A 288358-nucleotide genomic window follows, 5' to 3' on the forward strand; every position below is an offset into this window, starting at 1 on the left:
TCAGTGGCTACACAGTGGGATACATAAGTAAGCACACACACTCACTCACACTCACTCACACTCTCACTCACTCACACTTACTCACTCACACACACTCACTCACACTCACCCACACTCACTCACCCACACTCACCCACGCACACTCTCACACGCACACTCTCACACGCACACTCTCACACGCACACTCTCACACACACACTCTCACACACACACACTCTCGCACACACACTCATGCACGCACACTCTCACGCACACTCTCACGCACACTCTCACGCATTATCACGCACACTCACATGCACGCACACACACACACACACACAATCTCAAGTGGTGCAATAATTGTAAAGTTGGTTGCTTGACCGCTTTTAATTTTCCTAATTTTTTGAGTGATTAACTCCTTATATTGGCATTGCAAATCCACCAGTTTTTTTCCTTCTGAGCTGTAGAGACTTACTGCTTTTATCAGAGGAGAAACACCACTACAGCTCTGTTTAGGACACTATTCATTTGGAAAACACCAAACTGAACACTGCAATTCCATATTTGGATAAAAACTATTCACGCATACCAACTGTACACCTGCACTGACATGAGACATCAGGCTGGTTCTTCAAATCTCGTCCTCGAGGCCCACTGTCCTGCAGAGTTTAGCACCAAACCTAATCAAACACACCTGAATAAGCTAAATGACAGGCAGGTGAGTTTGGAGGATGGAGCTAAACTCTGCGGGTTTAAAAATGTGAAAATTTCAGGTTCGTATCTGGTTACCCAGTAGAGATACTCCACCTGAAAATGAGGGGAATTTTAAAAACCCTGTAGGAGGGGGTAAATGGTCTGCACTTATACAGCACTTTTTTCCAAAGCGGTTTACACTGTGTCTCATTCACCCATTCACACACACATACCAATGGTAGCAGAGCTGCCATGCAAGGCGCTAACTTGGCGTTCAGTGTCTTTCCCAAGGACTTTCCAAGACATGTGGAGTCATGTGGGCCGGGAATCGAACCGTCAACCCTACGATTAGTGGACAACCCGCTCTACCACGTGAGCCACAGCCGCCCCATCTGAGTTTGGTTGCACTGAGTGGTGATTCCCGTGAACGTGAAAACAACTGCACTTGTTCAGGAAGTAAAGTAACCTCCGCATGTGTTTTAGCAGATTACGACATGGTTAGTTTCCACAACACATGTGCCGTGAGTGGCAGGGAAACGTTGCCGAACACAGAAGAGATCCACTGCTGCGTATAATATCACCTGTGCATAATAGCACCAAAGTAATAAAAAAAAAATCTAAATATATGGTGAGTTGTGTTGTGTCCTCCATGCGCGTTTGTGATGACGTAAGATGAACGCAAATGCACTCTGTACTCCAGATCCTCTGATGGTTTTTGGCTAATAGTTTTATTAATAATAACTGATTTATGACTGATTTTCATGAGAGTCACTCTAAATGTACTATTCATACTTCTCTACATGGAAAATTTAACAGAGCATTACAAAAGCTGTAAAACAAAACAAAAAACCAAAGAAACAACTAAAAAAGAGGATTACCTAAAGACAGTGATGATTTTACTGTATTTAGCAGAGGTTAGAAATGAGTGACCACACACACACACACACACACACACACACACACACACACACACACGCATGCATGCACACACACGCACACACACATATACACACACATACACACACACACACCTCTTAGATCTGCTGGGACTCTATTCTCGGCTGCTGGTTATTTGAGGCCTCTTATTTCATCTCTCATTCCTCCTAATGAACCCAAGCGCACTAATAATGATCCTGGGCGTCCTTCAGAGTAGAAAGGACGTCCAGAACTGAGACACACACATGCATGCACACGCACACACATATCCCAGTGGCCTTTGCACAGCCATAAACTCTCACAGTTCTTAAAAGACAAGGGTAGCTTCACTAAATGTGAACTTTTTGTAACTCCAAATTGCACAGATGTTATAAACAGGACGGTACAGAACAGAGGGTAGAAAACTATTTGCGTATTACCGTGAACTTATTATTTTAGATTTATCTCTCCAGATATCAGTCTCCAGTATTGTGGCTTCTTCCAAATCACCATAACCCTATTGTTCTGTTTAGTTTCAGTTTTAATTCTGTTTAATAATATTTCAGCTTCACATTATTGTATCTTCATATCAAATTACTGAGTAAAAAAAAACAAACAAAAAAAACACCTTTTGCTGACCAGTCATATTTTAATGATTATATTTCACTCAATTTAATATTTAATTTATTTTAAAACAGACAAGTTTCAGAAAATCATAACACTAAGAAGAATGAAACTCAAGTCATCACAGATCTGTTATTCTGGACCTTTTAGTGGCTGTTGTGTTTTGGTTGAAGAATGAATTAGTCAAACAGATGTGGTGGGACACCTCTGTCCTCTCTACGCCATCCTTTAGGGAAATGGGCAAATAAACAGCCTTTCAAACTAGGAAACGTCAACAAAATGGAGGTTTGTTAATTCCAAACTGTGCCCCTGCCCATGCTGGAAAAGCTCAATTAATGATGCCCATGCAGGAATCATGGGGGAACGGTGTAAGTTAATTGGGATCAATCAGTTCGGTGCTCTGTGCGCTCTCCTGGGCCAGAGGGCTTAGGCAAGCGGTATCTGACAGCGATTGCTTAAAAGATTTGTTAACCGCTGGGATGCTAGTGACTCGGCTGAGTGCGTCTGACTTGACACAAACTGGGATGCAGACACAGTTCAATGTCACCCCTATTACTGGAGCTGTGCGTACACCAAAGGAGGGAGACAGAGAGGGTACAACCACTCTTAATGACTGCACTTAAAACAGAGACATAAGTATGAAATGCTCTAGAGCAGAAAATGGTTAAAACTGAAGCTGCTCTGACAGTAAGTGCCTACAACAAACCATCTGTTTAGTCCATAATACATTAAATGGGCCCATAAAATGAAGCAAAACACAGAATGTGGCTCAGTACCTAAGCTTCTCGTAATGAAATCAATACACTGGACGTGAGCCCATGTCCTAATGCAAGGAAAACTAGATTACATTGACATGTAGACCTCTGTAATTAAATAATGCAATATTGTATGCCGCTCTGTGTTTTACAATTCCATTTACTTAAGAAGATTTAACTAAGGGCTGCTGTGTGAATATATATATATATATATATATATATATATATATATATATATTTTTTTTTTTTTCAAAAGTATTCTTTTATTATTTCTCTTACTCAAGAAACACACTTCTATTAGTGTGGGATGTAAGAAAAACATTCTTTCCACACTTCCGTCGTACATTTTTACAAAATTAACTTTCCTATTTGTAGCCATTATATGAGGTTGCTATAACCCATAAATGTGTGTCTACTGCACTAGGTGTAATTAAGGTGATACTCACATCAGGATATTCTTTAACAGGCACGTAAAGCTTCTCCTGGAGCTGTACAATTGGACCCACAGCATCGGGGAGCTCCGAGCTCCTCTTCTCTGTGCTCCCATTTAATGTGTCATTGTACATGTCCTTCCGTACTCTGCTGATCTCTGCAACAAATAAACACACGCTCTATTAGTCATGGTAATAACAGTATAATACATACTACCCTAGATTATCAGTGCACAATTTATGCAACATGGTTTCTTCTTTTTCTTTTTCTGTGGTTCAAATTTTAGACAAAATTCGTGATAAAATTGCCCCAGAGCAATTTTCAGTGGTTGTTCTTTAAAGCATTGTGGTAGACTCTGCCTATCAGTCTCTGACTAGGATTGTGGTAGACTCTGCCTATCAGTCTCTGACTAAGATTGTGGTAGACTCTGCCTATCAGTCTCTGACTAGGATTGTGGTAGATTCTGGCTACCATTGGTATTGGTAAATTCTAGCATCAAATCATGCAAGTCAGAATGTAAAAACACAATCATAGACAACAAATAGAACACGATGCAAGCTGCAGTGATGTGAATGTCTCCGCCACCAAAAAGTCTAGTAATTCTTGTTACTAAAATATACTTCAAACGTACATGAAGGAAGCCATTGAAGAAAAACTAATTCAGTCATTTGACCTTGCTGTGACCTTGACCCTGTTTGGATCAATTCCAAATAGCTGATGGAACACTTATTCTTGAGATATGGACAGATGGACACAGAACTCCACCATAGTTCTGAGACCTCCCCCTGTCTCTAATTGGTTTAAATATCACATGCTTGTTTGCTTAACTGCACAGAGTGGCGGTTTAATTACCAGGTCAGCTGTCTGTGTGTTTGCATGTGGCTGTGGAAGCAACAGCACAAGACAAGTTGAAGAAAATGTAAAAATTCCACCTCCTCTCTGCCTTAACATTTTTTCTTTTGCTTTGCAAAACACTGCTGTTCAGTTTGACAAGGTTGCCAAGCCTGCTAGAAAAATATGAGCCCAATTTTTTTAAAGTAGTCATAACATGACTACTATTGCAAAATGCACTGTAACAAGGCAATATTGAAAATAAATGGCAACTGTTTAAAACTAGTGGCAAAACTGACCCAGCAACACTACAATGTTATGAGGTCTGCACATAGCTCCCAGCTTTTTCACCTCCAGTACAGAGTGTTCTAGGAAGACACACACCGAATGTGTTTTGAGTATAAATGTGTATTCATTTTTCATTTAGATCTTTTGGCATACAAAGTATACCGCCATCTTTAAGCAAAGCACCCTATTTGCCCTTAAGCCTGAAGGAGAATTATCACTGCATCGCTGAAGCATTGCTGTCGCAATTTTGTTTTCACATGGCTGAGACTCATTTTGCAAGCCAGTCTTCTCTACAGAGTCTGGTACGTTTCATCAATAATGGCCAAGAACCGCCAACTTAGTTGTCCCACGATAGCTTTTATAGGTGGGATTCTGTGAAATGTTTTCAATCAATTAAATTCAGTTCATTTCATTTTATTTACATGGTGCTTTTAACAACAGAGAGAAATCCAGATTTAGATTAGATTTAGATCGCTAATGAGCACACTAGACTCAGTCGATAGGAATAAGATATCTTGAGAAGAACCACACTCAAAAGAGAGCCAGATTGCAACCATTAAGATTCTGAAGCTTGTGACCAGAAATGTGTACAAAAGATAGCAGGTGCTCCATATCCTGTGGACAAAGCATCTGAGGCTGATACTAGGCTGAGAGCTATAAAAGTGCCACAGAAGCTGCCTGTTTTAACACATCCTTCAGAGGCTACACATTACTGCTTCTGCCAGGATCTACAGCAGGAAACCATGGAACAGGCAGGAAGGATAATCACTATAATTATAGATGATCCCTTTTGTCAGTTAATGAAGGAAGAAATAAGTCTCAATTTCTTAAAACAACCCATATAATCCCTTAGGAAACCCAAACGTGCAAGAGTGAGGTGGTGGGGGGGGGGGGGGATGCAGGGAGAAAGAAATGAGAGAGAATGCCTTGTAATAAGGTGGGAGAGATAATTAAAACCACCAGCTCTGTTAATATTTCATAAAAGACATTACGTCCTGGAATCTAGCAGCCACCATTGTGTGCTGTGTAATTCTACTGCTGGAGGATGAATTCACTGGCGCAAACCTCCAGGGCAAATGATGGAGGATGGAGAGATGTAATTACAATGGGAATAGCATGTGGTCACAGATATACATCTGACGCACCTACGGAGCCCCATAATCCTACCATTTCTATGACCAGTTCAATCCATATTTCATAAATCCTCTTTTTATTTATGAGGGCATGAACACCTATGGATTTATGCCATAGCGTAAATAAATCAGCCCAGATTAGGTGAATGAAAATGAGAAAGCTTGGTAATAAACAAAACAACAGTCTCTAGGAAAAGCTCTGCTGTAATGCATAATCAAAAACATACACGGAAACCCGGAATACTAAATTACACATCAGGCAGCCTTCTCTTATCAGACACTCTGGGTTCCTTGGGCGTGAGATTTGACTAAATATCTATTAAATAGCATATCTAGCTCATCTCAGTAAATCACGGCTTAAAAAAGCCTTTTGATGTCCGTAAATGGCGGGCAAATTGGTATCAAAGATGATTTATGCATTCATTGTGACAACCAAGGACTCTGTGAGACAGAGGACCAATAAGAGAAAGGTTCCTTTGAGAGATGACAAGAAATATGACAGTTACGCCAGGCTGGCCACACAGTGTGGAAGCGGAAGTAGCAGCGCACATAAGAGATATCAATGCACCAGGGATGACTAGGTGGAGAACAGGAGTAGAATCAACAAGTCCCTACACTTTGCTGCTTTGAAATGTCATCACTTGAATTGAACAGCGTTTAAATGCAATCCAAGTCTTAGGAGATCTCTTCTGTTTCTGACTGCTGAGATAGTGTGAAGTGCATAAGACACACAAATATGTCTGATCCTCCTTTTAGCTGGAAGTTGTTTAAGGCCTCTAATTCATTTCACGTCCTTCTAACAAACCCAAGTTTCCAAATGACAGTTTTTACAGTATCAGAAATGTAGCTTTAGCTCTATCCATATCTAGTAACAATACTCTAAAATAATCTAAACCGTAAATACACTTCACCCAGACTGCAATATCTGCATGGCATGTACACACAGGCCTCTATTCTCCTTGGTCGCTGGCACTCGGCAGCTTTAACGCAGTGGCAGTGCTGAGGATTAGCTCACTACATGCGGGGAACAGGATACACAGAGCCTTCCATCAGCTAGGATGCCTGTGAATGTAGAGTGTAGCCCCACTCTGCTCTCTCTCCTGGACAGACAGACTCCAGTTATTACACCTGCACTTAGCTCCTGCTTTTTCCCCGCTGCTCTCGTTCCTGATAACAGATACAAGAAACCATTACACACACAACTAGAGGAATACAAGGACGCCTCATTATGAATGAGTGTGTAAGTGTAGAAATGTCAGAGAATAGCCATGTCTTTCATAACTGGCATGATAATATTCAAGTATAAGAGGGTGGTCATTGATGTTCTGCTACGGGAAATCAGGGTTCGGGGTATAAACAGGATCGAACAGACCGTGTACGTTAGCTTGTTTTCTTTCTGACTGGGCATGCTGACCAGCGGTCAGACAGGGCTCCAGACTTGAGGATGATTAAACTGTCAGTGGTGATTTATGAATGACGTTATTATGGCATTTTAAAAGCACTTTTTAGTGATTTGTCAGCTTTCTTGCCTGCCGAATTCAATCACTTTCATCACGGGCCTCAAGGGCTGGACTCACTGCACGACTGAGCATGCAGCAGCCACCTGTGCACGTATGCCACAAACGCCTGATACAGTCAACCACTGACATCACACACACACACACACACACACACAGACACACACACATCTGAGTTTCTCAGCAGCACATCCACAAAGAACCACTAAGAGAAGCAACAAACACTTCATTATCATTAGCGAACAATTTAAGCTGGACTCCATCTAAAAAGTTCAGAGTTCAGAGTTCAGATTACAAAGCTCAGCAGTTAAGAACTGTTAGACTAATATCCTTATCACTAGCCACAAACCTATAATCCTTATGAACTACCATTCCTAGACTATCTGATGTAATATGACCACTGATACTCACTCAGGTGTATTAAAAGCCAGTCAAGCAGAATATCAGTCCCTCCAGGATTTCACAATTTTGCCATCACAGAATTTAACGCAAAATCAAGCAAACTCTGCAATATTTGGAGGAGCTTGATTTGACATGTGACATCATCACAATGCAAATTCAGCCAAAGTTCTCTTCAATTCACATGTGTCGAACATGAGTACATCTAAAAGGTCTCATTTACCAACAAACATCACTGCGAAAGATAATTTCAACCGAGTAAGCAAAACAATTTCGACCGAGTTTCCCACAAAAAAAAAGCACAAACAAATCTGCAAGTTGCATCACAAATTTTGGTGGGAAAAAAAACAAAACAAACAAAATCAAGCATTTTTGGCTGTGACAATCACAAAAAAACTAGAATATAAAAATACAGCATTATTATATGTTCTAAATTGTTTATTCATTCATATTCAGTAAGCAATTCATCCTGGTCACGCAGTCACAAACTCATTCAAATTTATGGGCAGTTTAAAGCAGCCAGTCCACCTACTAGCATATCTTTTTAGGAATTGGGAGCAAACCAACACAGACACAAGGAGAATATGCACAGAAACTCCACAAAGACAGTAACCTGAGCGCAAGATCAAGACGCGAATCCTGAAGCTGTGAGTCGGAAACACTATCTTTCAGCAAACTGTATTGCTATAATAATTTCAAGATTGCTCAGCTGCAGACTTTCCGAGGTCTCTCTGTAATAAATGCAGTTTAGTCAAATAAATATTAGTAAACATTTAATATCTAGAATACTGAAAAACAATATGATTGATACATTAATAAATGACATGCAATTTTATACTTTAACTTAAAACTATGAACTATTGAAATTATGAACTAAACACTACTCATATTTCACCTAAAATTCTGCAAAAGTTAGACAATATATTGCAAAAGCCATGGGGCTGGGGGTTCGAATCCCACCTCCACCCTGCACTCGCAAAGCACACATGCGCTCCCTGTGCCTCGAGATCCTGTAGGCTGATTGGCATGGATGGATGGATAGATAGATGGGAACTTCTTCTCTTTACTTCATAAGGGCCTCAGGTAAGTCTTCCAAAAAATTTAATAAGAATATATTGCTGGAGGTTTTTTCCTGGACCGCTGGTCCTTACCAAGTTCACTTTTTCAAATCTGTTCACAAAGCACAACAACACTCTACCAACTTTTACAATACAAATTAAACAAAAAAAAACAAAAAACAAAAACAAGTGTATAGAGCACACTCACTGTAATAACACCAGTCATAAGTGTTTTTGTTTGTTATTGTACTCTGACTGACAAAGTGCTCTTGTTAGAAGACAAGTAGCACTGGTGTTTTGATAAAGAACTATTTTGTGTGTTTTTGATATTTTGATAGTTGTAGTGGATTGTGGTCATGAAATGATGCGTACAAACTAAAAGCACAGTTCAGAGTGAACGATCCCTCAAATGCGAGGAGCTAGGTGGCCATATCCAGCCTTAGTCATAAACCTTCAGTCAGAGAATTCTAGATGAACCTCACAGCTGCTGCCTCGGCTGACCACGTGAAGATTACACGGGTGATTTCTGACATTCCGGGTATTATATTAATAAAACAGCTGTGGAATCTCTGGCTTTTGGCCCAGATGTAAGGAGCGCTGAGGTGTTGCCTGTATTATGACACCACCGGATGTGAGGAGATGGAGTGTGATGAGGCCATCTTCCAAACACAAGGCTAAAGCATGCTATTACCATCACTCACTGCAGGGAAAGGTCCACATGAGTGGAGAACCTGTGAGAGAATGAATACAAAGAGTGAGGTGAGATGTAGAGAGGATAAAAGGAAGATGGATTTCTAAGGAGTTTCTGAGAGCGTGAGAGAGTGGGAGTGAGGCAAGGCTGAGCATTAGAAGGAGAGTCAGTGAAGCAGACAAGCAGAAAATAAAAGCAAGAGAATGAAGAGAGAAAAAGGAAAGATAGAAAGAGACAGAACGTCTAAAATACAGCAAGGACATGGACAGTTACAATAGGATAAGTACAGTATGTCTGCCGTTGAGTCCAGCCAGCCAGGGGAGGTGTGCATAAGAGTGGATAAAGACCATCTGAGTGTAAAAAAAATGGTAGGAGGAAAACCCACCAGCCAGAAACTACTGTCAGTCAGTGCAAAGCAGGGAGTCAGGACTGAAGCGAGGAAGACCGGCGGAGAGCAGAGACAGATAGCTGAGGACAGAGTGACAGACAGCCAGAGCTGGGGAAAGTAACACCCTTCTGTGTTTGTAATTACGCGATGCGAGGTAGAGTGCAGGTGGCGAGGGAAGGAAAGGGCACGCTTTCAAACTGAGACGCCATCTGGGCCTGTACTGGGTGCAGACTGGTAACACTGCCCAGACCTGCAAGGCTACCTGCTGCTTCACCACACATACCTACAGACATGCATGGATGCACAGGCATGCACACATACTATCTTATCTCGCAAATCCTATCATGTGAAAAAAGAGCACCTGCCTGGTAAACAAACGCTAAGAGAGAGCCTAGAATAGCTCCCAGTGCAAATGGACATGGCTTAGAAAAAAAAATAACCAAACTAGGAATGGCTCACTAGCTTCAGGCAGATGTCCAATGAAGAGATTGTTTACTGACAATCACGATCACAAGTAATGGATCCTGCTTAGGCTTGCCCAAAGGAATCAAAATTATTATTATTATTTATTGTTATTATTGCACAATTGTAAACAGCTCAGCTTATTTGGAAACTCTAGCAAAAAAAAAATGTATCATTTTACTACACTGACTGAACAATTCTGAAAAATGATGTACAAGTGAGGCAAATCAAACCGACGACTGAGGAAAGTGCTAATCACAGCTATTGGCTAGTAAGGCAACAACCTATTTTTGTCAAAGTCCTTTAATTGAGATATCTATGAGTCAGTACATGATCTTAATAAAGCGGTTAAACAAAGAAACTTGAGTTCTGGATTGGTCACCGGCATTGGGTCTTACATGTCATTCAGAAGACCGTTTCTAAGCACCGTAAATAAACAATGAGTCAGTGCTTAGCATTTGGCTCAGTGGATAGAATCATTCTGGATATAGATTCTGACTAATGAAGGTTAACTGCTGCACCATGTGGTGTGAGCAAGTGCGTATGCTCCAATTCAGGAAACTCGCTGACATAAATACATGCATATACGATTAAAAGGGACAATATGTGGGAATCACTGAGAACAGCATGTCAACCAAACAGCCTCTGGAAGAATTAAAATCAAGGTACTTTGTGTTTAAGGAAGGAAGGAGCTGCAAAGTCTGTGTATGCAGCTTCTTTCAGGTGGCTTATCCTAACAGTCAAAAAACATACTCTCTAAGAATCCTCCGGAAGGCACTGAAGCCACAAAGATGTTATCATGTAAATGAGAGCGAAGAGGAGGAAGACGGGAGGAAGGTGCGATAGGCTTCGTGCATGTCTGGTTTTGGCAAAGACTCACTTCAATTAGCTCTGTGTGGTACAGTGGAGAGAAGGCGCCGGTGCTTTGCTGTGTCTCTGAAAGCATGAAGTACACTTTCCCTGCGGCCTGCACAGATGGATGACAACAGCATGGCTGAATGCAGAGTCATCAGAGACAGTCATGCAGAGACAGTATTTCCAGAATTCGCATGGAGCCAGCAGCTGTCAGTAATATTACAATGCTTCTGGACTTCTTTTTTGTTATTATTATTATTTATTTATTTATTTATTATTTTTTAAAATAATATGAGGCTAAACCAGTCAGAAGTCAGATTAATCTGTGATTAAATACAACAACGCTCCTTATAAGATGCACTGAATGAGTAAAACCTGGGTAGGTAATTCTTAATCTGTTGTGTGGAATGATTCTACCACTACTGAGTCCTTTTTCATCACAGGAGAACAGTACAGACTGTGTGTAGGAAGAATCTGAAGAGGAAATTTATAATGTCCTGCATATGTTTGTGTGTGCATGTGAGCATCTACATGCTTGGGCTGCTCTTCCTTTCGACACTTGCTGCCTCAGGGGATGGTGACACAAAAGAAATGATGATTCTCACTGGTGAGGCTCTATGATGCACCAGGAGATGCATCAGGCTGGGGTACACACTGAGGACGGCATATGGGCCACTCTCTCACTGATGAGTGTGCATCAAACGCCTCCCGGACACTCTCAACTCCCCTAACACAGAGCGGATCAATCCACACACACACACGCACACACATGCACACACACACACACACACACACACACACACACACACACACACTGTGGAGCGATATGAATGCCATAAGAATATGAGACTTGGTTAAATCCTGACACATAATGAGACACTTAGACAGTGATGAAACTCAGGACTAATGCGATATGTGTCCACGAACACAGAGATATCACAAGATACATTTATACAGGCAAAACTTTTCTTTGGTCAAACAAAGCCCAGGACAAAAGAGCAAAGTACATTCCCGCTACACTGCAGATTCTAGATTCCAGATTGGCCATGGTTTAATTGCATTGCGCTGTCACGAGTCAAGCCCTAAAGGGGTTAATAGCGTAATGCTGCAGAATGAGCGGCTGTGTACATTGCATGCCCTCAGAATGGAAGGTCATATTTGAGCTTGCCAAATGATTGATGGGCCCGTGAACACCCTCTGATCCTTTACTAAAAGCCACATTCAGTGCTGAATCGGTGTGTAGCTTTAAAAGACTGGCGCAAATTAAATGAACCAGGAGTCTGCACCCTTCATGAGATCTGACTAATCAAGAGCAATTATGGCATAAGTGTCATGAAGCTATTAATGAGGAAATTTTTTGGCTGGAAAGTGACGTTCTGTAAAAACTTGAGAGCACCATTAGCCTTTAACAAAGAATTAAAGTGCACATTTGGCCTATAAGGGGTAGGTGCTAAATCATACTAAGGAGGTGAAAAATTGATCGTTACTCAGGGACGGCCGGGTGGCTTTTTATCTGTATTAAGCACGAGTCTAATGGATGGCACATTAGGTGGTACCTTCGGAGTGTCCTTTAAAATGCGGCTGCCTGGGCCTGAGCCTGGAACATTTGAAAATCATTTAGAAGATGGGAGATCTAATTAAATGTCTCTCCTGCACCTTGAACTTTGTGCTGCTGATGAAGGTAAACACATCAATCTCCTTTTGTTCCTCAAGCAACAACAATCTTCAAATCCGCCCAAGCGTTAACTTACTATCTGGAGCGAGAAGAAAAATAGCCCATAGACAAAGAGTAGCCGGGCTCGCAGCAGGACCAACATGCTGACATAGTTGTTGGACACACAGGGAAGATAAGACATAAGCTGTTTGTTCACAGTATTAAAGGTTTCTGGCAATATTCTCAGCAAATATAAACCTGTACTAAGGTTGTTTATCGGGACACGGATTAAGCTTTCGCTCGGAATACGTCTCTTGTAGGATCACCATCTGTAATTTAGACTAATTTAGATATGAATGAACATTATTCTAAATCTGGAAAACTGCATAATGCATCAAAACTAAGTATGTAATTGCTACATAATGAATGTTTTAGTATAAATTATATTGAATGGAAATGAAAATAGAGATAATTGAGACAAGCAGGTTGCCTTTTAAAGGAGAAAATGGACGAATGGAAGTGGCCATACGCTGCTGTTTCTGTCATGCTATTATGTTTAAATTAATACTGCACGTAGGGCTGGGTGATAAAGGTGTACCGTCGATAAATACCAATACCGTTTTATCATTAACGATAGAAAAAATGTTTGATATAACGCTCACTAAAATGTAAACAGACATGAAGTTTGGTTGCATGAACAACCCTCAAGCATGTGCCATCCCTCGATCATAAACAGCCTATCATATACCTTGATAAAGGAGTGTGCTACGAGTGACAAGCAAACAACCAATAACAAGATGCGTATCTCTGGAGTTCGATTGCGCCATCGCCATGTGACACCAGAACACACGAACACATGCAGAAATGAGTTCAGAGCCTGCTGAGGAGATTGTGAATAAAATGGACGTGTCAGTTCACCAGTGTGGCAGGCTGTTTTTGTTTTTTTTTTGGTTTATTTTTGTCTGAACAACATTGTGTGTAAGCTTTGCAAAAAAAATAAATAAATAAAAAAAGATAAACAAACATCCTGGCCAAGTACGGAGAAACAAGCTGCGAGAGACTTGTAGTGCGCATACGCAGTGCTCCGCACATGTACAGTGCGTGTGACTCTGAACAGCGGGCAAAAGAAGAAATGAGGCATTTTGCTACTTTTTGTGTTTTCTGTTAAAATATCGGCTCTGGGGGGGACAGCGAGTTTCCTCAGAGCAGGAGCGCGACTCGTCAGACACAGACCTCAGCGCAGTGTTATCCAGAAGTAAGTGTTAAAGTGGAGGTTTTATATGAGGCTAGGCTAACTATGCTAACAGGCTGAGCACAAACCAGAGCACCAGGAGTCCCATTCTGCGCTATAATATGATGTTGATCGCCCTTAAAGTTTGCCTTGATTGTTCTACATTTACACTTTTACATTGCACACATTTTATGTGCATTTTATTTATTATGTGTAAACATTTTATCTATTAACTTCAAGATTTTTTTTAACACTTGTTTATTTAATCTTCATATGAGATATGAGAGATGATATTTGCTTAAATTCTATTTTGTTTTTAACTGTTAAAACTACAATTATTTGTTGTTTGATTTAATAAAGTGGGGAAGTTAAAAATACAGTTGTTAAATTCAAACCCTTTTTTCTACTGGTCTTTGTTTAAAAAAGATTAAAATTTATCAATAATTATCGCTACCGAATGACATGAAACATTATATCATGATCAATTTTTTTTAGCGGTACCGCCCAGCCCTAACTGCACGTTGTGAATTGTAAGACTCTATTCATAGTCTCCTTTGCTTCTGTGCTGCTCTCTTTGAGCGAGTCCTGCGCTGCCACCGAGGCCTAACAACTTACTCAGCAGTCTGCACAAACCATTTCAATTATACGGAGTGCTTTTAAAATGAGAGCCGTGAATGCGTTATAAAGCTTGACGTTGATATATTTGCTAATAATGATAGCATCACAGGAAGCCAGCAATAATAATCTGCAATAATATATGGAGCAGGTAATAGAAGAGGAAATGGGGGAACTATGACCGACTTTCCTTTCAGAAAACTGTCTTGTTTGTGAAAATAACAATGAAACATGGCTTCATGGCATCATGACCCCATGACTTCCACGCCATGCCTGTCACCAATTTACACAAGTCCTGAAGGATAAGCATCTGTGTGTGGGTGCATGCATGTATGTTTTTGTCTGTGCTCCATACATGTGCGAGCCTCCTTCTTCTGAACTCATCTTTGTTAGTCTGTTACTCTGAGTGATAATCCAAGTCCACATATTCAGACAGAAGATCTGTGACCCTTTGACCTTGATAACATCATAAATCAAACATCAATGCCAAGTCCAAGAAAGCATTTCTCAGAATATCACCGATATTCTGAAGCGAGGGTGGAACGGTATTAAAATCTCACCATGTGATAAGCGCACAAGCCAACATATCTGCTTACAACGTGGAATTTTTAGATACGGCATTAAATGGCATATAATGCTTTAACAAAATATTATTTCATCATTGTAAACCATTATAATAGTTTTTCCATTAAAAAAACAAAAACAAAACTGTGATACACAATTTTAGAAAACTTTGGCGAGAACTAATTTTAAGAGCATAATGGAACTAAAATGAATTTCCTGGTTACACAATTGCACTTTTTGGCCATGTAGTAAACAGTTATAGAAGAGAAATTATTTATAATCGCACTATCCAGTGTCACCCAGATGAGAATTGGTTCCCTTTTGAGTCTTATCGAGGTTTCTTCCTCATGTCGTCTCAGGGTATTTTTTTTCCTTTCCACTGTCGCATCTGGCTTGCTCATTAGGGGTAAATTTGTACATTTAAAATTCATATCCTGAACTTATATAATGCTATAAATCTGCTTTGTGACAGAGTCCATTGTTAAAAGCGCTATTCAAATAAAGTTGAATTGAATTGAATTAAGACACGTTCATCATTTGATGTCTTACTTATTGTTTCATAATATAATTTCAAATAATAATTGAAAGATTCCACACACAAAAATGATACCATTAAGAACTATAGTATAATTATCTTAAAACAGTAGTATTTTTAAACCACAATTGTGATAACATCATAAACCATGTCAAAAAAGGTTCGGCAATTATTGTGATAATTTAATGCATAGTTGTGACATTGGTTTTGGAAGAACCACACAATAACTCATACCTATATGATAAAATGAAAATCTGCTTAGTGACTTGTATTCTTCCTGTATCGTGGACATAGTAACATAAACTACTTCGCAGCTGATTATTAACAATAGTGAACACAGGTGGAGCTTGATTTAATTCTATAAGTACAAAATATGACACACATGGGGGGTTTTGTTAACACTTAAAGTGTAATAGTCATGTCTACTCAGGTGTCCTGGGTTGTTCTTTATGTGAACCTTCTGGCCCTGTAACACACTTATTTCAGCTTTCTAATGGTACAAAGTGAGAAGGATGGCAGCAAGCTCCAGAAAGGATAACTACAGGCAACATTTCATCTAGGGACAGCATCCAAGTTAATTCAGCATAAATTGACTTTGACCCCACCGAAACCCCTCTGTGAATTAATTAATTGCTCCAATTAAGTGATGAATACAACCACTTAGACTAATTGTTAGAGCCTCTCAGGTCCCTGTGGGAACACTAGAAGGCTTTAAAGAGACGACTACACCAACGATTCCATAATTCTTATCGGTATACCTCGCCTTTCACAAGGTGAAGTCATCAGAATCATGCCTCTGAGTGAGATTATCAGTCCATGGCCGAGCTTTCCTTCTATCTAAATCTATAATGTGATCAACGAGCCCTGTTAAGACAGTCTATTCTGTCAGTATGGTGATAGAATAACTTTAATAGCAGGAGTGGTGCTATTAAAGTTCTCTGGTCAGCTACTACAGTCGCAGGGTACTGATGTACTGATGTAAACGGGGCTGCAACAACTAAACAACAAAATCTACAAAACCCGATCATAAGCAAAGATCATTATAGATTATAGCGTTTATTTTTGATGAATGTGTTATGAAGCATGCTGTGGCGCACGCTACATCACTTCACTTAGAGTAAAAACGCATTTGATGAAAATGGCAGCGCACGTTACAACAGAGAAAAACTCCTCTAAAGTATGTGAACACTTGGTCTCAAGACTTAACTTGTGTTTTCATCTGAGTAATATTTCGTTCGCTTAGTGGTTAGCACGTTCGCCTCACACCTCCAGGGTCGGGGGATCGATTCCCACTGTGGCCCTGTGTGTGCGGAGTTTGCATGTTCTCCCTGTGCTGCGGGGGTTTCCTCCGGGTACTCCGGTTTCCTCCCCCAGTCCAAAGACGTGCATGGTAGGCTGATTGGCGAGTCCAAAGTTTCCGTAGTGTATGAATGGGTGTGTGAATGTGTGAGTGATTGTGCCCTGCGATGGACCGGCACCCTGTCCAGGGTGTACCCCGCCTTGTGCCTGATGCTCCCTGTGATAGTCTCCAGGTTTCCCCATGACCCTGAAAAGGATTAAGCGGTATAGAAGATGGATGGATGGATAATCATTCATTTGTGGGAATGTGAGAAGTATTCTTTTGAGTTGATCAGTTTTCTAAGCGTAAGGCACATTTATTGTCATATTTATCTTTCCTGTCCTATCAGAAAACATTATCTGATACGACTTTGGCCAAACATGTCGTACTTTCTCGATGGGATAAAAACGACTGAACGTGGTCTCAAGTGAAGGTTTAGTCTAAGAGAAGAACATTTTCTCACTCCAAAACATGTAGCACATACACTATACAGTGTTGGCTCGTAGTGTAGAATCTCTTAGCATACACAATATATATTTTTAATGAATGCTATGTGTCAAGAAATCAAATCACCGTCCTGTTTTCAGTTCGAAGTTGATGCCAAAAAAAGTCAATTCGCTGATTCCAAGCAATGAAAATTGAAGAGTCAAACCCAAAGCTTTGGAGTCAGTTCTACACACCAAAAAATTAACTGCCTCATGTACTCAAGGCAAGCAAAATGAATTTAGCATCGGAGTATTTCAGTTAGTGAGACAGCTAGTTTAAATACAATGAATAGTTGCAAAAAAAATAAAAATGTTTTAGGAACCTGTAAAAACTGTACAGAATGCAAATCATCTTGTATTACTTTTGGTGTCTCATTAGATTCATAAAGCACTAATATTCTCATGCTGTCACAGATTATCTGATAAATGTCAGTAGTACCGTAATATGTTAATATGTACAGCTGTTAGTGACCTGTTTAATTAGGCCTAGCTCAGGGTTCTGTAGTAGTATTAATTGATTGAAATGCTGGAAAGAAATATTGTTCAATAAAATATTTTTGGTATTTAATATATTTTTGAAATCACTTCCATCCACCCATCCATTTTCTGTAGCATTTATCCTACACAGGGTCGCGGGGAGCCTGGAGCCTATCCCAGAGAACTTGGGGAATAAGGTAGGGGACACCCTGGACACGGTGCCAACCCATCGCAGGGCACAATCGCACACACATTCACACACTACCTACAATTTAGAGAAGGCAATCAGCCTACAATGCATGTCTTTGGACTGGGGGAGGAAACCTGAGTACCTGGAGGAAACCCCAGAAGCACTGGGAGAACATGCAAGCTTCACGCACACAGGGCAGAGGTGGGATTCAAACCCCTAATAATTATTAGTTGCAACCCTAGATTTGAATATGCTCTTTTTGTAAGCAATCATATAGATATAGCAATGACAGACTTCAAGCAGTGATTAAGCACATGCTTTCTTGATGAAGCATTTGATTTGGGTTAAACTCTAGATCAGGTGTCTAGATTAACTGGTGGACCATGGTACAGTGTTACACGTATATCAGAGGATCAAACCAAGAGGCAATAAATGTAAGAGAAATAATGGCCATAGTTTATCGACTCCAGTTTTATGAACATGAACAAGCACAGCTTTTGTTTTTGTTTATCATTTGGCTGAAGGCAGCTCATTGGACCACATATTAGCTACAGGGCGAGAGACATTAGGTCAGAAAAGGATGAGTTTTTACACCAATTCTGATTTTTTTAATTAATTTTTTATTTGCTCTCTCTGTATTCTATACTGAATATGGGTTACTGTCTACGTGGAGTTTTGCATGTTCTCCTCATGTCTGTGTGAGTTTCCTCTGGGTTCTTCTGATTTTCTCTTACTGTCCAAAAACACGCAGGTAGGTAGACTGGCTATGCTAAACTGTCACTAGGTGTGAATAAGTGTGGAAATATGTGTGCTCGGTGCTCTGTGATGGACTGGTCAGGGTCTATCAGGGGTGCGTATCCCCCCAACGATCACATACCAGCCATCACATACCAGTGTGTCTGGGTTTGGGCTCCGGATCCACGGTAAACCTGGCCAGAATAAAGCAGATACTGTAGATGTATGAATGAATGAATGAATGAATGAATGAAACGGGAATCTTTAAGATGAATGGACAGAGAAGATGTGTTTATGCTCCCCATTTTAATTTATTAGGTAGGGCTGTACGATTATGGCCAAACTTATTTTGATCAATATTGAGATCACGATTATTTATCATGATTATTCATTGATTTTTAGGGACAACATATTTTTTATTGCACTTTCACATTTAAATAAACAGACCGCTGCTTTCACCTCCATGTTGTGCTACATTCCTGCTAATGTACAAATCTTTGCATTAAATTAGACTGGTCCTTAAAGTGCATCATCTCGTAGAAGCAAAATATAAATAAAACTGTACCCAAATTATGGTATGAGTAAAAAAAAATTATCCATCAACCAAATGAAAATATGCTGCAATCAAATATAATAATATGCAACCGAATGAAAATAATTGGCGAATGCAGAAAAGGCATTAACAGTGTTTACAGGAGGAGAGACGCAGCCAAATCACCCAATAGAGTGGTGCAGGGATGATGTCATTTTATACCTGAACCTGGAAGTTAGCTTCACACCGGTTCCCTCGACAAAAACCCAATAGGATTTTCCCATAGGCTTTTGGATTATTGCAAAAAAATAAGCTCTGTGATCAACAAAAGTTTACAATACTAACACGTTTTGCCCATCAAGATAATTTTCACAAATGAACAGAACTTTTATGAAGTTTGAAGCCTAAATACAATCGCCAGAAATAAACAGCTAACCGTACGCTATAAACGAACTACACCACGGTCGCTCAACTTCAACATCACCGAGCTTCCGACAACTTTTCCAAACTTGATGTAAAACATTTTCCATAATACAGATTTACCCTGTGGATTAATCTTCATCCACGTTTTTTGGGGAATCGTGCACAGCATACCTGAACCAGTTTATCTGCAAAGAATTTTCCTGTTCAGCGTGATGACGTTTAATGTCCCCGACAACGTCTGTAGTACCATTTAGCAACACGTTAGTGTCATGATTTCCCCTCGCGCAAGCGCTGGAGCACGAAGCGAAGCTGGCAGCTCGGGTGCTAAAATTACAACCCGTTTCCGGGTTTTGGCATTACAAAATGACGTCATCCCTGCGCCACTCTATGGTGACTGGCCGTAAGTTTAGGAAGCGCTCGACTTGATATGCAGCGGAGTTTTCTATGAGCGGAGGACAAACTTTAAACGTCAATATCGCAGTCGATCATGTTCATGTAATCGTGGGCAGTCAAAATCGTAATCATGATCGATATTCGATTAATTGTGCAGCCCTGGTATTAGGTGCCTTTCTGGTCTTTTGTAACAAGGAATTGGACTTATCAGAACCACAAATTTTAGTCCAATACCCCTGCTCTAGATATTATGCCCAATTTTTGCCTAGACAATATTTTACACTCCATCACTACCATAAGCACAAAAACAGAAAAATATCCTTGTGACCAAAATGCCCTTAAAAATGGACAAAATTTTTAAATAGTAATAGTGAACTGATATTTCTGATATTTTAAAGGTTCTTTAAGTAAAAATACTTTAGAGAGTGATTAGTCCAAAGATCTATTATAAAAGCCGCATTGAGCCAATGAGACTTACATTGGCTCAGAGCAACAAATACACTTCCTATTATAATTCTTTTGACTGTGGTAGCGCCTCTGTTCGCTCCTACTCTGCATTCTGGGTGCTGCACTAGGGGCAGCGGGTGCTCTCTTGATTCGATTCATCACCTTTATTATGGTGCAAAATGCACAGCTCGGCATGGCTCACTGCTCCTGTTGCTCATTGAGGGCATTCATCTGCACTAACAGGGGGACCAGGAGTTTACGCTTGGACTGTGTATTGGACTACACACATCACGCCTGCTCCACAGCTCTACAGTCTCTGCAGCTCACAGCTAACATGGCTGGGCCAGTCGCTGCGCTCAAACGAACCTGGACAGCTTTACTAATACATATAACAATCACATATGTTTAATAGTAGTGCAGTTTTATTTGCAACATATATATGTCTCATGTATGAAGACTCCACACTGGGTAGTGGGGCTGTGGGTTTGGATACCTGCTGACCTCATCAGAAGGCTGCAGGTTCTAACTTCTGTGGCAGCCTTGAGGAACAAATAGTGCATTATCAATGGCTAGATGATATCAGTTAGTAGAAGCAGGGCCGGTAAACAGGATGCTACTGAGCTACAGCTTCTATCTTGCTCCATGATATTACCAATGGGACTAGAATGAAAAAACATAACACACACACACATACAAAAACTCACACACACACATAATATTACAATTCTGAATACACCACAGGGGATATCACATAAACAGTTCACGCACTGTTTGCAAACTGCTCGCTGTCCCATCGATGATGCCAATGATTTTTCTATGATACTCAGTTTTCTGTTTTCATCCTGCAATTCTCACAGATATATAATAACCGACCCCAGCAGAAAACCCCAACTCAGAGCCTTATGTTTGATCAATGTAGCGAGCAGGCCCAAGCTGTGGACGATAACTGACACTCGCGCTCTCCTACAAAGGTGGAATAACGCTGAGCTGGGCAGAAAGCCTGTGATTTAGCCTCGCATTAGTGAGAGCACCGCAACAGAGGCACCACTACGGAGATAGATGGTGGGTATATATGTGGAAATACCCTGCCTATTAGAGCAGTTCCCACCTTCTGTAATATTTGTGGAAGAGTGATGGCTTTTTTTTTCTCCTGCACTTTCCAAAAAAGAACAGCGAGTGCTGCGGAAAGTGATGTCTCAGGACTTGGACTCTTTGAAATTAGGCCACTGTAAAATGTTTTTCATTTGCTTAGAATTTTCTAATCACGGAATTCTTGAAACTCCCATTCATTCATATACAGACAGCAGACATATACATCTTCATTCTCTTTATCTTTGCTCATCCTCCAATTAACATATACGTTAATAACGATGCTACACTATTAATTGTATCTTAATCAAATAAGTAAACATAATAATAATAAACTGTGACACTGCTGCGTTACCTGTTAGAGGCTTTTATTAACTCATGCAATAATCATTTGTATGGTGTAACTGTCTGTTCGGTTGTATACTCTTCTGGCATAATTACTTACTTATTAGTCTTGTTGTTTTTTAGCATTAAGCAATACTCTTAATGTGACTAAAGACCATTTGATTTTTATGCTGCATTTTGATGTAAAATTCTAAAATTATTAAATGCAACAAAAATATTTGGCTTCCTGAAATGATCGAATCCATCCATTTTCTGTACCGCTTATCCTACACAGGGTCACAGGGAGACTGGAGCCTATCCCAGAGAACTCGGAGTACAAGGCAGGGGACACCCTGGACGGGGTACCAACCCATCGCAGGGCACAATCACACACACATTCACACACTATAGACAATTTGGAAATGTCAATCAGCCTACAACGCATGACTTTGGACTGAGGGAGGAAACCGGAGTATCTGGAGAAACCCCCGAAGCACGGGAGCGCATGCAAGGATGAAGACAGGAACCGAACCCCGAAACTCACTCACCAAATCATTCTTTTTTCATATAAATATATAATATGTAATAAATGCATATTATATAAATTTATACATATACATTATTGTAATATATATATATATATATATATATATATATATATATATATATGTGTGTGTGTGTGTGTGTGTGTGTGTGTGTGTAATTAATAGATATTAATTATATTGTTAAATATGATATTATATATTCGAAAATTATTATAATATTTAATTATTATTTCAATATGGAGCACGATAATTACGGCTATAATTCTAGTCATTATCTTGCCGTCCTGTGTGGTATGTTGCATGTGTGGGACTCAGGGTTCTGTGATGTCCATCTTTTGTATTGGAAGTAAAGCTGATGTCTCAGTCTCCTCACATAAACACACCACTCACTCACTGTCAACTCTGCAATCTGGGCCTATAACTAACACACACACACACACACACACAACCTAAAGTAACTAAAACCTGTGGCCAGTGATAGCTGAGCATTTACACAAGGCTGAGATTTTAAATCCCAGGACCATCAAGTTCCTTCTGTTGAGCTGTTGTATGATGACTGACCTCAACTTCAAATCTTGAAGAAAAAAAATTCTTAAGCTTTTCTGTTTGGATCTGAATGTGTGGAATTTGCTACTATTTTTTCTTCTTCACAAAAGACAATGAGAATGCAGCAATAATGAGCCTAGGAAAAGAGGACAATGAGATACACCCCATGTGTATTTTGTACTTTAAACGACACAAGTGGATTATGGCTTAGGGGAAAGGCAAGGGGCCACTTTTGAACTATATGCTTAGAGACATTCCAGCTTTATTGAACATTTAATTGCACTGACATACCACTTTTTCTCTCAAAACTCAGGACGAAAATGATTAACAAAGCGAAATGAAAACTCGTAGAAACACATTTTGTGCTCCAGCAGATAGACAAGCATCACTTTTTACCAATTCAGTTAAACATTGTACCTGCATGTCCACGGCAAGTTCTGGGCGAGACACTGTATGACAGCAAAAACACTTGTTCTCAACTGTGCGCTTTCTCAACTTTGTAACTGACACGGAAAAACACAAGCGCCTCAGCAGGAGTTCTTCAGTTACTACGGTAGCTCATAGGCAGACCACAAAATCTATTTCATAGACTATTATTCAAGAGGACACTCGGTTAAGTCAGGTGAATTATTTTTGATTTAAGGTTTGCTACTGACGATACGAACTCCTCTCGGTGTTCCTGAGCGTTGGCGATTTTTCTCTTGCATGTCATTTTTCTCTCTGATTTTATTCCCCATAAAGACATGTGGCCTGATGCTTCATAAAGCATTTACAGTCAGTCTGCAAGAAGAAAAGACTGTGCTTGGACAAGTGATATATAAACCACATTAACTACTGCATAAAGTCGACAGCGGAGAAAAGGATGAAAGGCTTCAATAAAGAATTGGAAAGGAGCCCCTTGGTGCATTGCTACTCCAAATTACCAGCAGTTAAGCACTGTCAGTTTGCCAGCAATTCCCATGACAGATTTCAGCACATTCAGGGTTTAAAAACAGTCAAATGTACTATAAATCAAACCGGGACTTTGCCAACTTAATGCTATGCCACTGTCACAAGAAGTCAAAAGTGCTGTTTTTTCACTCCATGATTAACAATAAAGAAGAAAAACGCCCAATTCTGCTGCACTGTCAGTGGAGTCTTTTCTCTCAGATATGACTTTAGTCAGATAGACTGCACTGTTTAACCACTTTAAATATTTCTCTTTTAATTTTATTGTGTGCTTCTTACCAGTATTACATTGCTGGATGGAGTCTAAATCTACCAATTAATATACGGCCTGTCATATATCTACAACCACTCCGATTAGACGTGTTTAATGCCCTGTAAATTAGGTTCATTTAAACAGTTCAGGCATCCAAGAAGAAGAAGAAGAAGAAGAAAAAATGCATTAGCGATGTTAATTATTCAAGTTCTCCCAAAGGCAATGTAGTGCCAATACGATCCTGATATAACGCACAGAGCTGCATTTAAACACTCTTAACACTTGATCAGATCTGCCTTCAGGACAGTTCAAGTCCCATCTCAGCATTGTAATAACTTTTACACGACTAAATCAGGATATGCGGTGTAAAATTAGCCTAACTTTTCGGGTACTAGAAATCATTTGGGACAAAATGCCTTCAGGAGGCGTTATTAAATTCATACAGGGGATTTTTATGTTTATTTTTTTAATTTTTAAGAGAGTGTTGTGATAGGCTAAATGTCACAAGGTACATTTTTGTATGAGTGCACTGTGCAGGGTGGGTTTTTTATTTTGTATTTTGTTTTTTTGTTTTTTAAATCCTATTTGATTTCTGACGTCACAACACGGGTTTGATCCATTCTCCACAGGTTCTGCTTAACTCCTAACTTGAATGTCAAGCTGTGTGAACAAACTTGAGGAAAGATTTTAGGGGTTAGACATGCAATACCTGACCAAAACACATCGGATAAAGTAGCCTACTGGATCATAATAGGAAAATGACCCACTCCCAAAAAAAAAAAGGTGGATGGCAATCAAAAGCCACGAATGGCAAGTGGCTGGACGCATAAGGCTCGGACACACACACACACACACACACACACACACACACACTCCTTCACTCTCACACAGCTATTCATCCACTACTATTCCCACATCTCAGGCTATACCCTCATCGCTGACATGGTTACCTTCATCGAGGAGGCGCTCGAGGTGGTTGAAGATGCCGCAGAAGTTGGGCAGGCTGCTCATCAGCTTCTTATCGTTCATGAGCTGCATCAGATAGTCTGGGCTCGGCTTCGGTTTCTCCTTCGTTTCCATTTCCCCCACCATATTCCAAGAAATCACAGCTGACGCCCCAGGATACACCGATTTCTAACCCAGATAGGTTCTCGTGTAAATATTCAACAGACAGAAGTAGAAAAAGGAGCGCTGAAGGAGAGCAAGTGTTCGTCGCACTTCAGGAGACTCGAGTGTGGTGGAGAAAAGCTGCTGTTTCCTGTCAGTCTTCTCCTCTCAAACCGACACCGTTATTATTCTGCTGGCAAAAAAAAAAAAAAGATAACAATAAACAACCTAATGCAAGCATATAAAAATAAAAACGTACACGAGGGCACAGAGGTAGGCCGAGCTAGTGTTTTTGTTTTATTTTGTTTGTTTGTTTGGTTTATTTGCTCGATAAATTCCACAAGTTACTCAGAAAAAGAAAGGCAACTCCCGGCCGCGCGGCGCTCTGCTGAGATTTCAGATGATTTGTCCTTTACTTCCTTTTTTACGCGACAGTTTGGAAGCGATGAGTGACTCTCTCTCTCTCTCTCTCTCTCTCTCTCTCTCTTTGAGTCCCCCACGGCTTCCTGTGTGTAACGTGTGCGTGTGTGTGTGTAAAATGAGTCTAGTTCCAGTTGTCTCGCTGTCTGTCTTGCTCGCAATAACGGAGCTTCTTCACCGGGACTGGCGCGCGCTCCTCTGTCAGCGTTCAGCTCAGTCTGCGCTGCCAGGACTCGCCAGCACGGTCACGTGACCGCGTCGCACGCCCGCGTCCCTCCGGCCCGAAAGAACGCGCGCTCCCGAGCCGAGGGTGGGAAGAGTTGACGTGCACATACACACACACTATACACACACACTATACACATACACACACACACACACTATACACATACACACACACACAGCACCGTGGCTCAGTTTGTCATATATTACATGATAACTGACTCACATCAGACATTTTCAGACATTTATTGTCATAAATTACAGTCTCTGTAAAAATATATGTAAACGGTAATGCACTTCTCTCTCTCTCTCTCTCTCTCTCACACACACACACACACACACACACACACACACACACACATATGGAACCACACAGTAGTTATGAAATGAGTTGCTATGAACTGGATGTTACACTGTACGCATTTACCCTTGGAGACCTTCACTCCATCAGCACTCTCACATGACCAGTCATCTCTAATAAGTTATCTGTTTCTGATTTATATACAGAACATATTAATATTATGCACATAGTGAGTGAACTTACATTAAGAGCTACATTTAGTCATGCAGTAATAAGTGTTATAGCTAACTTAGGCCTTGCATTATTATAGCCTACACTTTACCTGGCTGCTACAGCAATAACGGCTATGTCCATATATGGTATACACTGTCTGCTGAATACTATGTCATAGTATGTCATGTTTACATTTACAGCATTTTTTATGATATTTTTATTCTTTTTGCACTACCTGTTATATGTGGCACTTCTGCACTAGAACTGTGTCCTGGTCGGGATCATACTGTCACATACTGTGCCCGTTGTCCTGTTTTAGTGGTTACTGTACTGTCTTGTGTTGTTTGCACACGTGTGCACGTGCACTTGATGTAGAATGTGTAGGTCTTATTTAGTTCTGTGTCGTCTCATGTAGTTAGTGTGTTGTTTTATATAGCACCATGGTCCTGGGGGAACCTTGTTTCGTTTCACTGTGTACTGTACCAGCTGTATATGCTTGACTTCCATCACGTGTCTAAACGTGCCAATTTTCAATTGATCAAACCTTGTATTTATACTCAGGCATCTTCATGGGGAATGGAAAAACTTTTTACTCAGTTAACCATGTTTTTTTTTTTTTTATTTTGTAAACACTTTCACTAATATATATCTTTGCAAATTGTACAGTATACTATCAGTGTTAACAAAAGCTGATAAAAATCAACTTAACAGGAAATGAATGAGCTTTTCAAATTTGAGATGTATATTGTTTTTACTATTTGTTATTTTTTCCTACTCCAGTCCCTGATTTATTAAAGTAAGTACATTTTTAATTGTAGTGCGGTATTTAACCACTCTCTCACCTCTGATCACATAGACCTCATGCCGACAGACCATGCAGTTGTATCCTTTTGGCAAACTGCATGGGAATGTCTACGATACTGTGAGAATGTGAGAAAAGAGAGACAAAGTGTGATAGAGTAAATGCCAGGGAACATCAGAATGAATCATGGTGAATATGGAGCATTTATCTCAATGGAGAACTTCCAGAGAAAGGTGCTAAGCACTGGGCATAGAGGCTTACTAAGGCACAGTGAATGGGCCCTGCTAGTTCAATGTTGGTACAGACTCTGTTCCTCGCTTTGAATGAACTAAAGGGGAACTTTATACAGAGGTAGAACAGGCAAGCAAATGAATGATTAAAAAAAATGAGTTAGCATTCCTTCTAAGACTGTGTAATAATTACATATGTAATCATTGTAAAGAAATATTTAGGGTTTTTTTTTTTATCTCAATGTTTTCTTTTCTTTCAAACAACTTAAACATCCCAGTGTTGCTCAGATATTAAAATAATCTCTATGTCTGTGCTAACTTGTAATTATTTTTTACTCAGCTCAATTCTTTCAATGTAAGCAAGTTATGCATTTTAGATGAAACAGATAGTTTTACAGTTTTGTCCAATATATAATCCTAATCTTGTAATTTATATAACTAAATATTTTAGAAATGATGCAGTATTTCTATCATAGTGCACTAATCATTTCAGATATGTTAAATCTGCAAAAATAAACACACAGTAGACATGAGTTACAAATGCTTCAAATCCCTTCATTAGTACAGGTTTGTATATGCACGTTAATTGGCCTAATGTTTTCTCCCTTCTTTTGTTATGCAAAATGTTTCCCATGCTCAGAGCTGCTTGGCTTTTAGAAAATGGCTGCAAAAACAATCGTTCCAGTCTCTGTTTGATTTCACATATTGGCCCATCAGTTGCTTTCACGTGAATGAAAAAAGGAAAGAAAGCAGTGGCAGTGTTTTTAGAAAGTGCTGGAAAACAAAGCCGAAGAGAATGTGTGAAAGGGTCTGTGAGGTTAGGGGAAGGAGGGCAAGCAGCCCAGTCCCTGACGGCACGGAAACAAATCACCGTTAAGAACAGGAAGGGATTGTCCAGGTCCTGCCCAGCACCTTTTCATCTTTTGTAGGGCCTGCCGCTTTCTCATGCAGATCGCCTTGGATGAGGAGGCCTGTGTTAGGGTGCCTCTCTCTCGGGTACATGGGGGGAGCTATTTACCCCAAACCCTTCCTACTGAGACACGCTGCCCCCTTCATATGCAGCCTCCAATCCAGTGCTCTCCACTCACTCAGTTACTTACCCGGTGACGGAAGCCTTGTGTGAGAGAGCCAAGGAATAGTGTTAATGAATGCATTCCTATACACATGCATCCTGAATCCCGGCAAAGAGCAAGGTTGTCTCTATCTGGTTCAAGAGGCTAATGAGAAACCTCACACTTTCTTCTGCTATAAGTCTCTACATCTCAACTCTCTATGCCTTAACTTTACCCAACTCCATGTCTAGCACTATAGTTTCCCTTTGCTTCCGCTGCATAGATCCCATTATAAGCTCCCTCCTTGTGAATGCATCTGAGCCAGTATGTGGGGGTGATCCGAATATAAAACCACCCCATAAACTGATGAAACCAAATACAATTGGTGAGAAGAACATCCTCACCGTGGTTATGCCATATTTATTCAAAAGCATCATGGTATCGTGATAAAATCAGCTACAGAAATAGTTTCACTTAAATCTAATACCCCTTAAATGACTTAAATGAATGCTCCATTTGCAAATGCAATAAATCAATAGTTTTGATTCCACAAACATAAAGAGTCAGTTATTTATACAGTGAGATTGAGTACATTAGGAAAATGACCATAAAATATCCACAATAATAATTTCACGCACACTGCTCCAAGGCTCATTACCAGAGCAAAGTATTTTGAAATGCATTATTAAATTTGACCCTCTTCCATAAAATTAAACCAGACGTTATTTTCAGTGGAACGTTTCATTAGTATATATGTGTACTCCTATAAATCCAGTTGATTTATCATGGAGGCCTTCTGGTTCCAGCTCCAAACAAACCTTGCTCTGAGACATGCTGAACAGACAGAGACGCATAGGTTCTCCCCATGGGCTTGTCTCTAGTTTTTTCTTTTCAGCTACTGGGTCTTTTGTATTAGGACTGAACCGGGTGCTAATTTGATGTGCTGCAGAGATAAAAAGGGGGAACTCATGGCCGTTTCAGCATCAGAGGATTGGAATGTGGGCTATTTAATACAGGAGTCAATCCCTCTCGGCCATGGACAGTCGTCCTCCCACCCCATCCCCATCCCCACCCCCACCCCAACAAACCCCCCTCTCCCCCCAAAACCTCCTGGACCGCCTTGCTAAATAAACAGAGAAGTAATTATCAGGGCATTGAGAGGGAACGCTTCTACTCATAGGACATATCATCACAACTAACACGGTTGGGTGAAAGTGAAAGAAAGGGGTTTGTAGGGTAGCAAAGAACTTTAGGATTTAAAGAGTGATACAGAAAGAAAAAGTGGGAAAAGAGCAGTGGCAGAGAGCAAGAAGAGAGCTAGAATAGTAGGATATATATATCAAAGTGTATATGTTAGAATGTTGAGTTGGTTATAATGTGTGTGTGTGTGTGTGTGTGTGTGTGTGTGTGTGTGTGTGTGTATATATATATATATATATAAAGTAACGCGTTTCTGTATTCTAATGAGTTTTTCTGATAATGCAGTAAAGTAACGCATTACATTTTAAATTTATGTAATTTGATTACAGTTATTGATGTCAATAGAATTACGTTACTTGCTTTACAAATTTATTGTTAAGAAAACTGTTAAGAAAACTGTTAAGTAAAATGCATTTTAAAAATAAATCACATTTTATGCAGCTTCCAGAAGCGTAACCTGGCCTGGTCATTCAGGACTGTAGCCCCGAACATTTTTTCTTTAGCCCTGAATAATCAAACCACTTGGAGCAATTTATCCCTACATAGCTAAACATTAATAAAAGAAGACCGTCTGTAATTTTATATCTTCAGTGAACGTAGGTGAGACCAATCAGACAGAGTTTACAGGAAAATACGTGGAAACACTCATGTCTTATTGGCTGATAGTCTCTCAATTTTGCCAAACACTAGCTCACAGTCAGTGTGGGGAAAAATGGATATACGCCAATTTTTTTTAAACCAGTAAAGGGGTTGAAACTGAAACAGTAACATCCTGTGATGCTGAGTAGGAAAACAAGGTGTGTAAATGTCTATATGAGTTCCAGTTTACATGAACGTGATATGAGCAGAGCATAAGGACAGATAATGTACTCTGCATGGCACTGTAGCAGCTAAACCCATACAACGATAGCTTAGCTGTGCCTCTGCTTGGTTAGTGACATGAGACTAGTCTAGTTAGAAAAGTTTTCTATTTTATCAGTCTGGTAGTCCTACAAACAGTGACGACACCCGAGGCAAGTTTTATGATAAATCCAACTTTTTCCGATTATTGACGCGCGCTAAAATCACTGAAAGAACTGAGTTTCACTTTGTAGTGTTATTTTTGTAGGTTTGATAGGTTTTGAAAGTAACTTGAAAGTAATTAGTAATGTGATTACTTTTTTACATGCAGTAATCAGTAATGTAATCAGATTACAGTTTTAAAGTAGTAATTAGTCAGTAATCTGTATTGGATTACTTTTTTTGAGTAACTTACCCAACACTGGTTAGGAAAAGGGAGAAAAAGAGAAAGCAGTAAATAAGAGAAAAGGGAAAGACAGGTATATCTTAAGGCAGGCTTAACTGAAAAGGCACATAACAGGGGCTGAAGTTTAAATGAGAAGGGCTCAAGGGCATTTCCGAGGAAACAAAGTTTGAGGGATCCCCTGTGTCAGAATCCACAGCATCTCAGCTCTTTTACTGCAGGTCAGATCCAACTCTTTTTTTAGTCATCTGTGCAAATATAAATATCAGTCTTTAAAGATTTTAAAGTTCTGTAATTTACACAACTAAGATGTATTTATGTGGTTTTCCTTCCTTATACAGGACTTTGCTTTAGCTTCCTTTTATCAAGCCATACCCTCAAACTGGGCTGCAGTGTTTGTAATCAATTTATTCGATATCCACAATCAAGCCTCTTTGCTTACATCAGCAGGCTCTGTTTAGAAACTATGGGTTTTAGGTTATCAGTGGGTGATATGGAGCGGAATAGACATGGTTCTGAATTGGCATCAATATAGTGCTCTTAGAGGCTACCAATAGCATTGATATCTTGTGGTGAATTATTCACTGATTTATTGCATGTAAACTTTCACTGTCTCATTTAGTGTTTATTCATCATAGTACCAATTTGTTTGCACATAAATGAACATGTGTGTAATGGGTATGTGTACAAATGAGTGCAGGAATGTTTTTGTCTATATGATTTTGGATTTTTCTGGTCTATCGCTTGGTATCTGCGATTGCTGCAGAGCGTGTACAGTCTGAACCGACAGTGACTGTGCTGGTCCAGCAGAGACAGAGAGCGATTGTTCTGGGAGAGCAACACTGGTCACCATTGTAACCTGCCAGGGACTGGAGCACGGAACCAGGACACAAAGACAATTAGCGTACTTCCAACATGGAGACATCACCACAACGGCCACTCTCAAAGAGTCATGCACAGATAACAAGGGCTCCTCCCCTCTGCCATAACAGAGGCAAAACAGCCTAGTGGTGTGCCACAGAGTGACCCACAAAGCAGAGAGACAATGCATAGAAACAGTTTGTGACCCCAAGCTGTAAACATGCTCAATGACTACACAAATTATTTTAGCACTAATACCACACTTCTACTTCTGGACTACAGCGCAATAATGACAGAGAAACACCACTTATTATCCAGTTAAACACAATTGCTCTTAATTTTGTAATATATTAAGATTTTATGTCTTTATGAAACTATTATTTCTAAGCGTGAACTGTGAATTATGTATTATTGATGTAATGCAAGGTAATTATATTTTTTATCAGCCTTCCTGTACAACTTTGCCTCCCTGCTCTGCCTCGGACATCACTACACCAGGCTTCTCTCCAGACGTTGCTCCACTTTCCTATTCCACTGAGGATATTGCTCCGTCTTCCTGCTCGGTTGAGGACGTTGCTCTGCCTTCCTGCTCAGATGAGGATGTCACTTTGCCTTCCTGCTCAGCTGAGGATGTTGCTCCGCCTTCCTGCTCGGCTGAGGATGTCGCTTTGCCTTCCTGCTCGGCTGAGGACGTTGCTCCGCCATCCTGCTCTGCTGATGACGTCATTCTGCCTCCATGTTCCGCTGAAGACGTCACTCCGTTTCTCTGCTTCACGCCACATAATACTCCCCCTTCTTGCTCCATGGAGGACATCACTTCCCCCTCTGACCTCGAGGAGAGCGTCCCTCCCCCCTCCATGGTTAATGATGCTCCCCCCTCGGGCTCCACCTTGAGCTTGCTTCGTACCCCCCACTGGCTGCGCAGTGGCCGTCGCTCCACACCTAAGCCAGGCCGGGGATATCATCTCTCTGATATTGGGGATATCATCTCTCTGTGTTACAGAAGAGCAGAGTAATTTTGTGAATTTACTAAACAAAAGATAAAAAGGTTGTTAGAATGTCAAACAGAAGCATTTTCATGCTTAGACTATGGACCCCACTGTAAGTTATATGAGAATGTTTACATCAAATTAAAAAAGGGAGATACAAAATATTGTATTGTAATATTTTCTCACTATTAATATCTTAACCTACACTATTTGTTAGGTTTTACCTGTCATTAAAACCCAATACTCTGTATGTCTTGTTGCTTGAACTTACATTTCTTCGTCTTTTTTTGACTGGATAATGTTTTGGATAGATATGAACCTTTGCACTTGACTGTAACCAATCATATAATTTTGGAATGTCTAATTTTCACCAGTTTGGTATCCAGTGATCTACAAACACAACAAGCAGCAACAATGATGTCTAAAGGTGATCCATGTTGCACTTCAAAAGTGACACATTTGGAAAAGCATGTACCAGCAATTGGCTGTCAGTAACAGTTCACCAAAATGTTCATGGAATGCCATGTCCAAAGAGCCATGGACATTTAATGTGTCTTCAGTGATTTGCAACAATGGACAATCCCTAATGCTATTGTCAACCATAAACTAGGCCAGATATAGGAGTAGAGAAAACATTATCTTTCCCTAACGATCTCATCCTTATCCAGTCCAAGCAGCATTCCCACCAATACACTTGCATTTTACAATCTGTCAGGGAAGATATGGTTAGACGGGGCCAGAATGGAAGACATTATCCAGCCAATCCAAATTCACTGTTAAAGCAAACCATTTTCCTCAGATCACCTCAGCCCAGTCAATCTGTCAGCAGCCTCCAAAGATCAGTTTATCCTGTTGGGCATGAGACACTGAGCTTCAGAAAATGTAGATCAGACTCACTTTTGTTTGGTGAAAACATACAATTTTGGATGGTGGGTGAATGGAAGAGTATCAGGGCTTATTCATTTTTGTGTCAGTGAAGTTGAAAGAAAGTAAAGAAAATAACCAGAACCATTGTGTCAGTTTGAAAGTGAATGTTTCTCTTGGTTCTTTTTTTTTTTTTTAAAGCAAACATTAATAAGGGTCCTCATTTAAGATGGAACTAAACAGGATCCATGGAACACTCACTAAGTTTACACTGAGAAGTCAGTTTTAGTTGCTTTTTTCCCCAGTGTTGAATATTTTTTCACTGGATGGCATTTTCAATTCTCGTGGAAAAGCTTTAAGCTGCTAGCTGCCTATCTGAAGCTGTCTTATAGAGCTTATGCAGTGTTGTGTCTTTATTGCACACCAACATCTGCACAAAATGTTCCAAGCGGAGGAGGAGAAAGCCTCTGGGTGGGTCTCTGCAGCTGCTCAAGGGCCCCAGTAAGCAGCCGAGTGTGCCTGCTGAGCCAGAAGGGCCGAGCAGAATGCTGGGGTGTGGGCTTGTGGAGGAGGCCTTTGCCTCAGTGGAACTGCTCTGGCTGAGATTATTCTCTCATCACAGCCTGGAGCTAGCGGTCACAGAAAGGAGCGGTCACTTCTGCAGCTCCACATTGCTTGGAGCTTAGGGCTTGCTGGAACGCATATTTTGAGTTCAGTGCTGAAACGTCGGACCTTGCAGCGCTAAACCAGGGTGTTAAGACTCCAATCGTGGGTGGGCCACAGTACTGTAGAGTTTAGTAGCATTGTAGTACTGAAGATCAGTCTTGAATCTTGGTATTGTCATGAACCTGGATACGTTTGGTCAGGGCTTGGGCTCCAGGATTGAACGTGAGTGACATTCAATGTGGAATTTAATAATTATGTAGTTGCTAATTTTTAAAAAAATGGAAATGCTCCATTCCTACCCATGTAGCTGTAGTGAACTCCAATGCACTCTCATTATCAGGGGCTCTTTAGTCCTGTATAGTGTATTCACCCAAAGTCAACATATAATTTACGGGGACACTACTTTGAATTTTTACACTAAGGTACAGTAAACATTTCATATTAAGATCTGCTAACATTATCTAGCTAAACTAACTGTCTCAAATGATGTTGGCTAATGTTATCAGGCAATTAATCTCACTAGTTGTCAGTGTTTACCAGCAATGTTCATGCCTTTGTTAGCTAAATGTTAGCTAGGTGCTAAAAATTTTAGAAATAAAATTAGGAAGTATTGATAAAGTCATTGATGTCATTGCTTTCAAACTTAGATGTTTTAAGTAGCAAAAGTTAAAATAATCACTACATTTTAATATGGCTTGGAAAGTGAATTCAGATTCATGGTCTTGAATTGAAATGACATGTTTCTGGTCTTAGTTATATGTTGACATTGAGTAACTTCTAGTGTGGTCTTAGTCTAGTCTCAATCCCTCAGCCACGTTGGTCTGGGTCTTTACTTGGACTTGGCTGATTAAAGTTCAGTCTTGTCTGATGTGATTTTGAACACAAAAAGTTTAACAATCTACCTTATTTAACACACATGATTCAACTCATATTATTACTAAGGCCCCCATGAGCTAGATTCAGTGTGTTAGAAGAAAAGACCTCCCCACAAATCTCTGCAGAATAACTTGCGGTGCTTTGGGACATTAGATGTCACTGTGATAAAATCAAAAGCTCCAGGAAGCTAGAGTTGTGTATCATATGAACGTCTAATTAAACAGCTTGAATAGTGTTTAGAATTTGATTTCAAACTGATAAATTAACCACTTCCCTCTGAGAACGCTCTCAGTTCAAAAGAAATTGTGCTTCATCTTTTTATACGTTTATGATAGTAAATGACTGACGCATTTATATTGAAACTGTGAGCAAGATTCTCTTTATTGGAACCAATAAAGCATCCCTCTGTGGACACTGAATATTCACTACATGCAATATTGCAGGTTACAAAGTGTTATATATGTATATAGTAATATTTTCTTCCAGCAAGCTTAACTAAAGCAGATTTGGTGTCACAGATAATAGAACACAATCTAATAACCTGTCAGATCTTCCATTTAATTGCCTTCTCTCAACCCTGCTGGCTTCTAAACGAACTAAAACGACCTCGACGTCAGAGCACAAGTATACATGGCATTTAGAGTCAGTGGCTTGACAAGTCATTGTTACCCAAGGTTAGGCCATTGTTGTGCAGATATTAGACTTAGTTCATAAATCATGGTTGGGTGAGCCGCTGGGAGTGAGGCAGCTATTTGTGGCTCGCTGTCCATGGATGCATGCTGTCAGTGTGTACCAGGAGCAGGTGTGCCCTTGTCAAAGGGGGATGGGTGTGAATAGCCAAAGTAGCCTGATGGTCCTATTGGGGACATTCTAACCCCAATACCAGACATCCTGTCCATCCAATCTCCTCAGTGTGTTTGTGAATTCATGGAATAGGTGAAGAAAGGGCTTATAAACCAGAAACTATAGTGCTATGAAGCTTAAACACGTACTATCTCAAAAATACTGTAACACACTGATGGCTTATCAGTAATGACTTATTCTCCATACACCTCTATTGCTTGGACAATATTGCTATAATCCAATAACCATATAGGAAAGATTCTTGAATAGTAAAACCTCAAGTATATATGTTATTATTATTGAAATAAGGTTTACAGGCCTTTGTCTACTTTATCCTGAGAATTATAAACCTATATGCTCAAATGATGCAGCTGTGCACATGTACCTAGCAGACAGAACTACCACACTGTCTGCATGTCTCAACTAATTAGCATGATTAGCATGCTAGTGGATCAGCCTACCACGGAGATGAAATTTGTGGAGGTGAATGCACATTCATTTACAGAGGGGTGATAAAAGGATGACCCAGGGATAAAATGAAACCTTTGTCTGATGGAATAGATGATGACAACAACCATAAATTGCACATGGAAGCAAATGAGCACTTTCTAAAATGGCCAACCAAGAATGAATACTTGCTTAGTAGAAATTATTCATTACAGGATTGGAGTCCTCATTCACAATTTGAAATTTAAATTTTCAATTCTGTTGAAATACTAATTACCTCTTTTGAATGACCAACATTTATAAATGTTATTTGACAGATATACTTTGATATTTCATTGACTGGCTTGCCTTTCTAGAGGTTGCACAATCATGGGGCAGTGAGCTCACGGAGCATGACAGGGTTGCCAGATTAGGCTAGTTTAAAAATACTCTGTGGCTGATATTATTTTATAGCAAATCAGAATTGGACGGGGTGCCAACCCATCACAGGGCACAATCATACTTACATTCACTACAGACAATTTGGAAATGCCAATCAGCCTACTACACATGTATTTAGAGTGGGGAAGAAAACCAGAGTACCTGGAGGAAACCCCCAAAGCATAGGGGGAACATGCAAACTCCACACACACAGAATCGGTATTCAAGCCCCCAAACCTGGAGGTGCGAGGCAAACATACTAACCACTAAGTCACCATGCCCCCTACTGTGGTTTCTCAGATGTAGTTAATTTAGCTGAAACCTGAGAAACACACCTGCTATACGGAATACAGGTGACTGTATGCTGGATGACGGCAAGTTGTTGACTCTCAGCTGCCTATTACATCATTGCTCTAATAATTCATTAGACAGTAGCCTGTAGTATACAATATATCAAGTGTGATAACCTTTTGACTTAATTTAGTTTGAGGCCATGTCATTATTAATCTATGGTCACGAGCTGCTGCAGGAGGAATGATTATTCTCAGGTTTAAAACAAGATGTATACCACAGTATGTGTGAATAGACATCAGAGAATCAGAATGTCAGCAGTAACTCACTGTGTTCTGATTTAATCTCTAGAAACCTCCAACTGAAAAGCTTCCACAGTGCATGTCTCCTGTCTCGTCTGCTGCCAGACGGGAACACCCCTGAGGTTTCAAAGCAAGAAGAAGGAGTGTGCAGATGAAAAAAACACAACAAGACAAAAAAAATCCCAGTTCAAACAAAAAGTGCTCTGCTTTCCAATCTTATGTCAAACAGGTTACAGGCACTATTAATTAAAGCTTGTCTCTCTCTCACACACACACACACACACACAAGTTGACAGAATAATGTAGTCCATAACATTTGAGCACAAACAATGACTGCTTACTAAGAATAGGGCTGCTGTTGCCTTGTCATCTGTCACCCCACTGCTTCCCATCACTCATGCCTTCAGGATAGAAACTGTGCCATTCAGTCGTGGAGATGACATCTCCCTGTTAACATTTTCCTAAGCCACATATGCAGTGGCGTGTGAAACACTAAACAGGTTGTGGCTGGCTTGTTTACTGAGGTGTTTATTAGTCTAGATCTGAACAGCATTTTCCCACCTGAATCAACAGGGAGACAGATACAGTGGTGCTTGAAAGCTTGTGAATGCTTTAGAATTGTCTATATAACTGCATAAATATGACCTAAGACATCATCAGATTTTCAGAAGTCATAAAAGTAGACAACCAGAACCCAATTAAACAAACAAGACAAAAATATTATACTTGGTCATTTATTTATTGAGGAAAAGGATCCAATATTTCATATCTGTGAGTGGCTTCTTCTTCTTCTTTTCATGTCGAGGTTCCTCTTCATAGTAGAACCATCGTGGTGGAAGGATTAGCCACTCAGCAGTACGATACTGAACATTGCCCAGGGTGCACCAGGGGAGGCTCCTTCCATGCACACACATTCACTACGGACACTTTGGACATGCCAATCTGCCTACCATGCATGTCTTTGGACTGGGAGAGAAAACGGGAGTACCTGGAGGAAACCTCCCCCAGCACGGGGAGAACATGCAAACTCCGTACACACACGGTCACATTGGAAATTGAACCCCCAACCCTGGAGGTGTGAGGCAAACATGCTAACCACTAGGCCACCGTGCACCCTTGTGAGTGGCAAAAGTATGTGAACCTTTGGGATTAGCAGTTAATTTGAAGGTGAATTTAGAGGCAGATGTTTTCAATCAATGGGAGGACAATTAGGTGTGAGTGAGTGCCCTGTTTTATCTAATGAACAGGGATCTATCAAAATCTGAACACATGTTTGTGGATGTGTATCATGGCATGAACAAATGAGGTTTCTAAGGACTCATCAGGCTGGAAAAGGTTACAAAATCATCTCTAAAGAGTTTGGACTCCACCAATCCACAGTCAGGCAGATTGTGTAGAAATTGAGGAAATTCAAAACCACTGTTTCCTTCCCCAGGAGTGATCAACCAACAAAGATCACTCTAAGAGCAAGACGATCTAATAATCTGCAAGGTCACAAAGGAATCCATGGTAATTTCTAAGCAACTAAAGGCCTCTCTCACAATGGTAGGGTTGCAAGTAGAAGACCACTGCCCTCCAAAAAGAACATTGCTGCCCCTCTGCAGTTTGCTAAAGATCACATGGACAAGACAGAAGGCTATTGGAAAAATGTTTTGTGGATAGATGAGACCAGAATAGAAATTTTTGGTTTAAATGAGAAGCGTTATGTTTGGAGAAAGGAAAACACTGCATTTCCGCATCAGAACCTTATCCAATCTGTGAAACATGCTGGTGGTAGTATCATGGTTTGGGACTGTTTTGCTGCATCTGGACGACTTGCCATCATTGGTGGGACAATGAATTCTGAATTATACCAGCAAATTCTAAAAGCAATTGTCAGGATATCTGTTCATAAAATGAATCCCAAGAGAAAGTGCGTCATGCAGCAACACAATGACCCTAAGCACACAAATCGTTCTACCAAAGAACGGTTAAATAAGAATGAAGTTAATGTTTTGGAATGGCCAAGTCAAAGTCCTGACTTTAATCCAATAGAAATGTTGTGGAAGGACCTGAAGCAAGCAGTTCATGTGAGGAAACCCACCAACATCCCAGAGTTGAGGCTGTTCTGTATTGAGGAATGGGCCAAAATTCCTCCAAGCCGATGTGCAGGACTGATCAGCAGTTACCGGAAACATTTAGTTGCAATTATTGCTTCACAAAAGGGTCATAACAGATACTGAAAGCAAAGGTTTACATACTTTTGTCACTCACAGAGATAAAATATAATTTTCCTCAATAAATAAATGACAGAGTATAATATACGTTTTTTTTGTCTCATTTGTTTAATTGGGTCTACTTCTGAAAATCTGATGATGTTTTAGGTCATATTTATGCATAAATATAGAAAATTCTAAAGGGTTCACAAACTTTCAAACACCCCTATATATGCATCATATTTGTGCATCGCATGTGGACATTACATCACATCAAACACTTCTCTGCCCAGATTATGTAATATGAGGCCTTTACATTTAAGCAGACACTGTAATTCGATGCACACCGACATTGCTCTGCTCCATGATTCTTAAACAATAATCTCTGGTACAGCAACAATTATTTCATTAAACTAACAGATCAGAATAATTTGTCCTCCAGCATAATCCTCTGTAATTACATGTATATTCACATACTCACATTATGCACTAGAGCTGCTTGAGGGCAGGTATGTCTAATTTCTTTCTACACAGATCTCCATGCCTAATATTCTGTAAATAATTCCAGAAGGTAATTAAATGGAGTGCTACAATACTCTGCAGCAAAACTACACGAAATAATGTATTTTTAATTCAACAATGCATTAAAAAATAAACAATGAAAAAACCGATGAACCAAGCTAATACACAATAGCTTTTCCTCCATTCCCCCAATAGTCCAATACAACTTTCCTCCAAAGTTGGATTAACTTGAACTGGGTAATAACCTGTCAGGAACTGCAAAAAGAACTGTGGCCAGGGTGTGTTATTACCACTACTACTACCACTACTACCAATAATAACAACAACAAATATCTAAACAAATATCACTGACAAAAAGAAGATTCCAGGGAATAACTGTACTGAATAACTGAGTGCTTCATCATTAAAGGTGTTAAAATTGCAGCATGGTCCACCAAGTTTTCGGTGAAATAACATATTTTGGACAATATCATCTGTGCAAGCAAAGCAGTTCTGAGGCTTTTAGAGGTAAAACCAATTGATATTTGAAGACAGCCTCACAAGTACTTTCATATGGCATGTCTTGTTTTTGTGGATTACGTGTCATTTTGTGTACTATACTGTGATTATTGCTACCTCTACATTTATTATTAATTGCTTCTTCAAAGAACTGCAGTCACGTATCTATACCTTACCTGCCATGGCTATAAACGCACGCTGCACCGGTGGCACACAAAAAGGTCTCTACACCCTTGTCACAAACAAAACTGTGAAACAGATGGCTGCTAAACGAGAGTCTAATGTGCAAGAAGGCAGAACAGTTCCAGCAGATGAGCTACGAGGCTCTTGGCAGCAGGAGCTAATTTCTTGATTATGTAGGCTATATTCTGTATGTGCAACTGAACATTGGGCTTAGGAATGTAATTAGCGGTAGCTCTAGGGTTAAGAGTGTGTGTTCTTAACTAGTGTGTACCAGAAGAGGAGTTCAAATTCTAAAGCTACTGGAGAAACAGTGTTGGGCCTCTGACATTCAACTGAGCAGCTTTGTGCTTGGATTGTAATTTAGATCTTGTATATTACTGTCAGGGATTGTTGGTGGAGGAAGATGCAAGTGTGACTAATTGATTGTACTTTATACAAACAAAGCAACCAAAAAACTGTGAAATCAAAACCATAAGCATGAACTGTGGATGTAAGGCAAAAATATACAGACTACATGTGATACTATGGCACACATGGCTACAAACGAGAATTACAACAATAACAACAGAAGCTTGACAGTGAGACACTGAAATACTAGAACTTATCATGCATTCAAGTTCGTATTTACGAGTTGGGAAGTCGCAAATATGATGTCAGGTGCGTTCAAGTCACTTTGGTTAAAAGCAAGATGGGGGAGTACTTTCTCTTAAATAACTACAAAAAACACCACAGCAAGTTTTTAACTCTACTTCTAGGAAATGAGGAACAAAGAATGCACCTCAAGTGTGTTTTGCTTTTTTAACTTTATCGTTACATAGGCCTATTATTTTGTAATTGAATAATGCTATCATATTTTGTGCAGGTAGTTAGCTTGTTTTATTGTAAATAAAAAAAAGCCTGACAAAAACATGTTAAGTAACTTGCTGGTATTTCAATAACTTGCTGCATATACCAAACATATAATAACTGAAATCAGCTTCTGAGACAAGTAAACATTCAATTTCAACAAATTTACCACCAACTACAGGCATCCATTGAATACACCATATTTTCTTACTGACACGCCCCCAACTCGGAAACTCTTTCTCAAAGAAAATCCTGAGTTTCCCAACACGTGAATACGACTTTGTGGTGGTGTTCATGCATCAACTCGTAAATACGATCTTTCCCACATGAACATACCATTAAATGGTGTTTCTAACAAGGTATAATGAGACACAGGTGAGAGTTATTGAGACAAGTGACATGTTGGGGCTGATGGGTAGTGTAGTTCAGCCCCCATTGGCACTACCACGACAATTACTTTGACTTTAAAATGTCTAACAAATGAGGAAATTCAAAAATAGAATATGTGAGTATAAATGTTAGTCTATATACTGCTCTTGTCCTCTTCATCTTTACTGGTTAACAGATAATGTCAGGCAATAGAAAACAATGTATGGTTACAATGAATTGAAGTTCTGGCACACAGAAAAACAAATAGTCCTTCCAATAATTGATATCATGCACTAGTTGAAGGTCTTATAGTATATGTCATCCAAATGCCTTCTCAGAAATTACCATAAAAGTCCCCCCCCCCCTCTCTGTAGAGGCTGTAACCATCTCCCCTGAAACCATCTCAACATCCTTTTTAATTGAACAGCTTGGCTTTATATTAGCTAAAATAAATTTTGTAGCATTTTATTACCAAGACTTGATTGAAACTAATGAAATTACTGTTTGTACGTGCATAGATAGGCCTATTAAACACGACTATATATTATCCTTTTGCAACTGATTAATCTATTTTTGTGGACACAAAACCTCTGAGAATGGATGAATTTGCCGATTAAGCACTACACTGTGCTTTACTGTGTGCCCCACGGCTCTAATACCGAATGGTATTAACTGAATGGTCAGACTTTACTACAACAGCATTCTTTTATTTACGATGGAGAATACTCAGCACAGCAAAGCTCATGAAGTCTACTCACGAGTGTGTTTAGACTTGGTCTTATTGATCCATTTGTGTGAGCTTTAGTCTCAAATCTCTAATAAGCAACTGGACTAACAGCTGACTTCATGCTCTTAAATGTTCCCTTCACAAAAGATAACAACACATACCAGTTTCATTCACTGTCAGTAACTGGTTTATCCTGGTCAGGCTTGTGGTGGATCTGGAGCCTGTCCTAGTAAAACTAGGCAGGAGAATTCAGCTCCGATGGGATGCTACACACACACACACCTTCACACACAGTGCAGCCAGTTCACCTACCTGCATGTATTTGACTTGGGGCGGGGACTTGGGACGGGGGGATGACAACTATCTTTCAAAATAGAGGCGATATGGAGTTGAGGGTCTATAAATAAAATCATATATCTCTTCTGAATTTTGGATGTGTTTGTATAGAAATATGTAGCAAACTAATGATTTAAAAAAAGTTGTATTTGTATTTGTTCAGAACACATTTTCTGTTCAATCCAAAAAAAAAAAATTGCATTTGGTTCCATCCCTTTACATAATTCAGAAATCAGGAAAATGTTTTTCATCACTTACATGTAGCTGTGGGGCAACTGCACTCTGGTTGGGGTGATAAACCTGCCTCCCTCCTATGTGATCGTTAGCTACTAACACTGCTAATGAAGAACCTCTTTAGTCCTGTGCTGCTTAATGAAGAACCTTCCCACGACAGCCTCTCCTCCAGTTAGAAAAAAAAGTCTCTCCACAACTGCTTTGTCAAGCCCCTGCATTCAGGAGCTAAAGTTGTAACTTTTAGTTAGTTTGCTCTTTTCCCTGTTAACATTTGAATGGTTTTAATTAGATATAATTGCTTTGGAGATTGGGGTGAAGAGGTGTCTTGGTAGGCACTACGTATTGTTTCATTACATTACACTTAGATGCAGAAATCAAAAACACTCAAAAACCTCAAGGTTGTTTTACTTGTTAGGTTTCTGAGACAAAAAGGGAATAACTTAAATAACATTATATACTGCAGTGCGGCCAGTACAGTCACATCTGCCTAAACATACTTACATCCGCTGATCTGTTTTTCACTTCCTCGTCTATGTCCAAGTGTGTTCTGCTTTCTAGTTTTGCTGTCTATGTGCAATCTATCTTAAGCAGTGCTTTACATGTGTGTATGTTCAAGGCTGGATTATCCATATATAGGATTGGGAGAGTGCCCTGGGGCACCAGCCAATGGGGGGCACCAACTGATAACATCTAGGCCTTTAAAATATTTGTCATATTTTCTATATATATTATTTACTGGAAGAGGTGCAAACAGATACAAAATTAACAGCTAATACAATATATATACATATATACAGTGCATCCGGAAAGTATTCACAGCGCTTCTCATTTTCCACATTTTGTTATGTTACAGCCTTATTCCAATATGGATTAAATTCATTATTTTCCTCAAAATTCTACAAACAATACCCCATAAAGACAACGTGAAAGAAGTTTGTTTGAAATCTGTGCAAATTTATTAAAAATAAAAAACAAAAAAAGCACATGTACATAAGTATTCACACCCTTTGCCATGACACTCAAAATTGCGCTCAGGTGCATCCTGTTTCCACTGATCACCCTTGAGATGTTTCTACAACTTGATTGGAGTCCACCTGTGGTAAATTCAGTTGATTGGACATGATTTGGAAAGGCACACACCTGTCTATATAAGGTCCCACAGTTAACAATGCATGTGAGGCCTGTATGGTATAGTGACCAGACGGAAGCCATTCCTCAGTAAAAGGCACATGATCGCCTGCCTGGAGTTTGCCAAAAGGCACCTGAAGGACTCTCAGACCATGATGAAACAAAGATTGAACTCTTTGGCCTGAATGGCAAGTGTCATGTCTGGAGGAAACCAGGCACCAGTCATCGCCTGGCCAATACCATCCCTACAGTGAAGCATGGTGGTGGCAGCATCATGCTGTGGGGATGTTTTTCAGTGGCAGGAATTGGGAGACTAGTCAGGATCGAGGGAAAGATGAATGCAGCAATGTACAGAGACATCCTTGATGAAAACCTGCTCCAGAGCACTCTGGACCTCAGACTGGGGTGAAGGTTCATCTTCCAACAGGACAACGACCCTAAGCACACAGCCAAGATAACAAAGGAGTGGCTACAGGACAACTCTGTGAATGTCCTTGAGTGGCCCAGCCAGAGCCCAGACTTGAACCTGATTAAACATCTCTGGAGAGATCTGAAAATGTCTGTGCACCGACGCTCCCTATCCAACCTGATGGAGCTTGAGAGGTCCTGCAAAGAAGAATGGGGGAAACTGCCCAAAAATAGGTGTGCCAAGCTTGTAGCATCATACTCAAAAAGACTTGCACAATCTGTTAAATCTTAACAATGTTAACAAAATAAGAGGGATCATAAAATTCCCATGTTGTTGTTTATTTAGTACTGTACTGAATAATCTATTTCACATAACAGATGTTTACATATAGACCACAAGACAAGATAATAGCTGAATTTATAAAAATGACTCAGTTCAAAAGTTTACATACCCTTGATTCTTAATCCCGTGTGTCATTACCTGGATGATCAACGACTGTGTTTGTTTTGTGATAGTTGTTCATGAGTCCCTTGTTTGTCCTGAGCAGTTAAACTGCCCACTGTTCTTCAGAAAAATCCTCCAGGTCCTGCACACTCTTTACTTTTCCACCATCTTCTACATATTTTTTTACACTGATTATCCTGTTAAAATGTTTACATCCCCCTGGCTCTTAATGTTTTGTGTTGCCTTCTTGAGCATCAGTGAATGTTTGAACCTTATGTAATAGTTGTGTACAAGTCCCTCAGTTGTCCTCAGTGTGAAAAGATGGGTATCAACATCATATAGCCTCTGTTGGAAAGGGGTCAAGAGCAAGAGAGAGAGAGAAAGAGTATAAAAATATATGCATATAAAGAATTGCGATTGGGTGTATGTGCCCCCGACCCCAGTTTGGGCTTTGCGAACACAAACTAAGAAAAAGATACAGTAAACTATAAAGATATGGCAAAATACGGTAAACCATCCATCCATCCATTTTCTATACCGCTTATCCTTTTCAGGGTCACGGTAAATACAAACTAAAAAAACTATCACGACACATGGCCACTATTCACAATGTCCCCGCAATCGCAAGTTTTTTTCTTTAGATTTAATTAGAAAGTAGGTGTTCTACTAAAGGTAAGGCTTATTTTTTATCATTTCTGGTCAAATATGTGACGCTGTTGTCGAATTGGTAATTGTAGAACAGTATTCTCTTTTAACTAGTTGCTCAGTTAGTGATGCTTGTGAAGTCAGTGTATGTTTCGCTGTTGTGCGTCTCGGTGGTGCTGAATTCAGCTGTTGATGTGTTACTTGCAAAGGTCTTTCTTGGTCTTAGCTTATTTGGTATATATGTGTGCAATGATTATTTAGACATACTCTGTAATGGTATGTAATTGCATGTAGTCCTAATACAGGCCATTTATGATGAAAATAATGATATTTAGCATGACATATTGCATTGGCAAGTGAGTTACATTCAGATTTGAGCATCAGTAAGGGCTAGGATGCCACTTGTAGGACCATGTCTATGTATGGTGTCAGTTTTTTTTGGTTGGGTCTTACATTTTTCTGTAGTATGTGCAGTGAGCCTGTACTTTAGCTATAAGTTCATGTAAATCTATGGACTTTATAGCCATAGTAAATTTCACTTTTTTTTTTTTTTTTACATGTAATGTGGGAGGAGGGGGGCATAAGTGTGGCCACCATAGAGCACCACATTTTGCTAATCCGGGCCTGTGTCTGTGTGGTGTCTGCTAAGTCTCTGCTTACTCACAACTACTAAAGGATTTAATTAGCCCCCTACAGGCAGATGTGTGACATGCCTTCAACACTACCTGATACTCTAGCAATCAGTTCTATTGTCTGCTTTAAGCAGTCAAGTCAAGGTCACCTTGTCAATGTGGTAAAAAGCTGTCCTTGATTCACTTTCACACATGCTGATATTCCGTGCACCAGAAGTTAGTAGGCACTTCATTTCTTTTTAACACGCCCTCACTGACCTTCCCTCAAGATGCAACTCACAAATGTGTCACTAAAATCCACCTACCCATGATAGACATCACAATTTATCTAAATCAATATTCTTTGTATGGGTTGACAAAATGTTATGGTTGATTTTTCAAACTATCCTGACTATCCAGCAAGATGAACGAAGATGAATGAATTATGGTTTTTTTTTTTTTTTTGCCATTTCTTTTAAGTGAAACTGAGTTGAAATACTTTTGTGGATTTTTTTTTACTCCTGTAGTTTGCAGTTATGTTGTCATGGTCCATTGGGCGATCTATGAAACTTTATTTAAGTTAATAAAGCTTTGAACTGGTGCTCACAATAGCAACTGGGATGTCAGTATGGTAAAATGGTGTGGGGGAGTTGATGATGGAATGTTATAAACAATATTGAAATCATCCCAGTGTGTCCAAAGACAGCAGATCAACACGACTTTTATCTTCAAGAGCTTCCCTAAGCTGGGTTTTTATCATCAGCTAAAAAGGGACGCTGGACAGACTATCAGATAATCCCTACAACAGCTGATCATAAATGATGTCACCACAGAGTGAAGTAGTGGCAAATGCCAGAGCTGAGTTTGACCTCTGACCTTTTGACTGATCCCCAAGTCATTCTGCATGACTCAGTATATGATTGCAATTAATGATCTGATCCAGAAACATAATGGGATGAACAGACACACACAAAAAAAGTTTCCTCTGCAAGAAGCTAATAAGGGCTTCATGTTATAACAGCTTAGTAATAAAGACTGTATACTGAGGAGGATAATTCTAAAGTTAAAAATACACTATATGGCAAAAGTATGTGGACACCTGACCATCACAGCCATATGTGCTTGTTGAACATCCTATTCCAGATTTAGTCACCCTTTGCTGTTATAATAGCCTCCACTCTTCAAGAAAGGGTTTCCACTAGATTTTGGAATGTGGCTATGGGGATTTGTACTCCAAAAGCCCCAAGAGCATTAAGGTGCATTCACACATACAGAGACTTGCAGCGACAAAGCGACCGGAGACCATTCATTTTCATTGAGAGCTGGCGAGTTCCGGCGACATGAGCAGCGGCGACCATTGAAGACTAGATGTGGGCGTGTCCAGCGACTTTGAAAGTTGACAAAGGTTTAACTTTATGTGAATTTGGAGCAACTCTGTGCAGCAACTATCAATGGGAGTGAAGACAGTAGAGCGCGTGATCTGTAGCCACCCGTGCTCACTAGCAGAAGCAGCGCCATTGCGGCAGTAGCCAATTAGCTTAGTTTAGGATCCTAGCGGGTTTAAAGCAAATAATAAAAATAAAAGAAATAATAATGAAACACTCACTTTTTGTTGCAATCGAGCAAAATCCCAGTGTAGCTCCTATCTTGGGTGATATGTCCGGCTTGTGCTGCTTTAGCACCTGGGAACGTGCAGCACCAAGCCGGACACTTCACCTTGGAAACACAGAGACCATGACCGAAGAGCTGCAATCCGGCTCCCGGTCGCTATCAAACATATAGCCAATGACACAGTGACTACGTTTACATGGACAGCAGTAATCTAATTATTGACCTTACTGTGATTAAGATAATAATGTGATTAAGGTGTTTACATGAGTCGCTTTTAGAATACTCCTGTCATATTCCCGTTTTACATGTTATAGATCATAATTAGATTAAAAGCCCGCGTCATTACGTCACCGCGCCACGCCGTCCGACGTCCCTCCAGAATTTCACGTATCAACATATAGTTTGTCTTCGTTATGGTACCGTATACAGTTTTGGGTGTTTTTATTTAATTTTTTTACGAATGCTTTAGGTGCAGTTAATTATTTGTCATGCTATACGTGCTAATAGACAACTGCTTGAAGCCGTGGGCTGCGTCTCAAACCGCGTACTTACCGTCTATATAGTAGCCGAGATACATGTATTTTTCCCCACTACAGGCCTGTAGTAGGCAAGTATGCGGTTTCAGACACAGCCGAACTCTCTTGTTCGCCGTAAAATGTTGATAACTGCCGTGTGTGATTGTGTCCTGTAGCAAAATGCGGTGAAAACTCTTACACGACGTTCATAATGTGATTAAGGTGTTCACATGTCTGTAATACATGTCCATAATGCGACTAAAACAGGAGTACTCCACATGTCTTAATTCGATTAGAGCTTAATTCGAGTATGACTTTTATTAGATTAAGGTAAGAAAAAATTGCTGTTTACATGGTAGTTTCTTAATCAAAGTATGGTCTTAATCGGGTTAAGATTGGATTATTGTTGTCCATGTAAACGCAGCTACTGATGGTGACGCTTACTGAGATAGGAGCTCACAAAAAGTGAGTGTTTCATTATTATTATTTCGTTTTAAACGCACTAAGCTAAGCTAAGCTAATTGCCGCTTGCGCTTTTGCCACATATAGGTGGTCACAATGGCAGATACCACACACTGTTCCTCATTCATCTCATAGGATATGATGCATATATACACTGGTGAATTTTATATAAGATCATCTCTCTCCAGAATGTTTAATTTTAGCAGCTAGAAAACTGGTTTGTTGTCAAAAGTGGAATGTTAGTTGCGGCACCCATGTTACTACGGCAACCAGTAGTAGGAACGCCTACTGGTGACTTCATAGTACAGTGACTGGTGACTTGCAGCGATAAAATCACTGTATGTGTGAATGTACCTTTAGTGAGGTCAGGCAGTGACGTTGTGTGAGGAATCCTGGAGCACAGTCACCATTTCAATTCATCCCAAAGGTGTTCAGTGGGGTTGAGGTCAGGGCTCTGTGCAGGACACTCAAATCCTTCCACTCCAACCTTGGCAAACCATGTCGTCATGGACCTTGCGTTGTGCACAGGCGCACTGTCATGCTGTCATCTAAATTTAAATGTTACAGCATACAAAGACATCCTATACAATCGTGTGCTTCCAACTTCATGGGAACAGTTTAAGGAAGACCCACGTATGAGTGTGATGGTCAGGTGTCCACATACGTTTGGTCTTATAGTTTAGAGGAGACTGTGTAGTTTTTGTGACAATCCCAGTTAGAGATATGCTACCTTATTTCACCCTCTCTTAAAATATTCAGTATTGCCCATTAATTATAAATTAAATACCTCATCAAGAACCCACACAGGCTCTGAAAAGCCTTTTAATTGTGATGAAGATATACGAAAAGACATTCTTTTTTTTTTTTTTTTTTTTTTTTAAAGAACTTATGATGACTCACTCCAGGAGTTTCTGGAGAGTGAGGCTGGATTTGTATAACTTCTGACAGGCTAAGGGGGCATTTGGAGCAATGCTATGAGAAGATATCACATCTTATCATAAGTGTAGGAATACCAAAGTGGGAAATTCAGAGCCACAATAAGACTATTCCATTGAGGTAGACTGTTGCTGTTCATCATGGCTGTGTAGCAGCAAATCCTCGTCATGCATTGCTGGAATGTTAGGTATTATCCATGAACACAGCTGTGCAAAAAAACCCATTTTCTGAATCTACTCATTTTGCTGAGGTCTGACTTTCTCTACCTCAGCTCTGTCTCTGCCCTTTTCCAAGGATCCATGATTTCATTTAACATCCTTTAAAAGAATAGAGAGAATTTCATGCCCCCATTGAGAAAGCCTGCAAAAAATCAACCTGGATCCATAAATAAACACAAGGTCATTCAGGGTTCTGATCTTTGAAACAGGGCTATATAGACATAGGAAATGAGAAACTTGAGCATGTAACATCCCTAGTGACTCCTGTGTGGAAACGCTTTGTGTAACTAATTTTAATCATCACAAAACTCTAATGCTTCCTAGATTGATGTTCATAGTTGGAGCTCCCCATGGACTTCTAATGTGCCTCTGATCCATAGCAGAATATATGCACACCAGCTCCTGAAACTCACAGTCCACCTCCAAGTCAATTACAGTGAAGCCACAGAATGTCACACAAAGCATTCCACTGACACTCACTACACACCACCTCAGGCTGCACATGACGGGTCACCCAAAGGTGACAAATGCATCTTTGGTGGTCAAATATCCATGAGTATCTTTCAACTGAACATGTTTGTTTATGTTCAGACCCCATGCTGCAATGTAACTGATTTCTTCACCTATACAAATATTGTCACATATGCTATAATTGTAACAGGTGTTTAAAGACTGGATGAAAGTTTGTATGCTCAGTGTGCAGTTTATTAAGGGGAATCCAAGAATCACAATACAAAGTTATACAGGGAGTCAGTACCCAGAAAGACATAATGCAATGCCATAATTACTAATAGAGGAAGACTCCAGGATAAAATCAGCAAGAATCACACAACTGGAGATACAAAAGGGAAACATGGAATTAGGGACATGGCTTGATATTGACTGCAAAATGCATGACAAGACTGCAACAAACAACAGTAAAGACGAGGTGTATACATAGACTAAGGGAGAATAAGGAACAGGTGCACACAATCAAGCAGAACAAACCACTCACAGAGAAGTATGGACACAGATCCAAAAAGAAGAAGCACATGGCACTTTTTTCACCATAGGTACTACTGTGATAATACTCACAAGTGGAAACAGTAGCTATATTTCCATCCAAGTTGTTAATTTAACTTACACAAAAAATTGGAATATCGCATAAAACATAATTATAAATAACGAAATAATGTCAATGACAGACGTTTACTCAGGCATTTCAGAATGACAAAAAAATCTGAGATTTGAGATGCTGTGCAACGAGATTGGTCCGCTGGTTAGTCCAGTTATGCACACCCCAGTTCTGATAGAAAAAAAGGCAAAGTTATGTGACTTTTTGATGCGCATCAAGGAATTAATTCAGTAAATATATTTCCATCGTAGTTACTGCTCATGTTTTCTTACCGAATAAAAAAGTTATCCGCCACAATTGAGCGCATAAGAAACTTATTTTGGAGGTTTTATTTAGATCTGGTGTTTCCATACAACGTTTTTATATGCAATATTCCAGAATTCACATAAAAATACGTGGATAGAGACATGGCTAGTGACAACAATGTCAGAGAGTGAAAACGTATGAGGTCCCATCTTCAAACGAGTGAGAGTGATAATTCACAATTATTAGTAGTGGCATTCTGAGCTGTGCACTAATAGACATCAGAGCAAGTTGGCAGTGCCAGTAGAAGTCTCGCTAATCAATTGATGCTAGTCTTAGGAGGAATATAAACACTATGGAGCATGCAGAAACCACTTCCTCATGCATGCTGACATGTTAGGGAAGAAATAAGAGCACAGAAAACAGGAGGAATGACAGCATGGATGGATAACCTATGACCTATTTGGATTTTAGAGGATGTTAACCTGTTATATAGAGGATTTGGTGGGATTTTGGTCAGAACAGGTAGAATTGCAGAGAAAAATAACTGAAGAGACAAAGAAAGATAGGAAAAAAGAATGGGAAGAAAATGAGAGCCACTGTGGTAGCCGTGTAGAGACAACATTAGACAGATAATAATAATCCCTGCAGACAGATTTATAGATTTATAGTGAGGTATAATATGCTAATGCTATATTTAATTAAGTGCTATCTGAGATGCTTTTCTTTCAATCCCTTTTTTTTTTTTTACACAGCTCTGTCCTTTTCTTATAGCAACTGCATCGATTTTGGAGGTGTATTGCCTGAGCTCCATTGCCGCACAGTTGACCCAATGATAAGTGAATGCAAATAACACGCTGCTAGGAATGACCTTTTCAGGATTCATTTCAGCGCTCATTTGTAAAGTTTCATTTCGGGATTCGTACAGCAGTGGCCAGACAATAACGGTCAACAAGAACATTAGAAAAGTTACAGGTCATTAGCCAAGCTCCAAATTAATGAGCAGAATTTCTTGTTTTGCTCTTGTTCTAACCCTTATGCTGACAAGGAAAATACAACCAGTGATGCAATTTGTCTTTAATTCTGAGTTTATTACCTTTCAACACTATTACCCCTCTCTTTTGCTATCTCCACCTTTATTCCCTTGGTGTCTCTTTTTCCTTCCTCTCTCTCTCTCTCTCTCTCTCTCTCTCTCTCTCTCTATTTCTGCCCCATTTTTTCTCTTGCTGTCCTCCACAGCTCCCCAGTACTAATTGAAGTGGTTAATTAACTGAAAAAAACGCATTAACACCTTTCCAGACCATTAGGATATTCAAGTGAAGGTGTGTGTGCAAGAGAGAATGTGTGCACTTGCCCCAAGTGTGTTGCATTTCCCTGCTAGCTGTCACTGTAGAGACCAGAGCAGGCCTTGATAGAGGAGAAGGATGATGATGAGGAAGAAGACGGTGGCCACAGGTGTGAAGATGAACTTCCAGTCAGACAGCTGTTAATTAGTTGTTTTTTGTCTCATCAATTCTCCACGGAGCTGGGATGAGTATGACAGAAAAACCTGAATAAAAGATGGTATGTGTAATTGGAAGTGGGTTTTATATGTCATTTTTTATTGAGTATCCTACAAAATGAGAAGAGGATACTCTTCTCAAAAGGAGAAAAGAGTCTCACAGTAAGTAAAACTGGTGATAATCTTTGCCAGGAGGGAGGATGTCTCGGAATATCCTTACTACCCTACTATACATTTGGTGAAAAGCAGTACACCAGAGGAGTAGTATGTCCAAATTCTTAGTATTCATAAAACAGAAATACCCAGAAGACCTACTGCTTCTGCCTCGATTCTGCAATATGGAAGCAATGGACACTGCACTATCCCATAAGGCAATGAGACTGGCGCGGAACATCTGTCAGAATCAAAAATGTCAGAAGGCGGCATGTCGGCTCTTTTTAAGTGTAAGTGCTAGGTATGAAACGTTGTTCCTTGTGGTGAAACCGTACTTTTTTTTTTAACAACAACTAAGTAAATTGTTAACTTGTTTAAGGTTTAAACAAGAAAAATGAGTTACGTTTTTGCAGTTATTATGATGTCGTAGGTCACATGACATTGCCAACATGGCAGATGTAATATGTCCGGATTGTATTCATACGTCCCACATAAACTGATCAGTACGTACTGTAACAGCCGAGCAGTAGGTACTGGATGGAATGCAGTAGGTACTGTCACAGTACGTGATTCTGGATGCACGGATTCTGTTACTGTGCAGTTAAAGAGATTCACGCTCTCAGAAATGAAGATAACAATCCATACTTTTCACTGGGATGGTACCATCAAACATACATATTATGTTTAGTATTTATCTTTTACATGAGAACATATCAGGTGTGATGTACCTTTATTAGCTTTTAGAGTAAAGCCTTAAAGGTACATCAGTGGTCCTTAAAGTCCTTAAAAGATGCATACTCAAGGTACAAAGGATGTATGCTTGATGGTGCCAAGAATGCAATACATGGTGCATCTAGTGCTGCTGTTACAGCTGGATGTATCTGTGCATTTGAAGTTAAAGCTAGACAGAGGACAGAGGACAGAGGAAAATCTGTCCAGAATGATGAAGTTCAACACACATACACACATCTCATACAATCTGCTACTGTTATTAGTAAACATAAAGAATCGGATCTCTTTAGACAGCCACACACAGCTCTGTCAGATGGCACCAGCATGGCAGCGAGGGGCTTCATAATGCCCTGGCTGTTGGTGTCCACATGACCAGTACCAGCTCCCTACTGGAACCGCTGGCCAGCGACATCTTCACATACAAACACAATCACTTGCTTATGCTTCCTGTCCTCCCCCTACCCCTGTTTCAGTCTCTGCCTCAACAAACCAGCCTTTCTCACAACCCCTACACAATAGACCGAATGTACCAACCATGGATGAGTGTGTATATGTGTATGTGTGAAACAGACAGAGCGAGAGAACATGAATGGTGACTTAGGGGCCACTTCTAGCAACAAAACAAAAACTCCCCTCATTTGAGCCCTTCTCAAAATGCCTGGCATGACTCAAACAACAAACATATATCTTTCCTTTTATTTTGTCTCACTATTTGCAGCATTTCTATTAGCCCCCTCCTGTCATGGGTCTATTCAGTGTCTGGCATCGGCAGCTTGGACTGACTGAGGACTCCTTTGTAATGTTTTTGGGAGAACTATGTGTGCTGGCCCAAATATTCCCATCGTCAGCCGTGCCTCAAGAGCCTAGCCGCCCATCATGTTTTCTAGGGACAGGAACAATTTGAGCAAACATTGTCTGATCAAGCACTGCAGTTCAGTTGGGTGACAATGTTAATGGGGGGCAGGGATTAGGATGGAGCCACCCACCACTGAAAGCACATGACTGACATGCTCTTGATATCAGCGGATGGGGTGGACATTGTTCCCTCAGCGCTCAAACAATGGCATATTCTGTTGTGCCTATGCACTCATCTGAGCAGTTAAACAACAGCGCAATGTCAGGGACATGAACAGTGTTTCACAGGGTAGCCTGGGCCTGTCCGGATTATTTCCTCTCTTGTCTTCCTCTCTGGCTCTCTTTCATGTCCCTCTTTCATTCCGAGGTCTTACAATCTGGTTTGGCTCCAGAAAAGCACCTCTTAGGACTGTGTTTAGTCATTTGGTTTCCTGTTAAGTCGTTTTCCATCATCTAATTTAGGATAGCTCTTTCTCTGCAATCAGGTTCTCCTTTTCTTTGTTCTTGTTATGCTGCTTGTCTATATGTCTCTCTCTCTTTTTTCATGATAGAATTTCCACTTCTCAATCTCCCACCTAATTTTTCAGACACGCAGCATGTGTAGTCCCGATCGTTACACAAACCTTTAAAATGTTATGCTATGTTTCTCACAGCTGGTGCTTCAGACCCATTTAAAGAAAACACAGGAATCAATATTTCTTATTAGGAATCCCTGCTGATGTGCCTGAGGCTCAGTATTCTTTTTCCTTAGAGTTCTCATTCACACTTTTTCCTAAAAGAAAAAAGAAGCTATTTTCCTTTGTACCACTAGAAAAAAGAAAAGAAATTACAAGTATAATCTATTAAGAATTATTATGTACCTATTGGCAGTGTATTTATTTTAGAAGCAAATATTGTCAGTGATAGTTTTGACTTAGGCAAACGCTACAGGTCTGAAGTGAGTTTGCATCAAAGTACAAGATTTTCAGTATAAAATCCATTTTGTTAGTGTTTGGTCTCGGTCTGTTGCCCCATATTCCAAATTTACTCAAGCAGATTCATGAAACTGTGTGCCTAAATGAACCTTGCATTCGCTATTCCCAAAAAGTCCAACTATGTACATCGCTGTCTGTTGTGTAATTGCTCTGTGTTAGTTGTATCTTGGCACAACAACAGCTGCATTTGTCCTTTTGCACTACACTGTGCATGACCCTGAGAGGACTGACTGGCTGTCAGAGCCTTAGCAGATACTGCAGGCCAATCCGAAATGTCTGCAATGGGAAATCATAGGATGCAGTTGCAGTTGGCAGTGGAGGAAGAGTGATAGACACATTAAGAGTGTTTGGGAGGAAGACAGGAGACAGACTTGCTGTCCTTGCCATGGATAATAGGGCTGTATCTTTTGTTTCCTCATGGGTCCCTCTACTGCTGTTCCCTCTCTCTGCCTCTATTTACTTAGCAAAAGAAAACTGTTTACTGGGCATGGCAAAAGGGGTCAGTGGAAAGAGTTTGGGGGTGTGGGGGTTTAGCTTTTCATTGTGATTGATTGAGAGGACCATGGGAAAGTACTACTTGAATAATGCACATATTTCATGGTCGTCTGTTTCTTCTTTGCTTGCAAAGCTCGGGAGGATTTCTAAAAGCTGGCATTATAAGAGTCAACCAGGAATAGCCATGGAGTGGCACTAAAAATTGTTATTCCATGGGTAAAGGGAGCAATCAGATAAAAACTACCTGCTATTTAGACGTTTATTATGATTACACAAAATTGACACTTTTTCGTGTTGCTGAAAAAAAAAGCTCTCATGATTAAAAATCAGTGTTAAACATTGTTCAGACACATTTGCTTTTGAACCACAAGTCCAAATCATAATATATATTAAAGCAGCTAATGCCAGTGTAAACATGCTCAGAGTGAAATAATCAAACCTTCATTTTTGGAGGGTTAGCCAGTTTAAGGGCTGAGACTGGTCAATTAGCGTATATAAGGAAAATCATTATCCAAACATTACAAATAGTGCACATCGGAGAAATGAAGGCACCTCTCCTCTCCTGCATTGGCTCCACCAGCTTCAGAGTCTTGTCCGAGTTCCTGTCCCTCAGGAGCAGTAAAGGAGGCTTTATGTAATAGGAGATAGTAATTACTGATAGCTCCCCCTACCCAGGCCTCGTGGGAAAGGAGACACCTTGAGTCTCATTAGATCACTCACTGGCGATCACTCAGATTCCTTCACTCTCTCTTCCTTTGCTAATCCACTGTGCCACTAATAGCATATCCCATTTCATGTGCCCTTTGGTTATCCATATGCACTTCTGCCAGATCAATTTATTATTATCCATGTGCCATTTCCTAATCAGTAGTCTCCAGGAAGTGAATTTACTGTTTTGGCATAAAGTTAAAAGTCACTGAACTTGAACTTGGAGTATCTGTCTCCATAGCATTTACAAAATCAGGATATTTATGCTAATTTTCAAAATAAAAGGGTAGATACCAATTTATTTGTTTTCTCATTACATCTGCACAAGGCCCATCCATCCCAAATATTAGACATCTAAAAAGTGCTTGGGAACAACAGTGGTAGTCCAAAAACATTCAGAATTTGGTATAAAATACATGAAATCTAGTGTTGGGTAAGACAAGGAGATTATGTGCAAACATACAGCACAACAGCATGATGCTGATTGATTATTAGTCAGAGTAAAAGACAAGCTAAACCCTTCCTTAGAAAATGGAAAGTGGAGTTGAAGAGAGGAAGATTGCACATGGAGGAGCATTTGATGTTAGATATTATTCCATCAAAGTTATGGCTGATTGCTTTGAATCCCCTGGATTTGTGGAGCTTTGAGATAACTCAACCTTACACCCTTTTACCTGCCACAAGAAAAAAAAAAAGATTCTGCTGAATTCTCTGCTGAAAGAAAAGAGTGATGCTAGGATTTGACCTAGACTCTTGATGTTTAAAGAGCATTTCCTTAAAGGCACCAACAGGCTTTCAAGTTAACAAAACACCGACCCATATACAGTATCTTTTAAGATGAAAACATTTGCATTTTATTAAATCTGAACATTTTTTTAACTAATTAATTTGGTCATATACTGAAGGGTTGTATTGTTGGGGCGGCATAAATACAGAAAATAAATTTTCACTGTTTGAACATTTTTTCCCCATAGGTCTCAATAAGCCACTGCATGGTGTGGGCAGCCGCAAGCGATGAGGCTGTTCAAAGGCAAAAGGCAACTCAGAGCATTCTGTCTGTCTCCAGAGAAAAGCATGACACATCCTGTTTGAAAAGCAGGCAGGCTTTAACTGACAGACAGACAAATCATAATGCAAATTCATTTCAATTGCAGGTTACATCAGATCAAAGATAAGTTGCCTTCCTTCAATCCCAAATGGCAGTTTTAAACCAATAAAAATTGTGTATATGTTTTTGTGCATTTGTGTGTGTGTGTGTGTGTGTGTGTGTGTGTGTGTGTGTGTGTGTGTGTGTGTGCGTGCATGTATTCATTTGCTGCTATTTGTCAAAGAGCACTGAGCAGCTTCTGATTGAAGGGCCTATTAGCCAGCCCTGGAGAAACATGTTTACCTGCTGTCAGTTCAGCGGTATACATAGATCATTGTCATTTAAATGAGCTGCAACAACAACCAAACAGAAAAGGTAATTACATTTTACTTTTCAGAGAGATAGAATTGATTTGGTTAGCTGGGGGAGCGCCTGTTCACAATTTGGTGATGAAGCTCTGTTTTAATATGCTCTGACAGCTAAATGGATTGGGAGCAGAGGAACATGGCTGCCACTTTATAGCTTGCCTAAACCAGAGGGAGAGAGGGAAAGGACATAAATTAAACTCGGTGTAATCAGGCCGGAGTTGACCTAAACACTTCCATGTAGAACAATCCACATGCTGCTGAAAAATTCCGAATGGCAACGTTTCACTGAAAAGGATCAAATTGGTGGTAACAAATAGAACAGTCTAGACAGATTCCAGTGGGCCAGAGTGGTACCAGTGCCAGCAAAATGTGTCAGTACAGTTTGCTAGAGAGGAACCACACTCAGGACTAGATGTGTGAATACATTTGATGTAATAATACTGTGTAAAGATCACCTTTTAAATACTTATCACCTTCATCTTTCAATTAAGAGACTTCAGAAGTCGTTTTATTGCTTTTAATATGAACAGAAACTCACATTCAGAGTTTTCACTTCGGGAGGCTGTCACACACTTCCCCATTCATATTTGATAGTTCTCTAAGAGCAGCCGCTTGTGTGGAAGACTTTCAAATGAAGTTAAAGCTTGGCCCTGCCAGCCAGTGACCCATTTGTTTGCCCCTCACGTAGAATGAGAGCAACATTCAGCCTGGGCCAAACAGCAACAGCGCCATTTTAGATGTCTGTCTTTCTTTCTCTGTGTTCCCTCCATTCATTCATCCTTCCTTCTTTCCTCCAGCTCCCCTTCCCCCTCTAACGATCACCCAGATGTGCACCAGGTTCAAGCCAAAGTCAGCCAGTGTTCACTGCAGGCAACTGGAGGACACATAGTTATATCTGCCAGTAATGAGCTTTGATATTAATTAGATTTTTTACTGATAGCTTATCAGAAATCTTTTCATGCTTGTCACGGAATGCTCCTAATTTCATTCACAATCAAAATAGTTAATGCTAAAGCATTACTTTAGGAACCATGTGGCCTTATAGGGTGGGTTTGAGCTAGGATTAGAAGTGCAGCAATGGACCAATATATTAGGATATCCTAATATTATATATTAGGATATAGGAAGGCCGTTGCTAATCCAGGGGCAAAGTCAAGGCAGGAAGGGGCAACAGAAAGAGCTTGTAGATCTCCTACTCACTTGAGAGATGTCAGCAGAAGTGCTACCTTTAGAGTTATATGCTTCTCTGAGGCTGACTCTAAGGGCTCAAATGGGGCACCTAACAGATCTTCCAGGACCACAGAAAGGTTCCAGGAAGGTATGCGTGGTCTGCAGATTGGCCTCAGCCGCCTGACACCATGCATAAACCTCGATGTTAGAGGATGTTTCCCCACAGAGGCTCCATCAATAGGGGCTGGCTGGAATGGCAGCCACAAAGACACTGATTGTAGAAGGAACCAACCCTGTTGAGAAATGTCCTTGTAAGAACTCCAGGACTGTAGCTATTACACAGTCTAGTTGACTATCCTCACAGCACGAGACAAAAAGTCACCACTTGAGTGCATACAATTTCCTCGTGGATGGTGATCTAGCATTCAACATGATCCCTACAACCTCAGTTGCAAGACCAGAATCTATGAGCTGGTGCCCCTCAGGGGCCAGACCCACAGTTTCCATAGTTCCGGCCAAGGGTGATAAATCAGCCCTCTGGTTTGATACAGTAGATCCCTGCAGATGGGAATCTCCCAAGGAGTGCCGTCTAGTAGGGATATTATCTCAGAACCATATTCGAGATGGCCAATAAGGGGCTACTACTTCTTGGCGAACTCTTGCTAGAACTTGTGGGAGCAGAGCAATTGGGGGAAAAGCATACGTGTGAAGACGTGAAGTTGGCCACGTGTGCACCATGGCATCCAGCCCCAATGGTGCGGGAGAAGTGGGGGCAAACCACAGCAGGCAGCGTGTTGTCTCCTCGGACGTGCACACATCCACTTCCGCTTGGTCGAACCGCTGCCATATGGACTCCACCACTTGTGGATGGAGCCTCCAATCCCTGGCCCTCAGCCCCTGCCTCGACAGGATGTCTGCCCCCCCCATTCCAGTTGCCTGGAATGTACATTGCACTCACTGATAATAACTTTCCGTCTGCCCAGAGAAGAATTAGTGCCTGAACAGGGGGTGTGAACATAACCCACCCTGGCGGTTGTATATGAGACCAAAACTGTGTTGTCTGTCACAACTAACACATGGTGACCTCTCAGTTGAGGAACAAATTATTTCAGTGCTAGAACTACGGCCTATATTTCTAGGTGATTTATATGCCACTCGAGAAGAGGGCCACTCCAGAGACCTTGAGCTGGATAGCCGTCTAAGACCACACCCCAGCCCATGAGGGAGACATGTGTTATTACCATCTTGCGATACGGAGACGCCCCTAGAGTGTGACCCAAGGCTAGGAACCAGGGACACCTCCAAATTCTCAGAGCATGGAGGCATTGCTGCATGACACTGATTACTGCCTGACTTTTCAGCCTCCACTGAAACGGTCTCCTGTGCAATAGGCCCAGTGGTTTGACATTGACTGCTGCTGCCATAAGCCCCAACAGTCTCTCATAGAGACTGGAGAAGATGCCAAGATCTAGCTTTATTTTGCTCAATGTTGATAGGATTGACCTGTTGGAGATAGAAATGCCCCTGTCATAGTGGAATCCCATATAACCCCTAGAAAAATTGTCCTCTGCACTGCAGAAAGCATACTTTTCTTGAGGTTCAACCTGAACCCCAAGCCCCTCATGTGGGTGAGAACAACATCTCAATGTTAAATCGCCAGTTCACTGGATCGTGCTAGAATTAACCAGTCATCCAGGTAATTTAGTACACAGATGCCCTGGAGTGGCAAGGGAGCCAGAACAGCATCCATGCACTTTGTGAAGGTGCGAGAGCATAAAGCTAGCCTGAAGGGAAGAACCAGATATTGGTATGTGTTGCCTCCAAACACGAACCTTAGGAACTTGCTGTGACAGGGTGATATTTCTATGTGGAAATATGCATCTATGCATTTAGATCTATCGTCAAAAACCAGTCCTCAAACTGAATCTGTGGAACGATAAGTTTGATCATCAGCATCTTGAGCCTGTATGTCCGAAGAGTTCAGATGATGCAGATCTAAAATTGGCTGCATACTCCTATTTTTTGCGGACCAGGAAATAACAGCTGTAAAAACCTCCCTCCCTCAGGGACCATGGTACATGTTCTATGGCCTCTTTGTCCAAGAGGCATCTTACTTCCTGCTCTGTGCTGACTACTGTGATGAGCACACCTCTGAATCAGGAGGGTCGAGCTATGAACTGGATTGAGCAACCCTTTTCCACGGTGGACAGAACCCATGGAGACAAACTTGGCAGTAGTTTCCACACTGCCAGATGGTCTTTTAGTGGCATTAACTCTTCCACATTCTATTGGAGAGAAAACATCAGATTTTTATTGCCCTGTGACAGTTTGCTGACCAGAGAAGACTGAAAACTTGGGACAGCCTTGGCTAGGGGAGACCCTACAGTAGTACTAGAGGCTAACTGCCCTAACAACCTCACATCCCATGATGCATCCCTCCGCGGCCCATCAAGACCACTCCTTCTTTGTTTGCTTGGCCTTATGATCATTCTCAGATCAGGCCTATCAGCAGGCTGCAACTCTGGCCACCCTGTCCCCCGGCTCTCCGCGGGGGAAGGTTGGCTGCCACACTCGCCTTCTGTGCCTCACTCGCACTAGCGCTGACCCAGGCTCCACTCGTGGATGCCCTGTTGGACTCAACATGATGGGGAAGGAACTGGCTGAACATTGCTCTATGTTGAGCTCACTCAGCAAATCTGCTTGGTAGGCTTGCAACACTGCCATTGTATGCATTGATCCACAAGCGAAACCCGCTGCCGCATAGGCATTACCCACTGACGCCGAGGTGGCCTCACATGGCTTGGATGGCAAAGCCAGCCCCCCTAAATTACCTGCCATAGATGGAGAGAGGTAGCGCGCGAGCACCTCCTCCACCTTCAGCATAGATAAATAGCCGTGCCATTCATTCCCAATGATGGCCGAATAATCTGACATTGCAGGGTTATAAATATAGCTAGTGTATAGTGATATTTCATCATGTACTTTTGGAAAAAAGGGGAGTTTTCTAAATTGTGAGGGAGATTTATTTTCACTGTGAAGAAAGTGCTTGTCCAGACTGCTACAATTCACTTCCTCTTCCCCAGGCCAGTCCAGATTTGGTGGACAGCCTTAGTAAACACTTTAAACAGCTCTTTATATGCTTGAGAGCTGCTCACTGTTTTTGGTGCACTGACACACCCTTCTGGCTCCTCGGAGTCAGAGAGGTTTCTTTTTCTGTTTCCATAGCGGAAGGAGTCGCAAAGCGGCGGAAAACCGCACCCAGAAGACAGAGCAAGAGATAGAGCAATGCTCGTCTCTGGCTCCTCTTCCAGATCCATACGAGATCCCAAGGACCTGAGACGGCTGGCTGCCTTGGCAGCGGCTGGCCTAGATCTGCAAGGCTCTGAAACCCAACTCCTTTTGGCCGAGAAGAGAGCGAGCCACGAGTGAAGCTGCCTAATTATAAGGTGTTCACAATGTGCACAGTCAGACCTCTCGAAGGCTTCCCTGGTGTGCTCCATCCCTGGACACTTCACACAGAAAGTGTCCGTCACCCCCCGTGATGAAACAGGAGCAAGACATGACACACTTCATGAATTCTCTCCACTCATACATTTCTCTCTCTTTTTTTAAATGGAGAGAAAAGTAAAGAGATATTTTTTTCTTTTTTTTGAAAAGATAGAGAAGAAGCCCTACACAAACGACCGGCATGTAGTCTCGCTGGAGATAATAAGTTCACAGGTGCCATTTTTATATCACGTGATGCACTTAATTGACACGGCACCTGCTAATGGCAGGCCTATAAATAGGCATGATGTTACACAAGTTTCAGATACCAGTCACGCACGAGGGTGCTTTCCACAGCTTGAAGCTCATGCAATGTTGAGTTCCCTTTGAAAGGGAACTCAGAGAGCCTCCATTATGTTTGTTTGTTTTCTGTAATGACATAAAAACACTTCACTGTAACTTTTTTCTTTTTATGGAAAATGACTGATTAGAAATTAATTTTTTTTTCTTTGCAGGAGAAAAACATCTAAGATGAAATGTCTATAAAAAAAAAGGAGTTTGCACTCACACCCGAAAACGTACCCTTAGTGCTCATCTGCTGAATATTTCTGGTCAGTCAGGCTGAGGAAAACGGAAGCAGAAACAGAAGGCCTTTACAGCTAGATGCATTACATATGATCAAGATGCAACATGCGCTGTATAGAGGCATAGCAGTCTTATTCCAGGGGATACCTTAATTAAATAGTAAGGGCTTACACAGTGCACAGTAGATAGTACATAAGCAATTGCAAGACATTCTCAGATATGAAGCAAATTGAGGGTATAGACTTGGGCAGAGGAGCTCTACATTACATAACTGCTGGATTGGGGAGGATAGTGAGAATGATATGAAAGACCAAATCAAACAGTCAGTGACTATCATTACCTGTTACTATGAGTCAGAACACTTGATGAAGGTGAACATTTGATTGTTGCCAGTGCAGTCAAAATATAATTCATCTAAGCATCATCTTTTGCAGGGTTAAAAAATGACCATCTAACAGTTTGACTGGCTCAGCATATGATGCTGCAGAGTCTAAAATTTTTGATGATGTGCTTACTTACTCCCATAAGACAGTGAGCAAATAGCAGTTTTGCACCATGTTATCTCCCAAAACCAGGTGTAAATTATCAGCATGCATATTGCTTGAACCAGCATAGCTAGTATTTTTTCTGCAGAATTTGAATGCTTTTGAATTGTCGACTTGGGATGAAATTGAATGTTAATTTCATATGGATTGCTAGCACATTTTGCAGTCACATCAAATCTCATTTTGTGCTGCCTTCTCACATGTGAGGCCCATTGTGTGTAATGTTTATATTATAGAAACATTTTGCCTTTCCTATTGATGGGTGGCTATAACTGCAGAGTTGCCTTATTTTTCTGCACTTCCCACACCACTTCAAGAGCACCAGGAACTGAAGCTGCTGCCCCATGTAGGATAGTCATTTTACTCTCTTCTCTTCTTTTTTTTTAACGTCCATCTGATGCAACTGTTACTGATAGCATCTCTCATGTGTGTTTTGACTGCTAGTACATGTTGTCTCTGTCTATTCTGCCCTTATCTGTGATGGCTTTCCATGTGGGGTGGAGAGGCTTGCAGAGAGACAGAAGTCACGGTGCTGCCGTTTACCCCAGACAACACAACTTTAGCCCCACACTGATGGTATGCCACTGGCTACATAATTTACATTCATAAGGGCAGATGAGGGAATTTAATGCATGCATATCTAGACTTCTTGTTGGGCAGAACTGGGGAGAGTTAATAAGAAAACAGCAATCCCAGGGTGAAGGGAAGGCAGAGACTTTTGACTGAGAAATATGACAGAAAGCATTCCACTTAGAATGCATTGTTAATACTGAGAAAGCCTTTGAGCAAGTTTAAGCATGCATGTTAAGTGGAATGGCTAATAGTAAGCCTGATGCAAAGCATTACTTTGAGATTAGCAAGTAATTCTAGAAATAAATGAACACTGAGGATGCCTCTTCTCGTATATCTGTGCTTAGTGATGCCTGACTGCACTGAGTTTGTTTAAATACTCATTTTGCATCAGCCTAAGAAAGTTCCATCCATCCATTTTCTATACCGCTTATCCTACTCGGTCACAGGGAACCTGGAAACTATCCCAGGGAGCATCGGGCACAAGGCGGGGCACACGGGCACACCGGGCAGACGTGGTACACCCTGGATGGGGTGCCAATCCATCGCAGGGCAGAATCACCAATCACATAAACATTCACACACCCGTTCATACACTACGGACAGTTTGGACATGCCAATCAGCCTACCATGCATGTCTTTGGACTGGGGGAGGAAACTGGAGTACCCGGAGGAAACCCCCACAGCATGGGGAGAACATGCAAACATGAATCGAACACCCAACCCTGGAGGTGTGAGGCAATTGTGCTAACCACTAAGCCACCCTGCACCCAGCTTAGGATTGTTGTTCCTTTTAAAACAGTTAAACTCTAAGTTTTCAAAATGTCATGAAGGTTTTCTCTAACAAAAACAATATGTGACACAAAATCAGAAAGCACTGCCAGTTTTTCATTCACCACATGGACCTACAACTATCCACGTCAGAACCGAAGTTTAACTGATTAGATCTCATCATGGCCATCAGAGTTGAGCATGACAACTTCTAAGGAGAGAGGAATGTGGAATCAGATAGTTCACCCTGGGTCAGAACACAAACAGGAACAAGACAGAGAATGCAAACACTGATTTCTGGTGAGACAGCATGCTCCCACCACCTCACACAACAAGATAAGTATAATTAATTAGTCTGGATAACACACCCTTGGAGGTCTCTCTCACTGTATAAAAATGATTATAGATTAAAGCAAAGATCATTTGTGTATTTCATTTAGGTTACTATCAACTCATTAAGATCATCATTTTTCATGCATTACTGTCTATTACGCTTTCAGTGGGGAATTAATTCAACCATTCAGTTCAGCAATTAAAAGTTCATCTAATCAGTGTGACACTTAACTCTTATCCAAGGCCTCACCAGACCATGGTGCTTTAGATCATCTCATTTCTGCATGCCAAAGAGTACACAACCAAGTGAAGTCTGGTTTAATATCACACCACCAATGCAACACCCACACTCTAGTGCACCCAGCACAAAAAGGCCACCAAAAGGACTCTACATACACTGTTTAGGAGCACCCTGGGCCTAGAGGAGAATAAATCCCATAGCTGCAGGAGGGAATTGGACATCATGGCTCCATTAGCATCTCTCTTAAGTGCACTGGAAGTTATATCATAAAACCCATGTAAATGAATCACTGCAGAGATAGAGTGGAGACTGAATTATATAAACCAAAAAATCATACTCAGGGCGCACAGTGGCTTAGTGGTTAGCACGTTTGCCTCACACCTCCAGGGTCGGGGGTTCAATTAACACCGTGGCCCTGTGTGTGCGGAGTTTGCATGTTCTCCCCGTGCTGCGGGGGTTTCCTCCCCCAGTCCAAAGACATGCATGGTAGGCTGATTGGCATGTCCAAAGTGTCTGTAGTGTATGAATGGGTGTGTGAATGTGTATGTGAGTGTGCCCTGCGATGGATTGGTACCCTGTCCAGGGTGTACCCTGCCTTGTGCCCGATGCTCCCTGGGATAGGCTCCAGGTTTCCCCATGACCCTGAAGAGGATAAGCGGTATAGAAGATGGATAGATGGAAAAAATCATATTCAGTGGTTGATCGGTGTTCTTATAGCCACTTATTAGAACATCCCATTAGTAATGTAACATAGCAAATGAGAAGACTACTTTTCTTCAGCTGTTATTGTACTATGCCAAATCATTCTCATATGATCACTCTCATTTCTGAAATTCTCTCAGGAAATAATGCAGTGTGATTTCCACTTTTCACAGTGTAATTAACATTTTAGTATAGACAAGTGACTTCATCACATAAGATAAAGATGGTAAAGAATAATATCTTTGTCTAATTCTGTCACCTACGACTGAAAGATGAGAATTTAACATGCCTATGCATCTATACATCTTCTATACTGCGTATCCTACACAGAGAAGCCTGTGAGCCTATACCAGGGAACTCTGGGCACAAGGTTGGGGACACCCAGGATGGGGTGCCAACCCATCACAGGGCACAATTGCACACACATTCACACTACAGCACATGTCTTTGGACTGGGGGAGGAAACCCCAAAGCAAGCCTTCTGGTTCTCTTGGGATTTTGAACTTGCAATCCTTCCGGTCAAAATCACTAGAACCCCATGTAAGGTGATTGCCCATTACCTGAAAGAGCATCCCTCTTTATGATGAAAAATCAGCTATTGAGCATCATAGGATCCCTCTCCATATTCTCTGTTCTGAACATGCCTAGCCAGAGGAAGAAGAGGTTTCATGTTTCCTGCCCTGTTTATCCAGATGAGGAAGCAGCTGTGATGGAAATCCTACTCACACATTGATATGATTTGTGACTGCTGGAGGGTTTTGACCTTCTGGGTTTTTCTTCACACTGCTGACTGGAAACATGCAGCACAGTCAGTATGCATGTGTGTTTTCCTGCAGGAACTCCCCTGAATGGTGGCAGGGAAGCTAGGCTCACCAGAGACTTCTGAAGGATTCCAGGTGATTTGATCTCCGTCAAACATGGCACAAGCCTGGAGAAGGAAGGGTCACTCGAATGGAAGGAATCAGAAGTCCTCCACACACACACACACACACACACACACACACGCACACACACACACACACACACACACACACACACACCTTGGAATGCTGGATTGACTGGATGGCTCAGCTGTCAACACTGTAAGACAACATGCACTAATGGATATATATTGTCCAAGGATCATCCTCTGAGCAGCATGTCTGTTAAAAGGTGTATTGGAAAATTGACTTGCAAGCACAGAATGCAAGCATCGAAGCACATTTCCTTCAGCTTGTTGTGTTTTTCTTCACAGCATGTTATTGAAGAACTCTCATGGGGCTGCAAGGCTACAGATTGCACTGAGTTTTTTTTTTTTTTATATTCAGTGAGCCATGTCCAACACATTACTGTGCTTTCTCTCATATGACACATTTTCAATAGAGAATGACTTTTAGATGAGTTCTTCCGAGATCTCATCTTATCGACTAAAATGTTAACTAACTTATAAGAACTACAAAAAACAAAACAACAAACACTATTGCTGAACATGCGTTCTTGTGTGACTGATGAATTCATGATAGAGCTAGTGTCAAACACAGGTCTTATATTCAAACCTCCACCAGCCACCTCAGCTTGTCACCTCAGCATTCAAGAGCTGACAAAAAATTGGACTTAATGCATGAGTGACTATTGGATTGAGATGCTTTCTTTATGGATTGTAACCTTCATTCTAATTAGCTCTACTCATGGGGGGTGTTCTTTTTATCAAGAGGGGCCGATGGGTGGAGGTGAGTATACGACTGTGAATGTGTGAACAGTCAATTCACAGCTCCAGTCCATTTGAATATGAATCTCCACAGTAAGTGACCATAAAGTGAGAGAAACAAAGACTTTAAGGCTTTAAGATTCTGCTCAGTTGTTCATTACCGCCTCTCCGTGAGTGCTCCCCTCTGCCCTCTGTCTACAGTCTTCCTAACATCGGGCCTGCCTGAAGACAATATTGTATTCTTTTCCCTTGAATGACACATAGGGAACTAGGGGTTCTAGAGAGTACTGCCAAGCACTGGAGACAATGAGAGGGTCCTGAACCAGATCCTGTCCAGATTCTCACAAGCACATTTCTTTCTTTCTTTCTTTCTTTCTTTCTTTCTTTCTAAAAGTTTCATGAGAGTGCACATTACAACTCTGTACAAACTGTATAACAGTACTTCTATACATGTTCTATACAGCTCATAAGATGTCTAAATCCAAATGATTAGGCTGTCCTGACAGGTTGCAGTCCAAAGCAACAGTGATTAATGGACAACCCTATCACCCATTATTTTAAAAATTAATGGGATAACGTGATGATTGCAGCAAACACTCTAATGCTATTACACTTGCAAATGAGGCTTCTTACTCAGAAAGAAGAAAAGGTACTGGCCTCATGTAAAAGGCAATGAAAAAGAAAAGGCAATATCCTCATGTAAATCATGTCAGGTTGTCTCATATAGTAATTGCTAAATTAATAAAATCATGAGTGGTTTGTGGGGATGATGTCTGGGGTGCTTGAGGAGAGAGACGGCATTCTGTTAAACAAAATGTCCCCTTAGGAAAACATTTGCAAAACATAAATAATAACTTTGACACAAAATCAGTGTATACATGCAGCTTCATGGAGTTTGACCATCGTGTCTGAAAGTTCTAGAAAACTTTAGCTGTGTCCTTGCAACATTCTTATGACCCCAAAAGCACCAGAGTTAGGGCACCATCTGCTGGTAGGGCCCCCATATCCAGCCTTCAACACTATAGGGACAAAGCACTACAAACTTTCAAAACTATCAGATAAATATAAATTGGATAGTTAATTAGTTACTTTGTTGTTTATTTACTATGGAGATAAATGTCAGTGCCAAGTGAAAAAAAAAAAACACTAATCAAACTACAATCAGGTCATATGTTTGACAGTTTAGAAGATCTTTTATTTAATGTATATTACCTAAAGACGGAAACAATAAATTGCAGCTTCCAAGTATTTTTCTAAAAGGGCGTTAGATCATTCAGAATGTGATTTGGAGTTTTGAGGTTTTTCTATTGGATATAGTACAATAACTGTCACATACAGGTAATGAAACATGATGCAAGACAAGAACATACAGGAGAGGATTAGGCTGCTTGAAAAAAAAAAAAGCAGTATAAAAAAACTGAAACCAAGATAAGTCATGTCAGAACCATTTCCACCCTCAATGTGAAGTTACAATGTTTAAAAAATTAAGTGAAAAACACTCAAACATTTTAGGGAAAAAGAAGAAGAAAAAAAAAACCATACAATAACCTGGTTGAATAAGTGTGCACCCTCTTTAATAATTGGGGGTGTGGCTATGTTCAGAATGAACCAATCAAATTCAATCTCATGTACAAAAGTCATTATCATACAGCCGTCATCAATGAAATTATTCTGATTAACCCCAAATAATGACCCTCTGTTTCTGTAGGATTTTCTTCAAATCTTCTTGGTGTCACCCGAATGCTGAAGCCATGATCACAAAGAGCTTACAAAGCATGCATGGCATCTCACATCTTGAAAGGTATCAATCAGGAGAGGGGTATAAATTTTTTTCCAAAACATACTTGAAGGTCATATGACAGCCATCATCAACAAGTGGAAAAAAATGGTGACATCACCAAGAACAGTACATCTCTCAAAAAATTACAAAAGAACAAAGCAAAAACTTACCAGGGAGGCTGGTAAAAGACCTACAGCAACATTAAAGGTGCTGCAGGAATATCTGACAAGTATTGATTACTCTCTGCATGTGTATCTCATATTCTTCACATGTGTGGGCTATGTGGCGGGGTGGATAGACACAAGTCCATTCTCACAAAAAACATCCAAGCTCAACTAAATCACCCCAAACCATGTGCCAAAATAATTTATGGTCTGATGAGACCAATTTGAAAAGGTATAATAATTCCATAATTCCAAAAGGTATGTTTGGTACAAAATAAAGCACATCAACAAAAGAACACCATACCTACGGTGAAGCATGGTGGTGGCAGCATCATACTTTAGGGTTTTTATTCCTCAGCCAGAACTGTGGGTTTTACCAGAGTAGAGAGAAACATAAATAGCTACAAATACCAGCAAGATGAAAATTAATTTTACCTTTCAGTATGACATTGACTATGTTTACATGGACAGCTAATTATTGACCTTATTCTGAATAAGACAATATTGTGATTAAGGTGTTTACATGAGTTGCTTTTAGAATACTCCTTTCATGTTCCCGTTTTACATGTTATAGAACATAGATCAATTAACAACACACGTCATTACGTCCCCACACCACGCCGTCCGACGTTCCCTCCAGAATTTCACGTATCGACATACAGTTGGTCTTCGTTATGGTACTATATACAGTATTGGCTGTTTCATTTTTAATTTTACGAAAGCTTCAAGTGCAGTTAATTATTTGTCATGCTATACGTGTAAATAGACGACTGCTTAAAGCCATGGGCTGTGTCAGAAACCGTGTACTTACCTACTGTATAGTAGCCAAACTATGTGTATTTCTCCTACTCTACAGTAGGTCAGTACATGGTTTTGGACGCAGCCGTGCTCTCTTGTTTGCCGTCAAATAGTTGAGCACTGCCGTGTGTGTGTGTGTCCTGTCACAAAATGTTGTGAAAACTCCCACACAACATTAATAGTTTGTGTTTACTTCAAGTAGTAGAAGAAGAAGCCTTTATTTGTCACGTATACATTACAGCACAGGGAAATTCTTTTTTCACATATCCCAGCTTGTCAGGAAGTTGGGGTCAGAGTGCAGGGTCAGCCATGATACAGCACCCCTGGATTAAGTGCCTTGCTCAAGTGCCCAACAGTGGCAGCTTGGCAGAGCTGGGGCTTGAACCCCTGACCTTCTGATCAGTAACCCAGAGCCTTCTGATCAGTAACCCAAGGTACTCAATAATCACTGTTTACATGGTAGTTTCTTAATCAGGGTATTGTCTTAATCTGGTTAATATCGGATTATTGTTGCCTGTATAAACGTTCTGAATGACACAAAGTATACATCCAAATCAACAAAGGAATGGCTTAACCAAAAAAAGATCAGTGTTTTTGAATGGCCTAGTCAGAGCCATCATAAAAATCTGTGGGGTGACTTGAAGTGGGCTGTGCAAAGGAGATGCCCGTTCATATTGACAGATCTAGAATGCTTTTGCATGAAAGAGTGGGAAAATATTGCCAAGCCAAGATGTGCCATGCTGAAAGTAAAGTGTTAGTTTAGGGGTGTGCACACTTAGCTAATTAGACTAAAATTGTAAAAAATAAATAAATAAATAAATAAAAATAAATAATAAAAAAAATGTTTTCTTTCTATACTTTTCTTAATATATTACCTTCAAATCAGAATTTTTAGACTGATGATATTCTTAGACTGTGATCTAGTGAACCAGTATCAGGATGTATTTATTGAGGGAGACTGAGGAGTCACAGTTGTCACAAATGTCTGAGGAGACACAATTCTTCAATTACTTCAACTCAGTAAACTCATGATTACATATCCACTTATGAGCCCAGCAGTACTTAAAATGGTAATTGTGTGATTAAATAGTTTTCACTGAAGAAATTCATTGTCTACTGGACAGCATAATAAATATAAGGTTGTTTTTTTCTAAATTGGAACGAGCAATTTCATTCAGAAACATAGTGGATCCATGATTAAAAATCAGTGAGTTTTATTCAAAGCTTCTCACATTAACAACAAGGCAGAATTGAAACCATATTTTCTTTCATCACCATCAAGATCTCCAACCACTGAAACACCAACAGTGCAAAGTTTCACGTTTTGTTGTTAACAGCATACCAACAGGCTACCATCACTCGGCATTTGACAAGAACAATGCGCTGTGAGAATCCTGTCTCTCGCTGAAGAGAGGTGTTTGTTTTCCCCCTACTTTTTATTATTTCCCTGACATTCTATGATTATTGATGATTTTGCCTAGCATGCTGTGTGCCTGGTCTTTGACCAGAGGACACATCTTGTTTTGTGTTGATAAATGAAAACATCAGAAGACCCATATTGATTCCACAGACAGCAACTGAATTAGATGCTGTGTTATGAGCGCTATGATTGTTTCCCTCAAGACAAAGAAACCAATTAAAATAAAATGACATATAAAATAACAATAACAAAGAAACAAATAAATAATCTAAAAAGCAGCCATATTATTAGAATCTGGAAAGTCTCCTGAAGGAGTGAGGGGAATTCAATATTCAAGTACAAACTCTAGGCCAAAAAGACCAACAAAAACACTGCTTATCCTCTCCTACTCTTAAAGTTCTGTTTCCAGGGACAGGCCAGATATGATGCGCTTCATTGAGTATCAAGACAGTTTATAGAGGCTGAGGTAAAACCTGCCAGGTAGATGGGTCCAACATGGATGGAGGTTGACATGAGTGCTTGGTAAATGATTTTATCTGTGGATATTTGTGGGGACTCCAAATGGTGACTAGAATGGGAAGTTGATTAAAGTTGGCTGATATGACAGATGCAAATGCAAGGTACAGCTGCTGCAGATGAAAAAAAAATGTAGTTTGATTGAAGACTGGGTTCAGGCTTTTATGACTGGAAAGTGCAGTAACAAATAACACCAAATTTCCTTCTGCACTCCGTGGCTCAGTTATCAACCACAATATGCATTTGATACATATATCCAATTTATATCTGCTTTAATCATCACATCATGAACTCAGAAAGATGTAATTAAACTATGACTAGAGCTAACCTTCAAAAACTTTAATTCATTAATGAGACACAAAATGAACAGGGAACAGAGATATGAGATCTAAAAGAATCTTTAATTCTGGTGGCATTTACATCATAGCACTCCATTAGTGAACACACAGTCCGGGTCCAAATTATGCTCATATGTCTTTCTCATTTTCTTCTACCATGGAAACAGAACATAAATAGGTGAGACAAGAATACAAAGCCTAAAAAAATAAACATCTAAACGCACATTGTTTAATGTTACATAATTTGAATTTGACACAGTGATACTGTGTCTCCGTGATCAAAGAGAAAGTAACCAAAAATCCCCTAATGAGTTAACTTTTTGACAAACATCTTGGCCTAATAGCATAATTCACTATTTATTCACAACACAAAATAACATTGTTTTGTGTCAATCAGGGTTTTTTTTTTAATGATTGCCTACACAGAAACAGACATCTTTGGCCACTGAGTAAGATTTTCTGATTGGTTTGAAAGAACAGTCCTCCTGAGATAGAAATTCTACAGTGGGGGAAATAAGTATTGAACACTTATTTCAGTAAATATATTTCCAATGAGGTTATTCACATGAAATTTTCACCAGACATCAGTATTAACTCAAGAAATCCAGAAATATGAAGAATTCACAACATTAAAGTCCTTGAATAAAATCATGTGTAATAAAGTGGAGTAACACAGGAAAAAAGTATTGAACACGCTAAGAAAAAGCAGCTCTCCAAGGCAAGGTAAGGCAATGAACCAGCTGAAATCCGTAAGTAATTATACAACCTATCTGTGCAAATTAATATCAGCTGGGTTAGTAAATTGATGGTCTATAAAAAGGCTTTTCATTACCAAGGTGTCACACAAGAAATATCTCATGATGGGTAAAAGCAAAGCGCTCTCCCAAGACCTTCGCAACCTTATTGTTACAAAACATATTGATGGAATCGAATACAGATGTATTTCAAAACTTCTGAATCTTCTAGTAAGCACCATGGGGGCCATTATCCACAAGGGGAAGCAACATCACTCTGTCATCAACCGGCCACGCACAGGAGCTCCTCGCAAGATTTCTGACCAGAGAGTCAGAAAAATAATCAGAAGAGTAGCCCAAGAGCGAAGGACCACTCGGAAAGAGCTCCAGAAACACTTGGAGGCAGCAGGTGCCATCATCACCGAAAAAACAATAAAAACAATGCCCTCCACTGCTCACGCTCACCCCACAAGACTCCATTAATAAAGAAAATGTTGAAGCTCGTTTAAGGTTTGTTACAATTGGACAAGCCTATGAAATACTGGGAGAGTGTAGTCTGGTCAGACGAGAGCAGAATTAAACATTTTGTCTGTCATACTACACACCAAGTTTGGAGAAGAAATGGCACTGCACATCACCCTAAAAACACTATACCAACAGTGAAGTTTGGAGGTGGAAGCATCATGGTGTGGGGCTGTTTTTCATCGCATGGTACTGGCAGACTTCATATAACTGAAGGAACGATGAATGGAGCCCTTTCCTGAGAGATTCTTGAGAAGAATCTGCTGCCATCCACCAGGATGATGAAGATGAGACGTGGGTGGACCTTCCAGCAGGACAACGATCCAAAGCATACAGGAAAGGAAACTCTCAATTGATTTCAGAGTAAAAAAATCAAGGCATTAGAATGGCCCAGTCAATCACCTGACTTGAATCCAATTGAACAAGATTTAAAGACAATATGTTTAGTAGAATGGGCCAAAATCACACCTGAATACTGCGGCCCATTAATTTCTTTGTACAGGAAGCACCTTGAAGCTGTCGTTACCAACAAACAACAAATACGTTTTTACTGTGTCATTCCTCTTTATTATACATAACGTTATTTATGGATTTTAATGTTGTGAATTCTTTATATTTCCGAATTTCTTGAGTTAATACCGATGTCTGGTGAAAATTTCGTGTGAATAGCCTCATTGGAAATATATTTACTGAAAAAAATGTTGACGCTTTCAATACTTATTTCCCACACTGTATGAATTGCAGTGATTTATATGAGGAAAACAACTATGAAGCAAAGGAAAGCATTATGTCTGTCTCAGAGGTTTCTGCTGTCAGCCTGCTCTTATCAATCTTGCTGTCCTCAACATAACCTTCATCCCTATGGACTGACGGTATCAACCAAGCATTAACAGAGGTGAACAAGAGATGATAATGCACTAAACGGATAAAATGGATGGCTTGAAATCAACTAAAGTTCTCCCATGTCCAGTCGTAAGTATAGAAGATCTCCAGAACTGCTCAAATGTTGTTCCAATACTGTGCCTCAACATTTCTTCTTGCCATCTTCTTGCCATCACATTCCATTAATAGTGGACAGTTTAATTCCCTATGTTCCACATACTGCAAGGAAAAAGGTTAACTGAACTGAGGACCAAAGGTTTTAATAGCCTGGTATCCTTTCATTGACATTGACACGTAGCCTACGGTATGCTCACTGGGAGCCTGTCATACTTCATTTTGTGTGGCTGAAGATAATTGAATAATCCCTGCACCACCCCCTTTAAGGTCTGGGGTCTATCTGGCAGGGGGGCTAGAAGGCACTGAGGGAATCACGATTGATGAAGTTGAAGAGCAGAGGTGCCAGTGCTGTGTAATGGAACTCACACCTGAGATTCCCTGCTAGTGACGGTTGCTTCTGTGCAGTGAAAAAAAATATCTTCCAATCCAAATCAAACAAATGTTGCATTAGCAGATTAAAGAAAAGTATATAGGAACATTATTTGGAATGCTTTCCACAGGGCATCTGTTTGAGACTAGAGGTGTGCATTGGGATGCACCAAAAAAGCCATGTGAGTGTGAAGTTTTTACTTTCATGCAGGCATGAGTGGTTAAATTTGAAGATCCTAGGGCAAAGGAAGACCATGTTCATTAACACAAACACATGGCAGAGTACGATGTATAAACATAGTAGCTGCTTGCAGAGTTGCAGTGGTTTAAATGAGGCTACTAGATTGAGAAATCTTTGAGAAATAAAACCAAAATAATCGTTAGAAAATGTTGCAGGTATGTACTGATGAAAACAAAAACTTTGCACATCAACAAAAGAACAACATACCCATGGTGAAGCATGGTGGTGGCAGCATCATGCTTTAGAGCTGATATTCTTCAGCCACAGCTGTGGGTTTTGTGAAGGGAGTCATGAACAACAGTACGAGAATGACCCAAAATACAAATACAAATCAACAAAGGAAAGGCTTAACCAAAATAAGATCAAGGTTTCTGAATGACCCATCCAGAACCCATACCTGAATCCAACTAAAAATCTGTGGGGTGACCTGAAGTGGGCTGTGCACAGGAGATGCCCTTACAGTTTGATGGATCTGCATTTTTTGCAAGAAAAAGTGGGAACATATTGGCAAGTCAAGATTTGCCATGCTTGTAAACACTTACCCAAAAAGATTGAATGGTGTAATAAAAATCAAAAAGTGTTTGAACAAGGTATTTTTTCAATAGTGTCCACACTTATGCGACTAGGTTATTGAAAGTTTTTTTTTTATTTTTTCCTATTTTCCCCTATTCTTTCTAGAAAATGTCGCAGGCACATACTAATGAAAACAAAAACTTTGGGATTAAAAAAAAAACAAAAAACAGTCCTGTACATCTCATTAGTTGAGCCCAATTATGAACTGGAGTGATGAGGACCTGTCAGAACCAGAAGTCACAGATAGTGCTGCCATTTCTCTCTCTGGGTTTCTTAATTTCCAGTGTTTTCAGCATAGAGGTAGGGTCATTAATAAATAAATAAATAAATAAATAAAAATAAACAAACATCACTTCTGTTTTAGACCACATGCACTTTGGGTTCATGTCAAAATACAGATACAATATATTAAAATTTTTGAGCCCTAAACAGGCACAAATACAGATTGTGCCATTGCGTTACACCCCTACCATGCAGTAATAGCACACTGATTAAACTGGACAGCACCCTAAACCCACACTGAAAACCCTTGCCTTACAAAGCAGTCGCACACACACACACACACACACACACACACAAAATGATATGCACACAGACTTGCAACAAAATCACTTTTCCCTCAAACAGCTTTATAGTTCTGCAATATGCACAGTAAATCTGTCACAGTTCATGTCTGTCCTGTTTGACTTTCCTGGATCTGAAGCGGATCTTAGACATCTTGGAGCTGATCCTGGTACCAATCTGGCCCTTCCGTGCCAGCGGGACACGCGCCAGCATGGCATCTGCAGTGAGAGAGAGCGACACTGCGACAACAGTTGCAGGCGGATGAGTGAGATGGAGAGAGACGGTCTGAGGGGGAGAGAGAGAGAGAGAGAGAGAGAGAGAGAGAGAGAGAGAGAGCCACAGCAGTTCCTCAGTACTGCCAGCCATGTCAGGCCATTAAAATGCCAAATGATGATGAATGAAAGGGGATGGGCCTGTCGGAAACAGCCCCCGTCATCATGCTCACCCCTCTCAATCCTCATTTCTCTTCTATTCTCATATCATCCATATCCAGAAAGCTGTTGCACCTCAGCCGTGGATGCTAATATGGCTTATAATTCACTGGTTAGGAACTCTTGGGTAATAAAAAATATAGCAGCAAAAATATAATAGGGATCATTATGCTCAAGATTTTCAGGATTTTTGCGCTTTTTTCCTTACTGATCAACTCAGTAGCCAAACAGAAATATAAGAGTGCGTACTTCTTGATTAATTCTTACTGTTGATGGATGTTCTGTCACTGCCATTATGGCAATACTTGTAGAGTGGGTCAACATGTGAAAAGAAGGGACTGAGTGCCTTACTTTTGAAGCGAGACTCACAGTCAGGTTAATACTACAGCATTTATCCACATATCAGATCTATAGCATGCGTCTGATTACTACAGACAATTATTTCAACATGTTTTCAAGTCAAATAGAAAAGATCTTTACACTCAAATAATCATAAGGGCAGTTCTTGGGGGCAGTCAGTAAAGATTTCTGTAAAACATCATGAATTCTTTAGTCAAAGATATTTGAAAAAAAAAAAAGCTCTACATCTTTGGAGAGAAAAATTTGTGGATTTGTCACCAACATAGAATCAAAACCACAAAGGTGAATCAATTTCTGTCTGATCATTTATGAATGTAATAACAAACTGAAATTTCTATGCATGGCATGGTGATGCTGAAGGTACTCTAAATTGTCCCTAGATGTGTGTGTGTGTGTGTGTGGGTGTGTGTGTGTTCATGAATGATTCGTTCATTTGAATGAATCTTTAATATGACTCGGGAACAACAAGTTGTCTCAGAGAGTGATTCGTTCATTTTTGACCGTGCATGCGCTGCAACATCCCCATAGGTTCTGTACAGGAAACAGAAATGATTAGTTCACATCTTGAGTCTTCGGGTTCGAGTCGTTCGTTCATCACGTGACCGCCCCATAGGCAATGCACCATGCAATACCGGAAACAAAAAGGATTAGTTCACCTCTCGAGTCTTCGGGTTTGAATCATTCATCCATCATGACACAGCCCCCCCCCGCGCATTCAGCCTATGGGGCTGTCACGTGATGAACAAACGACTCGAACCCGAAGACTCTAGAGGTGAACTAATCATTCCTGTTTCCGGGGAGCAGACGTGACAAATGTGACATGACAAAAGAAAGAAGACTCGGATCGTGAGGTGAACTAACAGACTGCATAGCCCGAAGACCCAGCTAAGCTATTAATTAATCATTTCTGTTTCTCATAATTTGGCCTTGGTTGCATTAGCCTATAGTTTATTTTTTATTCCAAATGTGATCAACGTTTGCGTAAATACTAGATGTGTTGGGGAATTTAACATGTGATATTTAAATTATATTCAAACATCCGAGTCAGTAAAATGATCCAAACTTCCCATCACTAGTGTGTTTGTGTGTGTGTGTGTGTGTGTGTGTGTGTGTGTGTGTGTATTGCACCCAGTGTACATGGGATAGGTTCTACCATGACCTTGACCAGAGTAAAGCACTTACTGAAGATAAATGACTGAACTGCTGCTCTGAATTTCCTTTGATACTCTGGTTTCCTCCCAGCTCTGAAAACATGTGTGTAGGTGGACTGACAACTCTGGACTGAAATTGCTGTGAATGAGTGTGCAAAGGGGTGTGTATGATCCCCTGCAATGGACTGGTGTCACCATCCAGGGTGTTTCTTTATGCCAGTGTTCCTGGATAGGCTCTGATGAGTATTTTCAGTACTGAATAGTTGCTTAAAATGACATAAGAACAGCTTGAGTAATATATTCTCACATGTCTGCTATAATGAGTCTTTATTTGTTACATATACATTACAGCATAGTGAAATTCTTTGCTTCGCATACCCTAGCATGTTAGGAAGTTGGGTTCAATGTGGAGGGTCAGCCATGATACAGCGTTCCTGGAGCAAAGAGAGTTAAGGGCCTTGCTCAAGGGTCCAACAGTGGCAGTGCTGGGGCTTGATCCCATAACCCCTGAGCCATAAACCAAAGCCTTAACCGCTAAGCCACCACTGCTTATGTAAGAGTTGCAGTTTGATTTGTTCATTATACAGTATAGATGCATGCTGTAAATGTTTATTCAACAACCTTCAATTCCTATTTTAAACAAGTAAACAGCTTTTCTGTTTTCTTTAAAATGATCATTATCATTATTATAATTGCACATATGATAAAAATGCAGTGGGTAGACAGGTAGATTTTTTTTGTAGCAAATTAAATAATATAAAGAGGCCCCAAGCCTTACAATTAATCTACAATGTTTATAGAGAAAGTGTTATTTCTCTTTCTTATCACACTCACACAAAAAAGGTCAGAAGCAATATTCCCAATAGAGACCCCTGGTGGCTCTAAAACCACAGGTTAATACGCAAATCTAAAATGGTGCACTAAAAAATATATTATACATAGATAAAAGTCTTTATTACACATTTTGCTAAAACAATGTGGAAGAAATTATGCTAGATTTAGACTTGCCATCAGAGTTCTCTTTTCTGATAAAAAAAAACAGTGTCAAACTTGTGAATTGTTGTGTTGACAATAAAAAAAACAGTAATAATAATAATAATAATAATAATAATAATAATAATAATAAACCCTCTCTAATTATTTATTTACTGCTCCACATACAGCAGTGGGTTTTACCTTCCGTTCCACAGATATGCTCCGCTGTGCCTCTGCCGAACTTCTCAGATATTTGGACACTTCTCTCCAGTCCAACATCCTCATACATTTCTCAGAACAGCCTGATTGGGGTCACTGGGCAGGACAAGACATTGCAGATGCCATTGCTCTTTTCTTTTCCAAATATCAAGGTTCTTCAACCGCTTCTGTGTGCTTGGGGTCACTGAAAATTGAATGTGAATAGGTTGGTTATACACAGACACATGACCAGATAAAAAAAGAAAAACAAATATGATTTAACCTGTACAGAGTTTATGGCTGACTGCAAAACACTATTGGGCTGGTCAACTATTTAAAGTTGTCTGAACTGGACTTGCTGTATATTTACTGTAAATAGCACTCAATCATCTGGGTTAGGTGTACAATGATCCTCCTGTTGTCTCTGAATGTTAGCACCTTATCTTATACACAAATATCACACTGTGACAAATGTTACAACTGTAGGAGTGAAGCGTAGTACAAAGGAAATTGAGACCATAGAAATATAATGTTTTCCGACATTTTGTTGATTTTAAGATATTGAGTCATTATTGAGCCTCAAAATGGGTCTGGCTACGGGAAATGAAAATGGGGAGAAAAGGAAAAGCTTTTGAATTGATTTTTGTTTTCTTGGTACACACTAAAATAAGAAATTGCTACTTTTTTCATAAAATTATTTGTAAAAATATGGACTCATTTTAAAGTCTAGACATCAAATATTCACGAATCCAAATATGAAAAAATGCCCACTGCAATACATTTCAGTGTGAACAGAGACAACCTGGAAGTACAAGTAGGCCATTGTACAGGGTATTCTCTAGTTAAGATGTCTTATCTGGAACCTTACTCTGTTTTCCTAAAATATATGATAAAAATGGAATAAACATATGCACAAATACATTTGGGATAATTAAAATATTCTTCAGTTGCAGCACCTGGAAAGTCCTGCTGGTTTAATCATGTCGCCATGTTGTCCTCCTTTACCATTGCCACTTGCTATTTTTAAAAAAGCATGTAGTGATCCAGTAATAGGCATCAGGCTCTTCAGACAATAATGATAATCTTTAATCTACCCTTCTTGCTATTACCCAGCAATTGCTGAAACATATCCAGGTCATTTAATACTGTTAAGTAATTTTTTTTTAAATAAGTAAAAACAAGCAAAAGAGAAGTATTTATAGTCTTCACTTTTATTGCTTTAAAGCCATCCACTGCATATATACAGTATCTCACAAAAGTGAGTACACCCCTCACATTTTTGTAAATATTTGATTATATCTTTTAATGTGACAACACTGAAGAAATGACACTTTGCTACAATGTAAAGTAGTGAGTGTAAAGCTTGTGTAACAGTGTAAATTTGCTGTCCCCTCAAAATAACTCAACACACAGCCATTAATGTCTAAACCGCTGGCAACAAAAGTGAGTACACCCCTAAGTGAAAATGTCCAAATTGGGTCCAAAGTGTCAATATTTTGAGTGGCCACCATTATTTTCCAGCACTGCCTTAACCCTCTTGGGCCTGGAGTTCACCAGAGCTTCACAGGTTGCCACTGGAGTCCTGTTCCACTCCTCCATGACGACATCATGGAGCTGGTGGATGTTAGAGACCTTGTGCTCTTCCACCTTCTTTTTGAGGATGCCCCACAGATGCTCAATAGGGTTTAGGTCTGGAGACATGCTTGGCCAGTCCATCACCTTCACCCTCAGGTTCTTTGGCAAGGCAGTGATCATCCTGGAGGTGTGTTTGGGGTCGTTATCATGCTGGAATACTGCCCTGCGGCCCGGTCTCTGAAGGGAGGGGATCATGCTCTGCTTCAGTATGTCACAGTACATGTTGGCATTCATGGTTCCCTCAATGAACTGTAGCTCCCCAGTGCCGGCAGCACTCATGCAGCCCCAGACCATGACACTCCCACCACCATGCTTGACTGTAGGCAAGACACACTTGTCTTTGTACTCCTCACCTGGTTGCAGCCACACATGCTTGACACCATCTGAACCAAATAAGTTTATCTTGGTCTCATCAGACCACAGGACATGGTTCCAATAATCCATGCCCTTAGTCTGCTTGTCTTCAGCAAACTGTTTGCGGGCTTTCTTGTGCATCATCTTTAGAAGAGGGTTCCTTCTGGGACGACAGCCATGCAGACCAATTTGATGCAGTGTGCGGCGTATGGTCTGAGCACTGACAGGCTGACCCCCCACCCCTTCAACCTCTGCAGCAATGCTGCAATGCTGGCAGCACTCATACGTCTATTTCCCAAAGACAACCTCTGGATATGACGCTGAGCACGTGCACTCAATTTCTTTGGTCGACCATGGCGAGGCCTGTTCTGAGTGGAACCTGTCCTGTTAAACCGCTGTATGGTCTTGGCCACCGTGCTGCAGCTCAGTGTCAGGGTCTTGGCAATCTTCTTATAGCCTAGGCCATCTTTATGTAGAGCAACAATTCTTTTTTTCAGATCCTCAGAGAGTTCTTTGCCATGAGGTGCCATGTTGAACTTCCAGTGACCAGTATGAGGGAGTGTGAGAGCGATGACACCAAATTTAACACACCTGCTCCCCATTCACACCTGAGACCTTGTAACACTAACAAGTCACATGACACAGGGGAGGGAAAATGGCTAATTGGGCCCAATTTGGACATTTTCACTTAGGGGTGTACTCACTTTTGTTGCCAGCGGTTTAGACATTAATGGCTGTGTGTTGAGTTATTTTAAAGTGACAGCAAATTTACACTGTTATACAAGCTGTACACTCACAACTTTACATTGTAGCAAAGTGTCATTTCTTCAGTGTTGTCATATGAAAAGATATAATCAAATATTTACAAAAATGTGAGGGGTGTACACACATTTTTGTGAGATTCTGTATATATATATATATATATAAAATACACTTGAACAAAACCACAAGAAAAAAATAGCTTTTTCAATTATTTAGAAATATCAAATTATGTGTAGCCTCAGAAGCTATTATTGCCCTCTTTAGCAAAAATAATTTCTTGTAGGCATTTTGCATAATTGTCCACCAGGCTTACTGTAATTTATTGACTCTTCCATGGAATATTCTTTCAGTTGCAAGATGTTTGAAGGTTGTCTTGCATGTACTGCCTGTTTCCAATCAGAAAGAATCCAACCACAACATTTCAATGGGATTCAAATCAGGGTTTGACTAGGCCATTCCATAACTCTTCATTTCTTTTTTTGAGCCATTCCTTGTGGATTTGCTAGTGTGCTTAGGATCATTATCCTGTTGAAAGGTCCACCTTCAGATCAACTTCAACTTCTAGACAGATGGCCTCACACTATCTTCAAGCACTCTTTGATATGATGCAGAATTCATAGTTGAATCAAAGAATGCAAGCTGTCCAGTCCCTGTGCAACAAAGCAACCCCAAACTATAACATTCCCACCACCGTGCTTCACAGTTGGTATGAGGTACTTCTTTTGAAAAGCTGTCTTTGGTCTGCGCCAAACATGTCTGCTGTCACTGTGGCCAAACAACTCTATCTTTGATTCGTCTGCCCAGAGCACATTATTCCAAAAGGCCTGGTCTTTACCTGTATGCTCATTGGCAAACTGTAGTCTTGCAAATGCTTTTTCCTGGCACGCCTCCCATGCAGGTCAAATTTGTGCAATCTCTTTCTGATTGTAGAAGCATGCACTTTGACAATAACAGCTGCAAGGCTTACTAGCAGATCCTGTGATGAAATTTTGGGGTTCTTCTTTTGCATCAGTCTTCTCTTTGGACGAATTTGCTGGGACAGTCAGTCCTGGATAAATTGGCAGTTGTTTGAAATCTGTGCCACTTGATTTTCCTTACAGTGGAATGATGTATTTCAAATAATTTAGAGATCTTTTTAAATCCCTTGCCACACTCATAGGCATCCTTTTTTCTGAAGGCCTTATAGAACTAAGGGAACACCAGACACTAGATATAAAAAGAGTATAAATAAGTCAGGTTCCAACTGCACTCCCTAAGCAGGTTCTAATCACTGGCACCAAATCTTGAACACCGGATTCAAATGTTACGGATTTGAAGGTTTGATTAAATGTAGGGGTGTACTTTCCATGTGACTGGAAAAAAAAGAGTGGAATGTATACTGAACAAAAAGGTAAAAGCAGCTATAACTTTTCAACTTTCATTTTTTTTAAAAAAATGCAATATTTTGGTGAAAACTGCTCACATACATTTATTGAATGTAGACGACAGTTACAGCATCAACCTTAGCATTGTGTTTGCCAAAAATCTCAGGTAAAACCTCATAATTCCAATGTCTCAAATTATAGAAGACAATGGTAAAGCAGAGAACACCAAGGCACAACGAGAAAAGCATAGAAGCTTCTAAGATTGGGAAAATAGAAAGCAAAAGTAAAAGAATAAACAAAAATGCTGACACAAGATCATACATCTAAGCAAACTCAGTAGGGTGGCACATGACCCGACTGAGAGAAAGTGAGAGGAAGCAGCTCTACGCAAAAGCAATCAAACTGCATGTTGAGCTCATGAACTCATGGTCGTCCTCACCCCACCACTGCTCAGCAGGAGCTAGAGCCACTCAGTCCAAATACCACAGAGAGGAGAAGGAGCACAATTGGAGAAGGGGAAGACTCCAATTATCATCTCTCCATGAAGCTCACTGCTGATTCCAATGACATTCATTCAAGTGTACATGCAGAAGATAATCAATTTTTTGACGTATTGACATATGGGATTGATTTATATGGCACACAAGTGTGCTACAATATCTGGCATACTCAAATCCCTCTTTCTGAAAAACAACAACAACAAAAACAAAACAGGCTTTATCGTCATTATATACAGTGGGGTGCAAAAGTCTGACACCACAATGAAAATCTTCAGATGACACGACTCTGAAATTTGTGTAAATTTTTTAAAGATTCTACTTTTCACTCAAGTTGTTGTTAATAATATAATTTGTTGTCAATAAATTGTTGTATTAAGTTAGAAAAGAATGCAAAATAAAAGAATTTTGGACCCTACAGTACATATATACAGTACACATCTATTCATTTTGCCTATTCAGTGATCTAATTTAAATTTCAACATGCAACATACGTTTACAAGGCATCACTGCTCGTCCATGATGAGCAGGTTTATGACACACTGGTTTGTGGCATTTATCTCAGCCTTTTGCTCTCCACTGCCAAATCTTTACACCTGAATCTGAATTTGAATCTGAAAGTAACACTTTACATTAAGGGTGGTGTTCATAAGGCTACATTTCACTAACATAAGCCCTTTACGGCTGATTTACAGTGAGCATTCAGACCGTTTTTTGGTTATTTAATATACGTCCAGTACATACTGTATATTCACTTCAAATTTTCACATATAATGTCTGTTGACTTTGTAATTATAATGAACAAAAAGTATGTATTCGTAAGCATGAACAAAGATATGTTTAAAAAAAACAAGAAATTCAGTTGTGTCAACATTATGTCAACAAAACTTCATTCAGCTGGTACATATCAAAATAAGCCTTTATAAAACTTTATGTCAGTCTAACATGAAGTCCATATATACAGTACATATATGGAACATACACATAAACATCTGTTATGTGAAACAGCTTATTCAGGGCAGTACTATATAAAAAACTAAATGCAATTTTAATGATCCCTCTTATTTATTTATTTTTAATTAGTAACATTTTGCAGATTCTGCAAGGAGTAGGTAAACTTATGACCTCAACTGTAGAAGTTCCTCCATAATATGACATTAGAACAGGCTTGTGGGAAAAAGTTGTGTCATCACAAAGTCAGATGATAAACATAAATATAGGGCCTAAATGTTCAGCTGATAAGCCAACAGAAAATCCCAAAAATTACGGTGCTCCTAAACTACTGGATATCACAACTCTCCATGTGTACATTCGCCATTAGAAAACCTTCAATGCAAGCTGGAAGAAACCATGTCAGGTAAACTTTATAATTTCTGGACCAATTGTTTTTGAAGCCTTTAAAACGCTCTTAGCTAAATTATATATATGTATATATAAAAATGGGAAAAAACAAAGAAACATACAAAGGTTTCCATCATTTCTTACTACCCGAGTATTCCCTCCGGGCACTTTAAAATCATTTGACATTTGAATTGAGAAACAACACCCAGTAATAACTGTCTAAATACTTATAAAATGCTGGCCTTTTGACAGTATAATGCTGACATGGAAAGGCAGTGATGTTGTTAGATCAATGCATTACAGTCAAATTGACATTTGTTCACAAATACACAACATTAAAAAAAGGCCTTAGGTTAAAATCACAAAATCCAGCATCACACTGTGGGACAGCATGGGGTATGAAGCCGTAAAAGAAAATTTGCCTAATTGTTTCTGTTCACCTCAAGCAGAACCATCTACAAGATGCAAAAAGTTATTTTTAAAGTTTTTTTCAAAACTATCAGTCATTTCGAGAAAATAAAATGCCTGAAATTACACTTGCTCCCTGTTGGGAAAAAGCAAAAATGGGCAAATATTATAATCTGTCATCTTACTCATTAATATGCAAATTGAATCGTGTTTAGTCAATCATTTTATGGTGGGAGTTAGCTTGTAATATGCCACAGCATACTTGAAGAGATGCAGAAAACATTTCATTGATGCCTTTTTTTCAGCTTGAATGTTAATGAGATTTACATCATTTACCGTTTCACCAGATTTAACAGCTCCATGAATTTATTAAAGTGTACACTACAAACACACAGAAACTCAAACAGGGCAAGCTAATTTAGGATTGATCTAATCCTCTTTTCAAGGAGTAAAATCTTTTTATCTCAGGACTTGAAATAAAAATGATTGATATGCAAAATAAAATCAGCAATGCAGAATGAAGATTCATGAATAGTATTCACGAATGAACAGAAAATAAACTAACATTGAATAACCCTTGTTGATATGCTTTAAAAAGAGTTTTGTTTGATCAGCCTTCATGCAAGCAGCTTGGGTATCAGGAGATGTCAGGCATCTCTCGTGTCTTGGGTGTCAGTCAAAAAGACTTCCTCCAGTTGTCTACTGGTAACTGGTGGTACTGGGGGCATAGCTGCACAGTTTAGCATTGAATGTTGCTTCCGTGTAAATTATCAGACTTGATCTTTATTTACTGAGCACTTACAGAGGTCCAACACAGCATAACCACTGAACTTTTCAATGCAGCGTAACCATTTAAGTCGGGGTTCTCTGACATTTTGCAGCTAGAGACCCTTTTTACTATAGAATAAATAGACCCCTTCAGCACAGATTTAGCCCATTTTATTTTTACACAATACATCTACATTCAAATACGTAATATATCTACATATGTTCTAATATTAGACTCATAATTTAAATGTGTACAGTAATAATTCCACTTTATTACACATAACTTAATTTATGGACTTTAATGTTTGGATTTCTTTATATGTGTGGATTTCATGGTGAAAATTTCATGTGAATAACCTCATTGGAAATATATTTACCTAAAATAATGTTGATGCGTTTAATGTGTATTTCCCCCACTGTAGATTTGTGATGGAGTATCATGCTGAGTTCATGAGGTAGGATACGTATGTTTATGATGTAACTAAGTAAAATTTGCAAATTGTAAACGTCACTCTTCCTTCGGGCTCTGTCTTAAACTTTGCGCCCCTGTTTGCTGTTGTGGTGGCCATCGCTCTGTGCTCATGCTCTGCCTGGGATGTCATGCCACCCCTCTGCTACGTGGAAGAGATTGTGGTGCCTTATTGCCTGAGACAGGACATCCCGTCTCCAGACAGCTTCACAAGGGGTAGCGCTCCTAAGTACCCTAATCAACTAAGAGACATTTCATCTGGTGGTCCAGGACCCACTCTTGAACTCTTTTTTGCGTGTCGGGAGCCGCACATTAAAGGGGGGGTATGCCAAAATCGGCGCTGGACTATACTTCCCCAGTAAGTCATGTTTCAATCAGCCTCACCTGTGCCATGTTTCACTGTAATTAGCACCTCTATAGAAGTGTGTTGCCGAGTGTACCTTAATTCGACGCTTAGTATATGTATTTTTGCCCTATGTCTCCAGTTTTTGTTTATGTTTCTAGCGTCACTGTTTTAGAAAACAAATTCTCACATTTAAAAATCACTAAAGTGATACAGTCCTGCGCCCCAGAATAATACATACCATGACAAATTTTTATTTATGATAGGATATTAAATTCTAGGTTTATGCCAGAATTTCCCTTTAACAGCCAACTCACATATAGGAACTGTTTTTTTTTTGGACATAAAACCAAGTGTAATTTAATCCAAATGCATCCTGGGAAACCTCTTATCAACAGCGGAGCTAAGCAGAAATATGTGACATCTGTAACAAAGCAAATATTGTAAAAAGCAGTAAAGCATTACAGCTGATGTTATCATGGTAAAGCTGCACCTCTCTTCTTGCATTGGCTTAACCCTTGTGACCCTCATTTTTTGCAGCCATTGGGGGTCTTCACCGGGTCAAATTGACCCGGGACATAACTGGGGTTTTAAAACAAAACACATTAAACAATTGCATAATTACACTGCATACTGTCTCTAACTCCCTTACAAACAACAGTGATCAGACAAATCTGTTTAATATTTGAAACTGACCTCTGCTAGATCACTTTTAACAATTAAAAATGTCTTCTGTTTCTTTATGATTTTAGTAATTAATCACCCTAATCAAAACATTGTAGCAAAAATAATATTTTTCTTCTGAAACTTAATTGAAACTATGTTTTCATGATTATTGATACTGATTGTGTTTAACGGTTCCTCTAAATTTTAATCCCTATCTTGTTATATTTAAAGTAGCATTGGCTAGGACAAAACCAATGCCAGCTATATATAACAAATAGAAAACACACAAAATCAGATTTGCATTGTTTTATTTTGTTTTATTTATTCATTACACAAAAATGAATCATATCCTTCTGAAACAACATTAGATACAACAGAACTAGAAAAACAAACATTGGAATATGCATGTCTGTCTAAACATATTATGATGAACAAAATCGTTTACAGTGTGCATTACAAATGTACATGCTGCACTTGGTACATGTAGAAATCGTTTCAGTGTCCACTGTGCTGCCACCAGCTGCAACCTACATTGGAAAAAATCTTAGACAGCAGTCGAGGAGGAGGAGGACGAGGTGGGTTTAACCGGCAGGAAACGTGGTGAAAGGTGGAATCCCCTGTCTTTTCAACATATATCCATTGAGTGATTTGTAATGAGTTATTATTCAACATTTATCTTTCAAAATATGAAATGATTTGAATGGCTTCTTCAAGCTTATGAGATTTACATGTGAGAAAAGCACCTAACACCTGAACACATTGAAAATTTACTCTTCTAGCTGACCCTGACAGCTCAGGACATTGGGGGTCACTCAGGCCTGTGCCTACTGACTATTCTTAGTTAAAGCATTTACTTCACTTTTCATCTTCTATCACTAGAGAATATTGATGAATATTGTCTGAACTTCTCACTGAGAGAAAGTACATCTAATAATTTTGTTTGGGAAAGTTTCCTGGTCAGAGCTAGAGCTTGACCAAATCCAACCGTGAAGAAGCTGTGTATCTGTGTGTGTGAGTGTCAGCACTCTTTTGTCACAGGACGTTCAGAGGTTAACAACAGGCACGCAGGGGAGGTGAACTGACCATATGATGACACAACAGATGTAGATATTTTTCTGACTCACAGCCCATATGTGGAAATTTTGGAATGTGGAAGTTTATCTATGCCTTAACCAATCAGAATCATTCAACATGACGTGATGACTAGCTTAGTGATTGTGTGAGAGCATAACTGTTGCTGTAATGAGTGTGTACGCCGAGCGGCCTACGAACTCCTTGCTGAGTGTGAAGCTGACTTCTGCTTGATGAAACTGCAAACTATTCTTCAGTAAAATTTTCTTCAATTCATTGCATCTCTTGACTCCTGGTATTCAGGAGTATCTGTATCATATCTGGTCCTTGGGTCTTTAACTGTACATTCCCCTACAGTGGTATGATTCTCACATGTCTTATTACCACCAGACTACTTATGTTTCTTTGCTACTTGTGTTATGTTACATGTCTTTCTTTGTGCTTTCAGTGACTGCCTTAATCAGAGAGAAGGGGGGGGGGGGCATAGCTGGTGGCAACACACACGTACCCAGCAGAGCGTGAACTTGCATGTTGAACTTGAACAGGGTGAACTTTGGTTGAGTTTTTCAAAGTGCAGTGAGAATAAACACAAGTGTGGAGCTCTGTTGAAATTCTGCCTGCATCCTGAGTCTTTCTTCACACCCATACACACCGGGTTCCACAGTGGTGCCGAAAAGCTGTAGGGAACTGCTGTACCAGGCAGCTCATTATAATCCCATGGTGGGGCATCTAGGACAGAATTGAAAGAATTGCCATGGACTTCATCAGACCATTAGAGAGGTGTACATGAGGATTCCGCTTTGTGTTAATCATAGTGGATTATTGCATATACATTTATTCATTTAGCAGACGATTATGCAACACGATATCCAGGAGCAGTGCTTCTGCGCAACATCCCAGCATGCAGTGTTGTGGAGGCACTCTTCTGTTTTATCTCCCGAGTCTCGATCCCAAAAGAGATTGTGACCAACTAGGGCACATGTTTATGCCACAAACACTATGCAGGCTTTCTGAATTATTACCATTTGCAAACAGATGACCTAGTAGATCAGTTTAATCAAACGCTAAAAAACATTTGTATATTCATTCATGAGGGGACACAAAATTGGGATAAGTGGCTCAAGCCCCGGTTATTTGCAGCACAAGAGGTCCCGCAAGCCTACATGAGGTTCACCCATTTGAACTGTTGTACAGGCACAAGCCCTGTGGCATCTTAGACATCATAATTTCTAGGAGGAACCTTTAATTAATAATTAATTGAATTTAATAATTAAATTCAATACTTTTTGGACCTGAGAGCAAAACCCCACACGTTGGGACACCTAACAGGAGAATTTGCATCAGGCCCAAGAACGGCAGTCCTGACTGTACAACAAGAGCTCTCCTACAGGAATTCGCAACAGGGGATAAAGTGCTCGTATTACTTCCCACGTTGATCTCTGAATTACTTGTGAAGTGGCAAAGGCCCTTTGAGGTCACACAGCGAATTGGGAAAGTTGATTATGAAGTCAGGCAAACGGACAGAGGTGATGCACTGCAAATATACCACCTCAATCTCATGAAACCATGGAGAGAGCTGGGTCCTGTGGCTCTGGTAACAGTCGTTGCAGAGAGAGAGAAGAGCTAAGACTGGAGGTGCCTTTAAAAAACTCAGCTCATTCCACCCTTTTTAAAAACCAATTCTTGCCATCCCAGAGAACACAGGTTGCCATGTTGCATAGGGAATTTTCTGATGTGTTTTCACCTCTACCTGGTCACACATTCCTCATAGAATACCACTTTGAGACTTTCCCAGGTGTGGTGGTATGTAGTCGCCTATAGTTTACCCATGTAGTTGGGGATGAACATGCTATGCTCAACATGGGAGTAATCAAGGAGTCCAACAGTCATGGGAGCAGCAGGGTTAGTCCATTTTTGTGTGGACTTTAGAAAAATGTAACACATAAATTTGACACATACTCAATGCCACGCATTCATGAACTCCCTGATCAGTTAGGTACGGCTCACTTTTATTCAACACTGCACTTTCTGACAGGGGGTATTGGCAGATTCTCTTGACTCCAATATCCCAAAAAAACAGCCTTTATCACTCCATTTGAGTTACACCAATTTGTCACCCTTCTGTTTGGTTTGTTTGGAGCCCCAGTGATGTTTCAACATCTCATGGACAGAATGGACAGAACCTGCACAATGCATATGCCGCTGCTTATTTAGATGACATAATCATTTACAATAATGATTAGCAGCAGCATTTACAACATCTGAGAGCTGTCCTGAGATCACTGAGATGGGCAGGACTCACAGCAAATCCAAAAAAGTGTGCAATTGGATGGGTAGTATGTATGGTGTCTGGGGTTCCACTTGGGCCATGGGCAGGCGTATCCCCAAATTGATAAGAGCAGTGACTGCATCTTGCCCAAGTCCCAAGTCCAAAAAGGGAGTGAGGCAGTTCTTCAGGCTGACTGGCTTTTACCGGAGGTTTGTTCCTAATTTTTCAGACATCACCAGCCTGCTGACTGATCACACCAAAAAAGAAGCACCAGATCAACTACATGCCAGACAGTCTCTCAGGCCTGAGGCGGTTGAACCAGCAGGTAAAGTGGGATGATTCTCACCTGTGTCTTATTACCGCCAGTCTACTTATGTGTGTTTCTTTGTGCTTTCAGTAACTGCTGTAACCAGAGAGAGAGTGGCATAGCAGGCAGAACACCCACACACACACGCACACACGTCAGCGGAGTGTGAACTTGAACCTTATATAGGGTGAAAGCTGTAAACTAGCTCTGTTGGTTTGTCCTTTTTGCTTGCGTTTTATGAAAGCATGCTGAAAAGTGCGGTGAGAATAAGTGAGGAACTCTGCTGAAATTCTGCCAGCCTCCCGAGTCTTCCTTTGTACCCATACACAATAGGTTTTCAAAAAAACTGAACATCAGAAAAGCTGTTGGTCCGGACCACATCTCCCCCTCCACAATCAAGCACTGCATTGATTACCTGGCACCAATCTTCACAGACCTAATTAATGAATACCTTTATTTATGTATTGTTACAGCGTGCTTCAAGACCTCCACAATCATCCTGATACCCAAAAAAGCCAAGATCACTGACCTCAATGACTACAGACCTGTTGCCTTAACATCTGTTCTGATGAAGTCATTTGAGTGCCTCATCCTATGGTCTGCTCCATCCCTTGCAGTTCAATTACAGAGCCAACAGGTCTGTGTATAATGCCGTCAACATGGGTCTCCATTACATTCACCAACATCTGGATACTCCTAGGGCTTATGCAAGGATTCTGTTTGTGGACTCATTCCAGAACTGCTGGAAAACAAGCTGGCCTCCTGCAACCTGAATATGTCACTGGATTACAAACTTTTTCACAAACAGGTAGCAGTATGTGAGGATGGAAGGTCACATGACCCTCAGTACTGGGGCTCCATAAGGGTGTGTGCTTTCCCCTTTGCTCTTCTCATTATACCCAAATGACTGCATCTCTAGTGACCCATCTGTTAAACTCATTAAGTTTGCAGATGACACCAGTCTGATTGGCCTCATTTCCAACAATGACTAGAGGTGGCACTCCTAACAACCTGGACCTCAACACACAGAAAACACAGGAGATGGTCATTGACTTTAGGAGGAAAATGCCAGCACACTTCACACTGAACCTAAATAGCCCAGTTGTCAGCACAGCACAGTCGTTCAAATTTTTGGGCACTCTTCTGTCGTGGAACGTGAAATGGGAAGACAACTTCACTTCTATTAAAAAGAAGGTCCAGCAGCGAGTTTTCTTCCTGCAACAGCTAAAGAAGCATAAACTCACATAACAAAATACTGATACAGTTTTAGACAGCCATCACTGAATCGATTCTAACATCATCTGTAACCAGAAGACCCTTGGCTGCAGCCTACCATCCTTATAGGACTTATACCTTACAGGACTTATACCTAGCCAGGGTAGGAATCATCCACAAAATATTGTAACTGAACTTACACACCTCGTTAACCACCCTTTCCAGAAACTTCCCTCTGGCAGACGCTTACTGGTCAGTAAAAACAAGAACAACAAGATACAGATTCAGCTTATTTCCAAAAGCTGTAACAATTATCAACAAACTCTAAATCACACTCCCACTTCTCAAGACACTCTTGCACATGCTCCTGCACCTTTGCACATCCTTTTTGTGCAGTTACACTTTTGTTCTTCCCATGCTCTTTTATGTGTGTGTGTGTGTGTGTATGTATGTGCATATTTCCCTTGTGTATGTTTTGTTGAATGCTGTATGTTGTCTCTATATGTCTGCAACATGTACCAAGACAAATTCCTTGTACATGTGCTTGGCAAAGTGATTCTGAAAAGTATTAGGTGCTGGAAGTTGTGGCTGTCTGGGAGGTGCAGGTGGCGGAGCAGGCAGTGGTGGAACTAGAGTTTTATACATGGAGTGGGCAGGGGGTGGCCAAGGCTACTTCAGGGGGTGTCAGAAAATTAGTGTGTATTTTCTAAAAACATGTTCAATTGTTTTAAATAAATAAATAAATAAATGATTAAATAAAAGATCACTGTCCCTGATGTGGGTAACATTACATCACAAAAGTTAGGGTGACCATATTCTGGTTTTCCAAAAAGAGGACACTTTTTTTTCATGTCTTACTAGCATTAAAAACAGTGTTACTATGAATGCAGATTTTAAAGTGCACCTATTATGGTTTTTCAAATATGATCTTTCATTTAGTGTGTTATAGAGCTGTTTGTGAATGTAAAAACGTCTGCAAAGTTTCAAAAATCAAAGCGCACGACAAACAGTGTTATAGACTTCCAAAAGAAGGAACCGATTCTGAACAGCTGAACCGAGTCGTTAGTAATTCCAGACTTTACTTCATGTACTAACCTATGTAGGTTTGTAACAAAAAGCCCTGCCTCTGGTCTTCATTGGCTGCTCATGAACAGAAGGAGCTGAAACTCATAATGGTAGTGAGGGTTTCCTTTTTGAAACAAGTTGACAGTGGTAGACCAATCACAACACACTGGGACATCTGACCAATGAGAGCAGAGTATGCTCTCTGAAAGGGGGAGTTTAAAATGAATCCTTCAGAAGAATCATTTAACGAGTCATTTGTGACACTGGGGGAAAAAAGTAATGCTGCAATTTAAATTGTGAGCACATTAAAGTGTTTTTTGATCTTGGATGCATGTAAATCTATTGTATGAGACATGTAAAACAAAATTAGGCACGTTTTAAAACCATAATAGGTGCACTTTAATACACTGAAAAAGACTATTAGCACTAGCATCACACACACACACACATATATATATATATATATATATATATATATATATATATATATATATATATATATATATAAATTCCTACATTCTTCTTAATGTCCATGAAATAAAATAAGATATTAGATGCAACAAGTGTACTTCTGCAAGAAGGGGATTAGTTTTCCCAAGAGACTAGTTTTCCCAAAATCCTTTTCGGCGCCGCGCATGCTCACTATATCATCCACCTTTAAACATGTCAACAAACACAAACCTCACCTCGTGCTCAAGTTGAGTTCTCTCACGTCTCCGGTATGATCGGTAAGTCTCTGAATGGCGTTATTCTGATCCTTTCTTGGCACCATTTGTGTTCATTTGTGACATTCAACTGAACCGAGTCTGGCTGTGTGTGATAAACAGCACGATAACACGCACCTCACTTTCCACCTCCAAATAACTACATAACTGTTATAACTGATGTTACTTATTTTGTTTGTTGGCTGGTAATGTTCGGGGCGGAGGAATGGACAAAAAATGCGCTGACAGAAGCCATTAAATCAGTCAGTCAGTGTAAAAAATCTGCCGGTTTGTGACATTTTGCAGCGCGCTCCACTTTCACATCTCGCGAGAGTTTCAGGTTTTCTTCCGGTCAGTAATGAGAAGAGAGCTGGTGTCACGCAAACGCGTTTTACATTGGCAGGGTGCTTGAAAGTTTGTGAACCCTTTAGAATTGTTTATGTATCTGCATAAATATACGGGGGGGGGAAACTTTCAGACTTTCAAGCAAGTCCTAAAAGTTGAAAAAGAGAACCTAATTAAACAAATGAGAGAAAAATATTATACTTGGTCATTTACTTATTGAGGAAAATGATCCAATATTACATATCTGTGAGTGGCAAAAGTATGTGAAGCTCTAGGATTAGATGTTAATTTGAAGATGAAATTGGAGTCAGGTGTTTTCAGTTAATGAGATGGCAATCAGGTGTGAGTGAGCGCCCTGTTTTATTTAAAAAAACAGATCTGTCAAAGCTGAACTTTATAACACGTTTGTGGATGTGAATCATGGTATAAACAAAGGATATTTTTGAGGACCTCGTAAAAAGAGTTGTTGATGTTCTGAGTTCTGAGTCCTGAGTCCACCATCAGGAGAACACTGAACAACAATGTTCAGTGCATGGCAGCGTGGCAAGGAGAAAGCCACTGTTCTCCAAAAAGAACACTGCTGCCTGTCTACAGTTTGCTAAAGATCACATGGATAAGCCAGAAGGCTATTAGAAAAATGTTCTGTGGACATATCACATATCACATTATTAAAGTTGTATGAGAGTTTTCACTGCATTTTGCGACAGGACACATTCACACACGGCAGTGCTCAACTGTTTGACGGCAAAAAAGAGAGCATGGCTGCATCCAAAACTTACTATAGGCCTGTAGTAGGACAAATACATGTATCTCGGCTACTATATAGGTGGTAAGTACGCGCTTTAGGACGCAGCCCACAGTTTCACAGCATGACAAATAATTAACCGCATTTGAAGCGTTCGTAAAAATTTTAAATAAAAACACCCAAAACTGTATACGGTACCATAACAAAGATGAACTGTATGTTGATGCGTGAAATTCTGGTGGGAACGTCAGACGGTGTGGCGCGGTGACGTGATGTGTGCTGTTAATCAATCTATGTTCTATAACATGTAAAACGGGAACATGAAAGGAATATTCTAAAAGCAACTCATGTAAACACCTTAATCACAATATTGTCTTATTCAGAGTAAGGTCAATAATTAGATTACTGCTGTCTATGTAAACATAGTCAGTGATGCAAAGCATAGGAGTAAGTCCTAGTGAAAGACTGATCTCCACTTATTGGAAGCGTTTGGTTGCAGTTATTACTGCTAAAGATGGCACAAGAAGAGTTTAAGTTTAAGGTGGCTTTTAGTTTTTCACATGGCTGATAGGTGTTGGACAATGTTGTTTTGCTTCAATAAAATAAAAAGAGTTTACTCAGGCTGCCCTTGTTTGATGATGTATTTCGTTTGAAGATCTAAAACTGTTTAGTATAAGATGCACACAAAACAGAAAAATGCTTTTTCATAGCACTAAATATTCAGGTGATGCCATCATTTTAGTAGTTTCTTTTCCCTCCTATTCTATCCTGTGCCTAAAAACCTGAACAAGCCATTATGGAAACAACTGTGTAGCTTGTGTAATGGACAGGGTTAGGATCCTCCTTGTTTTTATAGTATTTTTGCACAACATTCAGGAGATCTGGCCGACAATGCATGTAAACAAATCAATAAATCATTCATTCAGACATCTTGGCAAGTGAAATGTATCTACTATTTCTTATTGTAAGATTACAGTAAACTAAATATATGATTAAACCTATTTCTAGGCCATTCTTTTTACTAATTTCAAGCTTGAAATAGTCTTGTTCTATTGGCAGATGTCCTTTTCTAATTTTAAACTAATAAGATAATTTATAGCTTGGTATTAGTAAAAGCATCTTAAATCAGGCTTAATAGTGTTATATTTGATTTATAATAATCTCATAATGGGAAATATTAGACAAATATGCTCATATTCAAGATATATTCACTATCATGTTTTGCAGTGCAGATGTACAAGATGTACAACCCATTGAAGCTGTGTCCTTGCCTCTCGCATCGTGTTGCTTGGATAGGTGCCGGATTCACCGCATCCCCGACCTGGATAAAGCGGTTACTGAAAATGAATGAATTATACTTAAAGCTATCATAACTTTAAGTAGCCAGCACAAAAGTTGTCTTTTCTTGTGTCTCTTTAAAATGTAATGAATGGCCGTAACTGGAAGGCACTTGTACGGAGAGCCTGTCCCTCCCTAAGGAGCTTCAGACTCTAAAGAAAGACATATCGATTATGTCTTTCTTGTGTGTCTGAGATGTCAGGCATTTGCTGATCACTGCAAGGCAGGGATTTGGTCTGATAGAACTGACTGGTGCTTGTCTTAGAAAATGGGAATGAATTGAGCAGAATACCTTCACCCTCGGGCTGTGCGCTGTCTGCAGTGACAATGATGTCTCTCCCAGGAATCTTGTCACATAAATGCGATTTTACATTAACGCCGCTTCCTAGTGTATTAAGTGCATGACGGAGCAAATTATCACACTATTGGTGCCTAAATGTTCGGGGAAATTGGAATAATGCAGTTGCCCTGGAGCAAGTTTGTTGAAGCTGCCGGATAGAGTGTTGGGAATTTTATGCCGGCTTATATTTTATACTTCAGAGATACCAAGACGTACACTCTGTACAAAAATAAATTGATATGTCCCTTATGGACACCGTAATTCCAAAGGCTGACTTAAATAGAATTTAGAATGTCTTAAACTAAAACTTTATATATATCATGCAGGTCTTTTTTTTCTTATTTTAGAAAAAAATGTATGTGTTAACTTGTGGCAAATTTGCCTTTGCCATTGTTGAAAGCTAGTAGTATACTAGTTGGTCACACTTGAGAGAAAGTAACAACAAATTAAACACAGTGACTTGATAAGATGTTAAAAACATCTAGAATAAATGACCCAATAAACAATGGAAAACTAGTAATTTTTACTGTGTATTTGTTGCTTTTTACTGTGTATTTGTTGCTTTTGTCCCAATTATGATAATAGAAAGCATTGTAGCTTGTGCTCTAAGCTTTTGTCCAAATAAATCACACTGAACCGAGAACCAAAATCCAATCCTACCACATTTCTCACTGAAGCCATGATCACTGAAAATTCTGTTCTATAGAAAATAAAATAAAACAAGTGTTTCCATGAAAGTAGCGGCCAAAAATGGCTCATCAGATTACATACAGTAACTGTAAAACCGCTCAGTCTACTGAAATGAAAGGAGCAAGTGTTACAGATGAGTGCTAGTGTAAGCATTTAAGCTGTAGAAAATATCAGAGATTGTCAGAGAAAAGGAAAATGTATGAGTCGAAGTGACTGTTCAGTTGAATGTGACACACTGGAACATGAGGTAAATGAGGTGAAAGTGTTCATGAAAGTTTTTATACAAGACCTAGCAGCATCGCCACTGGATTTATCCAAAATCACTAGGTAGTTACTACAGTGCTGTGAAAAAGTATTTGTCCCATCCTAATTTCTTCTGTTTTTGTGTATATCTCATACTAAATAGTTCTAGATTTTCAAAGGAAATACAACATAAAACAAAGGCAACCTGTGTAAACATACAATATAGTTGTTTTTTTTTTTTTTGAAGCAAAAAAGTTATCCTATAGCCCCCCAAAAAACACCTACAGTATCACTAATGTGAAAAACGAATAGCCCCCTTAAATTTAAAATGTGGTTGTGTCACCTTTAGCAGCAATAACTTCAACCAAACGCTTTCAATAACTGAAGATCAGTCTTTCACAGCATGGTGGTGGAATTTTGGCCCACTCTTCTTTAATTCAGCCACCCTGGAGGGTTTGATTAAGTCCACTCCAAAACTTTCATTTAGCTTTTTTTGAGCCATTCAGAGGTGGATTTACTCCTACGCTTTGGATCATTGTCTTGCTGTATAATCCAGTTGCACTTGAGTTTCAACTTAGATAAAGAAGACCGGACATTCTCCTTTAGGATTTTCTGGTAGAGAGCAGAATTCATGTTTCCCTCAATTACTGCAATTATTGCTGTCTTACAAACAGTTTCATCTAGGTGTGCCTTGGCAAAATTCAGATGAGCCTTAATGTTCTTCTGGGTTAGCAGTAGTTTTCACCTCGCCACTCTTCCATGGATGCCATTTTTGCCCAGTGTCTTTCTGATAGTGTAGTCATGAACCTTTATTATTGCAAGAGAGGCCTGTAGGTCCTTGATGTCCTTGGCTCTATTGCGACTTCCTGGGTGAATCGTTGCTGTGCTCTTGGAGGAATTTTGGAAGGTCAGCCATTTCTGGGAAAGTTCACTACTGTGCCAAGTTTTTCCATTTGGAGATAATTGCTCTCACTGTGGTTCTTTGAGTCCCAGAGCCTTTGAAATAGCTTTGTAACCCTTCACAGTCTGATGTATTTGCCTTTGTTTTATCTTAGATTTCATTTTAATTTCTGAAACAATTTATGATATAGACAAAAACAAAAGAAATCAGAAAAAAACAGGAAAAAAAACCCTTTTCAAGGCACTGTAGGTGATTACTATGTAGTTCGTATGTGTGTGGGCAAACTTGGACAGTGGTGTCCAATCTTATCTGCAAAGGGCTGGTGTGGCTGTAGGTTTTTGTTCCAACCAGTCAGGCGCAAAGCTGGTTGGAACAAAACCTGCAACCACACTGTTCCTTTGTGGATAGGATTGGACACCCCGGAACTAGAAATGAGGTTGTTTGGCTGGCTTAATTTCCCAAATGCTTGACCTGTTCCTTATATGATTACCGCAGACACAAGCAATACTCATTTCCATGTGTTGGTGAATTGATCACCGGTGTATGTGGAGGACAAAAAGAAAATCACTGATATTGATCTTAGTCAAGCTAAAATCTTAAATGCCATATACATTCCCCTCCAAATGTATTGAAACAGCGGGGCTCGTTCATTTGTTTTGTTATCTACTGAAGGCATTCGGGTTTGAGATCAAAAGATGAATGAGATGATGGATCAGAATTTCAGTTTTCATTTCCTGATATTACACCACCTTTGGTTTCAGACCATGCAATATTTTTAGGTAAGCAAAAATACTGGAACAGATGGTCTTAAAGTTAAAGTAAATAACACTTAATATAACATGCTTGCAATAACTGGATCAAGTCGATGACCCACTGGCATCACCAAACTGTTGCATGCTTCTTTTGTGATACTTTTTCCAGGCTTTTTCAACAGCTTCTTTTAGTTGTTGTTTGTTTTGGGGGTTTCTCCCTTCAGTCTCTTCCTCGGGAGGTGAAATGCTGCTCAATTGAGTTATGGTCTGGTGATTGACTTTGCCAGTCTAAAACCATCTACTTTTTTCCCCCTGATGAAGTCCTTTCTTGTGTTGGCAGTGTGTTTTGGGTCATTATCTTGCTGCATGATGAAGTTCCTCCCAATTAGATTGGATGCATGTCTCTGTAAATTGGCAGACAGAATGTTTCTGTAGACTTTTGAATTCATTCTCCTGCTACCATCATGAGTTAGACCATCAGTAAAGATTAGTGAGCCTCTTTCAGAAGCACTCATGAAATCCCAAGCCATGACACTACCTCCACCATTCTTGACCGATGAGCTTGTATGTTTTGGCTCATGAACAGATTTTTTTTTCTTTCTCTGAACTTTGGCTCTTTCATTACTTTGGTGGTTAATCTTGGTTTCAGAACTTTTGTGGCTCATCTCTGTATTTCTTTGCATCTTGTGGTATGGCCTCCATATTTCTGCTCTCATCTTTGAATGGTGGACTGTGATACCTTCGTCCCTGCCCTGTGGAGGTTGTTGGTGATGTTGCTGACTGTTGTTTTGGGGTTTTTCTTCACAGCTCTCACAGTGTTTCTGTCATCAACTGCTGTTGTTTTCTTTGGCCAGTCTGTTTGATGTCTGGTTGTTAGTGCATCAGTGGTTTCTTTCTTTATCCAGGCATTCCACATTGTTTTATTGGCTATGCCCAAATATTTCCTACTTTTCTCAGCTTCAAAATGGCTGGCTTTTCTCCCGTAGACAGCTCTCTGGTCTTCATGTTGGTTTATCCTTTTTAACAACAAATGCAGTTTGTCACAGGTGAAACCCAGTGCTCAAACCAAGAGTAAACATTCAGAGCTATTAATTGTTTAAACAATCTAACGGGGCACACCTGGGCAGCAAACACCTGTCAGTCATGTGTTCCAATATTTTTGATCACTTGAAAAGTAGGTAGGTTCAAACAAATGGTGCCATGTTGTAAGTTACTTAACACATCTAGATGTAAACATCAGGACATGAAAGCTAAAATTCTGATTTATTATCTTATATTTATCTTTTGATCTCAAGCCCAAATGTGTTAAGTGTATAGCAAAAACAAAAGAATTCGATTTGCCTTGCCGATACTATTGGAGGGGACTGTAGATGAAAAGTCGAGCTGAAAGGGTGCTGTAAGTACTGGTACTGTCTTGTACAATTTTGGTGTAACACAGCCACATTTTTTCACTAGGCAGTGTTCTGAAGTTTGACTTGCTGTTTGGAGCTGAATGCTTTTTGGAAGACATGCTCATCACTGCAAGACAGATGAGGAGAAATGAAACCTAGCATTTTGCTACACAGTACACTTTTGCCCTTGTAATTGATTCCCAGTGTTTAAAGAAGGTACCATTCGAGGTAATGGCAATTGTGACTGCACATGTACATCAGAACCCTTGTGAGAGGTTTATTTCAAATTTGGCATATTCCTTACGTCAACGCCGGTTGCTCTGCCAAGATCACGCCTTGAAGTTAACAGTTCACTGTGATTAATAGCTGTTAAGTCCAAGGACTTGAATTCTAGTGTTTAATTTTATCAGTTCATGCACCTAATGCACCACCATCCACTTACAAGTATTTATGCGCTACCAGGGCTTTCCATCATTAGCTGCTAGTCGAATGGTATGGCAGGATTTATTGCAGTCTTGTCACACTTAAGTCAGAGTAACATGCAACTGCTACTCCTACCTTTGACTCAGATTGAGCAGAAGCAGATTTTTTCCACTATTTAAATTGCAAGTGACAGGCTTCTGTCATTTCTGCTCATGAGGTGGTAGTTTATTTGCTAATGTCTGCACCAGAGGGTTTTTTATGACATTGTATCTTTTTCATTTATTTTGGTTGGTTTCACTTTGCAGCAATTTTCAAGCCCAACAAATTGCTTGTCTGCATGAGTGTTCTTTGACTGCTCAGGAATTTGGCGGCATGTGTTTTGATGGACGCTCCGTATAGGTTTGCATTAAGGCTTGTTTTTCCTCTGCAGTTTATGTAGGTATATTTTTTTATGCCTTGTGGCTTCGGGTTAGCATGTTATCTCAAGAATAAGTGTTGAATGTTTATAGGATTTATCTGGAAATATCATTGTAACCAGCAGAGGAACTGATTAGATTTTGTATTGATCCAAACAGTGTCAAATGTCTAAAATAGTTTTTCTTCAATAGCCTCCTTCCTCTTGATCTCTCATGCATGAGTGGTTGAATGTTTATAGGATTTCTATGGAATCATCATTGTAACCAGCAGAGCACCTGATTAGATTTCTGAACCACACAGGGTCAAAGTCACAGCAAGGTCAAAATAGGCTTGAAATAGTTTTTCTTCAATAGTTTCCTTTCTGTTTGATGTATATTTTAAGGGCATTTGAGGCAGACAGATTTGTAACAAGAAGGACTGGATTTGTTGGTAGCAGAGGCATTCTCTGTCAATGTTGTTGGCCTCTATGTTTACTACAGATAGAGTCCAACCTTGAAGCACAACACCTGCATGTACTAGACAAGGACAGAGTTTGTTCAGCCGGCAGCTAAACAATTTTCTACCGTCTTATCCAAGTGTGCCACATGCAACAAACATTTGACCTGTGACACCTTATGAAAAAACAGCTGTAGTGTTTCATTCTGCTCAAACCCATCAGGACTTTTTCAACAGCACACAGCTCAAACTAAAAGACTAGACTCCATATTCTGACATGTAACTATAAGACTGGGAAAAAATAGATTCCTGCAATAGTCAGTGCACAAACAGGCCTGGTGTCATACGCCATCCTGAAAAGCAAGGATAAAATGTGGAGGAGTCATACAGATCAGCTCCTACTGGGAGTCACCTTTGAAGTAGGGGTATAAGACAATGACTACATTTACATGGACAGCATTAATCTAATTATTGACTTTAATCTGAGTAAGATAATAATGTGATTAAGGTGTTTACATGAGTCGCTTTTAGAATACTCCCGTCATGTACCCATTTTACATGTTATAGAACATAATTAGATAAACAGCCCGCGTCATTACGTCACCGCGCCACGCAGTCCGACGTCCCTCCAGAATATCAACATACAGTTTGTCTTCATTATGGTACCGTATACAGTTTTGGGTGTTTTTATTTAATTTTTTTTCGAACGCTTTAAGTGCAGTTAATTATTTATCGTGCTGTAAGTGCAAATAGACAACTGCTTGAAGCCGTGGGTGTGTCCCAAATCGCATACTTACCGTCTATATAGTAGCCAAGATACATGTATTTTTCCCCACTACAGGCCTATAGTAGGCAAGTATGCGATTTGGGATGCGGCCGAACTCTCTTGTTCGCCGTAAAACGTAAAACTGCCGTGTGTGATCGTGTCCTGTCGCAAAATGCGGTGAAAACTCTCACAAGACGTTCATAATGTGATTAAGGTGTTTACATGTCTGTAATACACGTCCATAATGCGACTAAAACAGGAGTACTCCACATGTCTTAATTAGATTATTGCTTACTTCGATTATGACCTTAATTAGATTAAGGTAAGTAAAAATTGCTGTTTACATGGTAGTTTCTTAATTAGAGTATGGTCTTAATCGGATTAAGAGTGGATTATTGTTGTCCATGTAAAAACAGCTAATGACTGTATCTGTACCTGTATCTGCTCCAGAATTTCATGTATATGGATTTAAACCCAAAATAGGTGTGGCCTGAATGGAATTGAATTGAATTTTTTGTTGTATACACAGTCCTGTGTTCCATACTACAACAACAAAAAAAATATTCATAGTGCACCTACTATTCATATGAATATTTGTTTTAATCTGTTATCATTATCTTTTCATTCTGTATTCATTCAATCAAATGTATTCATATTTGGTTACATCCTTACTGTGAGTGAAGGAGTTACCTACTGATACCTTGTCAGACAACTACTCCAGATATTTTAGTCATTAGCAACATATCCTAAGATTGGGGGAGAATAATTTCCTTGGGTAATTTGTGGTCTAATCTTATTTTCACGAGCAATTATGGTCCCTTGTTCTCATTATCGTTAATATAATACAGCATCTGTAGAGGAGAGTTTTCTTTCATTGGCAGTGCATTTGAGCATTTGGTTAAGTGGTAGTATTTATCATTTACGAGTACGCATACATGCTCACTGATGTTCATTCATGGTTACACTGGAAAGTTAAGTTTATGAATGCATGTAGCTACCAGTCAGTAGTCAGTACTATTTAATTCCACTGTTATCTGATGTTATCCAGAATATTATATTTCTGTGCCAGAATGTATATTATAGTGTAAAACCAGTGTAAGTGTTGTGTACAATTAAATTTTATTACTCCCATGGATCATATGTAGAGCATCTACTGCTAAAGGTTCGTTCACACATACAGTGACTCGCAGCAATAAAGTGACCAGAGACCAGTCATTTTCAGTGAGAGCTGGTGACTTCCAGTGGCACGAGTCCCAGTTGCGGGCCTGTCCAGCGACATGACAAAGTTGAGAAAAGTTAAACTTTATGCAAATTTGGAGCTACTTGGTGCTGCAAATGCCAGTGGGAGTGAAGTGTGATCTTGCTGCCTGCGATTCTGAATTGTTTCGTTAACCCAGCCAGACCGGCGCTTGTGCTTTCATCGCAGATAGATGACTGCTGTGGGAAAGAGCATACACTGCTTTTCCTTCATCTCTTAGCGTGTGATGCATGTACAGTGGGGTAAATATGTATTGAACACGTCAACATTTCTTTTCAGTAAATATATTTCCAATGAGGCTATTCACATGAAATTTTCACTAGACTTTGGTATTAACTCAATAAATCCACACATATAAAGAAATCCAAACATTAAAGTCCATAAATGAAGTTATGTTTAATAAAGAGGAATGACACAGGAAAAAAGTATTGAACATGCTAACTGAAATTTATTTAATACTTAGTGGAGAAGCCATTGTTTGTAATGACAGCTTCAAGATGCTTCCTGTATGAAGAAATTAATGGGCCACAGTATTCAGGTGTGATTTTGGCCCATTCTTCTAAACATATTGTCTTTAAATCTTGTTCAATTGGATTCGAGTCAGGTGATTGACTGGGCCATTCTAACCTTGATTTATTTTCTCTGAAACCAATTGAGAGTTTCCTTTGCTGTATGCTTTGGATGGAAGATCCACTCATGTCTCATCATCATCATCTTGGTGGATGGCAGCAGATTCTTCTCAAGAATCTCCCGATAAAGGGCCCCATTCATCGTTGACAGCCAAAATGTTTAATTCTGCTCTCGTCTGACCAGACTACACTCTCCCAGTATTTCATAGGCTTGTCCAAATGAGTTGTAGCAAACTTTAAACGAGCTTTGAAATGCCTTTTCTTTAGAAATGGAATCTTGCGGGGTGAGCGTGAGCAGTGGAGTGCAGTGCCTATTGTTTTCTCGGTGACGATGGCACCTGCTGCCTCCAAGTGTTTCTGGAGCTCTTTCTGAGTGGTCCTTGGCTCTTGGGCTACTTTTCTGACTCTTCTTCTGACTCTCTGGTCAGAAATCTTGCGAGGAGCTCCTGAAGCGGGGCCGGTTGATGATGGAGTGATGTTGCTTCCACTTGCAGATAATGGCCCCAGTGGTGCTTACTGGAAGATTCAGAAGTTTTGAAATACATCTGTATCTGATTCCATCAATATGTTTTGCAACAATAAGGTTGCGAAGGTCTTGGGAGAGCTCTTTGCTTTTACCCATCATGAGATGTTTCTTGTGTGACACCTTGGTACCAAAAAGCCTTTTTATGGACCATCAATTTACTAACCCAGCTGATATTAATTTGCACAAATAGAAATAATTACTTTCTAACTACTTATAGATTTCAGCTGGTTCATTGCCTTACCTTGCCTTGGAGAACTGCTTTTTCTTAGTGTGTTCAATACTTTTTTCCTGTGCCATTCCACTTTATTACACATAACTTTATTTATGGACTTTAATGTTGTGAATTCTTTATATTTCTGTATTTCTTGAGTTAATACTGATGTTTGGTGAAATTTCATGTGAATAACCTCACATATGAACATATATTTGCTGAAAAAAATGTTGATGCGTTCAATACTTATTTCCCCCACTGTATACACTAGTGAATTTTATATACAAACGCGCTCCCTCCAGAATGTTTCGTTTTAGAGGCAGAAAACTGGTTTGTTGTCACAAGTGGAATACTAGTTGCGCCACACAGTGATAAATGTTTTTATGGCAATCAGTAGTAGGAACGCCTACTGGTGACTTCATAGTACAGACACTGGCGAGCTGCGACAAAACGGCTGACTGTATGAGCGTACCTTTAAAAGTTACTTTCTCACTGTACTGAGGCTGCAAGTGTGTGTATATGTTTGTTTATTTATTTATGCAAGAGTTAAATACAACATTGATACTGATTGGTCAAGGCCACCTATGTGATGGTCATTCTGGATGATGATTAGCTAGCAGATAGAACCTTATAAAACTAAGCTTATCTGTGAGTTTGGAGACAAAACTCTCAATTTTTCACCAAAAAAAAAAAACACGCCACAGGAGAATAAAATATCCTCCAGTAATCAATGTATGTGGTTACCAGCTGGTATTTTTGTCTCTGCTGCATTGCATTGGAGTATAGTAACAGTGACAGTGGATATCTTCACAAAGTGGAAGTGATCAGTGAGGTCAAGAAGGTTTGCTCCTGAACTGAGAGAGAGAAAGAGACTTGGATTCAGAGAGACAGACGCCAGTGCACTCGTGGGACGAGAGTAAGCGGGGACAGGATTATTTACTCACTGTGTTTGGAGTCGAAGGAGAGAATAAATTGCTATTGATTTCTGGCCCCTTTGCAGTTAAGTGTCTTTCCTGCCTTTGGAGTGACTTAGGGCTAAGAATAATTTCCTTTAATATGTGCCCACATTTATCTCAGGCCTTTTTCTCTGAGTGCATACAGGCACTAGTTGGTATTCAGCCCTGCAAAGTGGAGTGTAAACTGAAGTCAGTGTTTCCTCTTTAATTTAATGGCTCAGAGGTTGAGGACAGGCGAGAGGGAGCAGTTCTGTGTAGAACCGGGCAGTGTTAGGGATTTGGAATGCTGAGAAGAGAGGAACCTTATTGGACAGGAAGAGGCTTTTTTTTTTTTTTTGCGAGGTTGTATTAGAAGAGCGTGATTTGTGTACAGCAATGGTCTAAAGGTCTGTTACATGACAAGATTGGTGTGACATAGAGACTTGGGATCGAAGAGCCTGCTTTGATAGATGAGCTGCAAGCTTCAGTCTTCACTGGGCTAGAAATGTTTCTTCATACGAAACACTGTTAAAGTTATGTAGGTATCACATGTCAATATGAGCCATTAAGGCATTTCTGAGTTCAGTAGCTATTTGACAAAGTTAAAATAAATAAAATAAATAAATGTTGCGCTTCAGAGGCGTACCCGTCATCCCTCCTAGCTGATAACGAAGGAATTCAACAGTTATTTTAATCATACATCAATATTCAACAGCACCTTTTGCTCCTTTATCTGTCTGAAGCTTGATATGCCTTTTCACTCATTTTTCCGTTTACCGAGTTCACCTGAGGCACACAAAAAAAGGGGACCTTGAGAAATCGGGGCTTTGGCGCGTGCTGGCAGAAAGGAAATTGGTGTGTCAATCATGAGTTTTCATATCTCCAAGCAAGCCGTCATGAGAATGAGAGAAATTGATGGAGGGGAGGAAATAGGGGAAAATGGCAATAAATGAAGAACTGTGGAGAAATCGAGTAAAGGGGAAAGATACTCCACTAGACGAGGTGAGTCCTGCTGCCTAATTACAGCAGAAGATTTTACAGCATTCTGTAATAGAGCAGGACAATGGCTTTACTATTGTCTGTCAAATCCATTGCTAGTGTTTCTTTATTTTGGGGACAATCCTTTAGTGACCTTGCCAGGTTTAAAATGCCATTTCCCGAATGAAGGCCTAACAGAATTCAGAAATGACAATTGGAAATATCATCTTTCATTGTGTATGTAAACGTTTGTGTTGAATGTATGCAAAACTTTGCATGTGGTGTTCTATGCAATTTGTTTTTAGAAAAATGTATTCAGCTTTATTTTAAGACAATGTAACAAAACTTTAACCTTAAACAAAAATCTTTTTTTAACAAAACCACATATGCTATAATTATTGGCACCCCTAGAAATTCATATGAACAGTATGTGACTGAAGAAAAGATTCCCATATATATTTTATATTTTTAAGTTGAATGCTTAGGGACCCCCTCCCCACACCCCCCTAATGCTAAGATCTGAATGTGGAGATGTGGTTGCCAAGGGAGAGTATACAGGTTGTCCCCAAAGTCTGTGTAAATTAACACTTTTTAGGAAAATGTAAGTTTATTAACAAAACACCCTTATTTGCCAGCAATGCCATGTCTTTTTAAAGACACATGGAGTTGTCTCTTCCACTTATGATAAACTCATGTTAACACATTTGGTGTTATACATGTAATTGCATGTTCGTTGCAAAACCTTGCAACAGCTTTCCCAATCCAGCCATGAGAATGATTTCAGTACATTTTTCTTTTGTCAAAGGTATTCTTAAAAGCTATCTTGTAAAAGAGAATTTTTTTTTTTTTTTAAATAAGTCTGAAAAATTTTGGAAGACATTGTGCTAAAAAGTGCTAAAAATTTTTTCCATATGTATTAAGACGTTTGGGACACCCTGTATTATCCTTCCCACCCTTTGAGCATGGTCAATTATGCTTTCTTGAGTCCCTGCAATTGATAGGCATTTATTAATTAAGTAGCAGTCATCCCAGATTTATGTCTTGCTGCTGGTGTTTAGAAAAATTGTTACCCCATACATTTTGTCCAAAATCACACCTGCATGAAACTGTTGATTACGTGATCAGTTAATGTACAAGCTACAAAGCTAGTTGTTCAGTAATAAAAGTGCAGGGTAGGATGTGCTGTGTGTCACCAATTACTGTTTTCTTTCAGTATATGGACTATCATAATTTTTTTTTAATACATGCTATGATGAGTGTTTTCATATTTGTGCAGTTGATTTGTTTGATTTCCTTTTCATGTCAGTAATTTTTATACTGTAGTGATCAATAGTAAATATTTTTCATTACACTTGTAGACAGTTTATTATAATGTACAATATGGACTGGACTACAGACTGCTTCTGCTAATTTTGCGTAAATTATGCCGTAATATTTGGCCGAACGATTCATTTAATGACGTGATGGTGGAACAATACAGGAACTATAGCGTTGGAATTATATAATGAACTGTGTTACGGCCCAGTCTAAGTTAGGCCGCACAGAGTAACCAGCTCGGGATTCAATGGAATTTGACCTTTAAATATGAGGGAAGCCAGGAATAAGACAAACAAGGTTGTTCAAAAAGGTTGTGGTATATTGTAAAACACAGAATTATATACATATAACTGTACAAGGAATCAAACCAGGCATAACTTCAGGGTGGGCCAAAGCCAAAATAATAGACAAAAGAATTCTATTGTTAGGTAGCTAGCTTACCTAAAAGGAAAAATAAAGAAAATACAAGGATACTTCCCTAACTACCTAAGCAAAAAAAAAAAAAAACAGAGACCAAAGGACCATCTCCCAAAAGAAATGGCAGCCACACCCCTACTGCCGGTGAACCAAGTGAACATATATACGATGGTGTATTTAATGCACATAAACAGATACAGGGACAACCAAACTCAGTCCAAAATCCAGGCAAAAGTCAAAAACCAGAACAGCAGTCAGAATATAGCATAAAGCAGCACAACCAAACATACACTCTAAACCACCAGCACACATGTAACCACTTCCAACATCCCACCCCATTCTCACTCCTCTTCCTCTTTAAATATGGTCGCCATTTAGTGATGTCATCCTGGGAGGCGGGAGCAAGGCAGGCTAGGGCAGGCTGGAAACTCTGGGAGGGAGTTCGGACCTGCACACAAAATATGGCACAGCACACAAAAAAAAACTTCCCATACCAAAGATAGCGAGTTGTAACAACTATATAACGGTGGAACTATAGGAAATAATAGTATAAATTTGGTGGCTGCAGATTCAGATGGGTGACAAATTACAGGGAATCTGTTTTGCTGGTATGGTTTGGCTCCACTTGTTCCCTTTGAGATAATGGTCTGCACAAATAAATACAAAGTTATTCTGACTGACCACTTCAATCCGAGGATTAAACATTTCTAGAAATTGTCTGCTATGGCCTTCACAGCCATCAGACCCTCAGTCCGATTGAACAACTGTGGGAGATTTTGGAGTTACATTTTAGACAGGTAGTCCATCACCATTAACATCAACTGAAGGAATATCTTTTTGGTGTATTGAAGCTGTTCTGGCCGCTTGTGGTGGCCTGCCACCATACTAATACACTCTGTTGATTTTTCCATTAATTTATCACTCGTCTATATCAAACAGTCTGTGTGTGTCTGTCTGAGAGAGAGAGAGAGAGAGAGATTCGCTTCACAGTATGCCCATTCTGCTTTTTGACTGCACCCTGAGGACCCCAATCCCATTTGCCCACCACCTAACTTTGATCCATTTTCCCTGAATTAATGTTTTATTGTTTAGTCAATGATTAGACCTGCAAATAATTTCACGGTTCGGCTGCACCAGCGAGTGAATAAGCACCTGAAATGCACAGGGAGCTTTCTGCAAATGCCTTACCTTATAATTAAAACCTGAGGACAGGGTCTGGAAAACAAATTTTGCCTGAAATTGGAATTGGTTACACACTGTCTCATAAAATATATGCGTCAGCATTAGACTCCGACATGGGGAAGAGGAACAGAAGGACACAGGTGCGATGGCTGCTGAAAAATAGTGGAAAACAGGAAGCAAATCAAGTAGATCTCGAAGATTAGGGAAACTAATGCTGCTCTTAAAGTGAGATATGACCTTTTAGTCACCAGTGCCTAGTGAAGCATTTCCTATGTGGTCTATTTTTAGGATATGTTGTATAGGTGTCTATACTGTTCGCACATGGAAATGCCGTGAGAGACGGTTATTTAAACAGGAAATTTTGTTAGATGGTGACATAAATTGCTTTCATAGCCTGTTTCAGGGCCAGAGATTCATTAGTGCTACAATTAGAGCTGCAATTAGAAAGACCACAGAATAATGTTCACAAAATGCTAAATCTAACTACATTAAATCTGACATTTTATCTGTTTCTACCTTGTGTCTCTCTTCAAACACTTCCTCTTCATAAGGTTTGGGAAATGTTTTTATGTGGTTGGGTGGAACATGGAAGATCACGTGAAATATGCTCACTCCCGCACGTCTTAGCCATGGAGGTGGATGATTCTTTTATTATTTTAAAAACAAGATGCAGTTGATTCGTAAAATATAATAAGAATATACACACCATGGAGTGAATTTTCACATTTTGTTTCTAGAACTTAATTTGCAGTCTTCTGGGACAGGTGAAATTACCTCAAATGTAACTCAAAAGTATAAAGTACTGAAATTGATGAATGTTTTTTTTAAATAAAATGCCACATTGCAAAATACAGAATATATATACAGTACTGTACAAAAGTTTTAGGCGCGTTTTTTTTAGTACATACTTTGTTATAGATTTTTTTATTCTCAAGTCAGAACAAACAACGTTTTAGATTCTCAAACATTAGTTTTCCTGCACAAAATTAAATGTTACAGAAAAATGTTTGTCAGTAAAGAAAGCATAATTTTACGTAAGAGACACTTTTCAGGCAAAAAAACACAGTGCTGGGTTTTGCTGCAGAAATAAGATTCAAGTGTGACAGTTAAAGTCTCCAGAAGAACCGTGCCTGGTTCTGCAATATGCTCAATAACACTTACAGCTCATTTCCTAACAAAACTGCTCTAATTGTACCTGAGACTACTGTTTTAATTTTTCTTATACCACATATTGACTTTTTCATTTACCGTTCTAATGAAGCTTATAAAGATGACTGCCTAAAGAACACAATCAAATTCGTTTATGATATGAGGTTGCAGATCAGGTAAAGGACCAGGGAAGACCTCAACAGTCAATGCACAGGTGTACACTAAAATTTTGGACACTATTCTCGTTCCTCAGAATGTGACACATGCAGATTTCTAAAAATGTTTCTTAGAATAAATATGCTTAAATTAAAGTTTAGCATTTTCTCCTATTTACAGTCATTTTAAAAAACCCTTTTTTTAATTTATTTTTTTTTTACCTTATTTAAATGAAGAGAAATCAGGAAAATTCAATTCATCAGTACTGCTAATCTTCCCACTAATAATAGTTATTTGCAGTATATCAGAGTTATAGGAGAGTTAATATTCAAATGTTCTTGAATACTAAATGTATGTGTTTGGCTACTTTAGTTTTTGCCTAAAAGGGGCAAGGATATGCTTTTTTTTTTGTTTGTTTGTTTGTTTGTTTGTTTGTTTTTTTAATAAAAAGGCGAATGCGGTGCTTTTTTATTATAAAATTAGTGTAGTTATTGGTGTTGGGATTGGTACTTATTTAACACTTATTTAAATATCGAACAATCTCTTGTACATTTTTATGTCTTGAGTACTAGACTACTAGATTTCTCAAAATGGCCATCACTAATGACTTCTAATTCAAATGTAGTTGATAGCACTGTGTCCTTAAGATGGAATTTCTGATTAAGTGTGTACAAAAGAAAAAAACATAGAATCCCAAAGAGGCCACAGCCATTCATGGCTAGGAGTCCAAGAGAGCAAGATTGGTCTTGACGTCTAGAAGGGAGAGATTGCATTATATCTCTCCACTGTCAATTAGTGACACTAGCCAATCGTCGGCGTATCAGGATGAGGGCCGTTAGCGCTTTCTTCCGAGTGAGTTCAGCTGTCCTGGGATGCAGCTTGAGCACCAATTTGAAAAGATGCTGAGGCTGGTTTAAGTGTCTTGCTAAATGCTAGCCTTCACCCTTCCTTGTTGATGATGCAAATGATTAAATTGAGCGAAAACAGGTTTTTTTTTTTTTTTAAATAGCCAATACAAACCACAATAATTTCAATAAAATTTTTAAATAGTCAGAGAATGATGATGTACACAAGAACAGTAAAGACTCTGCTTTTTTTTCCTTCCTCTCTTTCTCCAGTATGGTGGAGCACATGCTCTCGGGATGTGGTGTATTCTGGCAAGCCATATGTGCATGTATTGCTGTCTTCCCAGTCTCTGGTGGGCTGGGCTCTAGGCTGAGCGCCACCACCCTGATGCTTAATTAGCATTGTTAATGATCCACCTCCCTGCCCAGTTTGAGTCGCTGATGGACTCATGATAGACAACATGGCACTCGTATCCAAAACCGTCAGCCCCGTTTGGTCTGCTTGGCAGTTTACCATCCCTGTAAAATATATCTCTATTTAACCTGATCCAGCAGGGAGTCAGTGTAGGCTTGATATTAGCTGAGATCAGCTGAGATGTTTCAGTGTGCAATGTGAAGGACACTATATAGTGATGAATGGCCTTTCAAGGCTGCTGTTCAGAGTCTGACTGATGCTAAGTGCACAAGGCTCAAGTGGAAATATGTGGAGCAGCTCCAATACCTTGTGGCTTTCTGACCTGGATACATGTTTCAGCTTTTTGTGGTAGAATGTGTAATAGCTTTGACTCCGCTTGAACCATGCAATAATAATGTGTTTCTGGTAGCCTTTTTCTGGGCCTACCTGTTTCCCTGTTTATCTCAACAAGATGGGATTTGTATTTTCCTTTGTCCGCTAACATACCATAGATTTGTCAACCTCACACCCTCAGACTGTTTCCTTTTTATCCTCTTATGTTGTCTCCATGTATGCTGGTGGGACATTTTAAATCCTATAGTCCATGTGATAAATCTACCTGTTAGAACTGAGAAAATGGCTATTGAAACATCCATTGATGAGGCTGGAGCACCTGAGCTAGTTTGTAATAACCGACCATGTTGATTTTACTAGCAATTAAAAAAAATTATGAAACTATTTCCTGATTAGTTGATAAATGATCACAATAGTAATCAAATCCAACTACATCCAAAGCAATTTAGGCATGCATGTAGGTCCCACTTGTGCCACCAAAACAGCTCTGACCCATCGAGGCATGGACTCCACAAGACCTCTGAAGGTGTTCTGTGGCTCTGGCACCGAGACATTAGCAGAAGATCCTTTAAATCCTGTAAGTTGTGAGTTGGGGCCTCCATTGATCGGACTTTTGTCCAGCACAGATGCTCGATCAGATTGAGATCTGGAACTCTGTATTGTTCCTTAAACCATTCCTAAACAATTTTTGCAGTATGGCAGAGCGAATTATCCTGCAGAAAGAGGCCACTGCCATTAGGGAATACCATTGGCATGAAGGGGTGTACTTGGTCTGCAGCAGTGTTTACAGAGGTAGGTGGTACATGTCAAAGTAACATCCACATGAAAGCCAGGACTTGAGGTTTCCCAGCAGAACATTGCCCAGAGCATCACACTGCCTCTGCCGGCTTGCTTTCTTTCCGTAGTGCATCTTGGCGCCATCTCTTCCCCCAGGTAAAGGGATTTTTATTTATTTATTTATTTTATTTCCCCATATCCTCACAGGATTCTTCCAGGTTCTCTGGTTTATTCTCAGTGCAAAAAAAAAAAAAGCCAGTTGGTGGATTGGCCACACTAAATTGCCCCAAAGTGTGAATGAGTTTGTGAATGTGTGTACATGGTGCCTGCAATGGACTGGTGTCCCCTGCAGGGTGTATTCCTGCTTCACACCAGGGATAGGCTCTGAATCCACTGCCACCCTGACCATAAAGTAGTTACTGATAAAGTAGTTGCTGTTTTTCAGAATTCAGTCACAGACATCCTGCAGGTTTTCCCAGGCCATGACAGTGTGGGGCCAGGCTTCCCAAATGACAACAAAATCTGTAATGTCATTATACAAACAAGCTGAGATGGCATCACTGTGAAATATTCCAACATTATAATTTTTTGAGAATTGAGATTATTAATTGAAGTTATTTTAAGTGCATTCATAGGTTTACCATCGAAATACACTGTCACTTAGTCACAAAGCACAGTTTTACTGGTGTCACTGCTGCCACTACTGGAGACAGTACATTAAAGACATACAGCTATGGAATTCTCTACCATCAGAAATAAAATGCAGACAAATTTTTAATACAAGACTGAAATATTGGCTTAAGGAAAAGCAAATTTGTGAATAGTGAGGGGAACTACAGTAAGCTGGCCAGTCCTGATGTGAGCTGTGCTCTTCAGAATTAATTTGGATATTGATCTGTCAGATAAGCATCAAATAGACAGAGAAGGTCTGTCCTCCTTACCTTTCCCCTGTCAGTATGCACAGATCTTGTATTTGACACAAAACTGCACCATCACATTTGAGCTAAAACATGTCCAATCCTAAGCTAAAGGATATGAGTAAGGTGGTGCTGGTGGTAGAGGTTTATCCAAGTGCCCTCTCCGGTGCTCAAACTGTTCTGGAATGCAGAAATCAATCTTTTTTTTTTCTTTACTGTTATGGTGGAGGGAAATTAGAGGCTATTGGGTTGGCAGTATTTTAAGACGCTTTTCTCAGCACTGTAGCTGGTTTTTATTGCTAATCAATGGCCAGAGCACTGACGTAGGGTCCAGGGAATCTGGCATGTAATGCCAGCCAACATTCTGGAAGTGATCTCTTTGGGTTTTTTGAGTTCTAATACAGCGCTGGCATGAAGTCACTTCCTCATCTCCAGCTACCAGTTACAGTGAAGTGCTTGATCAATATGTTCAGGTTCTTTTTCACTGAATCTAACCTCCAGCGGATTCCCTCTTGTGCATGTCTGTATGACTGGCAAGGCCATCCAACACAGTGATATAGATGCAGTATTGAAATAAAATGTCTTCTTCTGGGCTCATACTACACCGTATAGAGCTATCAGCATAACGTTTGTGACGATAGAGTTACACGTATCTCCGATCATCTCTTTTGCCACCATGATTTTTATTTTTATTTTCTTACGTTCTAGCACCATTTCTGTAGAATAATCTGTGTACCATTTCTGACACCTATCCCTGTTGCCTTGCCCACCAGCAGGCCTGGGCATATGTCCAGCTAATGTGGTCGAGTGGGCATACCTGCCAACTTAACTGTAAAGGAAATATGGAGATGAAACACTTGGCTGTCACTTTTTAATTTACATTTCAGCAGTGCAGTGACGTGTCTGTCCCCATACTCTTCCTTTGATCTTTATTTTACTATTGAACATTCCTGATGTTGCACATTTTATAAAATGCATAATGCTCTCCTAGTTTTGCAGTCAAACTGAATACTCCACTAGGCAGACATTTTTGTTGTGTAACTGGGTTATTTAGCCACATTGCTCAATAGAATCCATTGTTAGAGTTTTTTCTGTGCATGAAAGGAGAATTGGCCAGTTACACTGGGTGGAGCTAAATAGGATACTGGGCTGAGTGTTGCTGTGATCACTCCTGCAACATGGTGTTTTGAGAAACATTCCTTTATTGGTATGCTTTGATTCTTAAAAAACAGAAGAAAAATGTGAGTTATGCATTCATGCCATGGGTATGAGTAGGTCTCCCTCACCATACCATGGTACCATGATGGCGAGATCCCCCTAAAGCTCGTGCTATGTCATACGTTACTTAATGACTTTGTTGGGGGCTCTCGGCATCCATGTGTACACGCCCAAGAAGTTATCCATGTGATTCTTGCCACCTCTGAAGGTTTGCTGGTGCTTTCTTTCTGTTTCTTTCACTTGCTTTTTTTTCCCACCATGCTGTCTCCAATATATCGAAGTCCTTGTCGCTTTACTTCCTGCCACTTTTCAGCGCTTGCTGGGTGGTCTCACCCTGAGACACACCACATAAACACACAGTACAGTTCAGCTCAGCTCTCCTGTGTGGCTGTCATCTCTCTCCTCCTTTTACATGAAAACACAGAACCCGCTTTAATCAATCATCCACAAGTGCATGCTCATCCTTACCACTCACTATCCTGACTCCGCCCTCCATTTACAAACCAGCGCTGATGCAGTGCTGATGCAATGCTGTTGCGGTCTGATGCAGTAGCAAGCCTCATTGTCTTTATATTACTGCGTGTGTACGATGTTGATTGATCTGGTTGCCTGTCACTTTAGTCTTGTAATAATTTGCTTGCCATGATACCCTGTCCTCTTGCTTTTGATTGGCCGCATTCTAACTCCTCGATCTTGCACCTTTCTGAGTTTTTAAAAAAATGTTATTTCTTTGAATTACAGTCGTGGGATTCTATTTATAAATAAAACACGTTTCACTGCTTGTTTTGCCTTGCTTCTGATTTCACTAATTCACTGTTTTGAAATGTTTTGTGGTCTGCTGTAAGGCAGTATTGTAATGGCTGATATAGCAATGAAAAATATGTTGTGCAGTTCTTACTATGACTGAGGGGGGGGAATCATAATAAAATTGTGATCCTGCAGCATTTGCATTTGTGCAACCATAAAACAGATTTTATTCCTCCACTATTCTTCCTTATTCTCTGTGAACCATGACCACATGACTTTACAAATGCACCTGAAGTGCAGCTACTCCATGAAAGGGGAGAAAAAATTGGGAAAGCTAAACTGAGTTTTAAAATAACCCAAATGCTCGCTTGGCGTGAGCAGTCAAAAGAATTGTCATAAAGAAATGTTTAATGATATGTACTGAAATATTAAATTCACAATTAGTAATCAAATACAATCAAATCAAATGAAGTTGAGGTTATAAGTGTACATGCACCTTGCAGAATCTGCAAATATTAATAATAAAAAAGATCATAAAAATGTTTTTTAAATATTTTTTTATCCTGTACTGCCCTGAATAAGCTATTTCACATAATAGATGTTTAAATATAGTCCACAAGACACAATAATAACGAACCAGTTCAAAAATTTACATACGCTTGATTCTTAATCCCGTGTGTCGTTACCTGGATGATCAACGACTGTTTTTATGTTTTGGGAAAGTTGTTCGTGAGTCCCTTGTTAGTCCTGAGCAGTTAAACTGCCCACTGTTCTTCAGAAAAATCCTCCAGGTCCTCCACATTCTTTACTTTTCCAGCATCTTCTGCATATTTGACCCCTTTCCAACAGTGACTATATGGTGATCATCTTTTCACACAGAGACGTGTACACTATTACAAAAGGTGCAAACATTCACTGATGCTCAAGAAGGCAGCACAATACATTAAGAGCCGGGGGGTGTAAACTTTTGAACAGGTTTATCGGTGTAAATTATTATTTTGTCTTCTGTGAAACGTGTACAGTGGTGCTTGAAAGTTTGTGAACCCTTTAGAATATTCTATATTTCTGCATAAATATGAAACATCTTCAGATTTTCACTGATAGTCCTAAAAGTAGATAAAGAGAACCCAGTTAAACAAATGAGACAAAAATATTATACTTGGTCATTTATTTATTTAGGGAAATGATCCAGTATTACATATCTGTGAATGGCAAAAGTATGTGAACCTTTGCTTTCAGTATCTGGTGTGACCCCCTTCTGCAGCAATAACTAAAAACTAGGGATGCACCGAATGTTCGGCAAGCGAAATTATTCGGCCGAAAATAGCAAAAAAAAAAAAAAAGCATTTTCGGTGTTCAGCTGAATAAGTGAAAAGGCCGAATACATTTGACCGAACAATGACGTGTTTGATGACGCGACCAAATAGCCTAGCAACCAGAATTAGACGCTAGGCTATTTAGCTAGGCTATTACACGCTAATGTCACGACCCCGCTGAGGGGGCGTGTGCATGCATGAGCTACATGCACGAGCCACGTGCTCTTCAGATGTTCACTGTGGACACGTGGGTTTGTTTTGTTTCTGTTCCGGAGTATTCTGTCACGTCGCGAGACGTAAGGGAGTAGAGTACGGAAGCAGGTAAAGACGTATTCATTTAAGGGCAGGCAGGCAAATCCAAATCGTAATCCAAAAAACTTAGTCAAGACAGGCAAAGGGAATCAAAGTCACGGTCACAGTAAACAGGGTCAAAACACAAAACAAGAAACATGAACTAGTACTATGGACTGGGAGCGGAAAAAACAGCGGGGACTAAATGAACTAATCTATAGTTTAAACTAACTAAATCTATCAAGGAACATAACATTTAACAACGTATCTAACTATACTAGATCTACTATAATACTCCGCGAGGTGTACAGGGATGCGAGCGGTATATATCCCAAATATAATCAGCCGTATAGAACTGAATAGAACCATTTTTTGCACTCTTATCAATGCACTTTTTAATGCACTTTTTTGTTGTAGGCTACAGAGTGTTAAATTCTTTCAGCAGTCAGTTATAGGCCTAACATAGGCTATTCAAGGGGGGCTCAAAGATGACCACATCAAAATATTTTTATTTTACTCATTTATTTATTTAAAGTTATATTGTGCCTTGTTGGTAGCCTATGCCTGCTGGAATGAAAAAAAATGTTCAGTGTTAAATAAATATTTTGAAATTGTAGTTTTGTAATTGATTTTTTTGTTTGAAAAGCAAGACAAAATAGTAAAAATCACATTTTGACTATTTAATTTATGCAATGGTGAAAAAAATGGCAAAATAAATGCAAAAAATGCAGAAAAACGTGTTCGGTATTCGGCCTTCGGCCAAGTTTGTCATTATTTTCGGCTTCGGCCAAGAATTTTCATTCCGGTACATCCCTACTAAAAACCTTGGCTTCCTGTAGTCGCCCGCATCAAATTCAAGGCCTTGATGCTCACGTACAAGACCTTGTCTGGAACAGCACCCCCCTACCTCAACACTCTCCTTGAGGTTTACGTTCCCTCATGCAATCTGCGATCGTTTAACAACCGACGCTTAGTAGTACCTACTCAGCGTGGCTCAAGGTCCTTTTCCAGAACCTTCAAACTGACTGTCCCTCAGTGGTGGAATGAATTTCCAACTTCAATCAGGACAGCAGAATCTGTCACTATCTTCAAATAACTGCTAAAGACCCACCTCTTCCGTGAACACTTAACTAACCCCTACTTTGTCCCCCCCATTATTTAAAAAATAAACAAAAAAACACCTTGTACTGGCTCTTACACCTCTACTCTGCGCACTTTGCTTCTCTAGAACTTAGTTAAACATCTTGTATGGTAGCACTACTTGTATTGTTCACCACTTGATATATCGCTATGCTTGTATTTCCTCATATGTAAGTTGCTTTGGATAAAAGCGTCTGCTAAATGAATAAATGTAATGTGATGTAATAACTGCAAGAAAACGTTTCCGGTAACTGTTTATCAGTCGTGCACATCGGCTTGGAGGAATTTTGGCCCGTTCCTCAGTACAGAACAGTTTCAACTCTGGGATGTTGGTGGGTTTCCTCACATGAACTGTTTGCTTCAGGTCCTTCCACAACATTTCTAGTGGATTAAGGTCAGGACTTTGACTTGGCCATTCCAAAACAGTAACTTTATTCTTCTTTAAGCATTCTTTGATAGAACGACTTGTGTGTTTAGGGTCGTTGTCTTGCTGCATGACCCACTTTCTCTTGAGATTTAGTTTACAGACAAATGTCCTAACATTTTCCTTTAGAATTTGATGGTATAATTCAGAATTCATTGTTCCATCAATGATGGCAAGTCGTCCCGGTCCAGATGCAGCAAAACAGTCCCAAACCATGATACTACCACCACCATATTTCACAGATTGGATAAGGTTTTTATGCTGGAATGCAGTGTTTTCCTTTCTCCAAACACAACACTTCTCATTTAAATACAGCATTCTATGTTGTCTCGATCATCCACAAAACATTTTTCCAATAGCCTACATTAACATTAGCCAATGTGAGAGAGGCCTTTAGTTGCTTAGAAGTTACCCTGGATTCCTTTGCGACCTCGTGGACTGTTACAAATCTTGCTCTTAGAGTGATCTTTTGTTGGTCGATCACTCCTGGGCAGGGAAACAATGGTCTTCAGTTTCCTCCATTTGTACACAATCTGACTGTGAATTGATGGAGTCCAAACCCTTTAGAGATAGTTTTGTAAACTTTTCCAGCCTCATGAGCATCAACAACACTTTTTATGAGGTCCTCAGAAATCTCCTTTGTTCATGCCATGATGCACATCCACAAATATGTTGTGAAGATCAGACTTTGATAGATCTCTGTTCTTTAAATACAACAGGGTGCTCACGCACACCTGATTGCCATCCCATTCATTGAAATCACCTGACTCTGATTTCACTTTCAAATTTACTGCAAATCCTAGAGGTTCGCGTATTTTTTCCACTCACAGATATGTAATATTGGATCATTTTTCTTAATAAATAAATGACCAAGTATAATATTTGTGTCCCAATTGTTTAATTCTTGTCTTTGTCTACTTTTAGGGCTTGTGTGGAAAGCTGGTGTTTTATGTCATGTTTATGTTGAAATATAGAAAATTCTGAAGGGTTCACAAACTTTCAAGCACCACTGTAAATATCTTATGTAGCTTCTGAAGGGCAGTACTAAATGGGGGAAGAATAAGATCTTTAAACAAAATAACAATTTATTATTTAGTACAAAATAAAAAAAAAGCAAAACAAAATGCAATTTTTAGGATCTCTGTTTTTGTTCTTGTATACTGTAGAACTATGTTTTGAAAAGTGCAAGGTCATGAATGATGACTGGAAGCGTTTCTAAAGTGTTTTTATTCTTGTGTTGCGCTCATCCCACAGAAAGGAAAAAAAGCTTCCAATTGAGCCAACAGCTTTCTACGGTAATAGTGGGATGATGGATGCTTTGGAAGCATTTTAAAATGTTGTTATGGTGGTTGAAAAAGAAAGAAAGAAAGTAAACCAAAGGTGCATGTGCAGCTGGCTACAGCCAGTATAATGCCTCTCACTTTGCATATTCGCATGTGCCACAATATCATTATTGTAGTTAAAGGTAAACAAATTCACAATGCAATAATATGAACCTGTTGCCATGTGAAAAATTGAGGGGAAAAAAAAAACTTGTGCATGCGTGTGTCTGTGTGTGATTATTTGCCGTCTGGATGCATTACTTTTCTCACAGAAGGGATATTTTATTACTAAACTAGAAAGTATTTGGTTCAGTTACTGCTGGTAAGTATTATATCCATCAATCCATTCGCCCATCCATTTTCTGTACCACTTATTCTACATGGGGTCATGGGGAGTCTGGAGCCTATCCCAGGGGACTCGGGGCGCAAGGCGGGGGACATCCTGGACAGGGTGTTAACCCACTGCAGGGCACAGTTGCACTTTCTCACATAGCCGTTCACACACTACGAACAATTTAGAGATGCCAATCAGCCTACAATGCATGTTTTTGGACTGGGGGAGGAAACTGGTGTACCTGAAGGAAACCCCCGAGGCACGTGGAAAACTCCACTCATGCAGGGCAGAGGCAGGAATTGAACCCCCAACCCCTGAGGTGTGAGGCAAACGTGTTAACCACTCAATTGCCCCCTTTAAGTTTTATATTACATGTTTTAACAGACACTTTGTAAAAGTCATGGGGACAAAACCTGGACATATCAATAGGTGGTGGGGAGACATCCCCAGCGTCCCCACAAAAAACTACACCTATGCCAGGTTCCTTTTTAACTTTGGGTAGACACACTGTGCTTTTGGCACTAGGGATGGATGATGCAACAACAACAAAATTTCATGAGACTTGAAGAAATTTCTATGATGCACAGTATGTATCACGATATATAGGCTTCGTAGCATACTGCCAGCAAAACTATGAAAAATTGAGTTAGAACTGAATTAGATACTTTTATTTAATGTCGGCAAATATAACTTAAAACCGAATAATTGTAATAATTCTAATAAAATCTGTCCTAATAGAATTAATAGTGGTTCAGAGAATTTTTTAAACATCATAATGTTTTCACATCAAAGTAATTGCTTTGATGTAAAAAAAAAAATTAGATACCTTTCTAAGATTTTATACTAAATAGCAGCTATTTTTGTTCAAGTTTTTGGCAATTGCAGTACAAATGTGCCAGTTAATCAGTAATTCAAAATACAGACAAGCCATCACTTGCAAACATCTGCTGGGAAAACGTGGCTCCCACATTCTGCTAGTTTAATGTAATAATTGAATAAATATACATATTGTAACTTACAAAACTGGTCAAAGACCGATGAGAATTGTAATCTTAATAATTCAAAGACAAAAAAAAAGTGATTCCTGTTTTGTGCAGCCATAATTCTAACACAGTCTCTCTCTCTCTGTCTCGTGCTCTCGCACGCACGCACACACACACACACACACACACACACACACACACACACACACACACTCACTTTACTCTGATTTGATCTCCCACACTTGCAGGGCTTCCATTCAAATATTTGCATGAATTTAAATTAATCTCTGAGAAGACAAAAGAAAATGCGAATGAATCTGTTTCCATTAAACTACGGTCATACAAAAATGCAAAAGATGTCAAAGTGACTCATGAGAAAAGTGCCCAAAATGCACAGCTACCTTTTTATTTGCCTGCATACGGAAAAGTGCGTTCATCCACTTTATCTTGGTCAGGGTCATGGTGGCATATTATGTTGCTTTTTTGTTGATTAGATAAAAATAAAAAACCCTTTACTTTCATCTGTCCAAACAGTGCATGATGTCCTTTATGTAATGTTAAATTTATGTTCGATATATCTAGCACTGAAACATGTAGATATCCATACATCATCACTTATTAAAAAAAAAACTCACCATGCACTATTTCCTCATGACAAACATTCATGTCAGAGAGGTCATGTCCCCACTGTCATGCTCTGCTGAAGCAGTGATATGGACTGTCTTGCTAAGCAACATAATTATTGCATGACTTTTGGACAGTGTAATGCATTTAAAAACCGAACTCTGGCTGCAGCAACTTAAACAGTGGTCTGGTCACAAATACTTCTTCCAAAGCAGTCCGCCTATAATTCAATTCAATTTTATTTGTATAGCGCTTTTTACAATGGACATTGTCTTAAAGCAGCTTTACAGAAACGTATAAACACAGTATACTGATTTTAAGTGTGTGGATTAATCCCTATTGAGTAAGCCGGTGGCGACGGTGGCAAGGAAAAACTCCCTGAGATGATATTAGGAAGAAACCTTGAGAGGAACCAGACTCAGAAGGGAACCCATCCGCATCTGGGTAACAATAACCTATAAGAATAACAGCTTCGGTTATAAGACAGTCCCTCCAGGGATTTTGCGATCGCAGAAATGAATGCAAAATCAAGCAAACTCGGCAATATGCGGAGGTTGCAGTTTTTCAGAATTACCACAGATTTGGTCCAAGATGCATCATGTGACGTCCTCACAACGCGTATTCAGCCACAGCCTTCTTCAATTCAACTGCGTCGAGCGTGAGTACAGCTAAAGGGTCTCGTTTACCAACAAACATCACTGCCCAAGACCATGCCAAACAATTCAAGTTGTTTTCCACAACAAAAAAAACCACCAAAAACTCCACAGATTGCATCACAACAGCGTGAAGTGAACAGCAAGCAAAACCAAAAGCCTTTCCGAAACCATTCTTGTTTCGAATCAGATGTTAATATCTTGTTTATGGACATGACCGTCCTTGAAAATGTTCACTGAAAATGTCTTTTGACTTTCAGTACAGATTTTGTGTGCAAGTAATGCTTACGCGTTTGCCTACGTTGGCCTCTCACTCGATGGAAAACCGCCAGCAATTCCAGACGCGTTAAGAATCCCTCACCAAAACGACTCCTGGTGTGATGAAACATGACAAAGGTAGAATTCACTCATTTGTTATCCTCATGGAAGGGGCTTGAAACAATGAAGGAGATTATGGAAATCATTACCATCCAACGTGCCACCGGCTTTACGCCTTCACAAAGGCTTATCTTCAACCCAACTGTCAGGAAGCCACTCGTCTACCATTACTGCAGTTATTAGAGAGCAGCGTGGAGGTGCTATCTATTATTGTCAGTTTCCATTCCCTTGTGAAACTCTAAGCTACAGTATATTAATGCTATCTGAAAGAATAGTGTCAGAAAGCAAAGTCATATTGAACTAAATGGAAATGGTTACTTGAATTTATTGTGTCTGTCCACCACATTAGGCTGATTCATGCATCGTTCTGGCCTGCTTCTCTTCTTTTATCCTGTCTCCCATTATGATTTTTTGGACACTTAATTCAAGTGTCATATTCTAGCACAAGCACTTACTTGGAGAATGTCATGCTTCAACAACGAGCAATCACTCAACTCTCTCTTCAGTGCTGGCGCAAGACCTATGGCTTTTATTGTTTAGTGGCAATCAGTAAATGCTCTGCACCACTGTACATTAAATCAACAATATCCGCAGATGCATTTTCGTGAAAGAGCTGTGAATGAGCCTTTGAATTTGTGGTTGGTGTGTGTATACTGTATGTGTACGAGGCTATGCGTTGACTGTGTGTCACACGAAACCTTAATCACTTAATATGTTTTGTGTAGATTCAGCTCTTCATTGATTATTGACTGTCCAATCACGGCACGTATTTCTTTGACGCAGGTCATATACGCTGGTCGAAGGACAATTTCCCCTTCCTGGTTCTACTTGTACGATGATTTGAGGAATATATTTCTCCAGATCAGCCATTTTCCATTTCTGAATTTATCTCTGTGCCTCGGGGATTTTTGCAAAGGTTGACTCATTTCAATTAAAATAATAAGCAGTGGTGATATTAAAAAGAAAATACTTCTGCACCAAATCGCACTCATCTTAATGAAGGAGTTTGGGGACATGCAGGGAGTGACTGAACAAGCTGAATGTTAAAGTTGGTTGCTTTGTCTCTCTGTGCGTCACCTCTCCTTCTCCTTGCACCCTCCCTTCCTCTCTCTCAAGCTTCAGTCCTCCGCATCCTTTTGCACATCTTTATATTCCCTTCTTCATATCTCCTTCTGCTTGTGTTTTGCATTCTTTGTGTCATATTTTTGGATTCTGGAAATGGCAGTGTGTTGACATTTCCTGACACCGGCTCTGTTCCCTCTAAATTGTCAAAGAGAGGTGTTTCTTAAAGAAAAATCTCCAAATGACAGATTTGCGCTAATCCACGCCCCTTCACCCAGGTCAACCAAGTTTTAGTTTTTAAATAGGTTGTTGTGTCTGTTTTACAAATCTAAATCTCATGCGTGATATGCAACCTCCCTGGCACTGTTTGGTTTATAAGGGGTTGGGGAAATGCTCTTTTTATTTGGGTTACATGCTTCTGTTCACAATAATGACACGTCCTTGTTCATGTCCTGCTATTGAAAAAATGTGTTTCAGTTGTAATTCCTTCATTTAATCATACCAAGGTTATACTGCACTGTTAGTTTGAATGTATTTATTTTGATCATTGTGCATGTTAATGATTTAGTGGAAGCTCAACAGGTCTTAAAACCAAAATAAAATCAATAGTGAAACCTATCAGTTCAAGCTAAAATGGCAACAAAAAAAAATGCATCACCCATAACAAGTATTAACACTGTGTTATGTATTTGCGGAAAGTCTGTCTATGATGTGGACTTGTTTCAGTGACTAATAAAATGCACTTTTGTTCATGTTCTGCTACATTATAGAGCTTTCATGCTTATTATACACCCCTCTTTTGTGCTTCTATTTCCGCCAGTGTATGTCCGCTTTAATGCCAGTCATCCGGTGGAGGTGGAAGTGGAAGAGGGAACAAGTGTATCAGAGCTGAAGGAGACGGTGGGCCGGCTGCAGGGCGTTCAGCCTGATCAACTACGGGTCATTTTTGCTGGGAGAGAGCTCTGTAGCGATTCCACCCTAAAGGTAGTAGCACTTTCCCGTGTCTAAGCCTCTCTACTTGTTTGTCTGCTGCCATGCTCTCTCTTTTTCTTTTTTTTTTTTAAACAAGAAGGATACTGTGGATTTTGTATTAGCATCAGGGTCAAACTCAGTGTTAGGCTCAGACAGAGAAGAAGAGACCCTCTCTTCTCTCTGACTATCTCTCTCTCTCTCTCACTCTATCTGAGCTCTGTTTGTATCCCTTTTTCTGACTCAGTCCTTCTCTCTGCACAGAGTGAGAGGTAAAAAACAGAGAGAGGCTGAAGAGAAAGTGTTCCTGTTTTCATGCCTTCATGCTCATTTGTCTGTCGCTCTTTCACTCTGCAGCTCTTTGTCTCTGTCTCTCACTGTCTCTCACTGTCTCTCTGTCCCTGATGGATGCAGAAGTCTGTCAGGGTAAACAGAGTCTAGGGATCTCCTGAACTTTAGTCCACAGTGCTTCATTAAGTTTGACCTTCTTAATTATGCATTAAAGCAACTCCACACACATACGCACACACACTGAGCACTCTCAGGTGCACTCAAAGGAGTCAATTAACGGTCATATATAAGTGATACTCACGTTATCTGCAAAGGCCTTACTCACAGTTACTTATATTCTTGGCCACAGATTCCTTCCAGTGAAAAAATATCCCCAGCCCTGCTTATAATTATACACAGGGCCAGTACAATGGAGGGCGCAAGGGGTCCACCTGCAGATGACCCAGATCATAAGTGGCCGCATTAATCCAAAAAATTTTTTTTAAAGACATTCCTTAAATTACACAAAAAAATCATGTGATATTAACACATAAATGAACTGAAATATAGATACAACATACAGTACAAGTAGCTGGTTACTAATGTATACCCCTGGGTGGAGTGCCAACCCATCGCAGCGGACAATCGCCCACACACACGCACCCATTCACACGATTTAGAAATGCCAATCAGCCTACAGCGCATGTCTTTGGACTGGGGGAGAAAACCGGAGTACCCGGAGGAAACCCCTGAAGCACAAGGAGAACATGCAAACTCCATGCACACAGGGTAGAGGTGGATATCGAACCCACAGCCCTGGCGGTGTGAGGCAAACGTGCTAACCACTAAGCCACCAGCCGCCTGGCGTATAACCATAGTAACTATAAAATAACAATAACCACCAATCCCAGTACTGATAGTAGTCGATAGTGATATTTACCATATTAATATTTTAAAAAAAGTTGTAATGATTTTTTTTTTTTCTCCCAATTTGGTCATTTGCCCTTCCCTACCCTCTAGCTCGCTCTTCACTAATACACAACAGCTACCAACAGGCGAGGGTGATGGCTAACATATGTATCGTCCATCTTAACAAGTTTGGAGAAAAGCACTAACTGCCCTCTTCTGCATACATGAGCTCACAGATGGCTACGATTCCATAGTGTCCCTTTGATTGCTAGGAACAGAGTAATGCCAAGTACACTCTCTCAGACTCTGGGACATGGATGGCTGTGGCATCATCAGGATTCAATCTCGCAGTCTCCCAGTGATCGAGCGAGCACTTCGTTTTATAGATCAGACTTTGAGAACTTTGGGTTTAGATAATTTATAACCAAGACCACCTCCACCTTATTAATGCCCTGTCTTTATTCTGCCCCCTAGAGACCAAACAACACATCACACTGAACACATGGTCCCGAGTGTCCTCCAGCTATCAGACTGAAAAACTAATGGACTAGGAATGAGTCCACACTGCTCACTATTCGATTGTGTTCTTTGGATAGCTTCAGTTCAATACCTGACCCAGTAGTTAACACTTTTAATTGAAGTAAACATTTTAAAATGAAGTAAACAGAGCAGAACTAATTGGTCCTTTATTTGTTCAGTGAGGTGGTGTATGCAGGAGAGTTGTCTTCTCTCAGCAGACTCATTTTTCCTCTGCAGATTATGAGGATTAACACTAGAATAAACAAGAGTTTGTAGTGATTGGAGTGTTTATTTCAAACGTATAAGATTCTGTATGCTGTCCTTCTGGATTGGCACATAAAATAAATGATCACTGGTCCATGTCAATAACTTATTATCCTTGTAATAGGACTCCTGTTTACCTATCTACTTACAAATGACTAATTTAGTTCTGTGGCATTATACATTCCTTTAGACTTACAGAACCGGGTGCAGTCGGTCCCTTTTCTTGTCACTGGTTTAGCTGTGGGACAGAATAAGGGCAGTAGAGAGTAAGTCCATTTCCAGAGATACTGGACCTATTATTTGTCGCATTCAGTCAACAAGTGAGCATGGAGCCGTGGGTGCAGACATCAGACATCATGTGTACACACGTACACTCTAGCGGACAGAGTCAGAGGCAGTTATTTGTGGAGTAGCAGACATGAAGGTGACCTGTGTGTGTGTGAGTGCATGCAGGTGTCTGTAAAATTGGGTTATAAGACACGAAGGGCAGTGAAAACAGAAGTGACGGCTCAAGACACAAACACTTTTTTTCTGCACAGACCTATACATACGCAGCAAAAAAAAGAAACGCCCCATTTTCAGGAGACTGTATTTTAAAGATAATTTTGTAAAATCCAAATAAGTTTTACAGATTTTTATCCGAAAGGGTTTAAACAATGTTTTTCATGCTTGTTCAGTGAACCATAAACAATTATTGCACGTTGACCTGTGGAACAGTCCTTAAGGCACTAACAGTTTCCAGGCAGTAGATAATTAAGGTCACAGTTACAATAATTGAGGACACTAAAGAGACCTTTCTAAACACCAGAAGAAAGATGCCTAGGGTTCCTGCTCACCTGCGTGAACATGCCATAGGCCTGCTGCAGGGAGACATGAGGACTGCAGATGTGGCCAGAGCAATAAACTGCAATGTCTGTAATGTAAGACGCCTAAGAGAGTGCTACAGTGAGCCAGGAAGGACAGCTGATCGTCCTTGCAGAGGAAAATTACATGTAATCATGTGTCCCCCCCCAGACGTGATGGAGAACTTGCAAATGCCTTTGTGGAAGAGTGGAGTGACATCTCACAGCAAGAACGGACAAATCTGGTGCAGTCCATGAGGATGAGATCCACTGTAGTACTTCAAGCAGCTGGTGGACACCACATACTGACTGTTACTTTTAATATTGAGCCCTCCCCCCTTTGTTCAGGGGCTCATTATTCCATTTCTGTTCCTCAAATGTCTGTGAAGTTTATGTCTCAGTTGTTGAATGTTTTATGTTAATACACATATTTACACATGTTAAGAAATTTACTGGAAATAAGAGCAGTCGAATATGAGAGGATGGTATGTTAACTTTAAGCATAAATCCACCCTGGATTATTTGCATATCAATATTTGCAATGAACATGTGGTGATCTCCAAGGTATAATGAAGATACAGCATCAACCAAGAGATTAACACCAGAGCTTTACAATATTTCAATAATTTTTTCAGGTTGGAGTATAAACATGAAAAAAGGTATAAGGTAGGAACCAATGCTAATAAGAGTCAATGATTTTGCCACAAATGAAAACCTTAAGCTCACAGCCTATCATAACCAACCTTCACTATTTACTATTAACGTGGTCAGCGTGAAGCCCCCCTTGTGTAGGGTACATCCCTTTATGGCCCCCTAGAGTTCACAGTTTGTTTGTTTTTTTCCATGCTAGTCTCTTCTCTGTTAACTTTCTGAGATAAGAGACTACGTCCTCTATCTAAAAACGTATCCATTTTAAATAGTCTTAGGTTTTAGAAACGTGTGGCTGTGTATAATTGATTTCATTTATTAATATTTCTCATTTTATGTACATCATAGGGTGAAGGTTCATGATCCCGACTTCCATACAGATTAATATTAATAAAATAATAATAATAATAAAATAGATTAATAATGATAATAATAAAAAAAGTTATAGAATTTATATACGGCGCCCCTGGTACCATCTGGCGGCCCCCAGTTTGAGAACCACTGATCTAAGATGTGCTACTATTGCTGAATGCTTTAGAGGCTGTAACTAATAATAGTTTCATATTCTATAGATTCCTACAAGGCAGACACTATTGAGTGCACTCGACTTAATACTGTTAATATTACTAGTTAATGAAAATACAGTGTGTCCCAAAAGTCTCCATACATATGGGGAATTTAACACTTTTTAGCAAAATGCCTTCCAAATTTTTTTCATACTTGGTTTATATTCTATCTATCTATATCTATATATATATATATCTATATATATCTATATATATGTGTGTGTGTGTGTGTGTGTGTATGTGTGTGTATATATATGTGTGTGTGTATGTATATATATATATATATATATATATATATATATATATATATATATATATATATATATATATATATATATATATATATATATGAGAGAGAGAGAGAGAGAGATAGATATTGAAGGCACAACCGTCGTGGTGCTGGAAGACTTTTGGGACAGTCTGCAGTTAATGATGATGAGTCTTTTTATTGATCACGTATACATATGCACAGTAAAATTCTTTACAATTTTCTTTGCATACCCCAGCATGTCAGCCATGATACAGCGCCCCTGGAGCAGAGAGGGTTAAGGGCCTTGCTCAAGGGCCCAACAGTGGCAGCCTGGCAGTGCTGGGGCTTGAATCCCAGACTTTCTGATCAGTAACCCAGAGCCTTAACCACCAAGCCACCACTACCCCATCTGTATAAACATTATCCAATATATTCTGTTAGATAAAGATGTGTTAATACTGCTATATGCCTTAGTGTCTTTTGTTTAATAATTGCAAAGAATTTATGAATGCACACAAGTAAGCGAAGTGAGATTAATTTGATATTTCTCTATGCCTCAAAGGCAGATATAATACCTACTTTTATCTGCCTTTTAGGAACCACTTATTACTTAACAGCCTCTGAGCAGCATATTTTAGTAGATCTACCTTTGAAGAATTGTTGCCTCGAAGCACTCATTTAAGGGCGAAACACACTGCGGGCCTCTTACTTTTATTCTTATTAGCCTATAACTTACCCCTTATTAACCACTTAAGCATGCACGCTTGGATTTCATTAGGATTATTTATTTTCTTTTATGAAGCGTGTGCCAGTAATAAGGTATATACTGTATAATGTGATGAATGTCCCCTGTGTTCATGGGACTTTCAGAAGAGACTTTCTAATTGTAATAATAAACTTAAACAAAAATGCATGGTTTGGATGGAACACAAGGGTTGTGATATTATTGCATGTTTTTGATGATAGCGATATTGTTGATCTGGAATTAATTGTACTTTATTTGTGATAGTCAGTAACTGTTTTTATGTTATTTTATTGTATTTTATTATTACTTTAATGAAATAAACAAACAGCTGACACACTGAACATAACTTCGCTAATTGACTTAGGTTAGATATCATTTTATATTGACTCTGAAGAAATAACCACAAGCTCCACATTTAAATGCTGCAAAAAGGACCTGTTTTATTTTAATTTAAGATTTATACATTGAAGAAGTATGGACTTATAATGTACAATGTGAAAGAAAAGCCTAAAATGATTTAATTTAATAGCATGGACATGGAGTTCTTGAATTATTTTATATGATCAAGTCAAACTGTTACAAGGTTGTGATGTAGAAGTGTGTGTGTGTGTGTGTGTTGTGATTCATCTCACGTCAGTGCTGTAGTGTCTGAGGAGCGAGTGTGTGTGTAGCTTCAGGCACAGACAGTCTCGGCTGTTTATCTGTCCGTGCCGCGGGACTCGCAGTCTGACATTTGTAGTGACGAGAGCAGCATTCGCTGTAATGCGCTCTATTAGCTTCCCCATCCCTGAGGAGTACCAACACTCCTCTCTCTCTCTCTCTTTCCCTGTCTCTCTCTGTCATTCATTCTGTGTTTTCATACTCTTTTTCTCTGTCTTTTTCTTCCATCTCTCCTTTTCCTGTAGTTTGTCTCTGTCTATTACAGTCAGCCTCTTTGTACATCACTCTTCTTTGTCATTTACTTTTTTCTTGAGTCTTCACAGTCTGCCTGTTGCAAACTCTATGCAGGAGTTATGGACCTGGCTTGATTTGAGGGAAGGTACAAGGAGATGCCAGTCCTTGGTTAGAAAATGGAATCGAAATAAGCGTCTCTTGTATCCATCCCCTTCCTTTTGTCTTTGACTACGTTTACATGCACATCAATATTCTGATATTAATCAGAATTTGGCAGTATTCTAATTAGTATTGAGTCATGTAAATCCGATTGCCTGTTTCAGATTAAGACGATATTCTGATTCCCCAAATCCTAATTCCCACTCCACGAAAATGCCTGTTTTAATCTGAAATGTCTTGCATGTAAACACCTCATTCAGAAAAGCCACTGAAAGGAGATATACGCACATGCTCAGTCTGTAAGGAATTGTGGGTGCTAACAGATGCGTAGCTGTAGGCTAGGTATTTAGGAAAGGCAACTCTGGCATACTTACAGCAAACCTGTATACAGGAATATTGCGATGCCTGTACGCATATAAACACCGTATTCGGAATATAGACCTTAAACAGAATTTGAAGTGCATGTAAATGTAGTCATTGTGTGATATCATTATCAATATTAAGAAATTTTTCCACCAGGTTGCCATCAAATGTACTTTTTGCCATTCTAACAAACAACTCTTTTTGGTGTAAGGCAATTTAAAAAACAGGTATGATAATCAGCTTTATCCATGAAGTATGTCCAGAGTAACTTTGAGTCTTGGAGGATTTTATAGGTATTGAATTATTCAATGTCAAATGAATAAGCTATTAACTTAGTATCCTGGCTAGCTTTTCTTCTCATTTTTTAAATTCCCTCCATGAAAACTATTTTATTGATTAATCCCCTTTCTGAAACAGTACCTTGCGGTTGAGTATCCCTCTCTTTCACTCAGCTTCATTTTTCCATCTCCGTTGTTTTCGTTCTATACAAGCAATGGAGCCAGTGGTTCATGGTTCTAAGGTAAACCTGACACCGTCAGGCTCAAAGATTATTTGCTTTCCTTCTTGCACCCTGGCCACTGAGATGACAGCGTCCTCATTTCAGCTTTGCTCGCGCTTGTTTACCAGCACACACTCATCGAGTGTAACTAAGTTTGACGCCGTCGTCCTCGGCTTTGCATCAGGCTTTTCGTGGTTGTTTGACTGAGCTGCCATGGGACTTGGAACTCCCTGCTCACATTAGTCACACAGCCTTCGCGGGCTTTGTCTCTCTTAGTCTAGTTTTTCCCCCACCATCTGCTTGTATGTGTGTGCAGCAGGATGTTTCCTCAACATCTATCTGCCTCAGCAAACTCAGTTTGGGCCAGCTTTCCAAACACGTGTGTGTGTGTGTGTGTGTGTGTGTGTGTGTGTATATATATATATATATATATATATATATATATATATATATATATATATATATATATATATATATATATATATATATATATATATATATATATATAGAGAGAGAGAGAGAGAGAGAGAGAGAGAGAGATATGGTCAGATTTGCTACCGTAGGAACAGCTCATCAGCCTTCCTGGCACATTTTGCAGTTGGATGTTAAAAGTGTGTAATTGTGTTTATCTGAGGCTTAGAATGACCAAGCTTTTTGCAGGTGTATAAAAGAAAAAAAATAAATCCAGCATCATGAGGCTCAGGTGGATATGAGTATGACTTTTTGCACAATGGAGCCTGTAGTTTCTTTACTTCACCCGCCGCTGTGCTTTATAAATGCGGACAATGAAGTGGCTTGCTGGAAATAGAGTAAACAGGTTGGAGTTTGTGTTTACTGCCTCTCCCATTCATCACATGTGCAGCGTCGATCTACTTCCAGAGGAATATTTTGTATTGCTTGATGCACAGGAGATAGCTTTAAACCTCAGATGACCTTGGCAAATGGAGCGCAGTCTTTTGGGCTGCTTATGATTCTGAATGAAGGACTCCTTGATTGATTGTCTCCTCACTCTTAAAATTGAAATTCAGTCATTGTGTGCCTCCAAAGATGTGAGACATTGCTTATGCAGCCTGTCCCTGTCTTTAAAACACTGATTTGTTGATCGGGCTCTCCAAAGAGCACATCATAATATGGAAAGGTCATATCAGTGGAGGGTGAATTCACAACACATTCACGATAGCCTCATAATCCTCTGGAGGATGGAGGTAGACACTGAACAGGCTTTAATTGTTACTCATGTTTTATGGGTGTAAACATCCATGTTTTCCTCTCTGAGGTTCCAGTTTGGTTTAAATGTCTAAGACCACATTGGATTTTTTTTTCCTTTTAATTTAAAATTGGAAATAAGCTGAAGGTTTTAGGAGTTTGAAATATTTAAAAACAAAGAATATCTTCAATATCAAGATATCTTGAATAAGCAATATTCAAGATTCTGCACTATTTCTAGGTCCCATTTTAAATGTAAGTCAATTTGAGATATTGATCATGTTAACTGTTTTATACAAAAACTCAGATTTTCCTCATGCCTAATCTCTTCTGCTGAAGCATGTATTCAGATGACACATCAGTGGATTTGATCTAAAATGGCTCATAAAGTTTTGCATGAACTTGTGAAAGCCAACTTGAGTGCACCCCGTCACTAAAAGCAATACGGAGACACACTAAATACTCTGAATTTCAGTGTTTCTTAGTATGTGAATATATGTGGTGGATTTCAGTGGTGAGATGATTAGGATTTTCAAATGTCACTTCTTAGGTTTTTATCTGTTCACAGAATCACCATTCCAGCTTCTTAATCAGGTATTCATCTTCAACCTTATTCAGTAGCTGAATGACTACAAAAGAACTTATACTAACCGGTATGTAGTTATGAGAGTGATGAATGCAAATTTGGATTCACACACAGGTTCTGGGAGTTTAAAGGTTTTTGCTTTGCCTGTGTTATAGTACTGGTTAAAAAACTGGTCTGAGGTTCCATCACGAAACCAAATTAAGACTACAACAATGCCATTTCTGAGACATTCCAGAATCGATCAGTGTAACGGTGGGACATGTCAGGCAGACTGACTAATGCATTCAGGTGCACTCATTGTTGTCAGCGTGGCCCTTTCAATCATGGGGGTCATCTGGCTGACAGACCGGAGGCCTTTTTAATCATTGATTACGAACGCAATGACAAAACTAGAGCGCTATCATAAAACTCTAAGGTGCTATTGACTACCATAACATGCCACATCCACCATGCCAGGCTATTATAGATGATGCACTCTGACTCTTCAAACATCCATCATGCAGCATATAATCAATGCTAATTTCCAGACAGTCTTCACTCATGTCCTTATAAGGCTCTGTAATGACGCCGTATTTGAAGTTGACTTTGAGTATGTTAGAACGGTCCGTTACTGCTTCTTTATAGTGGCTTGTTCACTCCAAACCAGCTCTTTAGTTTAAGTTTGTCATTAAAAACCAATCCTTGCAGTTGACTTTGGGAAATTGAGCAAAATCTAATTCATTTTATGCAACCCCCTCCCCCTCCTTCCCCATCCCCCTTTCGAGCCATGTTTTCCTCCATTGAGAAATGGTCTCATGTGTATAGACTGTTGCAAAACAAGGACCTTTTCACCTATCGGTGTGTGTGTGTGTGTGTGGGTGGGTGGGTGGGTGCTCTAATAAACCTCTCACTTTCAATGACGACATGTTTGCCACTGGAGAGCACATTTGCATAGCAAATTTCCATTTGAAAATGAACATGAGCACAAATAAATGGAGGGAAGTCAAATAGCAGCATTTCAAGTTCCACACAAAGTAAGTGGCCTGGATAATGTGAGACATGAAGTGAGATATTTTAGGTGTTCAAGCTGTAGGATAAATAGCCATACTTTCATACTGCACAGGCCACACCATAGAGCTTGAAGGGGAAATGTAATTCCATCCATCCATTTTCTGTACCACTTAACCTACACGGGGAGCCTGGAGCCTGTCCCAGGGGACATCTTGGTCGGGGTGCCAACCCATTGCAGGGCACAATCGCACACACATTCACACACTATGGACAATTTGGACTTGCCAATCAGCCTACAACACATGTCTTTGGACTGGGGGAGGAAACCGGAGTACCTGGAGGAAGCTCCTGAAGCACAGGGAGAACATGCAAACTTCATACACATAGGGCAAAGGCAGGAATCGAACCCCTAACCCTGGACATGCGAAGCAAATGTGCTAACAACTAAGCCAGAAAGGTAATTCCTTTTTTAAATAGAGCAAGGTTTGATAAAGTTTGCACAGTTTTGTATACAGTCACACACTGTGTTATTTTCCAGCCGCCTAGGGAGGCAGTGTCATTTTTTTCCGTTGTAAGTTTTGTCCTTCCTTCTGTTTGCTAGTGGCTTTGTGCCAATGCCATGCTTGACTGGCATGTTTATATCTCTCTGTTCTAATCCCAGCAGCCTGAAGTGCACTCATCCGGCTGGATTAGCATTGTGCCTGCGAATGTTCTTTTTTTAATTGAGACTGAAATGTTTTGAAGTTTTCTGTCATCAAACATATGGCAGAAACTTAAGACAATAGACAGCAGTACATTATGAGAGTACTTTGATTATGCACTTTATTATGCAATTCAAATACCTTATTTCTTAATGGACTGCGGTGCAACACTTGGAAGATGGATTTTATTTCCCTAGAGCTAACACAATGCCAAACCATTGCTTCATCTTGTCAGAAATCTCTTGTGCCCAATCAGGAAGTGTCTTCGGCATATCAAGTCATGTCTTATGACATTTACAGCTACTAGCAGCCTCTTGAATGAATGGAAATAGATTTTATAAACAGTACAATTTTCCTTAAAATAATTCCTTAAAAAAAATAGATAGTCCTTAGGGGTATTTTTTGTCACATTTTTCTTTGAGTGGAAATGCTATTGTTTAAAAAAAAAAAAAAAAGTTGACCTCATGAGTACGCTTTTTTTTTTTTAAAATTAGGACAAAAATAGAGCAATGTATATTAATTGTTTTTTAATTTTCTGTTTTCTTTTTTAATACCAATAATTCTAGATGGCATTGCTCATGAATTATGAAGAGCCAAGCTAAGAGCTAATTGGGAATATTGATGGGATTTTTCCTCTCCTGGTGTGTCAGGCTTATGATCTGCCAGAACAGAGCACGGTACATGTGGTGCTGCCTCCAGCTGGTTCAGCACGCCGCTCTGAGCTGGTTTTGCAGCGCAGGCTGAGCAGAGGAGTAGACAGTCTGACCCGACTGGACCTCAGCGCCTCACGATTGCCTACCACCTCCACTGGTCTCGCTGTCATCCTGGAGAATGAGGACTCACACACACAAACAGGTACAGACACAAAGGTGTATGTGGTGTGGGGGAGCTCAGTGGTGAGCCTGGGTTTTCTTTCTTTTCCTTTTTCTTCTTTTTTTACACTGGGACTATTTTAATCATGAGCCTACTCTTTGTGTTATTCTAAATTACATAATGGTTCAAATTTTGTCACGTGACAACAGAAACTATTAAAGGTGCAGTATGTAAATTTTAGATCCGTCTGATACTTGCAAGTTCCCCTTCCCCCAAATGAACCCTTTGATGAAATTATTGCTGCCTTCATGATGCCTTCTAAGGGGTAATTTGCAAGTCGTAATGAGGTCAATTCCCACCTTTGCATGTTCAACATCCAAACTGAGACGGAAAAAAACGTGGATGATTTGTTTGCTCTGTCTGAGCTCAGAAAGCTCTTAAAATCTTCCTTAACTGCACTTTAACAGTTACAGGCCTTAGAGGCTATTGGCACTGTTCTACTATAGTGAACTTCAAACATTCATACAACTTTTTTGACTGAAATTGCAGCACAGCAACAACAGAGGACACGGGAGGTAACGCGTGATGGTTCTCACCTGTGTTTCATTATCAGTCATCTACTTATTTATGTCTCTTTGTGCTTTCAGTGGCTCTTGTATCCTGCCAGCGAGAGAGAGAGACAGAGTGTGAGACCACTTGGCAGAGCATGCGAGACACATGTACACACACGTACACACACCATGAAGTGTGAACTTGAACCTGATGGCACGAAAGCCGCAAGTTTCTGTTGTTTTCTGTTGAGTTTTGAAAGTGTGCTGAAAAGCACGGTCTGAATAAATGTGATCCCAAAGCTCAATTACGATTCCTCCGGTTCTCTCGAGTCTTCCACCACACCCCACTTCAGCTGTCGAACGTGCTGATGGGAAATGACGTTAATTTCAACTTGCAAATCACCATTTACAAGGCACCACAATCACAGGATATATGTGGGTTCCCAGCTCTGTTCTGGCTGGGGGTGGGGCTAATTTCTAGGCCAGAAAAATATAATCAGAAGCCTGAAATGACGATCGGCGAGATCAATTACGCTTAAGTTAAGGTCTATAAATAGGTAAAACTTACCAACTGCAGTGATCACTTTTGTGTTCGGTTGTTTTTGTATTTTGTCATTTATCCCTTTATCTGAATTTTTTCACCATGGCAGTATTGTGATCCCATATAAACTCTCTCTTACTGTGTGCTCCCTATGCAGTTATCACCAGTTATCATAGCAGCAGGTCTGGTAGCTGGTCTTCTACTGAGAAAAAGAAAAATATCTTTTTTTTTTTTTTTACCTACCCAGTATAGCCATTGTGAGTTATTGTAACACAACATCCTATGCTGCTCTCTTCCAGACTCGTCCTTTATCCATTTTAGCGAGTATTTTTTGTGAAGCAGTTGTCATGCTCCTCACTGATGGGTACTTTTAAAAGCTGTCCTATGTTCGTCCTTCCAGCTCCTCTGTGGCTCCCCAACCCTCCCTCTTGCTCCACCCAATCTCATGCTTGTCTTTATCTAACTGTCCTCTGCCCCCCGCTTTAGAAGCATTAGCATAATGGAGCGCTCTCACAACAATGTCATAAATTAGACAGGCCATGCTTTATAAAACCCCACTCCACTGGATTTATTGAGAATCGTGTCAAGGTACCACATCCTTCTTCTCGGCCCCATGCTTTTAGCTCTAATGAGAACACTGCGGCCAGGTGTGTGTGTGTGTGAGTGAGTGAGTGAGTGAGTGTATGTTAGACAAGGGTGGGGCAGCCAGACAGGACGTGTTCTCCATTTCATTTACCATAAAAAATTCTAGTTGCCTTTTCTCCTGGCTAATTGGATTTGTGGCTCTTTTGTCCTCGGCTTGTGTCTGTCTGTACATTCCCCGATGCACCTTGTCCTTGTCTGATCCCTCACTCAGCAATGTTCTGCTCTTCACTCTAAACACACAATGGCTGCCGCTGACGCAAGCAGAGCAGCAAAAGCAATCTCTGAATGAATCTGGACATCATAAAAAGTGATTGTAGAAATTCAAGCATACCTGAATTTTTATTAATTTTTTTTCGGCCTGAATAGAGAGTGGGTTCATGGGTGTTTAATGTGTCTAGGCTAATGCATGAACACTCTTAAACTGTGCTCATGTTTATGGTTGTATCAACAGAACCCAAACCCCACAGCACTTTCTATGTGTTCTGTAAGACGGTGTGCAAGTCTATTCAGCCAGGAAAACTCCGCGTGCGTTGCCGAACCTGCAAGCAAGGAACCCTCACACTCAGCCGGGTGAGTGTGTATAAACCTGGGGCTGCAAAATCAAAGGATCTGAAATTTATTTTTTTCCATTTTGGTGATGATTTTCCAAATACATCTAATCTAATTACAATATTCTAGCAGACTACTATAGCATACACTACAGAAATAATTAGCGGTGATGTTACTTGCACTGACACATGGGATATTTATACACACAGGTTATATGAGTATGTCCATCCATCCATTCATCCATCCATTTTCTATGCTGCTAACCATAAAAAAAAATTCTAGTTGCCGTTTCTCCTGACTAATTGGATTTGTGGCTCTTTTGTCCGCAGCTTGTGTCTGTCTGTACATTCCCCGATGCACCTTGTCTGATTCCTCACTCAGCAATCACAGGGAGCCTGGAGCCTATTCCAGGGAACTCTGGGCATGAGGCGACGGTCACTGGACGGTGTGCCAGCCCATCGCCGGGCACAATCACACACCCATTCACACACTACAGGCAATTTAGAGATTCCAGTCAACGTACAGCGCATATCTTTGGACTGGGGGATGAAACCAGAGTACCCAGAGAAAACCCACGGGCAGAATATGCAAACTCGGTGCACACACAGGGCGGAGGCGGTATTCGAACCCCCAACCCTGGAGGTGCAAGGCAAACCTGCTGACCACTAAACCACTGTGCCCCCATAGTTTTTCATATTTTAATATTAGACACAGTTGAGTTTTTCTAACACTGTAGCTGTGACTAGTTACAGTCATTGGTGTTTGCTTTTAAATATAATTTAGGTGAAGGTTAAAATTTTCAAACTGGAACCCCCTTGTCTACAGTTCCAGTTACTTTGAAATGTATTGTGTAGCATAGTAATTATACTAGAAACTAATGCTTCTAATGTTTTCCCTGCAGCAATAGAATTTATTCCTAGCAGCTAAGTATTTTCTTGCAGCAAACTTTTAAGACCATTTTGACCAAATCATTTGTCAAATTAACAAACGCTGACGTACCTCAGCTGAATGAGAAACTTCTGACTCGTTGCCTGCACCGGAGGTGCTATATTTCTGTGTGTGTGTGTGTTTGTGGGTGCGCATGTACACAGCCCGGGGCTAGTGTTATCTGGCGTTCCAGCATGTGGGCATCTGTCCCACTGCACCATATCTGCACACTCTCTGCACGCTCTCGCAAAGGCTGAGTGACAAGTCACTAAGCTGCACCTGCCTTTTCTTCCTGCATAGGGTGGTCTTTGGCACATTGGGACTGCTTGTTCGCTGCCCATGTGCCAATGTAGCCTGCTTCCTGTGCCAATCTCATGCTGAAGCTGGCTCCGAGGATCCTCCGGCTCTGCCTGCCAGACTGTGTCCTCAGAAATTTCTCCTGATATGCAGCAAAACAAGGGCTAAGACTAAAGGTCCTGAGCTCTGCAATTTCCAATTTTGTTTTAGTGATGTGAAGGGACAGGGATGTCAGTCAGTGTGTTGCCTCTGTCCATGGCTGTTTGCTGCAGTGCCTCAACATGTGAACTAAGTGAGGTTTGTGTGTGTATTTTAACATTTCATTTCCATGTTCTGTCTCTGGAGGAAGAACTCTTTACACTGCTGCTGGGATGCTGTTATGCTGATGTGATTGCCTTGCACTTAAAACTCAGTTAACACAGAAAGGAGTGCTGATTGGATTCCTGGCACCCAGAATGTTTGTGCACAGCACACACATGCCAAATCTGCACATTTGGATAAGGATACTAAACAGAGATGTCCTGTTATTTCTGGATCCTTGTCCTGCTGTCATCTAGATGCATAGTCATGCTCAATTCATATTCCCCTCAAGTCCAAATTGAGTCTCAAGTCTGCAAGTCCAATTGGAGCCAAGAGCTCTATTTGGGATGTGATTACTTTCACATAGAGAAGGGGGGTAATGTTATTATTACCAGAGTATCTCTGTGATTTTCATCCTGTCCAACTTCTTGATCCTATGTCTGGAAAAATTATACCGTCTTCTCCTTACTATAAAATGGAATGTACAAATAATTGTGTATACGCCATTCAAGTAGACATATTGGTAAATATTCTGTTATATCCTGTGAGAATATAAATTTAATGTTTTTTTTTCAATAATTATAGACACATCCAGGGGGCATGGTGGCTTAGTGGTTAGCACGTTTGCGTTGCACCTCTAGGGTTGGGGGTTCGAATCCCACCTCCACCCTGTGTGTGCAGAGTTTGCATGTTCTCCGTGTGTTTCAGGGCTTTTCTCCAGGTACATCGGTTTCCTCCCCAATACAAAGACATGCACTGTAGGCTGATTGGCATTTCCAAATTGTCCATAGTGTATGAATGTGTTTGCGATTGTGCCCTGTGATGGGTTGGGCCTTAAGTTCCCTGGGATAGGCTCCAGGCTCCCCACGACCCGGTATAGGATAAGCAGTACGGAAAATGGATGGACACAAATAAAGAAAACATTAAGAGGAGCAGTGCTTTTATATAAGATTTTATGATGCATGCAGCCTACTAGTTACCAAGCCCAACTCTATAGGCATAAGCCCTGCAATGAGCAGTTACTGTACATTACACATAGAAACTTTTTTGTTCTATGATAATCAGTGGTGTATGTAGTGGACACGCAAGCCACGCACAGCTGAGGATGCCCCAGTGTGGAATGCAAAACGAAACATGACGAAACAAAAACATGCAAGTGACATTTTTAAGTGATATCTCTCAGGAATTATGTTCCAGAGAATGCGCTATTGGTGTTCTATACCTGTTCCGATTCATTCCTCCTGACCACCAGTGACGGTGCTACAGTAGTGGATGTCCGGAGCACCAGCCCAACATGTCGAGAAAATAAATACCAACAAAGTCACATGCTAACGTGAGTTGAGTGCAGGTGATATAAGCCACTACATCTCAGCACTCCACCTCTTTCGCTTTCTCGTCTTCAGATTAGGGTCGTAGTTTTTTTTCACCACATCGTCAAGTGCAGATTTCTTGGAGCTGCGAAAATTCATCCTCCCAAGCTGTGATGATACGTTTGGCACTGTGCTGTCTGACTGGTAACAACTTGTTTGTTTTCCGGATTGCTCGCCACTGGTAAGTACTGGCAGGCTTTTTCCTTAGCATCACGGCTACGGCTGTCGAGCTACGAGCCATTTGCTGTGACGTGAGTAATTTTCTCTGCATGGCATGCCACTTTCCTCACAGTTTTATCCGGAGGGGTATTACCGGCTTTTGGCTAGTTAGCGATTTGTGTTCCCGCTGTCTCGTGTTAAATATATTGTGTTGCACTTGTGCCTGCCGGTCCTTACCGTGGGTGTTGTTGACCTTTATTTGAAGCTCATGCGCTCTCCTCTCTGTTCCTCGCGGTTCATCTGGGGGTAGGAGTATTTAATTGGATTATTTTTTAATAGCTCTCCTCGTGGTTGTGTGCAGAGGCTCTCCACTTTAGTGACTATGACTGTCAGCTCAATTTCCACTGCCTATCCCTTGAATTGTAACCTCTGCCCTATTGAGCTTCTTCCTAATGATGGGCATGATCTCTGCCCATCATGCCTGGGTGTTCAGCATGTGAAAGAAGTACTTACAGACCTATGTCCGCATTGTAGCTTGCTCCCGATGTCTGAGAAACAGTTGCGTTTGGCTGGACTGGACCACAACTGGGATGCTAAGATTTTGGAAGCAAGTTTGGGTTTGAGGCAGAGAGCTCAGAAATGCCGTGCCTTAGCAGCTACTGGCTTTCTCTCAGCTAAAAGATCTAGTGCTAGGGGAAATCATTTGGCAGGGCACCTGTTTTCAAAGAAGGTGGCTGGCCTTTCTTCAGACATGGCAGAGATGAAACGTCTCTTGCAGGTCATCCAGCCAACAGACACAGTTCCTGCTTCTATTACAGTTCCCATCAGGGACACTTGCTCACACTCTTCTAGCGAGGAGGCTACTGTCTCACCTTTCCCTCGCCATAGCCCCCAAAATGACGCTATGTGTACATGTGCTTCTGACACACATTTTCAGGACCATCTCCTCACTGATGTCACTGGGATTCAGGACAAGCCTGCAGGGCCCCTGTTAGCCAGTGGCTCTGGTGATTCCTCTCTCCACTGTTTGGGGATGGCCACACCTCAGAAGGATGACACATTGGAGGTGCTTCAGATGGCAGTGGCCTATCTTGGCCTGGATGAATGCCCTGCACACCTTGTTCAGTCCAGTGTGTTTTTTCGCAGTCCTTCGCCTAATGACTCATTTGCTATGCCTGCGTGTAAGGACTTTGTTACGGAATTCTCAAGTGCTCTCAAAGGGCCAGGGATGGCCAAGAGGCGTTCCAAGACCGCTTGCACCTTAGGATCCATTGCAGAAGCAGAGTTCATCAGGTACAGAATGTACCAGAGGTTAAACAGCTGGTCGCCGCACTGGTGGTGTCACCAGATGAGGCACTGCATGGGAACATTTGATGTCCTAGCGCTCAGTGTGGTCGCACACATTCCCTTCTGAAGAAAGCATATGAGTCAGTTTCCTACGTTGCTTGGGCTGAGAACACCATCTGCCAATTGATTTTGGCTGCTTCTAATTCTTTGGGGTCTGTAAAAGTGGATCCTTCTGTTCCATGATTTCTGTAAACAGCCTTGCTGGACATGGGGTATGTGACATAAGAACTGGGAGGTCTCACTCCAACACTCTTGACTGCTCTCTGGCAGGTTTGGCTTGCTCAAGCCAGATTGTCGGTGGATTATAAAAAGACTTTGAGAGATCTTCCCATCATTCCAGGATTTTTTTTGGCTCAGATGTATCTGAGGTGTTGGAGAGGCATGTAAAATTGTCTGTGACCACTCAGCAGGTACAAGTGCAGCGTGCTCTGAATTTTATGGCACCAGCAGCCACGCTTTCATCAAATGCTTTCTAACAGTCCATAGGCCCAGCAGCAATTTTCTGGGTCTGAAGATGTACAGGTTCCGTGCCCCACGGGGCCCATGTCCGCGTCCCCTCACAACTTCGAAAAGCCGAAGCTTCAAGGCCTGAGGCACTTGGGCCGGTGGTCAGACATTTCACAACATGTAATCTAAGTTATTAGGAAAGCACTGTGTCAGACTCCCTGGGTCTTGGGATGCTACGCAACGGATATACTCTGCAGTTCTGAAGTCAGCCCCCAACTTTATCGGGATGCATCTCGGCTGTTGTGGAAGACATAGTTCATTCAGCAACTCTCTCTCTCAAGAAATTTGTTCATTGTTAGAGAAGAGGGCAATAGATGTGGTTCAGCACCTGGTTCAGAGGGATAGGTTCTACTCCACATATTTTCTGGTTACACAGCAGGATGGAGGCTTTTGTTCAGTCTTAGATTTGAGGAGACTCAACAAGTTCTTAAAGAAGCTTCCCTTCCCTTGCGCACGACCGTCATTCTACTGTTGGTGGTGGAGGGAGATTGGTTCATGAATGTCGACCTGACAGATGCATACTTTCATGTTCCTATTGCTGTGCATCACAGGAAACCAGACTTATCAGTTCAGTGTCCTACCCTTTGGTCTTTCTCTAGCTCCTCGAGTATTTACAAGGTGTAAGAAGGCTGTCCTGTCACCCCTTTGGTCCCAGAGGTTGCGGATTCTGTCATATCTAGACAATTGTTTGCTTTGCACACAGATGAGGGACCATGCTGTGCACGATATCCAGCTGCTACTAGACCACATTACCAAGTTGGGTCTCTTGGTGAATAGGGAAAACAGTTCGCTTTCTCCAACGCAATCCATCATGTTCATCGGGGTGACTATCGATTTATCCACAATGCGAGCCTCTCTATCTCAGATGACCGATATCCTAAATGGTCTTGCCCAGTTTCATCTGGGGGCATCTCTCCAGTATGGGATGTTATTGAAGCTGAACGGAATTCTGACCTCAGCCATCTCTATAATTCCTCTGGGACTGTTTCACCTGTGGTCCCTGCAAGTGTTGAGCAACATCCATTCCATCATCGTCATCGGCAGATCGTAGTGACTTGCAGTTGTGTGCGTGCCCTTCGACGGTGGACCTCACCGGCCTTTTTGACAGCAGGCATTCTGTTGGGGATTGTTCCCTCTTGTTGGGAGTTGGTACCAACCGATGCATCCCTCAAAGGCTGTGGAACAGTTTGGAACCACAGGGGTGTTGAGGGAGCATTCCCTTGATCATGGTGCTGGAGATGCGTGACATATTCTCCTAGTGCTGACAGGCCGCAATGTGCTTGTGTGCTCAGACAACACTTCGACGGTTTTCAATCTGAATCACCCATGGGGCACGAGGTCCGAGAGCTTGCTACAGCTCACTCACAAAATCCTCACCTGGTCACTCCTGTGGTTTGCATCACTGAAGGCTGTTTATCTGCTGTGGATAGCTAATCAGTCTGCAGATACTCTGTCCAGAAATAGTCTTCGTCTGGGTGAGTGGAGGTTCCACCCGGATGTAGTTCGGGACATTTCGCAGGAATTCGGTGTGGCGGAAGTGGATCTATTTGTTTCAGAGAACACAACTCACTGGCTGTCTCCTGTATGTCTTTCCTCCAATTCCTCTGCTGTGGGAGACACTTCTCAGAATTGCTCAAGCCAAACACAGGGTGCTTCTGATTGCACCACGGTGGCTGTCCAGACCATGGTTTCCCTTGCTCCTAACCTTGCTGAGGGACAGATCGAGGCAGCTTCCCCTCAGGAGTGATCTATTGTCTCAGCTGGATGACCACATTTGGCATCTGAACTCAGCCTGCCTATAGTTATGGATCTGGCCTCTGGGGCCAACTCACTCTTAGCAGACTGTGAGCCTTTGGTCGTTAACACTGTTCTCAATATGAGGGCTGCTTCCACGCGAGCACTTTATGCCTATCGATAGAAGTCCTTTTGTACATGGTGTGAGACTCGTTGGTTTGACCCTGTACGATGTGCAGCCTCTGTAGTTTTGGCTTTCCTACAATGTCTTTTTTGAACAGTGATAGAGCAGCCTCCACCTTAAAGTTTTATGTGACAGTTATCTTTGTGCACCATTCACCTGTGGATGCCTTGCCTTTCGGCTCCCAAACCTGGTTTGCAGTTTCTTAAAGGGTGAGAGGCGCCTCAATCCAGCTTGTTCTCCCCATTCTCCAGTGTATAGTTTACCTCTGGTTTAGGAGTCCCTTTGAAAATCCCCACTTGAACCACTGGAGGGGCAGGTCTTAGGTGGAAGTTATTGAAGGCGGCTTTTCTTCTGGCTGTGGCATTTACGAAAAGCGTTGATGAGCTTCATGATCTGTTGAGTCAGTCCTGCATGAGATGGAAACCAGAGGGTACCGGTGTTGTCCTCTGGCCCAAACCAACTTTGCTTCCTAAGGTGCTCCTGCACCAGACCATTAATCCATCCATTGAGCTGTGTTCCTTCCAGCTGACGGGCCTTGAGAAGTGTTCCCTGCTCCTATGCTCCATACGGGCCTTGTGGTGCTATGTAGAGGCGCCGACACAGTTAAGACATTCGGAACAGTTTGACCGTTATGAAGGTGTTAAGAAGGGTGCCCCTCTGTCTAAACAGAGGCTGTCATGGTGGTTTGAGGTTATTGCCTTAGCAATGAGGTTACTGCCTTGACATACAAGCAGGCCACTTACCATTACACCAAGGCTGTTTCATCTTTGTGGGCTGCCTTCAGTGGTGTCTATCTTAGTGACATCTGTGCTGCAGTGACATGGTCCTCTCCCTGTACCTTTGCGAGATTCTATAATGTCAACGTTGCTTCATCCCAAGATGTGGGCTCGGTTGTGCTTAGCCAGTGACACCTGGTCTTTTCTGGTGAGTTACTCCTCATGACTTTTCTGGTACGAGTCATCCATTACTGTCTTTCCATTACTATCTTTGCTGGTAAGGATGAATGAAATAGAATGCTGATTATGGATGTAACCGTGGTTCTGTGAATTCCGGATGGCTGCCAGAGTTCCCGGTCACTCGGCGTGCAAGAAGATGCTCCAAGGTGGAGTGCTGAGCTGCAGTGGCTTATATCACCTCCGCTCAGCTCACGTCACCAAATGACTTTGTTGGTATTTATTTTCTCGACCTATATGGCTGGCGCTGCGATCATCCACTACTGTAGCACCGTCTCTGGTGCTCATCCAGAATTCACAGAACCACGGTTAAATCCATAACCAGTGTTAGGTGTGTAGCTTGCCCTCTCTGTAGTTGTTAAGTATTTTATATTATTAAACGTAGTTTACGTGATTTTTTGTCATTTTCAAGATTTACAGTTAATTTAATTTTGATTACAAATTGTTTCATTAATGTGCTTTATCATAAATATACTTTATTTAATCTAAAAAAATGTAGTGCTATGTAATAAAGATGCTAAGTGTCATATAGTTATGACTCAAATCAGTCCAAGTCCAGCACACTTATTACATCACTAGACTAGGCTATACTTATGTCTCTAATGTCTGTACTTATGTCTATACTTATGTTTATAATTCTGTACAGTCAGGACACTATCATACCTTGTATTATGTTATTAACGAGCGGTTTACTGTTTTTTTGTTTTGGAGTGTTGTACTTTCTTGCCTGTAATTGTAACATCCTCAACCAACCAATAAATGCATGGCATGCTCGAGTGCAAACTCTGTTCAAATCGGGCTGCAAGATTCTCACAGCTGGCTCAGGGACAGAGTGCTGTTTGTCCAACAGTAACCTAATTAAGGCTTTGTTGGGATGTGGTGTTGATTCTCTATGTCCAGAGAGAGAGAGAGAGGGAGAGTTAGAAGGAAAGAGAAACTGGTGTGAACAGTGGAGAAGGTGCTGGTGAATAATTCATAAGCACTTTCCTCATTAATCATCACATTCACTTGGAGGGGTGTGTGTGTGTGTGTGGGGGTGTGTGTGTGTGTGTGTGTGTGTGTGTGTGTGTTTTGATGCACCAGGGTTCTGTGTGACCTTTCCTTGCTGTCGCTTAGCAGGTGTCTTCGTGTAATCTCCAAGCCCCACCACCATAGCCCTCTGGATTCTTCCCAGCCCTCGCTCCAGCCCTCTATCACTCCCCTGTCTGCTGTGGGGGGAGTAATGATTTTCGTAACCTTTTTCTCTAGCTTATTAAGGCTCCTGTTGGAATGTTTAAAATGTTTATGCTAATTAGGCCTGGCTTGCTCCGGCAGTTGTTCATCCCAAAACAATTATGGATAGAAATAGTGTCTTAATCTGGCAGAAGGGTGCGTGGGAGCCAGAGGACAGGTACACATGGAGAGAGAACTGACTGAAAAGATTCTAAAAGGTTTTTTTTTTTTTAAATAGAAATTTCAGCCTGTCCTCTAAAAGGTCCACCCTCATTTAGAGCTTTGCTCCTCTGTCCATTTCTACCATTCACATAGAAATCACATTTCATCCTGCACTCAGCATGAATGCTAGATGGGAAGATTAAGTAGAAAAAAACTACATAATTTTAATAGTGATTGCAAGTGGGGAGTTGATTGATACTTGATAACTGAATAATTGGTTAATAGTGATACTAGGGGAACTTTTAAACATAAAGTGGCCAGTCATTTACTTGCTTTTTTTATTTTGCTTTTTACAGGGACCCTCATGTTGGGATGACGTGCTTCTCCCAGATAGGATTCATGGTGTGTGCCAGTCGGAGGACTGCGATGGCCGAGTGGCGGTGAGAGGAGAGAGTTGTGCCATGTGTGTCTGCACTGACTGTGGTCCTGCCCTCTCTCACAGTCACTGTCACAGTGGGGCCTATTTCAAGTGTATAAAGAACCAAAAATTATGGGTTTTCCAATGGACGCTGGCCAGTCAAAAGATTTTTGGTACCTTTTCATGATTAATACCAGCAGAAATGTAAATTTACTAGGGTATGGGCTAGCAGCACCCCTCCTGCTATGTGTACTACATCATACAACATGCACTGAACATAAAATACAGAATAAGGAACTTGAAGTTCTGTTGGTTCTAGTTATGGCTCGCTTTTGTTCCCATACATGTACTGTATGCATGTATATATGAGAGTGTGTGTACAGTATCTCACAAAAGTGAGTACACCCCTCACATTTTTGTAAATATTTGATTCTAACTTTTCATGTGACAACACTGAAATTACACTTTGCTACAATGTAAAGTAGTGAGTGTACAGCTTGTGTAACAGTGTAAATTTGCTGTCCCCTCAAAATAACTCAACATATAGCCATTAATGTCTAAACTGCTGGCAACAAAAGTGAGTACACCCCTAAGTGAAAATGTCCAAATTGGGACCAATTAGCCATTTTCCCTCCCTGGTGTCATGTGACTTGTTAGTGATGCAAGGTCTCAGGTGTGAATGGGGAGCAGGTGTGTTAAATTTGGTGTCATCGTTCTCACATTCCCTCATACTGGTCACTGGAAGTTCAACATGGCACCTCATGGCAAAGAACTCTCTGAGGATCTGAAAAAAAGAATTGTTGCTCTACATAAAGATGGCCTAGACTATAAGAAGATTACCAAGACCCTGACACTGAGCTGCAGCATGGTGGCCTAGACCATACAGCGGTTTAACAGGACAGGTTCCACTCAGAATAGGCCTCGACATGGTCGACCAAAGAAGTTGAGTGCACGTGCTCAGTGTCATATCCAGAGGTTGTCTTTGGGAAATAGATCTATGAGTGCTGCCAGCATTGCTGCAGAGATTGAAGGGGTGGGGGGTCAGCCTGTCAGTGCTCAGACCATACGCCGCACACTGCATCAAATTGGTCTGCATGGCTGTCGTCCCAGAAGGAAGCCTCTTCTAAAGATGATGCACAAGAAAGCCTGCAAGCAGTTCACTGAAGACAAGCAGACTAAGGACATGGATTACTGGAACCATGTCCTGTGGTCTGATGAGACCAAGATAAACTTATTTGGTTCAGATAGTGTCAAGCGTGTGTGGTGGCAACCAGGTGAGGAGTACAAAGACAAGTGTGTCTTGCCTAAAGTCAAGCATGGTGGTGGGAGTGTCATGGTATGGGGCTGCATGAGTGCTACTGGCACTGGGGAGCTACAGTTCATTGAGGGAACCATGAATGCCAACATGTACTGTGACATACTGAAGCAGAGCATGATCCCCTTCTTTTGGAGACTGGGCCGCAGGGCAGTATTCCAGCATGATAATGACCCCAAACACACCTCCAGGACGACCACTGCCTTGCTAAAGAAGCTGAGGGTGAAGGTGATGGACTGGCCAAGCATGTCTCCAGGCCTAAACCCTATTGAGCATCTGTGGGGCATCCTCAAATGGAAGGTGGAGGAGCACAAGGTCTCTAACATCCACCAGCTCCGTGATGTCGTCATGGAGGAGTGGAACAGGACTCCAGTGGCAATCTGTGAAGCTCTGGTGAACTCCATGCCCAAGAGGGTTAAGGCAGTGCTGGAAAATAATGGTGGCCACACAAAATATTGACACTTTGGGCCCAATTTGGACAGTTTCACTTAGGGGTGTACTCACTTTTGTTGCCAGCGGTTTAGACATTAATGGCTGTGTTTTGTTATTTTGAGGGGACAGCAAATTTACACTGTTATACAAGCTGTACACTCACTACTTTACATTGTAGCAAAGTGTCATTTATTCAGTGTTGTCACATTAAAAGATATAATCAAATATTTGCAAAAATGTGAGGGGTGTACTCACTTTTGTGAGATACCGTATGTATGTACGTGTGTGTGTGTGTGTGTGTGTGTGTGTGTGTGTATATATATATATATATATATATATATACACACACATACACACACACACACACACACACACACACACACCCTCACACAGTTATGCCTCAGAATCCATCACTCATTCTATACATTTATTACCCCCCTCCACTTCCTCTCAGACACACTCATCAAATTCTGACTTTTTCATCAGTTTTGCTGTTTTTCTCTCTGTCTCTCTTTATTGTCTTTGTCTTTGGTCTTTTCTCTTGCAGTTGCTATTTCTCTACCATCCAAAACATGGTATCTTTTCTTTTGTGTAGGAGTTTTATTGGAAGTGCGCTGCCCATCCCACTTGTGATGATGACACATCGGTGGCACTGGACTTGATCATGACCAATGTGCGCCATGTCCCCTGCATTGCCTGCACTGATGTTGTGTGAGTATATCTTAAGTTGTCTATGCAGAAAACTTACCTTGAGTAATTATATCTCTTTCTGTTAAAATTGATACATGGTAAATGGCATACTTATATAGCGCTTTTATCCAAAACGCTTTACACTGTGTCTTATTCACCCATTCACACACACACACTCACACACTCACACACCAATGCTAGCAGAGCTGCCATGCAAGGTGCTAACCTGCGATCGGGAGCAACTTGGGGTTCAGTGTCTTGCCCAAGGACACTTCGGCATGTGGAGTCATGTGGGCTGGGAATCGAGCCCCCAACCCTACGATTAGTGGACAACCCGCTCTACCAACTGAACCACAGCTGCCCCATGATTAGTAAATTTGCCAGCGGGGGGTTATTCAGGCAGGCACCAGCTTATGTTTTGCAAAAGTATCAGTCAGGGTTTGGCTATAAAAGATATCTCAAAGTTTGCATTCTACATCCTGCAAAGCACCATTAAATCTATTATTAAAAAAAATGGAAGAATATGGCACAACCACCAGGTCCTCCAGCAAACGTTAGTAATTGGAAGGACATTAGTCAGAGAAGCAGCAGAGAAGAGATCAATAGCTCAAATGGGAGCGAGGTTAACAGGAAAACAATGGCCTGGACACTCCACAAAGGTGGGCTTCATGAAAGAGGCATATAAACTGCTGTGTTTTAGACTCAGTAAACATATGGAAAAGGGTTACCTGGTTTGATTAAACCAAAATTGAACTTTTTGGCCTTGGCACAAAGTGTTACTTTTGGTGGAAATGTAGCCATCACCCTGACAAAAACATCCACACAGTGAAGCATGATTGAATATGGTTAGGGATGTTCATCAGCAGAAACCAGGAAGCTGGTCAGTATTGAGGGCAAGATGGTTGAAGCCAAATACAGGCAATCCTAGAAGAGTTTTGATTCTGATGAGGTCCACTTTTAAATAGAACATTGACCCTGAGTGTACTGTCAGACCTACACTGGAGAGATTTAAAACCAATAACCTGTCTGATAGAACTTGAGCAATTTTGCCAAGAAGCATGGACAAAAATATAGAGCTGATGGAGACAGATGACTTGCTGCTGTAATTTCAGTCAACGATGGTTCTGTTATCATATGCAGCATGTATAATTAACCTTTGTGTCATAGTAAAAAATATTTTCTACTTTCAAATATTAAACATTTTGTAATTCAAATGGTAAAAATCCCTACTGAGTATATTTCAATTTGATGATGTAACACCACAAAGTGTGGAAAAGTTCAAAGAGGGTGATGCAAGGCAGTGTATCTTGGGACCATTTAGGTATTATACACTGCCTCTGGCAATTATACAGAGTTCATAGACCTACAGCTACATAGGAAAAACCTGTCAAAATATATAATTACCACTACTCTACCCCATAATAACTACCACACCTCTTAGCTGGCTAAGGATAATTGGCTAGCTAGTTAACTGAGTATATGAGTTCTGTATTTAAATGTGTCAGTGACACATCCTCACGGTAATTTGCATATTTACCTGTGATTGGTTTAAAGCATGGAGGCGGTTTTCCTTTTCCCTGTTTTTTTTCATAAATGTAAAAAAAAAAAAATGCTTTACCTTTCGGAAGTCATGGTGGCTTAGTGGTTAGCACGTTTTCCTCACACCTCCAGGGTTGTGGGTTCAATTCCTGCCTCCACCCTGTGTATGTGGAGTTTGCATGTTCTCCATGTGCTTCGGGGGTTTCCTCCCCCAGTCCAAAAACGTGTAGTAGGCTGATTGGCACTTCCAACTTGTCCGAAGTGTGTGTGTGCTATTTTCCCCTGCGATGGGTTGACACCCTTTCCAGGGTGTCCCCCTCCTTGTGCCCTGAGTCCCCTGGGATAGTCTCCAGGCTCCCTGTGACCCTGTGTAGGATAAGTGGTACAGAAAATGGATATATGGATGGACTTTAGCTTTATGTAACAAACCTGACCCAAACATCAGTTTATGTATTTAGAATCAGGCACTCAGAAGAGTTCTTCTAAAAGAATGTTTTTGAGTCCAGGGACACTTTAAAAGATCATTGCAAGACAACAGAGTTAGCAGTCCACGCTCACACAGAAGACATGGTGAGATCCTTTGTGTTTTATGGCTGCCTCATATGGTAAGACCACCTTAGAAACAAAGCCAGAGAACTTAAGAATTAGGTAATTGCAGAAACAGTCGAACAGATGAAACCTCTTAGAAATGATAACACAAGTCTTGACTGTAGCCGTGACTTTATTAGTACCAACACAAACAGAATGATTCAGAATGACTGAATGTTAAACCACCTCAGCGAGTAAAATTCACCTCCCATCACACCTGGCTGCAATCACCAGGCTCGGTGTAGTGTGTGTTCTTGCTGAAGGTCAGCAGTTAGTCATTAGTTCAGCACAACCGTTGCCACATTCATGCTTTCTGGATGACGAGAAGACGGCGAGATCTGGCACAATGCAGCCCAATCAGCGACACTCACCATTCAAATCAAGAACTGATTGAAGTGGCACAGCAGTTAGCTTCCTGAGTGGGCCTTTGTTTGGCCTTCGGCCTTCGCTTCATGCCTGCTTCTCCTCCTCCTCCTCCTCTCTGAAAGGCAAAGGCAAGGACACAGGCATGTTCTTAAAGCACCACCAGAAGATGGCTTACTCTTGCTGAGCTCAGTGCTAGCAGGCTGACTTAAGATCAAGTGTGTGTTCTGTTGAGGGTGTGCTAATGGACAGGGAGTTCTTAAGGTTTTGTGGGGGAAATGATTGCAAGACTTGTGGAAGTCAACTGTGTGTGTATGTGAGACAGGCTCTTTTAGAGTATAAGTGGTGTTTTTGAATGCTCAGTCCTTGATTGGCAAAAAAAATGAATTTAATCAAAACAATCAAAAAATCAGCAAGAGAAAGTGGCATTACTATTACATATGTGGATTCACCTAATAACGATTTCTTTATATTGCTCTCGCTCTGCGCCCTTTCTTTCTTTCTCCCCCCCCCCACCCCGCCATACATACACCTGTATTTGTGAGGCTGGTATCTAAACTGGATCACCCTCCTGCCTGCTGTCTTGAGCCCCATGCTGTCTTGAAACAAAGCTGTTTTCCCAGACAGTCATCAGTTATTTGGAAAGCCTCAGGGGACACCACATCCAGAGCCAGTCCACAGAAATTGAGTCTTGCCTCATGGCACTGCGGAAGAGTGCCATTAAAATAATAATACTACTACAATACTGCACTGAGCAAAATACTACTTGAAATTGGCAAAGAAATCAAATCAGTGGTTTAGTGCTGTCACATGTGGAACAGCAATCTATTGATTAACTCGGAGGAAAGCAAGGATTGCCGTTAAGAATTATTATCTTCACACAAGTATTCCAACAAATTTGGCTTTCTGTGTCAGGACTGTGGAAACTGGAGATAAATCAGTAACTTTACTAACTGCTTTATTGTGGTCAGGGTCATGGTAGATCCAAAGTCTATCCTGGGATCACTGGGTGCAAGGTGGGAATATACCCTGGATGGGATACCAATCCATTGTAGCACAGCTTGCACTCGTATGTACATGTACAGTATGCACTCCTGGAGCTGTGAGGAGGCAGTGCTGCGCTGTCATGTTGCCCAGCAAAAGACCATTTCTGAAGAAGGAAAAAAAAAGTGCATCTCTAATGCTTCTTAAGTGTTTTGTTTCAGTGTTTTTGATCTGTTTGCTACAGTGATGTGATTGTCTTGTCAAATATCATATGGCAGAGTGAAGTCTAATAATAACTAGTAGTGCTTAGGGTTGCATGGTATACCAGTACCATGGTAGTATCGTGATATTAAAGCTTCAGAGTACCACTGATGCCACTGTAATTTATCAACGGTAGTATCATCAGAACAGTAGTACGTTAAGTAATGTTGTATGTGCGGCAGTTGATACTATTTTTGCTAAAACGACACATCTCACTGGTTTTGCAGAATACACAAAAGTTAGTGACTCTTCATTTAACCTAAATTCTTCACCTTAATCTTTAAAGATTTCCCGTTTGCTAGTAAGCGAGCTAACGTTATGCTAACCGCTCTGTGTAAATAATAAAATTAACTATTTTAAATAATTAATTATAAATAATTAAATAACGTTCCCATTTCTTTGGAGTTCGTTTCCAAATTCAGTTATTTATTCCTTCGTGTTCATTCTTCGTACTCTGAGGACAATTACCATTTGCACGATTTCATTGTTCTAGGGAACAATAGTTGAAATATGTGACACATTGAACTCCTTGCTTGTTACTTGTTTGATTGTTCCTGAGTTTTTCCAAAAGCCAGTTTATTCATCCTAACTAATAAAGTATTGAGTTGAAAATCTGGTTTGTCTGTTTTTATTCATATCTACATATTTCTGTAAATTTGGTTCATTTTTGTAGATTTTAATTAGTAGGGGGTATCGTGATACTTCAGCTGGTATAGGATCGTAAGCTAAGTTTATGGTATTGTGACAACCCTAGTAGTGCTGTAGTTTTGTTGTAAGTGTACATGAATTTAAGCTACGAATTCCACTCACCTAATCTTCCTGAGAATAGAGAAATGTACAGACCTTTTCAGACAACAACAGAAAGATTTTGAACAAGTTTGCACTACAAGAGACTCTCTTGTTTAGTGAGGTGATCTTTCTCATTCTGTACCAGAGTGTGTTTTCTTTACAGCAGCCTTGTGCTAGAAAGAAGTCAGCTCTTACAAGAACAAAAGCCTGTATGCTTGTACTTGTACTGGATATGCCAAATGACTCTTTTTATTATAATGCTTGAAGTAGCCAATGCTTACTTGGTTATTTAAATTAATCGGCGTACGGTGTAACTAGATTTTGCCACTTACCTTTGCTTTAAGTATTGAATAATCAAATATTGGAAAATTTTATTTGTTTGTTTGTTTGTTTTTGTATTTACATTTGTTTTAAACAGCACTCACAAGTGCTTATTCTCTTTCTTCCAAAGCTTCTATAAGGCTAGGTAATGCGCGCATGCATGCACAGGTGCAATGCTAGTGGGTATACTATAATCTCTTATGCTCTGTCCTGCAGGAGTCCCGTTCTTGTGGCTCAGTGTACCGAGCGTCATGTGATCTGCCTGGATTGTTTCCACATGTACTGTATAACCCGTCTGAACGAACGACAGTTCATCCATGACCCTGTGGTGGGCTACTCACTCCCCTGTGCTGGTAGGTGTGAACAGTATGTCTGCTCAGTTGTGTGTGTGTTTGTGTGTGTGTGTGTGGCTGCAGTGAAGAGAAGACACTATCATAGCATTGCATTCTCTGTCTGTCTGTCTCTCTCTTTCTCTTGATCTCTCTCTCTCTCTCTCTTTCACACACACACACACACACACACACACACACACACACACACACACACTACAATTGAAGCACCTCCGTGTGTCTCTGCCTGCACATCCTTTACTGCCATGCTATAATGGAGCTCCAGGGAGAAACTCTGACCTCCCATCAGGTAAAGCATCCTCTATGTCTCTTGCCTCTCGGCCTCGCGCACACACACACACACACACACACACACACACACACACACTCATCCGCTCATACACACACCCACAAAATTCTGGGCCTTGTGAAAATATAGTCTCTAAGGTAGAGCTGCACGAGGTAACGTTCAGTGCTTTCGATGCTGTATTTAAATAGGCCAGCACTAATCTGGCATCGTATTCTGCTTATACTACGAGCCCAGTGGGAGTCCAGCTGCAAGTTCACAGATAAAGAAAGCTAGGTTTATTCCCTCAATTTCTGGAAAAGATGGGCTCAGAGAGTGAGATTTGAGCATATTTTTTCTTACCTTGCCGATGAAGTCAGGTAGAGAACAACAAAAAAACTGTGCAGATTGCGCTATAAATTCCTCCACTGCAAAACAGCCAATGCTCGCAAAAATCTGGCTGACAATCATCACGACCTTCAAGCGGATACAGCTTGTTAGATAGCTAAACACTTTACTGAAAGTTTAATTCATTGTACAGTGTTCCACTCACACTGCACACAACGTGTCTCCCTCCGCTCCTTTATTCGCTCCTTGAGGGATGCTACTAATTTTAGCTTAATAAAATCGCAGTTTGGTTTGTATAACTGTACCTGCTCTAACTAACACTATTATGCACCATCTCTGAGCCTATGACATTAACCCTCAATAAACAGCAACTTGCCTCCCAATTCTCGATTGGTCAGACTCTTACACATGAATTCAGGGTAGAGCTTGACCGATGTTGATTTATTTATTTATTTTTTATATAACCGATATCGATTATTTGCATGTTTATGTGGCCGATAACAGATATGCAGAGCCGATATTTGGTTTGTGTTTTACTTCTGTTTTTGACACAATGATACCACCACCACTGAACAAAACAAACCATTTTATTTGTAACAATTTTTTCAATTTCATGTCTTCCTTGCATACAAAACAAAGCAAAGCAACTCTTATTTATACACCAGTAAACAGAGGGGTCTGAAAGAGTGCAAAAAAAAAAGTGCACTGTTACTAAAGTGTCTTTTTATTAAATAAAAGCTTCACTGGGGGGCAGGAAGACAGGGTGCCAACCCATCACAGGGCACAATCGCACACACACTCCCACACTACATACAATCTGGAAATGCCAGTCAGCCTACAAGACATGTTTTTGGACCGGGTGAGGAAACCCCCGAAGCACAGGGAAAACATGCAAACTCCACATGCACAGAGCGGTGGTGGGTTTTGCAATAGTTTCATACACGTTATGTGGACACCTATGCATAACACCCAACTTGAGCCTTTGCCAAACTGTTGCCACAAAGTTGGAAGCACGCATGCGGGAGCATCGTCTGTCACTGGCTATATCAGCAAGTGTGTGGAGGATGATCTGATCATATGCACTATCACTGCACAACCCAATCAGAGGCCCTGGCTGAACTCTCAAAGCCTGTGATGTTGGATTCAGATCAGGCAGCAACAATCAACATCTTTGGTCATTTCCTTTCTACGCTTTTTCAGTTAGTGTTGACTTTGGCTGTATTAACTTGATAGTTGAATATTATCCACAGCTTTTGTAGGTGTTTGCCTTGAGATCTAGGTAATTTTTAGTATATGTGCACTTGTAATTTTGTGTGGGGGAGAATCGGCACAATTGTGATGAAAGCAAAAGTTTTTATCACGTGCACGTTTGCCCATAACTTCAGTGAGTGAAACCAAATGGCGTCCCATGTTACAATTGCAAAGTAGCATGATATACAAGGTTTACATGGACAGCAATAATCTGATTACTGACCTTATTCTGAACAAGTCAATATTGTGATTAAGGTGTTTACATGAGTTGCTTTTAGAATACTCATTTCATGTTCCCGTTTTACATGTTATAGAACATAGATCGATTAACAGCACACGTCATTACGTCACCACGCCGTTCGACGCTCCCTCCAGAATTTCCCATATCGACATACAGTTCTTCTTCATTATGGTACCGTATACAATTTTGTCTGTTTCATTTTTAATTTTATGAAAGTTTCAAGTGCAGTTAATTATTTGTCTTGCTATGCGTGCTAATAGACGACTGCTTGAAGCCATGGGCTGTGTCAGAAACCGCATACTTACCCACATGTATTTCTCCTACTACATAGTAGCCAAACTACCAGTATTTCTCCTACTATATTAGTGTGTGTGTGTGTGTGTGTGTGTGTATGTATGTATGTGTGTGTGTGTGTGTGTGTGTGTGTGTGTGTGTGTGTGTGTGTGTGTGTATGTGTGTATGTATATATATATATATATATATATATATATATATATATATATATATATATATATATATATATATATAGGTAGGTACGCGGTTTTGGACGCACCCGTGCTCTCTTGTTTGCCATCAAATGGTTGAGCACTGCTGTGTGTGAACGTGTCCTGTCGCAAAATGTGGTGAAAACTCCCACATGACATTAATAGTGTGATTAAGGTGTTTACAAGTCTGTAATATAGGTCGATAATGCGACTAAAATAGGAATACTCCATATGTCTTAATTTGATTTGTGTTTACTTTGAGTATGACTTTAGCCGAATCAAGGAAATCAGTAATCACTGTTTATATACTAGTTTCTTAATCAGGGTATTGTTTTAATTGGGTTAATATCGGATTATTGTTGTTCATGTAAACATACTGAATGTCACCTTGCATGGGAGCACTGTAACCATACATGCACATCAGGGACATCAATGTTAAACATCATGCATTCACTGCTGCATTTGATTTGCCTTTAAGGGTGGCTTGGAAAATATTAATTCATTTAAAAAGATCATTGCTTACCCATTATGCACATGCGGAAAAGCGAGCGCAGAACAATCACAGAGAGCTCATAAAGACATTATGCTTCTTTATTTTTGATGTTTTAATTTTTTCATATAATTTTTTTTGTTATATTACAATAACCATGATTACTATGGTATGATGTTATGGTATATGGTTACTGTTGTTTTAACTCTTAACTTAATTTTATGATTTATGAATTCAACGCAGTTATGCACTCTAACTTTCACCCACATAAGAATGAATTGCGATCAGTGCAGTGTGTGCATCTTTTCTGTTTCATTGCTGTCACCTTTCACAACTCTTAGTGGTCTGAGACCCTTTAAAGTAAGATTCTATATGATTATAACTGGTCTTACGCTAGTGGTCACCATGGCTTCTCACAATCTTGCAAACAGAAGCAGCATGCACAAACTCTGAAAACTATGCTGGCAGGTAGTGTGGAGCTGTGTGTACACAGTTGCAAAGATTTCAGTTTTTGAACACGTAAGGAAATAGTAATAGTAGAAAAATGCTTCTTTATACCTACAGTGGTGCTTGAAAGTTTGTGCAAGAGTCTTCTATATTTCTGCATAAATATGACCCAAAACATCATCAGATTTTTAAGTCTTAAACATAGTCTTAAAAATATTATACTTGGTCATTTATTCATTGAGGAAAATTATCCAATATTGCATATCTGTGATTGGCAAAAAGATGTGAACCTTTGATTTCAGTATCTGTTCTGATCCCCTTGTGCAGCAAAAACTGCAACTAAACGTTTCCGGTAACTATTGATCAGTCGTGCACATTGGCTTGGAGGAATTTTAGCCCATTCCTCAGTATAGAACAGCTTCAACTCTGGGATGTTGGTGGGTTTCCTCACATGAGCTGATTGCTTCAGGTCCTTCCACAACATTTCTATTGGATTAAGGTCAGGACTTTGACTTGAACATTCCAAAACATTAACTTTATTCTTCTTTAACCGTTCTTTGGTAGAATGACTTGTGTGTCTAGGGTCGTAAGCATAAGAACCTTATCCCACCGTGTTTTACAAGTGGGATAAGGTTCTAATGCCAGAATGCAGTGTTTTCTTTCTCCAAACATAACGCTTCTCATGTAAATCAAGAAGTTCTTTTTTGGTCTCATCTATCCACAAAAGATTTTTCCAATAGCCTTCTGGCTTGTACACATGATCTTTGAACTGCAGAAAGGCAGCAGTGTTCTTTTTGGAGAGCAGAGACTTAATCCTTGCAACCCTGCCATGCACACCATTGTTGTTCAGTGTTCTCCTGATGGTGGACTCATGAACATTAACATTAGCCAGTGTCAGAGAGACCTTCAGTTGCTTAGAAGTTACCCTGGGTTCCTTTGTGACCTCACGGATTATTACACGTTTTGCTCCTGGCGTTATCTTTGGTGCTCGATCACTCCTGGGGAGGGGAACAGTGGTCTTGAATTTCTTCAGTTTGGACACAATCTGTCTGACTGTGGATTGGTGGAGATTGTTGGACTCTTTAGAGATGGTTTTGTAACCTTTTCCAGCCTGATCATCATCAAATCTTTTCCTGAAGTCCTCAGAAATCTCCTTACTTCATACAGTGGTGATAAACTTCCACAAACATGTGTTGTGAAGATCAGACTTTGATGTGTCCATCTTCTTTAAATAAAACAGGGCGCTCACTCACACTTGATTGTCATCCCATTGATTGAAAACACATCACTCTAATTTCACGTTCAAATTAACTGCTAATCATAGAAGTTCACATACTTTTGCCACTCACATGTATGTAATATTGGATCAATCTCCTCAATAAATAAATGTTTTTGTGTCTTTTGTTTTAATTGTGTTCTCTTCTTCTACTTTTAGGACTTGTGTGAAATGTTTTATCTCATATTTTTTCAGATATATAGAAAATTGTAAAGGGTTCACAAACTTTCAAGCACCACTGTATATGGCAGAAAATATTTTTCCACAAATATCTCCAGCACAAGTGGACAAATGTTTCTTTTTATTTAATTTATATTATTAATTTTTTTCCAGACAAACAAAGGGAAGAGATACATGCAATACGTTGTATTTGTATGTTTGCATTTAGAGAAAACAATTGTGTTACTATTATGTCCCATTAAAAGACCATGTCGGCTCTCCCTTACATGTGTATAGGTGTTGCAGACCTGCTAGTATTGTTGGACGTTTAAGGCCATCTATCACTGTTTGTGCGGCTGTGGATTGGAGATTGCTAGAAAAAGGTCAAGCTTCAGCCTCAAATGCCATTTCCACTTTTAAACAACTTTTAACAGTTCAAACCAAAGTGCTTGTCCAAAGGCACGGATGAAAGGAGAGGAGCTGAGGTTGTCAGTTATGTCTGGTGAATATGAAATACAGATTGGCTGACGCTGATAAACACACAGACAGGAGCTTAAGAAGCCGATCTCTCAGGAAATACAGCAGAGCAGGAATTAAAAAAAAATCCATCTGTAACCTTCCCTTTGAACAGAGCTTTAACGCACCATTTTATTACAAGCTGGCTTCAAAGCTGGAGAACCTCTGGTTAACATTTACACCCAGCCTGATGCTTTCAGATCATAGGAATCAGTTTGGGAGGAAAGGGGGCGTGTGCCCACTCCCAAGTGGTTTTATATTAAAATATACTGTTTTGTTTGCTGTTGGTTGTTAACGTTCACATCATTTTTTTTTTACACTACTATAGTTTAAATTCATAGCTAGCTATAGTGTCCATCATGATTTTTTTTTTTTTTTTTTATTCTGTTGCATAGAAAAGTGGGAAATACAGTTGTATGAAAGCCTACAGTTGTTCTTCTCTACAATGCGGCAGATCCTACAGCTTCATTTTCCTAGTTTGTGACTCCCACTAAAACTGCCGAAACCTGAGGATATGTGCAAATCTAAGACTGTCTCAGCCAGGAGCTACACAAACTGTAGTCTTAGTCTGGATTAAAAATAAAATACTTGTGTTGCAGCCTAGTGGACTTTTTAAAAATCTGTATTTATCATAGCTGGCTAGTTTAGGCTTGGTTTTTCAGTTTTATTTGTATAGCACTTTTAACAGTGGACATTGTTAAATGTTAATGTTAATGTTAATTGTTAACAAATACATTCAGGATATACATTTGAAATGTCTGAATTTATCCCTTATGAGCAAGCCAGAGGGCAATGAAAAACTCCCTGAGACGACATGAGGAAGAAACTTTGAGAGGAACCAGACTCAAATGGGAAACCATTCTCATCCGGGTGACACCAGATAGTGTGATTATAAATAAATCTCTTCTATAACTGTGTACTACATGGTCAAATAGTGTAATTGTGTAAGCAGGAAATTCATTTGAGATTTCACAAGAAGTCTGTTTTGTTAATCTTATCATAAACATTCCTCCAGTCAGTGTTTAGGACTTGGAACTGTATTTACTAATGAAAGTATTGTGAAGTTAGTGAAACTGTTTACTGTATGGATTGGTAAGCTGACCCTTTGTTCTAAATGTCCTTTTTTTTTTTTTTTTTTTATTATTCAGGCACTCTCAGTGATTTGGACATGGGGCATTGTGACCTTGCGTTTGTCACCAAAGTGTAGACTAGGAAGGCCACAGGGTTTAGGACAATATTTGGGATTAGGCCGGAGTCCGCACTCATCTCACGTGGTAACATCAGATAAATGCTTACATGACTAATAAGTATATAAAACTTTATTAAATGACTACAAGACTCTAAAACAGTGATGTGTAGGCAATGGCGCATACATTTTTCACTGCTGTGGTTAGTGGACTGTTTTATATAAAGGGTAGTGTTAAAAAAGTTCATTTGTCTTCAGTAACTTCAGGGTTTAGAGCCTGTTCTGACACCACACGCATTCACACCTATGGGCAATTTCGCATAGCCAATCCACCTGATGTGTTTTTGGGAGCCGGGAGGAAACTGGAGAAATTTCAAACAGGCAGGCTCAGGGAAGCTTGAACCAGTGACCCTGGTTGCATGAGGCAGCAGTGCTACCTGCTGTGCCACCACACTGCCACCAAGTGCGTGGACAGAATTTACTGTAAGAACTGGTAATGCAGTCTAGTTTTTAAATTCATTTAAGGTATATAATAGGACTTTAAGGACCGCTGTTGTACCTTATAACCTCAATTCTGAAAAAGTTGGGACAGCAGAGAAAATGCTAATAAAACCAAACAGGAGTGATTTGTAAATGTATTTAAACAAAAATGTATAAAGACAAGATATTTGATGTTTTACCTAATTAACTGCATAGTTTTTTTGACGGTAAATGTTTATTTTGAAATTGATGCACACAACACATTCCAAAAAAAGTTGGGACATGGGCAATTTAGGACTAACAGTGATGTGACAAGTTGAAATAAGAAGGTGATGTGAAACAGGTGAGGCAATGGTCTAACCATAGTATGTAAGGAGCCTGCAAAAAAGGCTTAATCCTTCTAGAGCCTGCATGGGTCGAGGCTTGCCAATCTACCAACAGATGGGTCAGTGAATAATCCAGCACTTACAAATCGGTAGGATTTTGGGCATTTCACCTTCTACAATGCACAATATAATTAAAAGATTCAAGGAATCCAGTCAAATCTCGGTGCGTAAAGGCCAAGGCCAAAAACCACTTCTGAATGCGCATGATCTCAGATCCCGCAGACATCACTGTCTTAAAAACTGTCATGAGTCTGTAATGGATATCCTGACATGGGCTCAGGAATACTTTGGTCAACCTTTGTCACACAACACAATTCACCGCTGCATCCACAGATGCAAGTTAAGGCTTTACTATGCAAAGCAGAGCACATACATCAACACTGGGCCAGAAGCGCCGCCAGCTTCTCTGGGCTCAGTCTCCTCTGAGATGGACAGTAGCACAGTGGAATCGTGTTTTGTGGTAAGATGAGTCAACATTTCAAATAGTTTTTGGACAAAACAGCCGTCGTGTTCTCCAGGCCAAAGAGGAAAAGGACCATCCAAGCTGTTATCAGTGTCAGGTCCAAAAGCCAGCCTGTCATGGTATGGGGGTGTGTCAGTGCCCATGTCATGAGTAACTTGCACATCTGTGAGGGCAACATTAATGCAGAAAGATGTGTACACATTTTGGAGCAACATATGCTGCTATCCAGAGCAGGACAACGCCAAACCACATTCTGCCTGGATTACAAGCACATGGTTGCGTAAGCAGAGAGTGCGGGTGCTAGCATGACCTGCCTGCAGTCCTGACCTGTCTCCAATTGAGAATGTGTGGTGCATTAGGAAGTGCAAAATATGAAGACTAGAGAAGTCATTATAAGTTGCCTTTTCAGTTGAATTTGGGGAAACCACTTGAAGCATTTGTTGTGTGGAACTATTTCAGTTGCTTTTGTTGAGGAAATACAATTTTGATTGCAACTGTATCTCATACTAAATAGTTTTAGATATTCAATCAAAATATGACATAAAACAAAGGCAATCTCAGTAAACTCACAATACATTTTTTTTTTTTTTTTTTTTTTTTATTGAAGCAAAAAAAGTGTTGGGGGTTGGATTCCCACCGTGGCCCTGTGTGTGCGGAGTTTGCATGTTCTCCCCGTGCTGTGGGGGTTTCCTCCGGGTACTCCGGTTTCCTCCCCAGTCCAAAGACATGCATGGTAGGCTGATTGGCATGTCCAAAGTGTCCATAGTGTATGAATGGGTGTGTGCATGTGTATGTGAGTGTGCCCTGCGATGGATTGGCACCCTGTCCAGGGTGTACCCCGCCTTGTGCCCCATGCTCCCTGGGATAGGCTCCAGGTTTCCCCATGACCCTGAAGGAAGGATAAGTGATATAGAAGATGGATGGATGGAAAAAGTTATCCAACACCTATCATCAATGGGAAAAACTAATTGCCCCCTTAAACTTAAAATCTGGTTGTGGAACCTTTTGCAGCAATAATTGCAACCAAACGTTTCTGATAACTGGAGATCAGTCTTCCACTTACTTCTAGGACTAGGATTTACTCCTAAACTGTAGATCATTGTCTTGCTGCATAATCCAGTTGTGCTTGAGTTTCAACTTGCAGACTGAAGACCGGACATTCTCCTTTAGGATTTTCTGGTAGACAGCAGAATTCATGTTTCCCTAAATTATTGCAAGTCTTGCAGGCCCTGAAGCAGCAAAGCATCCCCACACCATTACACTCCCACCACCATGATTGACCGTAGGTATGATGTTCTTTTTGTGGAATTCAGTGTTTGGTTTACGTCAGATGTAACGGGATCCCTGTCTTCCAAACAGTTTCACTTTCGACTCATCAATCCGCACTCTCCCAAAAGGTTTGAGGTGTGTTTTGGCAAAATTCAGATGAGCCTTAATGTTCTTCTGGGTTAGCAGTGGTTTTCACCTTGCCACTCTTCCGTGGATGCCATTTTTGCCCCATGTCTTTCTGATAGTGGAGTCATGAACCTTTATTGATGCAGGAGAGGCCTGTAGGTTCTTTGATGTTGTCCTTGAGTCTTTTGTGACTTCCTGGATGAGTAGTTGCTGTGCTCTTGGAGGAATTTTGGAAGGTCGGCCATTTCTGGGAAAGTTCACTACTGTGCCGAGTTTTCACTGTGGTTTTTTGGAGTCCCAGAGGCTTTGTAACCTTCCCAGACTGATGTATTTTAATCACCTTCTTCCTCATCATTTCTTCCTCAACTTTGGCACAGTGTGTTTCTGGGTAAGACATTTTAACCAACTTGATGCTGTTGAAAAAGTTCTATTTAAGTGTTGATTTGATTGAATAGGCTTTGCAGTAATCAGGCCTGGTTGCATCTAGTCCAGCTGAACCCCATTATGAACGCAGTTTCATAGATTTGGGAAACTAGTAACTACGGGGTAAATGCATTTTCAGAGGCCCATATGGTATTGGATAACGTTTTTGCTTCAATAAATAGCATTGTCATTTAAAAACTGTATTTTGTGTTTACTCAGGTTTCCCTTGTTTTATCTTAGATCTTGTTTTAATTTCTGAAACAATTTAATATGAGACGTACACAAAAACAGAAGAAAATCAAATAGCACTGTACTACTAACACACCTGATTCAAGTTCTTTGTCAGTTGGATTAATGCCTTAAATGAAATTTCAAAGTACACTGTAATCAAATTCCTAGGTCAATGCTACATACTGAAAGTACAAAAGACATACCCTTGAGAGTATCACTCCAGTGACTAACAAAGGTACAGTTTATGTTTTCTAAGTGTACACCTTTTTTCACTTTTCGGTTTCTGTCACTTTTTCTGTCGCCTGTTCTTTTTCTTCCCTTTCTCTTTATTTAGTTTTATCCAGTCATCCCTATCCAGTATGTGCTGTGAATGATCTCCTTCTTGTTTTCTGATTATAAATAAATCTTTTCTGTCTGGTTTTGGATGTGCTGTATTTACTCCAGCTTCTGGTTTTTATGTTTTACAGTGTCACCACAGCAGCACTGTTGCTGATCCTTAATCTTTCCTCATAGGAATTAATGTCTTCATTCATAACACACTCACATTCAAAAATCACTCCCTCTTACAACATCCCATAGAGCTCCAGTTTTCGGTTTTCAGAAGGTATATTCGTAAATGACTCAGAATATGGTTCACTGCATGCTGTTGCGCTGGCGCATTTATCACACAGCTGATATGTGCAGGGTTGCATGTTTAGGAGACTGAAGCAGCCCGTTGGCCATTGGAGGACTAGATAAGGTGGAATTGCTACCTCACCTGCTGAAATCAGAGTTGACATTTTGTCTGTGCTGAAAAATATCCTTAAATGCTGCCAACTGCCTGTTATACATGTAGAAAACCAGTGTTGCTGAAATATCACTTCTGAACCATAAATGAATAGCTGTACTTCTGCAGTCAGTTTAACCAGTTTTGGGTCAGTTTTAGGTTATAAATGCTCATCTATCTGAAGCTGATTAATGCTCTCCTGGGCACACATGCATTCCGTTTAATGAGATTATCTTGTAAATACTGTCTGTGGTCTTAATTAATATTTCAGCAAGTACCTGCATCTTTCATCTCTAATCCATGACAGGCCTCCATTAACAGTCTTGGGTAAACTCCTGTTTGCGGGTGCACTGTTTTATAAGTATTCCTATAAGGAGCATAGTCTTGCATTGATTAATAGTACTGGAAGGGATTTTTACATCTGTGCTAAATTCATGTATCTATATAAGGATTATGAAAACATTTTGGAAATGTAGCTATTGCTGCTTACCTCTGGATTCAAATGCTCGTTGAAAGCATTATCTTTTTAGGCAGAAGACTGGAAACATGAGGCGTTTCAACCTAAATGTGCAAAATACAATTCATTTAGCACCCACAGTGGGTTTCACTAAGCCTGAAAGTCACTTTGGAAATGCCACAGAGAAATTCCAGCGAGCATGTATTTCATTTACGGAAGCCTGTTTATGCCAGCTAAAGATAAAATGATAGAATATTACTAGGTGTAATAATGAGCAAGTTTATCTAAATAGGTAATTGGTGAAATTAAGATTTTTCTGAAAAAAACAGTATTAATATTATTGTGGTAAATTCTATTTCATATTAAATATTCACACATCTGAGTCTTTTTAACATAATTATTCTTAATTCATTCATTAATGTTGTGTTTTGAAGTGGCATCTCACTGCATGAAGTCTGTACTATACTTAATTTTATTATCCTTGGATTCAGTTATCGGAGTCTGAATTTGCCGTGGCTACAGAAAATAAATTGTGCATGGCTTATTTGGATATTGTTTCCTCCCCCAACTTTGCACATAATATAATTTATACTTATTGTGCAATTAAAATAATTGTGCGCACATTAATTGTGTGCGCAATGTATTCAATTGCACATGCAAATTAGTGCTCATTATGTTGGATCTTAGTAAATCAGAGCCTGGAAATCATCCCCTGTCCTCAACTACAACCTCCTGAAAACACCTACTATCATGGTTACTATTATGTACTTAGAAATGGACAAATGATCTGTACACACGAATAAGGTACAGATCATTCTGGATCTGGATTAGTAACCTTGCTGTAACTTGGTGCACTGTCTGGCAGAAAAATACTTATACAGTCTGCGCTAAGGTGTGTGCTGTCTTGAAATGTGTAATAGTGTGCTAATGTGACTGGAGTGGCCACCATGTGTGACAAATGCGCTTAAGACTTTCATCTTGGGTGCTTTTGTTTTGCAAGCGGAAGAGATGCCGTACTGAAAGTGGGTCCCAGCTGAAAGAAGGCTGGAAGTGTTTCAAGATCATTTCTCTTGGAAGATTGGTACCAAAGGCTTCCTACAAATCAGCTTTTTCTCATCCTACATAGAGGGTGGATTAATAAGAAGAGAGCCACCATGTTGCATTAACTTGATGAAATGAATCACAGTTTGGTGGGAGAGACTGTCTTCCCCCTTTATAAAGGGAATTCTATGGATTTCACCAAATCTAAGCTGTGTTAGTTAATTGCCTGGCAAGAGGCTCTAAATAAAATGGGTCACGAATTTGGTGAGGTGGAAGTGACATTCATTCCCCCTTTATTTAGAACTGCAACAGTTTCATCCCATCATCCAGCAATAGACATGCTGAGTATTGGTCTCACTGGCTATGTCTTTGTCCCAGATAGTCAAAGAGAAGATTTTTTTTAGCAGGCAAAAATATTTTTTTTGAACCATGTACTAAGAACTGAACATGAAATGATCTGAAATTGGTGCTAGGTGCATGACTGAGGGAGACACTGTTTCATCTATGAGTTTTGATGTGAGTTATAGTTTGTGTTTTAACGTGAGTTAAGGACTTTATCATCAGCCTTGTAATCCACTACAATATGGATGATTTTCTTTTTAGCTGGAAATATTTAGGCCCACACACATGCAATGGGTCTGCTTCCTTTGAACTACAGAAGCTCAAAGCCTCTCGTGCTCTTGGCTCTTGTTCTTTTTGCTTTATATATAATGTGAAAAAATGAGCAGGGTTGCAGAGTGCAAAGCTCAGCTCTAAATAATACAAAAAGGCACTTATCGTGGCCCTGAATCCACCATTGTGAATGATTAATGGAAAGAAAGATGGCATAGACAACAGTCACTGTCTTCTCATTCTTGCCAGCTGAGGAACAGGGGCCATGACAGTTCCTATGCACATCCTCGACTGAACCCAGATACCCACACCAGACCCTCACACCCCACACAAACACACACAGCAAGATATAGACATGGTTTGGACAGAGCATAGAGGAATGAGTAGAAGCCTCATACTAAGCCACATATGAATTCCTTCAGTGGATGTGCACAGGAAGCACTATGAAAAGAAGTCTTCAATCTGGTCCTCAGAGATCATTTCAGGTTGTTCTGTTCCATCTTTTACTCCAAATAAACTTACCTAAAGTTAGTTACATTTTTATCAAATTTAATTAACATGGTTTTGTGTAGCTGGTACTGTGCACCTCAGAAATGGTATATTTGGCGGCCATTTTTACAATTTCTTTGTGAAATGTTAGGTAAGATCATGATCAGACACACATACTCAGCAAATAAAGAAATGCCCCTTTTTCAGGAGATTGGATTTTAAAAATAATTTTGTAAAATCCAAATAAGTTTTACAGATCTTTATCCGAAAGGGTTTAAACAATGTTTTTCATGCTTGTTCAATGAACCATAAACAATTATTGCACATGCACCTGTGGAACAGTCCTTAAGACACTAACAGTTTCCAGGCGCTAGGCAATTAAGGTCAGAGTTACAATAACTTAGGACCATAAACCTTTCTACTGACTCTGAAAAACACCAGAAGAAAGATGCCTAGGGTTCCTGCTCACCTGCGTGAACATGCCATAGGCCTGCTGCAGGGAGACATGAGGACTGCAGATGTGGCCAGAGCAATAAACTGCAATGTCTGTAATTTAAGACGCCTAAGAGAGTGCTACAGTGAGCCAGGAAGGACAGCTGATCGTCCTTGCAGTGGAAAATTACATGTAATCATGTGTCCCCCCCAGACGTGATGGAGAACTTGCAAATGCCTTTGTAGAAAAGTGGAGTAACATCTCACAGCAAGAGCGGACAAATCTGGTGCAGTCCATGAGGATGAGATCCACTGTAGTACTTAAAGCAGCTGGTGGACACCACATACTGACTGTTACTTTTAATATTGACCCACCTTTGTTCAAGGACTCATTATTCCATTTCTGTTCCTCAAATGTCTGTGAAACTTGTTCATTATATGTCTCAGTTGTTGAATGTTTTTATGTTAATACAAATATTTACACACGTTAAGAATTTTACTGGAAATAAAAGCAGTTGAATGTGAGAGGACGTTTCTTTTTTGCTGAGTATATTAAGATAAAGATCATACATAGAGGCTCGAATTGCTCTTTCCTAGACTGATATTGATGTTGTCTTCTCTCGGATCTGTTGATGCCACTTGTCCAGCCAATGAGACATAACCTCGACTGCTCATATCACCAGAGGGCAAGCTTGGATTTAACCTTCCATATACACTTTATCCCTCTTTTCAGTCCCTGGTATTTTTTCAGTTTCTGGATTTCCTTTTCCGGATGTTACTGTACTAAGCATTACATGTATCATCATGACTGTTTCCTTCTTATCTATTGTATCTGGTTGTGTCTATTTCTGATTCAGTGATTCCTCCTATGTTATCCTACCATGGCACCTCCTTATCTAGACAATGTTACAGGTATATAACAGACATTAGAATAATAAAAAAAAAAAGGATTTGTATTATGTGCTTGGGGATTTGGTGGCTTAGTGGTTAGTATGTTTCCCTCGCAGGACTGTGGGTTCGATTCCCGCCTCTGGCCTGTGTCCGTGGAGTTTGCATTCTCTTCCCGTGCTTTAGGGGTTTTCTCTGGGTACTCCGGTTTCCTCCCCTAGTCCAAAGACGTGCATTGTAGGGTGAATTTGTATGTGAATATGTGTGTGCAATTATGCCCTGCGATGGGTTGGCACCCCGTCCAGGGTGTCTCCCGCTGTATACTCTGAGTCCCCTGGGATATTCTCCAGGTTCTCAACGACCTGTGTAGGATAAGCCGTAGAGAAAATGGATGGATGGATGTATCATGCTCTTGTGCTGCCTTTTTCTATTCTAGACATAGTGACTGCTGGGGAGATACAAGCTTTCTTCTTTTCTAGAAGGAGAGTGTCAGTAATATCACAATGGAAAAGAGGTCAAAAGCCAGAGTGTCGTGCTCCTAGATCCCATCCATGATTCTTATGAACTGATGAATGTTCCTGGAGCTAGAATCATTTTGGCTTACAATCTCATCATGGGAAAAGTGGTTGCATATTGCTAACTGATCTGTTCATGTACACCAGACTCTCAGTAACTGCTGTATGTTCATACAATCTGATAAAATAGTGTTCTGGTATGTATTGGTTTCACTCCCACACACCCATCACAAGCTACAAATGAAATGTTGAATGTGACTGTAATGTAGGACTTTGTCCTTTTATTTAATTATTTATATTTTTATTTTTTATACATGATCTGCATCATTGAGAAACTAAGTGGTAAAAAGTGGAGTGGGAGTATAGTGAGAGTTCTGAAATCCTTTCAACAAAGTTTATAAGCATGATTGGGAAATTCTTATTGCCAGCTTCCCTCCATTGTATATGAATGTAGTTGCTGAAGAATTTCAACCTAGCAATGAGATATTAGCTCACAAAATGTTTATAGATATTCCTGGGCCTGTTTTGGCCTTGGCTGTATCACAACCCAGATATAGTTTTTCACCAGTAATTACATATCTTCAGTTCTAGAAATATAGACCACATTCCCAGTGACAGCGGGCTATTACGGGTCCACTGACTTGTAGTTGATATAAGTGGTGTAGTTTTGAACAGGTATTAATCTACAGAGTGGTTTCAAAAAGAGCACGGTATGCTGGGATTCTGACGTTAATGCACACTTGATGAAACACTGATACACAGGAGTGGTGCTTGGTATGCTGAGAAGTAGTTTGGTATTAGGAAAGTGGGGCCTTTTTAGCATTCTACCTTCATTTTAGGGTGCTGTGTTTGTCTGTCTTGCCAGTGGCATCAGTATCTCATCAGCACTTTGGCATGTGCTACTCCATTAATCCTCATCACTGTGGCTGTCACACTGCTGGAAGAGCATAACCCAGTACAAAACACAGACATACACACACACCTCCCTTAATCAAAAAGATCATTAGAAGTTAATTAGAAGGTTGGAAATTTGGACAAGAAGAAAGGAAGACATTCAGTTCTTTTGTCAGAGAGCAAACTGACACACCATCTGTATGAGAGGTACATGTATTCTGTCAGGGGAATCAGAAAGGAGGACGTCTCTGTGCTCATGTAGGTTTACATGAGAGAAAAAAGGAAAAAGTCTGCTGTGAGGTTCAGAGTTATTGATATCTTCATGGGCATCACATCTGTACACATCCAATATTCTAGGCATATTTTCATTATAACCACTACACTTACTTTTTATCATGGTTTATGATATTTTAGGGCTGGAACACAATGCCTGTATCGGTTTAGTTCTCCAAATATTGGTATATGTATTCATATTTGAACCAGAAAGGTCTAGGCATGCTCTAGACCTTGGGTTTACCTGTTTTTTTTTGTTTGTTTGTTTGTTTGTTTTTTTCTTTCTTCTGAATTTATGTGAATGCCTTTTAAAATACCAATATCCTGGACACAAAAGCAATGTTTGAAGGGAATAAAAGCCATTTTGTATACTTTTACAGTATAAGTAATCAGGAAATAAAACACAAGCTAAATTACTCGAAACATCAGTCAGATTCAGTTGTTTTGGATTTTTTTAAAAATCACAAAACATGCACAAACAGTCACAAGTCGCATTGTATCAAGTGCCATGGAACATTCCTTGTGTCAAAAAGCCATACCGTGAAGGGGAATTTTAAAAAAGGTGCCTTAGCGATGTCACTGATATCTGTTCTTGAGAAGATAAACATTTGAAACGAATGGTGTTAGGTGAACAGAGAATATCTGATGAACAATACAGTATAAACACTGTTTAACTTCAGTCTTGAGAAATGGCAGTATTTCAGCATTGCGCTAGATGAGTCTTGTTACTGCCATAAAAGAAGAGCTACTTGATATTATTTCCTTAAAAGACAGGACATGTGGCATTGATATGAAAGACACAATGATCAACGATGTTGTCAACAAATGGAGCACCATATATAATCTGATCTGTAAACAGCCTTGTAGGGCTGTGTGAAGCTGATGACCACTTTACAGAACTTTGGTCATTTCACTGCTGCATCCATCAAGAACATCTGGAGTGTAAAAAGTTTAAATTAGGAAATTAGGCATATCATGGAACCTGTGCTGAAAATTGTGAGTTTTGTTCGCACATTTCTCTGACCCTCAGTGGACTGTAGATTTGGAATATTTAGCGAACATGCTGCAGTATAGTCCAGAACAGACTGAACCTTGATCTTCAAGGGAAGTTAAAGATGCTGTTTGACCTGGTGCAAACAGTATTTGCATTTGTTAAGAAACTCAAGCAATTCATGACTCGTTGTAAAAAGGGAAAACTGACATGTTTCCTTCTGTGTTAAATGCAAGCGTACAAGGAACTGAGACACAAAAAGGGACACTTCTTGAAAATCTACAACAGAGCTTCAAAGGCAGATTCCACAATGTACATCTGAAAAGGCCACAAGTGAAATTTTATGTTAAACCCTTTGCTGCTGAATCAGAAAGGTTTTCCCTGCATCTTAAAAGGAGATGATTGAACTTTCTGAAGTTCTGACCATGATTCAGTAGCTTGTAGCACCACCTTTATGAGCAATAAGTTGAAGTAATAACTTGAAGGGTATATCAGTCTTTCACATTATTGGAGGAATTTGTCCCAGTCTTTTCTATAGCTTTACTTATCTGATCTAAGGTCAAATCACAGCATCTAGATGGAGGTGAAGCTTGGGCTTCCATTCTAAAGCTTTTCTTTTTCTTTTTTTTGTCATTCACTTACAATCAATATCCTGTTGCATGACCAATTCTGGTCAAGCTTATCAGACAGATGGCTCAGCTATTGGACAGATTGTCTCATCATTTGTCTCTAGAATATTTTGGTATAAAGATGAGGGCATGGTTGACTGTGTTTCCCAGGCTGAGTGTAGTGTTCCCAGGCCCATGGTTGGTGTTTGGTATTTGATAATAGGTAATGCCAACATGGTATTGTACATAAAGGCCAAAAATCTCACTAGAAAGGTTTAGAAAATGTGTTGTTTGTCTGGATAGTGAAACTTTTTATTATTATTATTTTTAAAAAATATGTTGACCAAAATGGATTGCATTCTTTGCGGTTTTTCTGAGTATTTTATGGTCTGACCCTGGGAATGCTGGCAACAGTTTTAAATGTTCTCCATTTTTAAAGAATCCTTCTCACTGTAGAATAATGGATTCTCGGTATGATTGAAATGATTGAGCATTGTGGGTTCATAACATTTTTTCTTACATTTAACTTAGATCTGTAAATGTATTCCTCAATCCTTCTGTATTCATAATAATGATGTTGCACCTTGATAACCTTGGAGTGAGAGGAGCAGATATTTAAAGCATCAGAACGAAGAAAGGAAAGTGGGAGAGACTATAACTGCTAAACAAACACAGGGAAGGGAAAGACAAAGGGCAAAGGAGAGATAATTGTTATTAATGTATATGTATTTGTTAATTAATTAGTTTAGCTAAAAGTAAATTAATTCATTAAATTTTCATTTTAAATCCCATTCCTACATGATACATGGATAATAAATAATAAATAAGTAGTTCAATAATAAAAACTTTATTTTTGAAAAGAAGTGGTGACAGGCTCATCCAGGGAAAATATGACAATTGATGCCTGCTGAGGACAGTCACACAATTACTGTAAGCAATAAAATGAGTTGTAATTTAGATTTATTTTGTATATTTAATTTAGCTTTAATAAAGGGAATCCCACAGATTTTATATGTACCTGTACCGCTGGTTAACAAACTGCGTACTGCAACAGACCAGACTCAGCTTGAGGGTATGGATCCATGTGCAGATAAAATCAGGGCAAACAGTGTTGAAAGCACATCCAAATACTCAAAATGCTGAGGTAGGAAAAGGTCGAAGTATGATCAGACATCAGATAACCACAAGAGCAGTCCAATACAAGGCAAAAGCAGAGAGTTAAGAACTTAACAATTCAGGAATTGTCAAGACTTGGCAAAGAGGAGTTAATGATAGTGCACCTCTGGCTGTATTTAAGGGCCTAACTGTCTTTAGAGACAGTTAAAACTTGTTCACAATTGAGTCTTCCAGCAGGACAGTGATCCTAAGCATACCTCCAAAGTTGTCACTAAATGGCTTAACCTTCCTATTATGTTATGGGTCAATTTGACCTATTTCCACATTTGAAATGTCTGAAATACTGGTTAATCTCTCTTTTTCTCTTTGAAAGTTTTTGACTTTCCTCATTTAGGGTCATGAACTTCTATGCAAATACTTCTTCTTATGGTTTATCTCGGACACGCCATAATAAAGGTTCACTGCTTTAATCTGTTCTTTGCTGATTTTTGTGTGTATTTAAACTGTGGAAGTCATTTTGACCCATAACATAATGGATGCAACTTTTTTTCCCCCCAAACATAATAGGAAGGTTAAAGACAATAAAGTGAAAGTTTTGGAGTGGTCATCACAAAGACCTGACCTGACTCCCTTTTATGGACTGAACTAACAAAGCATGTCTGAGCAAAAGAATTGAAGCAGACAATAGACTTCTGAATTCATTCTGCTGCTACAATCATGAATTACATCATCATTAAAGATTAGTGAGCCTGTTCCAGAAGCACCCATGCAAGCCCAAGCCATGACACTACCTCCACTGTGCCTGACCGATGAGATTGTATTTTAAGATTTTGGATCATGATTTATCATCATTTAGAATTTGGCCTTTCTATCACTTTGGTGAAATTTTCCCAACCATTTTCATTGTCTATTATAATGACATCAGGTGCAAAGTACAAAGTCCAAAGACATTAAATGGGTAAATTTGGAATAGATACACTGTATATTAAATAACAAAAGCAAAAGTGTCCAAAAACTTATTTCCCCTAACTGTAATACTCAAAAATGCCTTTTTACGATTACTTATTAAATGTACTATTACTGGTACATTACTATTATTACTGTTAGTCATAATTATGCTTTTAAAGGGGCTGAAAATGAAATATATTTTAGGTTTCATAATCGACATTTGTTGCTTTTTCTAAATGTGTCCTCTGTGTAGGTGTCTTACTTTATTAGCTGTCTGCATCTGTCTGCAGTGTCTGTTCAGAAAATGGCATTCACACAAAACATTTCGTTTTCTCATTATTCTCATATACTGATCGCAGTGGCCGCTTGGCTTTCTGTCTGGCCAGTTGCCCTTCATGCTGGAGAAGGACAATAAAAATGAGATTTGGAGGCCTCACGTTGCCCTTTATCAGCGCTGGGCGGCTCGCCCCAGGCAAACGGGACACAGCCCAGTGAAAGATGGCATATCCCTCCGTCTGCTGAGAAGACACTAACCGTGCTTTTATATGAGTATTGATTGGCTGGCCCTTCTCTTTATGAAAAAGCCACTTTTTTGTTATCTCTTTCAGCTACTTATTAAAGTGGAAATTGAGTTATAATTCTGATAGATTTTCTAGCATGTTTGGGTCCAGTCCCCCTCCCTACCCTTTTCCCTCCACCTTTTCATACTTCTCACTGCTACGCTCTTTGTCTTCGTCTCTGTGTGCAATTATATTGTCTATATTAAGCTGACTTGTTAGCTAATTGAAATATTTCCCAGTGGGGCAATTGTCCATTGAGGCTGAATATGATATGACTATAGCACAAGAGCAGAATGCATATTTTATAACAGGTGAGGGATGATGAGGATACTCACATAGACAATGTAAGGAAAAAATGAGATTTTTACATTTAGATTTATATGTAATTTTGATTGTCATATTGAGCTCTAAATGTTTAGTTCTTTGTTGTATTTGTACCACTTAAACATTTACCAGTGACTGCTTGCAGTTATTGAAAGCAAGGGATATGCAACCAAATATTAAGTGTTATTTAATTTACTTTAAGACTTTCTATTCCTATACTTTTGTTCACCTACAAATGGGTGGTCTGCTACCAAAGACACCATGTTCAAGTTCCACACATCTAGGTGTAAATATATGGCAATGAAAACTGAAATTCTGATCTGTCATTTCATACTCATCTTTGGATCTCAATCCCAAATATCTGCAGTGTATAGTGAAAAAAAAGAAGAAAGAATTAGACTTGCTGTACTAGTACTTTTGGAAGGGAATGTACGAGTCTAGTATACTGCCAGTATATTGCTGCATGAATAGTCTTAGTTTTAATTATCATATTAACCGCTTCAAAATTTAATAGTTAATTTAGGGCTCACATCTTCGATACCAACCTTGGCAAGCCATGTCTTTATGGACCTCACTTTGTGCTCATGAGCATTGTCATAGCGGAACAGTTTTGGGCTCAAGACGTTCTGGATAATTATGCGTTTCATACTTTGTGGCAACAATTTGATGAAGGCCCGCATATGGGTGTGATGGTCGCTTCTCCACATAATTTTGACCCTATAGTCATTCCATCTATCTATTTATCTGTCTGTCTGTCTGTCTGTCTATCTATCTAAATAACACGTATTGCATGACACATTGTCCTGTCAAACAGTGGTACTGGGGTTATACTGCTCTTCACTCGTGCAGTTGTACCACAAGAAAATGTACTCGAGTTCAAGGACAGAATTGCGCACACTTCTCATAGTGTTTTCCTCCCTGCCTCTATCCTTCCATCATTTAGTATCTTGTCCCTTGGATAAGAAACTAGTGGAGCAACATACCTCATGCCCAGATTATAAGCTCTATTCATGCTTGAGAGGCTTCAAGGAGTAACAGTCCATTTGGGAGGGAAATGGGAGTCAAATATGGCATCATTCAGATGTGACCCACACTTAACCTGTCATGCTGTGAGCTGGTTCTGAGCATGGATCATTGACTGTAATGGAAACCCACATGCAGCAATAGATTTTTTTTTTTGTGGGAGTGACAATGCTTCGGAAACTGCATTTATGTATACAACTCTCTCTAAAAATATCATTTATATCATCACACTGGGGCAGGAAGAGAAGACGATACTGGAGCAGGCTGCTGACTCTGTGATTTTGACTAGCACAGTGTATATTTGTTCACATTTCAATTTACTCCATATAGCCTGAATTCTTTGTGGCATGAATTCCACAAGATGTTGGAAACATTCCTTTGAGATTCTGGACGAGGTTGACAGGATTGCATCATGCAGTTCCTGCAGATTTTTCAGGTGCACTTTTATGCTGTGAATCTCCCGTTTTAGCACATGCCAAAGTGTTCTACTGGATTCAGATCTGGTGACTAGGAAGCCCACTGAAGAACATTGAACTCATTGTCATGTTCATGAAACCAGTTTGAGACAGCTTTTGCTTTATGACATGGTGCATTGTAAGTAGGCATTGGAAGATGGGCCATGAAGGGATGCACATGATCAGGAACAATGCTAAAATAGGCTGTGCATTCAAGCAATGAATGAATGGTATTAACAGGCCCAAAGTGTACCAAGAAAACATTCCCCACCCTATTACACCACCTCAACCAGCCTTGGACATGACACAAGACAGGTTGTGTACATGGTTTCATGCTGTTTGTCCAAAATTCTAACCCAACCATCTGTCCCTCAGCAGAAATCGAGATTAATCAGACCAGGCTACATTTTTGTCCAGTTTTGGTGTGCCTGTGCCCACTGTAGCCTCAGATTTCTGTTCTTGGCTGACAGAAGTGGAATCTGTTGTAGCCCATACTCCTCAAAATTCACCATGTTGTGCATTCTGAGATGCTTTTCTGCTCATCACAATTGTTCAGAATGTTTATCTGAGTTACTGTAGCCTTTCTGTCAGCTTGAACCAGTCTGGCCATTCTCCATTGACCTCTCACATCAACAAGCCATTTCCATCCACAGACCTTCCACTCAGTGAATGTTTATCTTTATTGTACCATTCTGAGTAAACTCTAGAGACTCTTGTGCATAAAAATCCCAGGAGATCAGCAGTTGGTCTGTTGGTCTGGCACCAACAATCATGCCACAGTCAAAGTCACTGAGATCACATTTTTTCTCCATTCTGATGGTTGATGGGAACATGCATTGCACTGCTGCCACATGATTGGCTGATTTAGATAATTGCATGAACGAGTAGGTGTACAGGTGTTCCTAATAAAGTAAGTGTAAGTTTTCAAAGCCAAGAGCAATGTGTCCCTTTTTTTCGTGACAGATGCCCAGAGTCAGATGCTTTTCAGGTAGTTTTATTTGTTACAGGTATATGCTACCCAAAATTCAGATGGGCTTACTTGGCCATGGTCTGTCACCTATAGAGGGATTATGGAAAGGCAAATATGATTTGAGAGCTAGAACTTCATCTGCAGAGTGTATTTTGGTTCTGTGTTTGGGCTGAGGAGCATTGCTCAGATAAAGCATACCTGAAAGTAAATTCTGTTAAAGGAGACAACATACGCTCTCTCTCTCCCTCTCTCTCTTTCTCTCTCTCACTCTCTCCCTTTTTTCTTCACTGCTGTGGCACTTTTAAGTCCATATGTCTTTGAAGTGGAAGCTATTGTTTCTTACAGCTTGACTCTGCCCAGAAAACGGGCCGTGTGTGTGTGTGTGTGTGTGTACTGGAACTTGTACGTCTTACTGTCTGTTTTGCGTTCCGGATAGGCCAAGTTAAATATATAAAGGCGGCCATTCATGGTTATGAAATATTGTTTGATCATTCTTATTTTCACAGTAACCATTGTATAATGGATTATTTTTGTTCAAAGTAAACTTTTCAGTAGTCGGTTTTGGCCTGTTTTCCCCTTTCTTTCAAATACATGACTACTTTTTTGTTCATAATGACACTTTCCAGGATGATGCCTTTGTTTGAACATGTTTGGCTGCTGTCCTGCTCATGTACTGAGGTCACAATCAGCCTTGATGCTCTCCTTCCTCCATTTTTTGCGAACACATCTTTGATCTTCTGAACTCGAGTGTGTGCTTTCTCTATGGCAACGTGATCGTGTGTGTAAATGTGTGCATGCATATTCCATATTCCTGGATGGTGTTTGACTGCTCTGTGCTCAAATCCCTGGAGTTTTTCTCTCTCTCTCTCTCTCTCCTCTGTCTCTCAGCTACTGGAGGATTTGATTTTATAAAGCCTGAGCTTCTATAAAACCTGGCACTTCCTTACCTCTCTGCCTGCTTCAGAGTCTGTTGACAGCATTGTGTGATTTCCTCCTGTCAGTAGTGCTGTGTATGTATATGTGTGTGTTTATGATAAACGCCGGGAGCAGGAGCGTGTGCTGATGGGCACGACCATTATTGTTGTGGAAAAGAAGCTGGCTGGCACATGATGGTCGTGCGTATGAGTCTAGAAGCAGAGGGGAGTGAGATTAATGGAGGTGATTTGTCAAAAGCCTGACCTTGTCCACACTGACCATTGCCTTTCTCACAATTGGAGATAGAGAGGAAAAATACTGTTATAGGAGCTGCAAGAAGAATTCACATTGTAAATAAACCTGCAGGCGCTTGTTTATGAGCATCACACCATAGTTTTATTGTCTTGTCTCTGTCTTCAAATTTGCAGGACACTAGAAACCTCAAGAATGCTTGCCTATGGAACTCGTGACTTGATTCGATAGCAGATTTTCACTCCTTTTTATAGTTTTTATCTGGCCATTCTCTCCATCTGTAAGCAGTGGAGGTCTCTTTCTTGCTTCCCATGAGATTTTAATCAGGCTGTCGCACATCCAGGGCTCTTTAAATAAGCCCTCTCTGGCTGGGGGATTATTAACTGGCCCATTGGGTTTCTTTCTATCTGTTCTCTCTCTCTGTCTCTCTTTCTCTCTCTTTTTCCCAAATAGCACAGCCCTGAAATACTGAAGCTAGAAATATCCCACTCCAAGTTCAGTCTTTTAAACTGTCTAAACAGAAGCCTCCACCTAGATCAGTTGCCCACAGTCTTAAAGCAGGCTAATTTTACATCTATTATCATTAATATAATATGCGACTTTGAACTGGTGTCAGCAGCCTGAGGCGATACCACCATACGTTCAACCGCGGTCCTCCTCATTGGTATCGCAAATGAACAGAAGTTAAGGTCAGTGAACTTTCTGTAAGCAGATAGACATCGAACTAGGCTAGACTTTTATCAACAGGTAAACACCTGCCGTGCTTATCACAGATTTTAAGCCGTCAGGATGTTAGCATGTATTTTTAATGCTGTTTGAAGGGTAATTTTACATCCCATCAAAAAAAACACAGCTGACTTTTACGTTTTTTCTTCTTCCCCTGGTTAAAAAGTAAAATCACATTCATGTACAAAGTAGAATATCATTTGTGGAGTTTGGCAGGCTTGTTTTTATATCAGTAAATTAAATGTTTGGCTTGCACTCCAGCATCTCTCTGTTCTAGCCTGATTTTGGGGGAATTATTAAACAGGGCTGGGAAACAGCTTGATGAGAGAACAAGGGGTAGAAAGATGGCATGCCTTTCATTTCTTATTCATACTCTTTATTGGAAATGTCAGGGGTGCTGCCAGGGAGGCTGATGGTATTGATTGTCTACATAATTGCACATTCTTTAAGTACTTTTTGATTGGCCTTTCAAATGCTAATTCAGGAACATTGTCTTGGCAGAAAAAAAAAAAAACAACACAGCACAATCAGGCCTTGATTTACAATGATAATGTGATAGGAACAGAGTGTGGCATAACCAAAACTCCTCAAAATTCTGAAAAGGTGGGAGAGACAGGGGAGGTAAAATCGACAAAGCCTTGTCAGAACTGTTATGGAGGTTCGAACTTTACTACATTAACAATTTTGACCTCAGTGTCAGGGCTATCAAAAGTTATGAGGCAATAGGCAGCTGATAATAGAGACTGGATTATGAGCCTCTGACAGTTTGGCAGTGCCAGTGTGGCTCTAGTGCAAAGAGCACAATATGCTACTCACTGGCACTACAAACTGTGGTGTGTGCTAGTCTGGGTGTGTGAATTTTGCTTATGTTAATTATGTACATTCAGTGACCATATTATTAGGAGCACCTTCCAATCAGCCAGCCAAGTGGCGGCAGTGCAATGTATAAAGTCCTGCAGACAGAGGGTCAAGAGCTTCAGTTAATGTTCACTTTAACCATCAGAATGTGAGAAAAATGTTATCAATGAATTGGACCATGGAATGGATGTTGATGCCAGACAGGCTAGTTTGAGCATTTCAAAAACTGTTGATCATCTGGGATTTTGAACAGAAGCGCTGTTGTGTGAACACACAACAGTGCAAAAAACAACTCATCTTTGTTAATGAGTGTGGCCAGAATGGTTGGAGTCTACAGGAAGGCTACTGTATGTCAAATAACGACTCTTTATAACTGTGTTGATTTGAAAAACATCTCAGAATGCACATATCAAGCCTGGATGTTCTACAACAGCAGAAGACCACATCATGTTCCACTCTAGCCAAGAACAGGAATCTCAGGCTACAGTGGGCACCAGCTATGCCATGTCTTCAACTGATCAGTATTATGAAAAATTTAAAGATTCTGCGCAGACCACAGCTGCTCACAGCTACATTTCATGGTCCCAAATGAGAATCCATCTTGTCTGCCTCCTCCGCACATTCCCCTACCACTGTAGTCCTGGCACGAACTATAACACATACCACGGCACTCAAAACTAAGCCATAATATGGGATATCTGACCGTAGAATGAAGAATCTGGTGTGAATAGAGGTTTCAACATGACCACTGTTTCTAGACTTTCTGTTTTGACTCATCAGAGACTCGATGCCAAGTAAACTGGCTCACAGCTTCCTGGCTTTGGCTAGTAAACTGATTACGGTATTTTAAAAGAAGGAGATAAGTTCAAAGCAGTATTTTCCAGTAGGTCTACGTTTTGTTCCGCAGTCACACTGGATACTTGTAATGTAGGGAGTGAGTGTTAGTTTGTGAAGTGCTATTTCACTTGGGGTATGAGGTTTCATAAAATGTTATATGACCAAAATCTCCTGTAGGGGAGTTGCAGCACATCCCACCCCCGAGCCCCTAACCCCCCCTCCCGCCACGGTTGAATTAGATTTTGATGTGCTGTAAACCTGCTGCTTTCATTTCCGAACCCATTTCATAAACATTACTCAAACAGCTGGGCCAGCCAGCAGGAGGCACTATACATCCCACCTCCTCCCTGCCAGCAAAGCTGTGCCTGGTAATTTAGTGAAAGATGCAGCTAAATGAGCACAATCAAGCCACGCACTTCATTATGTTCAGTTTCTCACTCTCTGTGTGTTTGTGTGTGTGTGTGTGTGTTGTTTAATCTCTCTTTGTGTAACTTTGATCTGTCCATAGTAGTCAGTCACAAAGGATTATACATTGTGTGTGTGCTTGCATGCATTGGTGGGGGGGATGCAGCTTTCAAGTTTAAGTTAATCCATAACAGGTAACTTTTCCTAAAGACCTCCAGAAAAACTTTATAATGGTGGAATTGGAGGAGAGTGTTGAACAGATCGTGATCAGTGAGGCAGGAGTACTTTGTCATAGGAAGTATTGCTGTTTACCAGTGCAGCTTGGCGGACATTTTGTCTTAGCTTGCCGTGGCAGATGGCAGATCCTATTGGCATCCTGAAAGTGATGAATCAACTGTGTTGTCTTTTTCTGCATTTTTGACTCCTTCCTTGGTCCCATTACAGCAGAGTAGGGCAGGGTGATATGATGAGATAATATCAATATTGAAATAAATCACATCACTGTGCTCTTCTGTGAAAAACAGTAACACCTAGCAATTTGGACGTTAAAATATTTTTGAATTTAAATATTTTTATTTCCCGCTTTCAAATATTTTACTTTTTATTTGTTAATATTCTGTAAGTGTTTTATTCTGGAGAGGGTTGCTGTGGATCCCGAGCCTACATTCCCCTTCGAAACTATTGAAATGTCTAGTCAGTTCATTTTTTGGTTGTGCTGTACCCCAAAGATATTTGGGTTTGAGATCAAAAGATGGATATGAGACGAGAGTTTAGGATTTCAGCTTTTATTTCCTGGTATTTACATCTAGATGTGTTAAAACAACATAAACCTTTTGTATCAGACCACCCAATAATTAGGAGAGCAAATGTATAGGAACAGATAAGCACTGAAGTATATTAAAGTAAATAAACTTCATACTTGGTAGAATATCTCTTTCTTATAATAACTGCATCAAGCCTGAGACTCACTGCATCATCAAATTGTTGGTTTCTTCTTTTGTGATGCTTTTTCGGATGGGTTTCTCCCTTCAGTCTCCTCTTCAGGAGGTGAAATGCTGCTCAACTGGGTTAAGGTCTGGTGATTGACTTGGCCAGTCTAAAACCTTCCACTTTTCTGCCCTGATAAAATCTTTTGTTGAGTTGGAAATGTGTTTTGATTATTGTCTTGTTGCATGATAAAGTTCCTCCTGATTAATTTGTATGCATTTCTCTGTAAATTGGCAGACAAAATGTTCATGTAAACTTCTGAATTCATTGTGCTAAATTCTGAATTCATTCTGCTGCTACCATCAACGAGTTACATCATCAATAAAGGTTGCGCCAACCCATTCGGTGTCTGTTGATCAGTACACCAGTGGTTTCTTTCTTTTTCAGAACATTCCAAATTGTTGTATTGGCTATACTCAATGTTTGTGCAGTGCCTCCGATTGATTTTCCCCTCTTTTGTCAGCTTTAAAATGGCTTTTCTCCCATAGACAGCTCTCTGATCTTCATGTTGCCTTATCCTTTTTAACAACAAATGTAGTCATCTCAGGTGAAACTGAAGGCTCAAACCAAGAGTCGATGTTCAGAGCTATTTGGTAAATGGCACACTTACATAGTGCTTTTATCCAAAGCGCTTTACACTGTGTTTCATTCACCCATTCACACACACACACACACACACCCCAATGGTAGCAGAGCTGCCATGCAAGGCACTTACTTGCCATTGGGAGCAACTTGGGGTTCAGTGTCTTGCCCAAGGACACTTCGGCATGTGGAGTCATGTCGGCTGGGAATCGAACCGCCAACCCTACGATTAGTGGACAACCCGTTCTACCACCTGAGCCACAGCTGCCATTTATTGTTTAAACAATCAATCTACCTGGACACACCTCGGTAACAAGTAACACCTGTCAGTCACGTGTTCCAATATTTTTGCTCACCTAAAAATTGTGTGGTCTGATACAAAATGTGCTATGTTCTATGTCATTTAACACATCTACATATAAATACCAGGAAATAAAAGCTGAAACTTTTCTCATCTCTTTATCTCAAACCCAAATGTCTTAAGTCAACAGAAAAAAAATGAATTGGCCTTGCCATTCCAATAGTTTCAGAAGGGACTGTATATCAGGAATTCATCCTGGATAGGATGCCAGTCCATCACAGGGCATCACACACACACACACATTCACACCTAGGGGCAATTTAAAGCTGTCAGTCCATCTGCTGGTATGTTTCTGCGAGACGGGAAGAAAATGAAATATCAGAGGCAACCCACTGTGAGCATGTGACCCTCCTAACAGGCAGAAACCTGAACTTTATTTTTTTTATTTATTTAGATGTTAATTATGAGACTCTGTAATGTAGAAGGTTTCCTTTTTTTACACAATCTGGAGGACTCTGAGATTTCTTTCCATGGAGTCACGCATGTGCTTGGTCATGTTATGATTGAATTTACTCTTGGCCTTGGCCTTGGCCTTCTCCATCATGACCCCTGCAACTTATCTGAAAGCCTTGTTTTCCATCTCTGATTTCTCCTACATTCATAACATGCTGCATTCCCTTCACTGACTCTCTGTAGCTACCCTCACCAGATTTAAAACAAAGCCTACAAAGCCCAAATGGACCAGCACCCACCTACCTGAATAGGTATATCAAAACGTGCCTTTGTACGATATTACCTTCTAGGCTCGAGTTTATCCACAATCCTTAAAACACAAGAAAGACATGCATCAAGACTCTGTATAGGCACCCAGTTGGTTGTATGGACTCTCCAAGACTCCAGACTGGCTGTCTGCAGACCAAGACTGAAGGCATGCCTCTTTAGTAAACACTTAAACAAGCACTAAATCTACACCAAACATGCACTTAACTAGGTATCAGCTAACAGAATTTTAGCTTGGTGTAATTCTTACACCCTCATCTATTTATACTACTGTGAGGATATGTTTTCTGTGGAGACTATAAAGTAAGTCACTGTGGATAAGGCATCTTCCAAAATCCTGGAAATGTGTCATTGGACCATAGTTATAATTTGCTGAACACAGGACTACTGTTAGAGTTAATGAGTCATGTTCAAAAGATATTTACACGGTAAAAGTTCTCCATATTGAGAGTCTGCTTGTGTGGGTACATACGTCGAATTTCTGGGCATTCCATTCAGTTTATGCAAATCACCAGTGTGTAGTTCACGCCTCAAGATGGCTAAAAAAAATTTCTGAGTAGAGGTGTCAGAGGTAGGGTTTTTCAACTGTCAACACCACAGTTTTAAACATAAGTGCTTACTTTTAGGCATGAAAAAATCAGGGGATTGAAAATGTGGACCAATGGAGCACTTTGTGTCAACATTCAAGTTGAGAATCGCACATAACTCCTCTGGAATGCCTCTGTTTTCCAGCAAACTCGACCCTGTGAACACGACTCCCACACAACTGTCCTAGTAGCAATTAAATCTCTAGTTATGTGCATATACAACTCCAATTTCGAAAAAGTTGGGACAGTATGGAAAATGCTAATAAAAACAAACAGGGGTGATTTGTAATTGTGTTTTGACTTGTATTTAAACAAAAAAAAACGTATAAAGACCATGTATTTGATGTTTTATCTAATCAGCTACATAGTTGTTTGAAGATGCTTGCAACACATTCCAAAAAAAGTTGGGACAGGGGCAATTTATAACTAATAGCGATGTGACAAGTTGAAATAAGAAGGTGATGTGAGACAGGTGAGGCAATGATCTAATCATAGTATGTAAGGAGCCTGCAAAAAAGGCCTAGTCTTTCAAGAGCAAGGATGGGTCTAGGCTTGCCAATCTGCCAACAGATGTGTCAGTGAATAAACCAACACTTTGAGAACAACATTCCCCAAAGACAAATCGGCAGGATTTTGGCATTTCATCTCGTATAGTGCACAATATAATTAAATGATTAAAGGAATCCGGTCAAAACTCTGTGCGTAAAGGGCAAGGCTGAAAACCACTTCTAAACGTGCGTGATCTCAGATCCCTCAGACATCACTGTCTTAAAACCTCTCAGGAGTCTGTAATGGATATCCTGACATGGGCTCGGGAATACTTTGGTAAACCTTTGTCAGAAAACACCATTCGCCACTAAATCCATAGATGCAAGTTAAGGTTTTACTATGCAAAGCAGAAGCCAAACATCAACACTATCCAGAAACGCCGCCGACTTCTCTGGGCTCTCTCTCATCTGAGATGGACACAGTAGCACAGTGGAATCGTGTTTTCTGGTCTGACGAGTCAACATTTCAAACAGTTTTTGGACAAAACAGCCGTTGTGTTCTCCAGGCCAAAGAGGAAAAGGACCATCCAAGCTGTTATCAGTGTCAGGACCAAAAGCCAGCCTGTCATGGTATGGGGGTGTGTCAGTGCCCATGTCATGAGTAACTTGTATATCTGTGAGGGCACCATTAATGCAGAAAGATGTGTACACATTTTGGAGCAACATATGCTGCTATCCAGAGCAGGACAACGCCAAACCACATTCTGCCTGGATTACAAGCACATGGTTGCGTAAGCAGAGAGTGCGGGTGCTAGCATGGCCTGCCTGCAGTCCTGACCTGTCTCCGATTGAGAATGTGTGATGCATTATGAAGCGCAAAATAAGGCAACAAAGGCCAAGTAAAGCTGAGCAGAAATGCATAATGGATGAATAGGGGAAAATTCCACTTAACCAACTGGTGTTTTTAGTGTCCAAACGCTTAATAAGTGTTATTAAAAGAAAAGGTGACATTACACAGTGGTAAACAGTCAACTGTCCCAACTTTTTTGGAGTGTGGTGCAAAATAAATTTAATTCACAAAGTAAAACATCAAATAATGTGTTAATAATGTGTTTTCAATATAGTACAGGGTGAATTTAATTTTCAGTTGATTGTTTTTTGCATTGTCCATACTGTCCCACTTTTTTGCCATTTGGGATTGTAACTCAACACTGAATGGATTCAGCCCTCTGTTAGTAAAAAGAAAAAAAAAGGAAAAAAAAAAGTTAAATATCAATGTGAATATGCTTCGAATATAATTTTCTCATAAGGGTACCAATAATTGTTGGACATCTATATTTAACAAATATATTTTTTGATAAACCTGTTTGCAGTTGTTTGATATCAATGAGAGCAGAGTATTTTTGTGATTTTTTTTTTTTTTTTTTTTTTTTTTAAACAAAAGATCAAGATGTTAAATAATAAAGGCAAATTTTCACAGCCTTCTTTGATCATATTTACCAAGGGTGCCAATATTAGTGAAGGGATATCAAACAATTGAAAACACAACACAGGTTTATCAAAAAAAAAAACTTTGTTAAATATAGGTGTGCCACAATTATTGGCACCCCTATAAATTCATATAAGAAAATATATTTGAAGTATATTCCCACTGCTATTTAAAAAATGTTTAGTACACCGGGGTGACTAGGAACAGGAAATTGTTCGACCATGACTTCCTTTTTCACAGGAGTACAAATATGAGTAACACACAGGCCAAATTCCCTTAGTCATTCATAACAATGGGTAAGACCAAGGAATATAGCTGTCATGTGCGGCAAAAGGTTGTTCAGCTTCACAAAATGGGAAGTAGCTATAAGAAAATAGCACAATTATTGGAAATGCCCATTTCCACCATCGGGGAAATAATTAAGAAGTTCCAGTCAACTGGAAATATCATGAATCAACCTGGAATTGCACGTGTCTATATTGTCTCAACGCACTGTGAAGAGGGTGGTTCGAGGATCACAGCTGGAGAATTGCAGAAGTTAGTTGCGTCTTGGGGTCAGAAAGTCTCCAAAACTACAATCCGAAGTCATTAACAATTTTTTTTTGGAAGGGTTTCAAGAAAAAAGCCTCTACTCTCATCCAAAAACAAACTTGAGCGTCTTCGGTTTTCCAGACACTACTGGAACTTCAAATGGGATCGGGTTCTATGGTCAGATTAAACCAAAATAGAGCTTTTTGGCAATAAACACCAGAGGTGGTTTTGCTGCACACAGAGAGGTAGCCATATGGAAAAGTACCTCATGCCCACGGTTAAATATGGTGGTGGCTCTTTAATATTCTGGGGTTGTTTTTCTGTCAGAGGACCTGGATATTTTGTTAGGATACATGGCATCATGGACTCTATCAAATATCAACAGATATTAAATGAAAACTTGACTGTCTCTGGCAGAAAGCTTAAAATGGGCCATGGTTGGATCTTCCAGCAGGACGATGATCCAAAACATACATCAAAATCAACACAAAAATGGTTTACTGACCACAGAATCAAGGTGCTGCCATGGCCATCCCAGTCCCCTGACATGAAACCCATAGAAAACCTGTGGGGTGAACTGAACAGGAGAGTCCACCAGTGTAGACCTCAAAATGTGAAGGATCTGGAGAGATTCTGTATAGAGGAATGGTCTCAGATCACTTGCCATGTATTCTCCAACCTCATCAGGCATTATAGGAGAAAACTCAGAGCTGTTATCTTGGCAAAGGGAGCTAGCACAAAGTATTGACTAAAATGGTGCCAAGAATTGTTGTACACTTGTATTAACAAAAATAATTGATTTTGGATAAATCTGTGTTGTGTTTGCAGTTGTTTGATATCCATGAGAGCAGAGTATTTTTGTGAATTTTCTGAACAAAAGATCAAAAGTTTAAAGAATAAAGACAGTTTTTCACAGCCTTCTTTGCTCATCTTTACCAACTGTGCCAATATTAGTGGAGGGCACTGTAGATAACCATATTTTAAGACATACCGTCTTTCTCTCCTGTATACATTTTCTCTTACTTGTCTACCTTTTATTTCTAATGGTTGTTAATCACCTTGTAAAGTTACTGCCCCAACCGCTGTGCTCTCAGTGGAGTAGCCTCACGCTCTGAGGGCTTATTAGGCGTCATTGTGTGTCCCATAAGGATGCAGGTGCAGTAGAGGGAGATCAATAATCTTGTGGCTTTAACAGCTATCATTAGAGAATGCAGTTGAGTGAGTTAATTCATTGAGTTGATTGCTTTCAATGATCGTTCCTTGTGTAGAGTTTAGTGAAGCCAACTGCACTTGTCTGGTAACTTCATGCTCTCTCTTCCCTACTCTCTTGTCTGTCTGTCTCGCTCTTTACCTCTTTTTCCTCTGTTTCTGACTTGCTGTCATTTTCTCTGTCAACTCTTCAATCTCTATTTATGTCTCAGTCTGCCCTATCTGTCTTGTACTGACTGCTTTATTTCTACACACTCCTCTCTCTTTTATATGTCACTCCATTTTCCCCTCAGTTTTTCCTGATGTTTTTTCTTTCATTTTGTTCTTCAATATGTCTTTGGCTCTTTCTGTCTTTCTGTCTCACCCTGTCTTTTTCCCTCTGTGATTGCTTACTATCTGCATCTCTCTCATGTGGATCTCTCTCCTTCTGTTTGTCCTTTATCTTTGTTTTTCCATGTTGCTCTCTCCATGTCTGATCTCTTTCTCTCTGCACTGCTGTCTCTTTCTCTCTCTGTGTATACCTCTCTCCTTTTCTTAGTCCATCTTCCTCCCCAACTTTTGGGTGACTCTCCTGGCCTCTTATTGCCATGGCAACATCATGCCGTCTCTGTGGGCTACATCTTTAATTACTTTTAGACAAATGTGAGTCTTTTCTCCTCTCTTCTTGTTTAATATTTGCTGGCAGTGGCGAAGTCCCCAGGCGCGTCCAACCCTGATTAGTGCACGCTGCCGCTATTTGCATAAGAAAAGTGAATCGTGTTTGCGTTAGTGACCCTAGAGGAAGATTAGCAACATTAGCATTCCGCAGCTCACAGGCCTCAAGTGTATTCTAGGTGCCGTTGGTGTCACCTTTCTTATTCTCCATAAACACGCATGCAGCTGCAAGCACTCACAGTGAGTGGACACTGCTGTCAAGATGATTTTGAAGGCAGGTGGTCGCACCAGATAAATTAGCACATAGTATATGAAGATGTAACCACTGTGCCCCCGAGCAGGTGGTGTGTATTTGCAGTGGAGTTTTAGTTCTGATATTTAAGAGGGTATGAAAGTGTTGATGTGCTGGAGAGAAAGATGAGGGTTTCACCTCTATTATCAGGAGGCTGGAGGAAAACACCCACTGTCCAGCTGCCCCTGAGCTTTAACTCACAGTTTCAACTCAGCTGTTGTGATTGTGTGTGTGCTATAACTACAGTATTCTCAGTGGGATGTATTTAGTGTTAACCTATGCATGTTCACTGAGGGGCAAAAACCAAAATTGTCCACATCGGTATTCAGACTTAAGAATTACCTGTGGCCTTCAATGCATTCTTCAAGGCAGAGATGTCTCTCAGTCATCTGTTGTTAACACTTTGAACATAAGTGCCTTTTTCATCTACTTCAGTGAGAAGTGCAGCACCACTGTCTGACTATTTGTTGTAAGCACAATATTTAATCCTGGAGTTTGCTCTCCGTAAGCTTTATGCTTTCTTAAACAGATAGTACCAAATAGTGCTGTGTGCTAGGGATGAGCAGATCAATACTGACATATGGATACTTTCGATCTGGACACTACCTTGAGCCTAAAAATCTATCCTAATATAAAAAGTATAGATAACGAGTGAGGAAAAAAAGAACATCCGTCTTGTCCCTTTGCCCGCTGGTCCATTTCATACACACACAAAGAGTCAGGCAGACATGCAAAAATGAATGAGAGGGAAAAGAAACATATCAGTGTTATTCCACGCCCATGGAGAAAAAAAGGTCATCAGCGAGTGTTCTTTCGAAGAAAGTTGTAGAAACGCAACATCTTACAGCCAGTTCTGTCTCAGTTCTACAGATTCAACATCAAGAGCATCTTAATCTCATTCATAATTATGTGCTTCAGTTCAGCATCTTCCTGCTCAAAGGCCAGACTGCAGGGCATTGTGCACACAGTAGAAATGTTAACTGGTCAGCAGCAGCTCTCAGAGCAGGCGCTGTGTGACATCAGTGAGCCATGGACCTCATGCACCCAGGGAATTATCTGTTTTAGAAACTCCCTACAGGCAAATGGTAATAATTTGTCAGAACCAGAATCATTTGACATTTTAACAAGTTTTTTTTTTTTTCTCAATGATGGACACTCTTCTCAGTTAGCCATCAATAACCATAAGCAGAACTGACCTTCCCTTACCATATACAACATACACTACGGTCTCCTCTGAAAGTATGGGAACAGGCAAGGCCAGTTCTATTGTTTTTGTTATAGATTGAAGATGTTTGGATTTGAGAGCAAATGATGAATATGAGATGATGGAACAGAATATCAGCTTTCATTTCCTGATCATTACATCTAGATGTGTTAAACAACTTGGAACATGGCGCCTTTTGTTGGCACCCACCCATTTTTCAAGTGGTTAAAAAAATTGGAACATGTGACTGGCAATAAAAAAAAAAGTTTCTTGTTGAACAGATGTGCCCGGTTCGATCGATTGTTTAAACAATAAATAGCTCTGAATGTTTACTTTTGGTTTGAGCCCTGAGTTTCACCTATAAAGACTGCATTTGTTGTTAAAAAAGATAAACCAACATAAAGACCAGAGAGCTGTCTATGGGAGAAAAGCAAGACATTATAAAAGATAGAAAATGTATCAGAGCCATTGCACAAGCATTGGGCATAACCAATACAACAATTTGAAATGTCCTGAAAAACCATGAGACATCAACACAAGAAGACTGTGCAAATTATTGTATCAGCATAGTCTTGATATTACTAGCTACTGGGGCATGGTTTAGCTCATATGTTCTAACCATGGGTCTGATGTGTTCTCTAAGGAATCGTTACAAACACTGCAAAAAAAATCTTATCAAGGGAAAATATCTTGAATTTAGCCATATTTATCTAGTATTTCCTATTATAATTCCTTAGATTTATATAGCGCTTTTCTAGTCACTCAAAGCACTTTACATTGTATGGGGGAAATCGCCTCAACCACCACCAGTGTGTAGCATCCACCTGGATGATGCGACGACAGCCATAGTGCTCCAGAACACCCACCACACACCAGATATTAGTGGAGAGGAGAGGAGAGTGATGTAGCCAGTTCAGGGATGGAGATTTTTAGGGGGCCATGATAGATAAGGGCCAATGGGGGAATTTCACCAGGACACCTGGGTTATACCCCTACTCCTTTACGAGAAATGTCCTGGGATTTTTAATGACCACAGAGAGTCAGGACCTCGGTTTAACGTCTCGTCCGTTAATAAGATTACAATTAACCATACATAAGATCATTAAACATATTTCTAGACATTTATACTCATTTCAACCATTACATGTTCTAGTTCTATTGGTAGATCATTTTGCTTCTTTGTAGGAATGATCCGGCAATAAAAAAAGACAATTTAAGGCTTGAACTTATTTATAAAAATGCTGAGAATTAATTACTAATCTTATATTTGTTTTGTTGTAATCTTGTAATAGGAAATACTAGGTAAAGCTGACTATATTCAAGATCTTTTCCCTTGCTAAGATGAAATTATTATTATTATTTTTTTTTTTTTTTTTTTTTGCAGTGCACTGGTATTGCCCAACCCTGCTGCGTGCTGACTGAAAAGCTCTCAGTAGTGAGACTTCTAGTTCATTATGTGAAAAATTGAGCTTTCCTTCCTTTAGCCTGCTACCATTAGTATAATTATTAGGATCTGCTGTGTACCACTGGTATTTTATAGACTGGCACCTGGTTAATTTGCACCAATCTGAGCTAGGTTTAATAAGGTCTATATAATTACATCTAGGACTCATGACGTTCAACCCCAATATGTGCAAAAGTCTATGCAAAAGTCTTAGGCACACTAGTCTTAAGGGATAGATTTTGTGGAGGGAATTTGCTGGAATGGTTTTGAAAGCATCTTGGAGAATCTCCTTCAGTTCTCCTGGAGATTTTCACACTTTGTCACACGTGTTTCTGTTTGCAGGTTAAAAAAAAAGAGTGGCATCCTCTCCTCTTCTCTCTTTCTGTGTGTTTGTGTGTGTGACATTAGTCATCGAGCAGTGACATAACGCTGTGTTTGAATATCACTGGTTTTAGTGTCAGTATCCATGTAAAGTCAGTCTCTTTGTTTGTGTTTCATTTCACTAAGTTTGCCTTTGTTTCTTCTTTCTCTTTTTCCCTTCCTCTAGCTGGATGCTCTGACTCTCTCATTAAAGAGTTGCATCATTTCCGGGTGCTGGGAGATGAGCAGGTGGGTTGTGAACATTAAACTCTAATTGTAGACACACACACACACACACACACACTTGCTGTCTCTCAGAGGACAATATTGACAGGTTGTCCTATCTGACAGCTTCTTAATAGGCTCGTCTGCTGTTTCTTCATGCCACTCAATAAGTCTGCTCCAAGCAGCGAGCAGCTTTCTGTCACCTCCACTCCTTTCTGTTACTATCTCTCCATCTCTCTAACCCAAGACCACTATCTGCCTCACAACAGGTTTTTCATCAAAGTTTTTCTTGTATTTCACAATGATTTGTGAAAGCGTTTACAAAGCGAACATTTTGAGCTCCATCAAGAAGGCCAATTCTCCTTTGTTGGCTTTATATTACTGTACTGTGGCAAATGTGTGGCTCTCTCATTATAGTGCTCTTTCTCTCTCGGTCTCTTCATCTCTTTTGTCTCAGAACTCTGTTGTGTTTGTCTCTAAACACCATCTTTGAGCTCTCTCTCTTTCTTTCTCTCTCTCTCTCCCAGTATGAACGGTACCAGCGCTATGCGGCGGAGGAGTGTTTGCTGCAGATGGGGGGAGTTCTTTGCCCTGCTCCAGGCTGCGGGGCGGGTCTCTCCCTCGAGGATGAACGCAGGAGGGTGCAGTGCGAACTGAAAGATGGCCTCGGATGCGGGGTGAGTCACTCTCCTCCTGCAAAAATATTAACATCTTAAACATCTCTGAAACAGAAAAACTACTCCTGTAATGTTCAATGCAGCTCATTTACCATCATTTATGTCATCCGTTACAGCTTTTAAATCTGTAAATTCATTAAACGTCTGACCTTAGCGCTTGCCTGATTCCCTGATAACCTTCAGAGGAAAACTCTTTATTCTTAAATGAATCTTTAGACATATAAATGCAGCAGCATCAATGCAGGGCCAAATCACAGTTTTTAATTCTATTATATAGTAGGAAAGTACGCGGTTTCGGACGCAGCCTATGGCTTCAAGCAGTCGTCTATTTGCACGTATAGCAGGACAAATAATTAACTGCACTTGAAGCTTTCGTAAAATTAAAAATGAAACAGCCAAAACTGTATACGGTATCATAACGAAGACCACCTGTATGTCGATATGTGAAATCCTGAAGGGAACGTCGGATGGCGTGGCGCGGTGACGAAATGACGTGTGCCGTTAATCAATCTATGTTCTATAACATGTAAAATGGGAACATGAAAGGAGTATTCTAAAAGCAACTCATGTAAACACCTTAATCACAATATTGTCTTATTCAGAATAAGGTCCATAATTAGATTACTGCTGTCCATGTAAATGTAGTCATTGAATGTAGATTTAGATCCCTAATGAGCAAGCCAGAGGCAACAGTGACGAGGAAAAACTCCCTGAGTAAAGGAACCAGATTCAAAAAAGAACCTCTTCAGGTTGACACAGGATAGTGGGATTATAAATCATTAGAGTACAAATGATGTTCAGTATCAGCATATTATGAAAAAGAGACCTGAGATGAGCACAAGACATCTCATCTCTTTATGATTACAGCAGCAGTTCTTTGATGCAAATCTACAGTATTCCAGTGTGAGTCAATCCACTGAAGCAAGAGTGAATATACTGATCTTGCCAAATGTAAATGTTTAGAGTATCCATGTGGGACCATCCACAGTAACAGAAGTGAGTCACAAGTGCAGAAGCAGAGAATCAGTATGTTGGAATACAGAGGCAAAGTAGAAGTAAATGTTCTTGCATCATTTCTTGATAGATACAGTTACATGAAAACCTTGACTGTATAATTACACATGGGTACATTGGAAAACCAAATCTCCACAATCTGCTATGTTTTGTTTTTGTGCTGTATGATAGTCTCACAGTCATGTGAAAAAATAAGTACACCCCATGGAAATTGTTGGCTTTTTTGACAAGCAAATGTTCGATCCTCTTTGAAACGGTGCCTATTAATAAAGTTGACAGGTGTTTAAGATCGGGTGCCAGTGATTAGAATCTGCTTAGAGAGTGCAGGTGGAACCTGTCTTATTTATATCCCTCTCATATATAGCGTCTGGTGTCCCCTTTGTTATTGAGGTGTGTGGTGTCATCATGCCAAGATTTACAGAGTTCTGTAAGGCCTTCAGAAAAAACGTTGTGGATGCCTATGAGTCTGGCAAGGGATTTAAAGCGCACCTATTATGGTTTTGAAACGTGCCTAATTTTGTTTTAGATGTATCATACAATAGATTTACATGCATCCAAGGTCAAAAAACACTTTAATGTGCTCATAATTTAAATTTCAGCATTACCTTTTTTCCCCCCAGTGTCACAAATGACTCGCTAAATGATCCGTTCGAAAAGATTCATTCTAAACTCCTCTTTTCAGAGAGCATGCTCTGATTGGTCAGATGTCCCAGTCTGTTGTGATTTTGTCTACCGCTGTCAGCGTGTGTGGAAAAGGAAACGCCCACTACCATAACGAGTTTCAGCTCCGTCTGTTCATGAGCAGCGGATGAAGACCAGAAGCGGGGCTTTTAGTTACAAACCTACCTAGGTTAGTACAGGAACTAAGTCTGCAATTACTAACGACTCGTTTCAGCTGTTCAGAATCGGTTCCTTCTTTTGGGAGTCAATAACTCAGTTTGTCGTGCGCTTTGATTTTTGAAACTTTTTGCAGACTTTTTACGTTCACAAACAGCTCTAGAACACACTACATGAACGGTAATATTTGAAAAACCATAATAGGTGTACTTTACCTTAATTGAGATGCATTTTTCTGTGTGTGTGTGTGAAATCATTTTGGTAGCTGGTTGCCTACTCTCATCCACTGTCGAAGAGTAAAATGTTACAGTCCCCATTTAAAACCTAGACCTTAGCCAGGGTACATTACACGTGATGCAGGTTTTTTTTTTTTCGTTCAGCATTTCACATTAATTAATCTAAAACACGAACAATGAATATGTCCTTATATTGATATTAGGTAAATATATAGTACTTAATCTAACAGCTTTTAAGTGACATATATTGGAATCATTATTTTCTGTGGCTGCAGCACAGATGGTGTTATATTTGGCATATGGGGCGACTGTGGCTCAGGTGGTAGAGCGGGTTGTCCACTAATCGCAGGGTTGGTGGTTCGATTCCCGGCCCACATGACTCCACATACCGAGGTGTCCTTGGGCAAGACACTGAACCCCAAATTGCTCCCGATGGCAAGTTAGCGCCTTGCATGGCAGCTCTGCTATCATTGGTGTGTGAGTGGTGTGTGTGTGTGAATGGGTGAATGAGACAGTGTAAACCGCTTTGGAAAAAAGCGCTATATAAGTGCAGACCATATGGTGCACTTATATAATGGCCTATAATGCCATGACATTATACTCTACGCAGTCATGTATATGAGGAATGTAACAATTTGAGATTCAGCCTAATTGCTAGAAAATGATTCAGTGGTGGATTTTTATGTGGACACTAGTTAACATAAGAAATGTAAAATCAAAATGTTACTGTTGGTAGATAAATATAAAACAAATGCAGAATGTTCATTATAAATTTCTGATAATGCCTTTTCATGATTTTCTCTGCGTCATACAATACAAATATGATGTATAAAATTGTGCAGCATTAAAATATTTCAAATAATTATATGTAACTTTAAGGAATTTTACAGCCCTACTGTGTATAAGGGAACCTGATTTCTTTATAGGTTTTAAGTATTTCTACCCATTTTCCTCTGCAAACTCAGATGCACTGCTGACTATAATGGTGTTAACATATCCGCCATCAAACACTCCTTTGGTTTATTTCTGACACACATCACAGAGAATATTGAACAGCGCTGCTATTCTCTTAGACTCGCTTATAAAGGTTTGAGAATCAGGTAAACAGAGTAGAAGCTCAGCGCAGTCTCTGCATGCAGGTAAGTCTTTCTTCTGGTGGTTCAAACTGGGACGAAAAGTAGAGATGAACTTCTACCCAGTACATCACTGCATCCCTGCACTGATAATGTTTGTATTTGCAAACATGCAATCAGTCAGCACTAATGGCTGCCAAACAGCACCCTAATCTTTAATCAACTGGCTAATTAGAAAACATCATGCAAATGGTGTGGCAATTACACCCTAATCGCTGTATGATTGGACAATAAAACGAGCAGCAGAGGGCAAGGAAGTCCCCATAAAGTAGAGGGGTCGGAGGCCACTGAGCAGTTGGGGAAATGCACTATTAGTGGGCAGACTGATAGCAGGGTTAAGAGTGACTGAATTTGGGGGCAAAACCATTATGAAAATATTATAGATTAGGAATGTTGTTCAGAGCATCAGTCACCAAGCTTCTCTCAGCGTATATATACAGTCATGTGAAAAAATATAAGTACACCCATGGATATTGTTGGCTTTTTTGACATATTTGGACATGCAAACATTTGATCAACTTTGAAACAGTATCTATTCTATAGAGATATAGTGAAAAAATCTCCATTTATAAAAACAAACAAACGGGGGGAAAAAAAATCATTTCCTCACTCACATCAGGTTTATTAAATACAGATATAAATAGTAACACCGTGTTATATCTCTAGTGTAACACAATCACGTCACATTGTATATATATATTTTAGTGTTTTATGTTTAGGCTAATTATCTTACTTATGATGTGTGGAAAAAATTACTTATTGTGTCATTGCTATGTTGTGTATGTCAGGGTTTTTTTTGTTGTTGTTGATGTTTTTTGGGGGGTGTGGGGGTGTGGGGTGGGGTTACACATAGGTCCCTAGAGGACAAAAATGTCCATGTCCAAAAAACTGTCATAGAAATATTATATATTAATATTTTTTTCCCATTTTCACTGACGTTGATTTATTTATTTATTTATTTATTTATTTATTTTGCCAGCATCAGTTCTAATCATAATTACCAAACATTCATTCATTTTCAGAATTGTAACCCATTAAATGCTGGTTTGTTTACATAATGCCACAGATGTTTTTGTTAAGGAAAAAAAGAAATAGTAATTATTTTCCATATACTAAATGCTGAGCAGAATATTTTTTCTTTGATTGTTACAGTCTTTGATATGTCGATGATTAACAACAACATTCATTTTGATGCATTCATATTTTTTAGGCAGTGTCAGATTAAAAAAAACAACAGCAACCCTATCACTCAGGTCCATAAAGGACAAAAATGTCCATGTCAAAAAACTGTCATGGAAATATTATATATTAATATTTTTTTCTACTTTCACTGACTTTTTTTTTTATTTTTTTAACCAAACATTCATTCATTTTCAGAATTTTAACCCTTTAAACACCGTTTTATTTAAATAATGTAAAACTCTTCAACTCTCAGTAACCTTCTTTGACTCGTATACATGGGGTGGGATTTGTGATTTCCAGTACAATATAATTTCTTTCTTTCAGACTGTTCACACACACACAAAATTTTCAGTACACACATACAAACCACAACTCCATACAAACACACCCTCACAATTATAGCTGCATCATTTATTCAGTTGGTCTGCAGTGCTCTATAATACGGCAGAATCAGAAAAAAGCAAAAGCATGTATTTTCCCCAGGGGCTAAACCTGAGAAAATACTACACATTTCAGAATTTGATTGTTTTGAAACCTTGTCAACAAAATAAAAGCCTATTAACACAGAATGATTTTATGCTTAAACGTCACAGGGATTAAATATTGCAGTTTGAATAGGTTTCAATTAGTACATTTTTGCAACTATTTTGTGTACCTAGTTTCATAGATTTATGAAAGCAAATGAGGGTGAAATATATTAAATTCCAATAAAAACACACAGCTTTTGCTAAATTTATACTGATTGCATTAAACACGGACAAAATGACACAAATTGCTTAAAGAAAGGCTTTAGGGTGTGCTTTTATGTGTGTGAGATCACATACAGTGAGGGAAAAAAGTATTTGATCCCCTGCTGATTTTGTACGTTTGCCCACTGACAAAGAAATGATCAGTCTATAATTTTAATGGTAGATTTATTTGAACAGTGAGAGACAGAATAACAACAAGAAAATCCAGAAAAACGCATGTCAAAAATGTTATAAATTGATTTGCATTTTAATGAGGGAAATAAGTATTTGACCCCCTCTCAATCAGAAAGATTTCTGGCTCCCAGGTGTCTTTTATACAGGTAACGAGCTGAGATTAGGAGCACACTCTTAAAGGAAGTGCTCCTAATCTAAGCTCGTTACCTGTATAAAAGACACCTGTCCACAGAAGCAATCAATCAATCAGATTCCAAACTCTCCACCAAGGCCAAGACCAAAGAGCTCTCCAAGGATGTCAGGGACAAGATTGTAGACCTACACAAGTCTGGAATGGGCTACAAGACCATTGCCAAGCAGCTTGGTGAGAAGGTGACAACAGTTGGTGCGATTATTTGCAAATGGAAGAAACAAAAGAACTGTCAGTCTCCCTCGGCCTGGGGCTCCATGCAAGATCTCACCTCGTGGAGTTGCAATGATCATGAGAACAGTGAGGAATCAGCCCAGAACTACACGGGAGGATCTTGTCAATGATCTCAAGGCAGCTGGGACCATAGTCACCAAGAAAACAATTGGTAACACACTACGCCGTGAAGGACTGAAATCCTGCAGCGCCCGCAAGGTCCCCCTGCTCGAGAAATCACATATACATGCCCGTCTGAAGTTTGCCAGTGAACATCTGAATGATTCAGAGGACAACTGGGTGAACGTGTTGTGGTCAGATGAGACCAAAATGGAGCTCTTTGGCATCAACTCAACTCGCTGTGTTTGGAGGAGGAGGAATGCTGCCTATGACCCCAAGAACACCATCCCCACCGTCAAACATGGAGGTGGAAACATTATGCTTTGGGGGTGTTTTTCTGCTAAGGGGACAGGACAACTTCACCGCATCAAAGGGAAGATGGACGGGGCCATGTACCGTCAAATCTTGGGTGAGAACCTCCTTCCCTCAGCCAGGGCATTGAAAATGGGTCGTGGATGGGTATTCCAGCATGACAATGACCCAAAACACACGGCCAAGGCAACAAAGGAGTGGCTCAAGAAGAAGCACATTAAGGTCCTGGAGTGGCCTAGCCAGTCTCCAGACCTTAATCCCATACAAGATCTGTGGAGGGAGCTGAAGGTTCGAGTTGCCAAACGTCAGCCTCGAAACCTTAATGACTTGGAGAAGATCTGCAAAGAGGAGTGGGACAAAATCCCTCCTGAGATGTGTGCAAACCTGGTGGCCAACTACAAGAAACGTCTGACCTCTGTGATTGCCAACAAGGGTTTTGCCACCAAGTACTAAGTCATGTTTTGCAGAGGGGTCAAATACTTATTTCCCTCATTAAAATGCAAATCAATTTATAACATTTTTGACATGCATTTTTCTGGATTTTCTTGTTGTTATTCTGTCTCTCACTGTTCAAATAAACCTACCATTAAAATTATAGAATGATCATTTCTTTGTCCGTGGGAAAACGTACAAAATCAGCAGGGGATCAAATACTTTTTTCCCTCACTGTATGTGCCTGTGTGACATCTTCATATGCTTTTGCTTATACTGCAAAATGAGTGTGCACTTAGCTCTTATCTGATGCACAGTGCACACAGATGTGTATAGTCATGGTGTTTTAATATTTCAGAGTTTTTCAATGCAATCTCTATCTCTCACATGTGTAATGTACCTGTTACCATGGAAATAAATTTCAACACGATTCACTGTACTGAGAAAAGAACAACAATAACAAAAATCCAATTAAAAAAACCTCATTGAAATGGACGTCTCAGGGCAGTAGTCGAATTGTCAATAAACCTTTAAAATGCTGTATATGGCAATATAGTTTGAAATTCAAAACTCTCAGGTCTCAGACTGACCTGAGAGAATGTCTTCCCAAAGCTGTTCTCATCTTGTTTTATGCTACTTTCCACCACTGGACCAATTCAGGGAATGTTATTATGGTTATTTACATTTTCCATAAGGTTTTATAGTATGCAGTTGGAAAAATGTTTTGCATACATGTTTATAGGCTGTCTCTTAGACTTAGTTTTGAGTCAACAGGTTTTGTGTTTGTTTCTCAGTAAAACATGTCAATGTTTCTACAGCTGTAGAAGATAGAGATTAGGTTAAAATGCTGGAGTGACATTTGTTGGTTTCACCCCCGGATCAGACCATTTAACAATATGAGTAGAACCACCTTTGGCTGCAAGTCATCTTGGATGTGTCTCTATCAGCTCTGCAAATCTGGATTCTGATATTTTTGCCCAATCTTCTTGGCAAAATTGCTCAAGTCTTGCCTCAGATTGAGGCCTAGGCTTTGACTGGACCATTCTAACACATCTAGGTTCTTGGTTTTGAACAGCTCGAGTGTAGCATTTCCACCATGCTACACACACACATATATATATATATATATATATATATATATATGTATGTACACACACACACACACACACACATACATACATACATACATACATATATGTGTGTGTGTGTACACATATATACACATGGTTAGTTGGATGCACTTTTTTGTTTCATCAGGCTGCCATGCTAGCGCATAAATACATTAAAAATGCTTCATGCATGAGACAAAACTACAAAGTGCTTTCTTCCCACACTGACAAAGCATCGTCTCAGCACTCTGAAGCCACAGGCAGCTGATGAAACGGCTGCTGAGGATGACGACGACAATGACGATGATGATGATGATGACTGACAATGATGAAGAACTCAACTCTGGATTGTCTGTTTGGAGCAAGGGGATGGGAAAATATTGGTGGAGTGGGACAGCGTGGGATGAAAACGTCTGTCAAATAATTCTATTTTATCTCCCTTGTCACTGTGCATGGAGTAGGAAAACAAAGAGATGTCTGTCATGAGGCTCAGAGATGTGAGCTGCTATCTGTCACCTTTGTGAGAAAGAAAAAGCAAAATGAATGAGCGAGGAGCGAGAACGCCGGCTTCCCTTCTACACACTCCCCGCCTTTGAAGAAGTGCCAAATCAGTGCTGCACCTCAAAGGTGCTGCCGAGCTAAAAATAAAAGGAACGCTCTAATCCCTGTAGTAGTAGCCCATCACATTAAAAAGTGACAGTGGATGTGGAACATAACAAAAGGGCACCACCTAGTGTGTGCTGTAGATGTTGCGCTGTTAACAGTTTACCAATATCTGTGGCCTAAACACTACTGAAATTGTTTTTAAAAACAGTAAACCATTACCTAACACTGACCCCCAAAAGTGTCCTTTCCTTTTTCTTTTTTTTTCTTTTAATGTAAATGTAAGGAAACTATCAAGTAAACGCTGCTATTAAAAGTATTTCTAAAGCTTCTGCTTGTAATTACTATTTAAAGAGACATTCATGAGCAAGCTTAACGTCAGGAACACTTATATAGGAGCATTAGCATTAGATTCTGCAGGAATTAACTTCCTGGATGCCATTCAGCATTTTTGGGCAGTGTTTGGTTATAAATAGCTTTGTTGTTGTTGTTGTTGTGTTCAGTTTGTGTTCTGCCGGGACTGTAAGGAGAGGTACCATGACGGCGAGTGTACACAGCAGCCTACCCCTGCAACAGGAGGTCCCATGCAGGTATGTCACCATAACTACTTTTGCTGGATGATATCTTGTCCCAGAAATAATTGCCATAAAAGATATTATTGTCATTTAAGATTATTTAATGCCACTGATATAATGATGATATAATAACATGATGATGCATGTACACCCTTTCAAAGAGCAGTGCACTTCAGACATTGGAATACAATACTGTGAATTCTTTACGCTTTAATTATTCATTGTCCTTGTTTTAGTGCGTTGTTCCGGAAGGAGCACGTTCACACCATGACTTACCATTCTACCTAGTGCCTTACTTAAGTTCACGAGCATTCGTATCATTGACTATGTTTACATGGACAGCAGTAATCTAATTATTGACCTTATTCTGAATAAGACAATATTGTGATTAAGGTGTTTACATGAGTTGCTTTTAGAATACTCCTTTCATGTTCAGGTTTTACATGTTATAGAACATAGATCGATTAACGGCACATGTCATTACGTTGCCACGCCGTCTGACGTTCCCTCCAGAATTTCACGTATCAACATACAGTTGATCTTTGTTATGGTACTGTATACAGTTTTGGGTGTTTCATTTTTAATTTTACGAAAGCTTCAAGTGCGGTTAATTATTTGTCATACTATATGTACAAATAGAAGTGCATCTGTTCAGCTTCAGCTCACGCAGGTTAAGCGGCTCAATCTCCGACATTATTGCCTGTGACTGGATTATTTGAAAAACTAGAACTATTCTTTCTAGATTTTTCTTCTTCAAAAAACATTGTTAGTGCGTCGTTAATAATTTGCATGTCATTTTTTCAACAGTATGTTTGAATTAAAATCTGTGCTTGTGCTTTGTACACATCTTAAATTCGAATGCACTCAAATGTGCATCTTTATCTTAAACTTGACAAATATTCAAAGTTCAAATTTTAATTTGACAACCCTAGAGGAGACGAGAGGACAGAAGCAGCACAAATGGCTACAATGTTGGTGACGTTCATTCTTATGTAAACACAATGGGCAATATCGAGGCCAGCAAAAATGATCGAGGTCATGTCCGTGTGTCGTACAATAAGTCGATAACGTAATTATCGTGACACGCCTACTCATACACTAATATACACATACGCTGAACATCGGTGATCCTTAGGGGCCCCTATATAACGTAAAAGCTCTTGATCGATGGCTCTCACTGGCCGATGGGGTGTTTGTTAGTGTTGACGGAGTCCATTAGCAAGAACCGGTAGGAAAGGTTAATGCAATTTGGACAAATTATATTTCATTAAAAAACTTGTCATTCTTAATATGTCAGTGAATTAACTAATTAAGTTATTCAGTAATAATTATAATGCTAAATGCATGGGGGATGAAATGCATACTGGACTCGATATAAGATTATAACACTGCATTGGAAGCAAATCTGTTTTATTTAGTGAATTAACAGATCAACAATTTTAACAAAGCGAACTGTGTACAAACTGATTGTTTATAGATATTCACAATTCAAACAAGCACAATTCAAAATTGACTCAAGTGAAATTGTTATTGAGAGGTATAAACTGGGTAAAATTTTTCATCAGTGTTTGCAATTAAAAGTCATGAAATAAAAACAGTTAGTGCTAATGGACTTGTACTTTTTGACCTGACTGGGAGTTTCACACATATCTTCACTGCCCTATCTCACAAAGTGTTTAAACATGGAAGACACGTGTTGCAGCCACCATATCCAAAGTTCATGTCCGTAATTGCAGTTGATATTCACACAGATCGAGAAAAATGTTCAAATAATTTAAGGAAAAGTTATATTATACTGATCTGTTTTTCCTCATGGTCTGCTCTTGTTTGTTATGTGACAGGGTTATGTGGTAGATGAAGAAGATGCCCTGCGGGCCCGCTGGGAACAAGCTTCTCAGGATATTATAAAAGAGACAACACGGCCCTGTCCCAAATGCAGAGTCCCTGTGGAGAAGAACGGTACACCTTTGTTCATTCCACTTCAGCTATGTGTTGTGTCCAATAGGCTTTTCTTATATTCATGGTGCAGTAAGGGGAAATAAGTAGTGCAAATATCCAGTCAAATATACACACTTAATGTCACTTAACTATGTACTTATAATTATTTACAAAGATGTATAAGCAAAGATGGTTGAAACATTAACAAAAAAAATATATATATATTCAGACTATCTCTCTCTCTCTCTCTCTCTCTCTCTCTCTCTCTCTCTCTCTCTCTCTCTCTCTCTCTATATATATATATATATATATATATATATATGTATATGTGAGTGTGTGTATGTACGTGTGTGTATGTGTGTGTATATATATATATATATATATATATATATATATATATATATATATATATATATATATATATATATATATACTCACACACACACATGTACACACACACACATATATATATATATATATATATATATATATATATATATATATATATATATATATATATATATATATATATATATATATATAATCATCATAACATTACAACTAATGCCAGCGACTTTGATAAGTGCCAAATTGTGAGGGTTAGACGACTGGGTCAGAGCATGGCAGGTCTTCTGGGGTGTTCCCAGTATGCAGTGGTTAGTACCTACCAAAATTGGTCCATGGAAGGACAACCGGTGAAACTGCGACAGGGTCATGGGCACACAAGGCTCATTGATGCACGTGGGGAGTAAACGCTTTGGTCCAATCCCACAGAAGGGCTACTGTAGTAGAAATTGCTGAAAAATGCTGGCTATGATAGAAAGGAATCAGAACACAGTGCATCACAGCTTGCTGTGTATGAGGCTGCATAGCTGCAGACCCGTGAGAGTGCCCATGTTGACCCCTGTCCAACGCCGAAAGTGCCTACGATGGTCATGTGAGCATGAGAACTGGACCATAGAGCAATGGAAGTAAGTGGCCTGGTCTGATGAATCACACTTTGTTTTAAATCATGTGGACGGTCGGGTGCGTGTTTGTCGCTTACCTTGGGAAGAGATGGCACCAGGATGCACTATGGGAAGAAGGCATGCCGCAGGAGACACTGTGATGCTCTGGGCAATGTTCTGCTGGGAAACATTGGGTCCTGGCATTTATGTAGATGTTACGTTGACTATATTTGTTATAGCTATTCAAATATCAGTCACATTAGGGCAGTTACAGTGCCCTACACTAATATTGTTACCCTTGGTAAATATTAGCAAAGTAGACTGTGAAAAATAGTTTTTATTGTTTAACCTTTTGATCTTTTGTTTGACACAAAATATTCTGCTCTCATGGATATCAAACAATTACAAACAAAACACAGGTTTATCAAAAAAAAAAATCTATTATTAAATATATGTGTGCAACACTTATTGGCACCCTATTAGTCAATACTTTGTGCTTCCTCCCTTTGCCAGGATAAAAGTCTTCTCCTATAATGCCTGATGAGGTTGGAGAATACATGGCAAGGGATCTGAGACCATTCCTCCATACAGAATCTCTCCAGATACTTCAAATTTCTAGGTCCATGCTGGTGGACTCTCCTCTTCAGTTCACTCCACAGGTTTTCTATGGGTTTCCTATCAGGGGACTGGGATGGCCATGGCAGGACCTTGATTTTATAGTCAGTAAACCATTTTTGTGCTGATTTTGATGTATGATTTGGATCACTGTCCTGCTGGAAGATCCAACAACGGCCCACTTTAAGCTTTCTGGCAGAGGCAGTCAGGTTTTCATTTAATATAAGTTGATATTGGATAGAGTCCATGATGCCATATATCCTAACAAAATGTCCAGGTCCTCTGGCAGAAAAACAGCCCCAAAACATTAAAGAGCCACCACCATATTTAACCGTGGACATGAGGTACTTTTCCATATGGCTACCTCTCTATGTGCATCAAAACCACTTCTGGTGTTTATTGCCAAAAAGCTTTATTTTGGTTTCATCTGACCATAGAACCCGATCCCATTTGAAGTTCCAGTAGTGTCTGGCAAACTGAAGATGCTCGAGTTTGTTTTTGGATGAGAGTAGAGGCTTTTTTTCTTGAAACCCTTCCAAACAACTTGTGCTGGTGTTAATGACTTTGGATTGTAGTTTTGGAGACTTTATGACCCCAAGATGCAACTAACTTCTGCAGTTCTCTAGCTGTGATCCTTGAAGCACCCTCTTCACAGTGCGTTGAGACAATATAGACACACGTCCAATTCCAGGTTGATTCATAACATTTCCAGTTGACTGGAACTTCTTAATTATTTCCCTGATGGTGGAAATGAGCATTTTTAATACTTGTGCTATTTTCTTATAGCCACTTCCCATTTTGTGAAGCTCAACAACCTTTTGCCGCACATCACAGCTATATTCCTTGGTCTTACCCATTGTTATGAATGACTAAGGGAATTTGGCCTATGTGTTACCTCATATTTATACCTCTGTGAAACAGGAAGTCATGGTTGAACAATTTCATGTTCACCAAGGTGTACTAAAAAATGTAAAATATCTGTGGGAATATAGTTCAAATATATTTTTCTCATGAATTCATAGGGGTGCCAATAATTGTGGCACACCTATATTTAAAGAAGATTTTTTTTATAAGCCTGTGTTGTGTTTTCAGTTGCATGATATCCATGAGAGCAGAGTATTTCTGAGAACAAAATATCAAAAGGTTAAACAATGAAGACAATGTTATACGGCCTTCTTTGCTCATATTTACCAAGGATGCCAATATTAGTGGAAGACACTGTATGTACAATGATATTTATTAATTAGAGCTGTTAGAGCTTTTTATCCCCGAGCAACAAAGAAGAAGAAAACCCAAACCAATTACACTATGATAACATGTAGAACTTTATCTAGTCTTATTAAAATTGCAGTAAGATCCAAGTTGACGTTTTTGTTTTCACATTGTTAATGGTCTGAGCTTTAAATTAGGAAATATGCAAATTCTGTTAGAAAACTGATCAGCATTCATTTAAACCCTTTCAATTCAAGTGACTTATTATGTAATCACTCAGTGAACCACTTCTGCTTCCCCAATTTGACAGTCTTTGTAAAACTAAGCAAATATAGTAGCTACTAATGTCTTTTAGGTTTTTTTAAATATATATTATACAAATATACAGTGCTGTGAAAAAGTATTTCTTCTGTTTTTGTGTATGTCTCGTACTAAATTTTTCAGAAATTAAAACAAGATCTAAGATAAAACAAAGGCAACCTGAGTAAAGACAAAATACAGTTTTTAAACGATAATGTTATTTATTGAAGAAAAAGCATTATCAAATACCAACTGGGCCTGTGTGAAAATGTATTTGCTCCTGTAGTTACTAATTCCCCAAATCTATGAAACTGCATTCATATTGGGGTTCAGCTGGACTAGATGCAACCAGGCCTGATTACTGCAACCCCTGTTCAATCAAATCAACACTTAAATAGATCTTTTTCAACAGCATTAAGTTGGTTAAAAGGTCTTACCCAGTAACACACTATGCCAAAATTGAAAGAAATTCCAGAAATGATGAGGAAGAAAGTGATTGAAATACATCAGTCTGTGAAGGGTTACAAAGCTATTTCAAAGGCTCTGGGACTCTAAAGAACCACAGTGAGAGCCATTATCTCCAACTGGAAAAACTCAGCACAGTAGTGAACCTTCCCAGAAGTGGCAGACTTTCCAATATTCCTCCAAGAGCACAGCAATTACTCATCCAGGAAGTCACAAAAGAGCCAAGGACAACATCAAAGGACCCACAGGCCTCTCTTGCATCAATAAAGGTCACTGTTCATGACTCCACTATCAGAAAGACACTGGGCAAAAATGGCATCCATGGAAGAATGGTGAGGTGAAAACCACTGCTAACCAAGAAGAACAGTAAGACTAGTCTGAATTTTACCAAAACACACCTTGATGATCCTCAAACCTTTTGGGAGAATGTTCTGTGGACTGATGAGTCGAAAGTGGAACTGTTTGGAAGACAGGGCTCCCGTTACATCTGGCATAAACCAAACAAAGAATTCCACAAAAAGAACATCATACCTACAGTCAAGCATGGTGGTGGAAATGTGATGGTGTGGGGATGCTTTGCTGCTTCAGGGCCTGGGCAACTTGCAATAATTGAGGGAAACATGAATTCTGCTCTTTACCAGAAAATCCTAAAGGAGAATGTCCGGTCTTAAGTCTGTAAGTTGAAACTCAAGTGCAGCAAGTGCTCCACAGCAAAGGAGTAAATCCTAGTCCTAGAAGTAAGTGAAAGACTCATGTCCAGTTATCGTAAGCGTTTGGTTGCAGTTATTTCTGCTAAAGGTGGCACAACCAGATTTTAATTTTAAGGGGGCAATTAGATTTTCACATAAGTAATAGGTGTTAGATAACTTTTTTGCTTCAATAAAAAGATAAAAACTGTGTTGTGTGTTTACTCAGGTTGCCTAAAACTATTTAGTATGAGATATACACAAAAACAGAAGAAATCAGGATGGGGAAAATACTTTTTCACAGCACTCAACATATATAACCGGTCTTTGTGGATGATATAGCTGTCCTGTGCTTGTTTTCTCAGGTGGCTGCATGCACATGGTGTGTCCTCGTGCACAGTGCAAGTTCGAGTGGTGCTGGCTGTGCCGTGTGGAGTGGAATAGAGAGTGTATGGGCAACCACTGGTTTGGATGAGCTGCATATTCTTAAAACTTGCACATACTCAGGGAAGCGTGTCTGTAGGAAAATATTTGCACAGTAGTCCACCAGCTGCAATATTCACAGAAAACCAGTGTAGAATCAGTATGAGCGTTATGACATGCAAATGTGAATACCATCCAGGAACTTAACACGTGTGTATGTAAATAGAAGCCTGATTGTCCGTCATATTTGGTTTGACAGTGTGATGCAGACTGTATCCTATTAAATCTTATTAAAATCTTTAAATGAAAGTCCTAGAGTCACTATTCAGTTATCTGCTGAATTTGTAATGGTGATATTCTTATGTATGTTGCTTTTTATGTATCTTGTCAAATGCAGTCAGCATACATGTCTCTTTCTCTCTCTTCACTCCTTCACTATCTCTTGTTCCAGCTCCTGATAATAACCACATTGCCAAAATCAGGACCTTATTGTTCAAATTTGGCCTTCAACTAGCTGTTCAAACTGTCAGCATACGACAGTAGATATAAAAAGTCTACACACCCCTTATAAGATGGCAAGTTTTTGTGACGGGGGGGCAAAAAACAAACACGAAGCCAAGATAAATCATGTCAGAACTTTTCCCACCCTCAATGTGAAATTACAACTTATAAAAAAATCATTTTAGGGAAAAATAGGGAGGGAAATGACAATAACCTGGTTGCATAAGTGTGCACACCCTTTTATAATTGGGTGTGTCACATTCAATCTCATGTTCAAAAGTATTGATAATGAGTCTTTATTGATCACATATACATTACAGCACAGTGAAATTCTTTTCATGTCAGGAAGCTGGGGTCTGAGCGCAGGGTCAGCCATGATACAGCGGCCCTGGAGCAGAGAGGGTTAAGGGCCTTCCTCAAGGGCCCAACAGTGGCAGCTTGGCAGTGCTGGGGCTTGAACCCCCGACTTTCCGATCAGTAACCCAGAGCCTTAACCACCAAGCCATCACTGAAATTATTTTTGATTAATCCCAAATAATGATCAGCTGTTTCTGTAGGATTTTCTCGACATCATCCTGGTTTCATCTGACTTCTGAAGCCATGGTCTGCAAAGAGCTTACAAAGCATGCACGGGGTCTCTCTGTTGAAAGGAATGCCCTCACAATTTGATAGATCTAGAATATTTTCACAAGAAAGAGTGGGAAAAAATTGCCAAGTCAAGATGTGCCACACTGGTAGACTCTTACCCAAAAAGACAGTGCTATAATAAAATCAAAGGGTTCTTCAAAAAAGTATTAGTATAGGGGTGTGCACACTTATGCAACAAGGTTATTGTGTGTGTTTTTTTTTTTTATTCCCCCCTCCCCCCTCAAAGTTTCTGATTTTGTTTTTCACTTTATTTGTATACTTTGCAATTGTATATTAAAGGTGAGAAAAGATCTGACATGATTTATCTTGGTCATTCTTTTACTTCACAAAACCCTGGCATTTTAACAGGAGTGTGCAGATATTTTATATCTAGTGTATGTGTCAATCGTTTACCTTTTTTCCTTAGGTTAGTATTTCAGAACAACTTAATGTGAACGACAATCATGGTCATTTTTATTATTCTCTAAACGATATCTAAAGTATATTATTTCTGAATTTCTAATTGAATAGTTTCTATTAATTATATTGCTTGTGATTTCAAGTACTTGTGGGTTTTTTTTGTGTTTTGTGTACTATGCAGTAATGTAACGAACATCCTATTAGCCTATTTTTTCGAACTTTACAGAAATACAAGTGTAAAATTGAGTTTGCGGAATATTTTCTCAATCAACAGTATGAGCAATATTTATGGAGATGGAAATACACAAAGTCCTTTCTCATGCTTGAGGAACCTCCTGCGCGAATGCAAGAAGATACTGAAGTATTGTGAGAGTAAGTAAAGAAAGGCAGTGATGAAGTGATGGAGACCTTTAGTCAGTAATATGATGCCTGTGACTGATCTACCCAAGACTTCTGCTCTGGTGTATCAGATGTGTGTCATTTCGGGGTTAATTAACAAACAAATATCAAAAAAGTTCACCTGCGTATGTGGGTTATTGCTGATGCATATGATGATCACAATGTTTAGCTGGTGATTCATGCAGGACCAGATAAAGTTGTCATAAACACGACTCTAGGTTTGGCTTGGCCTGCAACCTCTGCTCTTATCAAACACTTTAAGATAAATACTGTTACAGTGCATTACATTACAGTAGGGTTTATGAGTTAAGGGTAGATGGACTGTTGTGTAATAAGTACATGAGCATGCTTTTATAATTCGCTGGTTAGAGGTAGCTGAGGAACGGATCATGTGAATACAAAACACAAGGGGAGTTTAAATACCCTGGAGGTCACCCGTCTTACTAAAATATACATACCAGAGAGTCAAAGCAGCCAAGTAACTCAGCAAGGTAATGTACAAAACATTCTTTTTTGCCAAAGTTAAATTCATTGTCATATTCACACAAGTTGTTTTCATTCGGTACAGATGATGTGTTTGGTTTAATCATCCGTGGAAGTAGTTTTCAGCTGGTGATTTCAAATTGTAACCTACTAGTGGGTCATAAACAGACTGGGTTTACGTGGATGTCTGAAACCGTGAACTTTAGTTTTATGTTTACGGAATTCTCAATTGTTTGCTTTTATTTATTTCTTTTTAAGCAGCAGCGTCCTGTTTAGTTCTCGCATCTAAGTGCTGTCATTTGTATCCTAACACAAAAGGAACATGTGGACATGGAATCAAAAATCAAATCATATTTGTTAGACAAAATAGCCAAAAATTATAAATAAATAAGCAAGTGTGTTACAGCAATTATTCAGAGTGGCTTAGTAGTTTTTCTCAGCATGGCTTCAAAGCAAAATGACACTAACAATAAAAATTCAAATAAATAATAATTAAAACCAAATAATAACATTTAAATAAATTACTAACACTTTACATGGATTTCTTTAAAAAGTCAAGACACCAAAAGTAATGTTAAAAAAGAAACCTTGTATTAATTTATGCTCTTTTAAATTAATCGATCAAATAAGCCAGATGATGAACATCTGAATTTACAGAAATATATTCCATCCAAGAGTAAACAAATGTCCACAAGGACCAATATGAAATGAATTTATATGTATTTGGTGGTTATGAATGGTGGGTGCTAATATTTATCCTCAGACACTTAAGTTTAGTAACATGCAGTCACTTAATTCATCCTAATTTATGTGAACTTATTTTTAGTCATACTGTAGATGTCATATAGTTTGTGCAGTTGTTTTTATCATTTATACAAACGTCAATACATTTGTTAACATTACTAGTGTTGTTTTTTACTTGAACTAAGGCAGTTAACTAAGTTATCTCAATTATATAATGTTAACTAAGGTAAGAAGTAAATAAGGAATAATACATGACAGTATCTGAAGACAATAGCAGTGAGTGAAGGAGACATCCACTGACGCAACAGGACCAAGTATGAAGAGAGTGAGTCGAGTCTCTTCCAGTGGCCATGATAACCCAGGCCTGGAGCTCAGTGATGCAGTATCTAGCCAGGTGAGGATGCGGATTTTGCTGTGTCTGTGTGCTACATTTGTCTGCAGTATCCAATAACCTTTAACATATTTTCCTTACAAGCTTCAGTCTGTCATCACTGGTCTTGTTTTTTTGTGTTTGTTTGTTTGTTTATCCACTCTGTGCATGTGTTAGCAGTCAATGCAGCAATATACTGATTCCCGTACCTCTGTAATATCAGCCTCAGTGGTGCGCTCTGTTAGCCAGTGGGCTTCATATGCCAGGGGTCGCTGGAAACAGGCTACCCGTAAATGCATGAGGAGAAAACCCTCAGGTATTTGACACACATTGACAAGCCTCATCAGTCACACTGTCAGGCATCAGTATAATCAGATTAAAGTGTAATCTAATCACCTTTGTGCATTTGTGTGTTTTCATGTGAGTTGTTAAATTCATACTGACTGCTCAAAATGTAGCAAACCTTTAAAGAATCTATTTTAGATTCAGATTTAATGTTATGTCACTGTTGACACAGTTGCCAAGTTAAGAGTAAAGGTGAGTGAAATTCTTATGTGCAGAACCCAACAACAACAATGCGGTAAAATTACACACACACACACACATATATATATATATATATATATATATAAAACACAAATGTGTATATATAATATATATACAGTTCTGTATATATTGTTGATAAGAGAGGTCTGATGAAAATGGACAGATTGGTTTGAGCTGTCAGGAAGGATGTAGTAACTCAAATAATCACTCTTTACAACTGTGGTAAACAGAAAAGCATCTCGGCATGCACAAAACATCAGTTTCTCTCCACTCCTGTCAGCCAAGAATAGGAATGGCTAGTATGGCCACAGGCTCATTGAAACTGGACAGTTGAAGATGTCTTGAAGCTGTCATTACACACAAAGGCTTTTCCACTAAGTACTAAATAAATTTCAGTTAGCATGTTCAATATTGTTTTCCTGTGTCATTCCGCTTTATTACACATAATTTTATTTATGAACTTTAATGTTGTGAATTCTTTATATTTTTAGACTTGTAGAGTTAATAGTGATGTCTGGTAAAAATTTCATGTGAATAACCTCATTGGAAATATATTTACTGAAATAAATTTTTAGCGTGTTCAGTATTTATTTCCTCCCCACTGTGTGTGTGTATGTGTGTGTGTGTATGTATGTGTATGTGTGTATATATATATATATATATATATATATATATATATATATATATATATATATATATATATATATAATACTATAATGTGTGTATATATATATATATGTGTATAATGTAAAATATATATATTGTGTGTGCATTAAAATAAAAGATATTTAATAAAAGATTAAAATAAAATAGAATATGTATATTATGCAATATTTGTTTGATACAAATATGATATTCTAGAATGTACTCAGAGGAGTTATCAGCAGTCACTTAAAGTGCAGAGTGCAAAAGTGTAGTGTAATTATGCTCCCACGTGTAACAGTCCTGAATGTTGAGTGATAATACAAATGTTGTTTAGTGGTGTACCTATTCAGAAGCCAAGGATATAATCTCTGTTGCATTATAGTTCCTTTAAGATTACCCACTCGCATTAATCTCACTGTGTGCTGATAGAGGAATCTTTAAGCAGCAAGTACAAGGGCCTTGCCTGGGAGGAAGATGCTGTAGATGGAATCACCAAAGAGTATCAGTTGAACAAAAGCCTGCTGGATCACTTCAGAGTGCTGGCTGCCAACAACGAGGACACGGATAAGGTTGTAAATGATAGCATTTTATTTGCTGTGCTGTTATGTAGGCCAAGAATGTGCTGTGTTTAGAAAGCATGGTGTTTAGAAAGCATGGTGTCATGTTTGCGACAGTTGATCTTATTGATTTGTTTTGCTCCAGGTTGACCTGCAGTACCTGAACGAAATCCTTAGCGATGGAGCTGATCCCAATTCAGCAGACAAATATGGACAGACAGCACTTCATGAGGTGAGCTGTTCAGCCTAAGAGCATGAGATGTTGTATTGCAGATGCAGCTATGGGACATGGAGTTTACTCACAAGCAAACATTTACTGCTGGTTCAGGCTGTGTTTATGAAGATCAGCATAAGTATTCGTTTCCCTTACAGAAAAAAAATCACATACATTTCACATGTGATTATGTGAATCATGTGTGATCACAAGTGGAAAAACATTTGAAATTGAATTTCAACATGCTATGTCCTGAAATTGGAATCTATACATAATGCTTTGTGTACACTCTGGGTGTTTAACTATAAATGTGTGTTCTGGTAGATCTCTCGAGCCTGGAATGTAGATGTAATGAGGTTCTTCCTGGAGAGAGGAGCTGATATCTGCAGGCCTGATGCATTTGGGGTTACGCCTCTCCACGTGGCTGCAGCCTTGGACTATGAGGATATGATTCACTTTCTTCTAGAAAGAGGAGGTGCATTAGTTTTGAATTAATCTGTTAGGTTGCTTTTACATCTATCTTTTTTTCCCAAACCAGTTTGCCATGTTTGCCAAACCAGGGTGCACTCATGGCAACCAACATCTGGTCGATTTAAAATCAATGATCTGAGGTATGATTCATGGGCACTTAGGTGTGGACCTTACCATGTGTTAACATTATCCACTCCTGGGGCTAAGCATAGTTGGACTTGTCATGTTACTTTCCTACTGCTCACATTTCACATTTGTGGTAAATGGCATTCATTCCTTCATTCATTCAAGACGTTCTTCAGTTCTTCATCCTCAGTAACCGATTTATCTTGGTCAGAATCATGGTGGATCCGGAGCCTGTCCTGGGAACACTGGGCATGAGACAAGAACACGTCCTGGATGGGATACCAGTACATAACAGGGAACCATGCACACACATTCACACCTAGAGCAGTTTAATGTAGCCAATCCACAAGTTGACGTTTTTTGGAGGTGGGAGGAAACCAGAGGACCTGGAGAAATTCAAACAGACATGGGTAGAACACATGAAACACGACACCAACGGTAACCCAAGTTCAGGATCAAACTGGGGACCCTGAAGTTATGATGCATCAACACTTCACACCACCATGCCACGCTAACAATACAGTCAAATGAAATAAAACTGTCTCTCCGAATTGACATAGTAAAATTCTACAACTGATCTTCATACAGAAGCTATGAACTATAATATGGTCACCATCTATCTGCTGTTTCAGCTGATATTGAGGCACACACTTATAAAGACCTGCAGACACCATTACACTTTGCTGCTAAGAACGATGCTATTGAGGCAATTCAGATTCTGCTGCAGGATGGAGCAGACATTGCTGCACACGACTACAAACAAAGAACTCCACTACAACTTGCTGTCAACCTAGGTAAAGCTTTCTATAAAGAAATATTACCATATACCTATTAAATATCCATGATCCATACTTTATATGTTAATAAAGGAAAATATTTTAAGCACTTTTCAAAGAAATGTGCAGTGCAGTGATTAATTCAGGTTAAGAACCTTCATAAGAGGAAAATAAAAATATGACTGAATGCTACATTAAAACTAGAGACGCACCGATGTTCAGGGCCGATTATATCTTGTCAATCAGAAGAGGGTGGGAAAAAACATTGATTTCGTGCAGTGTGTAAAGATGATGTCTCTGGTGTGGAATGATGACAAAACTGCAGTTTGTAATCTCTGTAATCTCTGCACTTGTAAAATTTTACACCGGACGCTGCAGCAGGGAAGCAGGAGTTTCGGTGTCGAGTCAAATTTTAATATTTTTTTATTTTGCTGTGCTGCTCGTGCTGAATTAAAGTGCCAGTACACTGTTGAAAAATTTTAATGAAGATAAGCTGACAAAAAAGGTATATATTGCACAGAAAAATGTATTTGTAGAGTAGTATATTTCATATCCAGTTAATGTCAATATATAAAAAAGTTTAGATTATATATTACCAGTTTGATGTTCAGTGATGAAGCAGAAATGCTTTTTTTTGTGGTGAGTGAATGTGAGACTATCAGGAGGTTTTTTAGAATCCATTCAATGTTAATATGAATTAATAAAATTCAAGAAGTTAAGAAATCTTACTTTAATCTTCAGAATTTAGTTCATGTGTTAATGTTAATTAGAGTAATGTGTTTTCTGTTTATGAGACAGTTACTGTGAAACAACTTGTTGAAATGGTTTTTATCCGCATTTCCTTCAGAATTGTGGAATTTATTATTATTAATTTAAAAGAAGGTATAAAAGGCAGAACTATCGGTATCGGCCGATATCACTCTGAATAATCGGTTATCGGTATCGGCTGAGAAATTTAGTATCGGTGCATCTCTAATTAAAACCACAGTGTACAATTAAATGGGACATTATAAAAAACCTCGATAAATTGCACTTAAAGAGAGCAGACATGGAAAATAAAAGAAATGCATAAAAAGAATAATGCATAATAAATTACTAGGCCATAAACACTTTTATTTATGTATTTATACACCGCAGAACACTTAACATTATGTTGTTTTTTGAAAGATAAACTATTCTACAACCTTGTGATAGTAAAGAAGGCATTATATAGAAAACACTTATACGCAAACTTTAAACTGAACACCATAATAATGTTAGAATTATTAGTGTATTGAAATTATTAGTTAAATAGTACAATTGAGGAGGTGTGTGTGTGCTTACAGATCGCAGTGAAGCCGCACACACACTGTTGGAGATGGGGGCGGATGCTGGGGTTCAGGATTCTGATGGACAACTGTGTATCACTGCCATGATTGGCAAGATGACGCCTGTGGTAAGTGTCAATAACCCAGCTTCATAAGTTCACATACAGTTGCATTCTCTCAATGTAACTCAGATCTTGTTCGTTCTCCACAGGCCAATCTGGCACTGAATCAATTTCACGTGAAAGACCGAATGACACGCCAGCAGTTCTTCTATCTTCATTTGCTGGAGCCAGAGCGAACACACCTGAAAAAATCACAAGGTAGCAGCATTATGGAATCGAGAGAGCCTGTGACATTACTGAGAAAATAAAATATTAAAATAATCGTGTTTCTTTTTGTCCTCTAGGGAAAAACAGAAATGAGCCGACGTCACCGGTATGTCAACATCAGCCTGACAAGACTTCATCATTCTATTCATTTTAGTTCTTGTATATAACGCAGTCTCTTACTCTGAACCAGCTAGAGTTTATTGTGCATCAAGGCAAACTGGATCTCATTATGCATCCTGTTGTGTTAAAGCTCATCACAGTCAAATGGAACCTGTATGGCAGGTAAATGCACTGTTCCGCATTTTTACGATTTATAGGCAAAGCATTAATTAACAATTAAATAAGTATTAATTAAGCTGGGATCTAAAATTGATTGTCCATAGACTTGGTGCATGGATTCTCCTACTGCTCAATTTTTTATTTATCGTTTCCTGGACCACAGTTGCCATATCTGTGTCTGTGTCATCCGAGGAGGACAAACGCTATGTTTTCCCTCAGGTATGATGCACTTTACAACCACATATTGTACATAAACAAACAGAATATTGGTACAAATAGCCTACTTACCAGACTCTCTGCCTGGCACAGACATGGACGCATACACACGTACTGTATAAGTATTCTGCACCATCTCTCTACAGGACTGGTGGCGTGTCTTTGTGGTAATGATAGCATTAGGGCTGACGGTGCTGGAGGTATACAGGGAGGTGATGGAGATTCTGCACTCTGTTAGAAAGCTAAAAGATTGGCAGCAGTGGTGTGAACAGAGACTCAATGAGGATCTGGCTTGCACACATCCCATGTGGCCAGAGGTAGCACATCCATCACACAGAATTATTAAACATTGATTTTCTAAATACATTTTCCCATTCTTATCACTTTGGGCCATATTCAATATTTAGACAAGAGTGTGTAATAATTATTAGTCAGTACTCAGACGTATTCATAATTATATGACTGATTTTTATGGCTCATTGATTACTGCAGTACATTTTTATCAACTACACTTAGGAGCTACAGCTGTAACCATAGAAGATGAGTGCGTAGTCGGCTTATCCATTAAACCATGGGCATAAAAGAGTACAAATTATCCAAAACATGGGCACAATTCATTCATTATAAATCTAATAATAGCACATTAAAAGCATGACAAATGCACATCATTCGCAAACACATTACAATGTCATGACCTCAATTTTGTATTTCATCGTCTCATTAAGTGTCTAGTACTACATCAACAAATGAAATAAATTTTAAAAATAGTGGGTTTAATGCATTTTTATTCCTGGCTAAGCTTCACTCTTTCTGCCACTGGTGATACAAAATATTTCTAATTCATTACGCAGAAAATAGGATATTTCAAGTGATATTTTATAGGCCGTCTGTCAATAAATGTGGAGTATTTGCAGTGATCATGTGATAATCATTTTAATCATGACTAGGATCTTTGCCCACTTTTTATTAATAGTTTTTATTAGTGTAAACTGTTTTCCTTTTAGAAATGAAAATTTGTTTGGTGAATAAAATTGCAAAAAACAATGCAACATCAGTCTTGGTCAGTCATGTTGCATTGAATTTTCTAATTATTTACGTACCCAATTCATTCAGAAAAATGATGCTGACGTATTTTACTTGTGTCCTAAAGGAACGTCACTACATCGAGGGTCAGATTAAGTTAATTCGGAACATGAAGGGAAGCTACTCGCAGGACCCCTGGTAAAACTCTGGAATTGTTCCCTTACCCAAAACATGGAATATATGAATAAGTGCAAAATATGTAAATTATTTTGTGTAATTAATTTCTTTGATATTCAATTCCCAGGAATATATTTGATTGGCTTGTATATGCATTGCTGATAGCAGTTTTGGGTCTTCACTTGGCTGATGTTTACCTGGTCTCTCAGACACTCCAAATGTATAGCCTCCGCATGTTCGCTGTGGCCGTCATCTTCCTCTGGCTCAGGCTGATGAAGCATGTCAGAGCATTTAGGTAATAGGTATCACCTTTATGTGCTTGCCTTAATTTCTCTAATTGACATTACAAATCATTAAAAATGTTATTACTACTACTAATAATAATAATAATAATTTATATTCAAGACATCATGGCCAGATAATTTTGAATTTGAGGAATAAAAATTTACTTTGTAAAGGTAAAGATGGTTTTGTTTTCCTCTTAATTGACATACATTTCTAATTAGCATTGACACCTGTGCACATACAGTAAAATGTCTCCAGAAAGTATTCAACAGATAGTTGATAAGTATTGAATGCTTATCAATTGATAGACAATTAATAAGTATTCACACCTCAGCTTTCTTTCAGCAATCTAAATTAGGACTAATATTTAATTTTCTTGAGAGCTCATGCTAAATATGTTAAACACTGTAGATCTGTGTTCATTATAAATCCATTGTGTCTGATTGTATGGTTGCACAATAAATATAACTGATGCTGGCAGGTCTCACAGCTAAAATCAGATCAGATCGGTTCTGCTTTAGACGAAGTTGTAAGGAGAGAAAATAAATATGGAGAAAGTGTCCAAGAGTCCAGCTAGAACAATGAAGGAGTTACAGAGCTCACTGGCAGAAATAAGAGAATCTGTGAAGACCTCAACATCATCATCAGGTCTTCACAGATCTGGCCTCTATGGGAAAGTGGCCAAAAGCAAATCACTTTTGAGAAAGGCTATGTTAGAAAATCTGGGAGCTTAAGGAAAAAAGATTTTGAGGTCTGATGAGACTAAAGCTGAGCCATTCGGTCATATTGGCATGAAGTTTGGCACAGATCACATTCAGTCCAACACGAGGTAACACCATTCCTGTGATCAGGCAGGTTAGTGGTACAGTAGCACCATGTCTTAGGGATTGCTTTTCAGCAGGAAGAACTAGAAAGCTTGTTGCCATCACAGGCAAAATGGATGGAGCCAAATATAAGCTAACTGTTGAGGGCAAGCCAGACAGCCAGAAAACTGCATTTAGGGCAAATATATATGTTCCAACAGGACAATGAGCCGAAGCACAGGGCAATAACTACAAAGCAATGGCTTGGAAAGAAGAAGGCTTGTGTTTTGGAATGGTTGAGCCAAAACCCAGACTCAAATCCAATTGAAATTCTGTGGCATGATCTGAAAATTGCTGTTCACCAACATTCTTCATCTAATTTGACAAAATCAAAAAGTGCAAAGCTCACAGAGACTCATCCGAGACAACTGAAATCTATAACTGCTGCCAAAGGACAATTCACACTGAGGGGATGAATACTTATCAGTTAAGCAGTTTCAAGTAACATTTTTTATTTGCAAGTAATTTGCAAATAAAGACACCTAAATACTCATGGATAAATAATCATAAGGGATGAATACTTTCTGGAGGCACTCCAGCTGCTATTGGGAGAATTGCTAGGCATGTGAAGGGATTTTTTTTGTGTGTCAATATTGTATATATTGCTAATAATTAAAATGTAAATATGATATGCTGAGTATTTTATAATTGGTCCACTCACTGGTATAAATGAAAATGAGATGGTCCTGGTCAATGGGATGTCCATTGTGATGAGGTCACCAGAACACAAGGTTGTTCTCATTGCTGAATTGTAATTGGTCAATTGCTTGGTGGATTCAATTCCGATGATTCCACAGGCTTCAGATAGACGTTTTTAGCCTTATAGATAAAATAACACCTGGTTGGGGGTCATTGCCCTTCTAGAGAATAGAAACATTTGGTCAATGGCATTTTCTCATGTTTCACCACACTACAGGTGCTTCCTTCTTTGTGCTTAAGTAACCATGGTGATTCGGTGGCCACTCAATACCAGAGTAACTATGGAAACTTGGTCATCGGTGGCTTGTTAACCATATGGTCAAAGTCCCCAATTTGCAGTCATTTATGTACAGCACATTCTATTTTGGTCACTTTTTGGCTAGTCAGTCTCAGTATTTTCACAAATACACCACAGGATTTAGCCTGTAAACAAATCATTTCCTTTTAATCCTTAGGGTTATGGGTCCCTTCATTGTCATGCTGGGGAAGATAGTGGGTGACGTGCTGCGCTTCCTCTTCTTATATGCAGAGATCTATGTCCCATATGCCTGCGCTTTCTGGATTATATTCGGAGGTGACAACAAACAACAAACCAACTGCCTTGACTAATATTGCACATGCTGTATGTTTCCTGTGAAGTAATATTCTCTTTGCTAATTTCCCACCCTTGCACAAAGGCTTAACAGCTGTACCTAGTATGCAAACAGTGCCGCAGATGCTCTATAGCCTGTACCGCATAACCCTTGTGGACGAATATGAGTTTGATGCCATGGTGGCTGTGGACCCCGTTATGGCTCACTTGCTCTGTGGTACATTTCTGGCCCTGTCTGCTGTTCTGTGTGTCAACCTAATGATTGCTCTGCTCTCAGACACCTTTCAAAGGTAGGAGTAATAGTCCACTTGTCAGATAATGACTTTATTTGAGCATTCAGTAAAGCTTCCCCTCATTGTTTCTCTAGAGTATATGACAATGCACTGGCGAACGCAGTGATGCAACAGGCGTCCATCATCCTGCAGGTAGAAGAATCCATGCCTCACCTGCGGCATTTCTATGACAAACAGTATATCCACAGCTGCTGTTCCCCACTCAGAGAGTCTTATGACGATGATATCATAACAAATCCAGATCAACATGAAGAGATGAAGAAACTTACAGCAGAGATTAAGGTACTATTCTACACTCACCCTGCATGGAGTTGTGATTCCAGTGACCGCAGCAAGCAACATGTGACCTTTGAATAGAAAACATTTTTCAATTCTATGAAAATTAGCTATGGCACAGTAAACCAACAAATACAATGATTGGCTCCGGAGAATTCGTCAAACCTCAACCCTACAGCACGGGTTGTCCCATATCCCCGGAAACCTCCTGCTCTTATAACTTAAATTCCTACCAGCCTGGTCAACTTTATTTGGCATTCAAAAATGGAAGAAAAGATTCACTACATTATAAAAAACATATAGTGTATGATTTTTAAAGTAGCATGTATACAATTTGGTTACTACCAAAAAATGTCTGGTTTATGCCCACATACACAAACAGTAGCAGTTGCTATATGGCCTCAAGAGACAAATTACATGCAACACAAGCCACTTGTTGCTTGCTACTGTGAAGGCAGTGTTACCTAGGATTTAGCCCTTTTATCAGGTAAACCTTAAATTTAAGGGTATATACTGTATAAGGTCTACAATTACTTACTGTCTCTCATAGGCTAGTGTCATAGTGATGTTTTTCTGATCATATTTTAACGTTAAAATATTTAATTGTCTAGAACCAGTAGTCAAAAAAGACAGGAAAACAAGCATTTCCACCATTCCCAGTTTAAGGAGAACATTTAAAAAAAAAAAAAAAAAAAAATCATAATAGCACATTTCAATATAATCCTTTTACAAATTGGTTGTCTAATGTCCAACATTTTCTCTGTTGATGCTGCTCATTGTTGAGCAGGAGTGTGCCGGTCAAAAAAAAGTGGATTTAATTACCTTCTCATTATTATAATTAACATAATTTGTAAAGTGTTTATTTTGAAAGTTTCTCGTGAGCCTATGTAATCTTTGACCTTCGATCTTTTTTTCCCTCTTTCAAGCAAAACTTGAATAGTTTATCATAGCATTATCATCCCCAATAACTATAGTCAACTCTAGTCAGAGATATGTAACTGAGATAGACTGGGGACCCAGATTCAAGTTCAGTCAACAAATAATATAGCAGTGCTTTATTTATGTGCAGAAAAATACATACAACCTGCAATTTGAGTGTTAACCAAAGTGCTGGACTAAAGACTTGATTGGACTTGTAACAAGTGACTTGTGTACATCTCTGGTGTCTAATAAAAAGACTACAAAAAACACAGTGGCTAAAAACCGTTTCTCTGACACACTTGTACCAATGCAAAACTCACACACATGAAAATGATCCACTAGCCAAATAACATCTGGTCTGTGGTGGTCCCCACGTGGTGCCTTTCTGTTGATGGCCAGGTAAAGGGAGTTGACTTACTGTGCATAACAACAGATGGGCTACAGTGATTCTATAAATGCTCCAAATTAAATTTTTTGATTCCTTTCATCAAAATACTGCTTGTGGTTGAAGAATAGAATATATGGGTTTAATTCTGTTAATGCTGCAGGATACTTTAGCTGAATACTTGGCCATCCAAAAAGAGGCCAAACTACTCAACCCAGCTGAAACAGATGATGGTAACAGCTCTCCCAGGTAAGTACATCTGGGACGATGAAATGCTATCTTGTGTTCTCATTTTTCATTATGTATGTATATTTGGTTAATAACCTTACAAAGTGATTAAAAGATGAAGAAAAGCATGCAATTTGTGTCTTACAATGTGGAATAGTTCCTCATCTCAACAAGAACATCTCAGCAGTCTAATAAGATTGGAGAAGAACCAACAGCAGCAGATTCAGGATCTGCAAGACCTAAGGGAAGATGTAAAGAAGCTCCAGGGATTATTGCTACAGCTGATTCAGTCAAAGCCTACAACATGTAAGTGCTGTCTCATGCTGTCGCAGGAAAGAGGGAATAGAATGTTGAGAGCCCTTCTGTTAGTCCTTTCAATCAGACAATAATGTGCATGAAATGGAGACTACAGTAAATTAGAATCACGTATGTGGATGTGCTTGTATTCACAGCTGCTGACGTTCCAAATACATATTCAACAGTGCTTCGGTAGGCTGGAATAAACCACGTTTTGGTTTTTGAAGTTGGACAAGAAGCAAGCCCTTTGAAAGATAACAAGCATTTGTTAACTATAACAAACTCTCTACTGCATGTGGGTAATTGTTAAATGTTTGGTATGCTGGCCATGGTATATTCAGTGGTTTCACTGGTTTTAACTTGATTTCATTTAAAACTCTTAGTTAACAAACAACATGTACCATGTAACATGTGTGTTGGTTTAATCCCTGGCCTACAGGGTTTTATTGTCAATAAATTAGTTTATCAAACGTACTACTGTATATCATCAGTCATTTGTACAACTTAATATTTCCATGCATTTACCAGAGGAGTGTTTATACAGCAGAAAGGCAAGCAGTTTCCTGAGCCCCAAAGGCTGTTTACTCATGTGCAAAATACAACCCCAATTCCAAAAAGGTTGGGACGCTGGGTAAAATGTAAATGAAAACAGAATGCAATGATTTGCAAATCTCATAAACCCATAACATACCATAACATATCAAATGTTTAAACTGAGGACATGTTCCATTTCATGGAAAAAATAAGCTCATTTTGAATTTGATGGGCGTAACACGTCTCAAAAACTTTGGAACGGGGGCAAAACAAGGCTGCAAAAGTGCGTGCTACTAAAAAGAAACAGCTGGAGGAAGATTTTGCAACTAATTAGGTTAATTGGCAAGAGGTCAGTAACATGATTTGGTATAAAAAGTGTATCTTAGAGAGGCAGAGTCTCGCAGAAGTAAAGATGGGATGGAATCTGGATGGAAGAATATGTTGCTCTAAAACCTGTATATACCGTTCAGCATTGATGGTGCCTTTCCACATGTGCAAGCTGCCCAATCCATAGGCACCAATGCACCCCATACCATCAGAGACACAAGCTTTTGAACTGAGTGCTGATAAAAAGCCGGATGGTCCCTCTCCTCTTTAGTTCTCTTTAGTTTAGAGAACGCGACGTCCATGGTTTCCAAAAAGAATTTCAAATTTCGATTCGTCTGACCACAGAACAGTTTTTCACTTTGCCTCAGTCCATTTTAAATGAGCTTTGGCCCAGAGAAGACCGTGGCGTTTCTGGATTATGTTCACAAACGGCTTCTTCTTTGCATGATAGAGCTTTAACCAGAATTTGTGAGTGGCAGGGCGAACTGCATTCACAGACAACGAGTTCTGGAGGTGTTTCTGAGCCCATGAAGTGATTTCCATTACAGAATCATATCTGTTTTTAATGCAGTGCCACCTGAGTGCCCGAAGATCACAGGCATGCAATACTAATTTTCACCCTTGTCCCATGTGCACAGAGATTTCTGCAGATTCTCAGAATCTTTTGATGATATGTACTGTATATGATGAGATATTCGTAGTCTTTGCAATTTTACATTGAGGAACATTATTCTGAAATTGTTCACAAATTGTAGACGCAATTTTTGAACTTAGGTGAACCTCTGCCCATCTTTACTTCTGAAAGACTGCCTCTCTAAGATACTCTCTTTATAACTAATCATGTTATTGACCTGTTGCCAATTAACCTCCAGCTGTTTCTTTTTAGTAACACTTACTTTTCCAGCCTTTTGTTGCCCCGTCCCAACTTTTTTGAGACGTGTTGTGGCCATCAAATTCAAAATTACCTTAAAATCTTAAAATGGTACATTTACTCAGTTTAAACATTAAATATGTTTTCTACGTTCTATTGTGAATGACATGGGTTTATGAGATTTGTCAATCATTGCATTCTGTTTTATTGACATTTTACACAGTGTACCAACTTTTTTGGAATTGGGGTTGTACAGCGACATATCAGGAATCCCTCTAAATGGAAGAAAAAAGATCATGAATAAGTGCAATAGAAGAAGCAGGATGTGGGAAACAATGGAGACAATCGTGAAATTGAACCTATTTTTTGTCGCAATTGTCTGTAAAGGGTGGATAGACATCTGACAAATGCACTCCATCTATTAAGCTGACACCTTTTATGCAATGGGACCAAATGCCTTTTTTATTGTTTTGCAGCATTATACAACCTACAAAACTGGAGTGTAAGTTACAGAAGTTATTTCTTTACCTGAATATGTGGTTATAACCTAATAGCATACATGTGGCTTTTACCTGATACATGTGACCATGATATGGCATGCTTGAATGAATGTTGGCCAAATCTGTTTTGAAATACCTAGAATATCTCTTTTTTCCTCTTTTGGAGAACCTGCGGCATTGAGGTACATGCGGGTTGTGCATATAGCACACTATATCAAAGTATTTACATGTGGGCTGTGTCTGTGTCACTGATGGAAAGCTCATTCTTTCCTGTACTTGAGTGTGGGTATATACTTCAGTCTATCCCACACTAATTTAGAGAGGAAATCACAGTCCGATTTAATTTCTGCAAACTCTACAATTCTGTAAAAATTATTTCCTCTCTTTTTGTGTATCTCTCATACTAAATAGTTGTAGATCTTCAAACAACATAAAACAAAGGCAACCTGAATAAACTCACAATACAGTTTTTTTTTATTTATTTACTTTTTTTATTGTAGCAAAAAAGTTATCCAAAACCTATCACCAATGTGAAAATCTAATTCCCCCCTTTAACTTAAAATCTGTTTGTGCCACCTTTAGCAGCAATAACTGCAACCAAATGCTTCCGATAACTGGAGATCAATTTTTCATTTGCTTCTAGGACCAGGACTTATTCCTATGCTGTGGATCACTGTCTTGCTGCATAATCCAGTTGCGCTTGAGTTTCACATTTCCACCACCATGCTTGACTGTAGGTATGATGTTCTTTTTGTGGAATTCTTTGTTTGGTTGTAACGGGATGTTACAACCAGATGTAACGGGACCCCTGTCTTCCAAACACTTCCACTTTCGACTCATCAGTCCACAGAACATTCTCCCAAAAGGTTTGAGGATCATCAAGGTGTGTTTTGGCAAAATTCAGACGAGGCTTAATGTTCTTCTGGGTTAGCAGTGGTTTTCATCTCGACACGCTTCCATGGATGCCATTTTTGCCCATTATGTTTCTGATAGTGGATTCATGAACAGTGACCTTTATTGATGCAAGAGACACCTTTAGTTCCTTTGATGTTGTCCTTGGCTCTTTTGTGACTTGCTGGATGAGTCATTGCTGTGCTCTTGGAGAAATATTGGAAGGTTGGCCACTTCTGGGAAGGTTCACTACTCTGCCAAGTTTTTTCCATTTGGAGATGATGTTGAAAAAGTTCTATTTAAGTGACAATTTGATTGAACAGGGTTTGCAGTAATTAGGCCAGGTTGTGTCGAGTCCAGCTGAACCCCATTATGAATGCAGTTTCATACATTTGGGGACTTAGTAACTACAGGGGCAAATACATTTTCACAGCACTGTATGTCATTAAGGGATTTGGGGCAGGATATTTTCCCTAATAATTCAAAAAGTAAAGGAAAACAGAACTGCTCTCACTGCATCCAGAGGAAAAAGAGGGAAATATATTTCTTTTTTACACCAGAGAAAATGTAAAGTGGATAATCTGAGCTAAGAAGTTGTTTTTACCATAGTATTTTTTATATTAATTGCTTTTTAATTAGTTAATGCTGATGTGCAATATTGGTTGAGATTTTCATCTTTTATTTTGCCTACTCTCACAAGTCGCTTCTAAATCATCAAAGTAAGAGTGAAATATCAGTGACTTATTTGTTACCTTTTTTTTGGTAACTGTTATTATAGTGTTTGCTGTGCAAAATTGAGCAGATGATCAGAAATATTGTTTCCTCATTTTGTATGTTTTCAACACAATTATTCTATTTTGAGTGACTCAAAATTTATTTTTTCTAATCTTCAACTGTCCAGTTTTGGTGAGGCTCTGCCCATGATGGGCTCAGATTCCTGTTCTTGGCTGATAGGAAAAGAACCCAATCTTCCATTCTTCTGCTGTTGTAGCCCATCCTCCACATGGTTCATGCACCTCAAGGATGCTTTTTTGCTCACCGTGGTTGTAAAGAGTGATCATATGAGGTACTATATCCTTCATGGCAGCTTTCCTTCTCACAGCTCTCTTTTCAACAAGGCGTTTCCACCTGCAGAACTGTTGCTCACTCTATGTTTTTTTGTTTTGTTTTGTTTTGTTTTTTTCTCTCGCACCAGTCTGTGTAAATTCTAGAGACTGTAGTGTGCAAAATTCCCAAGAGATCACTAGTTATAGAAATACTCAAACCAGCCCATCTGGTACGAACAACCATGCCACAGTTAGTCATACCACATAATTGCCTGAATAGCCAATAACTGAAACCTGCATAAATAAACAGGTGTACAGGTGTTCCTATTAAAGTGAACATGGGTTGTATATTACAATATTAATTACTGTATGTTTGTACAGATTTCCAACATAACAAAATTTGGAAAAGAGTCAGAAGCGCCCATGTGTAATTCCTTCTCTATAAATTCTTCTCTGTATGGTCATTTTGCCATAGTTACATGTCCATTGATGATGTTGTTATTATTATAATTTTTTGCCGAGTTATATCATTCTTTAAATTGCTTCATGGGACGTTGTCAGTAACTCGTCCATACGTATCAGATTTACCAAAGACTTTTTCTGATTAGTCAACAAATATAAAGTTAGCAGGTCCCCCCAGCCGAAGTTGTACGAGCGGCTGATTTCCGGTTCCGTCGCGTTTCGCTCGCCAGTGAAGTGAAACATGGCGGCGGCTGAGACTGATCGGGAAGCACCAACCGCTCTCTGTAGCGAATTTCTCAATTTCTCTGCCAAGGACACCGCTGCGGTAAGCGACAGTTTTCTAGAACAAGTCCGAAATGGTTAAACTTCCGCCTGGTATATGTGAGAAAGCAGTTCTTCTTTGTTTCGTGGTGATATTTCAGATTTCTCTACTCGGGTTGTTCTTCCTCAGATGCTAATGCTAATGCTAACGCTATGATAAACTAGCCTGTTGGAGAACTTGTTTTTCTACTAGCAGGTAGTCAGCAACATTACGTTACTAACTCGCTGATGAAAAAAAATAGCTAATATTTCTTATTTATACTAAGTCTTGTTTGTCGGGTCTTTTATTTGCGTTTGAAGGCGTATTTATTTGCCGTATGTTTGATATACTGCTTTTATGTAGAATTAGCGAGCTAGCTGGCTAACTGTAGGGATGTTTTGTCAAAGCAGAGGAAACTGATAAACACTGGCTTTGTTCTTCACCTAGCCAAGCTAGCTACAGCTCTGTAATGCACTAATAGAGCAATTATTCAAAACTGTTGCACTTTATTTTTTTATTAACATTCATTTTTAATGATCCGCCAAGTGCTCTGCCTTGTTTTTCTGTTTTTCAGACTTGGCCAAGTTCAATGTTTTGCTTTGAAATGCAAATCCATGCCAATTATGCTTCTGGGAGTTTGAACAAAAACATAATTCCTATCACCTGACCTTAAAATACAGGAGATAAATAAGTTACTAATTTCGGATGCAGAAATGTTTGCCTTTATAATGAATCCATAAATAATGACCGTAATGTTATGTTAAGAAATATTAACCTTCAGAATCCTGAAAACAGAAGAAATAATTTTTGGAAATGTTAGGCTGTTTGTATGCAGTTGTATAGGCTGTTGCACACTTGTGCATGTCAAACAAAACCAAAAAAAAAAAAAACCCTGAATAATTGATCCTGGACAACCGTGTGCACGAAAGGTCTGTCGTTTGTTCTTTAACTATACACACTGAAATAAAAGTACGCTGCACAGACAGAAAGCAAGTAGCATTTGAATACAACGGTAAGTAGAAATCCAGGTTAGTAGGTCAGAAAAGTGTGGAATTATTTTTGTGCATGAAATTCCTTTCACTTGTAGACTAAGGCTGCGTTTACACTGCAGGTCTTGATGCCCAATTCCGATTTGTTAACTCTGATTTTAAAAAAATTTAATTTGATGACCAGCTTGCATCTTCTTTTTAAAAGTGACCCATATCTGATATCTGCATTTACGCTATACACTTCGTGAAACAACCCAAGGTTAGACGTCACCGGAAGCTAAGGCCGAAAAGGAAGTAAGACGAAAATATAATGCAAGCTTTTGCTTTCCGCATCATATTTAAAGCTAAGCAAACCACCGGCCGCTTAAGGCGGAGGGAAAAAAAGAAGAGACCCCTTGTTGTGAGTTATGTTCTCGTGGTTGGTGTCCACCTGAGATCACGTAATTCACCGCCATCTCTTTTTCCTCACGTTGACAGGGGAATACCCGATCTGTCCGCTTACATGGCGGACGCAAATGCACGTATCCGATTCATATTGGATTTATTTCCACATATGACTGAGGCCTGAAACAGACCTGAGAAAACGGGGATCCATGTGCATTTTTATTTATTTTCCTGCTTACACATTCGTGGTTCAAATCTGATCTGTGCCACGTGAGAAGAAGAAATCAGAAGTGTGTCACTTGAGCCATGTAGTGTAAATGCAGCCTAATAAGTTTTTCTCTGTAATCTAACAGACTAATAAAGTAAGTATAATTAGCATTATACAATCCTAAAGTGTTCAGATTTGGTGCTACAGTTGAGGCCAGAAGTTTTGCATAACCCTATGCTAAAGACATTCCAACTTGGTGTTTCACAACGCCACATGTTTCACGTTACCATACCTATCCTGTCTTAAGTCAGTTTCTTTACTTTATTTCCATAATCGCTCATTTCCAAACAATCGCAAAGAGACAGATTGAGTTCAGCTGTTTGCTATTTCAGATTTTGAATGGGTCATATGTTTATGGACACTTTGTTACTAATTGGTGCCATTGCCTTGAACCAGAAGCTTGGATTAGCTTTCCACAAGCATCTCACAATTCTTTGCACAATTTTTGCTTATCCTTCCTAACAGAACTGTGGGGTGTACCACAATGCAGGATTGCAGGGTTAGTGAGCTAACTTTGGCTAAAACTCCGGCTTATCTTTTCAACTAGGTTGTTCACCATGGTAACTAGTGTCTCTACATGGCTAACCGGCTCTGGGGTAAGTTAAGTTAAAGTCCCTGTGAATTGCCTTGAAATGCGCAGCATTATTCGATATGTTGACATTTCCACTGAAACAGGGAGTCAGGGAGGGACATATCGAGTGGTTTCTCCCCCTTTTTAAATCGCCAATAGCCAATATTTAGCGTTTGGCTTACCTCACAGCCCAGGCTAAGCCGTACTTGGAAAAAATGGAAACGTGTCTCAAAGCCGTGAGCTGGCACAAGTACCTCCTTCAGAGTGAATGGATTCAAGCCATTTTCTTTTTAACCAGCTTACAGTTGGAAACCTGAATAGAACGTGTGCATTCTAACAGCCAAAGACACATTTATGACCCATGCTTGGTTTATTCACTAAACACCGCAAACTTTGGCAAGGTGATTTTTATAATGTTGGGGGGGGGCAAAACACTTCAGATTCTAGAGAGCACTTGATTGGACAGAAAATCTGATGAGAAGCTGAAGTGCAGAATGATATCAAAATTGTTGATTTGTGTTGGTGGTAGGGAGAGACTGTAAATTTTGAATGCATATCTCTTCTAAGTGTGAATTTTGTCATTGTGTTGGTGCACACTACCTTAACGAAAACCCTAAGGGTTATCCTTAACATATTCCTACTAAAAGCCACCTCAATTTTGATTTCATCGGTACTTTAAGCACACTGAGCATTTAGAAAGTATGCCTCCTGTCCAATTGGAGAGCTAGGAATTACAATGGTCGGTTTTTCCATGGAGCTTACTGTTTTTATTTTGGAATGTGCGTTGGCGTTTTCAGGAAGAAACAGAAACCGTTAGGGTTTTCTGAAATTTTTTATTTCTATTTATATTATTTGATTTTATTTTTTGATGCATATTTATTCATATATTAAATTATGTATCGGGTAACTGAGATGGTGACTGAGTTTACCACCAAAGATCTCTCACAGCGCACAGAGATTGTATCGTGATTACCATGGCCGGATCATCTGGAGAAGTTGGCTACAGTTGATGTGTTGAATACACTAAACTCACTTGTGCCCACACAATAGTCACCTTGTGTGATGTTGCCAGACTATAGCAGTCTAATTCAACAAGGAGGAAAAAAACCTATTATTACACAAGCATTTAAATAACATTCTACTTTAGTCCGCTTGTACAAAAAACTTTTCGTAGAAGTTGTAAGAAATATCACCAGAGCACTTTGTCACAGGCAAAGCAATCAGATAAAGAAGACAGTTTAACAATTTTTTTTTAAACAAGTTGCCTATGACCACAACCTATCTTTTATTTATTTTATTTATATTCACAACTTGTCAATATTTTTATATTTTGTCTTTATTTGCTGCCAAGGCTGTCTTACACAGTTGGGATTGCAGCTGCAATTACTAATGACAATTTACTGCTATTTATTTTATTTGTGATTAGTTACTTTAAGTGTCATGTGAAAACAAAATAACATTACCTGTTTACCCATTATAACGTGCACATTTGTCAGCTTTAGTTTTTTTTCAACCTGTCTTGGCTGCATCGAAAGTATTGCTTTTTGCTGTTTTTATATATCAGAATTCTTTAAATGAATTAATTGTAATCGTGTGTTCTTTTGGTTGTGTAATATACAGCCTTAACGTTTCCAACTCCAGCTTTTTCTAAAAGCATTTGAGCCAGTGAGAGATCTGGCCTATTTAACGTGAACGCCCACAGGAGTTGAGGAAGGCCTGGTTCAACTTAACGAGTTGTTTACCTGCGTAGTGATGACGTCTATGCCAGTGTGTGGAATGCTTGGTTAAGTGAAGTCAGCTAACATGCTGAAACCTGAAGGTTTTTGAACTTGCCTCGTGGTGTAAATCTGTCAGGTTTGTGGCTCTCGTTGCTCAGACATGCTTTTTCAGTTCCGGCCAGAAATTTTCCAGGGGACTCAGGTTAAGGCTTTGTGATGGCCATTCCAGTACTTTCACTTTGTTGTCTTTAAGCCATTTTGCTACAACTTTGGAGGTATGCTTAGGATCATTGTCCTGCTGGAAGACTCGATTGTGAACAATTTTGAACTTCCTGGCTAAGGATTTGAGGTGTTGCTTGTTGAGTATTTCTAGATAATCCTCTTTCCTCATGATGCCATTTACTTTCTGAACTGCACCAGTCCCTTTTCTAGCAAAACCCCACCAGAATGTGGTGATGCCACCCCCATGCTTCACAGTTGTGATGTTCTTCAGATTAAAAGCCTTAACACTTTTTCTCCATACATTGCACTAATCATTATGACCAAACAGTTACATGTTTGTTTCTTCTGACCAGTGAACACTCCTCTAAAGGCTGGCTGATGTCTGACTTTTTTTTTATTTTTTATTCCAGTTAGTTAGCTAGTTAAGTGAGTGCAGTAATACAGACTTGGGGGATGTGGAAGGGACAACAGTTATGATTATACAACAGCTAGTTCTGGTCCACTAATTTGATTGGACAAGAGTGCTGATATTTAGTATAACAGCACCGGTACAGTTCACTGTTTGTATCACTATTTGTGTTTGCTATATAAAAAATCAATTTCTAGCAATAGTTAATTACATTGAAATTACATTACTTTGAATTACACTTAGTCTGTGTGTTGGCATGGCAACACACACACTCCATCCAGCTGTGGCTTCTTTTGGAATTGTTTTTGTTTCCTGAGCATTAATAAACTAAATATTTGGCCATATTGTGTTTGACATGTTTGTTACTCCTTATTAAGTTCTTGCTTATAGAACTGTTGTAGAAAAGCAATATCACACTCGCAGTCATGATGTTTTACTGAATATCAACACTCTTGCTTGTGCAGTATTGCTTAAGTAGCATGCGCTATAGTCGCACCATTTTGAAGCACTGTGCATTTTTAAACATACACCAATCAGCCTTAATGTTAAAACCGGTAAAAAGTGAAGTGAATAACATTATCACGTTACAATGGCACCTGTCAATGGGTGGGATGTATTAGGCAGCAAGAGAGCAATCAATTCTCAAAGTTGTTGTTTGAAGCAGGAAAAATGGGCAATCTGAGCTACTTTGGCAAGGGCTTAACTTTGATGGTTAGACTACTGGGTCAGAGCTTCTCCAGAAGGACAGGTCTTGTTGGGTGTTCCTGGTATGCAGTGGTTAGTACCTACCAAGGTTATAATCATAAACGAATGAAATAACGAAAACTAGGTGTGAAAAAACATTGTCATTAACTGAAATTGAAATAAAAACGAGCCATTACAAAAAAAACGATAACTAACTAAAACTGTATTGTCTGTTTGCAAAACTAACTAAAATAAAATACAATTATAGAGTAAATGTCCTTAGTTTTTGTCTTTCATGGAGGAAATATCTTTCAGAGTTGACATTTCTGACTGGAAACCTGGAAACTTCTACATTCCATGTCAAATTGAACACAGCATAGTCCATGCTCCTCGCCTGGCATCATGGCGGTACTGAAAGTTGGAAGAAAGTGGCAGAGTCCTATTTGGGATTACTTTGAATATGACTGTGTGTCAGATAAAAGCAAGTGTCTTGCAGTGGAAGGTGGTGAAATATGTGGACAATTTATTAAGGGGAAAAATCCCACGAATTTGAAAGTATATTTGAGAAGCGCGCACAAGGAGGCTAGCCTAGCTTACCTTAATAAGGTAAAGGAGAACCCCCATATTACAAAAGACTAAAAATAATAAAAACTAAACTAAAACTAAGCATTTCCAAAAAAATAGAAACTAAACTAGCAAACCCGCTTTGAAAACTAATTAAAACTAAACTGAATTTGAAAACATCGTCAAAACAAAATAAAAACTAATGAAAAATGCAAAACTATAATAACCTTGGTACCTTCCAAAAGTGGTCCAAGAAAGGACAACTGGTGAACTGGCGACAGGGTCATGGGCGCCCAAGGCTCATTGATTTGCGTGGAGAGTGAAAGCTAGCCGTCTAGTCCAAGCCCATAATAATAATACCTGACCCTTATATCGCACTTTTCTAGACACTCAAAGCGCTTTACATTTTACGAGGAGGAAATCTCCTCAACCACCACCAGTGTGTAGCATCCATCTGGATGATGCTGTGGCAGCCATAGTGTGCCAGAACACCCACCACACACCAGCTATTAGTGGAGAGGAGAGAAGAATGATGTAGCCAGTTCAGGGTTATTATTAGGGGGCCATGATGAGGTCCAATGGGGGAATTTCACCAGGACACCGTGGTTATACCCTTACTCCTTTTTGAGAAGTGTCCTGGGATTTTTAATGACCACATTCAGGACCTCGGTTTTAACGTCTCATCTGAAAGACAATGCTGTTTTACGGTATCTTATCCCAGTCATTATACTGGGGCATTAGGCCCCACACAGACCACAGGGTGAGCACCCCCTGCTGGCCTTACTACTACCACTTCAGCAGCAAACTTAGTTTTCCCCAGTAGGTCTCCCATCCAGGTAGCGACCCTGCTTAGCTTCAGTGGGAAACCAGGCGAGAGCTGCAGGATGATATGGCTCTTGTAGAAGAACTACTATAGTACAAATTGCTGAAAAAGTTAATGCTGGCTATGATAGAAATGTCAGAACACACAGTGCATCACAGCTTGCTGTGTATGAGGCTGTGTAGCCACAGATCGGTCAGAGTGCCCATGTTGACCCCTACCCAAAAGCGCCTACAACGGGCATGTGAGCATCAGCTCTGGACCAAGGAGCAATGGAAGAAGGTGGCCTGGTCTGACGAATCACAATTTCTTTTCCATGATTCACTCCAGGAAGAAGGCACGCTGGGCAACGTTCTGCTGGGAAGCCTTGGGTCCTGGCATTCATGTGGATGTTACAACAATGTTTAGGTACCACGTACCTAAACATTGTTGCAGGCCAAGTACACCCCTTTGTGCCAACTGTATTCCTGAATGGCAGTGGCCTCTTTCAACAGGATAATGTGCCTTGCCACACACCAAAAATGTTCAGGAATGGTTTAAGGTACATGACTAAGTTCAAGGTGTTGACATTGCTTACTAGTTTCCCAGATCTCAATATGATTGAGCATCTGTGGGATGTGCTGGACAAACAAGTCCAATCCATGGAGGCCCCACCTCGCAGCTTACAAGACTTAAAGTATCTGCTTTGGGCCAGATACCACAGATCTCTTTGGGCCAGATACCACAGCACACCTTCAGAGGTCTTATGGAGTCCATGCCTTGATGGGTCCGAGCTGTTTTGGTGGCACAAGGGGGACCTACATAATATTAGGCAGGTGGTTTTGAAGTTATGGCTGATTGGTGTACACAAATTTCCTAGTGACACTTGCAAAACAAATGTTTTAATTTGGTGTGGCAAGGGGTTTAAAAAGATCTCCAACTTATTTGACATGCACCATTCCAGTGTGAGGAACATAATCTACAAATGGCACAGATTTCAAACGAATGCCAATTTGTCTAGTACTGGCTGTCCCAGTAAATTCATTCCAAGAGCACATCGTCTGATGCAAAACAAAAGTTTTGAACTGTTGGTGTCAAAGTGCATGCTTCTCCAATTAGAAAGAGAGAGCACAAATTTGACGTGCATGGGAGGTGTGCCAGGAAAAAGCCTTTGCAAGACTACAATTTGCCAATGAGCATATAGACAAAGATCAGGCCTTTTGGAATAATGTGCTGTGGACAGATAAATCAAAGATAGAGTTGTTTGACCTCAGTAACAGCAGGCATGTTTGGCGCAGAAAAAAAAGACAGCTTTTCAGGAGAAGCACCTCATACCAACTGTGAAGCATGGTGGTGGAAATGTTATGGTTTGGGGTTGCTTTGCTGCCTCAGGGACTGATTCATTCATTGATTCAACTCTGAATTCTGCATCATATCAAAGAGTGCTTGAAGATAATGTGAGGCCATCTGTCTGAAAGTTGAACTGAAAGTGGACCTTTCGATCTCAAGCACACTAACAAATCCTGCACGGGGGGAATGGCCTAGTCAAAGCTCGTATTTGAATCCCATTGAAATGTTGTGGGGGGATTTGAAAAGGGCAGTACGTGCAAGAAAACCCTCAAACATCTTGCAACTGAAATATTGTGTGGAAGAGTGGTCAAAAATTCCAGCAAGCCTGGTGGACAATTATGCAAAATGCCTACAAGAAGCTATTTCTGCTACTATACTGCTACTTTATTTATGCTACTATACTATAGCACTTTCAGTTCAACTTTCAGACAGATGGCCTCACATTATCTTCAAGCAGTCTCTGATATGATTCAGAATTCATAGTTGAATCGATGAATGGCCCAGCCCCTGAGGCAGTGAAGCAACCCCAAACCATAAAATTTCCACCACCATGCTTCACAGTTGGTATGAGGTGCTTCTACTGAAAAGCTGTCTTATGGTCTGTGCCAAACATGTCTGCTGTTACTGTGACGAAACAACTCTATCTTTGATTCGTCTGCCCAGAGCACATTATTCCAAAAGGACTGGTCATTACCTGTATGCTCATTGGCAAACTGTAGTCTTGCAAAGGCTTTTTCCTGGCACGCCTCCCATGCAGGTCAAATTTGTGCAATCTCTTTCTGATTGTAGAAGCATGCACTTTGATACAAACAATTGTAAGACTTACTAGCAGATCCTGTGATGAAATTTTGGGGTTCTTGGAGACTTCTTTTTGCATCAGATGGTGTGTTCTTGGACTGAATTTCCATTCAATCTCCATTTGGAGATTATTTTCCTTACAGAATGATGGAATGATGTATTTAGAATAATTTGGAGATCTTTTTAAATCCCTTGCCAGACTCATAGGCATCCACAACCTTTTTTCTGAAGGCCTTACAGGACTCTGTAGATGTTGGCATGATGACACCACACACCTCAGTAGCAAAGGGAACACCAGACACTAGACATGAAAGGTTTAAATATAACCGGTTCCACCTGCTTGATGTGAACATTACCTGAAGCTGATGGCCCATATCTATCTGCATGATTTTATGCTGTGCACTGCTGCCACACAGTTGGCTGAACAGATAATTGTATGAATGAGTAGGTGTACAGGTGTTCCTAATAAAATTCTCAGTAAGTATATGTCAGTAGTGTACAGTGCTATGTTGTACTGCAGTAAGTGACCTGTTACTTATTTAGGCCTAGTTCAAAGTTCTGTAGTAATATTAGTTGACTGAAATGCTACAAATAAATAATTTTAAATAAATGGTTTTGGTATTTAATAAATTTTTAAAACAGTCCAACTAATCAATTAATTTTGGTGTGCGGGGGTGACTATATTAGTCAATATTAAAATAATTATTTGCAGCTCTAATCCCAATGTCCCATCTTTTCTATTCTTCAGGAAATATCCTAAATCAGGTAGGGCCGACTTATTTCTACACTATGTGAAACCAAAATAATTCTATTTAGGAATATCATGACCATAAACATTTCCAGTTACAGACATGATTCATTAATTGAATGGCTGCTTCACGCTGTACCATTAATCAGTGTTTGTGCAGAGTTGATGACTGTCTATTTGAAAGTGTGATGCTTTATGATGGTTCATTTTAGTTGATTATTTAATTAGCCTCACTTCCACTTTTTTTTTTTAAACAAATTTGTTATATTTATTCCACTGTAGGTTAATGGTTGTTTTGATCAAGCTCAGACTTTGCACACAGAAGGCATGAGACAGAATTTTGTTATCTTGAATACCATGATAAAAATGCTGGCATGGCAAAATTTAATTAATTAATTGATTTCAGAAGGGATGAGGAAATACACAAAAATCATGGTTGTTTTTCTGTCATCAACCTTAAATGATTATATTTTCACAAGAAATTTTCCACATATTTTTGGTGGTTTGATATTAAGTTTTGTATTTTTCTAACGCTGGGTTCACACGGTGCGATTTTTAATAGTCCTTTGCAACAGTTGCTTGTCTGAAGGTACAAACATGATCTCTGCTGTAAGCCATGTTGCACTGTAGGATCTGTTGTCATTAATGTCAGACTGTACAACAGTCAAGACGCGAAAAACGGATGCACACAGGAAGACTTGTACGGAGTAGGAGAAGCCACACTACAGGACTGTGCTGGGGGACATGTCAAACTAGTGATCAAAGACTACAGATTTTGGCCTAGGATTATAGGAATCTTTTAAGATTCTCACAATTTGTCTCAGACGACCAAATCGTGGCCAAAATCGTACAGTGTGAACCCGGCTTAAGATACAATGCAAGATTACCTCATGTCATGACAGGTTTCCATGAGACATAAGAATGCACCTGGTTCTGGGTTTGGAAAGGTCTTTCACAAGCATTGAAACAGTCTTGTGATGACATTTCCACAGGTTTCAAACAGTCTCGTGACGACATTTCCACAGGTTTCTCAGAATAGTTAACTAAGACACCTGTTTCAACACCTCAGCTCACTAACACATACATTTTATGCTCTCAGTCAGACATCATAAAGGAATGAAAACAACAAAAAAAGCAAATATGTACATGTTCAATGCACTCTGTTTTCAGGACTGGGCTAGCTGAATAAATATTTAATAACAGAATACATTAGTGACATTAGCGTAGCTTTTTCTCTACTTGATTTTGGTGGAATCTTATTGCCTATGGTTGTCTTGGTAATGCTGGTATTAATGGTTAAACTGGGTTTTTGGGGTGCAGACCTCAAAAGGGGTCAAGGCCATGATAAAAAAAAAAACAGTATTTTATTTTAATCTTTGCTTTACCTAATTGCTATCAAAGGTGGTGGTAAAAAACTTGAAGATACACACATTTTTAATTTAAGTTGGTTTATCTTTTATTTAAAACACAACTTGTCAGAATCCTAATAAAATAAGGACTACAAATTATTATTAAAAAAAACCTTTAGGCTGTGGCTCTTTTACTTTAATTAATTAAACTCTGGAGCAATGTGTTGATGGGGGTGAGCAACGGGAAAGGAATTGCACCTGTCTCGGTACTCCCTGCTCACAGAACTGAAGCGCTGTCTTGCACAACAGTTTCTCTTTAAGCTCACTTCACACTTGTGAATACCTCCTGCGTGCGTGTGCAATTCATGGCATCTTGCACTCATTTTTAATGACCGTGCTCACCATACTGCTCTCAGGTCAGCCGGCCTCGTGCACACTATTATAGATGCATTTTAATCTCCATTGCCTGAGCTATAAGAAGTGTAGAATGCTTTTGCATGAGCTGTGATAGGTCTACCACACAATCACACAGTGTAATGGTAAAGTAAGCCATAGTAGCATAGTGAGCTAATATCAGTGTACTGGATTCTGTTGAGTGCTGGATGTCTGAATTACTGAAGTCTAAAGATAATGTGAAATCAACATGGTGCTGATTTGAATGCAACAACCCCCCCCCCCCCAAACTAAAGCATAGAGACAGTGGTGTAATTTATGTGCTTCTTGGTGACCAGCCCTGTGTGTGTGTGTGTGTGTGTGTGTGTGTGTGTGTGTGTGTGTGTGTGTGTGTGTGTGTGTGTGTAATTTTAGTCTAGATGCGTTTCACTGTGTCCAAATTATAAATGGAGCAATAAAACAGCATTCCATGCATGGAATAATTCTCAGCTCTGCTGTTCCTGCTACAGAAATGGCTTCAGGCAACAGACCTGCCCAAGGATGTCTACCAGCACCTGGCTTGCTACGTGCCCAAAATCTACTGCCTTGGGCCCAACCTGAACCCTCAGAGTGAGGATCTGCTGGCCCAATTGCTGCTGCAGGCACCGATGGAGTGGTACCTGTGTGGAGAAGAGCCTTCAACCGGGCTGGCCAAGCTCGAGCAGAACAACCAGCCTTCCCAGCTCTGTGGCCATGTTTTTAAAGTGGGGGAACCCACATACTCCTGCAGGTAGGAGACCACTTCACTTTCCTAGCTTTAGTAGCTGTATGCTTGCTGACCTTCTTTTTTTCTTTTTTTTTTTTTTTCTCTTTTCTTTTCTTTCTTTCTCGGTCACTATAGTCCCCCAGTTGTTCTATATTTCCCCAGTTAATTGAGACCTGCAGCCATATCTTTCAGTCTCTGAAGCTGCTGGTCATCCTTGCTGATTAAGGTTAGATTTTTATTAGGTTAAGTGATTCAGGGCGGATTTCTCTAAGCCTGCTGAAAGGCCGGTGTGTGTGGAACTCAAGGAACACACACAGGGATAATTATAGCCCGGCATACATTACTTATACCCATCTTGACTTTTAATTGTAATCACATTTGTCTTGTTTGTTTAACTGGTAATAATACCAAAACTTAACGTGCAGAAGTGTATAGTATGTACTTTGTATGTGCTTACCTGTTGGTTTGTTCAGTGTTTATGGCCTGTAATATCTATGTATTCATTTGTTGTTAAATGCAAAAAAATGTGTATTGTGTTTCACATGTACAATTTTTCTTGGTGATTGATTCATAATAAATGTAAAAAAAAAAAAAAGTAAAAAAATTACTGAGTGTGCACATTGAGTAAATAGTGGAGGAGGTTTGGCAATTTGTGACTCAAACCAGGAGCAGTGCTTTTTATTTAAACCTTTGTTGGACCTAAATCCATGATTGCTTTCTGATTAGATTAATCCTGGTTTTGTGTTAATGTTGGGTTATTTGGAATACCTCTTTAAATGCAAGTGTTTCAGATTTAAACTTTGGTAGGCTGATCTGAACACCATCTAACATTTTAAATGAAGATTACTGATCTTGAATGAAGATTGTTTTGGTGAAAAAAAAAAAGTTTTGCGTTTGTGTTTATTATTATAATAATAATAATAAATCCAATCATTGTTTTCATTTGAACACACTTGAATGCTCTTGATTATGCGTTTTTGATGTATTGAAGCTATATTTGTATTTATTTGCCTTCTTTAGGGAATGTGCAGCAGACCCAACATGTGTACTGTGCATGCAGTGCTTTTTAGGCAGTGTGCATAAGGAGCATCGTTACAGAGTAAGAGCAAACGCACCTAAACACTCGCACTGTTTTCTGCAGAATCTCCAATAAAGACACCTTAGTTACACCTGTGCATAGTGTACAAGTTCCCAGCTGCTACTGAGAGTTCAGATGGGAGGAATCAGGTTCATCATGTACTGTAGAGTAGTGTGTGCTGGCTACACTGGTGACACATGATTTAGAGGGACTCGGAACAGTTACATTTGCAATGGTCTCTGAGTTATGTCATAAGAACGAGATTGAACACCGAACACGAATGGTCAAACAGGAGTAAAAGCTTTGGAATGAATCCTAGGTGAAATGGCAAAGTATGAATCAACACCACATGTCTTGGCCTAACGTTTGCTATACACACAGTGGAGACACCAGCATTGAAGCAATTCTCGCAAATTTAAAAAGCAGTAAAAAGACTTTGCGTAACATAACTGTCTAGTGTAATGATTCTGTGTTTTTAAATGATTTTCCAGAAGATGAGGACTGAAGGCATCTCTACTCCTGCACCAGACCCCACATGTCTGTTGCAGGCAGAGCCTGCATGAAAATGGCAGTTCCTTAATTTGGTTAATGTGACCCTGCCATAAATGGCAACCATGTGTGTGATCCAGCCATGCCTGCCCTTGACACATGACTCTTTCTCTTCCTCTCTCCTGCTGTCTTTAGATGACAACCTCTGGGGGAGGGGGGTTCTGTGACTGTGGAGACACAGAAGCATGGAAGAAGGGTTCTTACTGTCAGAAACATGAGCCCAACATCAGTGACTCCTCCCAGGAGGTCAGACACCAGTTTTTCTTTTTAAGCTTACCTCTGCAGCACTTATAAGTGCAAAGTTATAAGGAGCTCCTTATTGCTTTTTAGTGCATTCCAAGTTACACAAATAACCTAATGACATAAGTCGGTTTGTTTTGTAGTTCTTCCACTTCAAAGAGTAATGAAGACTGATAACCTTGGTAAAACATTATCTAAATTTGCAGTGCCTTCTGTTTGTAAACTGAGCACAAAGATTTGAGAACTTCCTACCTCTCCTAACATTTAATATGTTAAGGTTAGGAGCAGATCTTGTACTTTTTTTTTCCCCCCTCAGTGTTAAGATTTGAATTAGCTACATGTGATGTGATATTTGTTCAGTTGCCACATGCTATTTTTTATTTCATTATTATTCTTTTTGATGACATTGAACTTATTCCTGCTTCCCCAAAATGTTGTCATTCCAGGATCCACTTGCCAGTCTCTCTGCAGAAATGATTGCTCGCACATATAATATCTTTTCTATCATCCTGAAATATGCTGTGGACATGCTGACATGGGACAAGGAAGACGAGCTCCCTTTAGGCCTTGAACCGCCGTATGTACACACACACACCACACACCCGAAGATGATGCGCTCACTATTTACTTCTTTTCTTTATATAGATCCATCCAGCTAATGCAACAGCTATTGTTTATGTATGTATTTTTGTTTTTCCCCCTACAGGGAGCGTGGAGACACCTATTACTGCATGCTGTTTAACGATGAGGTGCACACTTACGAACAGGTCATCTACACACTACAGAAAGCTGTGAACTGCACACAGAAAGAGGCGGTCAGCTTTGCTACTACAGTGGACCGAGATGTAATCTCCTTCTATTCGTGACCATATTATAGCACTATCACTAGGGCTGCATGATTCTTGAAGAAATAAGAATGACTATCTACTGGTTCATTTGTGATGCAATAGCTAATTCCTGAGCAAACAAAACTCAAATTTGTAATCATATTACGGGGCAAAAATGCCAATGTTTTCTCCCAAATTTAAAAGGGAGCCAGCCATTTTAACAGCTGGTTAAATAATGAATCGTTTCTGTTCTTCTGCTGAGAACAACTCACTTGTGGGTGAAAATCAACGTTGATAAATGTGCCGTATTTGTAATGCGTATGTCACTGGAAAGTTTTGAAAGAGATGGCATGTGTGACCATGATTTACTCACTGCATTAATTTCATACATTTAGTCTTTATTTGTTCAGTATTTAGGAATTTATTAATATTCAAGTCATGCTATTAAACATTTCTTTAGCACAAATTAGCTACATGCTAGCGTTTGGGTAATTTCAAAATTCAAATTTAAAATCCCCCTCCCCCTTTTTCTTCTTTAGATTCAGTACTCCTGGTGTGCGTGAGAGGTCATGTGGTACAGCATCTATAGTCATCTGTTTCCGCAAATGAGGAATGGTGGCTATTTTATGGAAAAGTTGCACGAGTTATTGAACCAAATTGCATTGTTAACTGAAACGAGAGAGCAATTTTTAATGATTTTTTTTTTTTTTTTTTTTGCTGTGCCATCGTATCCATTATGATGTTCAACGTTAAGTTATATCTAAGTGCCCATATAAATGTTTTTTGTTTCTGTCCAGTCTCTGGTTTTTGTGCTCCAACTAAATATTTGTATTCTAAATCCTCAGTTCTTACTGCGTATTGTGTTATTCAGGGCCGGAAGTCTGTACGTTATGGAGATTTTCAGTTCTGTGAACAGGCCAAATCTGTTATTGTGGTAAGTTGTGTGTTAAAGTGTGTCTAAATGACTTGCTTCACTGTTGTATAATGCAAGTATAGTTGAAGGTAGAAGCTGGTCATTCATATTTCTTTACTGTAATTCATTTGTGTGGAAAGTCTCTAAACTCTGTATGTTTCTGCAGCGAAACACAAGTCGTCAGTCGAAGCCCCTGCGGGTTCAGGTCATGCACTCCTCAGTAGTAGCGCACCAGTGTTTCGCTCTCAAAGCGCTCTCCTGGCTTGGCCATATCATCAGATACTCAGGTTTCTGTCTAATGTCAAGTCTGTTACTCTCTCTTACACCCTGAGGCTGTATTTTTAAGCTTTGTTTCAGTGCAACAATACATACACTGGTACTGACGCACAAAAGCTTTACCAGCTGGCATTGAATCTTCAGTATTTTCAATTATGTAAATTATGATTATTAGTGATAAAACACTTTCTTTCTTCTAGATGCCCTGAGGAGGATCTTGTGCCAGGTGGGCCTACAGAATGGCCCTGATGGAGAGAACTCCCTTGTTGACACTTTGATGCTCTGTGACTCCAAAATGTGGAAGGGTGCGAAAGGTTTTGTTTACTACAAATCTGTAGTAAAATACCGACCTTAAAGAGTTTTAAATTGAAAACTGTTTTTCCTTTAGGGGCAAGGAATGTTTACCACCAGCTGTTCATGAGCAGTCTGCTTATGGATTTGAAGTATAAGAAGCTGTTTGCTATTCAGTTTGCAAAGGTAAGATACCTAGTCCCTGTGGCTATTTATTGCATAAATAAAAGTATAAAGGTATACCATTTTAACATGCAAACTCAGTCTCTGACTTTAGAAGTAAATAATTAAAGCTAGCAATTGGTGAGATAACATTCAGTCTCTATTTCCAAAATGTTTATCTGGATCAGTTTTGCTCTACATATTTTTATGATTTGCCCTTGTGTATCAAGACTGTTTCAGTTCTGTTTTTGCACTTGCTGTTTGTGATTTAATATAATGGTTGACATGATGAGCTGGGTAAATGAACACATTTTTGTCCATTAATAAAAGTAGGAATTTCCAGATCTTCACCTGTGTTGAGGGTCTTATGCACATGCACAAAATGTTGGTGCAGCACATCATCAGTCCATTTCCTTCTGCTGGTGTATATCAAAAGCCCGCTGTGTGTGAAGCAGTAGCTCGGTTAAACTTCTCTTTTGATTGGTTACTGGCTGTAGTAGTTCCCCACATACTCCGCTTTAACATCGCGGTGTCAGGCTGGTGCTCAAAAGGTCACAGAACTGCGCGGCATAAGAAGAGAGCCGTAGAATACACACCTGTACTATGTAAATAATTTCCCACTTGAGTGCATTATTTCATGCCACTTTGATAGGACCGTTTTACGTTTGAATCGGCCTGTGGATATTTATGTAGTTTGTATTTTAAATAATACCTCTGGCAGTTCTACATAAAGCTCTCACCCCTCCTTCTGCATCATAGTCTGTACCACTGGTGTAAGCACCGGGTATAAGTGAAGGGTGAGGTGTCCCCTGACCTCTGACCCGGAAGATGAATGTGCCCCCATCCCCTTTCCCTTGTCATAGAATTACCAGCGCCTCCAGACAGATTTTATGGAGGACGATCACGAGCGCTTAGTGTCAGTGACCTCTCTGTCTGTGCAACTCTTCACCGTCCCCACCTTGGTGAGTACCTCAACCCTACACACTCGTTCTTCTCTTCTGCCTCTCTCCTCTCCTCCGCCTGCCCTGCTGCTGCTGTTAGAACTATGAGCGCTTGCAGAGTGACTATGTGAAGGATGACCATGACAGGGAGTTCTCCATTACTGACCTGTCGGTGCAAATTTTCACCGTGCCTTCCCTGGTGAGTACAAGAAGAGACCGCTGCAGTGAGAGGGACTTGCTTTGTTCCTTAATTCTGTTGAAACTGTTTCCCACGCATCTAAAAAGAACCTTGGTGGGGGTTCTCACTAATCTCAGTGCGATTAGGTTAGAGAGCACAGGTCTCCATTACAAACAGTCTGACGTGGCTAAAAGAGCATACAAGGTGTCACCATGTGTCTTTGACAACATGAAATTACCTTTATCATTTGCACCATGTTGCTTGAAAACGCATTTGTATGACTACAGTTAAGTGTTTTGCTATGAGTAGTTGTGAGCAGTATGTCTTCTACACTTAAGTACTAACAAGCAGGGGGAAATGGTCAGGAACTGTTTTTATTAAACACAGAATAGTAGCTTAGAGCTCGCCTGACAGACTGTAAGCTACACTGAATTTTACTTAAGCTAATCACTAATGCAGCACAGTTTACCAGCCTTTTTACTACTGGAAGTTACTGGCTTACAATTAAACTTGGAGTAATTATGTATAAATTTGTTAATAGTAGTTATGTATTAATCAATAGTCCTAAAAGTACAACCCCGATTCCGAAAAAGTTGAGACAGTATGAAAAATGCTATTAAAAACAAAGCATGGCTTGCCTGAAGTCCTGACCTGTCTCCGATTGAGAAAGTGTGGTGCATTATGAAGCGCACAATAAGGCAACCAAGGCCCCTTATAGTTGCGCAGATGAAGAAATCTGTAATGGATGAATGGTGGAAAATCCCGCTTGTTAATAAAAGAAATGGTGATGTTACACAGTGTTAAACAACTTTTTTGGAGTTTGTTGCAGTCATCAGATTTGAAATGAGTGTGAATTAAATTTATTTTTAAAATATTCAAAGTACAACATCAAATAATGTGTTTTCAATATAGTACAAGGTGAATCGAATTTTCAAATGACTTTGGTTTTTTTTTTGGGGGGGGGGAGGTTGGTTGCATTTTCCATACTGTCCCAACTTTTTTGGAATTGGGGTTATAGATAAAGAAAACCCAATTAAACATATAAAACAAAAATATAATACGTCGTCATTTATTTATTGAGGAAAATGAACCAGTATTACATATCTGTGACTAGCAGAAGTATGTGAACCCTTGCATTCAGTATATGGTGTGAACTAAACATTTCCTGTAACTGTTGATCAGTCCTCAACATCGGCTTGGAGGAATTTTAGCCCGTTCCTCAGAACAGAACATTTTCAACTCTGGGATGTTGGTGGGTTTCCTCACATGAACTGCTTGCTTCAGGTCCTTCCACAACATTTCTAGTGGATTAAGGTCAGGACTTTGACTTGGCCATTCCAAAACATTAACTTCATTCATTCTACCAAAAATGGTTAAAGAAGAAAAGTGTGTTTAAGGTTCTTGTCTTGCTACATGACCCACTTTCTCTTGAGATTCAGTCAAATTAACTGCTAATCTTCAAGGTTCTTACTCTAAGATTAGAAGTACAATATTTGTGCCACTCACAGATTTGTAATACTGCATAATTTTCCTCAATAAATAATTGACCATGTATAATATTTTTTTTCTTATTTGTTTTATTGGGTTCTTGTCTACGTTTAGGACTTGTGTGAAAATCTGATGTTTTAGGTCATATTTATGCAGAAATATAGAAAATTTTCAAATTTCAAGCACCACTGTATCTGGTGTGCAGTGGCTTTAGTATCATGTACGTGTTGGGAGAAACAGTCTTCTTAGATTCACTCAATTCTGAATGTTCACACTAACTTTTTTTTTTTTTTTTTTTTTTTCCCTTCTCATACCCCCCAGTTGTATAGTGAATATACAGCTTAATAGAATGATTAAAGATCTAGCAGCAAGGTCGTTTTTCCCTATTTGGGGAAAACATTCATTATTAAAGTAGGGTTGAACGAAGTGTACTTCATTTAACTATTTATTGGAATTGTAACAAAATGTTAACTTGATCACTATTAGATGTACCGATTTGTGGTGTTATCCTCATTACAGGCGCGGATGCTGATCACAGAGGAGAACCTGATGACCACGATCGTCCGCACATTTGTTGATCACCTGAGACATCGAGATCTGCAGGGACGATTTCAGTTTGAACGCTACACTGCACAACAGGCCTTTAAATTCCGCAGGGTCCAGAGTCTTATAGGAGACCTCAAGTACGGCTTGGAAAAAGCAGAATGTGTTGCACTGTCTGTCGGAGAATATCATTATTAATGATAATTAATAGCTAATCATTCTCATTAAACTTTTTTTTTTTTTTTTTAAACACACAGATATGTCCTGATTAGCCGTCCAACAGAGTGGACCGACAAGCTCAGGGAGAAGTTCCTGGAAGGACTTGATGCTTTCTTGGAGCTGCTCAAGTGCATGCAGGTAATTACGCGTGTTTGTCTAAGCAATGTTAACTTGCAGTTATAGATGTAATGATCATGTGGGGTGCAATATAGCCATGTTGTTTAATATCAGTATAATAATGTGTGTTGGGGGTTTGTGATTTCTGCAGGGTATGGACCCAGTAGTACGCCAAGTAGGCCAACACATAGAGATGGAACCAGAGTGGGAGGCAGCCTTCACATTACAGATGAAGCTCACACACATTATCTCAATGATGCAAGAGTGGTGTGCCAGTGATGTGAGTACTAACACACTCACCAGTGCTAGTATATTAAAATTTGTGCGCACTCTACAGGAGTTCTTGTAGTGCGACCATAGCAGCAAATGCACATATTATTCCTGCACAAACTAAAACCAGCAAGATCTGTCTGAAGATCACAGGACTTTTGTCTTTGTCATATCTTTGAGGTGTATGGTAATGATTGGCTCTGAGTAGGGATTTCTTGAAGGTCAAAGTTGTGAATGTGGTTGTAAATTTAAATCTATATATGGAAGCCTTCAAATAAGAAGGAAGTATTCGACATGCAGTAAGTGGACAAAATAACAAACACTACATGAAAAAGCATCTTGACAAGCACAGCTATTGTATGTGGGTGAATTGTTGTGCCAACTAACAGGATGCAGCCACTATAAAAGTGGTCTGAAAATTAGCCCTTAATGAGTTTTCAGAATTAACAGGCAACTCACAGAGCTCCAGTTCAGCTAAATAGTGGGTTCTGCAATTGCAGGTGCATCAGTCCCCAAAACTGGAAAGTAGGCTTGCTGTGTTGTTCGGTCTTCCTGGTGTTATATGGTGTTCGGCCACACAGCAATTACATCACTTGTCCGCTGCAGCATTGCCCCCACTGTCGTTTTGCTTTTTTATAGTAATGAAAATCATGTAGTTCAGTTAGGATGCTGCAATTAAAAACTGAACATGTTTGCTCAATTCATCATGAGCCGAAGAGTCAGAGTCACAGCACAGTTCAGATTTCATTCATCACTTAACAAGATTGAGGCGAGCTCACTGATGACGAGATGGCGAAATATTTGGTTTCAAAAGTTCTATGTTTAATATAAGCGAGACCTGAAAGGGAGCTGCAAATGGCCTCAGTGCTTTTGGTGTTCACAATACAGTTGGACTCGAAAGTGGACCCAGTTCTGTTTCTGGAAATTTTAGCATTGATGAGATCTCAAATCACTTGCTATTCACACTAACTCTTTTCCCATAGTTTAATAGTGAATATGCCATTCAAGATGCTTGCTTTACATGATGCAATGATTTGGCTGAAATGCTATGATTTGGCTGAAACACAGGGCAGTCAAAGCAGATTTAAAGTGAAATACCAGAAGCATTTTTTGATGCTCAACCATCAAAATCAGCTTATGCTTCATGCCATAGCGCTACTGGTTGATGTGGCTGATTGTGGTAAACAAAATGCATGCATACACAACATATATTACACACTTGCTGTATACTGATACATTTATACCTAATAATCCTTATTAGGTCCTTAAATATTGTAACGATTAATGTCGTTACACGTTTCTTTTTTTTGGTCGACACCCTGTATGTGTGCATGTATGTTGTACCCTGAAGTGATTTCTGACAGGATTTCTAGTTCATATGTAAATATTTATTATATTTATTGCTTGCTGCCTCACGTAAGCTAACTTGAATTTCTGAGAGGATATTATGGCAACATTTAATAGTTGCCTTGAACTAACAGAACAGGAGATCTGAATGCAGTCATAAAACTACTTTTCAGTGGCCAGGTACCTACTTCAACATCTGATGTGTGCATGACCTTGAGTTGCACCCTGCAATTTGCCTTTGCATATGGAGTGTCCATGCTGAGCCTGTTATGTGCTATATATTTGCAGGAGTGGGTGCTAATTGAAGCCTATAAGAAGTGCCTAACAGTTCTGACTCACTGCCACAGCGGTTTTACTGATGGAGAACAACCCATCACTCTTAGTATGTGTGGCCACTCAGTGGACACCATCCGCTACTGTGTCTCACAAGAGAAAGTCAGCATTCACCTACCCGTGTCTAGATTGCTGGCAGGTAGGAGACCGAATGTACCAAGTTTATCAAAAGTGTGTACTATTAGTGTTTCTTGAAATTGCGGATTTTAAACTTAATTTCTGCTTTTTATTTATTTCTTTTATTTTATTAAGGACTTCATGCACTCCTTAGCAAAACAGAAGTGACTTACAGGTTCCCTGAACAGCTACCTCTGGTAAGTCATATGTATGTTGGTGTGTGTGTCTGTGTGTGTGTGTGTGTGTGTGTGAATATTTGTACCAACAAATGTGGTGTGTCCTTTTCCACAGTGTGAACTGAGCCCCCCGATGGTAATTGAGCACCCACTTCGCTGCCTGGTTCTCTGTGCACAGGTGCATGCTGGGATGTGGAGGAGAAATGGCTTCTCATTAGTCAATCAGGTATGCTGTAACAAATGAAATATTTTTAAATGTGTTTGTATTGTTTAGCACTATAAAATGCAAAACTATAATCAAACAAACCCCCCCCCCCCTTTTTAATTAGATTTTTTTTTTTTTTTTTTAACAGATCTACTACTACCACAATGTGAAGTGTAGGATTGAGATGTTTGATAAGGACCTCATGATGCTCCAGGTTGGCATTTTGTATTTTTGTGTGTGTATTTGTTTTATTTATATAATGAAAATGAGAATAATTTTCTGACAAATTATTCTGGTGTACTGTGAACAGGTGGGGGCTTCCATGATGGATCCCAACCACTTTCTGATGATTGTGCTCAGTCGTTTTGAGCTCTTTCATATCTTCAGTTCAGCCGACTGCAGGAAAAGATACAACAGAGAGAACGCGAATAAGGTGCGTAATACATCTTTTCAGTAATTGCCTTTTCTGCATTCAGTGGTTCTCACAGTTTATGGGTAATTTTCTGTTCCAGGATGTAGTCCAGCAGAACAGCACTTTAATAGAAGAGATGCTTCACCTCATTATAATGGTTGTGGGTGAGTGCAGACTGTTTTGGAAGCAAACTAAAGACTTGGATAGGGCATTTTATTTGTTATGTATATTTGTAATAATACACAGACAGAAAGGTATGTGTGCCTAATAATTTTGTGTATTATTGCTATCTGTGTGCGTCTTAGGTGAGCGGTTTACACCAGGCATTGGGCATGTAGAAGGCTGTGATGAACTAAAGAGAGAAATCATTCATCAGCTTTGTATTCGTCCCATGGCTCACAGTGAGCTGGTCAAGGCCTTGCCTGAAAATGTGAGTAGACGTACTCATGGAATTATTCAATTAGTTATGGATATTCTATGTACTGCTGTCCAGTTATATTATATCATATTATATTATATTATATTATATTATATTGAAAGCCTTCTTATGAAATGTGTTTCAAAGGCTTCATAAGTCTGTATTTTCTTTTTAGGAGAATAAAGAGACAGGAATGGAGAGAGTCATTGATAGTGTTGCACTGTTTAAGTGAGTGTCTCATTCTCCTTCCAGACATTAATCCATATTTTGAAGTATACCTTTATGTGGAACTAATTTAATTCTTGCATTGACTGTTTAACAGGAAGCCAGGAGTGACTGGTAGAGGACTGTATGAACTCCGCTCAGAATGTGCCAAACAGTTCAACCTCTATTTCCACCATTACTCCAGAGCTGATCAGTCCAAGGTACTTAATCTTGATCTGCAGATGTAAACATGCAAAAGTGTATGGGTGATCACTACAAATATAATATATAAAATATAAAGTAATTTAGACAGTGTTCATCAAAAGCTATTGAATTATGTCAGCAAATGTTTAAAATGCATGACTAAATAAAGCAAATTTAATGTGCTTTCTACAAAAAAGGGGTTTCTTTGTATAAAATCCATTAGACTTTAATTATAAGTGTACTTTGCGTCAAATTGTTGGCAGTACTGGAAATGTCAATTGTCTATAGTAATCACCTATAATCCTATTGATGGGGTACAGAAGTTAGGTTGGAAAAACTGGATTATTCTTTTAAAAGAAGATTAAATGCTTATATTACAGTTTTTCTCATTTGCATTTTGCAATGTAAAAACAATAGTCGTCATGGGCGGGGGGACCAATGAACCTTCAACACAAAAGAGATAGTTGTTGACCTCCACAAAGTTATGGTAATGGTTAGTTTAGATAATGGATATAAAAATGCACAAGCAGTTAAAAAATACCATTAAGTACAATTAAGGCCATAACAAAAAGATGCACTTTTCTGAAACAGTTAGAACTTTGCCAGGAATTTAACCCATGAGCTCATGATTCCTAACAGAATGAGGATGATAGTAGTAGGTGAAGCCACCATATTTTAGCCCAGAACATTTAGCTTGCCTTTGGCAGGAGGTTCAGACTTGGCCATAGATTGAGCTTTCAACAAGATAAAGAGCCAAGCATACTTCCAAATGAACACCAAAATGGTTCAAGAAACTCAAAATCAGTGTTTTACAATGAGCTTAAAATGTCCTCCATGGTGGCATGGACCAAGATCCCTCGGTCTGCAGCATTACAGGAAGGTTTCAAGTTAGATATTACGGGAAGAGTCTCAGTGCTGTTATTGTCTCTGGGGCAGACATCAGTTAACATTTTGTGACCCTTTCCCTGGAGAGAACAACAGCATTACAATTTTGAAAACAGTTTTTGTAAATAATAATTCAATAATACTTAAAGCATGTACCCGAGCTCCTGCTACACAGTAACTAAAACTGTCTGCAACTCGCGTGTTACTTCATTCTTTAGTTCCTTCTCTTAAGTGTAGAGCTTCTTTCAGTTTGTGTGATTGATGAAGAAAAGCACATTAATGACAAAATACCAGTTTGAGTGCCTAGTGGTCTAATCAGAAAATGCTCTTTGGAAACTCAATATATGCACTTATCCATTTGCATTTTGATTTTGCTGTTAGTGCTGAGGATGTCCTTCAGGTGATGTGCTGCTTTTGGCAGATTTGTTAATTCTCTTTAGTCACATGAGCACTAATGTTTTTTATTTTGTGTATTTTGGATACAGGCAGAGGAAGCTCAGCGAAAGCTTAAGAGACAGAATGGAGAGGACCCAGGTAAGCTATTTCTTCAGTGATTATAGTCATGTCTGAAAATCATTGGTCAGTTGAATGCAGATTGGTGAAGTGAGTGTCTGTGTGTTGCAGCCCTTCCTCCGCCAGCCCTGCCTCCATTCTGCCCACTGTTTGCCAGCTTGGTAAACATTCTGCAATGTGACGTGCTGCTTGGCATGCTGGGAGCTGTGCTGCAGTGGGCTATGGAGCCCAGTGGAGGACACTGGTCTGAGTCCATGCTGCAGAGGGTAAATGTTTGTATATTTTGTTAAAATGACATGATACAGTGTAGTATATTCAACAAAATTCCACTTGCTATGCTGAGTTCATGAGCATCAATTGTACTGATCTGCCATACATTTAATGGCTGAGTAGTGTTCACAATTCTGTATGTGTATGTTGCTGCAGGTGCTGCACTTGATAGGCATGGCTCTGCTGGAGGAGCAGCAACAGCTAGAGAGCAGTGGTGATGACAATGAAGTTACTTTCAACTTCACCCTCAAAATCTCCCGTAAGTTTTGTACATCATCTCTCACAATAGAAAGTCTCAAGCCTGTAGTTAGATCTGTGGTTCTTGTATCACAGGTCCCGGTGAAGCCCCCGGCAACACTCCAAGCATCCTGGCTCTGTTGGAGACCTTGCAGAGCGCTCCTCACTTGGAAGTGCACAAAGACATGATTCGCTGGATCCTTAAAGTAAAATTACATCTTGATTATGTTTGCAATTTGCCTTATCCTCTATGCGTGCACCTAATATGTCCACCATGTGGCAGCATAGCATGTTTTGCATCCTAACCCTGCCAAGCGTTAGGGCACCTACGGATAATCAGCATTTGGCAGTTCACTCACTGTGAAGGTAGATGCACCATACAAAAGATAAGCATTTTTACCATGAAGTTTAAAGCAGTGCTGCATCAAGACCTGTTTGAAATCCAAGCAGTGCAACACCGCTCAAGGTGGCATGGCCGGTAGGCAAAGCAACACCACTCTCACCACAGTGAGAGTGCTTCACTGTTGCAAAGCGGTTTTGCTGCTGATCATTTGTAGGTGGCCCTAGGGGTCTTTTTGATATGGCATATTGTGCGTATTATTTAAAAGCAGTATGTCAACATGACTATTTAAATGACATGTAAGGATTGCTTACTACACAAACTGAATTTCCATGCAATGTGATGTATGCATTTTATTTGTCATATAGTGAAAACTGTCAGGATGCATATGAAGGCCATGGTGTAGGCCAAGGCTAATATAGCTCAGTAACTTATGTACTATTACAAGGAATTATTACTTCTCTGATTGATGTATTGTAGTATGTACTTTGAAGAGAAACCGGCAAATGAAATGTTAGTAAAATTGTAATGCATCTTCAGTATTTAATGGTATGGTGTATATACTTTTAGTGCACAAATGTGTTCTATTGAACATATGCTTAATTTTGCAAGACTTTAATTGTGTGTGCATGTAGTTCTAACCGCACTGCTGTATTGTTTTCTTTTAAAAGTATTTTCCTAAATTGTGTATCTTTTTCTACACAGATGGTGGTTAGCATTAAAACGATGCGTGAGCGCACAGCTGCTGCACCTCCCTGTGAAGGAACAGGGCACTGCCATGAGGAGGTCAGTCTTTGAGCAACTTTCTATTCCACTGACATATTAACCATTACCCTTTAAACTGTTGAAGTGCTTAAATCTACGTCTGTGTGTGTGTGTTGCAGACTGTGCGGGACAAAGACAAAGCAGAGAGAAAGAGGAAGGCAGAGATGGCTAGACTGCGCCGGGAAAAGATCATGGCTCAAATGTCAGAGATGCAGAGACATTTTATCAATGAGAACAAAGACTTGTTCCAGCAGAGTTTAGAGGAGCTGGACGCCTCAGCCTCTACATCAGCAGAGCACAGGTACCTAAGCATGTTCGTAGTGACACGGTGTTCTTAATAAGTCAACTTGTATTGTATTCTCAATATCCTATCAGTACATTTTGTTAGTAAATGCATACATCAACAGTTCCTTGATTGTGCTGAGCAAATGTCTGTTCTTTGTCCTAAGTCTGAGGTTCTTGCATATAAGGGTGGCCTTCACATAACATAAGTAAATTCCCATCCTTAAACTCTTTATCTTGCATATTCATTTAGAGCATTTTCTGTTGGAGTAAATGAGTAGAGCTGATCCTAGGCCATTTTTAGCAATTTCTTGGTGATTAAAAAAAGATGAAACCATTTATTCAACATAGATTTTTTTTTTAACAAATTCAGGGGTACCTTAACATAAAATTAAGGTTATAACGTACTTATAACCATCCGTCTCTGCTTGGTACAGCCCCAGTTCATGTGACAGTGCTCTGGTGTGTGTGGGACCTCGTCGCTGGCGTGCCAGAGGAGGAGAGAGGAGGCAGGTGGTGACGTGTATCCTGTGTCAGGAAGAGCAGGAGATCCGACCTGATGGCAGAGCCATGGTGCTCGCTGCCTTTGTCCAACGCTCTACGGTCATGTCCAAGAACCGCAAAAGACCCCCTCATAAGCCAGGTAAGGTTATGGTTTACAGTGTGCACGTCAAGTAATTGGATAGGCTTGAGTAGCCAGTGTGCTTATTTCTGGAGGATACGTGTGTTACAGAGAGCTATGATCCCCTCTTCATGCACCCTGACCTGTCCTTTGGTACCCATACCGGCAGCTGTGGCCACATCATGCACTCTCACTGCTGGCAGAGGTGAGGAGTCTGGCAAAATGTTACTTCTAGACAGCCTTCTACTTAATCCCAAATAAAAAGTTTTGCTGGTTTTAAACGTTTGTCGATATAGACAATAGAATCAGCAGCTAACAGTAAATAGTTTGTCTAGAAAATAATATGACCTCTATTTTATATGAGCAATTACAATAAATTAGCAATATTAATCAATCAGTCTGGATGTTTTGTGACCGAAAAGTCAAAAACCTAATCTGTGATGTAAAGGAAAGTCTTCATGAATGTGTAGTGATCGATAAGATGTAGATCGAAATTGGGTGTATTTGGCTTAAATATGCGATCTGCAGATTAAAAAAAATAATAATAATAAAAAAAAATAGTTTTGACCAAATACAGTGAGCTGATCATCGACACAAATCATGAACCAAATCTTGCTATGTGCACTTGACTATTTTTCAGTGTCTTAGATCAAGCCAGTGTTACTTTCAAAGTTTGTAAACTTTTTGCGCCTCATGGGAAAGCAAAGAACGTTAACCTGATCTGACCATAGGAGTAAGTGCAGTGAGGTATCAGAAGCTAAAGGAATATGGTGATGGAACTTGTTATGCTTGGTAATCAGCAATGCTCGGTTGTTGAGGACGTCAGCTTCTGCCATGCGCTATGCGCTTCCCAATCAAAAATACTTTTCATATTTTCCTGTTCTTGAATGGAGGGGAGCGCTGTCCAACAGTTTACACTCCTGAAGAAAAAAGGTTACTTCGGAGAGCTTTACAAGCAGTATATGGTGTTCCCACGTCAATCCTACATCCATAGGAAGCTTAACAGCTCAGTGGATCAGTTTGCTTGTCACTGCTTAATAGATCTGTCAATTTCGGTCATTTCTGTGATTGCATGGTACATATAAAGTTCATGGAAATTTGACAGGTAGTCAAATAATGGTCTCTTAACCTTCGAGTTATTTTCTCTTACAGGTACTTTGAGGCAGTGCAGGCTAAGGAGCAGCGCAGACAGCAGCGGCTGCGTGTGCATACCAGTTACGATGTAGAGAATGGGGAGTACTTGTGTCCACTCTGTGAGTGTCTCAGTAACACCGTCATTCCTCTCCTGCCCCTCACTAAGACCACCTGCAGGTACTCGCATACAAACTTGTGGTTGTGATTATTCTAAGTGGAGTTGCTCTGAATCCGGACCGCTTAATATTTTAACCATTGCATTGATGAATTAGTTGTAGTGGCTCTGTAACCAATGCAAACTTGCCTATGAAATGCCATGGAAGGGTACAGAATGACGATGTAACGGTGCATACCCAATTCCATTATTCCTCTTCTTTATTCATATATTTTATAGCAAGCAAATTGATATCACCTTTAGCTGAATTGCATGTCTTGCCATGTTGAGATCAGAGTATAGAATTTCTGTTTATGTAATATGGCTAATCCACTGCTGTTTCATGATATTTAGTGACACTGACTCAGTTTATTACGGTAAATTTGCCAGTTGTGCCATTGAGTTTTACTTTTTCTCTGGTTAAATAGTAAAATGCATGTATGTTTGTGGTTACAGCAGTGGTGAGCAGCCAGGTCTGGCTCATTGGCTGAATACAACGTGCCAGCAGATCAGAGCCTTGCACTCTGCTCATAAGAGAGCCAAGCCAACAAGTGAGTCTTATCATATATAGTGCGTGTGCTCCTTATTTGTGTGTGTATGCGTGCACATGGTCATATTTTGTGTTGTTTCTCTTTTAGATGCTAGTGAGACAGAGACTGTGGAGGACTATCCTCCTCCTGAGGGTTTCAGGCTGGACCACACACCAGTGTAAGCATACCCACTGTTTCCTTTTACAACTGCGCATATCTGAGCGTGTCTTTAACACTGACCTGTGATGTGTTTTGATAGCAACCCTTATTCAAGCTCCATAAGGGAGATGCTGACGACATTTGGGACCGCAACTTATAAAGTTGGCCTTAAGGTGCACCCTAATGAGCAGGACCCCCGTGTGCCTATCATGTGCTGGGGCAGCTGTTCTTACACCATCCAGTCTATAGGTCAGTCTGCACCCATTTCTTACAAGACTAAGAATTAATGTATAAGATTTACAATATTCACTGACTTGTGTTAAGGGGTGGTTAATAAAAATGTTTTGCTTTTTGGTAAAGAACATTGTGATATGCATTTGTTGTTGCTTGTATTTTGTACAGAGAGATTATTGGTAGATGAGGAGAAGCCTTTGTTTGGAAGTTTACCCTGTAGACAGGTATGACAACCCAACTTATCATGCCAAAATGAATTCTTCTTTCTGGGGATGGGTGATGAGATGTAATAAATTATGTATCAGAGGTATTGTTAGTCCTGTTAAAATACTCGACTAAGTACTGTTTGCTTACAGGATGTAGTAGTTAATTGTACACTAGAATAAATTCTTCCAATGATTTGATTTGCTTTTCACTTGTAATTCTAAATATAAAAGCATATATAACTATATATAAATAGATTGCTGCTTCTGTCAAATAATTAATCAAGCTTCTGAGCATCATTCACACTTTAAAGATATCTAGGAGATTGCTCAATTATGTTCAGTGGTCATTTTGTTTGCATTACTAAATATTCTGAATCACAAATATCTGCAGATATTATGCTATCCTTCCTCAGTTCTAATTCCTTCTATATCCTGTCATATTATATATATTTTGTATCCTAAATAATAAAAATAGAAGTGTCATAAAATGTGCCCTTGTTTAGGACGATTGTTTGAGTTCCCTGGCTCGGTTTGGCTCTGCATGCTGGACTGTCTCTTCTCACTCCTCTGTGCAAAATCACTTCATGCGACTGTTGGCAGGTATATTTAGTTCATTATTTATTTATCTCTCACTTGTAGTTTTTTAGTTCTTTAACTGTGGTGTGTGCTCCGTGCAGCGCTTGTTCTTGATCCCCAGGTGGAAAGTTCCCCCTGCATTCTGGATGTGGACATGTTCCACTTACTGGTGAGCTGACAAGCTTCTTAAATGATACTTTAGGCACTATTAAATATATATTAGCGTCAGATTAAAGTAACATTGTTGTCCAGAATCTAAACCTGTATCTAAACAGGTAATTGTCTGTGGTTTCTTTTGCTGTAGTCTCTGAATCCTGTTGATTTGTGTGTTTGTATGTCAGGTGAGTCTGGTGCTGTCCTATTCAGCATTGCACTGCTTAGACTCCTCAGGGCTAAGTGCGGATACTGCACACCTGCATCTCTTCCACTTGGTCATTGTGGCTCACCTGGTCCAGATCCTCCTCACCTCTGTGCCAGGTTAGAGCATATTCTACTTAGAGCACATACAACTTAACAATAGATGGTGATCTGTGTTATGTTGTCATTTGTGTGTGTTTTTATTGACCCACGTTCTTACAAATAAGTAATAACGTGTTTGTCAGTATGAATGTTATTTTGGGAGGTTTTTATTGAGTGTGCTGTGAGGCACAGTTGTGTGGGAGTCAATAATAGGTCTGTCAAAGTAATTCACTGCAGCCAACAACTTTAGATTTGTGTAGGGTTTTTTTTTTTTTTTTTTTTTGGGAGTTTGAGCACAATTTTTAAAAAGTGCTTAAATTTAATCCTGAAGAAATGTTTCTATACATGCTGCAGTACATGTGTTTTTTCTATTTTATTTGTTTTTAATACCGTTACAGTATTTAGTAGACTGTGTATTGTGAACAGCAATGATTTTGCGTCTGAGGTGGGAGTTTTGTTTTGAGTTTTGCCAAAATGTACTGCTTATTAGAGATGCCGAGCATCTAACCAGGAACATGATTTTTGGGTCAAACATATGCATTAATGGTGTCCCAAAAGTTGCCCCAAACCTGTATATCATTAGCATATTATTATGAACTCGTTAATTGGACAGCTCTCGTTAACACTGGTGGTGTGTCCACAGAGGAGCTGACCATGGAGCAGGAGAGTGAAGGAGTGGAGCGGGAGGAGGAAGAGAGTGTCTGTCTTCTCTATAACACATTAAGGACTCATGTAGGCTGGTGAGACAGCAAAATTATTATTATTAGTAGTAGTATAATATCAATCCCATGAGCTCTTTCACACCCATTCATCAAAACCTCCTTTGTGAGCCTGGGAAACTTATTGTTTTGACTTCAGTCACAGAGCTTTCATTTACAGTGCTCTAGAAATTATCTTAATACGTACATGTGTGTTTTAGTAGCCTGTGTGAGACTAGCTCGGGTTGGCATCTCTGGCGTTGTGTAAAGGCAGGCATCCTGCCCTTCCTCAGAGGAGCCGCACTGTTCTTCCACCATCTCAATGGAGTTCCCACTCCGCCTGAGCTCAACGGTAAGTGCTTCATTTACCCCCACCCTTAACTCCCCATCACAAACTCACTTAGCTACATTTGACCCTTACTGTCAGTCGTACCAGAACTTGCAAGGGGTTCCACCACATGTTGTTATCTAATTGTAAGTTGACCTGACCATACACCTCTACAACTGACGTTAATTTAAATGAAGAGATTTACCTTTTAATTTGCGAGGTGATTTACCAGATTGGCCACAAAGCTGGGTTGTCTCATCTAACCTGTTAAATGATTGAAACACAGTTCTGACAAAACATGGAAACCTTGATCACTTGAACTTCACATGTACAGTGCGTCCAGAAAGTATTCACAGTGCTTCACTTTTTCCACATTTTATGTTACAGCCTTATTCCAAAATGAATTGAATTAATTATTTTCCTCAAAATTCTACAAACAATACCCCATAAAGACAACGTGAAACAACACCTGGCCATACTGAGAGATCGGGGGCGAAGGCCCTTAGTCAGGCAGGTGACCAAAAACCCGATGATCACTCTGACAGAGCTCCAGTGTTTCTCTGTGGAGAGAGGAGAACCTTCCAGAAGAACAACCATCTCTGCAGCACTCCACCAATCAGTCCTGTATGGTAGAGTGGCCAGACGGAAGCCACTCCTCAGTAAAGGGCACATGACCACTCGTCTGGAGTTTGCCAAAAGGCACCTGAAGGACACTCAGACCAAAGATTGAACTCTTTGGCCTGAATGGCAAGCGTCATGTCTGGAGGAAACCCGGCACCACTCATCACCTGGCCAATACCATCCCTACAGTGAAGCATGGTGGTGGCAGCATCACGCTGTGGCGATGTTTTTTAGCGGCAGAAACTGGGAGACTAGTCAGGATTGAGGGAAAGATGAATGCAGTAATGTACAGAGACATCCTTGATGAAAACCTGCTCCAGAGCGCTCTGGACTTCAGACTGGGGTGAAGGTTCATCTTCCAACAGGACAACGACCCTAAGCACACAGCCGAGATAACAAAGGAGTGGCTACAGGACAACTCTGTGAATGTCCTTGAGTGGCCCAGCCAGAGCCCAGACTTGAACCCGATTGAACATCTCTGGAGAGATCTGAAAATGGCTGTGCACCGATGCTCCCCATCCAATCTGATGGAGCTCGAGAAGTCCTGCAAAGAAGAATGGGAGAAATTGCCCAAAAATAGGTGTGCCATGCTTGTAGCATCATACTCAAAAAGACTTGCGGCTGTAATTGGTGCCAAAGGTGCTTCAACAAAGTATGAAAAAGGCTGTGAATACTTGTGTACATGTACTTTTTTTGTTGTTGTTTTTTATTTTTAATAAATTTGCAAAGATTTCAAACAAACCTCTTTCACTTTGTCATTATGGGGTATTGTTTGTAGAATTTTGAGGTAAATAATGAATTTAATAAATTTTGGAATAAGGCTGTAACATAAAATGTGGAAAAGTGAAGAGCTGTGAATACACTCCGGATGCACTGTATATAGTATATTTTATGTGGTGAAACTGATCTTGTTCTTTCCCTGTCCCCTATCTAGCTGTAGGTGCTGGGGAATGGGAAGTACTATGTGCATATCTGTGTCTGCCTTCTAACCTGCTCCAGCTCTATTCTAATCACCAGGAGCTTCTGGATCCCCTGCTTCAGGGGTGAGAAACTTCATAACTGAGCCGAGAAATGACAGGTTTTCTGTGAATGCTGATGATGCCATATCATGTGTATACATCATTGATCCATTGTTTTGTAATGGGTTGAGTGTGTTTTGTGTCCGTTTGTCCTGCAGGTGGTGCTCACATCCAGGCATGCAACAATGTCTCCAGTCACCTGAAACCCTTATAAGGTGATCATTCGTTGTTCTTATCTATAGCCTTCTGAACTTTGCGTTGAAACAGTGGTTTTAAGACTGAATCGTTTCAATATGGTTTTTTTTGTTTGTTTTTTTTGTGTAGTTTTCCTCGGGAATCCAATAAGCTAATTGATTTGCCAGAGGATTACAGTGCACTGATCAACCAGGCTTCCAGCTTCACGTGAGTGTGTGTGTGTACACTCTGGGTTGCATTCATTTATAACCAGTATCTGCTTACAATAGGATTTTGGTAGACATCTCTAGGTATTGCTTTTGTGTTTAATACCTCCATTGTTTCTGTAGTTGTCCTAAGTCAGGTGGAGATAAGTCTCGAGCTCCAACTCTGTGCTTGGTGTGTGGCACGATGCTGTGTTCTCAGAGCTACTGCTGCCAGACTGAGCTGGAGGGTGAGGACGTTGGAGCGTGTACTGCACACACCTTTGTCTGCGGAGCTGGTGTTGGCATTTTCCTCAGGTTAGAAGGAAGACACATCTGTGTTGATTGCCATGTCTTATAGGTGCATTGCCTGTTTATATCAGGGCTGGGCATTAGTTCGATTTAGTCAGCAATAATCCCTAACACACGTGGGTTATTCATTTTGGGAAGGAAGACGTAAAGCTACTAAATAAGAAAAATAACAGCAGCTTGCCAAAAATACTCCGAATAACACTTTAATTTGAAGTTCCATAATAAACTATTTATAAGCAAGGAATATGTAGTTTACTATTGAAAGAGAATGTAATAATCGATTAATTGGTCAAATATTAATACATTACATAACAGGAATTTTCCAAAATGTTTAAGAAAACTATATTCATTTTCTTCATTTAAAATGTATATATATATTTTTTTTTTTAATTTTATTAATACATGACTTCTTATACTAGTGGGCCTCCACCCTCACCTAGAAACACTCCATCCTACACAGTTTCAAGCTTCCTTTCCTCCCAACACTCCTCAACATCTCAATAATCCAGCAGTAGGCCTGGAGTTGAGACATTCCTGCTGATTTTTGCATTGCTGAATTAACATGTTTGTGTATATACAGCATTTGTAGGCATTGTCAAGTCCTAGCTTGCAGTACGTGAGACTCTGCTGTCTTTTACAGGGTGAGGGAGAGTCAGGTTCTCTTCCTGGCTGGAAAGACTAAGGGCTGTTTTTATGCTCCCCCGTACCTCGATGACTATGGAGAAACTGACCAAGGGCTCAGGTGAGAACTCAAACAAGATACTCAACATGCCTTGTAAAATTTGTGTATAAACCACTGTTTATCATTCTTTTTCTGTCCCAGACGGGGGAACCCTTTACACCTGTGCCACGAGCGCTACAGAAAGATTCAGAAGCTCTGGCGCCAGCACAGCATCACCGAGGAGATCGGTCATGCCCAGGAAGCTAATCAGACTCTGGTGGGCATTGACTGGCAGCACTTGTGATATCACTTCCTGAGAGGTCCTGGATTTTCTTGGCTAATGCCAAATCTAATCTAACCAGGGATCTGCACATTTACAGCAGAGGTTGCCACATCAATGCAGCCTCTTGCACACTCCTTTCCTTCGTTAAGTTTTTTTTTTCTTTTTTTTTTTCTTTTTTTTTTTCTTTTTCCTCTCCTTGAGTGGATGAACGCATGGCTTTTTTTTTCCCCTGTCTTTTTTGTGAGGTTCTTACCTCTCACTTTATTATTTGATTTAAATGGATATTTAAAAATAAAAGTTACAAAAAACATATTGCCAAGGTATTTAACTGCAAAATGAACTTTCTCCTGTAGCATAGGTTTCTCAAAGTAACTAAGACTGCAGAGAAAAGCTATTTAAGTTATGTCTTTCCCTGACACTCTTAACTTATTTTATGCTATTCAACTCAAGTATTGTTTACTGCACAGATGCAGTTCTCAGATTGCTTTAATATTGAATAATGCTGGTGTTCTCTCCAAGGCAAGCACAGTGTTCCTCAGTGACCCTTGGGTCTCAATAGTAGCCATAATGGAATGGCGCCATCTTCAGGTCATATGGCCTACTCCCTCTGTCCCCATTCCCTGTCGAGGCAATATCTCTGCTGAGGGCACCTAGCACCAGAATGTTCAGTGAAGCAAATATAAGCCAACCTGAGGAAATCTGGGAGCGCGTAAGTGTCACGTGTCCATCTGTGAGTGCCTGTTGTGTGTGTGCTTTGTGAGATTGTAAGGCCGGTGTGTTTATAGTGTGATGGATTTATACGGTTGTCTAAGAGAACAGAATGTTCCGAATTTAACACCATTGTCAATTTTGCAACCTATTTTTGTTAAATGTTATTTATGTGTAGCTTTGTGAAATTTCATCATGGCGGACCTCCACTTTGGGGAAATGTGTTTTGGATTTTGCTTTTGTGGTTGAGGAAGCTTATTACACCTACTGACTTAATGCGTGCGCGTGTGTGTGGTATCTGACATTTTAAGTCTTTGCGCTACAACAGCAGTTTTGTTTAAAAAAAAAAAAAAAAAAAAAAAAAACCGGTGTACTTGCTTAACATGTTGATCCCATGATCCTCTATGATAAGCAAAATCAGGGGACAACCCCTGTGATGGCCACTAAACCATTTCTTAACATCAACTTTACTAACAAATTACTAACGCTGGCAGATGTGAAATGACTTCCTGCCTAATGTGATGAAGAAAATTTAATTACAAGCCACCCTGATGTTATTAGCAGGAATTCTCGTGAAATGTCCAGGAAACACAAGGGTGCTAGGGCTAAATATAAATATATAAAATCATAACTCTGTTTAGGTGACAGCATTCTTAGAAGTTGTAATGATTCTGGAGCTTATTAACATGATGTTGAAAAGTGGTGCAATGCCCACTCAAACATTGTTTGTCCCAAGGCATGTGTAAGTGCTCACACACACAAAGTCTCAACAGGGTTCCCTGAGGTTTCTCACAATAAGCATATTTCCTGCATTGAGGTTTAATTGGAGTCTGAAATCAAAGACTTGCTTGTTAATATGTGAATTATTGTATAAATGGATACGTTGTACAATATTGTAAAACAAAAATAAAATAAGAAAAAGGAATGAGAGTTGAGTGTGTGTGGTTTTGTGTGTGTGATTTGCTTTTGTTCTGGGAATTATCCACGGCGTGTACAATTACAGCGTGGGTGAGTAGTGTAATCATATTGGTCAGTGCATGACTATCTCACATTATATCATATAATTGTACTGCCCACAGCTTCTCTCCAGTGTGCCCCAGTTCTGTCAGGTCCTTTTGCTCATACAGAAAACAAAGATGATTATAGGGTGATGGTGAAGCTCCAAACAGTTTGTAAGGAAATTAATCTTCATTTTGGTTGACGGTATTAACTACACTAGTAATGAAGTGGTAGTGCCATCTCAAGGGCTTCACTGCAGAATTGTAACAAAAAAAGTGTTTGTGTTAATACATTATTCTTGTCCCTATGTTTGACAGGTACAGATATTTTCTAAAAAATGATATTATCATGGAATATTTTTATTTATTTAATTAATTTTTTCCCTCTTTTTCCTTCTCACACCTCCACAGTGCCACAGGCTGATTGCCTCCATGCCACGCTGCATTAATGCAGGCATTAATGCAGTAATTCATGCAAAAGGAGCCCCGGCCAATTATTGAGTGCAATAATTATAAATTCTTTATTCTAATATTTTGAGATACTGGATTTTTTTATTTCTGTGAGCTGTAATCAAGATTAAAACAAAAAGGCTTCAAATATTTGACTTTGTGTAATGAATCTAGAATATATGAAAGTTCCACTTTTTGAATTGAATTGTGGGGGGAATGAACGTTTCCACAATATTAATTTTTTGAGATGCACCAGTATTTTGCAATTAATGTTACTAATTATCCGTGGTAATCCTGAAATGTAAATGGGATTGGTCTGGGGCTGTCGTGGAGAATGCAAAACATTTAAGGAAATTGATGTCTTGGGTATTTGGGTAAGTTTGATGCTGAATATGTGATCGTACGTGTACTGTGTTTCCTCAGTCAGCATTGGTGGATTTAACAGTTGTTGTTCATAACAGTCTAGTAAGCTTCCTGTGGAGAGATTTGTCTGTTCTGCTGGAGCTCCCAAGGTGCCTTTGTCCTGTATCTGCGTCAGAGTTACCTGTCCCTGATTTTGACCTGACCGAGGCGAAGCTCTATCAAAGCAGCTTACCTACACTCATCTACTCACCCACTGCTTATAGGCTTTATGGCTGAAGACAATTCAAGATGACAGATGCCTTCTTACTTTTCTGTCCTAAATGCCCATGGTCAGTGTTTTGGAAGTATGTCCTGCTAATAGTTATGGACAGAAAACCGACATTTAATGCCAAAACATGGTTTTGGCATTAAATGCTAAATGGTTACATATTCTTGGGTTGGTTGTTAATGACCAGAAGATTTCTATTTGGCATGAAAATGAATTTCCTTAGTTTTAACTGTTTAAAAAAAAGTGTCTTAAGAGGCACCCAGTGTTCCCTTAGGAGACACTTGACCATTCTTTATCCTATCACCTAAAGCTGAACAAGAAGTGTCCCAACATCTTTCCTCATCTTCCTTATGTTACTCAAACACCTTTGGATCTGACTGTTCCATCCTACATGTCTTTTAAAAAATAAAAAAAATTACTCTGGCCCTCACACCTCTACTCTGCACACTTTGTTTCTTCTGGAACTCAATTAATGGATCTTGTATGGTAGCACTACTTGTATTGTTCTCTGCTTGATATATCGCTTTGCTTGTATTTTCTCATTTGTAAGTCACTTTGGATAAAAGCATCTGCTAAATGAATAAATGTAAATGTACCTGAGAGCCTCTGGCAAAGAATAGCTATTGCAATTTTTTTTTTCATAGATGTGGTTAAATGATGTCATTTCAGAAAGTGTACTGAATAATAGAATAACAAAGCAGATACATCTGTTTAAACAGGTTTATCTTGCACACTTCTCTACATGTTCATTCCAAGTAATACTGTACAGTGAAAAGTTCAAATGCACAAAAAAAAGCTGCAATTACAAATGTAGTCACACAAAATACAACATAAACAGAACTGGTAATGGTTTGACAGCTCACCAAAGAGTGAGCTGTCAAACAGGCTGCTCTAAATCTTGACTGTCAAAATTATGTACAAAAATACTTGTCACCTTGCTCAGAGTCTAGCTGAGGTCTCAGACTTCACTGAGATACTTGACACAAGAGGATCACACATTAATGGGAATGCTGCATCATTCATTCCTTTATAATGAATTAATTTCAGTTCATCATGGGCCTGATTTTAATGGTCAAGCTGTGCTAGTGTTGCGCAGTTACTCAAACAGCAGTGTTTAAAAAGAACCTGGACACTAGTCAGAGGCCATATTTACTTCAAACCACACATAAATTGTCTTTCTTAATAATTATATAATGCAAGAATAGGTGAGAAAGGATATGTCTTAATGGTGTTAGCCTTTTGGACTTGGACAAGGTTGTGTGAGGGTCATCACCACTAGGTTTTTGGCCCTTCCTGAACCTTGGTTGGTTGGGAACAAGAGATTAGATTACATAAATATTTGTCTCTGAACCTCATTTTATCCCCCACATCCAATATATATCTTTTAAAATTAAACTCTATTTTATGTTATTTAAATATATATTTACATGTCAATATTTACATTTGTTTCAATTAGCGCTCAAAATATTTAATGGTTCATTAAGGATCTTTTACTTTTGTTCACTTCTGATTGTATGGCCCATCAGTACAATATAGTTACAAGTGTTGATGTGAATGCGTGTCTGTGTTTGTCGGAATTTGTTTTCCACAAAGAAGGGTATCTTTGATTCTCCTTATAGGATGGTTTTAGTTCCAGCTGTGTGTGTGAGCTGCTCAGCTGCTACTGGCAGCAACCTCAGCCCCCTCCACCTGGTTCTTTTTGCCAAGTGATTTTATGTTCTGCAGGACATCAGACACGGTTTCTTTCACACTCTTTTCCAGCAGCCAACCTTCACTCTCACTCTCTGGGTTCTCTGGGTTTGTCAGGGTCTCCAAAGAGGTTGTCAGGTATTTCAGTCCCACCATATCTGCAGCCTACAACACAGTTGAAAATACAAAAAAAAAATAAAAAAAATAGATTAAGTCTCTTTCAGTGTTTAATAGTTGTATGGTTATGTAAGTGGCTGTCCTACTTACTCATAATATCCTGGGTTAATCTCAGGATTCATTATATACTTATCTAAATATTTACCTGACCTCACATGATGTTACTATTTTTGACCAACACAACATTTTTCCACCTTCATCCACTTGGTCAACCTTTGATATGTTTATTCCAGGAAGAGTGTTTGGGGTTCTGGTGAAGCTTAAACTGTCTGAGATACAAGCACTTGTGGTCACATCGGTGCTTATGTAACCATAAACAGACTTCAGTCAATTTGCTGGTGATCTAAACACTATGTCAAGGGTTTTCAATTTTATCCACAAAGGGCTGGTGTGGCTGCAGGTTTTCATTCCAACCAAGCAGGAGCCACACCTGATTCCACTTGTCTAATCAGTTCATCTTGTAGTCCAATCAACTATCAAGTGTACCTAATATAATATTAGGTACAATAATATCCACAAATGGCTGTTTGTATAATAAGATTGAAGACTCCTTCCCTATGGCATGACGTTATAGTATGAATTTCATTCCTCAATGCCAGCTAGTCAATGTTTTATTCATTATTATGATGTTAGTATTTTGGTCAAGGGTTCACTGAAGTACCATATTTTCATTCACCTGCAAGACCATGACTAGCAGCACAAGAGCCCCAATGCTGTTCATCATCCCCCCATAGTAGGAGACCAGGGCTTCACGGCAGCCTCGAGTCCAGATATTTAGTTCTTCAGTGTGATGGTCATAGTCATAATGAGCCGAGTTATTGGTCAGATGGTGCTGGATGCAGGGCCGTGGAGAACCAGGGTTGCAGCAGCTAAAGGGAACGCTGTCCATAAGGTATTTACCTTCTACATTGCTTGTGATACGACTGTGGAAACATGAGAAACATACACTAAATAGTTATGTAAAGACCTGAATTATATATAACAATAACAATTAAAAAAAAACTGTATTACCCTATGAGAAGGTTATTAAATATTAGGCTTGGTACTGAGATGCAAAATATTATGAAAGTGAGTTATTGCATTATTTACAGCTAGGTGGCAAAAATGAAAGAAATGAGATTGTTGGAGAGCTCTTTCTAACATGTCAGTCCAAAATCTCTCATTGGTGTTTGCTTGGGCTGAGATCTGGTGACTGTGAAGGCCACAGCATATAATTTATATCATTTACATGCACTTAAACCATTCAGTGAACCCTCATGCCTTGTGCATGGGAACATTGTCATCCTGGATGAGACCATTCTCATCAGGACAGAAACTTTTCATCCTTCATTTGAAGTACGCAAGTGGGCCCAAACCGTGCCAGCAACATTCTTCTTCAATTTGTCACCTTTTCTGTATTTTAAAAATGGTTCCACAAGCTTGCAAATAATATAAAACATATCACATTGTTTGTCATAATTTTACTATAATGCATTACCTTGTGTTTTCAAATATTTTTTTCAAGTCACATTAGTGGAAGTTATTACATTTTAGATCTAATGACCTAATAAAAGTTACAAGTTTTTAAGTAAAGATTTGAAAATAATTCAGTCAAAATGTTTTTATTTATTGTGTGACATGAGCAGCTCTAAATCAGATCTATTGATAGAATCAACTGCAAGGCCATAGTAGGCTAATGTGCATTTAAGTATTTTGCATTTTATCATTGAAATTCTCCAGTCACAAAAATTATTCCTATTCTTTTTCATAGACTTGGCAAATATTTTTCATTCCTCTAGTTTACCTTTAACATAATCTGAAATGGACATTAAACTCTACTTTCTTGTAAATTATTGTCTGCAATGTCCTACCTATATCCTAGTTTATCAATTGTGGAAGGTAAAAGCACTCACTCTTTGACCTCATCATTGTTGAAGTCGAGGTACCGGTTGCTAACCCACTGGATCTCAAACCAGTCCCTAAAGTTGTTGTTGCCACAGCAACGGAATTCAATCTGGGTCATGTCCAGCGTCCTCTTCATGTAGCAACGTCCTGGGGTGTCTGTGTCTTTGTAGTATTTCATCCCATTTTTTAGACCTTCAGCCAGGGCAAAATGTAGAGAGATCTGCATCAGGAAGCAAAGCAGAGCCATGATGAAGAGGATGATGGAGAAGGCAAAGCATCCACACAGGTAATTCTTCATCATGGGCTTCCACTTGGAAAACTTAGCTGAATCAAGTGAGTCATGGCACACTTTGCCACCAAAAGCATTGATGCTGCAAGCAGCCAGGCCAACCAGGATGAGCAGATTGGGTACAAAATGACTCTCATTATTGTCCATCATCTCACTCCTTTTGCGAAGTTCAATCTTGAAGAAAAGCCCCATGCTAAAGATGAGGATCCCACCCATAACTGCGAGCCAGTACAGGAGCCACAGTCCCTGGGCCAGTTTGATCCGTTTGGGCAAGTCAAATTTTACAGCCCCCAGAGCCATGTTTTGTTCCTTGATTTGTTATCTGTCAAATATTCAGTCTGTTAGTAGAAGATTACTTGTCTCACTATCTGAAAAACTATCAAAAACTTGTACTTCACCAGCTTAATTGTGTATTCCATTCCAGAATAGTGCTGCCACAGATGCCATGCCAATAATTCCCCTCTTCATAATCATTCTGTCCACCCAAAACTCATGGAGGTCCATAGTTTTGGCAAGTAGAGGTCTCTACCAAGGACCAAAATTTGCATAAAATTGACCAAAATGTAACAGTGTCCCTTCCTGAAAAAAAGGTGGCCAGCTGAGGCATGAAGTGATTGAAGCAATGAGTTGCTCTACTTCATGCTAAACCCTTCTAATCAGCCTTGATCTCATTTTCAGCAGATGAACCTTGGGTTGTAATCCTTTATCTTTCTGTGTAATTGGTTAGTTGCTTTAGTTTCTCCTGCGAAACAGCACAGTGGGAGGGGAGTTACTCTGAGGAACCTTAGACTATTGCATACTCCATCATGTACACAAGACATGATATAGATGGGTGGTCTGAAAATAAAATGAGCAGAAATTCCATGAACACAGTAGAGTCCATATGTCAAAATTGTTTAATACTTTTGTGCTGTAGACATAGTCAATAGAATAGGATCGGCTCACCCTGAGCTGTCTTAGTTTCTTTTATTAAATGTAGGGACGGTTACATGGCCTCGGTTGGCTGTCATTCTCAGAGGACCCTGCCTAGAGTCACATCTCAATTCATATGCAGTGTTACTGTTTATCTGTCATGTACAAGTACAGTCATGTGAATACAGGTGTGTACAGTAGGTGTAGTCACATTTCCTTTTTCACATTCTATTTACTTGCTTGTCAAGGCAGACCTATGACTGGGCCCTAAAACATATCAAAGCCGTATACAATGATTATTCAAAATATTCTTTTCTGCCCTGTACAACATGGCCAACATGGAACCATGTGGTACTCCATGTAAAAAAAAAAAAAAAAAAAAAAAAAAAGTTTCAAGAATCAAAAACAGTAAACACACACATAAACATAAATGGTTTAAAGCTTATTGAAAATGCACTACAAGGAAAATTGTAGTGTACTATTTACATTATATTGGGGTGGCATGGTGGAACGGCAGCTAGTGGTGGTGCTTGACAGCTCTAAGATACTGTTTGATCTCAGTTTAATGCTTTTGTGGATTAGAAATACTGTATAATAGGTACTTTTACATTTAGTTGAAAGATTAAAGTCACTAAAACTATGTCTCAAAGCGCTGCTGCAGTGGGTGCTAGAAAAACAATTCCACATTGTTTTCCATTAGTAATAAAAGAGTGCCTTTATATCTTAAGTTATCAGTGCCAAACAATGCTTAAGGTATTTCACAGATTGTTGTTCATTAATTGCATTACTGCATAATTGTTTGCCTAGCAACTCCGTGGTTGGAGGTTCAAATCCCACCTCCACCCTGTGTGCACATAGCTTAAATGTTCTCCACTTACTTTGGGGGTTTCCTCCCCCAGACCAAGGACATGCATTGTATTTGGCATTTCTAAACCGTCCATAGTGTGTGATTGTACCCAATGTTGGGTTGGGACCCCTCCAGGCTCCCCACGGACCCTGTGTAGGTTAAGCGGTATGGAAAATTGATGGATGGATGGATTACTTGAATTAATCCTAATTAAAATGTGTTATAATTAATCCATTAATCCTGTTACAATTCATTCTTGTACATTTTGTTCATAATGTTTTAAACATTTAAAGATTTCCAGTAGACACAGACTTGCAATATAGGATACACTATTCACACTGTATGTGCTGTGTAACAGTACCATATGCCTGTTTTCATATGTATATATGATTTTGTATATACAGTCATGGGAAAAAATAAGTAAACCCCATGGAAATTGTTGGCTTTCTATTCATTGTATTTATTTATTTATTTATTTATTTATTTATTTATTTATTTATTTATTACATATTTGGACAAGCAAACATTTGATCCTCTTTGAAACACTGCCTATTAATAAAGGTGATACACTTTCTCAAATGACATAAAATTGACATTTTGTATTAATTTTCAAAATGTACAAAAAAAAAACAAAAACAAAAAAAAACAGATCAGTCACATGGTAAGTACACCACTACATTTATTTACCTTCAAATCCATAAAATCAGGTGTTCAAGATTGGGTGCCAGTGATTATAACCTGCTTAGGGAGTGCAGGTGGAATCTGTCTTATTTATACCACTCCCATATCTAGTGTCTGGTGTTCGCTTTGTTATTGAAGTGTGTGGTGTCATCATGCCAAGATCTAAAGAGGTCTTTAAGGCCTTCAGGAAAAAAGGTTGTGGATGCCTATGAGTCTGTCAAGGGACTTAAAAATATGTACAAATTATTTGAATCATTCCTCTGTAAGGAAAATAATCTACAAATGGCACAGATTTCAAATGACTGCCAATTTGTCCAGGACTGGGGGCCCAGCAAATTCAGCCCAACAACAGACAAAGAAGTCTCGAACAACCCAAAAATTTAATCACAGGATCTGCTAGTAAGGCTAGCAACTGTTTGTGTTAAAGTGCACGCTTCTACAATTTGCACAAATGGGAGCCGTGCCATGCACGTGGTGGCTTAGTGGTTAGCATGTTTGCCTCACACCCCCAGGGTCGGGGGTTTGATTCCTGCAGTGACCCTGTGTGTGCGGAGCTTACATGTTCTCCCTGTGCTGCGGGGGTTTCCTCCGGTTTCCTCCCCCAGTCCAAATACATGCGTGGTAGGCTGATTGGCATGTCCGTGGTGTGTGAATGTGTATGTGATTGGGCCCTGTGATGGATTGGCACCCTGTCCAGGGTGTACACCTTGTGCCCCATGCTCCCTGGGATAGGCTCCAGGTTTCCCCATGACCCTGAAGGAAGGATAAGCGATATAGAAGATGGATGGATGGATGGGAGACATGCCAGGAAAAAGCCTTTGCAAGACTACAGTTTTCCAATGAGCATACAGGTAAAGACCAGGCCTTTTGGAATAATATTCTCTGGACAGATGAATCGAAGATAGAGTTGTTTGGCCACAGTAACAGCAGACATGTTCGGCGCAGACCAAAGACAGCTTTTCAGGAGAAGCACCTCATACCAACTGTGAAGCAAGGTGGTGGAAATGTTATGGTTTGGGGTTGCTTCGCTGCCTCAGGGACTGGACAGCTTGCATTCATTGATTAAACTATGAATTCTGCATCATCTGAAAGTGTGCTTGAAGATAATGTGAAGCCATCTGTCCGAAAGTTAAAGTTAGACCGAAAGTGGACCTTTCAACAGGATAATGATCCTAAGCACACTAGCAAATCCACCAAGGAATGGCTTAAAACAAAAGAAATGGAGGGTTATGGAATAGCCTAGTCAAAGCCTGTATTTGAATCCCATTCAAATGTTATTGGGGGATTTGAAATGGACAGTACATGAAGGAAAACCTGGTCAAAAATTCCAGAAAAGCCTGGTGGGCAATTATGCAAAACACCTATAAGAAGTTATTTCTACTAAAGGGGGCAATACTAGCTTCTGAGGCCAATGGTGTACTTACATTTTCAACAGAAGAATATCATATTCTGTTTAATAAATGATTGAAAAAGCTCATTTTCCTTGTTGTTTTGTTCAAGTACATCAACTTTATTAATAGTCACTGTTTCAAAAATGTTTGCTTGTCCCAATATGTCAAAAAACGCCAATTTCCATGAGGTGTACTTATTTTTTCACACGACATTGGGTATATGCATGGTGTAATGGCAGAGAGAATACACATGCAATTTTTTTTTTTTTTTTTTGGTCTGTAAACAACAACAACAAAGAGGTTAGGTCTTGGCAATGTACCAAACTACAAATCATTAAACAGCATGACTTGCACCATGAATACAGATATATTTTGTTCAAGGACGGCTTATTTGAATGTGACCTTGAGATCAAGGCTTCAGTGTTGGCTGATGAGCTGAACTACACAGTTACACTTGCACTCAGTAAGCCTGTTGTTCTCATGCAGTATATAAGTAATGAAACATGAATGGGATGACAGAAAGAGGTAGGGGGAGGCTAAAGTCTTTTGATGGCTTGAATTGACTTCATCATTTTAGATGAAAGGATGCTGTGTGTCTCCTGACCTGGCTGTATATTGAGGAGTATATTATTGCAGGACCGTTTTGTGAGCAGCTGCAGCTCTACAGTGTTGGTTTTGTGTGGGAACCAAATTGCATTGCACTACCCCTATAATTGGCATGCTGTGGTCACATGTGACAAGATTAGAGAGGGAGCAATAGGATTTTGCTGACTTACTGTCTCATCCGTTTAGGAGAATGCAGTGCAACTGGAAGGGTCACACGCACTGCATTTGCCTTGGCAACAGCAGGGGGAGGCTGAAAATACACTGCTTCATATGATGTTCTGTGTGAGAAGCTGATGCGACTGTACTTTGCAAAGTAGCAACTATAATCAAAATACAGTGAATATAAAAAAAGTCTATACACCCCTATTAAAATGGCAGGTTTTTGCCATGTAAAGAAATGAAACAAACATAAATCATGTCAGAAACTTTTCCAGGTTTATTATGAAATTGCAAGTGACAAACAACTGGATATGTTTCAGGACAAAAAAAATAAAACTAAAAAACAAAAGTATGCACATCCTTTTATAATTGGAAATGTGTTCAGGATCAACCAGTTACACTCGTTAAGTACTAATTAGTATAAACCTGCCATCAATTAAAGTTACTGATTAACCCCAAATAAAGTACAGCTGTTCCTATAGGATTCTCCTGACATCTTCTTGGTAACATCGAATTGGAAAAGCCATGAGCTGCAAAGAGCTTACAAAGCAATAAGTGGAGAAAATATGGCACGACCGTGAGACCGCTAAGAACAGGACGTCCCGCTAAAATTGATGAAGATCAGGAGAAAACTGTTCCGGGAGACTGCCAAGAGGCCTACCGCAACAGTAAAAGTATAGCAGCAATGTCTAGCAAGTACTGGTTGCTCCCTACAACAATCTCGCAGATTCTTCATATGTCTGGGCTACGGGGTAGGGTGGCACGCTGGAAGCCTCCCCCCTCTTTTTTTGTAAACCAAAAAACAACAGCCAAGCCCGGCAAAAGTTTGCAAAAAAAAAATATATATATAAATAAATAAACAAATACATCAAATCTCACAAAATCATGTGGAATAATGTATTATGTTCTTATGAGACCAAAACGTTTTGGCCATAATACCAAAAGATGTGTTTGGAGTAGAAAAAACCCCCACAGCACATCCCAAAAGGTCATCCCCATGGGGAAGCATGCTGCTGGCAGCATCATGCTTTGGGGCTGTTTTTCTTCAGCTGGAACTGGGGCTTTAATCGGGTGGAAGAAATAATGAATGGCACCAAATACCAGTCAATTTTGGTGCAAAAACTTAAGTCTTCTGTTAAAACACTTAAGATGAACAGGAATTTCACCTTTCAGCATGACATCACCCCAAAGCACTTCGCCAGATCAACAAAGGAATGGCTTCACCAAAACAATTTCAAGGCTTTGGAATGGCCTAGCCAGAGTCCAGCCCTAAATCCAATTAAAAATCTGTGGGGTGTCCTGAAGAGGGCTGTGCACAGGAGATGCCCAGCCATGACACATGACTGAGTTAGAATGCTTTTGCATGGAAGAATGGCAAGATGTCAGGATGATTGACTCTTACCCAAAAAGACTGAATGCTATGATAAACTCTAAAGGTTCTTCAACTAAGTATTAGTTTAGGGGTGTGCACACCAGATTATTGTACATTTATTATTTTTAATTTAATTTATTTATTTCACTTTAATTTATAGGGTGCAATTTCACAATAAAAGTAAAAGAGCTTCTGACATGTTTTTTCTTGGTTTCATTTTTTTTTTTTTTTTTTTTTTTTACATCACAAAAACCTTCCATTTTAACAAGGGGTGTAGACATTTTATATCCAGTGTAGCTTTAGCTCAAGTTTCAGAGTTACCATTTGGTTTAAGTGAACAGCAGTTCGTGTTGGTGCCTGACAGCTCTAAAATCCTAAATTCAATCTAGATCTTAATTTGCTGTTGGTCTAGTGTTTTTGCATGTTCTTTCTGCATCCATGTGGGCGTCCCATACAAGGTGTACACATGCTTTGTGCCCAGTGTTTATGGGATAATGTCTGTATCAACCATGACCCTAAATAAAATAAAAGAATAAATAAATATAAGTGTGAAACCAGCCACGACACGAGTCCAAGTGATCAGCTCTTCCAAATGTGCTTAGATCCAGACAGGATTTTTCTTTCTCTAGCAGCCAAACACCGAGAAGAGCATACAATGAAACAGTAGCATAGTGAGTTATACTGACATCTTGTGGTATGCTAAAGTTTACTAAGCTCTGCTGCAGACTCTGGACCTGAGAGAAAAGCCACAAGAACAGAACATTCATTCATGTGTTCATCTTTAGTAAGCGCTTCATCCAGGTCAGCGTTGTGGGGAATCCAGAGCCTCTTGCGGGAACACTGGGCATGTAGAGGGAAAACACCCTGGACGGGGTCCAGTCCATCACACCTATTTAGTGTTTTTGGGAGGTGGGAGGAAACCAAAGAGCCCAGAGGAAACCCACACAGATATGAGGAGAACATGTACAGAAACTCCACACAGACAGTAACCTGAGCTCAGGAGTGAATCTGGGCAATGCCACCCCAGAACATTTAATAGTTGCAGCCTCTCAGCTCCAGATCCCCAGTTCAATTCTGCTCCTACAGAAAAGTCACACCACATTTATTTACATGTGAAATTGAATTTTATATGGTTTTTAAACACTTCACATTTTTCACATGTGGACTTAACACATTCATTTATTTCAGATGTAATTTTTACACATGCTATGATCATATATTGTTCACGTGTGAAATGTATGTGATCTTTCTGTGTAGATGAACTTATGACGGTCTTTGCAGAGTTTCTCCCCTGTCCATGCCGGTTTCCTTGAGGTTCTACTTCTATTTTCACAAATAGATTTTATTTTACACAAGAGTCATTTATTTTTTAACATTTAATTTTGACGAAATTCATTTATTTTCACATCATTTTAATTTTCTTTCTTGCTTGCTTGCTTGTCATTTACACAGTTCATAAAGATGAGCCCAGGTGACTGTGCAGAGTTTCAGATGTTCTCCCTGTGTCCATGTGGGTTTCCTCCGGCTATGGTAAATTGCCCCAGGTGTGAATGCCTGCCCTGAAGTAGATTTTCTTCATGCCTTTGCACAGATGCCCAGAGTTCCAGTTACACAAGATGAATGAATGATTTTTTGTTTTTCCTTTAAAGCTTGACGTCTCCTGTCCAAAACGTAATTATGTGCAATCAACATTTTTTTTCACTTCTTAAATCCTTGGCCAAACAACAGACCATCTTGATCAGCAAGAAACAAAACAGAGGAAGAGTAACATTTAAAAGACATCCTGTGTGTCTCTCGCTGTGGGACATGGATGGTTGGAGTTCATTTGGACAGAACTGAAGTTTTGTTCTGCAGGCCACCCTCTGAGCACAGAGCATACATCTGGTCATACCTTGTGGGATTGGCTTTTTTTAGTCAGGCAAATCAACAGGCCGTTGACATTGTCTGTGTGTAATTAGGTATAGCGTTTGGATTCACGCTCACTTCAAAGAGCAGCAGTCTCTACAGAGGCCATTATTTTTCTTCCTTGTGATGGCTCTTTAACAGATGCCACATGTTCATCCTTTGCTCTTGGTGTTCAGGAGGTGCTTATGAGAGTTTAGAACAGACAGGGGCAGTGTGCTGCTACTTTAGCCTCTTCCGGAAAAAAATCTTCTCAAGCTCGAAGTATGTCTCTTAGTCATCTCTTCCCAGTTTTCTCAAAAATGTTGAACCATCAATTCTGTTCCTGTCTTTTCTAATAAATTCTTCCTTAGTTGCTCTGACTTATGTGTGCCAGAGAGAGAAAAATAATGATGAACAGATAGTGGAAGCTAGAGGGAAGGTTGCTTCACAAACAAATACACACATACAGACATGGGCAAAAATCCTATAGCAAGCCTAAAGGCATAAATATGCTGGTGGCTCACTGGAAGCAGATGTGTGATGTATATTTTTTACAGGCTGGTAGTTTGGGTCTATTCTTCCCCTGTCTTCCTTAATGTCCAAGCAACTAACCATCTCTTCACTGATTTGTTTTACTCTTCTCAGTGGGCTTCCAGTGAGAAACCTATTGGAAAACATGCATCTTCTATCAATTTTATGAGTGACAAAATGACAAAATCATATTTTGTGCCAGAATGGACAGGTACATAATGCTGTGCAGTCTACAATGTCTTGGCAATTTAAGGACTTGGCCTTATATAGTGAAACTATAAAATTAGATGCTTTGATGGATGTAGCATGAGAGAGAGAGAGAGAGATAAAGCAGAATTTTAAAAGACCTTTATACTATATAAAACGCCTTTATAAAACTTGTCCTATCAATTCTCACTTTGTTAAAAAAAAACAAATAAATATAAATAATAAGAAAATAAAAAGAGAGAGATTGACAAAGAGAGATACACAGAGAAACAGAGTGAGAGAAAAGGGGGGGGGGTGTGCCTTTTACTGACGACATCTCCAACCTTCAGACGACTCACTCACTCTCACACACACACATACACACACACACACACAAGTATAAGAGTGGAGAGCTCTGGGTGACAGGCTGACAGGAGGAAAAGGCTCATTATTTAATCAATAGAATTGCATCAATTTAGGGAAAATTTGTCTCCAGTGAAAACAAACGGTTGACCAGTAAAGAACAGAGTCACGCTTTTGTGTGAGAACACACATGTTAAATGATTATGGGTAGGTAGGCTTGGCTTGGGTTGCGTGTATGAGTGTGTGAGTGAGTTACTTCAGAACTGAATTGACATGTGGAGAGAAAAGTGATTTCTCAGTAATGTGAGGCATTTTTACATGGCTTTCACAGACTTTTGAGCAACCAAAATCTGTGCAGGAAATCCATTTCTAAAAGACATGGTGAAATGAAATGTGGAATTTCAGGGAGTGTTTTTAGACACAGACTAAACCCAGACTTGGATTAAATTAAATGAATAGATCAGTGAACATCCTTAATTCGTTAAAATAAATTTTATATATATATATAAAATTGGTCAAAGAAATCTGTTTTATGCTTATGGCTTTATTGAATTAGCCGACAGCTGTGAAGAACTGAGTTGCCATTTTGGTTTGTGAGCTGAGCATAACCTATGCATTCTTATCATGAAAGCCGATAGGCTCATATCAGCTGCAGGTGCTGACCCAGTAGGTTAAAATGCTGGGATGAACACTGAATAGGATGTTTTGTGCTATGATTTTGCATCTAAAGAGAATGGGTCTAGTAAGAGGAATTTGCAGTGAAAAATGAAATGTTAGAACATTTGTGATTGTCATCAGATTCTTCAAATCTCAACTCTCTCTCTCTATATGCACAGTACTGTGCAAAAGTCTGTGGCTGGTTCTGAAAGATGCTCAGTAAATCTTACCAGCTGATTTCCTTATAAAACTGCACAAATTGTATCTGAGAATGCTCAATTTTTTTTTTTAAACAAAAGGTCATCACACCAAATATTGACTTCATTTAATTTATTTATATTTACTGCTCTTTATAGCATTTTGTTAAATGTAGACACATTTACATACACATACAACATACAACTTTGTAGGCACCAGAGCAATCTGTAGCATTTCAAGACTTTCGTACAGTACTGTATACACATTCATGTAAAAAATAATTACATCCACGGAAATTGTCAGCTTTTTTTTACTTATTTGGACAAGCAAACATTTGATCATCTGTGAAACAGTGCCTATTAATAAAGTTGATATACTTGAACAAAACTGCAAGGAAAATCGGCTTTCAATCATTTATTCAACAGAAATATCAACAGATGTGATATTCTTCTTTGGCAAAAGTAGGTACACCCTTGTCCTCAGAAGCTAGTATTGCCCCCTTTAGCAGAAATAACTTCTTGTAGGTTTGCTGGAATTTTTGACCACTCTTCCATGCAATATTCTTTCAGTTGCAAAATGTTTGAGAGTTTTCTTGCATGTACTGCCCATTTCAAATCCCCCACAACACTTCAATGGGATTCAAATCCAAGCTTTGACTAGGCCATTTCCATCCATCCATCCATCCATCTATACCGCTTATCCTTTTCAGGGTCACAGGGAACCTGGAGCCTATCCCAGGGAGCATCGGGCACAAGGCGGGGTACACCCTGGACAGGGTGCCAATCCATCGCAGGGCACAATCACATATGCACACACCTTCATACACTATGGACACTTTAGACATGCCAATCAACCTATCATGCATGTCTTTGGACTGGTGGAGGAAACTGGAGTACCCGGAGGAAACCCCCGCAGCACAGGGAGAACATGCAAACTCCGCACACACAGGGCCATGGTGGGAATCGAATCCCTGACCCTGGAGGTGTGAGGCGAACGTGCTAACCACTAAGCCACTGTGCGCTAGGCCATTTCTTAACCTGGATTAGGTGGAGCCATTCCTTGGTGGAAAGGTCCACTTTCAGACAGATGGCCTCACAATTATCTTTAAGCACTCTTTGAAATGGTGCAGAATTCATAGTTGAATCAATGAATGCAAGCCGTCCAGTCCCTGAGGCAGCAAAGCAACCCCAAACCATAACATTTCCACCACCGTGCTTCAAAGTCAAATTCAATGCTTCCTCAATTTACACATCCGATCATCACTTGGTATCCTTTACCATCACCCTCCCTATCCTGACTAAAACCAGCTATCAATACCTCTCTCCTACCTGTCAACCTCCATTTTATCTCTCCTTCCTCCATAGCTTCTTTCACCCTATCATCCCTTCCAGACCCCAACTCCTTTTCCTCCCTACCATTGCATTTAGCTACAGACACATTCCTCTCCTCACTTTCCCCATCCATGGACCTCCTCTGCCCTCTATCCTCTAAAGCTAGGAAGCTTTCTTACCCTGTTTCTAGGCTGTCAAATGTGTCATGCAGCAATTGGAGAGAACTAAAAACAGCAGAGAGAAAGTTGAAGAAATCACAACTCTACACAGATCTTGCCTCTTACCATGCTCTCCTGTTCAAATTATCATCTTAAGTGACTTCTGCTAAGATTGCCTTCTACAAGGAAAAGCTGGAAACTTCTGCGCAAGACCTTTGCAAGCTCCACAACATCTTTTCTTCACTACTCAACCCACTAGCTCCCCCTGCTCCATTCTCCCTGACTGCTGAAGACTTTGCCACCTTTTATGATGAGAAGTTTGAAAAAATCTGCCAGACCTTCACTTCTACCTCAACTCCTATGCTACTCACTGAGGATTCCCTTTCTCCTTCACTAGGACCTTTTCCAATCTAGCAACAGAAGAGATCCTGCAGGTCATCTTGTCCTGCAATCCTACTACCTGCCCATTGAGGATCCAATCCTTTCCACAATGCTCCAGACCATCTCACAAGACCTCCTCCCCTTCGTCAAGACTATCATCAATGGCTCCATATCATCTGGTCATGTACCAACTGCATTCAAGAGAGCATGGGTTATTCCCATCCTGAAGAAATCCACTCCGGATCCCTCTGACATCGGCAACTACCGACCGGTATCACTTCTCTCTTTTCCTTCTAAATTCCTTGAACGAAATGTCTACAATCAACTGTCTCTCTACCTCTCACAGAACAATCTCAAAGATCCTTACCAGTCTGGCTTCAAAGCAGCACATTCCACATACACTGCCCTTTTGGCTGTCACTGAGAAGCTACAACTGTCATCAGTCCTCATCCTCCTTGACCTTTTAGCAGTGTTGGACACAGTCATCCACAAGACTCTCTTGTCGACCCTCATGAGTCTCAGAATTCATGTTGCAGCATTGCAGTGGCTTGCTTCCTACCTGGAAAGTCTATCATACCAGGTGACATGGAGGGGATCCATATCTGGTCCCCGCAGACCCTCCACTGGTGTTCCACAATGCTCAGTACTTGGGCCTCTTCTGTTCTCGCTATATACTCGATTTCTTGGTGAGTTCACAGCCTCACATGGGTTCTCATACCGCTGCTATGTGGATGACACTCAACTTATCCTCTCCTTCCCTCCCTCAGATCCTCTTGTTTC

At 39.7% G+C, this 288358-nt stretch overlaps 5 protein-coding genes and 1 long non-coding RNA gene across 13 annotated transcripts in view; 3 read left to right on the forward strand and 3 right to left on the reverse strand.

Moving 5' to 3' along the window:
* LOC128605387 (KH domain-containing RNA-binding protein QKI-like) overlaps window positions 1–26070 on the reverse strand; it is a 77154-nt gene extending 51084 nt beyond the window's left edge. For all 3 annotated transcript variants that reach the window (XM_053620780.1, XM_053620779.1, XM_053620781.1), the window contains exons 1-2: window positions 25296–26070; window positions 3413–3555 (exon numbers count right to left, since the gene is read on the reverse strand). In XM_053620780.1, coding sequence (XP_053476755.1) covers window positions 3413–3555; window positions 25296–25437 — 285 coding nt within the window. In that variant the 5' untranslated portion in view covers window positions 25438–26070. The remainder of the gene's footprint in view (window positions 1–3412; window positions 3556–25295) is intronic.
* Window positions 26071–43402: 17332 nt separating this feature from the next.
* On the reverse strand, window positions 43403–49680 carry LOC128605390 (uncharacterized). The gene is made up of 3 exons (XR_008385546.1): window positions 48448–49680; window positions 45593–45930; window positions 43403–45360 (listed from the first exon to the last, which is right to left on the reverse strand). It is a non-coding gene; the product is annotated as an uncharacterized LOC128605390 (long non-coding RNA).
* A 46503-nt stretch (window positions 49681–96183) lies between these two features.
* On the forward strand, window positions 96184–215314 carry prkn (parkin RBR E3 ubiquitin protein ligase). Of its 2 annotated transcripts, XM_053620786.1 has the most exons (12): window positions 96184–96298; window positions 128418–128581; window positions 139628–139832; window positions 141979–142097; window positions 151585–151668; window positions 153989–154104; window positions 159145–159281; window positions 197771–197832; window positions 198336–198485; window positions 207293–207379; window positions 209206–209323; window positions 213893–214612. In XM_053620786.1, exons 1-12 carry the CDS (start codon window positions 96292–96294, stop codon window positions 214000–214002), a joined length of 1359 nt encoding a protein of 452 aa, XP_053476761.1. In that variant the 5' UTR covers window positions 96184–96291; the 3' UTR covers window positions 214003–214612. The 2 variants fall into 2 exon arrangements, with proteins under 2 accessions (XP_053476761.1, XP_053476762.1); XM_053620787.1 differs by lacking the exon at window positions 207293–207379 and having other exon boundaries at window positions 213893–215314.
* A 178-nt stretch (window positions 215315–215492) lies between these two features.
* si:ch73-193i2.2 (transient receptor potential cation channel subfamily A member 1) lies at window positions 215493–229556 on the forward strand. The gene is made up of 20 exons (XM_053620785.1): window positions 215493–217518; window positions 217672–217810; window positions 219115–219254; window positions 219388–219474; window positions 219781–219931; window positions 220686–220847; window positions 222155–222264; window positions 222348–222456; window positions 222543–222571; window positions 222656–222747; window positions 222849–222963; window positions 223107–223277; window positions 224111–224181; window positions 224288–224455; window positions 226463–226581; window positions 226685–226889; window positions 226967–227174; window positions 228638–228723; window positions 228860–229008; window positions 229155–229556. The coding sequence occupies exons 1-20, from the start codon at window positions 217441–217443 to the stop codon at window positions 229193–229195; spliced, it is 2430 nt and encodes an 809-aa protein (XP_053476760.1). The 5' UTR covers window positions 215493–217440; the 3' UTR covers window positions 229196–229556.
* A 4289-nt stretch (window positions 229557–233845) lies between these two features.
* Window positions 233846–270731, forward strand: ubr2 (ubiquitin protein ligase E3 component n-recognin 2). Of its 5 annotated transcripts, none has more exons than XM_053620789.1 (47): window positions 233846–233955; window positions 245687–245946; window positions 246943–247021; window positions 247685–247795; window positions 248236–248366; window positions 248496–248634; window positions 249488–249550; window positions 249696–249816; window positions 250006–250110; window positions 250194–250282; window positions 251122–251220; window positions 253385–253548; window positions 253666–253765; window positions 253896–254024; window positions 255650–255833; window positions 255947–256008; window positions 256103–256213; window positions 256341–256406; window positions 256503–256625; window positions 256705–256768; window positions 256910–257034; window positions 257198–257250; window positions 257345–257447; window positions 258801–258849; window positions 258940–259094; window positions 259255–259357; window positions 259432–259541; window positions 260381–260461; window positions 260560–260741; window positions 261160–261365; window positions 261456–261549; window positions 262497–262655; window positions 263089–263183; window positions 263271–263340; window positions 263422–263570; window positions 263724–263779; window positions 264265–264361; window positions 264439–264506; window positions 264679–264814; window positions 265440–265536; window positions 265716–265846; window positions 267378–267486; window positions 267621–267677; window positions 267787–267864; window positions 267987–268157; window positions 268792–268893; window positions 268975–270731. In XM_053620789.1, the coding sequence occupies exons 1-47, from the start codon at window positions 233872–233874 to the stop codon at window positions 269114–269116; spliced, it is 5262 nt and encodes a 1753-aa protein (XP_053476764.1). In that variant the 5' UTR covers window positions 233846–233871; the 3' UTR covers window positions 269117–270731. The 5 variants fall into 5 exon arrangements, with proteins under 5 accessions (XP_053476764.1, XP_053476766.1, XP_053476768.1 ...); XM_053620791.1 differs by having other exon boundaries at window positions 265719–265846; XM_053620793.1 differs by having other exon boundaries at window positions 258955–259094.
* A 2215-nt stretch (window positions 270732–272946) lies between these two features.
* Window positions 272947–276446, reverse strand: prph2b (peripherin 2b (retinal degeneration, slow)). Its single transcript, XM_053620794.1, has 3 exons — window positions 275641–276446; window positions 274425–274671; window positions 272947–273736 (listed from the first exon to the last, which is right to left on the reverse strand). Exons 1-3 carry the CDS (start codon window positions 276219–276221, stop codon window positions 273536–273538), a joined length of 1029 nt encoding a protein of 342 aa, XP_053476769.1. The 5' UTR covers window positions 276222–276446; the 3' UTR covers window positions 272947–273535.
* Window positions 276447–288358: the final 11912 nt, after the last annotated feature.

The sequence above is a fragment of the Ictalurus furcatus genome, chromosome 3 (assembly GCF_023375685.1).
Source record: "Ictalurus furcatus strain D&B chromosome 3, Billie_1.0, whole genome shotgun sequence".
Taxonomy (NCBI): Eukaryota; Metazoa; Chordata; class Actinopteri; order Siluriformes; family Ictaluridae; genus Ictalurus; species Ictalurus furcatus.

Excerpts from the sequence above, each read along its gene's own strand:
- si:ch73-193i2.2 (XM_053620785.1), top strand. The coding sequence starts at position 217,441 with ATGAAGAGAGTGAGTCGAGTCTCTTCCAGTGGCCATGATAACCCAGGC. Across the intron at positions 222,964-223,106 it reads AACGCTATGTTTTCCCTCAG|GACTGGTGGCGTGTCTTTGT; the intron begins GTATGATGCACT and ends ATCTCTCTACAG. Across the intron at positions 224,456-226,462 it reads AAGCATGTCAGAGCATTTAG|GGTTATGGGTCCCTTCATTG; the intron begins GTAATAGGTATC and ends TTTAATCCTTAG.
- prkn (XM_053620786.1), top strand. Across the intron at positions 128,582-139,627 it reads GTAGCGATTCCACCCTAAAG|GCTTATGATCTGCCAGAACA; the intron begins GTAGTAGCACTT and ends CTGGTGTGTCAG. Across the intron at positions 139,833-141,978 it reads GGACTCACACACACAAACAG|AACCCAAACCCCACAGCACT; the intron begins GTACAGACACAA and ends TTGTATCAACAG.
- prph2b (XM_053620794.1), bottom strand. The coding sequence starts at position 276,221 with ATGGCTCTGGGGGCTGTAAAATTTGACTTGCCCAAACGGATCAAACTG. Across the intron at positions 274,672-275,640 it reads AACAATGATGAGGTCAAAGA|TCGTATCACAAGCAATGTAG; the intron begins GTGAGTGCTTTT and ends ATGTTTCCACAG. Across the intron at positions 273,737-274,424 it reads TGCTAGTCATGGTCTTGCAG|GCTGCAGATATGGTGGGACT; the intron begins GTGAATGAAAAT and ends ACTGTGTTGTAG.
- ubr2 (XM_053620789.1), top strand. The coding sequence starts at position 233,872 with ATGGCGGCGGCTGAGACTGATCGGGAAGCACCAACCGCTCTCTGTAGC. Across the intron at positions 249,551-249,695 it reads AGGCCAAATCTGTTATTGTG|CGAAACACAAGTCGTCAGTC; the intron begins GTAAGTTGTGTG and ends ATGTTTCTGCAG. Across the intron at positions 265,537-265,715 it reads TTAAGGACTCATGTAGGCTG|TAGCCTGTGTGAGACTAGCT; the intron begins GTGAGACAGCAA and ends TGTGTGTTTTAG.